Source organism: Thunnus albacares, chromosome 20 (genome assembly GCF_914725855.1).
Source record: "Thunnus albacares chromosome 20, fThuAlb1.1, whole genome shotgun sequence".
Taxonomy (NCBI): Eukaryota; Metazoa; Chordata; class Actinopteri; order Scombriformes; family Scombridae; genus Thunnus; species Thunnus albacares.
The window spans coordinates 5,320,407-5,603,738 of NC_058125.1; the positions used below are offsets into that span (position 1 = coordinate 5,320,407).

A 283,332-nucleotide genomic window follows, 5' to 3' on the forward strand; every position below is an offset into this window, starting at 1 on the left:
GAACCAATGAGATTGGAGCTGAGAGCCATAGATATGGAAGAGAGACATACCAATACATTTGTTTTTGGTCATTTCATGGGATTTGTTGACAATAACACCCACCTTAACCTTAGAAAAAATGCATTCTGGATGTGTATGCCTGTGTAAAATACAACAAATATAGTCTAGAATCCAGACTAAGTATCCAACTTTTCCTTTTTTCCTTATGGCATTTGGGTGTTGGTGCAGTAAATGTATGAATCATTAATTAGACACAGTTGGGTGATGAAGGTCTAACACAGGGATCTGGAAGTGGTTCAGTGAGTAATGACCGACCTGTACAGGTGTGTATGTGTAAGTCAGTATCAGATCAGGCAGGATATGAGTGTTACAGGGAGTGGCGTTTTATACACAAGTCTGTTAGACCATAAACCTTTGGCAATAACAGCTTCCTCTCTGCTGGTTGTTTATACGAGCCTGTAGCTGGATGCAGATGATAGAGGCGATTATGGAAAGCAGCGCTCATCCTCATCCATCATTTAACTGCAGAGGAACAGAGGAAAGTGCTGATTTTAATAATGAAACTAATACGATGCGTTAATGGTCCTCATTGAGAAATTGTTTTGTAAAGAATGTCTCATTTAATCCAAGTAGTGGATGATTGATTTGAAAATGAATTTCTCATGCATTTTTTCAGTCTGCTGCCATGGTGTAGTAAACCAAGACGTCTCTCTTTGGTTTTCTTCCAACACGCTCCATGGGAGAGACAGCTGCAGCTGAGTGAACTCGGTGGCTTCTGTCCACAGATTTGCTCCCTCTATCAGCACCACTTCCCCCTTTTTTTTCTGGTTTGTCGCAGCCATTAAAAAAAAAAAAAAAAAGAAAAGTCACAAAGGAAAGAGAAATGCACTACAGTCATTTTTAAACGATCACCATCACTGTACTGTAGTGTCTGAGGGTGACTCATATAGCTGGGGTCTGGACATTTTACATTCCTGCAGCAGAGCTCGGCTCCTCTGTTTTGTCTGTCAGTAAATGTCACAGCGCGTCTGGCAAAAGGCCTCCCCTCAGCAGGCTCAAGACAGCTCTTTGTCTGTTCACTAAAGGGACGGACATTGTCTCTCCAAAAAGACCCTCAGGGCACAGATTGTGACTTTCTGTCTGTTTTTCAAGAGGACAGATGCTAATTCGGAGGCAGAATATAATCTTTTCTCTGTCCGCTTATTACTCTCCGTGTTCTTCCTGACTGTGCCACTTTTATATGAAAATATCCCTTTTATTATTTATTACACAGGCTGTGATTTATTCACACTTCCACTGTTACTGCGGAGGCTGCAGAGTTTATTTTGGTGTTTTTAGAGGTTGTCCAACAAGGCTACGAAATTATCAAGTAAATCTCCCGTTGTCTAGAGCGGATTAGCAGGCTTCCACAATGCTAAACCCCTGATGCAGCTACAATGTGTAATTGTCTGTGACAGTGTGTGTGTGTGTGTGTGTGTGTGTGTCTCTGCAAGAGAGTTTAATGAAATGCCAAGCTACCACCCAATGCTGGTGACTCACTGGACTTGCCTTGTCATGTTTTATTGTCAGAGGCAAGGGTATTTTAAAATATGATGTGTTCAAACTAGTCACATGCACAGTCCATTTAAGGCCTTGTAATTTTATACGTGTTCACATTTTTCTGGCCAAAAATGTGTGTGAACCTGCACACATACATGCTTAGTGTTACTTATGTGTCTAGCCAATAAAGACAGCGCCCTGCTGCCCCTCCTTTGCCCACGCTGGAGGAGATAAACCATAACCGCATCAGCTATGGAGCACAATTGGGGGGGAGGTGCGGCTCCTCCTCTGAACTTTCCAGACATAAGTGAGATCCAGGGGGGGGGGGGCAAGTCCATATCCACACGTGTGAATCTGTATTCCCGCATGATCAGCAGACCAGCGGAAGACAGCAGAGATACTGAAGGGAGGGACTGCTGGAAATCAGTACAGGACAACATCCTGTCTGCACACAAACACAAAGTTCATCTCTGGCAGTCTCACAGACGGGGATTGTTTAATTGTGGACCTGTAACATTTATATCAAGACAAATAAACAGACACACTGCAACCTGACAAGATAAACCACAGATAATACAGGTACTGATACCCGCTCTTGACGCCAGCACCATTAATGATTTCATTTCATTCTTTTTTCTATACATTACTTATGATTTTTCAACAATTTTTTTACAGAAGATCAGACATTTAATGCGAGTTGTCAGCACATAATAGTTTTCAATTTTATTGGTACCATAAAAGTATTGAGTAGAACTCGACCAACCAATCAGCTGGTCCAATGAATTGGACAGTGTTAGCTTTTTGCAGATATATTGTATTGGTGTTTATGTTGGCTGATGGATAGCAAGAAATTTCAGTACAGAAATACCAAAGATACGGTGTGAGAGAGGTAGCTTATGAACAGTGTGACCATTACGTTGTTTGTCCACCAGATATACTGACAAGTTTAGTTTTAGTCATGCTAGCAGCGTGGCTCTAGGTATGGCAGTTTACGGTTGGCTGGTCCAAGACTGAAATATTTCAACAGCTATTGGCCTGAAATTTGGTACAAACATTCACGCTCCCCTCAGGATGAATTCTAATAACTTTGGTGATCCTCTGAAACTTTCAGCTAGCGCCATCATCAGGTCAGAGTTGCATTCAGCAGATATTTTGTTTGTGAACAAATGCCAGCCAAACTGACATCCCCATCAGCCTCAACTGTACTTTGTTTTTAACATGCTAACATGCTAAGCTAAGATGATCTTGGTAGACATGGTAAACATCAGCATGTTAGCATTGTCACCAACAGTAAATTGTCACAATTACTCAATAAGAAATTTTAAGGTATCATTACCAAAAACTTTTTTGTGTTTAGGTGAAGTTTAAAACATTGACTGATATATCATAGTATTACTATGTACTACTTAAATACTGTATTTGGCTCAAAAATACAGTAATGGCCAAGCTATAGTATTGAGTTTTGATACCCAGGTGTAATTAGGGGTTTACTGAAAGACATTTTGACACAAAGTAGATGGCTAAGTAAAGATGTTGTTAAAGCAGTGTAATTAAAGCAATGAAAACATAACACAGACATCCCCTGGTTGCATCATGTCACAGATTGCTGATAGTCAACACTGTAAGAGTATAAGACGGTGTATTGTTCCTCTTATGTTTTGTAAGATAAAGTGCAAGGATAAGCTAAAAGACGGCAATTCAGAAAATGATCCTCTTGTGTCCAATCAAGTTCGTACTTGCCTGCAATCTGTGCAGAATATCAGCAGGGACAAGACATCTGTACGCGTTCACACATGCGCACACTGCACACAGCTCGCGGCACTTTTTCCACAGCATGACTGACAGCGCTGAGTGACGGTTAAGTCCGTCTGTCTGATTGGGATACAGAGTGACATTGAAGAATGCCTGGCCTGCAGTCAGAGAGAGCAAGGAGAGCAAAACACGGGACAGGCCCAAAGGGAGTGATAGAGGGAGGGGAGAGGAGCCTCCCTTCTCCTTACAAGCCCCAACAACAGCCACTCCCTGCCAGAGACGTGCACTCCTCATACCATACTGCCCTGTAAAACCCACTGCATACACCTAGGACTGCAACGAACAGCAAGATGCTCAGGAATGTTTGTTTAACCCACAGTGAACCCTTCTTTCATCAATAGTTTGCTCTCCTGCGCATATCCCACAATCCTTTATATTTGTCATCTGTTAATTCAGACACTAAAACAATTTTGGTTCTTCCTGTGTTTGGTATAACAACAACTTCTTAGGTAATCCTACTTTAGCGTGTGAAGACAGAGCAGAGGGGGGAAAGTTGAAGTGAAAACATGTAAGGGCTTATGTGTCTGATTCTGTTTTCTCTCTCCAGCTCTATTCTCAGAGAAGGTGAGGAACATGTCACCTGATGAGATCAGGATCCCCCCCGAACCCCCTGGACGATGCTCCAGCCAACTACAGGTACACACACGTCCACCGCTATATGATTATTAAACCGCATAACTTTCACTGCAGATCTTATCTGTTTATTTAAACACAGTATTTGTGTCTGAACAGCTGCTGTCGTCTCTTGCAAGCAGTTTGTGAGCAAGAGGCCACAGTTATGTGTGCTACTCAGACCAGAAGAGAGAGTGTGTCGATATAGTCGGGGTCGAGGGTTTTCTGAGATTATTTTCCAGCTTCATAGAATAGTCCTGGTACCTTTTTTATGCTGGCAAATGTATCTTCCTGAACAATAAAGACTTGGCATTGGTTCCTTAGGGAAGATGTTAATTTCATTGGCAGACACTCAGTCTGCACTTGCCCCTTTTGCAGATGTTCAGCTTTGGAGTTCAAGATGAAAGGTTAGAGTGTTAAAGGTTAGGACTCATAGCTAAATCACCCAGAGAGTGTGGCAGTGGGAAGACTAGACATCTTGTTATTGATGCAGTCAAAATAACCTGTTCTCCACGCCAAGTAAATAACTGAGCCGCTTCACTCGTTCCCTCAGGGGTTTAGAAATAAATTCTGGTGGCTACATAAATCCCGAGACTCGCCCCTGTAATTAAACCAGCACACGGTGTCATCTTCTATCAATTTAGTTTCACCAGCACTGCTCTCTGTCTGGCCTGCCGCTGTGTGAGTAAGCGAGTCTTAACTGCAGTAAGGTTTGTTCTGCGAGGAGCTGAGGCAGGTCAGGACACAAGGCTGACTTAGTAAGTGAACACCTCAGCAGTATCCCTGCTGGGCTGACGCTCCCACACCTATCAGATAAACAACTAATCATTCACCCTCACCAGTACAGCCTGGATATCCCTGCCCTCAGGTCACAGAGGAGCAGGAAAACATGCCCACTGAGAACAGGATTTTTAATTGGATGTCATAAATATTATTTATTTAACAGTAAATTGGCTTTCTCTTCTGTCAATTCACTTCGGCTGGAATTCTGTCAATTCACCATCACTGGAATGTTCCCATGTCATGAACTGTTTTCATATGTGTTTTGCAATCATGCCCAGACCTTGATATTAGAACGCCTCAATCACTGCCAGAAAACTTGAGTTCAGGCCTTCAGCTGAGCCTCAGATGTACCTGCAAGAGAAAAATGACAACATCTGTCATTGTTCAAATGCTTAAACATACCTACGTTTAAGGATTTCCCATCATTTTAAAATTATCTTGGAAATATATCACTGTGTTTCCAGGATTTCTTAATATTCTGATGTTATTCTTTCATATTTGTTTGATTATGCAGTGATTTCTTAAGGACATAAATGCTGCTATCATATGATTGTGTTTTTCACTTTAACTTCTTATAGGAGCTTCTGCCCATCTACAGGTTATTACTGTGTGCCAGTTTGCCATGTTGGTGTTTTTTAAAGATCCCCTTCGGTCATGTTTTAAAGTATTAAAAGTAACATTAATTTGTTAAACAAATATACTATTATTTAATAATAATTTGTGTCTGATATGGTTTTTCAACAAAAAAAGTTCAGTCAAGTATTAAGAAATCCTCCTCATTAAAAAAAAAACAACCCCCAGAATCTATGATCAGCACACACATCATTCTGCACAATGAAGCATAAACATCAAAGTGAAGTTAACAAGAAGCAAAACACATTTTTGAGTGAAGGGAGATTTTAATTGGACTGTTGGTAGCACAAAACAAGCTACCTGAAGATGCCACCTCTGGCTTTGTGAATTTGTGAGGGACATTTTACAGTATTTTATGAGACTGTAGAGGTGGTGGATTAAAAACTTGTTTTTGTCACACTCATATGTTGTCTCTGATGAACTCTGCTAGTCTGTAGTATCGTCTTCCATCTTCTTCCACGTAAGGCCTCATTTATCACTGTGGATGTCCTGGCTACAGCTGCCAGCTCCCTGTGGCTCAGTTGAACCTGGTTGTCAAATATTTCTCCGAGGTATCAGAAACTTTTATATACAATAGCTCCATTCACACTGACCCCTGCTCTGCCAAAAGCAGTATTACTGAGGAAGCAAGAAGTGTGAGAGATGATTTGCTGTCCGTTCACGTTCCTCCATTGATTTGTTTGTTTGGCAACAGGAGAAGATCCACAAGCTGTACGAGAGGAAGCTCCATGGAGATTTTGACACAAACAGCCACATCCAGAAAAAGAAAGAATTTAGAAACCCAAGGTATGCTGCTCAGGAGAACACACCCCAACCAACAAACACACACAAGACCAAGATATACTTTTTGGTGTTAACACGTAACATCTCATTCATTTTCTCTGCCCATAAAAAATGTTTCCAAGTTTCTTATTGGGTTGTGTTTTGGTTTTCTTTTAGTATTTACGAGAAGCTGATTCAGTTCTGCGGTATAGACGAACTGGGAACTAACTACCCGAAGGATATGTTTGATCCTCACGGCTGGTCAGAAGACTCTTACTACGAAGCTCTAGGTGAGCCAGTTTATTTCTTCTTCACATCTCTGTGTGATCACAGCTCAGACACTAATGTATGCTTGTTACTATTTCAGCCAAAGCCCAGAAAGTGGAGATGGACAAACTGGAAAAAGCCAAGAAGGAGCGGACCAAGGTGAGACTAACATGAACAAAACAAAAAAGAAAAAAAGAGCAGATTATTCTGCTGTAAATGCTGCGTCAGGGGCATGTCTCCACTAGTCGCAGTGAATTCTTCTTTATGTCCTTCATCAAACACACGCAGAAATAACATTGCCAAGTTCTGCTCCCGTAAGTGCAGCTCAGGCCCAGCCCAGCGCCGCTTTACTGCTGAGCCGTGCCCACTTGTGCTCTGCACCGGGTTTCCATGGAAATGTAAATATCTTCGGTGTCTTCCTTTGTCAGCTGTTTTTGCTTTTAACCCTGAAATAATCACAGTTAAATAGCGTGTCAGTGCTGGGACTGAACGGTGATAAGTATCTCCTAGAAACACGCACACATGGTTAGAAAACACTGATACATGCTGCTGTCATCAGTAGCCGCAGCATCATTCCAGTAGCTGCATATTAGAAACTGGACTTGAATGAACATGTAGAAGCAGCTCTATTCTTCTTGTGAAATGTAGTCGGTGTATGCAGGCTTCAGTGGAGAGAATTAAGATTTTGCCGTGAGAATGAAGCCAGAAAAAGAGAATGACTAATTTTCTTTCCCCCTCAGTTGATAAATTCTTAATGAGCCCCTGAGCGAGACACCTATAGCCCCGAACCGTTCAGTGAAGCTTCTCAGCGAGCAGCAGCAGGAGACTGTGCTTGTTAGTTACCCTTTGTTCTAACACTGTGTGTGTTTCACAGATTGAGTTTGTCACGGGTACGAAGAAGGGCACCAACCCCTCCAGCACAGCAGCCTCCACCACCAGCAACACCACCACTACCACAGCTACAGGTAAACATCCACAACCCCTCACAGGTTAAGTGCTGCCATATTCATGTGAAGGCTGACTAGTGAGAAATAGGGCGAGAGTCCTCCGAACTCATGAAGGTCATTAATTAAAGCCCCTGAAAACATGGTTTCATATCTCAGTATTTAAGCAACAGTAAATTTAATAAAATCAATATATTTTATTTGGAAAAAACATCCTTAGTTATTATTTATCAAAACTATAACACTCATAAACTCAGCTAACCTGCTTCGTCAGGACTGTGTGGGAGTGTTTTGATCACATTTGATTGACAATGATGAATAATCCATCAACTGTCATCGCGTTTTGAATCAAATGTTGCTAAACTGTGATTGGTGCACAGAAATATGTGACATCACCTTTTTTCCACTTCAAACCAGTGAAAAAAGCAAGGACGAAACCAGAAATATAGATACCTGCCATGTGAAATAATCCCAACTGTTCTAACTCTGGCAGAACATTTTGTGTTCATGACCCCCAATTTGATATCGATCATTATTATCTGTCACTTTCTGTGCGTACGAGCGAGTGCAAACACTATCAGTATCCCCATATTTAAAAGATTATCAAGTGTCGCCCCTCTATAACAGCCAGCTTTTCACCCCGCCATCGAATGTGGTCGTTCAGCTGCAAAAACAGACAACTGAACCCAGCAATGTTACCAGTTCCATCTCTGGAAAGCGCTTTAGATAACTCAAACAACGTCAGACCCTTCCTCAGCACAGCGCCATGCAGCTGATGGTTTAAATCCTCAGCTCAAATCATTTACTCCTCCTCTTTGTTTCCTCTCATCAGCGGACGCCCAGAAGAGGAAAAGCAAGTGGGACTCGGCGATCCCCGTCACCCTGGCCCAACCCACCCTCATCACTACCACAGCCACCCTGCCAGCCGTCGTCTCCGTGACAACCACCGCCAGCGGCACCAAGACCACCGTCATCTCCGCAGTGGGCACCATCCTAAAGAAAGCAAAACAGTGAACACAAAGAACGAGCGGGAACACGCAGTATGTTGCCGATAAGAGTGAGCGATGACATGAAGCTGGAAGTGTTGTCCTGTGCTCATTATACATGTGAAAGGTAGAGAGTAAGAGAGCAATCTACAAACGCCCTCTGATACACACGGACTAATTGAAAGACTTAACTGCCTTCTGTTTCTGGGATTGTAAACAGTAGTTTTTCATCAAGCTGAATTCACAGTAAGGTGAAAATCCAGGAAGTATGACAAAGCTGGAATCAACATCGCTCGACTCTCACCCACAGCCTGCTTCTACTGAAGCTGAGGATTATCATTACCATCATTTGTTTTTAATATGTTGGCAACAGTTGTTAGGCATAAGAGCATGAATGAAAAAGGAATACACGTACGTACAGTTTCTGAGAAATAGTTTATTTTTCTATCCACAGTTATGGTGCACTATTTTCATGCCTCCTGTAACAGTTATGTGTAATAGCTCAACATGTCCATTTTTTTCAGCTTTTTTTTTTTTTCATGGCGTATTATTCTCTCTGAGGTAAGATTTTTTACACTTGTACATATATGTATTACTGACAAAGGTGAATAAATGGATCATATGTTGCCTTTTCAGTTGGATTCTTGTCTTATTATTTTGTTATTTTCACAAACAAGCTTTTCTCTTCATGGAATCAGAAACACATTGACAACCTGTTTGCTATTCAGCCAAAGATGAGGCAAGTTCTATTGCTTCACATATGTCTGATTTTTAAGAAAGCTTTACTTCTTTGTGTGTTACAGTGGAAATGAAAGGACACTCCTCTGTTATTGGGAACAAGCTCTATTGACTGCAGGCATTGGCCTGAATCTGGACTGAAGAATCTCTTTGGCTCTTTCGCTGACACCCACAAACACTCACCCACTGATAGAGACTCTGTCTTTTCTCTCAGGGAAGGCATGTGTGTTCCAGGTGCAGTTTTGACTTGCTCACCTTAGTCTCTTAGTCTATGTGTGCGGGCTTCAGGAGGTCAGTGTACTTGTGAAGCATCGCTCAGGGTTAAAGTTCACATTGTGAGTTGGCCAAACTCCCCCGTTGCCTTGAGGACAAGTGAAAAAACTAATTTTAAAAGTGGAAACCCCTCTCATTTGTTTAGTGTTCCAGTGTAAGCTGAGCAAAAACATAACCTTTTGCACTGTAAGATAGTAAAGTTGGGTGCAGTCTTTTAACTCTACTAAGTAAACACTGGAAATATGCAAAGATTGCTGCCTTGTGTTCTATTTGTATTTATCAAAAACCCAACCCTGTATTCACTGGTATTTGCTGTGACTTGAATATGCCAGATTGAAGTGACCACTACATTTTAACCTTTTAAAATAGTTTATCTATCCTGAAAACTGGAACATCAATATGAGTTAATTGCTTAGAAGGCTTTGGATGTAGACTAATTTACATTTTTCTGTAATTTAAATGTCTATTGTAAAAAAGGATCCAAATCTCCTGTGAGATCTGGATTTGATGCTAGAGAGTTGACAGAGGTTTAGAGAACAGACTGTATCATGGCCTTGAGATGAGTCATACCCACAGTTGGCCATGAGACATCACATTTGGTACAGTAGATGGGACAATCATTCATGTACATGTTGTATCTCAACATGTTTTTGCAGATCCTGGAATGCAAATACAGTGCTGACAAAATTACATTCCCTTCCTAAAACATCCATCCATCCGTCTACTCAGGTGGCGTTCACGCTCAGTCACACTTTGATTAAACGGATTTCTCATTGCACAATAAATATTCTCCCAACTTGAATGACTGAGGAAGGAGAAAATACAGTGTGAGCCAGAGTGCAGCCTATTAGATGGTTCCTTCAACATACCTCATTGATATTGTGATTGATTATTGAGAACGAATCACAATACACTTGCACAGAGTTTGGCTTTCTCACAAACCACACAATTAAAAAAGCAACATTTAAAGAACAATTGATGTATTTTCCACAACTATATATATAATAGATTTACTTTCTATACATATTATTGATAAAGCCTGACTGGTTGCACTGATGCAATCTTATGAAGGTAAATGGAAACAACAATGTGAAGATATAACTAGTGCATGCAGTTCTGGTGCTGCAAGAGAAAAGTTGTACACACTATCTGGACTTGTATACATGGAGTATTAGTCAGTATACAGTAAATTTAACATGTAAAAGTTAAATTTAAGTAGCATTTTTTAACAGTCAATAAATGGTTTATGACACAACATAATATCATTTTAAGTGGATATGAATGTATTTGTCAACAACTATAATTCCTCCTGTGGGCACCCACAATTGATGCTGGTAAATAATGAATGACAATATAGTAAAACACAGTTGTAATAATATAAAATATATCTTCATAGGATAAGTTATGTTTGACAAATAGTGTACATAAACACTTAAAATGTCATTATAACTGCTTATAACTACATTATAGTGTGTTTAAAAGATTTATGAAATGTTTGCATACTGCTTATAACTGCAAAATAGTGTCCCTTTAAGTAAAGGTTTATCATTTAACCTAATTATGCATCTGAACATGAGCATTTTCAGTTATACAACTATAAAATTGCAGTAAACCTGGGATAATAGCTGCTTTAACTAGCTGTAGTGGATATGTGTAAACTATTTTTTCAATCTCCACAGACTGTTATGCAATGGCTATAATATGAATATCAATTTAAACTTGAAATATGATACAAAAGTACCATAAGTTATGGTAAAAACTGTAAACTCACTACAACAGAGACAACTCCCCTGTAGGAATGACGACGGGATGATTCACCGTTATGAGATCCGCGTCATTGTAGATTCGCGTGAATTATTTGCGAGCTCCCGCATGCACAATTTGCAGGTGAGCCCGCGAGACACACCCATTGAAGCCACAACTTGTACTGAACAGGTCACAACTTTCCCCTCAACAGCCTCTCCATCTATCTGCTATCGTCACGGAGACTTGACTCAAAATGTGCTTGTGTAAGACTCATTAGAAATATGAACACGATATTAAAATACTAAAGGACCAGAGTGCCAGATTTAGAGGGATTTATTTGCAGAAATGGAATATAATATTCATAAGTCTGTTTTACTTTGTGTATAATCACCTGAAAATAAGAAAAATGTTTTCACTACCTTAGAATGGTCTCTTTTTAGCTACATAGGGAGCGGGTCCTCTTCCACGGAGGCCACCATGTTGCGCCACTGTTTCTACAGTAGCCCAGTACGGACAAACTAAACACTGGCCTTGGAGAGGGCCCTTCGCGTTTTTCGCGAGTTTCGCTGCCACCGTAGGTTCTCCTACACGCTTGTAAAGGCAGGTTGCGTGGTTTTCAGTGGGTTGCAATCTGCAAACTCACCGCTAGATGCCACTAAATCCTACACAGTGGACTTTGAAAAACGATACATGTAGGTGCTTATGTGTCATTATGTTCAATAGTGAGTTTAATATGATGTATGGTAAATGCGTAGGTTGACGAAGCACTTTATAGGCTATTTTCTTCACTGTATTTCTCTTTATTGCATTTTTATATCATATATAGCCTAGAAACTAGCTGTAAATAGTGTTAGCCTACAGTTTAAAGCATAGCATTTTATTACCGTGTAAAACGTGTTGAAGGGTTATTATCATGATACTTATTCTCACACGCAACACTCTCTAAGTAAAAACACTTTCCTTATCAACCTTTATTACATGTTATCATTTATACAGAATTGCAGCTACAGAATTAAGTTTCTATCGTTTTTATGGGGATAACTTCTCTCATATAATGTAGCCCAACTCTCCATGAATCCACAAAAAAAACTTCACTTTTTGCAGTGAAATGTCGCCGTTGTCCCCCACATAACTGCAGCAGAAGGAAAATAAAGGGAGACGCCATTATAAGCACTGAATGAACTCACTGATCCAAAAAGCGCAGTTTTTGTCATGTAAATTGGCGAGGAGCCTGGCACAGACCGGACTCAGACTGAAGTGCGCTGAAAAGTGGAGACATGTGTGCATGTGGGCATTCCTCCTACTGCCCAAAACTTTATGCAATTCAACTTTTTTGTGACTGTTTTGATTTCCCAACAGTCAGCTTGGAGTGAGCAGCTCTGTGCTTTCCTGCTGATGAGTCCAGTTCACCACCACAACATCTCGTTCATAGTAAGTAACGTTTTAAGTCATAATTTGTATGTTTGCAAAGGACAGATTTTTTTTTTAATTGAATTAGACACATGTAAAATATGCTACAGCTGTGTTAGTGTATGTGTTTTGGTTTTCATCACTGTTCATACATAAAATAAAGTTTTTCAAGAGTGTAGACAATAATAGATTTGTTGAACAAGAAATTATATATAAATAACTTTCAAATGGGGTTACTTGGGGCAGTAAGAGGTGCATTTTTTTTTAGAGATTATGAAGTACAGGATATGTTTTTTTCTCTTTTCCACATTTACAGTCGACAAATATGCTATTAGTTCAGCTTGGGGTCTGGGCTCAAGTTCAGCATGTAAAGTGCTTTATTTCTTGCTCTCAGGGAACCCTGTACAAATTAGAAAAATGATACAGTAGGTGGGCCACACCCTTCCATCTCCTTCTACATGTGAAAGGGCTATTTAGACTGACATCACTGCCAAGAAAGCCAGGGGGGGAGGAAAAGTTGTTTCTGTAGAATTTTCATCCCACTCAAGAGAAGTCAGTCATTGTATCAAAGCAGATCTGGTTGCTAGGAGCGCGACTGTGTATGTCCTGGTTCAGATTGCACAGTGTGGTATGTACAGTGCAGTAGAGAAAGAGAAAAAAAAAAGGCTGCTTTCATCTCTGAGTCATGTTAACCCCTTGTTTCCTAGATTTGAGTCACAGGTCCGGCATGGGTACTGATCTGGGTCTGTATGATTCCATTTAAAGGGTGTATGGACAATAACCTTCAACACCCGTTGTATGGTCTGGTGAGGCCACATGGACATAACACAACCTGCACTGACACTCTGCCTTTCTGGAACTCCTGCTACTTCCTTCTAAATATTATTGTACTTCTTATCAAATTATGTTGAAACACGCGGCAACTTTCTGGCAAGATTGCAACATAAAGAAATATATTAAACAATAATAAAAATATTAGATTAAGGTATCACAGTTACAATACAAGAGATTAGAGAAGGTGATTACTTAGAAGAAACAATGTGAAACAAAATAAATCAGTCTGATTCATGTGAATCCTGACCTAAACCAATATCTAGATATTAGCTTTGAAGCCAGTAGATCAATCAAAAGGCCAGTTAATACAGAGTTAAAATTAGATTTTGGTGCAGTTTTTCAGCACATTTCAGATTTTTCAGAGCATTTTGTGACCCCTACAAGTTAACATACTCAATGCATTCCACCTGTTTATTGATAGGTCTGATAACACTCCTGGCTGATTAAGAAATGTACATCTGTATGTATCCGAGAAGAAATTTCACAATAGCGATTATCAATGCCAGAGAGAAACCACAAATGATTCACTATCACTGCATTCTCCAGATAACTAAACTCTGTCGAAGCACATGTGATAAAGAGGAAAGAATGCTGGTTCAGGGTTTATATTGTGTAATTTCTTTTCCTGAGTATTTTTCTATCAACAGCAGCAAGCAGCATGGATGCACACGATAATTAAATGAATGAGTTAATGAATGAATGAATTAAATTACTGTCACTGGAATTTGAGTTGGTGGGAAATAAGAAGTGCTATGTAAAAGATTTGAGGCTGAAATTTTAGGAAATATTTCTTTGTATCATTTCAGTGCAGTTTGAACAGAATTACTCATTAAAATCTGACTCACTGACTGAGAAACCTGGCTGTCATCACCTTACAAAGGATAGGTTTGGGTTATGTTATCCTGACAAGCAACACCTTGTCTGTAGAATAATAACCTGACCTGAAATGAACTGTATCTGAGAAGCAAAGCCGGATGCAGCACTGATTACATGATGGTGCCTCTTAAAGCTGCTTGAATCGATATTTTTATACTATCAATGGATCAAATGAGTATGTCTAATGTGAAAGTGGTCGCTTTTAGTGATTAACCCACAGAGAATTATCACCCAACTCTGCAGTTCCCCTCAGCTGTATGGAACGTTTTAGCGTCTTTCAGCTCATTGTTTTGGTATCACGGTCTCCAACTTTACTGTTTTGGTTCAGTCTCACTGCTCTCGTTAGTGTTGTTTTTAGCAGCGACGGGCTGCGGTTTGCAGTGAAAAGGCACTTAAAACCCACCATATGCTGCCTGCCCAGCATACAAAGTGACTGACCTTAACAGTGGAGATCACAGTTCACATCCCGTCTCCTACAAACAGTCGTATTGGTGTCTTTTAACCGTGGCAGGGATCTTAAACTAACCTTAACCAAGTAGTTTTAGTCACCTACACTTAATCAGACTTTAATCAGAGAGGCAGCAGGTCAGCAAAATGGTAAATATGGTTTATTTTGGAAGGCACTGATAAATGACCTGTTTGGTAGTTGAGGTTGGATGACTTGTTGAACTCTTTCCATTGTTGAGAGAATATTTAAACCAGTGGATTTATAGTTGTGGGATGGTCTCCACAATCCTGTCTGCGTCCCCTGTGCTAAAGTCTATGTAGAGCTTTGTAAGCACCTTTGTAAGTGGCCTTATAAACACAATTAAACACAATGAACACGAGGATTGAGTGTCAGGGTGACTGTGCTCAGGAATGCAGATTCCCATACTGTTATATACCTCTTATACAATGTGAAGAAAGTGGCTCTGTGTCCGGAAAAGGAAAAAAAAAGATGTGTAGCAATCATAATATTCATATCAAATATTTGACAAGTAGAAAATGTACCCGTCAGTATGAGCACACATTTGTGTAAACACAAGAGTCACAAAGCGTTTCCCATAGCCTGCAGGCAGTGTTCTGCTGTGTGCCACTCCCAAGAGCTTGGGAGGAGGCCATGGAAGGAGGGGCCTGGCTCCTCAGTCTCAAGCCCACACAGGTGAACTTCTGTTGGAGTGAAATGCAGCAGGGAGGGGATCCTGACACACAGAGGTGTGGAGCTTTTAACTTTTCACAAGGTGGGGAAGAGAGACGCACAGGAAGGGAGTTAACCATCTCCGTCACAGCTACTCACCTGGATAGGGAAGGGATAGTGTGTGGGTGTGTGTGTGTGTGTGCGCGTGCGTGCGTGTGTTTATATGTGTGTGTGTGAGAGAGTGCAGAAGCTAAAGGAGGGATCAAGTCACAGCACACACAGTCACACTCAGTCAGTTGCTCTGAGTCTCACTCTTAAATCTCTCTGCAACACACAGTAAAAGACAGACACACACACACTCGACTCAGCTGAGTTTAGGGGCAAAGAAGTCAATATTTGACCAGACTGGACTGTAAAGGAAGGAAGAAACAAAAGACAGAAGAGAAAAACTAGGTCCGTACTTTTTTGGGGGGAACTTTGAACTTTTGCACGTGAGGACTTGAGGATTTTGTTTTTTACAACACAGGTGGATACAAACTTTTTCCCAACCCGTGGGTGACAGAAAGCAAAAAGGATTTAGTGTTTTTCTTATTTATTGTTGGACTTTTGGACCTGGACTGGGCGAGAACGCAGTAAGAGGTTTGTTTGATTAGTAATCTCTTTGTATCCAATCATACATTTCCCAATGTCTCCATTGTTTTTAGTGCCCTTCACCTTAAACTTGTTCTTCTCAGCCTCATAGAATTTGCTGGGTATACTCCTGGTTTGTATTTGTTTGACTTATGAACAAGGTGAATGGCTGTATAGTGTGCGTTATGTAACTTTATATCTCACCATGTGGTTTAGAATTGCATGCAAGAGTAAAGATTGAACTCTGGAAGGATTTGGATTTAACTTAGTGGTTATTTTCTCTTGAATTTTTTTTTTTTGGCAATTTCAGCTGCCTTCTCTGCATGATTGCCCACATCAAAGCACATACTACAATACAACACAGGTGAAAGCACAGTTTGCTCTCGTCTACTGATTTAGACATTATTAAACCCACAGACCTGCTGTACTAGCTTCATTTGTGTTATTCAGTTTTTTTTTTGCAGTGATAACTTCAAAGGCTGGGGTTTTCCAGGTGTGTTTAATTGTGATTTAGCTTGCTGTCAACGGCAGGCCCCTTAGCATGACCCCTCAAACCTGTTACTAAAGACCCCCACCCCTATCTGATGATGTCATGCCGGGGTCAGACCCACGCCCAGCAGTGGTATGTTCACCTGGCAGGCATGTTTTTTGTCTGTAGAGAAACAACTACAGCTTTGAACGTCTCCTCTTTTTTGTGCCACAGAGTCATTCAGGCCAATGAAAAAGCAGCATGAATGACTCAGTTTTATTTTCTGTCTCTTTGAGGGTGTAATTTGCATCTCTCAAGTTTATTGTCAGTGTCATAAACGCCTGCGTGCCTTTGATTTTGTCTGAGAAGGAGCAAAATACAAAGTGCTTTTTCAGCTCATATTCCGTGACTGATGGTCAAGTTTGGAGGATAAGAGCTGGTCTGTTCGTTTTTTTTTCCCTGACCCATCTTGGTCAGTGATTTATGTGACACCTTATGGCATGAACTCACACACACACACACACACACACACACACATGCGCACGCACCTGTAGTCAGCTCAACTTCACAGTGAGGTGCCATGGTGCCTTTCCCATGTGTTTTTGGGCTGTGTTTTTAACTTAGACAGGTCATTCTCACGCCTCAAGGAGAAATTCCTTCTTGAAGTTGTAAATCTTCTGAGCATAAATCATCATTTTTTGTGCCCTGTGGCACATATTCAATTGCCTGCCCACTGAGACAATTACTGAGACATTTCATGCCACATAAGTGCCCTTTGTTCACTCTCCTTCTCCTGCGTCTAGCGGAGATCACTGTAGCGGCTTCCTGTCTATCAGATTGTTTTCCATCCAAGATTCCAGCATAAAATTATAAAGTGTTTTTATTGTGAAGACTCTACACTGCATGACTGCCTGGAATATTTCTATTTCCTTCCCTGTATTGGTCCCTTCCTGTACTGACTCTTTTGTCACTTTTTACCATGCCTCTACTGGCTCTTTATTGTACGCCTCTGCCTGGTATTAGCTGTATGAGAATGACAGTACACCAATTTAAAACTGTATGTAGGTCACTACTTAGTCACCAATAGTCTAAGTCTAAAGTCTAAAGAGCACATTTATATTATCATCTGGGAGTAGGAATAGTTTTTTGCAAAGAAAAAAAAACTTTTAAAGGAAATCAGACACAGAAATTACCAAAAAAATATTTTCTCACTACCATCTAGAGATATTTAGCCATGCAGTGGTTAGTCAAAAACAACAAGTTTCAAGGTATCTGTCTTCTGTTTTTCACTCAAGGTGCCCAAAACATTGGTAAATGACATTAAAAAACTTCCATGCTAGCATCTATTTACAGAATCAGAGTCCCTGTTAGTCTGCATAATCGACAGACGTCACTGTCAGCAGTTTTCAAAGGCATTATTTGTCTGTAGAAAGTAGTTCCAATCGAAATTATTGACAGCGTTTTCGTTGGATAACAAAGTTTAGTAGCTCACTGTTCATACCTGAGTCCACGTATAAAAATAATACATATCTTTTGAGATTCAATTATTTAGTTAGTCTACTCATAGTGGGATTTTCTGAAAGTGTAAAACTAATTTCTGTTTTGAACAACTCTCAGTTAGCAGCTCTTTTTACAAACCAAGGTGAGGGAAACGGGAATGTCTGGGCCTGTTCGCTTTCTCTGAGCCTTGACTGAGGGAAAGTACAGGTGGTTCAAGTTACACCCTAGTCTGTGAAGACCGAGGGAAAACAGTCTTTCTCTCTGAGTTTTTTTTCCTCTCTCTTTTCTCTCTTTAACAGTGGATTTGAACTTAATTGTTCACATACATATACTGTATTTGTTTGTGTTTTTCTGTTGCAGGAAGGAGATGGGGAGATGGACGTTACATCTCTCAGTGGGGCTTGGGCTTCTAGCCGTCCTGCTGACTTGCTGTTATGCTGAAGGTACAGAAGACCAGAATCACAACAATTTTTTTGTCACTACAAGTAATTTACTGCAGTTTTTATTTTGTGTGCGTGCAGATGTCTACATAAAGGCTATCAATTTGTTGCCACAGCTTTTTAGGCCTCTTTTTAATGTTACTGTGATCAGAGGTATAGTGGATGATGAATTTAATTTGTGCTAAACAATTAGTCACTTCATTGGTTTTGTCGTCATTTATCAACATTCTCTAGTTAGCTTCTCAAATCTGAGTATTTGCTGAATTTTACTGTTTTATATCACTATAAATGGAATATTTTGTGGTTTTGGATTGTTGGTCAGTCAAAACAAGCACTTTAAAGTTGTCACCTTGAACTGACTTCTTTACTGTTTGGTAGCTGCTGCCTTTAGATAAACTGGAGAAAGAGCATTGGTTTCATTTGGAACACTCAGGAATAAATGAGATGTTGTACTAAAGTCTGTTTACTGTTATCACAAGTATTCTTGCTTTGTTTCATGGGCTTGATCCTCACTTTTCCTTCCTCTCTGTGACTCTTCCTGATGCTCTCCCCTCCTGATCTCTCTCCACCCCCCAACAGAGAACTACTGCTTCGCTTCCAGGTCTAAGACCTGCTCAGAATGCCTGCAGGCTGGGAAAGGCTGTGCTTACTGCCCTGATGAGGTGAGAGCTGAAAACAGCAGGAATTTAAAAGGACAATTTTCAAAACAGTCAGTCCTAAGACGAATCATTAGGACAGTTCTCCCCGCGGCAGCATTCCTCAGGGGGATATGCTGCCCTTTTTAGCATACCATGTACTTAATTAGTATTTTGAGCTGTGCATTGTGTAACTACTTTGCCCTTGTGTAATGTGCTACCATGTAGAGCAGGAGTCATTTACTGAGAGCACGTTCAGTCCAGGACATTGATTTTATTCCAAAAACTCATAATGATTTGCTTTATAAAATGTTTTACCATCTATTCTAAAATTGTCAAATATAATGAAGCAGTTAGGAAGAGAAATTCCAATTCATAATTTGAAAAAAATACCTCATGGTCCACTTACTAGCTTTTTCAGGGGCTTTCAACTACATGTCATGGTCTTCATCAGAGGATGTCATGGAGATGATTCAATATGAAAAATGGGTGAAAGCTCTGGATAAAGCTGATAAGTCGACCTTGAGTTGAGATTTTTTGTTTTTTTGTCAAACTACTATTTCCAAGGCCAAGAATTAATCTTCACACTCACTTTATAATGAACATAAAACTAAAATGACTGTTATGTGAAGACTCTGTAATTTGATGTCAACGAAGCAAAACTCACTAATCAAACGTCCTCTTTTCTCAGACCTTTAATGGCCCTCGCTGTGACCTGCATAAGAATATACTCGCCCATGGCTGCAGTGCTGCGGCTATTACTGCTGAAAGTAGTATGATGATGGAAAGAGTAAGTCTTCATCACTCTCATTTCTCTTCCAATCATGCCACCGTTCTTTAAAGTTATGTTATTTTTTCAAGTTAGAAATTGTAATTTTCCCTCCCGCTTCCTCTCCATTGCCACTTTGCAGCAGAAACAGATTGATGTCTCACTCCAGCAGTCTCAAGTGTCTCCGCAGCAGATGAGCATGACTTTTCTGCCTGGAGAGGAAAAGGAGGTGGATGTGGAGGTGTTTGCTCCGACCAAAGGCCCTCTGGACCTTTACATTCTTATGGACTTCTCTAACTCCATGGAAGATGATTTAGACAACTTGAAGAGGATGGGGAAGGAGCTGGGTGAGCCGCTTTGCACAGGCAGTGTGTTGTGATGAATGTTGATTAAGTTGTCACTGTAATACTGATAGTGAATGTATTTCCTGTAGCTTCATTGGTGGGGACGCTGTCAAATAACTACACCATTGGCTTTGGAAAGTTTGTGGACAAAGTGATCGAGCCCCAGACTGACATGAGACCCTCCAAGTAAGAGAGAGAGTGTGATATTAACATCTTGAAGGATGTGTAGCACATACATACATACTGTAGTGCAAAATAACATTTTGCACAATAACATTAACATTGCAAAATAACATTAACATTGTCCGTCCTTCTTTTTTTTCCCTCAGACTTGCTCAACCGTGGCCCAACAGCGACCCTCCATTCTCTTTCAAAAATGTCATCAAGCTGACCAGCGACGTGGATGACTTCACTCGTCGGCTCCAGAGTGAGAAAATATCTGGCAACTTGGACGCTCCTGAAGGAGGGTTTGATGCCATACTGCAGGCTGGAGTCTGTGGGGTTAGTAAGAATACTGAATACAATTTAGAAGACAAACCAATTTTCGCTATTACAAATGAAATGTTAAGTTTGTAAGAAATAAAATGCACCTTTGCTTAATTCAACACACTCAGGGGTTTTGCTGCTACAGCCTTACTTGGTCTGGTATGACCAGTAGCTTGTGATGGCTGATATTGGCAGATGTTAGATTTAGGTAGATAGTGTTGTGTAAATGACATTACTGAGTCAGTTAACCAACTTTATGACTCTTCTCTATTTGTGCCACTGTTACACACAGTTTGTAGCACGTCACTCACTTCAGTTGTCTCCACACACAAGGAAAAGAACAAGCTAACACTGTACCTCACCAGGCCTCCTTGCTCTATATATTATATATATTAGACTTCTATTCACCAGGTGGCCAGAAACATGAATCCAAATGAATGATAATGGTGCTCAGAATCTGTTAGATGTGAAAATAGGCAGCTATTTGCTAACACATTCACCATATCAACTTAAAAGGTGATAATATTTCAACTTCGTGTTGACAGTTTGTTTCCGCTGCTCCCAAGTGGCCAAAATATTCTGCTGCAGGTTTTTAAAGCAACTGACCTAAGACAATGCCAACATCCCGTGACTTGTCACTTTGGCCACAACAGCTTCTATTCAGCACAAGTTTCATCTTTTAATTCCTTTTACTTGATTATTCTCCACTAACCATTGTATCTTCTGCTCCCATTTTATTCGTATTCTTATCCTAGGATAAGATTGGATGGCGCGACCTCAGCACACATCTTCTGGTTTTCTCCACCGAGTCTGCCTTCCACTACGAGGCTGACGGCGCCAACGTACTGTCAGGCATCCTGCGGCGGAACGATGAGCAGTGCCACCTGGACGCAACGGGGAGCTACACAGAGGATATCACACAGGATTACCCCTCAGTGCCCACACTGGTCCGTGTGCTTGGCAAACACAACATCATTCCCATATTTGCTGTCACCAACCACTCCTACACATACTACGAGGTTGGTGGGCTTAAATTATTCAGCCTTCATTGAAGTTATGCTCCTAAAACATGGTGTCAAGTTTAAGGTTAGTGTTTAGGTCATGGATCTACATTATTTGTATTGTGTGCACTTCTTTGTCTAGAAACTCCATAAGTATTTCCCCATTGCTGAGGTTGGTCTGCTGCAAGAGGACTCATCCAATATCCTGCAAATCATGGAGAGTGCCTTCAAGGTAAAGGTCACCTCTTTTGATAATTGCCAGGAGGAAGAGTTAGTTTTTAACAGTTGCCAGCACCAGCATCAAACTAATGTTGCTGATACTCTCATATGTCCTTTCAGAATATCCGTTCTAAGATGAGCATCCATGCACAGGACAAACCCAAGGCTTTTCAGACTCAGTTCTTGTCCACCAGTGGACAGGTTAAAGAATATGGAGCCTTTAATTTCACACCTGGAGAAATAGTAAGTGGCAAAACAAGATGATTATACTGACCATACATACTAACATTCAGTCATGGACTCTTGGTTTTAAGAAGCTTCTCATATAGCTTGATATTTTGGGATTTAAAGCATTAGAATTTAAAATACTCAAGAGAATAGATACAAAAGTAAATAAGTTGGAGGAGAATCCAACATCTAACATCACAGCACAGTTTCCATTCTCCCTCCTGATCTTCATAATCACCCACATGTTTAACATGACAGCCAATCTTTAATGTCACATGGAATTCATCATTAAGAATTTCCTCTTATGGCATTATGACTCATTTTTCAGGCACACTTTACTCATTTATGTGGAGAGGCAAACAACAATAAAAAAAAAAAAGTGATCAAAACAGGGCAGGAGCAATATATATTGATGTTATGCATTATTGGCACACAATCAGATGCATTGTGTCTTTCCTGTTGTGGAGATATGAAGTATCAAACAGCACTCTTACAGCAAAATTCTGTCCAAATAATTGAAATTTGTTGTTTCTGACTAACCCTATTAGTGACTCACCAAATAGCTCAGTGCAAACATACACACACACACACACACACATACATATGCACTAACAATCTGCATGTTTGCGTGTTCTCCAGGGCAAGTTCAGGATGCGGCTCAAAGCCCAGCGTATGATCGGTGACGATCCTGTCTGTCAGAGGAATCTTGATGAAAAAGAGGGGATAATGAAAGTCAAACCTACAACCTTTAACGCCGCCGTAAATATTAATGCCTCGATTTTGTGTCCAACCTGCAACTGTGAAAAGGTAGACACACACATACAGGCAGATAAACTCTCAGAGGCTCACAAATGGTTGAAATGAAGTGACTCACTCCTTCATTCTAATGTCCCTTATGTCTGTGCTCCAGACCTCCATCCCTCAAGCACCTAGATGCCACGGCAACGGAGCCCTGGTGTGCGGGAAGTGTCAGTGCTATGATGGCTGGTGAGACTTTAATTAGTACTTCATTTAAAAAAAAAACTAAGAATAAAAACACCACATTTTTACCAGGGTTAAGTAGTGACTGTCAAGTGACTCCCAAGTGATGGACCATTCAGGCCTCCAGGCTCAACAAAGTCTTTGTTTTTCTCTTTGTTTTGTCACGTGTCGCCTTCAGGCAGGGTACATTCTGTAACTGCTCAGCTACTTCTACAGCTCTGGACACCAGCCATTGTAAGGGTCAAGGCATGACGGAGGCTTGTTCAGGCCGCGGAGACTGCATGGCGTGTGGAACCTGTGTGTGCTACAACCCAGATCAATTTGAAGGACCCTACTGTCAGTACAGCAAGACTCAGTGTCAGAGATTCGGAGGCCTCCTCTGCAATGGTACGACCATCTGTGGTAGCTGCACTGTTGTGCATATGTTTGTATTCCCCAACCAACTGTATGAATATTGCAAATAAGAGACATCCTATATACAGTACATGCTGTACTTTCACAAGAACAAAAAACAAACAAAACTTAAAATATATGAATACTATTATGCTATTCTTTTACATATTATGTATGTCATATTATTTTAATTATGTACTATTTGTATACACACATACGTAATAGATTATGATGAATCTGGTTACCATGCTTTCACCCAAAAATCCCTAGATTTTTAAAGCTGTACTAATCAATATTTTTATATTAACAATAGATTAAATACCTATGTGTACGTGAATGGAGATGTTCGTCGTGACAAACCCACAGAGAATTAGGTTCCATCTCTGCAGTTCCCATCTATGGAGCATTTTAGCATCTTTCAGCTCATTGTTTTGGCTTTACAGCTCATAACGCTGCTTTTTTATTTTTGGTTCAGTCTCACCATGCTCATTAACCATATTTCCAGCCTTGTTTTCTGGAATAAATCTCTGATAAACTGAATGTATGATGCCCATTACCAAACAGCAGACAGACAAAGTTTGTGGCTAGCTAGTGAATATAGTGGAGCATTTAGCAGCTAATGATTCAGATGCCTGCTAAATGCATGGCAGTTCGTTGAAACCAAAACAGATTTAAAAGAAGTGAACTTTGGACGTACACTCATGACAGACAAAAACACGACTCCAAATGAGTAGAAATGTTGTTCTGTGTCTGCTGTTGTGTAAATAGGCAAACGTTTGCACATTAGCATTAACTTTGTATAGCGATAACACTATATGTCAATGTTGTTACAGCTTGTTTCCTGGCCTTCAAGTGTCCAAAAACATAATTTTTTTGCTTTGAAAAGCAGAAATTGGTTTAAATTAATTTTCACCATCATTTTATGTTCCTGCTAATCAACAGGTTGTTGACTTTCCTGATGCTAGAGGACATAGTTTAGCTAAAGTGTGAGTGACAAGAACGACTAGTTGCAAGTTGTCTTATTTTTAATTTCTTAATCCTATTAGGAATTTCTGCTTTAACAACCACAACACTCCCATCTCCCCACATGCAGTGATAAAACAATTCAATTTTATTCTTTCTTCTCTTATCAGACCGTGGCTCTTGTGTTATGGGCCAGTGTTCATGTGCTGAGGGCTGGACGGGCAAAGCCTGTGAGTGTCCCAAGAGCAACCAAACCTGTCTGGACAGCAAGGGGGTGAGTAGAGCCAACTCTTTTTTTTTGGTGATCAAGTCATTGTGTCACCTTACATGTCAGTGTATCTCAAATCAGTGACTAACTGTGTTTATCTGTACCAGGGTGTCTGCAACGGGCGAGGTAGATGTGTATGTGGCCGCTGTGAGTGTCCGACCTCTGTAATTGAGATGACTTCAGCCTGTGAGCCAAATTTCCAGGTGTGTGTGGATGCCATGTATAAATAAATATGTGTCTTTATGCATCAATCTATGTCAGGGAGGGTGTGTATTGATATAAATTCTCAGCTCCAACACAATTTCTAGTCATTCATTTGCTTCAGCTACACTCAATGACTCATTAAATTTGATAATGTTTATACTTTATGTATATGTTTGTATCCTTTTAGCCTTAGCGTTTCTGTACAGTCCTGTCTGACTGTCTTTTAATGTGTGTGTGTCCTTTCCAGGCCCAGTTGGGCGTTTGTGAGGCTACAAGGAGCTGTGCTCAGTGTTGGGCTTGGAAGACAGGAGAGAAGAAGGACAAAAAGGAGTGTGACAAGTGTCCCTTCAACTTCGTCATGGTGGATGAACTTAAAGAACGTAGGCACACATGATTAATAATTAATGAATTGATAATGAATTATCCAGAAACACTCTGCATATTAACCTCACATTCTTTTAGATCATAATGATGATGATGACACTGTAGAATTAATGCCTAAAAACAACTGATAATATTCATCTGTGTGTGTATGCATGTGTTTTCAGGGGAAAAGGTGCTTGATTCATGCAGTTTCCGTGATGAGGAAGACGACTGCACGTATTACTACACTGTCGAAAACTCGAAGGATCTGAATGTTAAAGACTTGGAAATTCAGGTCCTTGAGAAAAAAGGTGAGCTACAGGTTATTCTTCATATGCTGTGTGCTGTTAAGACAGCAAGTGAAGTATCATTTGTTGAAGCACTTTCCTGTTGTAATTTGCTGTCAAAGATGTGACCTTGCTACTGTATGTGATATACTGCCTTGATAAGATGTATAGTATTTATAATTTATTTATTATAATATAGGAAGTGCTTTACAGTAAGACAAAAAAGCTTAAAACATATTTTGAACATATCTCTTCAGTACATCAATGATAACCAGCCAGGTGCAGGTCCATGAATAGATTCAAAAATACCATCTTAAAGTATCATATCAATTCACTCACCAGCGTGTTCTTCCAGAAATAGTGTCCCGGTTACTGCGTATAATCCACAGAACACACAGTGAACAGTTTTCACTGGGACTATTTCTACGGTAGAAAGTAGTTCCAGTGAAAACTGAATGATCCACAGTAACTGAGAGCAGCTTGAACACTGAGATGTAATTGAAAGCTCAAGAAAAAAGTGAGCCCTGAGACCAAGCTGCTCTAATCGACATTTTTATTTTAACATTGGATCAAATACCTACATGTACTGCGAAAAGTGTCACTCATAGTGACAAACCCACTGAGAACTATCAATTAAACTATCATCAAACTATCAGCAATATCAACTCAATGAGGTGATAAGACAAACTAGAAGCCCGAACAGTGACTTTAGAATGGGAGTGATGTGAGCTCTTTTCTGTGTTCCAGTTAAATCTCTGCTCTGTATCAGTGTTGTAACTTTTTCTACTTCTTTTTGACTCTTCAGACTGCCCCCCTGCTAGCCTCCTGTGGTTGCTCCCTCTCCTCTTGTTCCTCTTGTTACTGCTGGCACTTCTGCTGCTCTGCTGCTGGAAATACTGTGCCTGCTGCAAAACCTGCTGGCAGGTATGAAATACACATACCTTTATACACAAAAACAATATTTTTAAGTTACAGTCGAAGTAATGCATCCTTTCTTGTCTTGCCACAGAGCTGTCTTGCCCTGCTGCCTTGCTGTAGAAAAGGTAAGATGTGTGTTGTATTAAAAGTGAAAGAATGGCTTTGAATCCTTTATTGTCCCACTTGGAACCATGTTGACTATGATTCAGCCGGCGTTATATTCTTTCCAGGTCGCATGGTTGGCTTCAAGGAAGATGAGTATCTGCTCCGTCAGTCTCTGCTCACCTCAGACCATCTGGACACTCCACTGGTGAGGGCTGGCCCACCCAAAGGCACTGATGTTGTTCGATGGACGGTCACGGATAATGTGCACCGAGCACCCAATCACCCCCAGGCTTTGATAAAGCCCAACCCTAAAGAGACCAGTGAGTGATAAATAGTTTTAAAAGCAAATTTCTACAAGGAACAGTAAACTGATCTTTTGGTCTAAAGAAGTTAGGGACCCAGATTTGATATTTAAATAATGAAAGCTACAACTCTAAACCTCTTTTCCCTTGTAGTCCAGTTCCCGGTCTCTCTCCGGCTTAATAGGTTGTTCTCTGAGAATCTCTCTCGCCCTGAATCCAGAGATGCCGAACAGCTCCGCAAGGAAGTATCTGATAACGTGAGTGTGTTTTTATTTGCTGGCGGGCACAAGTATGGGTGTGTGAATGATTACTGTATCACTGAATACTGTATTTTTTCTTTCATCCAGCTTAATGAGGTGTACAAGCAGATTCCTGGGGCCCAGAAAGTGCAAAAGACCTCATTTAGGTAAGAGATGTTAATTATGTCTTGTATGTGTACTGGTATGTACATTGAGTGTGTGTGGTTTCTTCATAATCTCACATTAATTTGTATTTTCACACATTCTCAAATCAAAAATGGAAATGAAATGTCTGTCCATTCTGTCATTCATCAATATCTGTTTTGGTTCTTGCAGAACGCAGAGAAACGCTGGGAAAAGGTAACATTCATATTGATGCATTACCTAGATTATCTTGCTTCTATGGGTCAGGTCACATAAGGGTAAGGTTACATGAGTTTAACTTCTCTGCCTCTCCTGTTATCTCCAGGCAGGACTACGCCATCATGGACACTGTCCTGTCTGCTCCACGCAGCAGCTACCCTGATATTGTCAAGCTGACAGAGAAAAATGTCCAGTCTGGAAACTTCCATGACCTCAAAGTGGTGCCTGGCTACTACACTGTGGCCACAGACAGAGGTGTGTGTTTGTTTGTGTGTGTGGTTGGGATCTGCACATGTTCAGTGTCTCATGGTCATCTATTCAGTTTGTAGATAAAAACAATATTCAAATGATCAGATTGTGATTATGGATAAGGGACTTATGATAAATGGAATAGTACCTTTCTAGTCTTCCTCCCACTCAAAGCGCTTTGCAATACATGTCAACATTCACCAATTCACACACACATTCATATGCTGCCATGCAAGGTATACACCTGTTCATCAGGATCTAATCTAATGCATATTCACACACACACTCTCACACACCACTGGCACAGCTATCGGGAGCAATTTGGGGTTCAATATCTTGCTCAAGGACACTTTGACATGCGGACTGGAGGCACCAGAGATCGACCCGCTCTACCTCCTGAGCCACACACATCTTTTATGAATCCCATCTGATCTGATGTCTGCTAAGCAGCTTATATCTTTAGCATTCTTGTCAAAATGTTGGCATCTTACTTGCTTCTTTTCTGCAGAGGCTGCGGGTGCCGTGGAGTTCCAGGAAGGTGTGGATTTAGTAGATGTTCACGTGCCACTCTTCGTCAAGGATGAAGACGATGACAAGAAACAGCTGCAGGTGGAGGCCATGGATGTGCCACTGGGCATCGCTGAGATTGGAAAACGTTTGGTTAACATCACCATCATCAAAGAGCATGGTGAGAAATCTCCGATTTTTCGATGTACACATGAGAATCCAAGAAAATGAGACAAGCAACTTTTCAGAGCCTCTGTGACTTATGACAATGCAAAGTGTATAGTCTTTGCTATGGATCGCACTAATGGATTCTCCCCTTTCTTCTCCCCAGCCGCCAGTGTGTTCTCATTCCTCCAGCCAGCCTACACCTACAGCAGGCAGGACGGGGTGGCCAACATCCCAATCAGCAGAGAGATCATTGAGGACGGACGCACACAGGTCAGCTACCGCACACGGGACCTCACAGCCAAGGATAAGAAGGTGAGCTGACATTTCTGTACTGATGCACTGCCCTCAATTTAACTGGTATCTTTAAACCTATTCCTATTCCTAAAGTTCTTATGGGTTTTGGAAGCACTTGGTATGTCTGTATATAGTATGGTAGCTCTCTTAGAAACTCTATACCTGACCTGTTTTGCCTTTATGTATTTTAGGACTATGTGACTGTGGAAGGAGACCTGACCTATGGTCCTGGTGAGACCCAGAAGACAGTTCCTGTTCGCCTGCTGGAGCTGGGTGAGAAAGATGGCCTCCTGGAGGACAAACAGGTCAAACAGTTTGTCATGGACCTCAGTAACCCACGGCAGGGTGGCAAGCTGGGACGCTACCCAAGAACTACTGTCACCATCACAGACCAACCAGGTGAAAGGACGCAAGAGGATGTATCATACATTGTGGCGTAATATGTTTCTCCCAGACAAATCTCTGATTGCTAAGGTTCCTCCTCTTTTTCCCCCATTACTTTTTATTTATCCAGAGCCCAGTGTGATGATGTTCAAGAAGGGCACCCAGAACTTCAACACATCTGACCCATCCTACACTATCCCTGTGGTCCGTACTCGCAACCAGGACAGTCCTGCCACAGTGAAATGGCGCACCAAGAAGGCCCAGCGCTTTGAGCTATCCGGCCCTCTGAAGTTCAGTCCTGGAGAGACAGAAAAGAACATAGTTATCGACCCGAGTGCCCACCCTGGTCCAGTCCAACCAGAGACCTTCCAGCTGGAGCTGTTTGATCCAAGTAGCAATGCCTCTATCGGAGAGAGGAAGACAACTCTTGTAAATATTATAGATGGAGGTGAGACAAAATGCAAAAACTCATATCACTCAAAAATTTGAACTAAAGATAAGATGAGATGGCATTTGTAGTTGCTGGAATACATAATTCCGATTTTATATAATAAACAAAGGGATCATTCTAAAAAAGAGGCACTGTATCTGGTGAATGTTTATGTAATCCTGTAACCTCTTTTACTTTCTTTCTCTTTCCTGCAGTTCCCACCTCTCCAGAGTTTTTCCCGATGCAGGAGAAGAGCTACACAAAGAGACTCAATTCCCCTGGCGGTTACCTTAACTCTCCAGAAAACGTGAAGGCCAAAGCAAGTGGACCCAGAAGCATTCACGTCAACTGGGACCCATTGTCCGGTAACCCCATGGGGTACAAGGTATATCAAATCAACATGTTCAGAAGCTTCAATTTGAATTAATGCTTATCATTCACAATAGGTGAATGATAAGCATATTAAGCATATTACATATTATATTTCTGAATGTTGTATGATCTGTTTTCTTGTGCTTTTTAGGTGAAGTATTGGGTCTATGGTGATCAAGAGCATGAGGCCGAGATCATGGATGTGAAGACTCCTCAAGCTGAGTTGACCAACCTTTACCCTTATTGTGACTATGAGATGCGAGTGTGCGCCTACAATGCGATGGGAGATGGCTACGATACCGACATTGTTGAATGTCAAACTCTGCCAGATGGTAATTACTGTAAATCCAGTTGACTGCTATTCATGAAAGGATCATCCAAGAAGATATATCTAGTTCAGATAAAACTGTCAAAATTATGTGCATCTTTCAGAGAAATATCATGCAATGGGGTGTGGGGGGTGCACCAGCATATTTGTGCATTAAGTGCTTCCTAAGTTCTACTTCCTAAGAAATGACTGTCTAGTTTCAAATGAGTGATTTACTAGATAAGGTTGCACCATTAAAACTCAAGAAACGTATTAGGCTAAAGTAGAAGTCACTGTGGCATCACATTCTGCAGCACAACTGTAAAAAAAATTACAGTTTTGTGGGGGATGGGGCTGTTATTTTAAACTGAACTATGCCAGTCCTTTGAAAATGTAGCTATTACTTTCTTTTATTTATATATGAATACATGGTGAAATATGTGTTTTTCAGAGTTGGTTTAATTTAGTGATGCGCGATCCCCAGTTAGCAAAGACTTGCGTTATAACTGCTTAGTTTGAACTTCCAAACAGCTAGTGCAAACAGCTCCTGTTCTGTTTTCCTCCAGTGCCTGGTGAACCCGGTCGTCTTGCCTTCAACGTCATCAACCAAACTGTCACTCAGCTCAGTTGGGCAGAGCCTGCAGAGACCAATGGCAAGATCACAGCTTATGAGGTCGTGTACACTCCCATCGATGATGAATCGAGTAAGAGACTAAGTCCCATCTAAACAAGGAAATATTGTACATGTGCTTGCATTATGTAATTTTCATCATACCTTGATACTGTCTTCTTCTCACAGAGCCAGTGGGTACAGCTAAGAAAGTAAAGATTGACAACCCGAAGAACCGAATGCTGTTGATTGAGAACCTCCAGAGTGCCCAGACATACCGCTACGAGGTCCGTGCCAAAAACAGCGTGGGCTGGGGTCCCTACAGAGATGCCACCATCAACCTGGCATCACAGCCTGCCAGACCGCTGTCCAGTAAGTCAAACTTGTCTAGAACGTTTATATTGGGTCTGTTTGTCCTGAGCATCCCTGAAAATACATTTATTTCTCTCTGTTTCCGCCTCTAGTTCCCATCATTCCAGATATCCCTATTGTGGATGCAGATGCAGGTGACGAGTATGACAACTATCTGATGTACAGCAATGAGGTGCTGAAGTCTCCCACAGGCTCCAAGACACCCAGCGTCTCTGGTGATGGTGGGTACCCAGAGCCAAAACCACAAACTACTCATAATGGCTGACAGTGTAAACTCATTGTGCTAGTGTGCTACTCTGATGCGTTTTTGGCTCTGGAAAGATGCACGTGACTGCCAGACCAGAGTGTGAGGTATCACTGTAATATGGATCCAATTATTTCAGTGTACATTCTCAGTGCTCCCAGGCATCTTGCTTTGTTCTTGTGGCCAAAGTGTATTTATGCAACATGTGCTGTGGAGTCATTATCCTGTCAGAAGGGGAGGGAAGATTTGTGCTGTAGGAAATCATCCAACTTGTGAGACTCATCCTGAAAACATCAGGTTGAGAAGGCCTCTTCTGGCTCACATTTCTGTTTTTCTGTGTGAAATGCCTGAAGAGGCTGACATTAATATTCTTCCTCTTTTTGCAAGAGTGACATTATATGACGAGCTGGAAGAGTTGTTAAGCCCAGGGATGGCATCATTCTCGTGACTCTGCCTCTTTTATCACTTCCATCTGGTGGGCATTTTTCCTGCAGGCAACGCCCTCAGCCAGGCAGCAACAAAATCTGCTTCCAATGCATTCCCAAATATCTTTAATAGAAGTGCTTCATGACCATAAACCACAAGGCCTTCCCTCATTGAATCTGCTGTCATTCCTCTGCTTTCTGCAGCCGTTTTTGTGCTCTTAGTCAGTTTTCTCTGGCAGACAATGCTGACTTTGCACCTCACTTACAAGACTATTTGGACTTCTGTGACGAAACTGATATGTATTATGTAATCCCATTCATGAGTTATAGCTTTCTTCTAAAATAATGTATAGAAAACAAACCAATGACAATTTTTGCCTACAAATCTATCCTCCGACTGCTTGCTTCTCCCCCCTATGACCCCGATTACAAGACTGGAAACATGTCAAGTTGGTGGGGTCCAACCTGGATCTCCGTAAGGTGTCGTGGAAAAAACGAGTGGAGGTCATCCCCAACAGTCGGCTCAGCACAGACACAGAGGCAAGCTCAGATGAGGCCCCCCGCCCCAGCTACACCCAAACACCCCTGCAAGGTGAAGACCACTCCATCAGACCAACAGATAGACAGACAGGCAGCTAGCATGCCAGCTATTATGCACGGCCAGTCGTATGCCCGGCAAAGCAACAACCGTCTCTTTCTACCTTCACGACTGACCCTGTCAGAAATATCATCATTTGACTAAACATTCAATTTCGGGCTTCAGTCCTTGTCCTTTTGCCCCTAGTTGGCATCTATCCCATCTATCCTCCAACCACCTGTCCAAAGAGGAATACTGGCATCAACTGCCCCACCTCCAGTTGATGATCAGGGGCAGGCTTTTCCAAGTGCCTGTCTCTGTCTGTCCTCTCTACATCCCAGTGGGAAGGTTTTGATCTGGAGGAAGCTTGTCGGTGTGTGTAAAGGCTTAGTTACTGTGTGGCTGTATGGAAATAATGGGTACTTGATTACACATTCCCACCTCTGCAGGGCAGTTTCAGTGATGACACCTTTTCTTGCATCTGTATTTGTTTTTATCCTTTGACATGTCTTTTTAGATGCGGAGCACCTTGTTGAACGGGTTTGTAACTCAAAAACATGCTTATTGGTGTTTAGAAGGCTGCAGTTTCTCCACAAGAGAGAGCTGTTCAACCTTTCTTAGACCAGTTCTTCACATGACAACTTGCACCGCTATAGAAAAGTAAATTAATAGCAGCATCATCAGCTTTTGCAGATTTAGACAGGTTGATGTCTGTACAGGCAAAGAAAGTAAACACCACTACAATTTTAATACTTGCACCAACCGGAGGAAATGAATATTACAGCGGCATTTTTAGCCACAATAGGGGCGGGGCTTTAGAAATGGCAATACTGGTCTGTCAGTCAGTTCAGCACTGACATCTCCAGACATCTCAACAACTATTGGAAGGATTGCCATGAAACAGATATCCATGGCATGCACAGAGGACAAAACATAATGACTTTGGTGATCCCCTGATTTTTCAATTAGCATAACCATAACCAGGTCAAAAATTTAACTTATCCCATAAAATATCTCAACGTCTCCTAGACTGAGACACAAAAATTATGTTCATACAATCACAGTTCTCAGATGATTAAATGGTAAACATTATACCTGCAGATATGTGTGTTAACATTGTCATTGTGAGCATATTAGCATGCTGACATTAGCATCTACTGTAGATAAAAACACCAGCGTGACTGGTGTTTTTTAGTTTCTGTTTGTGTGTTGTGTATTTTACATTTATTTATCAACTATTAGCTCAAATAAAACCAATAAAAAATATGACTGAATGCTCAACTAAAAGTACATTTCGTCTTGTGGCTGTAAAATAGCCTTTAATGATTTGTAAATTAATTTACATAGATTTTTGTTTCTATGTCCCACGAGATAAGTAATAGTCACTATTCTACCAATAAACAACATCCATCCATTCATCCATTAGCTATACTGCTTATCCTTTAAAGGTCACAGGGGCTGGAGCTGATCGCAGCTCCAATAAACAACAGATTATTTCAGTTTCACAAAATTTTGCTGTTTAAATATTCTGTACCAAATACAGAACGTGGAGCAGCTACAAAAAGAAAAACTATAGTTGTAAGACTCTTGGTCTGCAGTTGGTACAATTGACACAATTCCCACCTGTAAATGCTGCACATTTGCTAAACTGCTGTTGCTGTCCTGTAAGTGGCCTGAGTAGGACTGGAACCTCTAAGTCCAAAACTGCTGGTGCTTTCTCTGTTGATTGGCTGAGCCTGGTTTCGGGTGCTTCGCATCAACAGCACTGTGTTGTTTCAGTCAGTATCAGATTGCTTGAGTGCTAACTGCTAAATTTCCAATTTTCTGTCTGTTGACAATTGTGGTTGCCATTGTGGTATTTCACAGATTACATGATGAATGGAAAGTGGGACCAGAACTTCCTTTTCCCCGGGGGTTCAGTGACACGCAACCTGTCAACATCGTCCTCTCCTATGTCCACCTTGAGCTCAAACTACAAAGGGACAGACAGCTCCTTTACCACAGACACAACCACCACCTTCATGTCTGGAGCAGGTAAGATGGACGCTAGTAATTGCATTGGTGAAAATGTCGAAGGTATTATCTGTCTTTATCTTTTATCCTTCTTTCTTCTTGTAGGAATCACTAGACAGGATATGATTGTAGGTGGACTAAACAAAACGGATGTCATCATGAGGAAACGTTCAGAGAACAGATATTACACAGATGAAAACATCCGGGACTCTATAGTCATGGGAGATGTCTCAAGCAAGTTCCCAGACCTAGGTAGGCTTTAGACCTCAGCAGTGGTTTGAATTTTTTCAAAGTAAATGTAAAAAGAATAGGTGCTGTCTTTCTGGCCAAGGAAAGATTTTACTTTGGAGTGCAATATTTAAAGTGCCTCGGCAGGTAAACTGTGTCAGCGCATGAGGCCGATGGCTTGGACATCTGTTAGCAGGGTTGGGGCTGTTGGCTGCACAGCAAGCTTATCCATAAGGACTTTGCAGGAGCTATGCTGACTATCGCTGTTTCTCCTTATCTCCCCTTGTCTCAACATTCCACTTTTTTTTTTTTTTTTTTAATTTTTACCTCCTTTTTACCTCACTCCCCCCCTCCTTCCCACCTTCCCCCTCCTACTGTGCTACTTCCGTTGTTTTCTTTGCCATCCCTGCATCCTCCTCTTTTGCCCCCTCTTTGCTCAATGCGCCATCAGGTGGTTTCGGCTACACTGGGATGCAGAGCAGCTCTCAGAGCCAGTTCAGCTACAACCTGTCTCAGGGTTCGAGGGCCAGGACCCAGTCTTCAGATGTCAACGAAGCCCTATATAATCTGGACAGGGTCCTCCAGGGTAAGTCTGCAGCATATAAGCATGAAGGCACTGGATGTGTTGCTGGTGTGGTGTGATAAGTAATGCTCTTCTTCTCAGTCCTCTTTCTTTCTGCATCTTTGTCTCATTATCTGGTTCCCTCTCTGATCTCACCTTTTTAGATCATACCTGCTGTTTTGTGTGTTTTACTGGCAACCATTTTTCAAAGTATACATTGCCCATAGAGCATGCTCAGTGTGCATTCATCCAGCCAGCGCAGGAATGTCAAACCTGACACCAGATTAAAATCTCCAGTATACTGTGTAATACAGAGATTTACCTGGCAGTGATAGGCTTAATCAGCATTGAGTGAACTTGTTTGGCAAGGGCATGAGTATGACAGATGTTCATTTATATGTAAAAGTTCCACACTGCAGGTTTAAGTCAATTTAATTTTTGACTACAGTAATGTTATTTTCATGTTTTTCAGTGGTGTCAGGGACTGTTTACTGTAGTTGGTGTATGGTGAGACATTGGAGATTTGAGTTCAGGCTAACAAGAAAACAAGAACCTCATCCAGAAGGAATTCATTCATTTCTTAAACCTGCACTAATCAATGTTCTTATTTTTTACAATAGATCAAAGGGGTGGCTATCACCCGACTCCACTTCCTGTCAGCTCTCCGCAACTGTACTGTTTCAGTTCAGTCTCACGGCTTTCATCAAACCCCTTTCCAAATAAACCCACTGTACACTACCTGCCCAGAACCAAACAGCAGTCTTACATAGTCTACTGTTTATTAATACACACCATGTATTTATAGAGATCATATCCCACAGTTTTCTCACTCTTGTCTCTCTGTGTCTGTCATCAGATGCACGACTCTCTCCAGGTGTCCCAGACACCCCCAGCAGACTGGTGTTTTCTGCTCTGGGTCCCACTGCCCTGAAAGTCAGCTGGCAGGAGCCCCACTGTGAGAAGGACATCCAGGGTTACTGTGTCCTCTACCAGCTGATCAATGGAGGTAAATGAACCCTGTACTGATCAGTTCCTTATATTAGTTTTCATCTTTTCTGTAATACATTTTTAATAATGTGTTACATTATGATGCAAACAAAATGTACAGATTTGTTGGCATAACGAGCGCATGACAAAAATCAACCTGACATACTGAATTAAAATGAGTGTTACAAGTGTGTGTGCTGGATTTTGTTTAAGGAGGCAGTTGATCAAGCTGCGCTGTCTGCACTTGTTGTATTCAGTGACAAACAGGAAATTACAAGTTCCAATTACTTGTTTGTATAGTTTTAACATTAAAAACAACTTTTTAATGTTTTTTCATTTTTTTATTTTGACTTTATAAAGTATTTATGATACTGAATAAACTGTGTCCTCTCTTGTAGGTGAAGTGAAGCGTATCAATGTCACCAACCCAGCAGAGAACTCTGTAATCATCCAGGACCTCCTGCCCAACCACTCCTACCTATTTAAGGTGAAGGCTCAGAGCCAAGAGGGCTGGGGTCCAGAGAGAGAGGGAGTCATCACCATCGAGTCTGCTGTGGACCCCAAGAGTCCCCTCAGCCCCATGCCAGGTGCTGATTGTGTTGATTTTTGTGTCACAACTTCATGAGTTAACCAACAGAAACAATGACTACATTTTCATGCTGTCACCGGAGGCACAATATCCCTTTCTTTATTTTGTTTTCTCTCTCGTCTTCTTTCATCATAGGCTCACCGTTCACCCTGAGCACTCCCAGTGCTCCAGGTCCCCTCGTCTTCACAGCCTTGAGCCCTGATTCACTGCAGCTCAGCTGGGAGAAACCTCGCAAACCCAACGGAGACATCCTGGGCTACGTAGTCACCTGCGAACAGCTGCATGGTGGAGGTGAGACTTTCTCTGTAGTGTAACACTTTAAAAGACTAGTTTAAAAAAAGGTAGTATAGTTTTCCTAAGTCCCATTCACTTGTTGGTCCTTGTTGTGAAAATGTGTTTTTTTTTCTTACTTCTCTTTCCTGTTTCCTCCAGGTGATGTGCGATCCTTCCAGGTGAACGGCGACAGTGCTGAGACCAGTCTGACTGTCCCAAACCTGACTGAGAACGTTCCCTACAAGTTTAAAGTTCAGGCTCGAACCACTCAGGGTTTTGGTCCTGAGAGAGAGGGCATCATCACCATTGAGTCTCAGGATGGAAGTAAGAAGAATTCTACTGAACAAGTTTTTGATATGAATGCAACTAAAAACTTACAGTAGTAGCTGCTAGAGGCTGAAATGTCCATGAAACTCCACAACATGATAGGAACTGCGTTGTTCTATTCTTAAGGCCTTAGTAGTAGTAATAGTAGCAGTAGTAAAGTAGTGGGACTAAAATTGCAAACTTTGTCCTCCAGCTTTAGAGCAGAGGTTTTCAACCTGTGAGGCATGCCTCCCCAGGGGGGCGTAGGAGGGTCGGAGGGAGTGACGTGATGCGTAGATACTGCCTTAGGTGAAAGGGTCAGGTGCATTCAGATGCTCTAAAAACAGCTGATCCGCAGTGGAGCTGCAGCAGTGACACACAGCTCATGGAGGCAATTAGGGCACTTTAAGACCCTTAGTGCCCTCTTGCTGCAATTTGCGTCAAAATCCATATTCCTTTTCAGGGTCATAACCCAGTCAAATCTGATCACACAGATAATAAAATAAAATATTTTTAGATTCAGTGTGACACATTTTCTGAGGGTATCTCTGGAATCGAATGTCCATCATGAATAAATGTCCATAAATCATACAAAAAAGACCAGAACTTGCCTGAGAGTCATCAAATTTTTTTCTTCAGTATCAACGTAATCCAGTATTAGTTGTCTGGACATCCATGAGTACATTGGAAATGGAAAAGAATTAGCACTGGACAAAACATAATGGTTCATCTTCTGGGGACCATGAATATTTACAGTATTTTTCATGGAAATAAAGCCTTTAGATTCTAACATCTTGTATAAAAACCTCACAATTTGACCTGAGGATGGCGCCTTAAGGTTGAAGGGGTCACCCTTTGTAAAACCTGACAAAAAGACTCATCCTCTGGGGACCATGAATTTCAATAGCAAATGTTTTAGAAATTTGGCCAGTATTTATTTATTTTTTTGGAAAACTTAGTGAGCCCCTCAGTCAAGGGGAAATTTTGATGTGGAAGGCCAGGAGGTCAACAAAATCGAAAATACGGAATAATCCTCTATATATCACAAATGTCCATACAAAGCTCATAGCAATCTGACGAGTCATTTCTTAGATTTCATGCTATGGACCAAAGCAACTGATATGACCGTCGTAAATGGCCTAAAATTTCCATTACATGATTATGTAGTCACCATTAAACTACATTATCAAGATTTCAACATTATACAATACCCGGTTAAGCCTTCCTATCACTTTCTTATCATTTCTTACATTTTAGTACATAGCAGTATACTAACATCTGCATTTCTTTCTATCATCCCCCCCTGTAGGCGCTTTGTCTCAGTACAACAGCCAATCAATGACAAGGAGGGAAGTTTTCCAAATGCCAACAGAAGTCAACACACGAACCACCGTTTCCCACACCATGCTCAACGACCCCTTCTTCTCAGGTACACATGAAGTTTTAGTTTAATTTCTGTTCTCCTAAAGACATAAATAAAACATATTCACACATTAATACCAACTGCTCTTCTCAAACAGATGGGATGATGATGACCACACAGCACACAGAGACCAGCGGCATGGTGACCCGGCAGGTCACTAAGGAAGTGGTTCAGAGGAGCGTCATGGCAGGAAGTACTGTCACAAAGAAGATGTTATATGAATCTTAAGATCTGCGCTTATTTAACTTAACATAAATGAACACCCAAAGGTCCAAATATGATGAGGAATCATATCTGAGATTCTCTTTTAAAAAGAGTCAGCTTCAGAGAACACACACGTGATCAATGTATGTATTCACACGTATGTGTGTGTGTGGGTGTGAGATCCTGTGACCAAAAAAACATTCCATATAATAAATAGATGGAGAGGAGGCCGTTCTCTCATGCCTGTTACAAACTGTGGCCACTCTCCTCCTTAGATGAGGTTCAGTTTAACATTTACATTCATTTTCACTGTTGCTTCTTATGCATTTCATTCGTTTCTTTCCAGTATGCAAATCATTTACTGTTAGACTCCACTCCCTCTGCCGGATCAGATCTGGTAACACACACTGGGGCTTTAAATCAGGCCAGCACAGGCCAGTAATCTGACTGAGGTCCAGTAATCCAAAGTGACCTTCTCCCCTCATCTCCTGCCCTCCACCTGTCTATAAGAGATGTTTTGTCTGTGTTTGATGTGTTTTGATTGAAAACCTATCAGTCTTGTTGAAATGCTTGTTTGCAGGAGAAATTGGTTTGGAGATTGTCTTGGAAGCTTTTAAGGTTCATCATTTTCACCCATGTGGTTTTATCCTGAGTGATTGATTGAGAGTATTACGTGGTGTATTTGGGATTTTTGTTCATAGATTTGTATTATATTAAAGTATGATAAAGTTTTTTTTCCTAAACATAGATTAATGTATTTAATACTTTTTTTTACTTAAGATTTTTACTTAAGCATACTGACATTGAATTCAATGCCAAATATAGAGGTATTTCCACAAACACAGGTTCATGCTTGTGTCGCTCATTTCTTACTGACAAGGGACATAATTAAACAATACAGACAAAAAATTAAAAATCTATTAGATGTAACAGTTTTGCATTTCAATAGATGTTTTATACTCAAATGTGATAAACACTGCTTCAAATTGACACTTTTCATGTATTTTTGTACTCTGCAAGGCCGATTTATTTTTGAATTTTGAGTAGATTAACATTTGAACAATAATATCTTTGCAGAAATGGTATGTAAAGACAGAAAGATTGTATTTGCTTCATTGCAGGAATATAGTCAAGTCCTACTGTATTTTGACTACGTTTTTGTTGAAAACACTTTTGTAAATCATATTTTGAGAGGACTCTTTTTGTGGGGAAAGCCTTATGTTGATAAACTTTTCACCAAAAACAGGATCACTAAAATATTCATGAATTTTATCTCAACATGTATCACTTATTTTTAAGCATTTGACCTTAACTTTTTATTTTTTAAAGTGTTTTTGTCTTTTCTTGTATGTCAATTCTATTGCACTTAATAAAGATTTGAAATAAAGACATTTGTGTTACATATAAAATTATGTCTAAAAACAAAACAGAGCATTTACAGTTCATTTATTGGTGTTTGGAGGAAAAAAACATTACCATCTTAATATTCCACACATAAAAATAAACACAGCTGCGAAAACAAGCTCGTGCCTGACAAAAAAATCTTTGCAGGAAGCTTGAGACAAAGAAGCAAACAGAGTGAGAATCAACTGTTCACATGCGTTAACCCAGGCTGTAATTATCTGCATGTGCATGTTGGCAAGCCCTCATCAACAGCACTGTGTAACTGCACCGAGGCTCTAAGTAAGCTGGTCGCACATTCTTTCACAGTGCCTTCATGCTCTTATAACACATTTACATTTTCTGATGTTAGTTTGCAAGTTTTTTAAATCTCTAAGCATTAATAATAAAAATCCAAAACCAAAAAATACATTTTCATACCACTGTTGTGAAAACCTTGCAACTCCAGTTATGTTGTTTATATCTTAACACCAAAATGAAAAAGACAAGATAGGTTCTTTGTAGCATATGAAATTCCAACAATCTTTTGGACATCTAAAACTATTTCAAACCTTATTGGACAGTACAAAAAAACTTTGCCAGTCAGCTAAAAACAAGGCTGTTTTTGAGATTTTGACTTTACAGCATTAAAATATGAATCTTTACAATACAAACAGTCACCAATATGTCTCCATGAAGGCAGAGTAACAGAAAGTGTAATGCAGAACGATTCTTGGTTCTTGTTCCTGATCTCACAAGGCAACCCGCAAACTGAGTCAGACTTCTAGCCCAGAACAACAAACAAACAAACAGGATTCAAATATTAATGGACCAGAATAAACGCACAGACTCAGTGGGTTGCTGGGGATCATGACTGAACTGAAGAGTGTTGTGTGTTAAGCAGTTCAGTTCCAGAGGCAGGGCCCGGGGCAGAGGCACGGCTGTCTGACGTCTGCAGGCCTGATCACCAGGTCTTTGACCACCTCCACAGTCCCGAACACGGGGTACAGTTCCTCTGTGAAGTTCTCGTTGTAGGTGTACAGGTGGGAGCGTTTCTCCACATCATAGAAGGACAGCTGACCCTGCTCATAGTCCAGGTACACTCCGACTTTCCTGGGCACCAGGCTTTGTGGCAGCGAGGTGGCGGGCACTGTTAGAGCTTTCAGATCCGTGCCCCTCTCCAGACGGAGGGTCAGGTAGCCTGTATCTGTGTTGAGTGAGCGGAAGCCTTTCCTCACAGCGGATGCCTTGGCCACACCCAACCGCCAGTCCCGCTCGCCCACCTCCACCTCCCAGTAGTGGCGTCCGGAGACGTAGCCCTCCTGGCCCACTGCGCACCACCATCCATCAAAGCGCTGATGGCACTGCGGGACATCCTGGCGCTCCAGACCGCACCGCATGCGCTTCTCATCACTGGAGATGAGCAGGTCTGGGTTGGCTGACTCTGAATCCAGGGTGACGTCCTCTGTGGAGTCACATAGCAGGAAGGAAAGATTACAAATTGTAAAATCTAATAACAGAAGTATGCTGATAAAGAGCAGAGAGTATTAAAGTGATTTCATGGCAGAAGGTTTTCATACCTGCTGCATCACAAATCCAATTCCACACTGTGAAGAAAAAGAAGAGAAACTTATTAAACCTGCTTGAATAAATATTTTTAAATTAATAACAGATCAAAAGACTGTGTATAATGTGAAAAGTGATTTTCGTAGTGATGAGCCCACAGAGAATGATCACCTAACGCGGCAGTTTCCCTCAGCTTTATGAAGCGTTTCATTTAACTAAACTGTAATGATTCAGTCTCACTGCTCTCATCAGTGTCAGTACAAAGCTCTGAAAACCCTTTTAAAAAACCCACTTTACATGACCTGCCCGGCACCAGATGACAGACAAGTAGCGGGTGAAAATAGTGGAGCATTTAGCAGCTCAAGAGCCAAATATTTCCCCCAGGAGTTGGTGGAGACCGAAACTGAGCTTAAAGGAGAGTGAATATTGGATTTGTATATTAAACCTTTATTGAGTCATATCAACTTTATAAGGTGATAAATGTCAGTGTTGTGTTTATGGCTTGTTTCTGCTGCCAAAAAAAATTTAATTGATGCGGGTTTAAAATCAGTCAAAGTTATTTCAGGTGATTAGTTGATTAATGGACATTTACTGAATCGTCAATTATCGAGCAAAAATGACAAACAATGGCTGGTTTCAGCTTCTCAAGTGTGAGGATTTACTATTTTTTTCTGTGTTCTATTTAATCGTATATTGAATACTTTTTGAGTTTTGAACTGTTGGTCAGACAAAACAAAAGCATCACATTGGATTCTGAAATTTTGTGATGGGCATTTTCCACTATTTTCTAACATTTTATAGGCAAACTTAATTAATCTACAAAATACTGTAACTTACAGTAGGGTGAACAATAACCCAAATTTATTGAATTATCTACAATTTTTGAACAAATGTATTATTTATCTGTGAAAAGTGAATGTGATACAGATTTTAAATCTCCATCTTATCTATATCATCCTGCCTCAACAAACGGAATAATCAGTAATGAAAGCTATTGTTAGTTACAGCCCTACAGACTCTACAAACTGATTTCATCTCAGCATAGTTCAATTCCACAGTAGCTAGGATTTCCACTTACCGCTGTGGGGGATGTATCGGACAGCGTCTGAAAGAAGAAAGTGATTACTTTGATTACAAGGAAACAATCAAGTGTTTCATTCATCACCCAAATCCATCCTTTAATCACATATAAATCCTGATTACTTCTAATGGAAATGACTCAAAGTTTTTTCACTGCTAGTCAGGAGGCTGATTAAGTCGATAGTGCTTCTGTATGCACACGTCCTTGTATGATCAATAGCAATTCACACATTTGAAAGGCTCTTCAAAGTCTGCAGTGCTGACTGTAGGAGTTATTTATCATGTGAATTCTTTTAAGGGAGCCTTTTCTTTGTTGCTCTTTATCTTTAACACTTTCTTTTGTTTGTTAACAAGAGACGCATGAAGTGATCTCTTACAGCTCCACTCACCAGTCCTCTGGCTCTTCTGCTTTCTCATCAGCCACTGCTTAGTCACATCCTCCTGTACACATACATACACATGTAGAGGCAGACAGTGGAGACATAAAGACAAAGCCAAGGTGAGTTGAACTATGAGATAATGAGATTTATCTGTCTGGGTGTCATGTATATACATCGTGCTTCAGTCTTTACATTGTTGAGCTGACTGCATCATGCAAATTTCTCATGTTTTCAATCCTTTAACCTTTTAATTAAATCAGCAAACTGCCTATCTGATCACTGGTAATTAATTCAAGAGGAGAGAAGAGAGAATCAATTTCTTTCTTGGTCCTGGAACAAGGTGAATATTTGACTCCATATAATCAGTGAAACATATTGACAGAGATCCAGACCTTGACAGGGTTGTCAGCGTTCAACACAGCCAGTATGATGAGCTCCACGGCTGGGAGCAGGTTGGGCAGACGGCCCCTCTTCCACTGGAACTCCAGGTCGTCGAGCATCATGAGCACAGGCTCGCCTGGCCAGACGGTGGGCTGGACAGAAGAAGTTAAAGAGGGAAAGAATATAACATAAAACATCATAAAAAGCTCCAGCATATTACAAGTATTACTGGATGATCGCCAAGGGCAGGGTTTAGCTTAATCATCTTTATCAGATGCAAGGAGTGAACTGGGTCAAACTAATCACCGACCAGCCACCCAGTCGCCGCAAGACAAAGCTGGCATATATTATCCTCAACATCCACCATTGTATAGTCACCTGGGGCCTGCTTTTAATCTCCCGTGTCCAGTCCATGATGACCCTTTTATGAGGCCCCATGTCACACTCCCCCCCTGCCTCCAGGATGCAGAGGAGGTGCCCCTTCCAGTCCTTCTTCTCCGGCTTCTCATACTGGTAGTCAGACGGGGTGATTCTAGGCTGCAGAAGAAACATTAAAACATGAGCAGGACACGCAGGGAGCATAAAACTGATGGAGTGATCTGTGACATGCACAGCAGCGCCCGCTGTGGAACGTATTTGTACCTGCACTCTTGTCTCCAGCACAGCAGCCCATTCTACGATGAAGTCGCGACACACGCTTGCCGGCCAGATGTCCTCGCTGGTCCAGATATGGCCGAGGATGCTTGACCTCTGGGGTAAAGAGAGATATTATAAACAAGTGTTTGTGATTTCGTGTGACGGCAAGAGAGGAGAGAGTAGGAGAGCTTACCTGGCAAATTTTGTTGAGTTCTCGGGCCAATTCCATAATAAATAATTGACTTTCCACCAGCGGCTCTTTCTTCTCGAGCTTCACTCGCTTACGAGACTCCTGGAGCAAAGAAACAGGAGATGAAAAGGAAAAAAATATGACTTGAAGCACATTTCGGAGTGAGGCGTACTACTTTAGCACTTTTAGCACTCAAACATTTCTATCAGAGGAGAGCAGAGTCGTATATTTGTACCTTGAGTCGGATCTTGAGCTTTTTGGCCGGCTCGATAAGGAACTGCAGGCAGTCCTTCATCATGCTGGCAGCTGGAGAGAGAGAGGCTGATGCCCTGTGGTACAATAATAAAAAGCTTTAGCACACTGGCACTCACGCTGTCAAGAGCTGGAGCTAAACTGCAGCTGACTAGGCTCTCGTCGCCCACACAAATCGATGAGAGAGCAGAAGCGGGTAATTTATGAGAGGTGGCAAATGGTATGTATGTGTATACAAAGAGAGAGAGAGAGAGAGAAAAAACACTGCAGAACTTTCATTACAGCTCTGCACTCAATTGTCCACAGAGAGCTCGTAATGAGGCACCCAGAGCTACGATTAGGTGAGGAGGAGGAGGAGGAGGAGAAAAGAGGGACCGTACATTGATAGTGGAGTGAAAAAAGAAAACCTTCCCACACACACACAAACACACACAGTGAAAGAGAGAAACAATATAGAAACAACCCAAAAAGAAAAACTGCACAGTAACAGGATTTCCTGATGCATGTGGGTCGATGCACCTCGATCATGGGCTTGAAATTAGAAATTTATTCCAAGGAGATCTGAGACAGCAGCGCAGAGCACTTTTTAAAACACTGCGGTGGGTGCGGGCGGGGGATCGTTGGACCGGTTTGCTGTTGATTCAGCAGTCCGCCCCTGCGCGCCAGTTTGATGCGTTGAAGGGATTTGCTGTTCTTTTTGTGATGTAGGAGTGGCAGCTGAGCCAAAGGATGCTGGTATTGATTTTGCAAAGACTGAAAAGCATAAATGGTGTTGGGAGTTTGAGGACAGTATCCAAAAAATTGTATCCAACTAAAGGCAGGACTGAAAGTTTAGCTTTTAGTGAGTAAAATGACTGATCTGTCAGCATAGAGGAAATACATTAATGCTTTTAATAATGCATACAAAGGCTGTTTTGCCCATGATGATCAATGATGAAAAATTGACTGTTTTATTCATATTTCACATAAATAAATGAGGCAGAATATAAAAGTCATTAATGGAAATGATCCAAATGACAGTGTGGTTAACTTTAGCCCACAGAGGCCATGACACGTGCAGGAAAGGAAGAGGACAAGCTGTGTCAGAGCTTGTTAACTAATCAAGTAGATACAGTATGGATCAGACTGAAATACGTTTCAGAGTAAATGGGAAGAACCACACTCCACTGCATGGCATCCTATTCAAACTGTGGAGATTTTCTTTTTTAAATATTCACTCCTGGTTACATAGAGGTTTTATTTTAGGAGGTGGAGGCAGAGGGTGTAGGTGACAGAAGAGCTGTGTGTGGTGGAGAGGAGCTAAAAGATTAGAGGAAATCCAGGATTACCACCGGAGCCATTACTGTGCAACTGCAGGTAGTGACTTTCTATATCGGGACCGACAGAACAACCTCTGCTTGCGAGGTAGCATCAACACAAACAGCGTCACAATAGGCTGCGCACAATAATACAAACACACACACACACACACACACAAACGCACAAACACACATAATGGGAGATAGGCCATTTTATAAAAACTGAAAGAATATTAAAATATATCTACACACTTTTGGGGTTATACTGTACAATATGTCGTCGTCAAAATGTATCTTGATAAATGTTTATGCTACAAATAAACGGCCCTCGTGCAGATGAGGCAGACAGCCTAATGTTTGTCTTTTAATTAACGACTCTGGGCAGTGGCTCAGTTCAACCGACGGAATATCTGCACGGGAAAATGCATTCAAGCGGACATTTTGTGGAAAAAATTCAATTCTGACCTTTTTGTGAGAGAAGAGTCCTTTCAGTAGATAACTTTGCGTTGCTCCTCTGTATTTTTTCTCGCCAAACTCGGACTAATTTATCAGCATCTTGAGAGACACTCCGCTGCCTCCACACTTCACCTGTGTGCGACAGCAGGAGGAGCGCGCGCTCTTATCAGCGCTGCCTCCGCGGCAGCAGCGCCGCTAGAGGTCGCTGCAGACACCTGCTGCAGCCAGGAGGTCCAGCCTCTATACTGGACTGCTGTTTAGATTTAACTGAGTTAAACACCGCTAAAAATGCAAAGTAAACGGTTTAAATAAAGTGCTGGTTGACTGCCAACACTAATACCAATATTCAGTAACTGTCTCCTGCTTATGGTTAAAAAGTCCTGAAGGATTCCAAAAGAAATTTCCAATTCAATTCAATTTTACGTGATTTATATATGATTAACATTAATCCTACCAACTGGGGTTCCCGCAGACCCCAGAGGTATACGTTTTGTCATATCTCACAGGTGCTTTATTCTATCATTCCAATTTTTCACGACTTTGTCCCTTTGCTCCTAATAACTTCATATCATTGTTTTCTGTTTCTGTTTTAATTGGTGCTTTTTAAAAATACCAATGCATTGGGGTCCTGGGGGACCCCAGTCAAAATGCAGTTTTAATAGACGGAACTATTTAATGATTTCATGTTTGCCATGGGTCCTGATTTAAAGTATCACACACTATCAGGGGGGTTTAGGGGCACCCTGTCAGTTATTTTGAAAGCTTTGTGGAAAGACTACCTGGGATAAACGCTGCAATTTGTATTAAAAAAAAGTATATACTTTCGTTTTACACAATATGCGAATAAACTCTAACTTTCCTAAAATAATAATAATCCGTTTTTTCCCCAGATGACATTAATTACATAACTAATAATGTTTTGAGAAGAAATAAGTTAACATTTTGCTATGATGGTTGTTTATTCTTAGGGTCTTTGGGGCCCCCAGTCAGTAGTCCTTGTATATTAAATATGTTGGGAGGATGAGGGTTAACGTCACAATAATCCTTTAAGTAAGTCTTATAAAAGTCCAAAAGGACCTATAGTTCCAAAATGTTGTACTTTGATCATTTATAATCCTATAGGATCATCTGTAAATTATTACAATATTATAATCCTATAGGATTATATACTGGTTTTATTTAAAATGCCATATTCTTTTTTATTTAATTTATCGTTTCTTAATAATATTACCATATTATTACATTTCTATCGAGACGTAATTTTATCCTCTGACATTATTTACATTAGCTGTAAAGGTTTTGTGGTGTTTAGTTCATCTATTTATTTTGATAGAAGTTTTATATTCACAGAACGAGAACCGTGACCGCAGCTCTGCGTTAGCTACTTTTTAATCTAAAAGAAAGTATTGTGGTGTTGTGTGTGTATATATATGGAAATAAGACTTGAATGTACACCGAGTCTTTGCAGGCAGCCGGATGGTTCTTGTGTTTGGAGGCTGAACAGCAGATGTCACCACAGTCAACAAACATATCTCAATATTATTTCAAGGCTCCGGCGCAGGAGCGTCTGTAAAGTCTCGCCGCAGGTGATCTTGATTTGATCATTTTATCTTTGGTATTTGTTTCAAAGACTAAGTAAACACGCAGTATCTCTCTCTCTCTGTATGTATGTGTGTGTGTGTGTGTGTGTGTGTGTGTGAGTCAGGTGCTGTGGACAGGGAGGGTGTCTCGGTATGTTAGGCAGACCACACGGAAGTGTGATTACAGTGTGCAGTGTGCTGAAATGACAGCAGGCTGTTGTTAGCGACAGCCTCCGTTCACAGCTGTTCCCACATCATGGCACCTAAAGACCCTCTACTCGGCACTCTCAAAGGTAAGGACCCGTAATAACGCGATGTGATTGGTTCATCGTCTCAGTTTCACAGGAATAGGCGATGATCACGCAGGTTGCATGGAGAACAGCTGTGTATTTTTGCAGACCGACAACAGATCCACTGCCAGTCCTGTTGTTTTTTTTTTCCTCCCACCCAGTGTGTGTCCTGAACCTGCAGTCAGATGGAGAGACGGTGACAGACACCAACCCTCACCTCGCCTCCTGTTGTGAGCTTCTTGAGCTGGTCCTCAGGAAGGGGCTCCAACGTCAGTATTAATATCTGCTCTTATTAAATGTAAAACATACCACATTTGTATACATTTGTTAAAATGCACATATTGCTGAGAAAATATAATGCACACTTGTATACCTGTCATTCACACACACACATATTTTGAGATGTCAGTTTATGCTTCAAATGATTGTAATTGTTGTATAAAACACTATGTTTGGGGGCATAATTTAGTATATCTTAAAGATTGTAATAATGAATTATCTGAAGCATTATGTGTGAAATACAGCATGGACTAAGTGTTTGTTTTCTTTCTCTCCAGAGCCAGTTATCAGTTTAGTACAGAGAGACTACTGGCAGTGTTTTGAGCAGCTTCCCCAGCAAGATGCCTGTGGCAGGTAACAACATCCTGCTTAGATTAACTGATTATGGGAACACGATGGACATTCTTACAGTGTCATTAAGGGCTGTGTGTATGTGTGTGTGTGTGTGTGTGTGTGTGTGTATGTATGTGTGTGTGTGTGTGTAGGCTGTCTGCTGTGTCTTTGGCGGTGGAGCAGACTAAAGTTTGCAGGAAGCTGCTCTCAGCTCAGGGCCGAGGGCGCTACCTGCTCAGACTGGCTCTCAGTCGCAAGGCCCTCCCACAGTTCATCACACACCTGCTGCACACACCCAGAGTCCTGGAGGTCAGATACATTTATTATATTACCATATATTTAGAAATTAATTCATATGTGTGTTTTTCCTGGCACTGTTAGATGCCCTGGGCAGGGTCCAGGGCATGGGCCATGGGCCAGGGTCCAAGTGCTAAAGATGGTCAACATTTTAGAGTGAAATAATAGTCTTTCACAGAGTGAAATAAATTAAATTACTGCTGAGGAATCATACTGTTTCTCTCCCCAGCAGTGGTACAGCCCGGCTGTCTCAATCCTCAGGAATGAGGAATTTGTGGGTGAGGCCTTTTTATTTGATCTGATTGTTTCCACTAAATACATTAGCTCAAGCAAAGCTAAGGAAATAGCTGTCATCACTGACATTTGGCCTCCAGCATCAACAACAGTCCTCTGTTTTCCCTCTTCCAGAGCCTTTCATGTCGCTGCTGCTGGTCCTCACTCACATGGAGTTCAAACTGGACATGGAGGTCAGAATTTATCCATGTTTATGCCAATGAATAACAACCTACAAATGCAGTGTAGATCCCTTTTCATCACAATTTCAAAACCAGAGTGTTCTTTTCCCCAAAATAGAACCATCACCATTATTTGGTGAATGAAACTATTCTTCAAATCACTTTGAAATCATGTTCCTCATGTTATTGTGGCAACAGAACCATGATGATGTGTATGCCTCTACAATTATAACCACCTGTCTCCGTACAGAATTGCAGTTTTCTGGATGAGAGCTGGCTTCTACCGGTAAGAAACAATGATTATTGTTCACTGCCTCATTGCAGTATCACAGCAATATTATTACAGCTTTATCGGCCATGGGGAATGTAGGTGCTGTGGAAAAATCTCCCAAGCTGGAATGAAAACAGTAGAGCGTGAGAGATGGTCTGCTGATTGTTTGTATATGTTTCCAGGTGTGTGACGTATATGAAGTAGTGCCTTGTCGGGAGATAGGGATGGTGTTGAGGTTTGTATCCACTACTTTGCAACATATTCTGATTCCACTGAGTGTGTCTGCTATTAAATAGATCTATACATCATCAGCATCCTTCCTCTGTGTCTCTGTGTGCGTGTGTGTGTCAGGTATCTCAGTGGGCGCGTCTTCATCCTTGACCTGATGCCTGGTACCCAGGCTCATGTTGACAAGTTCACCTCTCCTGGTGACATTATTGATGAGATCAATGGCACCTCGCTGAGGAATTCAAAGATCGGACAGGTAAGAAAATCCTGGAACACGCAATGTTAAATATTCAAGTAACAACCCCTGACATTTTCATAGACATTATCTGTTGCTCTCTCTGTGTCACCACAGTGTAGATATAGATAAAAACCTTTTTTTTGATTTTTTTAAACACCTGGCTTGTCTTTTAGTATTTTGCAAAAAATGCTGATATATAAGCAGCCCACATTTGAGGCATCACAGAACACACAGAGCTTTGAATTGAGGGCTTCTTTAAAGATTTAAAGACCTCGTTAGGTACCTAACGACCTTGCATGTCACCTGATGGCAGGTTACGATAAGCCTTTTTCACAGTAGATATATACATCATAGTAGAAAAATCACAGGTGTTACTAACTATATTACTGACGGTTCCATTCTGCTCAAAGTGTCCCAGTGAGCCAGCATGCACAATACCAGGACCCTGATACTGAAGCAGCTAAATTTCATTAATTCTATTATTTACACCTGTGTGTTTCCTACTGTGACATGTCAAAATGTCTGTAGCACGAGTTTAAAGCCACCACACTCAACCTCACAGGTGTTTTCACTGATTTTCCCTGATTAGACCTCCACTTAAAATTGTGTACAGACTGTTAGTTTTCTGGTAGCAGTGAGGGGGAACAACTGATCATTAGTATTAACACATGTAGTCTGGTGACATTACACAATTCCCAGCACGGCTGCACCCAACCTGAGCAGAACTCTAATCAGCCAGAACAACTAAACACCTGCGTGGGTGTGTGCCGGACTCTTCTTGATAACACAGTAAACATGACCTCACTTGAAGTTACAATAAATCCAAAACCTAAAACAGAACATGTGTATAATGAAAATAGTGAGGAAGTGATTTTTTTATTTGTATAAAATGAGCTAGATGTAATGTGACCTGTTTTCATATTTGTATGTGTTTTCTGGGAAATATTGCATTTAACAATATGTAAGAGCATCTCCAGACCAACAGGTCTACTGCAGCTGTCAGTACAGGAGGCTCTATGTGTGGAGAACCAAATGATTTTCAAATGAGCCGTGTGATATATGCACATAATTATGTTCTTTAGGGACAGATAGTGCAGCTCACATTCTGAGTGCGTGTTCTCATTTTCATTGAACCCATAAGACACTGGCCAGTCACACCCTTGACAAACTTTACAAGTGTGATTAGAAAACCCTGCTAGTCTCAGGATTGTGTTTACATTTTCTTGCTGCAAGCCTCAGAAGTTGATGCACACAGAATAGCAACATATCAGTGTTTAAGAATTGTTATCTGCTTTGTCAGGCGAGCATGGTTATGTCTCGGCTGAAGGGCCGCCCTCTGTCCATCCGTATTCTGCGATGGCGGGCCCAGGACGGGACGGTGTATCGGCCTGTCATCAAACTCCTGCGTGTCCTGAAGATGGAGAATCCCACGCTGCAGCTCGGTCCTGCTTCCTCCGAGCAGTCAGCTGCCAAAGACGAGACGCATTCTCCGTCACAGTGTCTCAAAGAAGGAAGGCGAGTCAGTTATCATATCTTTAAAAGATAAACAATGTTTTGACGAGTGTACTCTTGACATTAAAACCCACCTCTCCTCTGCAGGATTGTGTACATTGTGCAGTTCTTGGGAAAAGCAAACATCGGATTGGTAAATAATTGCTTTAGAATTTTATGTATGTTCAGTTGTTGTGTTTACATGTATGGTGTTTTGATAACTGGTCTTATTCTTTGTTAGTTCGGAGGCAAGGAGGTGCTGAAGCATGCTATTCCACAGGTGCTGCAGAAAAACCAGCCTAGCCAGGTAATTAAACCACTCCCCCCCGCCTGAGGGTGTAGCCCTGATGGATGTTGGAGACTGTCTGAACTCTCCATGCTGTGGACTGAAACCTTGTGGACTGTTGTCATACAGTGTTGGCTGTCATCATGTCAAGTGTGTATGAGGTTGCTGGGCATAAACAGCGCTATTAGACGGGACTTAAGACCTCACTCATTTCCACTGTGATGAATAAAAATTCCTGACCCCATTCTGCAGATTTTTTTCTAAATGGTTATTCATGGTATTGGTAACAATTTATGCAATATAAACATCACTTCATCAGTAAACTTATAGGCCAACATCAAAAATGAAAAACGCATGAATTGTGTGCAGAGTAGTTTGATTATTCTGTTTTTCTTATTATTCTGAAGTCTGGAAATTTGGATTCAGCCTTATTTGTCAATAACAACACTGTCATTTGTCTCACAGGAAGTGCTTTTAGATTTGAAGGAAACACATCTGACATGTACAGACAGAAGCAGTAAAGTGGTGAGTAGACACATGGGCTGTATTCATATTCATGCATGTGATAGCAATCAGAGTTAATAACATGCTGAATGTTATTCTGCGTGTCCAATTTCCTCAGGAGCTGTTTGAGCATCACTATCCAGAGATATCATGTGTAGGGAGATACAGTCAACCAGACTACACAATATTTGCATTCTGTGTTGCGTAAGTATTATATTTACATACTAAACTGTGTGCAAAACAGCCATTATCGATTTTCAGTAGATGCCAACAAAACAATGGTTATGAAATCACCAATTGTTTCCACCCCATCCCTGATAATCCAAGCCCACTCTAGTTTAGGTCACACCCCTCCATAGAGATACCGTGTGGTGATGCAATACCCAAGCCATTACAGCTCTGTTGTCATTGGCCAGACCCAGATGCCATCTAAGCATATGATTGGCTCTGTTCACAGAGACTCCCCAGAAACCCCTCAGTCGACCGGCTTCTGCTGTGTGGTGCTCAGAGCCAGCACCGTCAAGGAGTGTGAAGAGATTGTCTGCCGTGTTGGTGAGAAATAAATTATTCAGCTCTTATATAATTCCCCATTTAATGACATACCAAGCAGCTAACTGTATGTGTTGTTTTTTTCCTCCCTTACAGCTACTGGTTTCAAGCATACAGAGTGGTTTGTATGACAAAACAGTGGTGAATATTGTGTTGTTGTAAATAAATGTGCAAAGATTATACACTGCAGTGTGATTAAATCAACTACAGAACACAAAAGCTTTCTACTGATAAAGACCTTTAATAGAAAGACATGTGACAACATTTTCATAAATAGTATTAAATGTAGCTGCCAAGATTTTATGTTGGAAAACATGTAAAAAGCAGTCCAGAAAAATACAGAGGGGTCTGCCATGCTCCTTCTCACCGAGTGTAGAGTATCAGCTGTAGTAGACGATATCCTGACACTGCAGTGAGGCCTGTTGAGCAAGACATGCTGGCATTTTGTGGTAAATGGTAGATGGGTGAAGAAAACCCTGGACCCCCATGGAAGATGTGAAGAATTCATCCTCGCTTCAAAAAAGACAACTCCATCCCCCAGAGGGAGCCTGATACCCACAAGAAGTTGAGGGGTGGCAATGATGACGGTTACATAACCCATGGTGGAATAGGTAGATACTCCTACTGCACAACATTTCCAACTACCCTAAGTGTACTCAGGCTTGTGGAATGGTTGACATATTGTCTCAATCTAAAATACAATACAAAATCCAAAAAGAAAACTTATAAAAAATACCCAAGAAATAAAAGTGTCCACAAAAAATGGTTAGGTAAGATAAATAGGATCATCTTGACAATGCTGCCACTAGCCACTTAAGCTCTCTCTCCCCTTATCCTACGAGCCAGCTGGATGTCTTTGGGCATGATGGTGACACGTTTGGCGTGGATGGCGCACAGATTGGTGTCCTCAAACAGACCAACCAGGTAAGCCTCACTGGCCTCCTGTTAGAAGAATGAAAGAAATGACATTAGGTTCACGGCAACAACTGTTTGTACTACCCCACTAGCTGCTGCTACTACTCACTGAAGTGCATTTAAATACATTTTATATTTACCTGAAGAGCACCGATGGCAGCACTCTGAAAACGCAGGTCAGTCTTGAAATCCTGGGCGATCTCCCTCACCAGACGCTGGAAGGGCAGCTTGCGGATAAGCAGCTCTGTGGACTTCTGATAACGACGGATCTCCCTCAGAGCCACAGTTCCAGGCCTGAACAACAGTGGAACATTTTAGTATTCAAATCAATAGGACATCAGAGATTGTGTGCCATAGATTTAACTTCATGAAAATACATTTTTACTCAAGTATCGGTGCTACACACCTGTAACGATGGGGCTTCTTCACTCCACCCGTGGACGGGGCGCTCTTCCTGGCTGCCTTGGTAGCGAGCTGCTTCCTTGGCGCCTTACCTCCAGTAGATTTACGGGCAGTTTGCTTGGTACGGGCCATCTCGTACTTACTAGAAGCAGAGAAGAGTTACATATTAAACCGGACTGATCGTAATGTTATTTTTAGCCCTAAACGTAGTAGAACCAACCACAAGCAACCGTTCAGATGTCCTATGAATTGCTAAGATGCTAACCCAGCTAGCCACTTTAACACAGCGCCCCTCCCCCCGACTATTCACAGTCAGGAGGCGTCTGGTTTGCTCAAGTGCGCCGATAAACCAGCCAGGCCCCAATTACAGTCACCGTCGAAGCGGTTAAAATAAAAATAAAAAAAGACATTTAACGTATATAAAGTTTGTTACAAATGATAAATGGCGCCATCGTGATTTACATTAGGAATCCAGAGGCCCACAGCTATCAAAGACAGAGGCAGCTAAAGCTCCACAGCCGGCGCCGGCGCCTGTACCAGCACAGCCGGACAGCCTTTTGCTTTCCCACTTCGCCATTTTCTCTGATTTCACCCCCAGGCGACATTCAGCTAAAACATTAGCTTACTAACAATTAGGTTAGGTAATGGCTCTTTTTAACAATAAAAAGCAGCAAACATCAACCTCAACTGGTAATTCTCACCAACTGTAGGCTTACTAACAAGGTTTTCAGTTTCACTTCAGTGAGCTAACGCTGCTGTTTCACTAGAAACGTCAACTGTAAAAGATCCTATTGTTCTATTTTTAGCTACCGTTAGCATGTTCGCCTGTCTGCCAAACAAACGTCTGTCAACAGGATCACTATGCCCCGATACACATCACAGTAAAGACAACGAACTCACACACATTGTCTACATAGTAATAAGTCATATTTACCTTTAGGGCTTCGGTTTATATGAAGTAATCACAGAGCTAGTAGCTCGTCGTTTGCGTCCGCAGAAAACGATGTGTGACGAGTGGGGGTTGAGGCCGAGCTTTAATAGTTTGTCGTGACGTCATGCTTGTAAAACACTACACGGTCATTGGTGCATTTTCCGAGATGGACAGTTGGTACAGCCAATTAGATGCAGCAAATCAAAATACATAAACGTGACCTTTATCACGCTCCTTGTATATATGTAGCTCTGCATTTATGATATTGTATGATAAACTCTCGTGTTTTATAATAAATACAATAATTACATAGAGCTTCGCAGGGATATTAATAATTGATATCATCAAGGGGATTGTGTTGTTACGGTCAATATATCACTATATTCTATTTAATTACATTGAACGACATTCTTTGGCTGATGTGAGGCATATAGGTGACACATATGTGTTAGGTTTTCAGGCAAAATCATATAAATATCGGAGCTTGCAGACAAATCCTAGTTTCTCAGTGGTAATTACGACTTGGATGTTGACGTTTTTTGTTTTGCTTTGGGTTTTTTTAAACAGCTTTATTGAAACAAGTATGCAACAAGTTTACAGCACCTTGTGTATACAAATTGAGTCTACAATCACAAACACACCAGGGGGACTAAATGTTGTAATAAAGTAGTTAAATAAATATCCTGTAGAGCTTACAGTGTTTATATGTTTTAACAGCTTTTTTGTTTGTACATTCAGATATAGAAGAAATATACATATGATATATACATATATATATATATATATATATATATATATATATATATATATATATATATATATATATATATATATATATATATATATATTGTTTGATATGGACAGTCAGCTCTGAAAAGTTTGGCTTTTTGCTTTAAGAATTTGGATTTGTGAATAATAAAATTTGTTCAAAATAGTAATCAAATTAAACAGAGATTCACACACAGTTATATTCAGTGAATCCAAACAATACATTTTTTCAAAGTAATAAAAAATGAGGGTAGATATGATCAGTAATACATAATGACAATTTACCCCACAGCTTTGTATGTGGGCAGCCCAAATATACAAGCGTTTTTCTGAGCTCCCAACAACAGGTACAACTAACATCAGTGTCTTTAATCTAATAATGATTAGTTGGATAAAAACCCTGACGCATTTTAAGGGATCTCTCTTTGACTTTGTAAGTCAAAAGACTTAGATGTTGTCGTGAACGTTTTTTACGTGTCGGAATATCACAATCAACGATTACTTCGACGTGACCTGAACGCGGCATTTGGTACAACTTCCTCCTTCTCCTGCGCAAACTCACATCGTCGTAGAATGCGGATTTCGAAGCTAACAAGAGTAGCTAGCCATTAAGCTAAAAACAAGGTTCTTGTTGTTACGCTTCAAACGGGTAAAATGTCTAAAACACACTCACAACCCCCGTCATCTTCGGCAGCGACGACCACCGGGGGACCCTCCTCGTCCTCTTCGTCTTCGCCCGCTGGGGGCTCGACATCTCCCGCGACCGTGTTGAACGTACAGCCCGAGAAACCTCAACATTACACGTACGTAGCTAGCTGCATATAGCAAACCCTAGCTAATGTGTTATTGGGGGGAAAAAATAAGTGAGTAATAAGCTTGGTGTCGTTTTAAGTTACTGAATCAAGCGTATTCTGTGATAATGTGGATATTAACTGCTGCAGGCCTAACATTACTCACTGACACTAGCCATATCTTATAAGCTTTGATGCACAGCAAGATTCAAGGTAGTTGTTTTTTAACATATAGACTCACTGCTAATTTAGGGGAATTATACATTAGCGCTTTTGATGGGAGAGGTTCATCATAGCAGTAAAATATAAGGTAAGACAGATAGAGAGATAGATAGATTTATTTGACAACAGTAAAAGTACATGCCAACCTGCAGTCACTCAGTCCTGATATACAATTAAATTATCGAGAATAAAACACAATAAAGCTAAAAGGTTAGATCCATTGTAGTCCTCTAAGGGGAAGAGGGGGTAGGATGGCAGATATTCAAGCCTGGAGAAGTGATAACTACAGGAAAGCATATTGAATGTACTGTGGATAAATATGAAAACACTTTTGCTTTGTGCATGCTTAAAGTCAATGTTCAATACAAGAATGATGTTGTCAACGCTCTCTTCTTTGTTGCTTCTCTCTCGTCAGATATCTGAAAGAGTTCAGAACAGAGCAGTGCCCCCTGTTCGTACAGCACAAATGTACACAGCACCGGCCTTTTTCCTGTTTCTACTGGCACTTCCTGAACCAACGACGCCGCAGGCCCATCCGCAGACGGGACGGGACCTTCAACTACAGCCCAGATGTTTACTGCACCAAATATGATGAGGGAACAGGCACATGTCCTGATGGAGATGAGTGAGTGCAACTGAGATTTCAGTGTGACTGTGCTTCACGTCTTTACATGTTTATGGGTCACTGACACCTAAATAAACATGCTTGAAACATAACTCGGATATCTCTGTAAAGGAGAAGTGCTGATTTTATACTGAATTTGCATAACTAACCACACTGCATCTGGGGAGACTACAACAGCGATTTTTGAACAGCTGTGTAAAGTCTTTAAAGTTTGTACCGTGTTATATGTACTGAATTAAACCACAGAGGAAGAAATTGTTCTGCATTTTGATGGAAACGACATAGATCTCATGTTTTTGGAGGTTTACAGAAGCCTCTTATCTATCTGCTACCCAAAACATCGACCACATCTCATCCGTAGCATTTGTAAGCTTTCGCTCATGTGAAAAAAGGTCTTTTGTTATGCGGTGACCTGCACATTCAGGGTTTAAAGTAGTGAAGTAGTCATACTTGAGGATACACCCTATCAACAATTGTAAGTCAAGTTGAACATCTTGGAAGAATAGTGTCTGGTGCATAATTGTCACAGTTTGCATTAGCAACTGAACAACAGCACACCTCAACATCTCTCACACTGTGGATCTCTTTAGACTGAAATGTGCTGAACCATTATGGTCTTCATAAAAGCCCCTTGGGGACATTTATACAGACAAAAAGAATGTAAATGTGAAGGCTGGAAGTAGATTCAGGGTCAAACAGGGATGTCTTTGATACATGCTAATGAACCACTTTGAGGCACACTAAGTGAACTATTGAGACTATTCCTCTGTCACTTTTCATCTCAATATGGCTTGTAGCCATCGTTACACAGAGAGGGAAAACATAGAGAACTTTCTGATATAAGTACATTTTTAAGTCATAGGGAAAGAACACATAGATAAGCACATATATGTCTAATAAAGTAAAAGTTTAGCTGCTAGAAAGGTTCAATTCTTTAAGTGTGATTTTTGTGCAAATGCTATAAACTTGCAGTGTTGTCCAGTAAAACCAGTGCACAACTAGTGTGTTGGATCCTTGCAAATAACTTATAGTATTTCATTGAGTACCAATGTTTTATGCATGGTTCTGTTGTACCTCACAAAGCAATTGTTACTTGGTAGTTTGGTGGTTGCATAACTGGTTTATTGTAAATTATAGATTTTACTACACCCCCAACATTTATAAAAAAAATCTGAGTCTGAGTAATTCCACCCCTGTCTTTTATATAAAAAACAAGTGTGTTTCATCCTTATTGGTTAAATAGTGTAGTTTTCAGTATTTGCCTTATTGCCTTAAAACAACTGTATGTCTTTATGTTGTGTAATTTTTTTCTGTGTTTTCCAGATGCTCATTTCTACATCGGACAGCGGGGGACACAGAGCGCAGATACCACCTCCGCTACTATAAAACGGGCTCATGTATCCATGAAACAGATGCGAAAGGACACTGCAGCAAGAACGGCTCCCACTGTGCCTTTGCACACGGATCACACGACTTGCGCAGCCCTGTTTATGACATCAGGTGCACAAAATAAAACTTTTTAAACATACAGCTGTCTTTTCACATAAGTTTTCGCGCGTAAACGTTTGTGCTGTAGGAGTTTACAATGTCTCTTGACGCTGTGAATTTTTGCAGGGAAGTGCAGGTGATGGAGTCTCAAGGCGGCTCGGGACCCACAGAGGGAGGCGGAGGAGACGGACAGTCAGGGCAGGCAGCAAGTACTGCCCTCATAGAGAAGATTCTGAGTGAGGAACCGCGCTGGCAAGGTAAATCCCTGTTACAGCAATCTACACAATGCTTTCATCTCCAGTTTTCATCGTAATTCTCATAAAACTATTAAACCTGTTTTTTATTGGCTGCAACTAAGCAGCTGGTCAGTAATAAATCTTATCTTCTTTTTTATGTGTTTACTATGTTATGTAATGACTATGAGGAATTTTCCAAATAGTACACAGGGAAGCCGTATATCATCGATGATACTTTTTATTATGTATACTTTGGCATTGGTGCTTATCAGTAATTCATAAGCACACAAACGCAGTAACAGTCCCTCTGCTGTTGCTGTGTTTGGAGGATCTCCAATCAGTTTATTGTCAAATATCTCGATCTAAAGTCTCTACCAGCTGTCATCATCTGCCTGCCTCATTGTCTCCTGTGTGTCTGTCTTCTAACTCTTTAGATAACAACTATGTGCTGTCCCACTACAAGACAGAACTCTGTAAGAAACCACCTCGTCTGTGCCGTCAAGGTTACGCCTGTCCATATTATCATAACAGCAAAGACAGGAGGCGCAGCCCACACAAGCACAAATACAGGTGTTCTATTATATCATTTAAAAAGAACAGATTTTGTTTTCGTTCAGTCATTAATGTGTTTAAAAAAAAAAAATGTTCGCTTGTTCTTGCCGCCACAGAGCGTTGCCATGTCCGGCCGTGAAACAGAGCGAGGAATGGGGAGATCCCAGTAAATGTGAAGGGGCAGAGGGATGTCAGTATTGCCACACAAGAACAGAACAACAGTTCCACCCAGAGGTTTGTTAGTTTCAGCAGAGAGCTTACAGACCAAGACCAGGCTTCACAGGACATGATTATGATTGTGTGTTGATTTGTTATTTTGTCACAGATCTATAAATCCACAAAGTGTAATGACATGCAGCAGTGTGGCAGCTGTCCCAGAGGGCCCTTCTGTGCCTTTGCTCATGTTGAAAGTAAGTCCCCATGACACATCCCCATGCACCACTTAAAAAAAAACATCTCTCGATACATTTAGCATTGTATTTATTATATTTTTCTCCTTTTTAAACCTCCTCCAGAGCCTTTTGTACCTGAGGAACCATCATTCTCCATGCCCAGCTCTCCCCCACCCCCCAGACCTCCAGATCCCCTTCCTTCCCAGGAGGCTTCTTCAAGTCCAAGCGGACACAACATGGGGCATGGGTCTGTCGCAGACCCCTTCTCCCCCTCTGTTGGGTCATGTGTAGCAGAGCATGGACTGCTGGGTAGTGTTCTGTCTCTGTGTGAGGACATGAGTGCCGGAGCAGAGCCTTTGTCTCCTTGGGCAGGAGAGGGAGGGTACGGCAGGGCGCCTGGATTTGAGAGGGAGGATCAGGTGAGATGGACAGAGGAATGAAAAGGGGAAGTGGGTATTATCAGATACTTAAAATCATGTCTTGACGTAACTTCTTAAAATACACTTTTACAATGTAAATAGTGATATAAATAAGTGCTTGTTGGATTTGCTTTGTCTGCGTGTTTTGACGTCATCACCATATTGTTTGTGGTTTCAGGCCAAGCAGAGGAGTTTTGCTCTAGAGCAGCGCCACAGAGAAATAGCAACAGCACAAAGCAAACAGGTGGAACTACTACATATTTACAAATTTATAAGTGTTTTTTTTGAATACATTCTTATCTAACATTCTACATACTTTCATCTAGTCCACATATTTTCTTCAGGAAACATACTTTAGTTGTGAGTGATGTAATCTTGCTGCAGGGAGAATAAGAATAAAGTGGCATTTGTTTCTCTTATGACCGAATTCTGTCTCCTTCAGGACTTGTTGTTGGGTTTGCCGGTGGGCAGCCCTTTGAGTCTGTCTTCCAGCATCCCCTCAAGTCTGGCTGCCACCCCGCCCAGCCCTGCCCCTCTCGGACACCTGGGAACCAGCATCTCGTCAGGCATGAACGCTAACGCCCTGCCTTTTTACCCCACTAGTGAGACAGTAGAGTCAGTTGTTGGTAAGTCAAGATGTACAATTTTCTGAATCTACATTACAAGTCATAGTGACTATGAAGATGTAGAGTAACTGTGAATGTAAATTGTGTGCGTTATAGAGTCAGCCCTGGATGATCTTGACCTGAATGACTTTGGTGTGTCAGCGTTGGAGAGGAGCTTAGAGAGCAGCTCTGCTCTGCCCAGTGTGGGAGTTATGCTGGGTATTATAAAGACATAAGCATGAACACACAGAATTGTCTACAATATACATATAAAAGCATTTACTGTATCTAGCAACATGAAGTTTTACATGAACACACATAAGAGCTCATAACTGTTTGTCTCTTTGGCCTTTATAGGAGGTAGTCAGCTTCAGAGCTCTGCCCCAGTCAACATCCCAGGATCCTTCAGCAGCTCTGCTCCTTTCAGCTCCCCTTCACCCTCTCCCCCAATCAGGCCACACGCTTCACCATTCTTTTCTACTCACCTGTCACAACCTAGCCAATCAGAGAGCTCCTTCCTTGGACCATCTCATAGCTCTTTAGGTTCGTGGAATTTAATCCAAGAAATCAAGTGGTGTAGTGGGAGATAATTGGATTTTACTTACATGTAATCTCTCCTTTGAAGGTCTGAATGGTATGAGCAGTAATATCTGGGAGCACTTTCCATCAGGCCAGGGTTCTCCTGGTACACCCCCCACCCTGCTGCCCTCTGGTCCCTGTGCAGAGACTCCCAGGCTCAAACAAGAGCTGGAGGAGGCTCACAGGACACTGAAGCATTGGGGTCACAGCTGGAGACACACAGCTCAGGTAGGTAGGTAGTGGTGTATGTGTGTGCGTGCATGTCTGTAAAAGGGCTGTTTGTGTTTGATTTAGTGCAGTTACTTGCATGTTCATGCATAATGCAACGACTGTGGAAATTATTCTCAGTTTTCAACGGATACTCTGTATTCGGCCTCCTTTGTCTTGTAGTCGTGGGCCGCACTGAAAGCAGATGCAGAGGAGTCTCGTGCCCATGCAGCACGGTTAGCCATGGAGGCAGAGAGAGCCAGGCAGGCTGAGGAGGAAGCGCAGAGACAGGCCTCTCTCCTGCAGGAGGCGCTGGAGAGCTTAAGGAGTGGAGACAACCCCCATCTAGCACTGCACCAACTCCAGCTACTGCACCGACTGCCTTTGGAGTCAGTTCTCAGTCTGCAGGCTCAGCTCTGTAGCTGTCTACACGCCGTGGAACAGGTAATAACACAAACTCAAAACCTATATGTACTTCAGTCAATCTGAGGTCCTGTATGGTAAAACCTGGCAAACCTAAACGTATATTGGCCCAACATGGTGTGTTCTGCTTAAATTGTTTTCCTAAGAATCCACATTTCATTTATACATGTCAACAATAGCATTCTAGCCAATCAGTGCCCATCAGCTGCACATTTTTTAATGAATGTTAAGTAGGTTTTTTTTTTATTTGTGTGGTGTATGAAATGCCAGAAATATGACAAATGCTCATCACAAGATTCCTGAGCACAATGTGTTGCCTTCAAGTTGCTTCAAGTTTTTTTTTGGAAAAAAAATGGACACAACTGTAGAAAAAACAATATTCTGTATGGCACACACTCACACTAGCACCTGAATTTTCATGTTTTCCTTGTTTTCCTTTTTTTTCCTCTCTGTTTTCCTTCTGAGTTTTAGTTTTACTTAGATCTCAATTAGTGGTTAACCTCATGTATGCTCCTCTAAATCATCATTCTTCAGTTTAAGAGGTCTCAAAACATTCCTCTGTGTTTACCAAGGTGGTGTACAGGAAACAGAGACAGTGCTGTGTGACGTGTGGAGAGCAGGGATCAGTGTCCCTGCCCTGTGGTCATGGACTACAGTGTGAGAGCTGCTCCACTTCTACAGAGTGCCCACTTTGCCCCGAACAAACGCTGGAGCAGCAGCTCTCCTGACCTCACAGTCGGGTCGCACCACCATGGACCATTGCAGATTCCAGACCAGTCAGTCCTGATTCCACAGATACCAGCCTTGGATCTTAACCGCCATTCGAAATCATGTCGAAGTCATTTTATAATATGGTAACAACACAAGCACTGATCTGGTTTTGTACTTTTACAATGATGTTTACTGATAAATGACCTTAGTGAGCACTGGTCAGAAAGTAAGAGCTCTTAATGTGGAATTTAGGATTAATAATTTTTTCCAGTGTTTCCACTGGAACACCAGTAAAATTTACTAGTCAATGCTCTTGACCAGCAACACTGTTTTTTACCCCACTTCTCGATTTGTGAAAATAACCATAAGAGCAGCTGTTATTTCTTCTCTTACCATAACTATGAAACATTCACATAAATAGTTCTCAATTATATTTTGTTCTCGTTTTAAAACATGAGCTCACCCTAAAGAAAACATCTCTGGACCTATCTCTCCATCTGGGTAGTTTCAGTGTGATTTGCTGAGGTTTGAAGATGTCCGCTGCCAGAGTAGTTCAACAAAGGTCAATGACATTTGGTTTATCGGCACTTAAAGCTCCAAAACATTTCATATAAAAGTTCAACAGCAAGGTCTCCAGAAATCAAGAGACAGTTACTTATGATGACCCACAGTCCCCATAAACCATGTAGTCCTCATTAGGAGCCGTTTAACTAAGAAGTAGTTTCAACCAAAGTACACCCACTAACTGTATATGCCACATAGAGCATGGTCTCCTTGACTGAGGCATAGCTACGTGATGCTTGGTGGGCTGTTAGTATCAGTGAGCCACACACAGCCACATCAGGGTATTATGAGTATCTGTATCATAATTTCTGGAAAGATGTGAATTAAGTGCCAGAAAAGATCTCAAACTGTCTAAATGGATGGATGACACGGCAAGTGAGCAGATTTTTTATTTTTATTTTTGAGGGTGATCATCAGTCTTAACAAAATCAACAGGTCTGACTGAAAACAGTTAAAGGGCATACTTCGTTTCATCCAGACAGTGATCCTATATTGCTACAGCCAAAGGGGGTCGTCATACCAGTATGCTGGTAGCGCTTATCTAGATTATATTGAATTTGTTGTTTAATTTTTTTTTCATAGTTTTTTTTTTTTAGCAAAAGAAATTTAAAATTGTCAATTACTGTTCAGTAATAACAGAAAATATTTAAAAAATTTTGTACTATTTGTTAAAATTTATAACAGATGGCCTCTGTTAAAGCACTCAGGTTTTCTCTAATATTCTTCTGCATAAACTGGAAGAGGAAAGCATGTTAACACAATCAAGGCAAATGTACTCAGTCAACTTGTGTAGTCTTTGAAATTACATATTTTTTATTTTTACTTACGCTTTTCATGTTAAATGTACACTTTTTGTTAAAACCGGCCCTTTAGCTATGTTTAAAATCAATGTGTGACAGGTTTCTCTGCCAAAATTTTTACATTTGTAGTAATCTTTGACATTTCACAGTGTGTCAAATGTAGTCTAATATATGTGTGTATATGTATGTATGTATATATATATATATATACATATACATATACACACACACACACACACACACACATAGTTAAGTGATGTCATACTTATCTCTTGCACTGATTAGACAAAGCATCAGGAAACAGACAGCTAAAAGGTGTGTGAGGTTCATATGCAGGTGTGAAAGTGTTCATGATCACTGTGATGGTCTCTTGTAAACCCATGCTCAGCATACTGTACACACACAACTCATCCAATATCAGTGTTTCCTTCTGAGTGGAATTTTTGTTTGTTTTTTGGTACAGATCATTAAAACAAATTGTATATTTTTGGAGGAAGGAATTGTCTGAGTGTGTCTGTTACGGTTGAATCCCCTCCAGGGACTGTTTCTCTCTCTGTCTTCGCTTCTTCACAAAGGCCTGTGCGTCCCGCTCTCCTTTCCGGGACTCCAATAACTTCAGAATGCTGTCGTCTGAAAAATGTACACAGACACAAGTTAAGGATTTGCAGGAAAGTCATATTGGCACTTTGAAATTGCTATTTTAGTGACATCAAAATCAGACACAAAATATGCAGTATAGTTAAAAGTAGACCACAAGTAATATCCCAACAGATTTTTTTATTGAAGCTACCGGTATGGGATATCTTTGCAACAATATTGCAAATCATAAAATCTGACAATTTTCCTACCAATTAAAAGTCCAGATTGGGAGCACATGCTAAAAAAAACTCAAAGGCTACTTTTCTAGGTAGCACATACAATATGTTGCCACGGTTTTATAATTTATCTGATTCAAGGTTGGATTACCAACTGGACAAAGGAGGCAACTGCCACAAGGCCCCAGAACCCTAAAAAGTCCCAGGCTTACTGTGTCTCAATGGGTTTGTGCTAATTTAATTGAAAAATAACTTTGGAATATGCACAACTAAAGCACAATATCGAGACATGATACAGGCCTTAAAGCAGCATTAATTGATTTTTTTCATCCACTTGGGGGCAGCAGAACAAGCTGAAAACACAGTTAGCAAATGGCTTTGGTCTCCACTTATGAGAGAAATAAATGGGTCTTTAGCTGATAAATTCTCTGCTATGGTGACCAGCTAGTCACTAACTTTATCTGTCTGAGTGCCGTTGGGTGCTGGGCAGGTAGCGTACAGTTAGTTGCTTTATCGGATGGTTTTCACCGAAAATAGCTGCTTGTTGCTGCTGGAAATGAGGTTGATGAGTGTTGTGAGACTGAATTAAAACTAAACCTAACGGCCATAAAACAAAAACAATAAGCTCAAAGACGCCAATAGGAGCTGAGGGGAACTTCAGGTCCGGTGAAAATTCTTTGTGGGTTCATCGCTATGAGTGACCCCTTTCACATTACACGTCATTTGATCCATTGTTAATGCAAAAATATTCATTAGTGCAGCTTCAAAGTAGGTCATGCCCACAATAACAATGTACACTGCACAGACTGGGAAGATTGGTGTAGGCTGACAGGGCCCCAGCAGCTAATTTTTGCCCCATGCCCTGATTCAAACTAAAAACTTAAACTTGTTTTTCCTGTCTGAACCCACTGACAGATCATACCATTAGGTTTAGGATGCATCAGAGGCAGGCGGATCTGAGCGGGGGTGGCATCTGGCTGTGAACCAAGTTTATCCGCTGCTGCCTCCCTTCCTCCAGCAACTCCTGGTATCGATTTGAGGGACAGGAAGGCCTCGCCTTCAAAGTCATCTGTCCTCAAGGTGTCATGATCCAGAACCGTCACCATCAGGCAAGCCCCTGAAGCCTGGCACTGATCTAGTGAAACCATGCTGTGATATGAAGGAGACAGAGAGCAGAGGATGGAGGTAAAAGAGGTTAAAACATCTAGAAAGAGGATGAAATCTGATACCTGAGAAAGAAAATTGACTAAACTTACAACTCAAAGGTCTCATCAAAAAGGGGATTGAGATCACAGCTTTTGATCTGAGTAGTGCGAGGCTCCACCTCAGGAAAGATGTGTTGAGGCTCCAGACACAGCTGCACAAACGGGTCGCTTAAACCTGCCAAAAGCATCAGGCACTAGGTTAGTGGGAAAGATCTCATAGCAATGGGCGTTTTGTGTTTATGTATCTATGGTTGTGGTTGTTCTGTGAAGGCTCACCATTAGAGTCCATTGGTAAGAGGTTGACTGCATTCAACACCTCAACTCTGAGTTTTTGATCTGATCTCCTGTAGGATGTGAGGAGGGTTACCGCACCGTATTTCTCTCCGCCGTGCACTTTCTGTTGTGTATGGAGGGAAGCAGAAACATAGTTTGAACAAATGCACTTCAATAAGTTTACACGTTTCTCCAACTGGAACATGAAGTAGGTGGATGTCTCACCTGCTCCCATATTTTCCTTTCAAGGAACTTCTCCACAAGCTGACTGCTGCTCAGAGAGTGGTGAGTCAGGTGAGCTTTGAGAGTCTGGACAGACAGGAGAAAGATTTCATTGTTAATTGTATGTTTTCACTCTGCCTTTTGCCGCTTTTCTCAAACTATTTCACTTCGGTCTGAGTGAGTGAAAACATGTAATCCCTAAGTTTCTCACCTTGTACTCATCAGAGTGGAGTGTCTGCAGAGGAAGTCCATTTCCCTCAGCATGGAAGCACTGCTCCAGGCACTGAAATACACAACAAAAAAATTTAATGCAACATTAGGCTGAGTCTTCAGCCATGCTAGCACTACTGTGAGGCTGTAATCAGTCACAGTGATGTGTTGAATTAAATGTTAACATCAGTGTAACATGCTTCCTGTGGCAATGTTACATCCGTGATGCTAAAATGCTGATGTTTAGAAGGAAATATTTATGAGATTCACCATTTTTGTCAAATGTTAGCATGCTAACACTTAGGTTGTTGGAAACGTTATTAGTTTTGCAGGTATCTGGTCATCCTCTGAGTACCATGAACGAGTGTACTGAATTTGGCAATTGCAAATGGCAATTCATCCAATAGTTATTAATCCCAGAAGGTCTGAGGTTTGACTGTTAAGACAATGAAACTGGTTCGTTAAATCATGGTAAGTCAGTGCAAATAATTCAGTCTCATCAGCTAATTACATGAATTTTAAAAGCACTTTTAAAGTCTCTGAGCTGACACACGTTCTAATTTGCTATAAATACAGTGTTCTGCCCTGGTAGTCAAGTTAACCATATGGCTGAGGACTGACCTGCAGTGTATACAGCAGTCTTTGGCAGTACACCATGAGCCCCTCTTGCTGTGGATGCTTAGTAGCCACCTGGTAGAGGATCATCACTGAGTTATTCCACAAAGGGGTCAGGAGACTGAACAAAGGAGAAAAAACAATAAGGTGATGCAAAACAGCAACATTATCTTTACAAAACAAATTAAAAATGTATAAAACATGGAGCCATTAGAGATGAAGGCGATAGACAAGGTGATAATAAAGCCTAGAACCTGTTGAAGTTCTCTTGAACCAGGTTTTCATTCATATACTGCAGCTCTTGCTCCAGATAGCGCATGAGAGGGGCTGCAGCCTAAAACAGAGGAGGCTGGATATCAGGCAAACATAACAGGCATCTGTATCTGTAGTAAAACACAAGTAGTGATGGTCACTTACATCCTCTGTGGACTTGGAGGGAATCCTCCGCCTGGTTGCCATGCTTTTGACATGAGTCTCAATGTCTGTATTCAGCTTGAGAGACATACAGAAAGAGGGGTGATGTTGAAGGTTTTTAAGTATATAATCATTTAATTTTCAATAAAGGTGATTTATTAATGATCAAATTCCCCCACGTGTACACACCTTCTTCCCCAGAGTGTCTAAAGCGGAGCGGATCTCTCGTCCGAGGATGCTCTGTGCTTGCTGAAGCTGAGATGGCAGCGTGTTGTGAAACTGGCTTTCCTGTATGACATGATGGGTCCGCTCCCGAAGACCTGCCCAGTTCAGCTGTGTAGGAAGCCGGGTCAGGACAGTCCGTAAGTGTTCCAGGTCATTCACTACCACACACAGCTGTAGAGAGAAGTGGGAAATTTGAGATTCCTGTGGATTATGTAGCACCAGAAATATTTCTGAGTGAAGTCTTTTCTCCTGTCTGTGCTCACCATGTTGATAGCACAGCCGTGGTCAGAGTTCTCAGAGAGTACCCTGACCCTCTCCTTCAGGGTGTGACAGTAGTTCACCACAATCTTACACACATCCTGAAAACACACAGAGAAGGAAGGTAGACCACAGCCAACTACCAGCAATCCGTTTATTTAGTGAGTTGAATGTCTGATTACAACCATGTTAATGGCAGCATACTGTACCTCTGTGATTTTGACCATGAGCATGAAGGCCTCCTCAGGGTCAGGCCAGGACAGCTGCTCCCACAACTGGCAAATGGGCTGGATACATGCCACCAGGTCCACTGCTGAGGAACTGTGTTTTATGGGCACTGTACCAGACTGCAGGGGCTGTAGCTGAGAGGAGAGTTTAAAATATATAATGATAATACTCTCTGTGGATGAAATAAACAATGTCCATTATAGAAATGCACTAAAACATAAGTGTTACCTGGTCCACCTGCACAGCCCTCTCCACCCTGTCCTGAGTGGTGCTGAACGCCTGGTTCAGCCAGTAAGGCAGAGCGTCTCTGAAGTCTTCGTGGAAGTTTATTAGCTCGAGTAATCCCCTGAAACAACAGACAAACTCCTGACCTTCTGTGCCATCACAAACATTTTGATGGTTTTTAGTAGGCGGGGTGGTAGTGTTTCCCTGGTTGGAGTTGTATGCTGTAGAGCAGTGATGCCCAACTGAGGATTCTTGTACCCCAGGGTGTACTTCTAATTCCAAATACATTTAAAAATTGGTGTGATGCAATCTGTGGTAACTTTAACAATAACTAGTAAGCTACCCAACCGACTGCAAGAGGCCGACTGCACAGTGCACACACCTCCCTCTACTAACCCGAGTTACTTATAATACCTTAAAGTCAAAGTAAATAACAGTTGAAATAATTTGCTAAAGGTAATGGATAAATTGTTGATATGTGTTAGCTAAAAGTAATAGCTTCTGCCACTCCAAGGGGTAGTAGGAAACCAAACTGACCTAAACAATTCAAATTGCATAAAAAACTTATTGTGACAATATCAACCTTTATGTAGTATTAACATCCACTTTAAAATTAATTGAAACAACTACATTGGGAATACAATGGGTGCAGTGTATGGAGGGGTATTTGAGCTGATCTCATAGGGATGTTAGGCTCCGTCAGACAAAAAAGATTTGGGACCCACTGCCATAGAGTGTTTTGTGGATGATTTCTGACCTTTTCTGTAAGAATGCCTTGTCTTTGTGGATGGCCTGCAGGCTCCGGTAAACGGGGAACAGGCTGTTGGCTAGAGGCTGCTCCATCTGACCCTCAATCAGGGATAAGGTTGCCCTCACTTCTTTAGCAAGCTATGCAGGAGAGGAGAGGAAAACTGATGAAGTGAGGTGACATGAGAAAAATACAAGACTGGAAATTCTCAAACAGTTCCACTTACCAGTGAGTCATACTTATGATAGACTACAGTGAACACATCCACTTGCACAGCACTATGAGACCGAGAAAGAAACACATTCATTATTACAAGAATGAAAAATATTCCTCATGAAGTTTGGTTTGCTACTATCTGTTGACACCTGCACTTTCTTCAAATACGTCTTTTGAAGTAGCTTTGAATTTTCTTACCTGACAAATACTCTGTTCCAGACATCCTTGTTGTGTTTTACATCTTCCTGCACCTCCCCAATCAACCTGGAGAGGGCGTTCACAATCTCCGACATGTCCTGTATGTCAGCATAGTGCAAAAATAACATGACATGATTACTGTGAAATAAAATGGAGAAGCCTCAATTCCAACTTCACAGTGAAGGCTCTCTTTACCTTAGTCATTGGCTGATGTAAACCTTTTTTGATGGTAAACCACTCATGTGTACCTGTCTGAAATAAAAAGCCAGATCATAAGTAATTCACAACCTATGATATGCCTGCAGGATGTAACAACCTTATCGGTATGATTACTGACCTGTATGGCCTCATTGATTTCATCATGCAGCTCAAACTGAGCTGGGTTCAGTTTCTGAAACGCCCGAGTCTTACAGATCTGGACCAAGATTCTGAAAAAATGTATTGCACAATCTATTAATTAAAATACAACGGTTATGTCAGAAAACAAAAATACAGCATAAATAAATATATAACAAGGTGTACCTGAGCAGGGTGTGTAGTTTCGGAGTAGCTTTGGGAGTTGGGGGGAAGATGTCTCTGTATTTGGACACAAGACATAGTCCGTACTGCAGGAAACCATGAAGAGAATCCCCAAGTTCCTGTTTCTGTTCACAAAGTGCAAAACCTTCTTCAATACTCATCTGTGCTTAAAGACAAACTCCTGATTTCTGTTTAACATTTTAATACAGTAAGCAGTGATTTCTGGCATTGATGAGCTTTCTACAGACAAAAACGCATTTGACTATTGTGCAAGATCGATAGGTTTTTGATCACTGAGCAAGAACTAACTGCATCTCGTGATGGAAGGTTGCACTGAGTAAAACGTTCATACCTGTTGGTATGGCAGCTCCTGCTGATGCCAGTGGTACTCTATACTGGTGAGCTGCTGGAACAGCACAGAAGAGTCCACCTCTAGGCTCTGGTACAGTTTACTGTAAGCCACCCACTTCCTGTCAGGGGTACACACAACCGCAAACGTAATCAGAAGTGCAACAGAAAGGCAACATGGTACACACACATTGTAGTAGTAATATATTAATATATAGGATAAGATATTGATATATATCACAATATTGGCAAGTGTATCCACAAATCCCATGTAAAATAATAATAGATTTGATTTCATTTGTTTGGAATAACTAATTTGGACAACATTATTTTGTGAGACTATAGCACAATATGTTCATATCACCAATATACAATACTAGTGAAAGCTGCTAAATTATAAGGAAACAGTGGCACACTCTCATCTAATCTGCTAGATGTTATACTGGTGCTTACGCCAGGTCCTGAAGAAAAGGTGAGAGGTCATTCTGTGTGGCATAAAGCTCGAGCAGAGTCTGAGCCTCGCCACACAGCTCCCCTTTCCACGGAGCAGAGCTCTGAGGGGACGAAACAAGATTGGGGAGATTAGTACTAAGAATCAGAAATTTCAGAGATTATCAGAGATAAAAATTTGACTAAGAATAAACTTGTCCTTTACCTGTTGCTGGGAGATGTAAGACTGAACAAACTGCTGCAGAATCCCACAGTAGCTTGTGTAAGCACTTTGACCATTGCTCAGCGTCTTGTCTCTCTGTCAGTCACACAATACATACAATACCAGTCAAAAGTTTGGACACACCAATGAGAAAGTGTCTCAAAATCTGTCCCTAACACATGTCTATACAATTATACATGTGAATGTCATGAAAAGTTATTAAAGTGTCATTAGAGTAACTATAGATGTGTTGTGGCCATGAATTCCACTTCCCGTTTAAGACCACCACAAGGTATTTCATTGGTGTAATCAACAGAATGCACATTTCCTTCTTTGTTTTGTCCTAACACCATCTTATATATGACCAGAAAATGCAATTTCTGTAGAAATTGCGTGTGATTGCTGAAAGCGGATTCAGATTGCATAACTGGAAGCTGAAGAGTATTGAAAACTATACCAAGATTAAAATTAGCTGTGGATGGAATTGAGCCTACACCCTCATGTTTATAAGACAGACATGCTATGCATTGAGCTAACATGTCTCACAGTAATTCTAGGCCAGATTTTGGTATTTAGTCTGTCAATTGCATGAAATTGACCAAAAAGTAGTTCAGTTCAGCTCAGCTCAGCAAGCAGATTGACATCAGCTGTGCACGCCTGCATCCTTCGACTCTACTGAGTTCTGCCCTAAGCAGGACTTGAACTCACAGTCTTTGGATCTAAAAATAATTCAGAAGTATCATGAACTTAAACCACTGGACTACTCAGACAAGATCTGTGACACATGAGAATGAATAATATGTGTAAAAAGTGTTTGAAGGAAGCGAGAATCTGTAAGTTTAAGAAACCGGAGTGAGAGGAGACATACATCCTGCAGACTGTATTGCAGTCAATGAGAACATGACAGGGACTCTCTATCAATTAAGGTTCAGATCTCAAAAACTATAAGTCCTATGTGAAATGTATTTACATTTTGAGAGAGAGGAGGCTTGTGGCAACATACTGAGGCAAGATATGTGCTTGAGGAGTTAAAATTGTGGGAGTGACAGCAGTTTAGAAAAACATTTCTGGTCTAAAATTATCTGTGCTCTCCACTGTGTCTGATCACATGACACACTGGTGAGACCTGAAAAAGTCTGAAAAACCCCTGATTTTGGGCTTAAATTGCTGAAAAACTACAAAAGATATCACTAAACAATCTGATAACTTTGAAAGTCAAAGTTATCAGAATGTGAACATTTTACAGTTTGAATGGTGTCTGTACGATAAGGGACTTCCGAGCTGTTGAGTGTCAAAGTGACCAAGGTTCCAACTCAGTTGGACGGTTCGTCCCATAGACTGCCATTATCAATTTTAATGTTTTAAAAAATTATATAAAATCGCTGAAACATGTTACATTTCAGAAAAATACAAGCACACATCTGCTGAATGAGTTGCACAGGTTGACAGTTGAATGGTTTTTATAGCACAAAGTATGCAGCAGTTGAAACGCGGCTGTGATTGCTTCCAGCAATCACACAAATATATAAAATATATAAAACTCAGAGAATGTCACAGGATGGATATCAGCATGTACCGCTTTATGGATAAACTTGAGATTCAGGTGGCACTGGCCGCGATCAGGATACGTCTCTGTTCTTGGCTCCAGATAGTACCAGGTGTCTTCTGTGCAGTGGAGATCCTAAAGTGAGATGATAAGAATGGATTTGAGATCAGGAAGACAGTGAAGAAGACGAAAGCATTTGTCAAGTTTGTACATTTACTACCTGTAGTTTTAGGACAACGTTTCCCAAAAAGTCATCTGTGCCTTTCTCCTTTTTGGCCTCCTTGATCATCCTAAAAAAAAACAAAATTCAAAGATTGACACATTTGCTTTGCTCTGTCATCTGTTTGAATTTGAATCCGAAAGAGAGTATAGTACCTTCTTAAGCTATTAAAGTTGGTTTTGAAGTCCTCCAGTTTCTGAGTGAGTGAAACCTCTTCGTCCTTATCCCTGAAATGACAATGGCACAAAAAAGGCAAATGTAATGAATGATGATAATAACGATGGTTTCAAAGCAGACAAAGTGGAGCTCTGGATGTTTTTCTCACCACATCTCAAGGTGGAAGCTGGCACCAACAATGTCTTCAAACTCTCTAAAGAAAAAGAAATAAAACAAAATAAATCAATAAAGAAATGCAAGTTTCAACCGAATGTTTGGGACATTAACACATATTTAGACTCACAGTATAAATGTTTGGTTCCAGATGGGGTTCAGAGTCTGCTTCTTTACGTCTGTCTGGCAAATTTTCTCATCTGATGCAACGTCCTTTACAACAGATTTACAAGGTTTTGATCTGGCTCGGCGTGTCCGATTCTCTTCTTCATCCTCCAGTATGATCAGCAGGCAGTATGGGTCACTAAAACCTGCTCAAAAACACCAGAAATCTGTGGTCATTTCATAATTCAGAGGTAGGGTTATGGTTAGGGTTAGGGGAGATTACTCCACAGAAAGGTGTGGCAAAAATCAAAGACCACACAGGGCTGACAAGAAGTGAAAGTGAGGGACAAAATGTCCACATGAGAACAGAAAATCACATGAAACATGAACAACAACATGAATAAAGAGGAATATTACCAAGGTAGTGAAACACTTCCGTATCTTAGTTTCATATGAAAAAAAAGAAGTTTCCTGCAGGGAGTCAGTCCAAACCTATTCCATTTAGGTGGAAATAAACTGGCAATGTTTTCATAGGATGGACAGGAAGTATCATTGCTCTGGGAAATAAATGTGCACAGTCCACTTCTTTCCTACTATATGCAAACATATGAAAATCTTTCAGTGAGAAATAATAAATAGATAAAATAGATTCTTCAGCCATGCTATAGCGCCTACCACTATGCTAATGCTAACATCAGCATGACAATATGCTCACAATGATAATGCTAACATGCTGATATTTAGAGGGTGATGTTTACCATGTTCACCATTATTGATAAGCATCTTAACATACAAACATGCTAAACAACGCTAACCACAAAGAAGGCTGAGGCTTACTTTGGTCATAAACAAAAGTGTTGGGCAAAATTAAATTTTGACCTGATCATGGTGCTAGATCACCAAAGTTATAATGGGTGTCTGTAACAGTTTTTAAATGCATCCTTCCAGTAGTTGTTGAGACATTTCACTATCTACCTAAAAATGTCAACCAGCTTTTGGCACAAAATGAATAGTCACCAAAGTCATTAGGATTCATCGCCAAGGAACTATGAATGTCTGTGCAAAATTGTATGCCAATGTGTCAGAGAGATGTTGAGTTATTTCACTGATAGGAGAAAACTTTTGGATTATGGCGCTAGATGAAAAGTCACGGATTCACAAGTCATTATGATTTATCCTGCACTAAATTTCATGGCAATCCATCTAACAGTAGTCAAAACATGTTACTCGAAATCAAAACTTTTTAACCTCATGGGGGCACTAGAGGAAGAAATGTCAGGGGATCACCAAAGTCATTAGGATTCATCATTTTGGACCATTGGGTCGGGTCAGTATGACATGAACCAACCAATTGATGAACCAACTGACCGAAATGACCATCCCTAGAGACATGCAGCTAGTGTGACTGAAAAGGTATATCTTCACATAAAAGTATATTAAGATGAGTCCCAGTCATTGCATCAATGAAGATGTCAATTGTTTGTTCTGAAAAGTCAAAGCAAGAACTCACCACTGATATCTTTTCCCAGGATCCCCTTGGCTTCCTTTACTGTGGCCATCAGACAGTATACAGGTGACTGTAAGGTTCAAACAGTTTTTTAAATACATTGGTACTCAAAAAAGCCATTTTGTGCTGCGTCAGAAATGCAGATGACACAATTTCTGCCACTGCTAGACTAAATGGAAGGCAGTGGAAAGTCAAGATTGCTGGTATGATTACTATAAATAGATATTAGGGGGCTCTAAAGGCGCATTTATTGAAACAAACATGCTGACTTCCTTTTCTCACCTCTGTGCTCTGTACTTTCTCCATCATACTGTTGTGCTCTGAATCTGTCATTGTGAAAGCCTTGTAGACAGGACAGACAGAGTGAGACAAAACAAAATCTCTGTCAACAGTCATAGACCAACACAGTAGGGGAATTATTGGTCGTGTTAGGTGTGAAGTGGAAGTTTTTACCTCTTTGATATACTGGTGAAGCTGGCTATCTGTGAAGACCTCATCTGATGATGGTTTACCCATCTTGTGTGCGATAGTGTACAACAGTTCCTTATACAGAGGCTTCAGCTTTAAACAGGAATAAACAAAGTAAGAATTCAGCTGGAAAAAAAAGCTTCATTTCTTGTAAAGTACAGCGCATTAATAATGATACCTCCTGCTCTTTGTGTCTTTGTGCTTTCTCTTCAGGGTTTTCATCTTCCTTAAAATCCTGAAGGAAACAAGCAAATCTGTGATTCTGTTTGATGCATGTAGCAAATGAAGATATTCCTAGTTTAAATTTGAGGTGCTTGAAGGTCAGGGAGTGTCACCTACCCTCCTGTCTCGCATTTTCCTCGTCTGCCCCAGTTTACGTGCATGGCCGGGTGAAAGCTGTCAAGAGAAAAACGGAAAAAGGCAAAAGATGACATGACATAATAGATACTTAGAGGACAGTACCACTCTCTTTGCATGTTGTGGCTCATTTACTACAAAGGCTGAATACTTTACATCACTGTTGACTATTGCAAACCATGCTTTGGTGTTTCAAATTTGTGAATATATTTTTCCTATTTTCTAAACATCCATTGATTTCCATTCATGTCCATGCAATATAAAATTTTGTTGGTAGACCATCATAGTGAACGATGGAAGGAGATGAAGATATACTCCGGTGAATTATTGCAGTTTTGTGGGGATTTGCAAGATTATTAAGAGGCCTGAATTTTAGTCCCCAGTTACAAAAACGTCGGATCTTAAACTTCCCATACTGCAACTCAGTGTCTTCACTCACACCCTCGCTGCCTGGCAAGCGTCCCTGTCTTTCAAACTCACACAGTCAGTTATAGATTTGTGGTCACCAAGCCCAAGCTGAGATGACGTCTGACGACATTATTAGATTGTTATCTGCACGCAAATCACACAATGAGAATGAAAACTAAAAAAAAAATCAATACAGACATGTTTGCTGTGATGGATTACATAAGTCAAAGGAGTCTATTAGCAGCAATGTCAGCCTGACTAAAGAAGGGAATTAGGACAGCACACCTAGTCAACTGATTTTAATTTGAATTGCCACACAGATGTTTCAGGCCAGGCGCCCTTCCTCAGTGTGTATACTGGAAATCAATGTCAGCCTGACTGAAATATTTCAACTATTGGATGGATTGTTGTGAATATTGGTACAGATATCCATGGCCTAAAGAGGACAAATCCTAATGGCTTTGATGACTTTTAAATTAGTGCCATAATCAGGTCAAAAATTTCACGTATCCAGTGAAATATTTCAACATCCACTAGATTATTTGTCACAGAATTGTGTTAAGACAATCACGGTTCTCAGATGATTAGTGCCTTCATCAAATCAAAATTTACATTTGTCCAATACTTTGGTTTATGACCTAAAATCTTCAAGACATTCCCATCAGTCTTAGCTGTACTTTGTGTTTAGTGCTAAGTAGTTACTGCTAAAGATGGTGAACGTGGTAGACATTATACAGTACATGCTAAACATCAGCATGTTATCATGGCTGTAGACTCTTAGTAATCATTCCAAAAATGAAAGGAAACCAATAGATGAGTGTTAAGTAGTAAAAATAAGGAGTTACGATGTTAAAAAAAAACTGGTTTGGTCCATTAAGACAAATCTGCAACAAGAAATTCAGGAGAAATAACACAAAGCTACTACTAGCAGCTGATGTGTTTTACCTGTTTGTGTCTTGGTAAGCCATCTTCCTGAAATACAAAAGACAAAGATGGTTAAGAATGTTTAAATACAGGGATATATAATATCACAGATAATAATACAGATAATGATGTCAGAGTAAATAGTTCAATAAAGTCAAACTGATACAAACAGATATTTATAGGCGACCACATCTCATCATCAGTTATGAATGGGCAAAGAGACCTTGAAATACCTAATATAAAACAAAAGTGAGACTCATGTTTTTGATTTCTGTTATTTTGGTTGTCTCTGTAAGGGACTTCCTCTATTGCTGATAATGGAACTGACTTGGAGGCAAGAATGAGGCAACCCACTCAATATTCAAACCGAAGAAATTCACCTGAAATAGAATCACTAATTAGCCTAACCCATCCTAAAAATAGGTACACATGCAAATACACCTGTTGTCAACATCGCACACACAATTATTTTCATATGTTTGCATACAGTTGAAATGTTGCAAAACTCTGTAAAGATACTGTGTTCAAAGCATGTCTCAATGAAGCTCACAAATAGGAAAAAAAAGTTTCCTCTAAATGTGTTGACTGACAACAACTGCTACATACGCAGATACAGAAATACACTGTATAGCCATCTTGCCTGTCAAATATGTTTCACTCTCTGCATCATGTGATATAAGCATATGTCCAGAACAACTCTGAATCACAGTCAAAACATCTTAAAATAGCCATTTGGAAAGCATGACTCTCTGGAAACAGTTTTTAACACCACTGTAACTCATCTGACAATTTTAGGATTGGGGGATTTTTTTTTTTGTCACAAAGATAATGAAAAATCTTAAAGGACTGAAAATCTGTTTGTAAATGATTATAACAAAACCTACAAAACAAAAAGACGGTTTCATATTTGACAACAATATCGGTTTTGTCATCACTAGATTGCCATAAAAACTAGGTGGTTAGTAACTGGCAGAGAGCCAAAATGCAACAAAAAGAGTATTATTTTATCATATAACAACACACTCCAGTGCAGTGTGGATCCTTACCTGTTCAGGTGTTTGCAGTCGATTGTCTCCTGTCCTGGTGAGCTCACTTTGATCTGACATAATGACGCTAATATTTGACTCACACATACATTGACACTACACTGCTATCTGGTAAGCTGGCGTGCTCTCTCTGTGTGAGATAGGGAAGCTGCGTGTGTGATGTGTGTCGATGAAGTATCTCACAGCAGCCGGAAGTCATCACTTCCTGTAGAAGGTGGTAACATCAAAAACTGTGACTTACTACTTTTTCTTCATCTAGTGCCCTACATTGTGCCTGAATACAAAACACCACCTCTGTTCCACTCTCCTTCTCTTTTCAAACAGACCTCAACCTCCTTAGTTTGTTTGCACACACACACACACACACACACACATACACTGGTACTCAAAGCAAAAACTCTATAACTAACTGGCTACTGGGTTGTAATTGCTGATGCTCAAGCGTACTACTATTATTTTAATGTTAGTATATTACCATGGATCCTATGGTAAACCAAAACCCACAGTGAAATCTCACATGTCGCATCATTAACTTGACTTAGCTGAATGAGATAATGAAACTACATGTAACAGGAGACAGTCCACAGCAGTCCATTGTGTTTGTGTATTGTTTGCTCTACCTGTGTCTCATTAGGATGCATTCAAATCTTTATTTACTCCATACTCCATTCATTGTGGTCACTACACTGAGAGTTAACATCTGCCAATACTCCAATAAGCATTTATAGATACATCTACCTAAATCTACATGTGTATATGTTTCTATATCTATCAATACCTCCCTCCCCCACCCAACATATTGCCAATGTCTATGTTCCCTGTTGCCTTCAATGACTCATCAATTATTATTACTTAGTCCCAGCTAATAATGCAGGACTTGCCTTAGTTGATATTGAACTTTGGTGGCGCAAAATTCTCCACAAAACTGCAGTTAATCAAACTACTGAAACCAGTTGACATGCAGTGAATCTTGGACTTTTAGGAATCCCAAGGGCCCAGCGGGAGTTGCGCGTTTTGCCCGTTTTGTAATCCAAACTTGTTCACGCATCATTCATTTCACTTTGTTTGTACCTGATATGTTTTTCATTCTTACATTAATGTAATGCTTTAAATCAAAAATGAAATCCCATGCCATTTGAAAAAAGTATGTAACAACAAATATACACAGTATGAGCCAGACATGAGTGACATAAACATGTCTGTATAAGGCCACAGATATTACATGTACATGTGTAGGCCTGAAAACATAAGAAGTAATATACTATTCAACTTATCAATATCCCCAGTGCAAAATTAATTGTGCTATAAGTCTCAGGTCCAGTATGATGTCATACATGTGGACTGTAGACTATGGCACTGGTTAAACTGCCTTCTGTGTATTACCACATGGAAGTGAAGAGTTACCACATTTAGTGAAATACCACGGTTAGACAACTTCATTGGTACTGTATTTTTTTTATGGTTTGCACAAATACTGGTGATTCCATTCTGTCCTACTTTGTGCGTGGGACTGTGTGTGTGTTGTGTCAGAGACAGAGCGAGACAGAGAGGACCAGACAGACAAAGACCTTCACTATTGTTTGCCAACCCACACTACGAATTTGCTGCATGTTGTTGCATCTTTCACAAGCATGCGGGTACTTATGCAACCTGACCACTCTTCTTTCCTTGACTCATTGTGAGAAGCGCTGGTCCAAAAACGTATGCAGCAAAACTCTTTCCCTAGAAATATCTCCAACAAATGTGGGCCAATATGATAAGGCAGAGGAAGTACTTATGATGTCTTTTTGAAAAAGTTGACAAACTGCCTTATTTTTATTCTTAGTTTGCCAGTTGTTTCAGTTACATCTAACAGTATGGGGTGATTGCCATTTCCCTTAAAACCTTAAAAAATGAAACAATACCTGAGGGGACAACATGAAAGACAACTGAGAAATCCTTTGGTGAAACAGGAATTTCATAGTGTTGAATAAATTCAACATAATTATAGAGTTGACCATGTTGGTTGAATAACTGACTTAAAGATCTCCTCCAGACATGTTTTAAGATGAATATAAAATGCTCTACTCTGAATAATAATGTGTGTCTGATATGTCTTTTTCACAAAAAAAGTTCAACTATCTTGTTAAAATCCTTAAATTTACATCTACTCATTCTCCCTCATTAAAAAAATCCAGAATTGCTGAATATGAAAATGTAATTCTTTTCAGAAGTTTTCCTGCTGGACACAAGATGTCTTCATACTTCACTGTAATGTCCATTCTCAGCGTTTACTGGAGGCTTCAGGTTTCCACATCACACTCGCGTAAATTGTATATTTCACCAGGATTCCAAAGAAGTTGTGATGTCACCAATCATGCCACTTTATCAGATTTTCAGTGAGCTCAGAGAAACTTTCCACTTTCAGTAGATGAATGTGAAAACAGCCTTCTTGTGTCAAACTGCACATACATCATTCTGCACAATGAAGCTCAAACCTTCAACTGTAGGAAATAATAAAAAAAAAAAAACATGTTTTTGATTGAAGGGTGACTTTAACAATAAAATATTATTACTAAACCACTTTTGGAAAAAAATTATTTATTTTTATATAAAATATATATCTTGTTCCAGATAAAAAAAATGTCAGGAACGAGGTTATGTTTGTTAATGAAACACAATGCCGGTAGAGCATTTTTTAGTCTCAAATTTATTTATTTATTTAAGATGCTATGACATCACGTTGTGGGCGTTTGACACGTATGGCGGAAGTAGCAGGTGCAACATCACAACAACCGTTATCAGCACAGAGACAACGGCTGCCGAGGCTGGAGACGGGCCTGCAGATAGGTTTCTGATAGAGCAACTAAAGCTTTCATCTGTTTTGCTGCTGGAGAGTGAGGAGGGCCGTCGACATGACTCTAAACCAGAACCACTCTGAGTCCGGCGGAGTCATCATCAACAACAGCGAAAGGTAACGTTAACGGGTGTAACGGGCCAGCTAGCCGACTCTGACAAGTGTTTTCTTCTCTCTCCTGTGGGGAAAACGTATCACCAAACTCCTGTTAAATAAACACAATTAAACTGTGGCTTTGCTATTTGGAACACCCGCAAATACGACAACCTAAAGCACCGTCTCACAGTTGACTAACTTCCACCGTGAAGCAAGCGTTTGTTATAGCGTTACTTGACATTTTTATTTTAACAGCGTGCTCTATGGTAACATCACACCTAAGCCGAATTGAAGAGTGGCTCCTAATCTGTGCTAAACAACACCAGATATACAGTTAAAAGCTAGCTGACAAGCGAGGCTACATGAATTGTTTTAACGCCGCGCTTCTTAATGGGACATTCGCTTTGCAGCTCACGGAACCGGGTCTCGGACTCGCAGCCCGAACATGGCCTCCAACCTGCTATATCACCATTACAGTCAACCATAGCAGGCTTCACATGTGATTACATAAATGTTTACTTGTTTTTTAAAACGTTATATTGAGACAGACGTATCGAAGGTGAAACGTTATTGAATGATGTTGTAGTTTACAGTAACACCGTGCTGCAGCATTGCTGTCATTACTGTCTTCACCATCTGCACTCTGGCCTGCACTGTTACAACGATTGTTCGGTCTTGTCAAATCCAGACAGACCAAGTCACTGCGGTTTACATGAATTAACAGTACAGGCGGATTTTTCTCGAACATACTGGAGTGTAATGCTAAACCCATTACAGCTAACCCAGAACCAACAGTGAGCTCTGTCATTGGATGGCGTGTAACCCTAATCCTTTTACTATATTTACTGAAAGCAAGTGAGAGGCCATGTTTGGTAACTGGACAGTTGCACAATTACCCTCATAATGTCATTTTTAAGCTTTAAAGTAAATATTATGAAACTTAGGTTTAAGTCATACAAAATTCCATTTAAATAATGTCATTTTTTATGTCTTGTACATTGAAAATGCAATATGATGGAACAGAAATGTACCTAACAGAAAATGTCTCTTCTCCGATCAAACTGTGGTGTCATGTGATCAGCTGATTGTATTCTTGTGTTTTATTTCTGTCCCCAGTGTGTTGATGAACTATGATAATGTGGAGCTGGTTTTCTGTGATGCTGACAGTCTGCCTGAAGCCTTCAGAAAGAGCAAGAAGGGCAGCATCTACCTTACTCCGTACAGGGTGAGAGACAAGAACCCAAATGTTTGATTCTTCATGTAGCCCCTGCCTCATGCTGACGTATCGCTGTCACTATTGACATCAAGTGAACAACAAGATGTAGTGTTTGCTGTTAGGATTAGGTTTTAGTTTGGGACCTTGTGTTCTCACATCTCTAAGTGTTAACAAATAGCAGGGGAACGTTGAAACTGTGTCGTGAGTGCTAGTTGCTGTTCTTTTTCTCTCAGGTGATCTTTCTGGCTAAAGGTCGGGATGCACTGCAGTCCTTTATGATGCCGTTCTACTTGATGAAGGGCTGTGAGGTCAAACAACCTGTACTTGGAGCTAATTACATCAAAGGCACCATCACTGCAGAGCCTGGAGGTAGGTGTGTGTGTGTACCTGCAGTTGAGTTGTGTAGTTATTGTCATTGTTTCAACATATTCTGAGACAATATTCAATATTTGCTAAATGGTAATTACGGTGTTTTCCTCCTTGTGTTGTCTTTCTGCTAGGTGGCTGGGAGGGCAGTGCTAGTTTCAAGCTTGTCTTTGCTGCTGGAGGAGCCATAGAGTTTGGCCAGTACATGCTGCAGGTTGCGGCTCAGGGTACGGCTACTAAGCAACGCTAACAGCATTATTAATTCTAATTTTCCTCTATTGTTTCTTCATCTTTTGCCTCCTCCTCCTCCTGCCTTGTGTCTTGCAGCATCCAGAGGTCAGCCAGTCACTCCTGGGTTTGGCGGATGCCCCTACATGGCCAACGGGGCCTACGCTTATCCTCCTCCCCCTGCCAACGGGATGTACCCTGCTGGACCTCCACCTGGCTACTCCTACTCCAACCCTCCTCCTCCAGGTAGAGGTTGTAATATATGCAGCAGTCTTCATTTCCCCTGATGAGAAAACTGCTTCAAGTCTATGAAAGTGTTCACAGCAGTCTGTCTAATCTGTGTGTTCCTACTATCCAGGTGGATTCTACCCCAACCCTCCAGCGTTCGATGCCTCTGCTGGCTACATACCTCCACCTCCGTATTCTGCTCCTTTGGGCCAGCAGCCCCCACATGACCCAGACCTCCCCTCCACAGCAGCAGGTGAGTCTCTCCGGCAGAGAGGCTCTGACTGATTTGCAGCTGGCTGGTGATAGTTCCAGTTCACTCCAGGTGTAACTGCAATGATCAGCCTAAATAAAAATGAAAATGTTGAAAGGAAGAAGTGATGGCTTTGAGTTGCTTTAGCAACATTTGGGACTGAATTAGGCTTTTACAATAAATATTTTTAAAATATCTTCTTATATAAAATCTATTTTTATATGATGAGCTTTCATCCACCTTTCATGGTCTTTGTCAGCAGAATAACTCAGCAAACTCCATGACAGATGGACTGAGGTTATGGACATGACTAAATCCAGTTACTGTGAGCAAACTCCCATCTGCTGATGAAGACCGTGAGATGTAGTTGAAAGCTCTAGAAAAATATAATAAGTGGACATTGAGTTAATTGTACTTTGTCAGATTCTATTGTGACATTGATTCCAACCGCATCACCCAGCCCTGCTAACAAATCCTTTTATATTAACAGGTTTACATGCTTACAAAATAGACAAAAGTTCCCCCAAAAAAAGTTCCCAACTCATTCTCTCACTTATTCCATCGCTGCTTCTCTCTCTGCCTCCTCTTCTGACTGCCGAGCTTTCTCTCTCTCAGGTCTTATTCTGGTTACATTCTCTTTTTCCCTCCTCATTCTGCCTCCCATCATCCCTCAGGCTTGATTTGCTCCTGTCATCTCATATATCTCGGAGATTCATTGTAAGACCATGTTTAATTAATATCCCCCTTCCTTCTCTCGCTGCCTGTCTCTGTCCCAGCGGAGGCCAAAGCAGCCGAGGCAGCAGCGAGCGCCAGCTGTGCCACGCTGCCTCCTACACATGTGTACCTGCCACAGGTAAGCTGCCCTCCATGTCTCTGCTATAGATCCAGTGTTGGGTTGATATCTTGATAACGACACGTATCCTGACATAGCACATTTTCCGTAAATTCAATGAGTAGTCATCCTTTGCACAGATTAAATTACTTTACTACTTCTTGGCTTTTTACTCATGCAGCTTTTATTACACTTACAGTAACAGATCGAGTGTAATTGTCATCAACTTGAGTACTTCTCCTGGTTCACTGTCTCTCTTCTGCTCTGCTGTGTGTGCGGGCCCAGCCCTGCCTGCGGTGAAACACAGAGAGTAGAGGAGAGCAGTGCGACTATAAATGACAGCTAAATGCAGGTGAAGCTCTCACCTTTTATAGACCAGACGACTAATTGATTAATCAAGAAAGTAATCCAACAGATTGGCCAACCATGAAAATAATCGTTAGTTGCAGCATTAGAATTCTTCTGTACCAGACAAAAGAGCCCATTTGGCTCAAAACGTTGCAGTTATTCCACTGTAATAAAATTTTAAAGGGAGTGTGTGACCTACAGTCAGTGATGGCATACAGTGCAACTATGTTCATAATTAAAAACTGTTGGTTTGCCAGAGCCTGGGTCTCTGTGGATGCTATGAACGTAGATTAGACAGGCCTTCATTGTGCTCTGAATAGATCACTGTACAGTGCTGTTGTCTCTCCTTTCCTCCCCAGGACAAGCCTCCTCCCTACTCCCCTCCAGAAGACAAGAAGAACCAGTAGACCTGCTTTTCTCTCACCATCATGTCTTCAGCCCACATCCTATGGATCACCTCTTCTCTCCTTCTACTAACTGGACATCAAGAAGGCTGAAGCTTTCTTTTTCAACATCAGTCCCTCATTTTTTTGGTCTTCCTTGACCCCTTCCAAGTCATTCCTTATCTCATTCCATCGCTTCCCCACCTCAGCTCATTCCTTTTAATAATTCATATGATGTAATCCGCCTCATTCTCCTCAGAAGCACCTTTACTTGATGGAAATTAAAAGTATTGGTAGCAATCCTTTTAGAGAGATAAAGATTGTTCAGGCCAAAGTTGTCAGGTTTGGGAGGCTTTTTTTCAGTGTAATTGACAAAAACTTTGTAGCCTGACTAGCTATTTTAGCATTTATTGCCTTGCAAATGTCCCAAGAGTCATACTGCCACCCTAAACTGTAGATTTTAGCTACGCTGTGATGCTCACTTATAATTTTCTACAACTATCAACCCTAGACTGAATCGAGTGATTACTTTGCTAACCAATCCAGAGGCAAGCGAAATGCAGTCTTTTATTTTTCTATCATTTGTGTGTACAGGCTTTTAATACATAGACTTTTGGAAATGAGATATTTTCTCAAGAACACTAACCTAGAGAAGAAAACGCTTTTGTAAAGAGAGCTGCCTGCAGGGTGGTCTGGTCTGCTTTGACATATTTGTTGGATGAGAGGGCCACAAAGATTAGAGCCCCAGCAGTGGATCCCTGATCCTGGATTAGAGCAGAGAGTGAGAGGGTGGCCAGGGCCTGGAGGGACGTACTGCCAGGAGGGATTATCTTTTATAATGTGCAAGAGCAGAGCAGTCACCCAATGATGTCACTTCCTGTTTTGTCATGCCTCCGAACGTTCGAGAAAACACATTGTCAGACTCCGGACTCACCGCCTGCCTGCTTCCATCTTTCATTCTTCTGATGTACATTTTAAAAACCTAACTACTATAGGAACAAACAAGAGCATTAGAGTGATTCTCACCGTTTCTACTTTCTGTGGTCGTGATCTTAACTCTCCAGTTTGAGGTCGGTCTTAGAATCTGATCTGAGCTCCTCAGTATCTGAGCCTCTTCTCTTCCTTCCTCTATGGTCACTAATCTATATACTGTATCTGTGGCACATCCGTGGCTGATTCTTTGCACTTTCAGAATGCTATGCATCGGGCTCCTGTTTGCTCTGTCATGGCTCTGTGTATAATAATAATTATAATAATAAAGCTCTGTATTTATTTCAAACTAATTTATTGAATAATTTATGTAAAACGGCTCAAGAAAAAAAAAAAACAAAGCATGATCTCAACTGATGCATGTATGCATTGGATTGGATTTTATTAAATGGATCTCATGTGAAACAGAACTGTCTGTCTTTATTTCTACAGAATATTGCTCTATCACATGTTGATGGGTATTCAATGTCCACTTCGAACACAGCACAGTGCATTAGCATAACTGACATAAACATATTCCAGAGTCAGCAGGGGGGGGGGTTTGTTTTTTTTAATGTCATTTAGGCCTCAACAGCCTGTAAATGTGCTTTTTTTCCCCCCCTTCTCCATTACTCAGTCAGTAGTCTGCGCTTTCGGACAACTTGTGCAAATCCACAGCAGTTTCCCAAAGACTGATGCATGATGTCCTGAGCCTCCAGTACCTCAACATTCCAAAGTCACAGCTATGCTTTTTAAGTGCTCATAATAATAATAATAATAATAAAAAAAAGGTAAATCATAAACGCAAAAGGCCCTTTTAAAACATGTACAGTACAGCAGATTCCATCACAACACTGTCAGCATCACAGATTTTGTGGACTGTACAGTCTGTTTGTTTGTGCACTCATGCTAAGATCCCAACATGATAAAAAATGGCTCCGTTTTCAGTTCTGTATTCTCAGCAGCCTCGTGACAGCTTGGTTTCACCTGCACTGCTTGCGGTACGACAGTGTGTGGGGGCTGTTGTTTAACAGAACGCCGTCTGATAATAATGAATTATGTTCACTATATCCTGTAGTGTATGTAACACACACACCACATGATTAACTGGCTCACACCTTCCAGCTTTCATCCCAGAAATGAAAGTGGAGAGAAACATGAAAGTCAGGGAGGGGTGAGTGCACGGATGATCTTGATGTTTGTGTTGTTTTTAGGCCTTTTGTAAGACTCAGATAGCTTATGATGTACAGTTATGCTTTAAGAATTCCACAACAAATGCAAAAACTTTCTGTTGCCTACATGTTTTTTTTGTTTTTTTTTGCTTCTATGTTGACTTCTCATATGTGTGTTTGTGAGAGCGCCCCAAGTGGGCTCCGTCTAATTCTATCTCTACATCAGAGGGACCACACAAATTAATTAAGAGCTCTGATCCCAGGAGGAAACTCAAAGCAGATTAGACCCAGTCTGTACCAGCCACAGTCAAAAAAATGGTATATGTGCAACATAAAGTTGGCAGAAAACACAGTTTCAAGGTTGTGTGTTTATAAGACTAGCGGATCTGCACATGTGCAACACTCCAAAATCTGTGTCAACAACACTTTGAGATTCAGGAAAATAATGCAGGAGTAGAGAGGGAGAGGACGCTCGTTAGATATGAAGAGTACTTCATCCGATTCTCTTGATTGAGGACGTACAACAGCATGAATATGGATTTCAGGAGTCGATGAATGATTTTACGATGATCCGTTTGCACACATGCAGCATGTGCAGCTGTAGTAAGTGCTTATTGCCTTACAGTAGAACAAATAAACTGAAAAGGATTTGATGCAGTGAGAGTTAAATAATCTGACACACTGAGGAGATCTAAAGTCCTTTTCTACCAGAAAAAGGGCATCTATCAAAAAATTGAAGATTATTTCATACACAATTTGAAGAAATAAAACACACCAGAATGAAGTAGTGCTGTCCTTGAACTTCAAACTCTTCAGGACCAGAGTTTGTGACCGTTTCCATAGCAACATCATTGTCATATGGTATTTAACAATGCAAATAAGCCGCAGCAAAGAGGCGAGTTTTTGGGGAGAAAAAGCCCATCACACATGATTTTGAGCTGCTGTAACGAGTGAATTTCCCCAGCGGGGATCAATAAAGTTTCATCTCATCTCAGTCACTTCTTCTGCTTAGAACAATTAAGAAGTCAGTCATTAAAAAAAAAAAAAAAAAAAAGATTTAAAAATCCTCCTAAATAGTTAAGGGGGAGGGGAGAGGAGGGGTCTTCTATGTTGAGTCAGCTAGTGCCCATGTTTGATAGTGCTTCTCTTCTTCACAGTCAGCTCATGTGGAGCAGAGGGTGATGCTGACCCCCTCTCCGATCCAGCAGGCGGGGAACAGCTCCTGGGTGAAGGCACAGTGGAAGGCGTGGAGCCTGGTCTGCCCGTCTCCGTAGTAAGTGAGCGTCCCCGCCTCGTAGTCCAGCAGCATGCCGATGCGGCTGTGCTGGGAGTGGCCGGTCACCGTCTCCCGCCGGCCGTTGTGCCAGGCGCTGAGCTGCCGCTCGTCCAGCTGCAGGCTCCAGGACAGTTCATTCATACCCACCATGCACCTCTTGCCCTTCTCCTTCCTGGGGATGGTCTCGTAGGTCACCTGGGGAGAGGATGTGAGTGAAATGTAGACTCTGATCAAAGGGCGTACGTGCGCTAGACAAGTCCCAACACAGGAAACATTTCTGTCCAATTAAAAGCTAAGAAGATTTGTGAGTTGTTGGTTGAAATCAATAGATATTAATTAGAATATTTATCTGATAACATATAAGACAATATAGCAAATGCAGCCATGTTAGCAGCTATGTGAGGCAGCAGTTCATCAACTTTTAACCAATTATTATTAGTTATTTTCAGACACTGTGTGAAATCATTCAAATCATAGCTGTTCAAATTCTCAGCTAATGTTTCTGAATATCTGAACTTAACAAGATCTTTCCTCAAAACAACAACAGTGTGTAATTGCAGTGTGCAGAGCTTCTTTACCCCGAGGTAGGCCCATGGCTTGGACACCTCCAGTTCCCAGTAGTGTTGTCCGTGTGTGAAGCCCTGAAAGCAGAGCACCTGCCAGGTGTGGTCGAAGCGCGCTTCATGGGCGGGGACGGGGCGTGGCCCGGAGGTCAGGTGCTCCGCCCTCCTGTTCTCCTGGGACAGAAACAGGTGCCCGTTGGCCGTGCGAGGGTCGAAGGTCAGAGAGCATCGGTCTGTAATGAGGAAGAGAGGAAGCAGACACCGTTAACGCAGGTCTTTTTTTATTTTTTGTTCCCTTTTTCTCTTATTTTTTATGATCAGAGGAATAACAATAAAGCACTGTGTGACCTCTGCTGTCCTCTGACGTATAATCACAAGAAGCACAGAATCAGGTAAACACATTAGTGAAAAAAACGCAGGACTTACAAGCACTGAGGCCTTCCTTCCCTCCAGGGTGGCACGGAGCAGCCGGACTGGGAACCACAGCGAGGATCGGCCTCTTGTCCTGAGGAGAACCTGGAGACCGACGTGAGAACACACAGCAAAGTGAGGAACGACCTGCAGCGAAGCAACTTGCTACACGATGAACATCATTCCCGGAGGCCGGTTACCTTCTTTGTCCTGACCCACAGCGGTGCTCACAGCTTTCTCCAGGTCCTCAGACACCATCTTGGAGACTCGGGACAGGACATCTGTGACGCCATTTAACCGCTCCTGCAGGTTGGGCGGTATGTCTGTGGGGATCTCCTCGAAACGTGGAACTTCTACCAGCATTGATTCCTGTGAAGAGAGACGCATGGCAGAGAAGAGCTTGATGATTTGGCAGTTGATGATTTTTTTAGTTTGATGAATGGTTTAAAGGGGAATTCCACCAATTCTTCACATCAAACTCTGGTTGGTTATTAACTTACAGGCCACAGCAAAGCGATACAACTCTCTTCACATATTTATTTGGATTAAATAATGCCTCTACCTGCTTGGCCATTATATCCACATTACATATCCACATGATTTGTTACCTATACTACCTGTATCCAAAACATCGTCATATTTTATTATTATACTGGAGCCCAGTTCAAGCAAACAGCAGATATTCCTGAAACAAGCGACTCGCTCATTCAGGTTGTTTTATACAGTCAGCTGTTCTGGTAACTGACCCTGCTTCTTGTTCTGTGTGTAGCAGGTGACTCACAACAAAGAAATGTTGATGTCATGCCCTCTACATATTAATATTTCCTGCATAAACATGCCGTCAAAGCGGCAAAAAAAAACTCGAATCCCCTAAATTTCACACGAGTGCCTTTCAACGTTGGATGAAGAAGTGAGAGAAGATGGTTGCACATCAAAGCAGTCGAGACAGTCAGACAACAAACAAACAAACACGGGCTAATAATCCTGCTTTTGCTGCCATCTAGCATTAGAATTATTAACCTTGTTGAATGCTCTACCCCCACTGCTGGGTGTGGTCAGAAGTGCAACACAGTTAAAAAAAGCTCCACATAAAGTGGCCACGTCTTCGTTGTGAGGCACCGACAGCACAGCACAGAACCAGAACCGTCCTTTTGTTTCTTTTTTGTGCTTATTCAGGCAAAACTTGTTTGTGAATGTATTATTTTTTAGTCCATAGGTGTCCGTATGTGTGAAAGAGGTTTTCCTCACTGTAATCATTCCACCTGTTCATACTGACTATTATTATTATTATTATACAGTCTTTTTAGCATCAAATTCCCTCTTTGTGTTTCCTCAGACAGTGTTTCCCTGTTGAGCTGCAGTGGAAGTATAGTAACAAAAAGAGACTTTGGCACTAAAAAGACTGTAACATTGAAAGATATCTACTTGATTTGACTCATTTGGACGGTTGAAACTTCATATCAACTTCAGATAAACCCATCACTTACATTGTAAGTGCATTATGAAGGGATCTTCTAATGGTCAGTATGAACAGGAGGAATGATTACGGCAAGAAAAAACCTAATTCACTGTTCATTTGGGTTCCCGACTGTTGTTTTAATGCAGATATGAACAACTGTGAACCCGTACTTTAATGTCAGACTGAAGGTGCTGATTTAAGGACTGTGTAAAATCAAAGACATGTCACTTGTGTTAAGGACAGAAAATAAATAGGTGCATCCTCACAGTGTGATTTGGCCAATGGGATGAAATTTGGAGAACACTGCTAAACAAGAGACCGCTGCAACGTCTTTCTTAAAGCGGTCACTTTTCCTCTGCTTTCTGGTCAGTCCCGGCTTACTGCGATATAAAAAGAAACCTTGCAGTGCATCATTTTCTATTTGAGTCAAGCATAAGGTCAGATGTTCGAACCTTGATAAGCTCTGTATCAGGGAGGGTATGCAGCGCTGCTATCTGGCCTTGGCTCTCTGTGAGTTTCTGAGCGCGCTCCTCTAGTTCAGCTAGCCGTGCCTCCGCCTCAGAGATGGCGGCCTCTTTCTGCTCCTCGATGAAGAGCTCTGTCGTCTCCTGCTTCTCAGACAGTACTTTTATCAGGGTGGAGAACTTGACATTCACCCAGGTAGAAGTCTGCTGAAGAGTCACCTGTTGATAAAAAACACGTGTTAAATGGTGTCCTATCCTATTTCTTTGTTTCTGGTCTTTTTTTTCTTTATCTACATATCAAGCTTCATAGTTTTCTCAGCGGCTGCTTTGCCAGTGAGCATTTCTTGTAAATGCATTACAAGTCTTGTGGGTGTGCGAGATGAATAATCAATCGACAGATTTCCGTTAAAATTGGCTTTAACTGCGAGACAGCTGCAGGAAATGCTGCATTGTGCCAATGTGGTTAGCCACCGACAGTTAGCACCGCTCGCCTTCATTTTCACTTGGACCAGTTTGAAACATAGTTAGACATGACTCTGTGCTAGACAGCATCTTTCCCCGACTTTGACATCTTTCGATGTCAAGTAACTGACATGTCGGGAAAGTCAGTTTGTTTGAAGTGTGGTAAAGCTGTGGGTTACTTCCACATAGAGAATGGAGTCATCTGGAGTTTACCTTAGCTTGGTTGATATTCTCGGCCAACTCGTTGATACTTTTCGCCGTCTCTTCAATGAGTTTCCCCACCTCCTTACTCTTCCTTTCCAGCAGCAGCTGTAAAGGAAACACAGCTAGTTGAGACAGTATTTTGTCATCACAATCTTACCATCTTTGATGTGGGAGTAAACTACGAGGACAATCTATATTACACTGCCAACTGGTGACATAACTAGTGACATTCTGTTACCGTACCTCTTGATTTTCCCTCTCCACCTCCAACAAGACCTTATCATGGTTTACGCACTCAGTGATACCACATTCGCAGCACACAGACATCTTGTCCTGCTTGCAGTAATAAACCAGAGGCTTTTTATGGCGATCACACAGCAGCATGGCTCTCGCACCTTCGCTGCCCCTCATGTGTGACTCTCTGCAAGAGGGGCCAGTGCTGTTTGCAGCCTCAGTCAGGACTGACAGGGACACATTACGCTTGAGAACGGGCCTGGTGGGAAACTTCTCATTGCAGATGGGACAATGAGGTCCAATGTCGGACTTGCTCTTTGTGTCCCAGTGGATAGTAATGCACATTTGACAGAAGGTGTGTCCGCAGGGGATGGTTACAGGGACTCGGAACCGATCCAGGCATATGACACAAGTCAGGTTTAAATTGTGGGTCTCCATCTCTGAAGAAAGAGCAGACATCTCTCTGGAAAAAGAAGAGGAAGTAAGAGTCTGGTCATGATGTGATACAAGATGACAGTAATTGTACTTTAGCTGTCAAATCAAATCTATATTAAGAGGTTGATTTATTAATTTTCAGCCTTCAATGATAATACTGTTTCTCAGAAGGGCAGATGAACGTTTTAATCCTAACATACTATTCAGGTCAAATTTGACCCATTTTGATATTTGAAAGCAATAGAAACACCCTAAATTAAATTCTTTAAGCCTGAAATTTTATGACTTTTCCTAAAAAAGTAATGTTTTTTTTGCAGTTTGTTTATTTGAAATTTGCACACCAGTTTATTGTTTTGTTTTATGACTAATACACTTAATAGAGTTGATTGTGTAGTTTAACAGGATGGGAGAGCATGTGGTTTACAGGCAGTGTTGATTGGTGGTTTTAATGGTTATAATGAAACCTACCATTCAAAAATGTTGTTGCATCCTTCACTTTCAATAAAATTCATAGAAATAATTATGTCTGTCATGTTCTCTTGTACTAGATCACATGAGATCATAAAATAGTCTGATTGTGAGTGTTTTCTCTATAAATGAATAGTATCAAACCTAAAGAAAACACTCTCTGCTCTCTGGAACATTAATGAAGGATCAATCATCCATTTAATAATCACTGATAAGATATCTATGGATGCAAAATACATTTATAGTTTAAATTTTGGTATAGGGACTAATTATAAAGGGTCAAAAATGACCTGCTCCATACTGTGAAGGGTCAAAACATGAACAGTATTTAAGAGTTAAACTGCCCTAATTTTTGATTGTGCCAGTAAACCGGCTGTGCAACAACAAAGCATCAGCAACACAAGGCTCAGTTAGCTTCCACACATCATATTAGCAAAGTGCAATGAAAAGCTAACGTTTGCTAACGTTAGCTGGCCCTCTTTGGGGATACTTAATTGTCAAAATATTACAACGGTCTAGTGATTTAACTATAAATAAACGCACGATTTTACGGTCTCTGCCTTGACATAACACAAAAAAGACACAATATGAATTCTTACCACTTCAGCAGTGACATTCATGCAGAGCATCTGACTGAGAGCACTGAAGCTTCCCTGATGACGACACACGCAAGAGTGCTGCCTTCACGGCCTGTCAGGAAAGTCGATAGACGCAAAAGGGCTGCCTTCACGGCCTGTCAGGAAAGTCGATAGACGCAAAAATGCTGCCTTCATGAGCTGTCAGGAAAGTCGATAGACGCACAGAGATGACTCTCCAACACGACTGGATCAGGACTACACACCACACTTAACACAATGCTATTGTTATAATAATTAAATGTGTTGACATTACATTTAAATAATTTATACATTATATATATATCTATATATAAGTATAATTTATTATTTAAATAATACTTACTAACTAACTAACTAACGTATCTTGTTTGGTTTAACACCAACAAAATTAACTATTACTAACTATACTAACTATTTTTTAAAATTGCTGTACGATAAATGTGTACAAAAACTAGCTTTTAATCAGTTAAAAACACAACATAATATATGTTACTATTATTGTCTACTGGTACTGTCAGTCACTAAAACAAGCCAGTTAAAAGCGCACGGACTCGTTTTCTACCTCACGGCCACCGTACAATAGAGAAAAGGCTTCACTCCAAGATGGCGTTGCGCACGGTTTGCACCGCTGTCCTGAGAAATGGGACAGATTTAGGGGTCAACAATGCGAGGACATTTGTCACAACAGGTATTGTTACGATAAAGCAAAAATGATTTTGGGTTCATTTGTATGAGTGTTGTGCCTGGGCCTCAGTAGCTACTGCATGTGCCGTTACAGCGTGTTAGCTGACAGATACATGCGCGCATCTTCTCTCTTACCAAACTCAAGAGAAAAATCTTATCATGTAATGAACTGAGAGGGCCAAGCGAAACATTTCTTAAGAACAAGACCCAGCACTGACACTAATTTATATGGTATCAGACACCACTGAGAAGAAAATAGCATTTTATTGTGAGCACTGTTGGTTTGAGGAATCAGCAGTACAACCAAATATGAACGGTGGTTGTCAAATCTGGACTAGATTGTTATGATTAAGATTTGACAAGTCTAAGTATAGTGGTTTTTGATGTGGATCTGGTCAAGTGAAATCACCTTTTCGTGTTTTCATACGCAAAATAAAGGTTTCACAAATCTGAGAGTGGGTGTAAACAGCGTTAAGGCTTTTTGCTACAATGTTTAACACTTTTTCACAAGTGTAAATGTTGAAAAAATTGAGAATCAGCTGCTTAATCTAATTATTTATGTTTCCCTTAACCCCAAATTGGAAGCTAACGTCAGCGTCGTATGTAAAATGAGCACATTTGTGAATGGGGTTTTGCATGTACAGAGGATACACTTGTCAGCCCAGCCTGCTGACACTGACCTCAAAAGGTCAAGTTTTGTAATACCAGTTGAATTTAATTGATTTTCAGCTTAGCATACTACTAATCACTGTAAGATGTATTAGCTGCTGAGTATGGATAACCTAAATAAATTCAAATGTTGCAATCTCTAAACTTATGTATGACAGCAGGAATAAACAGACAACATTACAAAGAATGTGTAGTATGTCAACTTACTATCTGTTGGGGATGTTTCCACATGACAGCATTCCTCTGTCGACGGACTCCTCCATTGGGTCCAATGCCAAATGAGGAGATTGATGTTGAAAACCTGGAATCATTAGAGAAATATCGCAGCTACACTCGTTACTTCAGACAAGCTGAACAGGCGAAGAACAGCCCGGCCTGGTGGAGGACCTACAAAGGCTACGTGGAAAAAGCAGATCCTGAGCATGGTGAGAAAGAGAAGAAGGAAGCTGTTGAAAATTAGCGATATATCCTTTGTCAAAGCATTTGTATCTTGGGATAGTCGAAACCTTTGTGAAGAAGTTGTGTCTTGTCGCAGGCGCAGAGCGAGTGGACATAGGACTGCCTTACTGTCGACCCTGCAGGACCAAAGAGGTGAAGGAGAGGAGGCAGGTGATGAAGGAGAACAAGAAGAATGCCGAGCTGGAGAGGACTTCTCGTCTGCGTACATGTAAGCTCGCCCACGCAAATCTTGCAGGAAATCCTTGAACTTAAAACTAAAAATGTGATAAATTAGTAATTCAGCTACTTTTCCTAACATCTTTACTTTCTCTTTTTCTCCCCAGTTAAGATTCCTCTGGATCGAGTGCAGGAAACCTGGGAGAAGAGCAGCGGTCCATTTCATATAAAGAGACTGGCTGAGCACTACGGCGTCTTCAGAGATCTCTTCCCCATGGCCTATTTTCTACCTCAAATCTCACTGCGGATCAGCTACAGCCAGGACAACAGTGGTCAAGTGCATTATGGGAATCGGCTGACACCAACTGAAGTATGTTAAAGGAACAGGATTCTTAAATTGTCTTGGTCTAGTTTTGCAAATTTTTAGGGACAACACCTTTCTGCCTCTTCAGCCTATATTGCAATTTCTTCACTTATCTTTTCATCTTTTTGCCCCCTACCCACATTTATGTGTCTTCTCTGACTGGACTTTTTTTTTCTGCAGGCAGCGTCTGCCCCCCAGATCAGCTTTGATGCAGAGGAGGGCTCCCTGTGGACCCTGCTGCTCACCTGTCCAGGTTAGGCTGGTGTAGTAGAGAACATCATCTTTAAAGGATAAGGCTGTTGATTTTCTATATTTTTCTTTTTATCAACAAAGCTCATGTGCAGAGCCAAACCAACAAAGACCTCATCCTACTTACAAGTATTGTGCTTGTATCCAAAGCCTGATATATCTTATTCCTCTATGCCGTAGACCTCCGTTATTGTCCAGAAACTATTAAAAACATGTCAGTGAGCCACACAGCTGCACTGGGTGACATGTTCCTTTGCCACAAAGAGTTTGGCCACGTTGTTTAGAAATGACTCCAAAGACTAACAACAGCCATCACATTTTCAGTCTCCAGAGAGAAGTTCCTGACTTTGTACTGAAGTTCTTTGAGAAATTTATGTAGTACAAAGTCAAGAGGTTGTGCTATGTAGTGCATGCTCAGTGGCCTCTGCCTTACACAGAACTACTCTCCTGAGACTGAAAATGTGATCGCTGCTGTTAGTCTTTGGAGCTGTTCCCAAACAAACTAACATGCCTAAACTCTTCATAATGAAGGAACATGTCACCCAGTGCAGCAGTGTGGTTCATTGATGTGTTTTAATAGTTTTTGGACAACAATACTTGCTAGAAGATCAGTTCTTTGTTGGTTTGGCCCTGCACATGAGATTTATTGACAAAAAGGAAAAATAAAGAAAATCACCAGCCTTATCCCTTAACAGGAGACACTTTCTCTACCACAAGATTATGATGTTACCATCTTTGTAGGAATCAATACAGATGATTGATGGATTCTCCATAATAAAGATAATATCTTTTTCAGATGAGCATCTTCTGGATAATGAGGCAGAATACATGCACTGGCTGGTGTAAGTACTTCAAGTCAACTTAACATGACTTAAACCTGACCAAAGCACTTGTTTTTGTACACCTCATAGTATCCAGCATAAGACTGTTATGACTCATTTGGTCTCACTTGATTCTGAGAGTCCAGCGTTACAGCCTCATATGACCTGTGTCTTTATAGGGGCAACATACCAGGCGGAGCGGTGCAGGCTGGAGAGGAGCTGTGTAACTACCTGCCCCCCTTCCCTGCCAGAGGAACAGGCTTCCACCGCTACATCTATGTCCTCTTCAAACAGGAAGGACCCATCAACTTCCAGGAGGATGTTAGGCCATCACCGTGGTGAGCAACACACCTCTGATGTAGCATAAGTGCTCAAATAGTTGTTTTTTTTTATATTGTTATGCAGATACATTTCTTTTATATATATATATACTGCGTTTTGCTCTTAATGCTTTAATGTTAGATCTTTTGGTGAATATGTTTGTGGATTTTGAGGTTCACATTTTGTCAATTGCAGCTTTAACAAGGATATAAAAATAGAAAACAATCCACAAAAAGGACTTTTTTTTTTGTCTAAAACCGAGTTTTTAAGTATAAGTTTGTATTGTATGAGTGAAAGTTATGAAATCCTTCAGTGTTAAAAAAACTTGACGTTGACTAGTGTGTTAGTTCATGTTTGATACAGACACAAACACTCTAAACAAGTGTTACCTCTCTCCTCCTCAGCCATTCACTGGTGGATCGTACATTTAAGACGTTGGATTTCTACAGGAAGCACCAGGACAACATGACACCTGCAGGCCTGGCGTTCTTCCAGTGCCAGTGGGATGAATCCGTCACCAACACCTTTCACAACACGCTCAGTGAGTTACACTAATACTCACAAAAAGGAAACACAGTGCAAGTTTAGTCTTGTGAGATTTAAAAATAAATGTTCAACAAACAGCTTACCTCATCCTTCCTAGATTTCCTAGATGATCTGAGTTGGGAAAAAACTGGTTTGTGTGACAACTACCTGTCTAAATAATTAAGTCTGTCTGTTGTATCTTCTCTCCTGCAGACATGAGGGAGCCGGTGTTTGAGTTTATCCGGCCTCCGGTGTACCACCCTACGCAGGTCAAGTTTCCTAATGGACAGCCCTTACGCTACCTGGACAGATACAGAGATGGAAAGGAGCACACCTATGGCATATATTGATTATGAGACACACTAGCAGAGTTGCAAAAAATCTGTAACACATTTTCTTGCAAATGTGAAATCATGTTCAGCATATTTATGTTAAAATAATAAAGAATTTTTAGCATTCACATCAATTAAAGGTCTCCTTTTGTATGTCTGTTTTTGAGATTTTTTTAAAAACATTGAGGTGAAAGATAACGTTAGAACTATAGGGGATCTGGATTTAAGATTTTTTTTTTTAATGACATAAAGGACAATCATATTTTTCTCTGGCACAGTTATTCCATGAATATTTATTGCTTTTGGTACTTCGATGAAGATTCAAATGCTGATGAGAAAACATTTAGTATTTTTGAAATAATCATTTAATAATTTTGAGGAGCGCGTATCCTTATGTGAGTTATGTGCTCCAAATGCTTTCTATTGCAACATTCAACATGTCGACTCATCCAAACGTGTTGAAAATTGACACCAAAACCATACCAAGTGTTAAATGAAGGAACGTCTTCAATTTTAAATCTTGATCTTTTTGTTCATTTTCTTATCATTACAAGAATTTTGTCTTGTTTGCCTTTTTCTCATCGAACACAAGGCAGATCACTGGTTTCTCTTCGTACAGGGTTTTTGGGCAATAAGGGTTTTTTCAGACATGGATAATATTCAAGATTCAGATTCAACTCATGGCCCTTACTTTAAATTTCAGGTTTTACCCTCTGGTAAAGGGTTCAGGCTTCCTCGGTGTAAGATAAACTGCTACAAGCACTTCATTTACTGTACTGTATGCCTATGGCAGTTAACACCGAAAGGCAATGTGTTGTTAGCAGCAGGTGTCGTGAAATATGCCTTAGATACCATGTGTTTGGGATGAGTAGATTGCAGTTGTTGAAAAAGTACTTAGATCCTTGAGTAAAAGTCCTGCATTCAACATCCCAACAACTATTACCAACAAAAAGTATTTAAAGAATCAAAAGTACAATATTATTCAGAATTGTCTCTTTCAGGGTTTCAAACACATTATATATATATATATATATATATATATATATATATATATATATATATATATAATGGATTATTATTATTATTATTATTATTGATGTGTGCAAATGTGAGCAGCATTCTAATATAGCTTATTAAGGTGGAGCTCATTTGAATTATTTTATTCATTGAGATGTTGTAGTGATTTGGCCTCAGTTTTGAATGTGTGCTCTAAATTTTTCAAACCACCAGATGTCACTGTGCTTGCTGAGTTTAAAGCACTGAAGCGGGTTCACAGTTATGCAAGTGTGTCTTAAAACGTCAGTCAGTGAAAGAGGTTTTCCTCGCTGTTATCATTCCTCCTGTTTATACTGGCTATTAAAAGATTTCCTTCAAATGTGCTTTCAATGCAAGTGATGGGGGCCAAAGTCCACATTGTGTCCACACAGTCATGTTGTGCAAAAATGTATTTAAAAGTTGACGTGAAGCTTATATGAGGCTTCAGCAGTCTGAGTTAGTTATATCAAGTGGATAACTGACACATTTACAGTCTTTTTAGCATCAAATTCCCTCTTTGTGTTTCCTCAGATACTGTTTCCCTGTTGAGCTGCGGTGGACTTTGGCACTAAAAAGACTGTAATGTTGAAAGATATCTACTTGATTTGACTCATTTGGACGCTGGAGCTTCATATTAGCTTCAGATAAACTTTTTAATACATTTTGCACAGAAGGAGGACTGTGGATTTTGTCCCCTATCACTTACATTGTAAGTGTATCATGAAGGGATCTTCTATGAAGCCCTGAAAGTCCCTACAGGCGGTATTTTTTTATCTTTATCAAGATAAAATCTTGTGCACACAAGATTTTATCTTTTGGGAACAGGTTAATATGTGTTCAGTAAAGGCGTGATAGGCCTATGCTTTGAAGACCATAGGGGTAAGTTGCAAGTGGTATATATTCATCTTGTGCCCACAAGATAACCACAAACAGCATAGCTTACATACAGCATACTGCTGCATTGCTTTGTCCTCCTTCAACCTGAGCAGTACCAGAATAACTGTGACAAAACATTATTATACGTCTGTGATATATATAAAGTAATTCTAGATTGTTTTTCTGTTATTTGGACTGAGGCTGTATTTATCAAGCTTTTGTGTTCATGTTTTAATCTGCTCTCACATGTGCAATATCTGTATCAGCGCGATCAAAGCTTGATTCATCACTATTGCAAAGCTGTATGTTCCACATTACAATTACATTATTAAAATTACATACATACAAACATCTCTCCTCTCACGGAATATCTCTGTCTGAACACCACCTTCTGAAACTCCTAAAAGGTTCGGTGATCAATGATCAGCCTATCACTGCAACAAGCACAGTCTCCTATAGCTTTAAGCCTAGATTGCGGAACAACTAGCAGACCTTGATCAGAGTACCTTCGAGACCTGCTGGTGACATAGGGCTGCAGTATATCTGTAATGATGCAGGTGCCTGACGATGCAGAGCTCTACAGGTGATCACAAGAACTTTGAATTGGATTCTGAATTTGATGGGGAGCCAGTGAAGAGCGATCAGAATCCATGTCACATGAGACCTTTTAGAGGACCTGGTCAAGAGTTCAACAGCAGCATTTTGGACCACTTGTAAACCATCCAGGGATGTTTTGCTGAGGCAGGTGAAAAGGGAGTTATAGTACTCAAGTCGGGATAAAAGCGTGAATTAGCATTTCCATCTCCGCATGAGACACAGATCATTTTCTCATTAAATTTGAAGCATCACTGGCCTGTCCTATTAATATCAGCACAGATGTATTTACCACTCGACACATTGGTCTGTCTACTTTACCTGCACTTGGTCAGCAGTTGCCTGAGGTCTCTGCTCCTTTCACAGTAGAGACTGTTGAAAATATCACTAGTGACTTCAATGCAGCCCTCTGGTTTCAGTGGTCTCCTAGATTCAGTTGCACCTTACTACCAAAACTAAGTGCTTAAATAGGTCGACATCAAGTTTTTTTTACCTCTCTTGACACAAATGTTAACTGAAAGACAAGCGTACTTTATCTACTGTGAAAGCAGCATATTTCTCTTGCTTAATCAGTAAACGTGATCCTAGATTTCTCTTTGACACTGTAGCTAAACTTTCTAAAAAGCAGCATTCTATAAGCTGCTCACCCATCACAGCTCATGAGTTTCTAGAGACTCTAGAGTTGTGTCTCAACAACTCAAACAATTATGTATATGAAGCCTTTTACACCAGTTCTAGCCTCCCTGCATTGGCATCCTATCCATGTTAGATCAGACTTGCTTCTGATGACTTGTAAAATCCTAAATGGGCATGCCCCATCATACCTGTCTGATTTCCTTAAACCTTATTTTCCATCTCAAACTCTCTCCTCTCAAAATGCAGGGCTCCTGTGTATCCCTACAGTTAAAAAGAGATCAGCAGGCGGCAGGGCCTTTTTCCTAGCAGGCCCGGCTTTTATGAAATAATCTCCCTGCTGATGTCAGACAGTCTGAGTCTGTTGAGTTCTTTCAGTCTAAACCTGAAACTCATCTTTTTGCCTTAACTTTCAATTGTTCGCCTTTGATTGATTACTTTATGACTTTGTACTGTACGGTGGGTTGGTCAGTCATAATGAAATTATCAAGCCCTACTAATTATTCACCTTATCTGTCCTGCTGCCGAGATTATCGATTATTGCAGCTGTTCTGGTGAACACTGCACCTCTCTTATCTTTGTTTGTTTGTTGTCCACAAGCACATGAGCACGTGGGCTGGTTCTTCATCCTGCAGGAGATTCAGCCTCTCTCTCTCTCCTGCGTGAAGGCTGTCCTTATCTCTCTCTCTCCCCTACGTGTGTGGTTTCTTGTCTCTCCTCCTCAGTGTGTGTAAATATTGTGATGTGAATCTCCCCTGTGTGCATGTTTTGACTTTTCCCAGGTCTCCATGGTGATGGAGGTCGCATGGCATGGCTCGGGTCCTATTCTGTTTTTGGCAGCACCTGGAAGCTGCTTGGCGTCCCCTTGATCACATTCCTCATATATATATATATATATATATATATACATATTATGAATGTGACCGAATCCATTATTATATTTCTCATCCTGTGTGTCCATACTGTATCTCTGTAATTTGTCTTTCTTGTTCTATTCTATACACACATCAATTGCATGTCTGTCTGTCCTGGAAGAATGAGCTCTCCTCTGTTGCTCATCCTGAAGTACGTCCATTTTTATACTCTTTAAAGGGTGATTTTTTAGGAATTTTTCCTTATTCGAAACGAGGGTCTTAGGACAGGGGATGTTGTATTGCTGCTGAGGCATATTTGTGATTTGTGATATTGGGGTATACAAATAAAATTGACTAAATTGATTGACTGACTAGGTCTCCTCTGGAGCTCTCCCAAATATTGCCAAGATAGGATTAAAAATGCATCACTGAGAATTTTGGGCCAGTGAAGAGTGATTTCCTACTTTGAGAAGCTTGATAAAGATGGCCCCAGATCTATAGCACAGTGAAGCCCAAGTGGACTAGAAAGTACTGTACTGGACTTGTGCTTCATGTACCAGCTCAATGAAAAGACAAAATCTTAAGACAGGGAGAGAGGGTGGAACTGAAAAAAAAGTTCACTCTTTTACAAAGAATTTCACCAAAATAAAGCTCTAATACAAACATGTCTTGGTTTGAGTCTTTGTAATTCTTTACATCTCTTTAAAGGTTATTTGAAATTAGATCCAGAGTTTTGGGAAGTTTTTATGTTTCAAATTAACTGTATAATGGTTATATATAAGATTATAAAACTTTTTAGATGACCCATTTTTAATTTTTTATTTTTGTGAGGTACAGAGCCTCACAAAAATACTGAATACCAAGTGCTGAATTGTGGGCTTTGTCTTGTACTTAGATTGTGATTAGAAGCTTTCTGTTAAGATTTTGTAGTTGTCATCCTCTCAGTTACATCCATTATTGCTTCCACAGCTGTCTAAAGAGGAGATATATCTTACACATTTTCTTCCATTTTTCTTTTTTATGGATCTTTTTTTAGTGTTTGGGCCTTATGTGACATTGAATTAAATATTAGACTTGCTGTTTAACCTATATCCAAACCAAAAATATTTACAAAATAAATAAATCAGAGCTTTATAATTTGCTAAATTGTGATACATTCTTGTCACAGGAAAGGCTGAATCTCAACTAGCACTGAGTCCTCTGAAGAGAGAACCAATTAGCACTGATCAGTAATAGCTGTGCCACCTGCACAGGTGCTTTTTTATACCTTGCATGCGGCACAGGTAGCATTTCCTCTTTGTGACTGGAGTAATGGAAGCTGTTCAGGCCTTGCTTCTCGTTGTGCTGACTGTTTGGCTTACTAAAGGTTTTTATATTCTTTCTGTTTAAAGCTTGTGTTTAAGAAATTGTTGATTATGTGATTTCAGACAAAATATTTCAGCTACTAGAGTATGTTTTGGCAAAACTTTAGAAAAATGTTTGATTCCTGAAACAACATCATTTAGCTGTAACAAATTTGCGTGTGCCATTCAACAACATGATGTAATCAATGGCAAGTGTACTGTCCACAGGGTGTTGTTTGCCAGCTGGTGGCACAAGTGAAAGTCATGATAATGGGCTGAAGAGGAGAACGAGAGGTAAGAATATTACTGACAAAATCGTTTTTCAGCCATTTTCTGAGACCTAACTCTCTCTGACACTTACTTTTGTACTTTAGATCTGTCTCCCAATGATCTCGCCATAAAGAATGTCCTTGAACTTCTTAAGTCAATGGAGTCCATGTTGGAGAGTCATGCTGAAGAAGGTGAGCATGCTCTGTGAAACTTTACTGGCAAAATGCGAGTTTGTGTAGAGCCTTGGTTCTTTCCCTCATGCTGTGGTAAAGCTTTCAGTTGAATACTCTTTAATTGTCTGATATTGGGATTCCAACACCATGCCTAGTTAAAATGTACGATGTCAGGTTTACAGCTGCTGTTAACTTAAATCATGCAATTATATTTATAGTGTACTTGTGTACTATCTAAGATGGAGTAAGAGCTTTATATTCTGTCATGTTGCAATAAAAGCAACTCAACTGGACTTAGTTATTTCAAACCTGCTGGGGAAAATCAAAATCTCAGAGTAAGTCCAGACTGACACAGGTTTGAATTTCAAGTCTTCAGGCAGTGAATTCTGAGGCGTGTAGTACTGCAGTGAATCATATTCTATTTCTGAGTTCTCAATTATTTAGTAATCAAATGTCTGTCTTTCTAGTACAACTGGAAACCAATGAAGTGGAAGCTGAGGCATCAGTTGGCCACCTGAAACTTGTAAATCAGCCCCTGAACAGACCAGAAGGGCTCAAAACTGAGAGAGATCACAGTCACCTACACAACGTGACCGTGGGAGCTCTTGAAGCCGACAACGTGACCGTGTCCGACGGCAACGTGACCGTGTCCGACGGCAACGTGACCGTGTCCGACGGCAACGTGACCGAGAGAGATCATGGTCACCTACACAACGTGACCGTGTCCAACGACAACGTGACCGTGTCCGACGGCAACATGACCGAGAGAGATCACGGTCACCTACAAAACGTGACCGTGTCCAACGACAACGTGACCGTGTCCGACGGCAACATGACCGAGAGAGATCACGGTCACCTACAAAACGTGACGGTGACCAACGACAACGTGACCGTGTCTGACGGCAACGTGACCGTGTCCGACGGCAACATGACCGTGTCCAACGACAACGTGACCGAGAGAGATCACGGTCACCTACAAAATGTGACCGTGTCCGATGGCAACATGACCGTGTCCGACGGCAACGTGACCGAGAGAGATCACGCTCGCCTACAAAATGTGACCGTGTCCGACAGCAACGTGACCGTGTCCGACAGCAACGTGACCGTGTCCGACGACAACGTGACCGTGTCCGACGACAACGTGACCGTGTCCGACAGGACCGTGACCAACGACAACGTGACCGTGACCAACGACAACTTGACCGTGACCGTGACCAACGACAACTTGACCGTGACCGTGACCAACGACAACGTGACCGTGACCAACGACAACGTGACCGTGTCCGACAGCAACGTGACCGTGTCCGACAGCAACGTGACCGTGTCCGACAGCAACGTGACCGTGTCCGACAGCAACGACAACGTGACCGTGTCCGACAGCAACGACAACGTGACCGTGACCAACGACAACGTGACCGTGACCAACGACAACGTGACCGTGACCAACGACAACGTGACCGTGTCTGACGGCAACATGACCGTGTCCAACGACAACGTGACCGTGTCCGACAGCAACGTGACCGTGACCGACAGGACCGTGACCAACGACAACGTGACCGTGACCAACGACAACGTGACCGTGTCCGACGGCAACATGACCGTGTCCAACGACAACGTGACCGTGTCCGACGGCAACATGACCGTGACCGAGAGAGATCACGGTCACCTACAAAATGTGACCGTGTCCAACGACAACATGACCGTGTCCGACAGCAACGTGACCGTGACCGACAGGACCGTGACCGTGACCAACGACAACGTGACCGTGACCAACGACAACGTGACCGTGTCTGACGGCAACATGACCGTGTCCAACGACAACGTGACCGAGAGAGATCACGGTCACCTACAAAATGTGACCGTGTCCGACGGCAACGTGACCGTGTCCGACGGCAACGTGACAGTGTCCGACGGCAACGTGACCGTGTCCGACGGCAACGTGACCGTGACCGACGACAACGTGACCGTGACCGACGACAACGTGACCGTGACCGACGACAACGTGACCGTGACCAACGACAACGTGACCGTGACCAACGACAACGTGACCGAGAGAGATCACGGTCACCTACAAAATGTGACCGTGTCCAACGACAACGTGACCGTGTCCAACGACAACATGACCGTGTCCGACAGCAACGTGACCGTGACCGACAGGACCGTGACCGTGACCAACGACAACGTGACCGTGACCAACGACAACGTGACCGTGTCTGACGGCAACATGACCGTGTCCAACGACAACGTGACCGAGAGAGATCACGGTCACCTACAAAATGTGACCGTGTCCAACGACAACGTGACCGTGTCCGACAGCAACGTGACCGTGACCGACAGGACCGTGACCAATGACAATGTGACCGTGTCTGACGGCAACATGACCGTGTCCAACGACAACGTGACCGAGAGAGATCACGGTCACCTACAAAATGTGACCGTGTCCGACGGCAACGTGACCGTGTCCGACGGCAACGTGACCGTGTCCGACGGCAACGTGACCGTGTCCGACGGCAACGTGACCGTGTCCGACGGGACCGTGACCGTGACCGACAGGACCGTGACCGACAGGACCGTGACCAACGACAACGTGACCGTGTCCGACGGCAACATGACCGTGTCCGACAGCAACATGACCGTGTCCAACGACAACGTGACCGAGAGAGATCACGGTCACCTACAAAATGTGACCGTGTCCGACGGCAACGTGACCGTGTCCAACGACAACGTGACCGAGAGAGATCACGGTCACCTACAAAATGTGACCGTGTCCGACGGCAACGTGACTGTGGGAGCTCATCGTGAAGCAGACAACGTGACTGTGTCCGGCGACAACCTGGCTGAGGGAGCTCATCGTGAAGCCATTAAGAGGAGACATGCTCGTGATGCTGTTGCAACAAGACTATACAGGCGCTTCTTTTTTCATACAAATGAGGAACCAAACATGGACTCCATTGTGTCCACATCAGGGTCACACACTATCAAAAGTTGAACAGATTTAAGGAGCTATGCAAGACTTGATTTTGCATCAAGATGTTTCTACATGTATCAGATTTGTCTTTTTTTAAATAAAACTTATTTGTTCCCATATGTTTCCTTTTTCTGGAGATTATTTTTTCATCTAAAGTGACAAATGCTTACTGTACATATAGCAAAACCAGGACTAACAAAACTGAATGCACTGAACAAAGTAACAGAAGCTCACATTTGGTTTTGAAACTTCATGGTAATAGTAACTCTAAGTGAATGGTATTCAGTTAAAATCCTTGGTATACAGCTGTGGGTTTTGCAGATTTGTTGTACCTCATCTACCAACATAAGTTCTTATGGAAGAACTGTTTCCATTTCAGCCAGTTTATTTATTTTTTTGTAATATTTGAATTTCACATGTTCATTACTCAAGATGTAAAATTTTCACACAATTAATTAAAATAGTTTTTGCAGGATAACATACCACTGAACAAACTACAAGGATTACAAAATGTACAATATGGCAGATGTATGGTCAATCCTTATCTGATTGGCTATTCCTTCATGTGATCAATACTAGCTGCTCTAAGTCATTTTCACACTTTGCTGTAAGTAGGACTACGTCTTATTGCTCATGCTCAGTGAAGAACTTATTACTCTTAAGTTGGTTCTTGAGAGCAATTTTAAGTGTGATTCTAAAAAGTTTGATAAATAGACCCTTGTTTTGTAAGTACCCCACACTGTATTTTATTGTTGCAACGTATTACTTCCTGCTTTGAACTGTTTGAAATGTCCTAAATTTTGTTACCTTTGGACAGAGCCAGGCAACGTGTTTCCCCATTTCCAGTTTTTATGCTAAAATATGCTAAGCTAGGTTACGAGGCTGCTGGCTTATATTTAACAGGTATCCATCTTCTCGAACTTTCCACCAGAAAAGCCAATAAACACATTTCCCAAAATGTCGGAATATTCCTTGAAGCGGGCCTCCAAAATACTAGGGCACAATCAGCCACACCTGGATGAAAAATAGAAAATACCGCCTCATGGTTGTATGCCTCCGCCAACCAGTCAAGTTGCAGTTTACATCCATGTCTGTCCAGACTTCGAAGGAATTTACTTAAAGGTATTAGGTATATTTTCCTTGTATGTTTTCACATGCTTGGCCAATAAAGTTGATTATGATAGAACACAAAGTTGTAGCCATGACAGCAGACAATCCTTAAGATATGGATGTTGCTGCAAACAAGCTACAAATTCTAAAACATGGATGCTTCACACACATCTTCAACTGGCAGCACAGAACATCGATACAATCACCACAGTTTCATGGTGGGCACCAAGATTAGTGTCACCAATTCAGTATCCCACCAAATGTGAAATATGGTCACAATCTCCCCTTCTGTTCACAAGTTATGGAGTTGAATAATGGCCAGAAAAGTGTTTTTGCAGAGCATTATGATGTCACAGTGAAGTTGACCTTGACTTTTTGGATATAAAATGTCATCACTTCATTTTATCCTATTAGACATTTGTGTGAAACTTATATTTTATCATTATTAGCATATGAATTCTTGAGTTATGGCCAAAAACGTGTGGATGAATCAGATATATCAGGCTGGCTATCAGACAGCACGTGTTAATGGGATCAACTGATGTTGGTTTTGGTCTTTTCATGGGATTTGTTGACAATAAGAAAAGTATAGAATAATTTCAGCCTGAAGATTTAAATCCAGTCAAACTGAAAGTCAAAATGTAAACAAATCACCAGTGATGTGTGTTATTCTGACAGGCTTTAGCTAATTTAAATGAATAAAATCATAAAATAAGTAATGTCTTTCTTTAGTGATGCAATACACAAAAAGTATAATCATTAAAATGTAAGCCAAAACCCACCAAATACTATCTAAGCTGACACATAGATAACTAGTATAGTAAATATTAAGAGAGCAGTCATGGGAAAGGCAAGACAGGAATATAATGATATAAGTCACACTTTATTTTGTATTAAATATATTCAAAATGGACAGGATAATATGATACATTTTATTATATGAAGTGTAAGTGTAAAAACATATTTCAGGCATAGTTTTTACTCTCAAATATACACAGGTAAACTACCTACTCCATGTGCACAATATGAATGTAGTCCATGTTGAGTGCTTCATAATGCAACTCTGTTCTGTGCCCACTGTGGTCCTAGGTCCCCATCATAATGGCATCAACTGCAAGTATTTTATACTGCAACTTCTACTCAGTGTCCAGAATTCACCTGTAAACAGTTTCTTGACTTCAGTCATGTCCGAGCTACCTGCAGCATTTCTTCCACTGTCAGTAGTTTTTCTCTGGGTTTTCCACTGGCTTCACCCCTCTTTATTTCCACATTGTCAATCTTCTCCCAGTCTGCGAAAGTCACTGGTTTCACTCCTGCAAAAAAAGGCCAGTATGAACTTGAGAAATGATTATGGTAAAAAAAAACAAAAAAACCAATTTCAATGTTCATTTGGGTACCTGGCTGTTGTTTTAAGACTAGAAAAATTGTGAACCTGTCCTTTGTGTCCTTTGATGGCATCTTTTTTTAGAGCAACAGACACCTTGTGGGAAAACAAAATATTACACAAACATTGGTTTTGGCCTTAGAAGCAGGACATTGTGTCAATTTTTATGACTCTAAAAATTTAGGGGTTAGGGCTTCTGCAACATATAAGTTTTGACCAATACTTTTAATAGTTTTTGACATTGCGTCATGCAGAGTAGAGTGACTTTAATGGCTCTGTCCTCTTTGGCTACGTTCCCCTTCGGTACCAAATACTGTTCTCACTATTATCAATACTGGGATTATTGTGGTTATTATTTTTATAATTGTTTTAAGCTTGACAAGAGATGATGTAATTGTCTTCAGTGTGTCTGTCACTGTCTTCAGCAGTAACCAGACTGTTAGAGGGTGGATGTATAACACTTGACAGACTAGCAAGCTTCATGGCTTAAATTGCACTCAAATATTTAAAATGTAAACTCTTTTGTATTGCATTACAAATGAAAAAAAAAAAATTAAAAAGTCTTTGATAAGGTAGGATACCTTTAGCTATGACCCTCACATGCAGGTGTCTTGAGGAAAAAAGATCTTTCAGTTGTTATGTTCACCTTTTGCTTCTCTTTTTATTAACTGAAATTGGCTCTTTCTATTAACACATGACTTAATTATGGCTTAACAGACAAATCACGGGATCAGGCTACACAGTGTTAGCCCCATAATGACCTGACTGGACATATGTGGAGCGACGGGAACAAAAAAAGGGCATCAGGTGTTTGGTATGTCCTTTATAGTGAGTCGTAGTGATAGACAACCGATGCAGCATCAGCCACTCCTGATACTGTCCTGACAAAACGGACTAGAGCCTCAAAATTTTTTTGCCTTTTCTCGCCTAGTTTGACAACATCCATGACATGTTGACCCATAGGAGCACAGAGCGTTAGCAGGAGCAAGAATACGTAACTCTATGATTGCCTTATCTGACATCATGACATCCAAATATTGTGTAATTTGACTTTTGATGCGGCTCCAATTAACTTAGAGATAAGCAAGAGGTGAGTCATGATATAAACTTCCAGGTCAGATAACGGCTTGGCAGATCAAAGGGAAAAGTACCTCTCTTTTCTAGCAGTGTGCTGATGCTTTGTGAACCAGGCTTGCCAGTAGATACATCCAAGGTTCCCGAGTTCATGTCCTCCACTAAGGATTGTGCGGTGTCAAAACTATTGTTCATAGTGGTGCCTATCACTCCAGTGGGGCCTGTTTTCAGCCAGCCACTACAATAAACACCTAGAAAGAAAGAAGAATTCGGTTCATTTTTTCAGTTAATGTTATTCCTTGAAAGGTTTTTTGCTTTGTAAGTGATCTTTTTATTTATGGTATTTACTGGGTACCTGCAGCTTGTTGAACGCGGCCCATGCTGTTCGGGACGATGGCTTTGCGAGAGTCAAACGGCACTGATGGGTCAATGGGGAGGCTCTTGTAGCCGATGCTGCTAATGACGAGTCCGCAAGTCACATCCTCCACTTCTCCAGTGAGCACTGCCCGGGCTGCCTCACCTGAACCCTGGTTACACAAATGCAACCAATGTTCAACAGGTAACTTTAAGAAGTTCTGTTTTCAATTGATCTGAATAAAGTGGGAAAATTGCTCCATCAACAGGAGGCCAAATCCTGTTTACCTCCAGCTTGTTGACCGCCAGTCGGATGCCAGCTGCTCTGCTACGGTCGGGGTCGGCCAGGACCTCCACGGGGCTCCGGAAGAATCGAAAGCCCCAGATGTGGGAGGCCTTGTTTCGTCTTTCCTGCTCCTTCTCTCCCGGTATCTCCAGGGCTGTCTTCAACATCAGCTCTGTCAGACGCTTCCTCGGCCGCGGCAAATCTGACACAGCAGACACACTTAGGCTTAAAATGGACATCTGTCTGTTTTGAGATCATTTCTGATTCCAAATGTCTTTTCTTGTGTTGTTTGTATTTGTGTCTCCAGTGGAAGAGATGGGGGGAAAAAAATCATAATACATTTTAAAGTTCAGCTGAAGCTAATATGAGGCTCTACCAGCCTTCAAGCTACAGTCGGAGGAGTGATAGTAACATACAGAGGGAATTTTGTACTACAAAGAGTGTTAAATAAATCAAGTGAATGTTATACAGTTACAAAGACTACTAGAGCCACATTTTAGCTTCAGCTGAACTTTAGAATATATTTTTTCACAAAAAGATGACTGTGGATTTTGTTCCCCATCACTTCCACTGGAATCTCATCAGGAATGTGAGTATTGTTTTAAGACAGACTTTAAAAAATGTGAACTTATCCTTTAATAATTAATTGTAACAACAGACCAGTCACACAAAAAAATCCACAACAGTCTTTATCACACAACTTGACATTTGGTGGCCAGTTGTTAGTACCAGTTTTACCATTTTCTGTCTTATATATTAAACTATAAAGCTCTTGAGTCTTTTTTGAAGAAAGAAATAGCTACAAAGATTTTGTAGACTAATTTATAAATGATTAAAATGTATTATCATATTATGATATTGTCATGTTTTTGTCCACCAAAACTTTACCAAAATGTTGATGGCTCCTTTTTACAAGACTAAAATGTTTCGAGTTTATTTCTGACTAAAATTCACACAATTTTCTGATCTCAGGAATACAATTAAATCAAGAAATTGTTGCCAAAATTAACACTAGTATGTATGTAGCATGTATGTATGTGTGCATAACGTATGTGTTTTTTCATCTGTGTTGGTGTGTGTATTGTGTACTGTAACCGATTCATCATCATGTGGCCTCGATGTATTTAGTAAATATGGAAAGTGTGTAGGTGTATCTGTGAAAATGTGTGCATATGTCGTCAAAAGGACCTACAAAAACAACAAAGATGTCACGTCTTTTGATAATTATTATTCCATTGTGGTATCTTAAATCAAAACAGAGAAGAACAGAGGAAACAGGTGGTTGGCATCAACAAGCATCAAAACTCTCTTGTTTTCATAAATTTCCTGTAACTGCTCGCTTTTAGAAGCGTTTGCTATAACCACTAACCATTCACTTCTGCAGTGAGCATATTATCATTGACAGAATTTAGCAGCACTAAATATAAGACACACATACAAACCACCAGTTTCAGATATCATCCTTCACTTACTGGTTATCATGTGCAACAGAAATGAGATCAAGGTTCTCGCAATTAGCCGTGAACAAAGGCAAGGAGACTGTCATCATTATAAATCGCAACATGCTCAGCAGCATCAATCAGCCCAATGCCAGTCCTCTAGCAAGGACGAGGACGGCCACAGGGTCAGCAGCAGGGTGAAAATGGCTTGCAGAAACAAGGTCTTGCAAAATTTTCAAAGCCTTTTCTAAACCCGCAGTTTCTTGCAGCAGCAGAAAATTTCTCTGAACTGCAGACCATCTGACACCTGCAGTCTTCTTATCTGATAGAAGCTATGGGTCTCTATACGTTAAACCACAGCATGCATGCATTCTTTCCTTCCTTGTGACCTTTTCAACAGTATCTATATTAGTCAAATTTCTTTTGAACTCATACTTGCAACACGTATCTTACATGTTTGTTTCTGCTAGTGTGGTGAAAGAAACCTCAGCTGTGTTGCATCTAACACGCACTCTACTCTATGTATTGCATTGCCTTAACTCAAAATGTGTATGTGCAGCTCTTCAGACTTACATGGTTTAAGAATAGAGTAAGTGTGAAGTGCAATTCTCGAAAAGAGGAAACCATTCAGATGAAGTCTCGATTCTTACCTTTAAGAGCCTCTGTGACACCCTCAAAATCAGCCACCACCATCTCTGGTCTGGCGCCTGGCAGGTTCACCATTTCTCTAAGCTCCTGTAGACAAGGAAAACATAGCACTACAACTACGACTACTACAAAACTTGGGTCTTATTTTTGTAGTGCTGTGATACCATCATTTCTGTCTGTAATGTTAACTCACCAAAGTAATTGCTGAGATATAGGAACACACTGATACAAAGACGGGACAAGACAGACAAGCAGTCAGATGTTCAGGCAGGTTTTAAACAAGCCGATAGTTTAGCCACATTATCTAAACTAGTGATTCCCACAGATTGTCACAGTAAACTACCAAATACAGTAGGCTGACGACACAGTACACAACTATCACCAATCTGAGTCAAACAAGTAGAGAAGCCGAAATTATGAGCTAAAATAATGTAATGATGGACAAACAATTGGAATAATATGCTATTAGTAATAGATAAACAGTTGGAATAATTAGCTAAAAGGAATGGATAAATAGTTAAAATAGTTCAAAAGTAAATTCATGCAGTAGAACAAATGCAAACGTGACCAAACTGACCTAAACATCGACATTTGAATTGTATGAAAACATGACTTAAAGCTAAACGTCTACAGCCATGCTAGTGGCTCAGTGAGGCTTTACAGAGGCACAGCAGACAGCTAACTGCTAATACAAATATGATAAATATGCTGATGCTAAACAGGTATGTTTACCAAGTTCACCATCTTAATTTAGTGAGTAAGCATGCCAACATTTAATAATTAGCAGAAACAAATTACAGTTGAGGGTGATGAAATGTGGATTTTATTAGTTTTGTAGGTATGTGGTCATGAATCAAAAATATTGGCCAAATTACATTCTTGATTGGATGGATAGTGGATGAAAAATCAGGGGATCAAAAAGACAACTGTGCACACACATCTACAGCAAGTAAAGTAGGTCATAGTTGACCAGGAAGTGTGTCTGTCAATGTTTACAACAGTTTGGGTAAACATTTTACCATTCACCCTTGTTTTCTCTTCCAAATAAATTTGGTTAATCTGAAGATTTGACTGCTCATGTTTCTTGCCTATTGTGTGTTCCCAGATTTTAAAAAGACCCAAGGTGTAATAAACCAGAACTATACTTAACCTGGCTTGGTTACTGGGTTAATGAAGGTCAAATGACAAAACATTTGGTTAGAGTCGGGATGGACGAGTGTTAGTGAAAGAAGAAGATGGGTGCAGCTGAAATATTTCTCTCTCTTTTTTTAATGCCAGTATCGGTAACAAAATGTCTCTTTCGATACACACCTTGATTGTGCAAGCGACCTGCATGGGTCCTCTCCTGCCAACAATCAGCACCCTGCGTACCTGACTCTCAGCCAGAGCCTCCAGGGCTGGCTGGGTGATATCAGTCTTCTGCAGACAAACCAGAGAATTTTCCCATCACAGTCTCTGCAATAACATTTTCATTGGAAGTTGATATTTATATTATATATTATATATTATATTTTTTCTTTTTATATGGTGTTATTTCTGCTGCTGTATGTGGTTTCTATTCTGACATTTTGGTATTTGTCAGTTGTAACTGTAAATTGTAATATGACATCATTCCTCAGGTATGCTGTTGATGAATTGAAGGTTCTGCGACCACGGTGCTAACAAACCAGTTCTTACAAGACAATGTATACCGCAATATTGTCGCTAACTGAATTGAGGTCGTTTAGTGGTTAAATGTGCAAAGCACGCACTTCTTTTTGTTTATAAACAAAAGTGAAACCTGTCAGGAGGTTATGTACTTCCTGTTAGGTTAGACCATATACTTAACTAGGGCTGCAAGTAACCATTATTTTCATTATTGATTAATCTGTTGATCTTTTTTTCAATTAATAAATTAGTTGTTTGGCCTATACGATGTCAAATAATGGTGAAAAATGTAAACTAATATTTCCAAAAGCCCAAGGTGCAATCTCAAATGTCTTGTTTTGTCCTAACAGTCCACAACCCAAAGATATTCAGTTTACTATCATAGTAGAAAATAAATAAATCACAGTAAATAAATAAGTAAATAATCACATTTAAGAAGCGGGAACCAGAGAATTTAACTAATTATGTGATTATCAAAATAGTTTGTGATTCAATTTCTGTCAATCGACTAATCGATTAATTGTCTAATCGTTGCAGCTCTAACCTCAACACACACATTTAGAAAAAGAAAAAGAAAAGTCTTCTGCACAGCACTTGAATTTAGTCAGGAGCTGACCAGACAAAAATAATTTACATCTGCCAAGATTCAGAACTTCTCTGTGTGAATTATCTAACAGATAATCTCAGCTGTGGAAAAGTACTGGTTACAAAAGTTCAAATTCATGCTTTAAGTTTATTTGATGGACCATCCAACTCAAAAACTGGAGCTGAAAGATTCATCTTGATGTTGGAAGCAGTAGTTTGACAAAAAAACCTCATCTCAAGGTCTACTTACTAGTTTTTTCCTGGGACTTTCAACTATATATCAAGGTTGTAACCCTTGTCTCTGTTCAAAAGGAGTTAAGTGAAGATTTTCTTTCAGCACTTATTTCATTGTTTTATTTTCTTTATGCCTAGGTATTTTTGTGTACAAAACATAACAACAACAACAACTTGCTCAATGCTGGTGTAATCAGATGATGAAATCATGACACGTGCATCCATTTCCTCTGATCTTGATTAAAGCAAAGTTGTTTTTCTTCAACCATAACAAAAAAGTCTGCAGCTGCTTCTACAGAAACCCAGCTGGACAAACACACACACACACACACACACACACACACACACACACACACACACACACACACACACAGGTGGCTTTCAGGATTCTTTTTGGAGACAATAAGCCTTGAATAAAAGAGCGCATTCACACACTGTGTTGAAGACTTGCTCTGCTAACATTGTTTAAGACTGAAGACTCATTTCTTCTGTCTTTTTCTATAGTCCTAATGTGTGGTTTCTTTCCTAGATTGTCATACATGTATTATTATGTTTTTCATCAAATAAATCACCAAGTCTGTGTGTTTCTCACTTTTAAAATATCAATGGGAGACAGCAGTATTCTTGCCACATCCAAGGCAACGTTGCCTTGACCTAGAATCACAGCTGTTTCACAATTCAGGTCTGGTCTCAGCTGAAAGAAAAAGATAGTAGAGAGACACAGATCTGACAGTACAGGGGAAGATAAACATCAGGAGACAGAATACGAGGTGAAACTGATAAAGACAAAGATCAGCTGTCTCAGCACAACATGTTTACACCCACTAGATTTACAGAGTCTAAGTCTTACCTCTCGACAGCTTGGCTGCCCATTGTACCAACCCACAAAGTCTTTGGCGGAGTGCACACCGGCCAAGTCTTCTCCTGGGACCCCCATTCTTCTATTTCCCTCTGCCCCATAACTCTGCCATAAAATATACAAAACACCCCAATGCATAAAGTTGCTTGTGCACATACTCTCACGTGAGGACCTTTTTTTATTTACTGGTGTGAACACACTCTCATGTGAGGACCTTTTTTTATTCACTGGTGTGAAGACAACAGCGTGTGTTCATATCCTTACCAGTACGACTGCATGGTAGGCTTGCTGCAGCTCTTCAACACTCACATCCTTCCCCACATTCACGTTACCGTAGAAACTGCAGCGTGAATGCTTGGCTGTCTGCGTGAATGTGTTGATGACGTTCTAAGGAGATGAAAAGAACAGACTTATTCAAATTCTAGACTAAAAAAGGACTTATAAAAGGTTTAGCAACTGTAGTGGTGATGAAATCTCAAGCGAATGATTGAGCTCTGGTTATAAATAACTCAGTTTAATGATGTAAGCTATAAGCTACAGTTATTGTATTAAAGTATTCATAAGATATAGGCATGCGTTTCTTATTATAATACTATTAAAAGAAAAGGGGATGGCTGTAAGTCTGAGGGATAGTGATTTCTAGGGACAACATATAGGGATTCTCTTATTTTATTCAGCTTCATGTGCAAATTCCCACAAATAATCACATCGATTTTTTTTAAAGGGTCAATCCTGCAATTTAGTATTGCTCTTCTATAAAGCTGGGGGACTTGCAAGAGACAGATTAAAATCAGAAGCAACAGAGGTGGATATATTCTGACTTTTAATCCCTAGTGTGTGGCAAGCTCCAAAAACCTTGGCTCCTACACTTCCCAGAATGCAACTCAGCAACGTCTTTCATTAGTCCCTACAGCAAAGGCAAATGTTCTGGTGTTTCAAACTCAGCTGTGGAGCCCAACTTATTTGGACTTAGAGTGGCTACTTAGTGTCAGTTTTTTGTTTTTTAGTTTGAATTCATTCATGTCATTATGTCTGAAAACTCTCCAATGCACATGAAACCTGGTAACTCTCTAACCCCCTATACTGATTATAGAAACCAGGTTTTCCAAAAAACATGACTTTTAGGAAGTCAGGTTTCTGCAGCAAACTGTTCCCCGGTTACTTAAGTTCCTGTAAACAACCTGAACGACATGTAAAACTGGTGAACTGCCTCTTAAACTGATATATTAGATGTATTAGATGTATAGAACACATTGTGAGCAAAACAATAATAAATCATTGGATAAACATCTTTTATGTTTATTTTTGTGAGCTTTTGAAATGTGAAATTGGCATTCCAAAGTTGCTGTGTATACAATAGCAGTAGCAATAGTATTCACTTCATTGCCCTTCATTGGCTGCTGTTAACGTGTGAATTTTCGGAGCTTTTTTTCTCCCCCACCCACAGAGAGAGGCTTGCATCATACACTCCTTTTCAAAAGCAAGGATGCATGACACCACACACATCACCTCATGTGAAGCCACACTATATCATTTATCTCAAGACTCACCTGTCAGTCAGTTTACTTTCTATTTGACAAGTTTCTATTTACTAACTGCTATTTTCCATTGTTTGTGCCAGAGAATTTATCAGTTAGTAATTTCCCACCATGTACTACCCTAAGGGTTTTAGCAAACAGGTTTGTCTGAAGTTCTGACTGGATTTTTTTGCCTAGACATGCCAACAACTGTAATCAAAAAGCCAAATATTCTTTCCATCATATTTTTTAACTGGAGGGCAAGATATTGGCCATGAACCAAAATGACCTGGAATAACTGTGAAGTCTGCTTTTCCTAAAAAAAAGAATCTTAAAAGTAAAAGAACCTGCCTCCAAAGCTGGCTACCAAATAGTGTAGGATTAAGATTCAAGACCTTGACTTCTGGATGATCTGGAGCGACCCCAAACCGGACCAGGCCGAAGGGGACGGGCAGTCGCTCATAAATGTCCACCTCAGCATCTTGTCGGGCCTGGGAGGATGAAAAGGAAAGAAAACAGAGTCCTTCTGTGTTCCATTATAGTTGTAAAAGTTAATAAGTTAATAAAGGTAGACATTTTTCATGATAATGGCCCTTTAGGTAGAGTCAGAGGATAACATTGCTGCTCTTTTATACAACAAATCCTGGTGAAGTGATGAAACCAGCACTGAACTTATCCCACTAACAAGTATTGGTTATGACACTCTATATTAGATATTTTCTTTGTATTGCATGCATCTTAAGGAATGTAAGAAACCTTTAGTTGATGCACCATGTTCATGTCTCATAAAGACAGATATGGAATAACATCTAGTGTGAGGCCCTTATGTATAAAATCATTAGTTTGATAGGAACAGCGCCGAGATGTCTGACAGGTTGGCATATGACATCATGTCATAACTCATTATATGAAGGACAAATCCACTGATAATGGGAAACATATGTTGAAGAAATGGCAAGGTATAAAAGATCCCAGCTCAAGTTGGCTTGTTGTTCATTGTATTTGCATGTGACAGGAAAATAAACCATATTCAAACTTACGCTTCTTTGTGTGTCTCACTCTATTTGGGATCATCAGATAAACATAGTTAACACAATGAATTCCATTCAAAAACTAAAAAGGCCAATATGACAACATTTCAAAAGCCTTTTTCTTTAAAATTAAAACATCTCTACAAAAACTAGACAATATGTAGGACAGTGTGTCTGTCTGCATAGAAGGAATGTGTGTACTAACCAAGTGGGGTTACTCAATAATAAGAGCTTGTCAGCATAAATAGGCCTGCATGTTGTTTCCTGTCCTTCTAATAGGCCTTTTGAAGCGGATGTGATGTACATCAAAGAATTGCAGCGCTATGCAACAGTGAACAACGCAGTTTACAAGCCTTTATTACCAACTACCATCATCATGTACATTTGTCAACTGATTTTTACATGAACATTTGAAGGATCTTGATTTTTCAGGTCAAAACAGTCAAACCTGTCTGCTTATTTTACCCCCAGTTTCTAATTTTCCTGAAATTTGATTATATCACTAAATATATATCTATATCATGATATAATCACATTTTTTTCAAAATTTTCATCAATAGAAAATGACATATTGTCTATGTTGATAGAAGATTTTATCCGTTTCACCCACTCAAGTTCCTACACCTACACAGTCAAAACAGGAAATGCATACCTTAATCAAATGCTGTGCTGTGTAGAAACCTGCTGGTCCACCTCCAACGATACACACCTTTGGGCTACAAGAGGAAAAAGATGCCTTTCCACGCCAACTTATACCTGCAGAATCAACAGGGAGGATAAAACAAACAAGCAAACCTAATCCTATTTGAGATCGCAGCTGTATTCAGTACAGGAAAATATGAGCTTATAGTGAAAGAGCTAATTCAGGTTCTGTAATATCATTAGATTAGAGAAAGTTCATAAGCAGTTCACATACTGTCGGGAGTACCACTACTCTCCACTATAGCAAAAATAAGAGAAATAAGAAATATGACAGTGAGCAAAAAACTTTATATTGATAATGAAGAAATAATCAAAGTTTTATCAACATGTTTTTTAGGTTTTCTGATTGATGATAAACTCTCTTGAAGAGAACAGGTTGGTCACTAAATCTCTTGGGATTCTGAGAAAAATAAGAGGTTTTGTACACAACACATATTTCTTAACATTATATCATAGTTTAATTTATCCATATTTAACATAGTGTAATATTGTATGGGCAGGTACCCTCCACCTTTTTTTTTTTTTTTTTAAATTGTTGATGTTGACCCATTTTCATTTTCAACCCATGAAATACCAGTTTTTAGAAATTTGTTGTCAATGTCAATATTAACACCAGCATTGATGTGTTTCATCACAGTACAGTCATAAAATTTAGTTTACAGCTCAAAAAACACACTGAAGTGTGCAGTAGCTCTTCTTCAAATCTGGACATTGGTCTTTAAAGTGAGATATAAGAATGAAGATTTACCTTACAGCTTTAGATATTATTTGTTAATAATTCACAATTTCATAATTACCCAACTACACAGGTTTCCTTTGTATAAAACATCAATATCAATATCATGCAGTTATCTTGTGGAATGAAAATGTACTTTAATGGATTCCTTTGTGTCACTGTCTATGTACAAAAAGACTTGGAAATGCCCTGCTGTCAAAAACATCTGACTTGGAACAATAATAATCAATCCTAGTCTTGTTCACACTGTTAATATGGCAAATTACTCCCGCTTCTCTGCATCATTTAAATATAATCCTACACTTATTATATGGTGCAATTTTTGAACACTAACATTTTAAAATGTATTGGTGATTTTGTTTTGTATGTTTGTAGTAGAGCCCGGCTGATATACCAGTCAGCTGATATTATCGGCCGATATTGGGCTGTTACAGATATATTGGTATCGGCCTATATGTTTTTCCAAAATGTGTGTCTATGTATATATTGTATATACAAGGTTAATGGCTGATATATCGATATCGGAATTTTTTTATTCCCTGATATCAGTATCGGCAACGGCCCCCAAAATACACTATCGATCGGGCACTAGTTTATAGTCAACCTTTAACCTTATGTGGTATTCGTGTAAGCCATAACAGATTTCTATCTATCACACCGACATTTATATGTCCTTCATTTGTTTTGTCTTGACGTATGTGAAACAAGGAACAAAGTAAATGAAAGTCAAAATATAGTACAATATAGTTAATTATTACTGAAATTAGTGGTCGGTACACTCGCCGGTTGGAGTCACTTTGTTAAATATTAGCCTATCTTCTAGCTATGTAGCTTCGCCAACAAACAACTTCACTAAGAAGTGGACGCAGTTTTATATTGGGTTTGGCACATGTTCCCTCCATACAGGAACACAACAATTAACGTATTTGGGCTCCATGTTAAGCAATAAATACAGCATAGTTAATGTGTTTTCAGACTTCTCACCATAATGAAGTCGACTTATCCAACCACTTCTTCCTGACGTCCACATCTTCAGCTCAGAAAGCAGCAGTTTATGGCAGCCCATCTTTACCCCCCGGCTACAGACAAGCTGTCTGACTGAAAACCAAGTCGTAGTTAACGTTAAATCCACTGTATTTTCCTCCTGGCATTTGGTCACCAGCTCCACAGAACTGCTCCTGCTTTGAGCTTTGGACAGCCAGCAGGACTGAGAGCAAAAGCCAAGGTGAAAAAAACCAAAACGTTTATCTTTCCTGGGAAGTTTCTACACTCTGCAAGCCCTCAACTAGCCAGTTAGCTGCATGAACGCGTTTTAAACCGCGTTTCTTTGATCTTATAAATATTACTGTAGCATTATTAGTATAGTATATCATCAGAACAGACTGTTTTGAAGGCTGCACCTTGTGTTACACCCAGAGGAGTCCGTGGAAAACAGAACATTCAGCACGTAGGTTCCACAGGGACAGATTTTCATATAAATGAATTAGCTCGCTTCCACCACGGTACTACCGTTGACTACCAAGCTTTATTTTTTCTTTATTTTCTTTATTAGGATCTCCATTAGCACCAACATAAGCATTGGCTATTCCACCATAGACACAGTCATACATACAGCATTCAGGAAGTATTCAGACCCCTTCACTTTTTTCACATTTTATGTTAGTCTTATGCTAAAATCGTTTAAATTAATTTTCAATCTACACTCAATACCCCATAATGACAAATCAAAATTTTTCTTTTAGAATTTTTTGCAAATAATTAAAAAGGAAAAACTTAAATATCACACTGACATAAGTATTCAGACCCTTTACTGTGACACTTGAAATTTAGCTCAGGTGCCTTCCATTTCTCTTGATCACCTTTAAGACATTTCTACATTTTGATTGGAGTCCATCTGTGGTAAATTCAATTGATTGGACATGATGTGGAAAGGCACACATCTGTCTATATAAGGTCTCACAGCTGACAATGCATATCAGAACAAAAACCAAGCCATGAGGAACTACCTGCAGAACTCAGAGACAGGATTGTATTGAGGCACAGATCTGGGGAAGGCTACAAAAAAATTCTGCTGCACTGAAGGTTCCCAAGAGCACAGTGGCCTCCATAATTCTGGGGGGGTGGGGGTGGGGTGGGGGGTGGGGTGGAGGGGGGGTGACTTTAAATGATTTTAGTATAGGGATGCAACATAATATGTGAAAGTGAAAGGGTCTCAGTACTTTCTGTATGCACTGTTCATACACACTATAACCACAAACCAACTATATCATCAAATTACATACAGAAGAGAAACTAAACTACAATGACTCAACGTCATTCTTTCAACAGCACATCAAACCAAACACAAATTATAAGTCAATCACAATTCTTCAAGAATTCATATCAAACTGGATTTTTTTTCTTCATGCAAATAACTAGTTATTCTTAATAAACATAAATCCTTGTCTGACATTCTAAAATTGTATATTTATCTGTCCTGTGCTTTCACACATTTAACTCCAAGAAGGGTATGAAAGTAGCTTGTATCACTGAGCAAGTATTCTTCACATGTTCATGTGTAGATTAATTTGTCATGTTATAATCCAGACTAATGTGGCAGCAACTGGCATTGTGCTGTTGTTGTTGATTCCTTTTTTTCCTCCAAAATATTTCTTAGCAATTCAAGACATTTTCAATGGATTAAGTGGTGGCTTTCTACAAAGTATTTCAAGACTCAAAGCAACAACAAAATTGGAAAAAGTTGAGATTTAATGAATATATCAAATCAGGCAGAAAACTGTGGTTAACATTTGTTTGAAAGTTCAAAATCTACTCATAAGACACAAAGGAAACACAGAAGAAGTGTAACGCAAAACTGAATAGGTCAAGCTCACATTTGTTGCATCACATAGAATTAAAAAAAATGCTTGCGATGCTGCTGTTCTTCAAAGCTCACATGCACCACACCTGTACAGCCTACATCAGCCAGGATGTGGTAGTTCACTTTTCTGCACACAAAACATAAATTTGTATATAAAAGGAAATGAAAAGCAAAACAGTGAGACACCTTGCCTGGTTTGAGCTGCTGGTTCAAACAAACGTTCAAACTGTCTGTGAAATAATTTTTAATTGAACCTAGCTTTCTCTAAGAATCTTATCATCATCATTGCACCAACTTTTAGCATTACAGAATGCCCCTGAAGTCCAGTGGTCCACAAGTATTTTCAGATGTGACTAGGTAGGGAAAATGTTGAGCTCTACGTGGATGACAGACATGCTCAGGCCTGTTAGGTCTGGGTGTTATCTCAGGTCTCACGGGTCGGAAGTCCTTTTTAAACTGTAGGAACACAAAAACACCAGATTTAATTGAAAAACACGGCGTTATCTTATGTGTCAGCCACCAAAACACTTGCATCATTATGAGAGCAGTTAATACTTACTCGTTTGCATCTCAAAATCAGGGCTCCAATGACGAGGAACATTATGATGGTGAATGCTGTCACACTCAAGGTAATCAAGATGAGATCCAAAAAATGGGAATTGCATTGTTCACTGGGATCCTTCTCTGTGAGGAAAAGCAGCAGAAGAAGAAATGTAAAGTTAAATCAAGCTGATGAATGGACTTTATCTCCTACCAAACTCAAATTACTGATTCTTTTCACCTCTGACGATGATAATGGTGCCATTGCTGGGGTGGGTTACTCTGGTCTCTGATTTGAAGTACGTCCAGCTGCAGTAATACAAGTCTGTGTCATCTAACCTCAGTGAGGACAGCCTCAAGGTGAATCCACAACCCTGCACTGTCTGCTTTACTGGAGTTATATGAATTCGACCTTCAAATTCTGCAGCTGTTGTATTCTTGCTGATTCGTCCTTCTTCTAAGGACAGGAACACAACGTCCTTTGTGTTATGGAAACGCCTTTGCAGGTAGAACCCCATTGGGTTAGGCAACGCTGTGGAGCATGTTATCTCATCAGAGGAGTTGACTGTTATCACAGAGATGGATGAAGGATTTTGAGAAACTGTCAGAGATGGAGAGAGAGGGATTTTTACTTATTTGCACACCTGAAGTACAGTTAAGTAAATCAATTTATGGATGATAGAACCATTTCCATGTCATAATGCCAGAAGAAACTTAAAAATATACTTTTAAATGATCAATTCAAATGCTGATGCTAAAGGAAATTCATCAAAAGAGCTAAGAGATGCTTTCAGACAGTGGTGGAAAGTAAATACATATATTTGTCCAGGAAATGAACAAAGGTGCAGTTTTTACTTAACTTGAGTATTTTCACTGTATGCTACTTTATACTTCTTTGCCACACTTCAGTGGGAATTACCGTATTTTTCACTAAATTTATATGACAGCTGTAGTTAGTTTTAGGATTAAGATTTTACACTAAAAAAAACGTGATATACTCGTAAAATGCAATGCATTGTTAAAAGATTATACCAGTGGTTCCCAAAATTTTTTGGCTTGTAAAAAAGCAGTTTGTAGCTTGGGCCCCTTGTCACATTTCAGATATCTATGAGTTGTTAACAGTTTGTCAAGATCTTTCACAAAAAGCAAAGATTAGAGAAAAGTCCACAAGATAAATACAAATGTGTGTTTTTCTTCTTTTCTACCCCACTTATCATCTCACAATGCCTCTGATTTATCTCTTGACCCTTTGGAGAGGCTCGACCCCTAGGTTGGGAACCAGGACAATACTATCTAACTATATTATGTAGTTAAATCCAGCTTCACCTTGACCAGCTACAACACTTAAAAATTTACTTATGCACTGATGCATCAGTATTAACAATCTAATAATACTTCAACCTTTGATACTTAAAGTGCATTTTGCTGATAAAATTACATGTACTTAAGTAGGATTTTAAATGAAGGACTTTTATTTTACATTGTTGTAGCGGAACTACTAACTTATAACTAATAACTAATTTAAGTAAAAGATCAGCATAATTCTTCCACCACTGCTGTCAGAGACGCTGCTTAGAAGACAAAAACAGGATGAGGCTGCAAACAAACAGGAAAAGATGACTAAGACTCATCTTAGAAGACAGCTTCATTTTTTGATTCTTCAAACTCAAACCTATTCATTCTTTTTCTCTTCCACACACACACTCACCTGTCCAGGTGTTGAGTGTTACCTCAGTGGGCAGGAAGAGTAATCCCAACACACAGCTCCACCACTGGACTTTCATCCTGCCAGCTGGGCTGCAGGTAAGCCTCTGCAGTCAGCCAAAAACGCAACAGCCTGACTGACTAACATGAATGCTTAAAAAGGAGTGATGTGGTTTACAAAGGAAATGTGACACTGACTCTTGTTTTACTGAGTGGCTATTAGCTGCTGTGTCTTATTACATCATACGGAAGCACTTGTTTTTGACAAAACTTTATTTGAAGAGATGTTCCATCAACCATAACAGTTTCATGTACAGAAGCTGACATAACTTATGTCATGAACATGCACAATATATCAGCATAGAACATACTGTATTATGTAAACAAATAAGTCCAGTTGTCAGACAAGTAGGCAGGTAGAGTGTATAAAAATGTGTCTTAAGACAGGATTTAAAGGCTGAGACAGTGTTGACAGACTGAACACTAACTGTAAGACTATTCCAAAGCAGAGTAGCCAGTAGAGCAAAAGCTCAACAATAAAAAACAATAAAAAAACACTATCACATTTACTTTGAATTCCCAATCTGTATGTTACATCATCATTGGTTATTTTCTCAGACTTAAGGAAGCTCCCACCAGAGTGACAATAGACATATAATGCTGTTTTTTTAGTAGTAATCCTCATAATGAGTAGACTGAACTTCATGTGTATAATTGGTGGAGTGACCCTTTAATCAAATTAAATCATATTATTCACATGGCTCATTCTGTACAAACACAAAATGTTATATTTAATTTTCAGTTCAATTCAATTTTATTTATATAGTGCCAAATCACAACAAAAGTCATATCAGGGCACCTCTCACATAGAGCAGGCCTAGACCATACTCTCTGTGTACAGAGACCCAACAATTCCCACATGAGCAAGCACTTGTTGACAGCAATAAGGAAAAACTCCCCTTTAACAGGAGGAAACCTCAAGCTGAACCCGGCTCTAGGTGGGTGGTCATCTGTCTTGACTGGTTGGGTTGAGAGAGAAAGAAACAGGGGGGACAGAGAAGCAGAATAACAACAATAATAACAATGACAATAATAATAATAGATATATGACTAGCAATAACAAATAGCAGTAATAGCCAGAGAGGGACATCCCTGCGGTGAAGGCTCACAGCCCGGAGGCTGGGGTTTCCTGTGGATGAGAAAGCACAAAGAACTCCGGGGAAGAAGCCAAGTTGGTAACATGCAGTAATGGTACATGAATACATACAGATGGAGAGTAGGAGACAGGAACTCAGTGCATCATGGGAAGTCCCCCGGCAGTCTAGACCTATAGCAGCATTACTAGGGGCTGATCCAAGGCGAGCCTGGCCAGCCCTAACTATAAGCTTTATCAAAAAGGAAAGTTTTAAGCCTACTCTTAAACGTAGAGAGGGTGTCTGTCTCCTGGACTGAAATTGGAAGATGGTTCCACAGGAGAGGAGCCTGATAGCTGAAGGCTCTGTCTCCCGTTCTACTTTTGGAGACTGTAGGAACCACAAGTAAGCCTGCATTCTGGGAGCGCAGTGCTCTAGTGGGGTAATAGGGTATTATGAGCTCTTGATGGTACCTGACCATTAACAGCTTTGTAGATGAGGCGAAGGATTTTAAATTCAATTCTGGATTTTATAGGAAGCCAATGCAGTGAAGCTAAAATGGGAGAATTATGATCTCTCTTTCCAGTTTTTGTCCATACATATGCAGCTCTTCAGAGACTTGTAAGGGCAGCTTGATAATAAGGAATTGCAACAATCCAGTCTAGAAGTAACAAATGCATGAGCTATTTTTTCTGCAGAAAGGATGTACCTGATTTTTGCAATGTTACAAAAGTGAAAAATGCAGTCCTTGAAATTTGTTTTCTGTGGGAGTTAAAGGACATATCCTGATCAAAGATAACTCCCAGATTTCTTACAGTGGTGCTGGAGGCCAGGGCAATGCCATCTAGAGTAGCTATCTCACTGAATAATGTGTTTCTAAGGTGTTTAGAGCCAAGCACAATAACTTCAGTTTTGTCTGAGTTCAGTAGCAGAAAATTGCAGGTCATCCAGGTCTTTATGTCCTAAAGGCATGCTTGGAGCTTAGTTAACTGATTGGTTTCATCTGGCTTCATTGATAAATATAGATGGGTGTCATCTGCATAGCAATGAAAAGTTATTGTTTCTGAATCATATTACCTAAAGGAAGCATATATAAGGTGAATAGTATTGGTCCAAGCACAGAACCTAGTTGAACTCCATGTCTATTTTTTGCATGCTTGGAGGATTCATCATTGACGTGTACAAACTGAAATTGATCTGATAAATAGGACTTAAACCAGCTTAATGCCTTTAATGCCAATCAAATGTTCCAGTCTTTGTAATAGGATGTGATGATCAATTGTATCAAATGGGGCACTAAGATCTAACAAGACAAGAATAGAGAGAAGTCTGATGCAGTTAGGAGATCATTTGTGACTTTCACCAGTGCTGTCTCTGTGCTATGATGTGCTCTAAATCCTGACTGAAAATCCTCGAATAAACTATTGTTATGTAGAAAGTCACATAACTGAGTAGCAACTGCTTTCTCAAGGATCTTAAAGAGAAATAGAAGATTAGATATAGGTCTATAGTTGACTAAAACGTCTGAATCAAGAGTAGGCTTCTTAAGAAGAGGTTTAATTACAGTTACTTTAAAGGACTGTGGTACATAGCCTGTTACTAAAGACAGATTGATCATATCTAATAAAGAAGTGCTAACTAAGGGTAAGACTTCCTTAGGCAGCCTAGTTGGGATGGGCTCTAAGAGACAGGTTGATGGTTTGGATGAAGAAATCATTGAAGTTAATTCAGGAAGGTCATAACATCAATAATACCACTCTCAGAAAGAGAGGTACTTACCACAGATTACTTTGATTTGGTGTGAGACTCAGAACGTCTGGAAAAACTTGAATGTTGACATATAAGATCCACCTTTACACCCACACACCACACCAGGGGAATTCCCTGGAGGTTGGTGAGACTTCTCTTGGTGAGATTTCTGTTCATGTTTTGTGGAAATTTCCACTGAAAGTTCTGTAAGTACCAGAAACATTGTTTCTTTCCATACTAATGTGTGTGAGGTGCATTAATAATCATCATGGTTAACTGTGGAGAATCTAGTCTTTTGTTACAAAATGTCATTTGATATAACAAATCCCACTTGTTTTTTAAATGAAAAATTAGCAGACACTGGTTTGTGTCAAAGGCTCTTCCTCAGCAGAATTGTAGATCTTAATACATACAGTTTAAGATCCTGTTCATTAATTTGTTGCAAATTTATTTTCCTTTGTTTTTTGAAAAGGTTTATTTTTTTGATTACATCTTTGGTTTCTTTAAAATCGTTTTGTTCAGTAATGGAGTAACAGGTAAGATCAGCAGGGTTTTAATTGCTGAAAGTATGGAAACCTGATCACTGTAATCTCAAAAATGTTGAAGAATAAAGAGTTACTTGTTAAATATTGTTCAAAAATGTAAAAAAATCACCATACACAGGTGTCAGGACTTGATCAGCTCTCCAAGGTGCTGATCCTGCTGCTGGCAGCAGACAGGAGCTGTCCAGAGTTCTTTCTTTCTTAAGTTTAATCATTGTTTTCACCTAATTTATTTCCTCATGTGTTCCTCATGTCCTCATGTATTGATGCTAGGTCTTGACAGACACCCTCAACCTGACGGGTCTGTTTAAATATGTGTATTGCCATGATTTGGTCAAATAATTAGACCCTTTCATCTGTTATTACTGCAATTAGTTAATTCTGATTAATATTATGACTAACCATTATGACATGTATTTTTAAAATACTTTTAAAATAATAATCTTTCACATTATAATCCTTTTATTTGTAATCTTTTGTATGTTTGTGTGTGTATAACAAGCAGAGTGTACTTGTGTTGTGCACCTGCTTATGTAGGCGCATATTACTGTCTTCATAATGAGCCCTTAAAATAACAGTGGAACACTACGCCATTGACTTCAGGCCAGGTTTTTGTTGGTCAATCGTGCAATCGCTTCAGCTGCCTCAAGATAGCAATGCGCCAACAGTGCACCTGACCACACCTACACACCCATGGGCCGTCAGATGGGCGCAAGTGCATTTGCTATTGAAACAATATGGGTGCTAGACGGGAAAATGACACTAGCAAAGACACTGGCATTGCGCTTGGTGCCACTTTGGGCTGGGAGTAAAATAAGGCCCTTAAAGTTATAATACAAATGATAACATTTACCATTATAAAATACTCACCCTGATTCTTCACTGGGATGGAAAAACCAAACACTGAGCTGGTAATAAGCAAACATGCTATCAAGTATAATTAAGAGTCCTTCGACCTCTCACACAGCAGCTTTCACTATCACTATGTCTGGTGAGATAAGACTATCATACTGTTGCACAGAGCAAGACCGCTGCTGTGTGAGAATTCAGTATCCACAAGTTCAGATCATCTAAAAGCTTCTTAAATATTTTCTTGGTGGATTATTGCTCTTTAGATTGGCATCAATAAATAATTCCCTCTTGTTAGACTTCCTCAAATCTAATTAAAAAACAATAAAAAACACCATCACATTTACTTTGAATTCTCAGTCTGTATGTTTTTTGTGTAGAATAGGCCATTTTCACCGCCGACCACCGACATTTCTAGTGGTCATAGCAGGAAAAGCACAGGTGTTACTAATCACATTAACGATGGGTCTAATGTATTCAAGTGTCACACAAAGTCATGACAGTGTGACAGTGAGCCAGCATGTGCAACACCAGGACCCTGAAACTGAAGCAGCAACTGAATCCAGACATAATTAACTTTTTTTTTTTTTTTTTTTTACACCTGCATATGTCAAATCTCCTCCTGTGAAAAAGGGCTTTGAATTAGAATTGAAAGGGACATTTCACAAATTAAATCATATTTACATTGATCGGTGTGCACAAAGACAAAACATTACATTTACATGTATTTTGCACAATACACACACACACACACACACACACAATATATGTACAGTATATATACCAAGGGGGGGAGGGGAGGGGTCTATTTTAAGATATGTTTTTCATAAGCTCCAGAAACATTTGTTCTTTCATTATTAATGCGTGTGAGGTGCATTAACGACCATCATGGCTAACTGTGAAGGCTAAATTAAATCTAGTCTTGTGATATTTGCATCATTCTGAAAAATATACCACACTTCTTCAATGGAAAAAAATAGTATACCTTGTTTCTTGTCACAGGTATGGAACATGTCCAGTAAACAATGGTGGTGTGTTTGTGCAAACAAATTCAACAAAACAATCTCACCACAAGGTCCATTCAGTAGCTGTTCTGGAGCTTTTGATTGCATCACATGATCTTCTTCAGCAGATGGGAGTTGTCATGGAATTGTAGATGTTAAAATATACATATATTTATAGACATAAATATATACATACATATATACATATATGTATATATGTATGTATGTATGTATGTATGGTAACTGTTCTCTATAGAGCCTCTTCTGCCTGGATTATCTACTAAAATTCAAATCAAATACTGATGAATTGATTTCACTTCACTGCCTGTCACTATGCACCTTTAAATTGTTATTTTCATTATTTTTATATTGACCCAAGGAAGACTGACAACTACTTTGTGGAAACTAATGGAGACCCAAATAAATAAAGATTTTTTTCAATCATTTAGTCTCTAAATATAAAAAAAGCTGTGAAAAAGGCCTGTCAAAATTTACAAAAGTGCTGGGTAGCATCTTAAAAATTGTTTCTCATATCTTGCCAACTCTCCAAAACTCAAAGATATTCAATTTAGAATGATATGAAAATAAATTGTTGATTGATTATTATTAGACTTTGCCCTGACTAATAAAGGCCCACGTCTTAAAGCTTGTAATACAGGCTTTCCATTATTTATTTTTTTGTAGTTTCCAAGCCCAAGTTGTAGTAACCCTGATTACATCATCATTGGTTATTTTCTCAGACTTAAGGAAGCTCCCACCAGAGCCACAGAAGACATTATAATGCTGTTTTCACAAATGCTGTTTCCTCATAATGAATAGACTGAACTTCATGTGTATAATTGGTGTATTGCCCCTTAAATCAAATGAATCATATTATTCACAAGGTTTATTCTGTACAAACACAAAATGTCATATTTACATGTCACAATATGTACAAAGATCCAAAGAATTCTGAAAATGTCATTGGAAGGAAAAAAACTCAATAAAAAGTTAAACATGATGTGTGATTTTTCAGAGGCAGGAAGCTACACAGCCAGCTGGGTGAAGAGGATCTTTCATGAACAACAAATATTTGAACACACACAGATGCTTATACACAAATTTCAGAATTTGTCAGGAAATCAGTAAGTTTTCCTTTCTCGTTTCTCTGTCATCTCCATCTTCATCCCCAAGTCTTTTCCTTCTTCATTCGGCTGATGATTTGTCCGCCTCTATTAGTTCCAAACAGGAAATACAAAATACCCACAACAGCAAGCGTGACAAAAATACCCAATATAGGGGTGATCACATGCTGGTGGCTCAGCAGTGGCTCAGTGGACTCAGGAGGCATATTACCTGGCAAAATAAATTGTTATTAATCAATTATTATTAAACATGTGGATTAAATCAAACTTGTTCTGTGTATGTCTGAACAAGACTTTCAATTTATAAAAATGGATAAAAATAATGCACACATGCACTCATTCACATGCATTTGCTAAAAGAGATAAAGATACTGAAAGCTACTCACGAGTAAGTGGATTGTTTTGTTGTGTGGTCATGTCTTGTTTAAATCGTACTTTGATTGTTGATGGTTTAGCAAGACCACAGTCTGTTCCTACTGTAACATTGTAATTCTCCTCTTTGGTTACATTTGAGATGGTCAGATACACAGAAGTCTGAGTACTGTCACAACCACAGATGTATTTCATCAATCTACTGTTACACTGTATGTCGCCATGTGAGTTACTCCAGTGATATTGTTGACCTTTACAGTTGTTTCCAGGCCTGTAAATGATTTTGCAGTTTAGTGTCACATTTTCTCCAGCAACAACCTCCACTGTGTCGTTGCACTTAAGTGACAGGTTTGAATCTGAAAAGGGGCAAAAATTGAGATAATTAATAATGTATTACATAATGCATTTACAGTATTCTTAATATACATTTTTATACAAGCAATGTAAAAATACCTCCATTTGAAGCACTGCTTTGTAGAATAGTAGCAGCACACAGCAGACTCAAATGTATCCACAAGTAAGACATCCTGGAAGTTCCACTGTTGTCAGAAACTGGAAGAAAGAAAGAACAGTACATAACTTTTAGGACAGAGTTTGGTTTTTGCATTTGAATTTGTTGTTTGTCTTTAGTGAAATATTTCTTCAAATAATCTAAAATTGTTGGAGTTCTTAGATTTAAGTTTCCATTCAAACAAGTTCATGACATTTTACACACGTCATCCTGCTTCCTCGCGCTGTTCTGATCAAAATGATTAAAGGAATACTTTGACATTGTGGGAAATACGCTTATTCACTTTCTTGTAGAGAGATGAATGAGAAGATTGATGCAACTCTTAATGTGTACAGTAAATATGAAGGTACTGCTGGCAGACAATTAGCTTAGCTTAGCACAAAGGCTGAAAACAGTTTCAAATGGCTAGTCTCAGACATGTCCTCATGATAAGTTGGTAACTTTTTAAACTGCAACAGTTTAAGTAGTGTATTTTAACTCTTCATCATTTTGGGAAATACAGGCATTTGTATGTTGAGTGACAGGGTAAAATGTTTGAAACTATTAGGGCTTATCTTTTAATCATGTTTCTTGTGGACTTTATTATACATTAAACTTTACACTGACAGAGGTAATTCTTACTTCAGAGGTATAGTTGACTACAGAGCAGTTTGGAAATGGTCTAAGGTCTATTTTTTAGTTATGCTATCTAACTTCTTGCATGAAGTCCATATATGGACTGCATTAATGATATCTACAAACCACTGCGTTTGCATAATGCATCATAAGATTCATTCTAAGCCTGCATAATGCATTATGTTTCATAGCAACAGTCATAAACCAGAAGTTTTCTCTGGAAGTGAAACAGATAGTAAGTGTGACATTGTGCAAACAAGGAACTGTTTATATATATTATATACTGCTTTTTTATATTTACATTTGTGCTGTAAATTGCTGAGGTTGCTAAGAAGCAGTGTGTCTTTTCTTATAATATTCTACTATCTCATATTTGTTAAGGATTTATGATTAACTCAAACTCAAAATATGTTAACCAGTCACTGCCTCAGATAATACCAGTGGTGGAAATACCCAAGTTCCAGTTTGTAAGTTTGTCGACTTTTTCTATTAACCGTAGACCTGTACCTGTCAGCGGGAAATATATTTTACTGCACTTCAATCATCGGACAACTATTATTACTCGTATCTATTCGTATACAGATTTCACATACAAAACATATGATTAACTTATAAAATATGATGCATTTTAAACCAGTGATTCCCAACCAGGGGTACTTGTACCCCAAGTAGCCCAACAGGTACTTATTCAGTTGCCAGGGGGTAATTGGGAAGATTCAGGATCAGCTCTACTAATTTGAAAAAATACAAATTATGACATGACGAAAGAAATATAATCACACAATTTAGGAGAAATTATTTGCTGATAATCATCATCACCATAATTATCATCATAATCAAATAGAATTACAAATAAGTGTGCTACTTTTTTTTTTAGTAAATTTATTGTCACAATAATAGTAAGCTACCAGCTACTGCACAGTACACACCTCCTACCAACCTGAGCCAGTTGGAACACCTTAACGCCACATAAAAAAAATGTAGTAACAACTGGCTCTCATTCAGCCAGGTACAACATTACAAGGCTGATTACACATACATGCAACAACAATAATAATCCAATAATGTAATACTACCACTACACACTGTGAAAAGGGCCATTCTGCATAATGAGTACTTTTACTTGATGCTTCTACTATAGTTTGTTTATAGTAGTTATGTTTCCTAAAGAAACATTTTGACTGCATGACTTATACTTTTACAAGCCTGTCGTTGTATTGCTACTGTTGCTAAAGTAAAAGATATGAATGAATTGCAGCCTCTCAGTGAACTGTGCATATTAATCTATTTAATATCCTCCATATACACATGAATAAACTTCAGTGATTCATTAACTGCTTCAAATGCAGAAAAGCAAATACAATCTCCCTTGCAAAAACTTATAACAGTAATAGTCAAGTCAATTTTATTTGTTTAGTCCAATATCACAAATCACTAATTATACACGGGGGGCTTTACAGTCTGTACAACAATACAACACCTCCTGTCCTTAGACCCCAGTGATAACATCAATAATACGTCTCTCAGAAAGACAGGTGCTTACCTCAGACTACTTCGTTCTGATGTGAGACTCAGAATGACTGGAAAAACATGAATGGTGACAGTATAAGATCCAGCTTTAAACGTACGCACCGTACCAGGGGAGTTTCCTGAAGGTTGGTGAGACTGGACACATGCCAGTACAGATTAAATCAAGAAAGGGCAGAAGAACATAAAGTGAGGGACAGTGAGAGAGAGAGAGAGGGAGAAGGAGAGATAATTATCTCTCCCTCAACATTTAAATGTTGCTCCAAACAGGTTGAAGGGTTGTGAGGACTGTGTAACACTCTATACTTGTATAGAACCAAAAGTACTGGACAGTCATTTGCATTGAGACTAGAAAACCTGCTCCAGATTTCAGCCACGTAAGACTATATCAAGTTATCAATAGAACACGTGCATATGACTTTGCTCTATGAATATATACATGAAAGAGTCATTTTCATTCATGTAACTCATCAGTTGATTCAGGTGACAGCTGGGAACAAATAATATGCATCTGTAAATACTTTTGATACTTGAAACTGAACATGAAACTTGTTGTTGGCACAGCAGCAGGTTGATAAAACGACAATTCAACCAACTTGTGTGTTCGGCTGAGGAGGAAGGCTCACGTGATTTCACATAAAAAGTCAAAAAGATCAAAGATAACTCTTTCTAACAGGAATGGAGGACGCAAACTGATTATCTGCATTACTGATTAATCTAAAGTAGAGCAGAGAGAGAATCCATCCCTCATCAAAGTGTGAATAAACTTCAGAGTGATTCATTAATTGCTTCAAGTGCAGAAAAGCAAATACAGTCACACTCGTAAAAACAGTAATAAATAATCTACATGTTGAGCTCAATGCTATAATAAATGGATAAATGAATATATTTGTTGGACTAAATGCAGTTTTTGATAGTAGGGATTGTACAGTACCAGTAAAAAGTTTGGACACACATTCTCATTGAAGTGTATGTGAAGATGTGTCCAAATGTTTGACTGAAGCCACTTCGCTTCATTTATCTATTGATCTAAAACCGGTGGAGCAGATTGTTATTATTGGATGTTAAATTATATAGTTTATTGTGTTGGTCCAATTATTTCTGTTCATGTTTTGAGGACATTTTTCAAAGTTCTAGAAACATTGTTTCTTTCCATACTAATGTGTGTGAGGTGCATTAATGATCATCATGGTTAAATGTGGAGAATCTAGTCTTCTGTTGCAAAACGTCTTTTCATATCATAGATCCCACTTTTTTAAATGAAAAACTAGCATACACTGTTTTTTGTCAAAGGTATGAAACATGTTAAGTTGTGCAAATAAATTTGACAAAACAATCTCACCACAAGGTCCATTTAGAATTGTTCTCTTCCTCAGCAGAGTTGTATATGTTAAAATATACATTTATTTATTTATATATATATAAATACATATTTATACATTTATGTATGATTAATGTTATCTATAGAGCCTCTTATGGCTGGATTATGCTATCTACCAATATTCAAAACAAATACTAATGAATCTTGGTTTTTTGATGATTTTCATTTCCTTGTTGTTATTTAGTTTGACAGTTTGTTTTTTGTTTTCACTGCAAATTTCTATTTTCTACATTTTCAGATAAAAAAATAATTTCCCTTATTTTCCAGATCTTTATGTTTGGCCTGTTCTTGTTCAGTTAACACTATGCAAGTTTCAATTGTTGTTCTCATTATTTGACTAAAGAAATACTGGAAACCACTTCAAGCTAATGAATATACAAATAAATAAAGGTTTTCTTTTTTTTCCGAATTGACAATTAATCCTTTAGTCAAAAAAACTGTTAAAAAAAGCCTGACAAAATGTCCAAAAGCCCAAGGAGACGTCTTCTAATTGCTTGTCTTGCAAACTCCAAAACCCAAAGACATTCAGTTTACAATAATATAAAAATAAAGTTGTTGATTAATTTAAAGTTTTTTTAAAATTTTTTTTTATTAATCCTCTATTTTCTATTAGTCCTTTAGTCTGTAAAATGTCAAAAACTGTGTAAAAGACCTTCCAAAATTTACAAAAGCACTGAGTGGCATCTTAAAAATTGCTTTTTATGTCTTGCCAACTCTCCAAAACTCAAAGATATTCAATTTATAACAATATAAAAATATAGTTGTTGATTGATTTTGTAGATCAACTCATTAATTACTTGTTTTGGCACTACTGTACAGGAATGGCTCACAGTTCATGCTGCAGTGATTCTGCATTAAGAGGAAAAGCTATGTAGAAAAAATACATGAAACCCATGACTGTGTCAGTGGCTGAGGTAACCTGCGTGTTAAAGCTTGTAAAGCAGGCTTTCCACTATTATTATTAGCCTATTATTTTGTTTGTTTATTTATTTGTTTTCCAAGCCCAAGTTGTAGTAACCCTGATTACATCATAATGGGCTATTTCTTCAGACTTAAGGAAGCTCCCACCAGAGCCACAGAAGACATTATAATGCTGTTTTCACAAATGCTGTTTCCTCATAATGAATAGACTGAGCTTCATGTGTACAATTGGTGTAGTGCCCCTTTAATCAAATGAATCATATTATTCACAAGGTTTATTCTGTACAAACACAAAATGTCATAATTACACAATATGTACAAAGATCCAAAGAATTCTGAAAATGTCATTGGAAGGAAAAAACTCAATAAAAAGTTAAACATGATGTGTGATTTTTCAGAGGCAGGAAGCTACACAGCCAGCTGGGTGAAGAGGATCTTTCATGAACAACAAATATTTGAACACACACAGATGCTTATACACAAATTTCAGAATTTGTCAGGGTATCAGCAAGTTTTCATTTCTCGGTTCAGTGTTGTCTCCTCCTTGAGTCCTTTCCTTCTTCATTCGGCTGATGATTTGTCCGCCTCTATTAGTTCCACACAGGAAATACAAAATACCCACAACAGCAAGCGTGACAACAATACCCAATATAGGGGTGATCACATGGTGGTGGCTCAGTGGTGGCTCAGTGGCCTCGAGATGCTCATAACCTGGCAAGATAAATTGTTATTAATCAATTATTATTATCTTAACATGTGGATTAAATCAAACTTGTTCTGTGTATGTCCGAACAAGACTTTCAATTTATAAAAATGGATAAAAACAATACACACATGCACTCATTCACATACATTTGCTAAAATACTTTAAGATACTGAAAGCTACTCACTTTGGCCTCTGGATGTTTCTGTTGTTGTTCTGTCTTGTTTAACTCGTACTTTGATAGATTTTTTAGGAGTGCCACAGTCTGTATGTATTACAATGGTGTAATTCTCCTCTTCGATGACATTTGAGATGGTCAGATACACATAAGTCTGAGTGTCCCAACCACAGAAGGGTTTCATCAAGCTACTGTTACACTGTATGTCGCCATGTGAGTTACTCCAGTGATATTGTTGACCTTTACAGTTGTTTTCAGGCCTGTAAATGATACTGCAGTTTAGTGTCACATTTTCTCCAGCAACAACCTCCACTGTGTCGTTGCACTTCAGTGACACGTTTGCATCTGAAAAGGGGCAAAAATTGATATAATTAATAATGCATTACATAATGCATTTACAGTATACTTAACATTTTTTTAAATTTATTTCTGGTACAAGCAATGTAAAAATACCTCCATTTGAAGCACTGCTTTGTAGAATAGTAGCAGCACACAGCAGACTCAAACGTATCCACAAGTAAGACATCCTGGAAGTTCCACTGTTGTCAGAAACTGGAAGAAAGAAACAACGCTACATAACTTTTAGGACAGAGTTTGGTTTTTGCTTTTGAATTTGTTGTTTGTCTTTAGTGAAATATTTCTTCAAATAATCTAAAATTGTTGGAATTCTTAGATTTAAGTTTCCATTCAAACAAGTTCATGACATTTTACACACGTCATCCTGCTTCCTCGCGCCGTTCTGATCAAAATGATTAAAGGAATACTTTGACTTTGTGGGAAATACGCTTATTCACTTTCTTGTAGAGAGATGGATGAGAAGATTGATGCAACTCTTAATGTGTACAGTAAATATGAAGCTACTGCCAGCAGACAATTAGCTTAGCTTAGCACAAAGGCTGAAAACAGGGTGAAACGGCTAGTCTCAGACATGTCCTCATGATAAGTTGGTAACTTTTTAAACTGCAACAGTTTAAGTAGTGTATTTTAACTCTTCATCATTTTGGGAAATACAAGCATTTGTATGCTGTTAGTATTTCTTCATTGTGCCCGCCCAAGACATAGTCCCATATATTACCCCCTGTAAAACCACACGTCATTTTTACACATTGGTTTTTGTGTGGATTAAACAAACAAGATATAATGTGTTAATTAGTGAGTTTAAGAGGTGTTGATAAGTAGATTTTGATACATTTGGACAGAGTCAGTCTAGCTGTTTCCTCTTCTTTCCAGTATTTATGCTAAGCTAGGCTAGCCAGCTGCTGGTTATGGCATTATATTTAATATACAGACATGAGAGTGGTATCAAGCTTCTTATGTGACTCCCAGCAAAAAACAACAAATAAGCATTTTCCCAAAATGTCAAACTATCCTTTTAACAGTGCATTGCAGATTTGTGGGTTTGAGATTTAATTTAGCTGCTTATGTTATGTTTGAGTGACTGGGTAAAATGTTTGAAACTATTAGGGCTTATCTTTTAATCATGTTTCTTGTGGACTTTATTATACATTAAACTTTACACTGACAGAGGTAATTCTTACTTCAGAGGTATAGTTGACTACAGAGCAGTTTGGAAATGGTCTAAGGTCGATTTTTCAGTTCTACTGACTAACTTCTTGCATGAAGTCCATATATGGACTGCATTAATGATATCTACAAACCACTGCATTTGCATAATGCATTATATTTCATAGCTACAGTCATAAACCAGAAGTTTTCTCTGGAAGTAAAACAGATAGTAAGTGTGACATGTCTTCAGATGATAGCTGCTGTAACACTAATGTATTGACATTGTGCAAACAAGGAACTGTTTATATAGAAGCAGGTACACTATAATACTGTGTGTTGATCCTAAAACAAGATTCCAAATTTTGAGAGACTGCAAACAGAAAGTCAAAGTGGTGACACTAAATGACAGCCTCACTGAAAGAAACGCCTCCAGTGAATTGTGCAGCAACACTGTCACTGCAGCAACTTCCTGAGTCCTGGATTTCTCAGTAAGGCACCAGTTTCCAGGAATTACACATCTTCTTATTCCTACCTTCATACTTACCTGCCTCCTTAACTACACTTAAAAAAAAAGAAGAAAACACTCAAAATCTCATCAGGAATAGATTGGAGGCTACTTAATGTGGTATATCTTCATATTTTTTAATGTATTGTGTAAGTTATGAACAGCAGAAAGACAGACTGATGAGAGAAGCACAACACATATATGTACACTCTTATTTTGGTAGAAAAAGGTAATAAAGTGTCATGAAGGAATTAAAACCTGCCATGGCCATACGCTGCATGTGTAATACAGAGAACTCATTTACTTGTTCAGAATATTATCTTTCATGTAAAATGAATGATTATAAAAAACTGTAATATTTGACCATGTAAGTATCCATGGTGATCATGCTTGTAATGCATTAAATCTTGTCACATTACATTTTGCAAGGTTATGATAACAGCTGCAGGGCATTATGCACGAGTTATAATAAATCATTCAGGTCTCATGTAAAAGTGTGGCCAATTGTTCAAATGTAATGTGAGCTCTCTCATCAAGTACGACTTTAGAAGGGCTTTTTTATATTTACATTTGTGCTGTAAATTGCTGAGGTTGCAAAGAAGCAGTGTGTCTTTTCTTATAATATTCTACTATCTCATATTTGTTAAGGATTTATGATTAACTCAAACTCAAAATGTGTTAACCAGTCACTGCCTCAGATAACACCAGTGGTGGAAATACCCAAGTTCCAGTTTGTAGGTATGTGCACTTTTTCTATTAACCGTAGACCTGTACCTGTCAGAAATATATTTTACTGCACTTCATTCATCGGACAACTATTATTACTCGTAATTATTCAGATTCAGATACAAGGCTGATTACACATACATACAACAACAATAATAATCCAATAATGTAATACTACTACTACACACTGTGAAAGCGGCCATTCTGCATAATGAATACTTTTACTTGATGCTTCTACTATAGTTTGTTTATAGTAGTTATGTTTCCTAAAGAAACATTTTGACTGCATGACTTTATACTTTTACAAGCCTGTCGTTGTATTGCTACTGTTGCTAAAGTAAAAGATATGAATGAATTGCAGCCTCTCAGTGAACTGTGCATATTAATCCATTTAATATCCTCCATATACACATGAATAAACTTCAGTGATTCATTAACTGCTTCAAATGCAGAAAAGCAAATACAATCTCCCTTGCAAAAACTTATAACAGTAATAGTCAAGTCAATTTTATTTGTTTAGTCCAATATCACAAATCACTAATTATCCACGGGGGGCTTTACAGTCTGTACAACAATACAACACCTCCTGTCCTTAGACCCCAGTAATAACATCAATAATACGTCTCTCAGAAAGACAGGTGCTTACCTCAGACTACTTCGTTCTGATGTGAGACTCAGAATGACTGGAAAAACATGAATGGTGACAGTATAAGATCCAGCTTTAAACGTACGCACCGTACCAGGGGAGTTTCCTGAAGGTTGGTGAGACTGGACACATGCCAGTACAGATTAAATCAAGAAAGGGTGTGATAGAGAGAGAGAGAGAGAGAGAGAGAGAGAGAGAGAGAGAGAGAGAGAGGATTGTGAGGACTGCGTAACACTCTATACTTGTATAGAACCAAAAGTACTGGACAGTCATTTGCATTGAGACTAGAAAACCTGCTCCAGATTTCAGCAACGTAAGACTATATCAAGTTATCAATAGAACACGTGCATATGACTTTGCTCTATGAATATATACATGAAAGAGTCATTTTAATTCATGTAACTCATCAGTTGATTCAGGTGACAGCTGGAAACAAATAATATGCATCTGTAAATACTTTTGATACTTGAAACTGAACATGAAACTTGTTGTTGGCACAGCTGCAGGTTGATAAAGCAACAATTCAACCAACTCGTGTTTGGCTGAGGAGGAAGGCTCACGTGATTTCACATAAAAAGTCAAAAAGATCAAAGATAACTCTTTCCAACAGGAAGGAAGGACGCAAACTGATTATCTTAATTAGCTTAATTTATCTATTGATCTAAAACCGGTAGAGCAGAATGTTATTTCACTTATTTTCCAGATCTTTATGTTTGGCCTGTTCTTGTTTAGTTAACACTATGCAAGTTTAAATTGTTATTCTCATTATTTTATGTTGACTTAAGAAAAACTGGAAAATATATAAAGTCTTTTTTTCAAATTGTCAATCAATCCTTTAGTCAAAAAAACTGTTTAAAGGCCTGTCAAAATGTCCAAAAACCCAAGGTGACGTCTTCATATTGCTTGTCTTGCAAAGATATTCAATTTACAATAATATAAAAATAAAGTTGTCAGTTAATTTTCTGTAGATCAACTTACCAATCAATTGTTTTGTCACTAGTGGCTGTACACTGTACACATTAAGCACCTTTAAACAGTCAGTTCACCCAAATTACAAAAAACCCAAACAAAAATACTCACTTACCTGTAGTGGCATCTAGCCATACAGGTGCTCACAGCACTGGAAAAATTACATAAATACCTTTCTAAATGCAACTTTAACATTACACAACTGTCAGATTAAATCTGAGGAACAGAAACAAACTCAAACACATCCAATCACTGATCAGTGAAATTCAGATCAGAACTAAAAGTTGTTTTGAATGTTGATTTTAATTAATGCTCCAAAATGTGGGCTGCTGTTTTTAGCCTTGTACGTAATCCTTTAACTGGAAAGGTTTAGACATCAAATGTTCACATTTTAACAACACATTCACTTTTCAGAAGATAAGTAAAGTTCAATGAGACGACACCTGTTCACTTGTTTGTCAGAATATTTTAGTGCTCAACATGTATGACATGTATGTTTTAATCTTGTAAAACAAAGAACACAAACAACATAAAACTTAAAAATACTAGTCATGGTTGGCTTTGGCTTTGTGTTTTTCTAGACTGTGGACTTATTTCTCCTCAGGCTCAGGTCTGCCACAGGGGATCCACCATTTTTAAACTACAGACATCACCCCCCTGTGGCCAAATGGAAGAACTGCACCTACTGAGACTTTCAGTTCTCACTAAGTGGTCTGTAGAGCAACATGGTCCTCTACTTGTCCTTCATGGTGCCAGCATGAATGATGAGATGGTCCAAACAGAATCAGGAGCCAACCAGAGGCAGCTCTCATTCCACTTCCATCATGTCTTAAAACTAAATCTGTTTTCCTCTCTCTCACCACTGCATGTGTGGGGGCTGTGTGTGGCTCTGACCCTGTTTTCTGTATTGGGTGAGCAGCAGTGTGCCAGCCTGTGGGGAGTCCTGGCCCTGTAGCCAGTCTTGATAAAGGGTGTGCAGGGTGGGGTTGAGCTCTGGGAGACAGACTGGCAGGCTGCTGTAGGTCTCCTCCATCTGCTGCACTAGGGTTTTATTGGCCCGGCCTCCTGCCTCGCTCCTTGCCTGTCCACGGCTGCTCAAGCACCCTGATGGGTAGCATTTCAGATTAGAAAAGTCATCACTGTGGAAGTGGCAGGAAAAATGGAAACAAAGAGTATGACTGGAATGATGTTACTGTACCTCCTGGGCAGGACAGCACCTCTACCTCATTCAGTGAGCACTCACGGGTCAGAAGTGCTTTTTAAACTGTAGGAACACAAAGAAAACAGATTTAATTGAAAAACACTGCATTATCTTATGTGTTAGCCACCAAAACATTTGCATCATTAGGAGAGTAGTTCCATCTACTTAATACTTACTCATTTGCATCTCAAAATCAGGGCTCCAATGACGAGGAACAATATGACGGTGAATGCTGTCACACTCAAGGTAATGAAGACGAGATCCAAAAAATGGAAATTGCATTGTTCACTGGGATCCTTCTCTGTGAGGAAAAGCAGCAGAAGAAGAAATGTAAAGTTAAATCAAGCTGATGAATGGACTTTATCTCCTGTCAAACTCAAATTACTGATTCTTTTCACCTCTGACGATGATAACGGTGCCATTGCTGCGGAGGGTTACTCTGGTATCTGATTTGAAGTACGTCCAGCTGCAGTAATACAAGTCTGTGTCCTTCAACCCAAGCAGAGACAGCCACAAGGTGAAGCCATAGCCCTACGGTGTCTGCTTCTCTGCAGTTATTTGAATTCGACCTTCAAATTCTGCAGTTGTTGTACAGACATGGCTGAAAATATTGGTATCCTTCCACTTTAAAAAAAAACCAAACAGACTCAATTTTCTCTGTATTAAGTTGAAACTGACAGAAGTATATGGTGTCCATCATTATTTATTTCACATTGAGTATAACTGAAACTTTGCTTTACAACTTAACAACTTAACATATTATTTAACACAATAAAAGAAATGAGAACAGCATGGCCAAAAATATTGGTTCCCTTGACTTATTATTTTGTGGCAAAGCCTCTGGAAGCAAAAACTGCAGTCAATCACTTTCTGTAACTCTGAATAAGGTTTCTACACTTCTCCACTGGAAATTCAGCTCACTCTTCTTAAGCAAACTGCTCCAATTCTCTCAGGATTGATGCGTGCCATCTACCAACTGCAAGTTTCAGCTCTTTCCACAGATGTTCAATGGGATTCAGATCAGGACTCATAGCAGCCACTTCAGAATGTCCAACATTTTCTTCTCATCCACTCTTGGGTACTTTTTGATGTATGACCTGTGGCTAAGACACAGCTTTCTGAAAACAGGCTGTATGTTTCACTCCAAAATGTCTTGATAGTCTTCTGATTTCATTGTGCCCTACACAGATTCAAGGCACCCAGTGTCTGAGGCAGCAAAGCAACCCTAAAACATCACTGAACCTCCTCCATGTTTCACGGTAGGCATGGTATTCTTTTCTTTGAAGGCTTCATTTTTTCTTCTGTAAACATAGGGTTATTGTGATTTACCAGAAAGCTCTAATTATGTTTCATCTGTCCAAAACACATTCTCCCAGAGGGACTGTGGCTTGTCAACATGTATTTTGGCAAAGTCCAGTCTGGCTTTTTTGTGTCTCCCTCTTAGAGGTGGGGTCTTCCTGTCTTTTCTACCATGGATCCCATTTTCATTCAGACAGTGATGGATGGTGTGACTTGAAACTATTGTATCTTGAAGTTGAAGATCAGCTTGGATTTGCATTGAAGTTTTCCTTGGTTCTTTCTCGACCATTTGAGCAATCCATCTGTTCAATCTCAGGCCAATTTTCCTCTTGCAACCACGTCCAGAGATGTTGGCTACAATTCCATGGGCCTTAAACTTCTTAATAATATTGTAGACAGATGTCACAGGAACATAAAGCTCTTTGGAAATGGTTTTGTAACCTTTACGTTGACCATGCTTGGTTATTACCTTTTTTCTAATGTCTTCAGACCAGTCTCTAGTTTTCCCTCTGTTTCAAATGTTCATTGTGATGCACACAGTGGAACAGCAGAGTGAGTAATTTTCTCCTTTTAAACTGGCTGCATGAGTGATTATAAGACTGAAAACACCTGTGATACTAATTAAAACAATAGTCTGCTTAATGTATCACTACAAGTCAATTATTTCTTACAACTTCTAAAGGGTACCAATAATTTTGTCCAAAAATATACTTTTAAATGATCAATTCAAACACTGATGTTAAAGGAAATTCATCAAAAGAGCTAAGAGATGCTTTCAGGCAGTGGTTTCATGTAAATACGTATATTTGTTCAAGAACTGAACAAAGGTGTAGTTTTTACTTAACTTGAGTATTTTCACTGTATGCTACTGTATACTTCTCTGCCACACTTCAGTGGGAATTACTGTACTTTTCCCTAAATTTATATGACAGCTGTAGTTAGTTTTTAGTTTAAGATTTTACACTAAAACAGGAAAAGATGACTCAAACTCATCTTAGAAGACAGCTTCATTTTTTGATTCTTCAAACCCAAACCTATTCATTCTTTTTCTCTTCCACACACACACTCACCTGTCCAGGTGTTGAGTGTTACCTCAGTGGGCAGGAAGAGTAATCCCAACACACAGCTCCACCAGAGGGCTTTCATCCCGCCAGCTGGGCTGCAGGTAAGCCTCTGCAGAGTCGGCCAAAAACGCAGCAGCCTGACTGACTGACACGCTGACTGTCACATGAATGCTTAAAAAGGAATGATGTGGTTTACAAAGGAAATGTGACACTGACTCCTGTTTTTACTGAGTGGTTATTAGCTGCTGTGTCTTATTACATCATACGGAAGCACTTGTTTTTGACAAAACTTTATTTGAAGAGATGTTCCATCAACTATAACAGTTTCATGTACAGAAGCTGACATAACTTATGTCATGAACATGCACAATATATCAGCATAGAACATACTGTATTATGTAAACAAATAAGTCCAGTTGTCAGACAAGTAGGCAGGTAGAGTGTATAAAAATGTGATAAATAAAGCTTTTGATTGATCAGTTATTTTGCATTGTAAGATTTTCCCACCTCAAGGAATGTATGTGAATATTTCTATGTATAATATAGGAAAACAAAAAATGGTAGTAACACTGATTAAGTTGAAATTAGCAACATCATTTAGGGTTGTTTCAAGTTGTATTTTGGGTGTATCAGAAGTGGGGTTTTTTGGGGGGGGGGGTTTAGTTAGTTGTTGTTTTCTTTCGTTAGTTAGTTGCTTGGCAGCTTTGGCAGTGTCATAGGCGCACTAGATGACCTACTGAGTGAGCCAGTGCAGCAAAAACTCGACAATAAAAAACAATAAAAAAACACTATCACATTCACTTTGAATTCCCAATCTGTATGTTTTGTGCAGAATAGGCTGTTTTAATAGCAGACATTTTGAGTAGTCATAGCAGGAAAAGATATCATTTTAAGATATTTTTTGGGGCATTTTTGCCTTTATTGGACAGCTGTTGGTGGAAAGGCAGACAGGAATCAAGGAGGTGAGAGAGGGCCATGACATGCAACAAAGGTCCCAGGCACAGTCGACATTGCAGTCATGTGGCATCTTCTCTCTCTCTGTTTCTTTGGTCGCTAATTTCATCTCTGATGGTGAAATGTTTCTCTCTGTGGCTGTTGAGTGAATTTATCTCCTTAACAAGAATGCAGCAGAGATCATATAATGGCAGTGGGTAGTTTGCTTGTTGAACTTAGAGTGAGCTGTTTGGACTCACTCATTCATTTGGAATTTATCCCGTTTTTAATTGAGTGGTTGTTGATTGATTTTGCCTGATCAATTCAGTAATTACTTGTTTTGGCACTACTGTACAGGAATGGCTCATAGTTCATGCTGCAGTGATTCTGCATTAAGAGGAAAAGCTATGTAGAAAAAATACATGAAACCCATGACTGTGTCAGTGGCTGAGGTAACCTGCACCACAATCTATAGTACACACAGTATACTATATTAATAATTATTACATTTTTATTGTAGACTGAATTGATTGACATTAAAAGACATGTTGTATTGTATTGTTGTATTTCACTTCTATAAAACTGGGGACTTGTGAGTGACATATTAAAAGAATAATGATCAAAATCAATACAGCAGTAGTTCTCCTGATTTGGAATACCTGGTGTGGGTCAAGCTCTGAAAATGCTGGATCCTACATTTCCCATAATGCAACTCAGTAGCATCTTTTATTAGACTTTGCCGTGACTAATAAAGGCCCACGTCTTAAAGCTTGTAACGCAGGCTTTCCACTATCTTTTTTTTTGTAGTTTCCAAGCCCAAGCTGTGGTAGCCCTGATTACATCATCATTGGTTATTTTCTCAGACTTAAGGAAGCTCCCACCAGAGCCACAGAAGACATTATAATACTGTTTTCACAAATAGAGTAGTACTCCTCATAATGAATAGACTGAACTTCATGTGTATAATTGGTATAGTGCCCCTTTAATCAAATGAATCATATTATTCACAAGGTTTATTCTGTACAAACACAAAATGTCATATTTATAATTCTGAAAATGTCATTGGAAGGAAAAAAAAAAACTCAATAAAAAGTTAAACATGACTGTGTGATTTTTCAGAGGCAGGAAGCTACACAGCCAGCTGGGTGAAGAGGATCTTTTCCTTTTTCATACGGCTGATGATTTGTCTGCCTCTATTAGTTCCAAACAGGAAATACAAAATACCCACAACAGCAAGGGTGACATAAAAACCCAATATGGCGGTGATCACTTGGCGGTGGCTCAGCAGTGGCTCAGTGGCCTCAGGATGCTTATTACCTGGCAAGATAAATTGTTATTAGAGTTCAGCCCAGGGCATAAGTCTGTCAGTCTTACCTTTCTTGAATAAAAAGTAAAGAAAATAAAGAACGAATAGATCAGACACCCTTTGCAAGTATGGGCAATGGTTAGAGAGAGTTTGGGTGAAGCACTCTTCTTGTCAAGAGCCGTGTCATTTGCTGGCAATATCGATTTTCTTCCACTGATGTTGGATAGTAGATTCAGACGGTGGGCAGTGAAAGGCATGAGTACAGTAAACCAGCTATTTGAGGGTAGTGAAATGAAATCTTTCGCTCAACTTCCGATATCTACAAATAAGGCACTGCATCAAAAGCCATATGGAGTGGGAAAAGATTAGTAGAGACCCAACAAGTGTTGAAAAGCATTTTATTAGGGTAACAGAGAAACACTTTCCAACTAAGAACCATGTCTCCCATATCTACAGCTGACATGGCAGAAAATACCTTTCATGTCCTTATAGAGGACAGGAGATTTTTCAGGACTCCATTGATAGTTTCTTTGTTCGATAAAGGCTCATTCTCAGCTTTGTGTTGAAGGAAATGTGGGAAAATGAAACAGGTAAAGACCAAAGATATACACTATGCATACTTCTACTGATTGTGGGGAAAATGATAACTATAAATTGGAGGAAAACACTTTTGCTAACACAAACTCAATGGACTCAGAGACTGAAACAAGTCTATATAATGGAATATATGACAGCAAAATTGCAAATGAGGATGGACATTTTCCTGCAAAGATGGACTTCAGTTATGGTGTACTTGAATGTCTAAATGCTAGAATATGGACAAATGTATCTAGAAAAAGAAGAAAAAAAGCTCTCAGTCAAGGACTTTAATACCGTTCTATGTTCTGTTTTACTGACATTAATATTAAAAAAAAATATGGCTTGTTTTCACAGGCTATTGAGCAAAAAAAGCTAAGATATTTGCTTTAATGCTTGTGTTTTTTATTTGTATCAGAGCGTCTAAAAAGTCAGATCATAGAGGATTTTGAACTTGTATAAAAGAGAGCGTCGATATTTCTGATTCTATTTGCTGTGAAACAAGACTGTCAAACTATCCAAATGCAAAGTTGTGTAAACTGTCATGTTCATGTGAAATAAATAAATTCTTATTAATCAATTATTATTATCTTAACATGGATTAAATCCAATTTGTTCTATGTATGTCAGAACAATACTTTCAATTGATAAAAATGGATAAAAATAATACACTCACACACTCATTCACATACATTTGCTGAAATACTGAAAGCTACTCACCATGGATGCTGGAGTGCAGTTGAACTCGTACCTTGATTGCAGTTAATTTAGCAAAACCACAGTCTGTTTGTAATATAATGGTGTAATTTTCTACCTTGGTTACATTTGAGATGGTCAGATACACATAAGTCTGAGTGTCCCAACCACAGATGTATTTCATCAATCCACTGTTACACTCTATGCTGCCATGTGAGTTCCGCCAGCGATATTTTTGACCTGTACACTTCAGTCCAGGCCTGTAAATGATACTGCAGTTCAGTGTCACATTTTCTCCAGCAACAGCCTCCACTGTGTCGTTGCACCTCAGTGACACGTTTGAATCTGAAAAGGGGCAAAAATTGATATAATTAATAATGCATTACATAATGCATTTACAGTATTCTTAATATATTTTGTATGTATATTTATTTCTGGTACAAGTAATGTAAAAATACCTCCATTTGAAACCCAGCTTTGTAGAATAGTAGCAGCACACAGCAGACTCAAATGTATCCACAAGTAAGACATCCTGGAAGTTCCACTGTTGTCAAAAACTGGAAGAAAGAAACAACTTTTAGGACAGAGTTTGTCTTTTGTATTATAATTTGACGTTTGTCTTTAGTGAAATATTTCTTCTTAGATTTATGTTTCCATTCAAAAGAATTGTTGACAATTTACACGTCATCCTGCTTCCTCACAGCGTACTGATCAAAGGAACATTTTGGGAGATACGCTTATTCACTTTCTTGTAGAGAGATGAGCCAGTTGTAACACCTTAAAGCCATGTAAAACTTAGCAGAGAAGCTGCTTAAATACTGGATATATGATTTAAACAGTTAAAAGGATTAAGGTAATTTATACAGTTACAGTTAATAAAACTAGTCAGTGAGTAAACATTTGAAATAAATAGCTAAAAGTAATGGATAAACAGTTGAAATACTTAGCTAATCAACTGCATGAAAAAACCCAATGTAACAATATCCACTTTTATGTAGTTTAACTTAATATCGACTTTAAAATGATTTGAAATGAACAAAATTTGGAACATGATGGATGGGGCTGTAGAAAGTGGTAGTACTACTTGAGCTAAGCTAACAGGGATGTTGGGTAAAACAGTTTGAAAGCACTGGTTGAATCTACACATCACTCTATGAAGTGGTAACAACTGGCTCTCACTCAACCAGGTACAACATTACAAGGCTGATTACACATAAATACATCAACAATAATGTAACACTACTACTACACATTGTGAGAGGGGCCATTCTGCATAATGAATACTTTGTTTATAGTAGTTATGTTTCCTAAAGAAACATTTTGGCTGCATGACTTTATACTTTTACAAACCCATTGTTGTATTGCTACTGTTACTAAAGTAAAAGATATGAATGAATTGAAGCCTCTCAGTGAACTGTGCATATTAATCCATTTAATATGCTCAAGTCAATTTTATTTGTTTAGCCCAATATCACAAATCACTAATTATCCTCGGAGAGCTTTGCAGTCTGTATAGCAATACAACAACCCCTATCCTTAGACTCCAGTAATAACATCAATAATACCTCTCCCAGAACAGACTACTTTGATCTGATGTGAGACTCAGAATGACTCAGAATGGAGAAACATGAATGGTGACAGTATAAGATCCAGCTTTAAACATACGCACCACTCCTCCAGGAATTTCTTGGAGGTTAATGAGACTGTACACCTGCCAGCACAGATGAAATCAATAGAGAAATGTTGCTCCAAACAGGGTGAAGGATTGTGAGGACTGTGTAACGCGCTATACTTGTATATAACCAAAAGTACTGGACAGTCATTTGTATTGAGACTAGAAAACCTGCTCCAGATTTCAGCAACGTAAGACTATATCAAGTTATCAATAGAACACGTACATATGAATTTGCTCTATGAACATATACATGAAAGAGTCATTTTCATTCATGTAACTCATCAGTTGATTCAGGTGACAGCTGGGAACAAATAATATGCATCTGTAAATACTTTTGATACTTGAAACTGAACATGAAACTTGTTGTTGGTACATCAGTGACAGTTAGTACTGTGGTTGATAAAGCAACAATTCAACCAACTTGTGTGTTCGGCTGAGGAGGAAGGCTCACGTGATTTCACGTAAAAAGGCAAAAAGATCAAAGATAACTCTTTCCAACAGGAAGGAAGGACGCAAACTGATTATCTGCATTACTGATTAATCTAAAGTAGAGCAGAGAGAGAATCCATCCCTTATCAAAGTGTGAATAAACTTCAGAGTGATTCATTAACTGCTTGAAGTGCAGAAAAGCAAATACAGTGGAAACCGCTCATAGTGATCACTTCCGTCTAGGTCAAAATGATCATGTAAGCGGGTGATTATTATAAGTTGTTTTTCTTTTTTAATTTCTCACTCAGATTACCATCTAATTGAGGACATTTGTCTTTGTTTGATAACTTTAAACATAAAGTTAGGCTTTGCTGACGGCTTCTTGACTCATTTTAAAAAGGACGAGAGAGATAGAGAGAGACACAGAGAGAGAGAGAGAGAGAGAGCAGTGGCGAGAAAGCCGGTGGATGGGAGGAATAAAACCTTATTTTCTGATTATTTCACAGTGGTTACAATAATCACCCATTCTGCAGACCTGCAGAGGTGCACCGCAACGCCTGACAACGGTGCCGCAGCTGTCACATCACACACACATCATACATGTGGTACAAGAGTAAGGTAAAAAGAAAGAAGAATTACTGTTAGTTTAAATTTAATTTTTTTCCCTATATGTTTTTATGTATGAAAAGACCAAAAATTAACACTGTAAGGGGACTATTGATTAATATAAGCAAATAATTTAAATAGCATTTGTATAGGAATGATTCTGTTCCGGTTTCCACCATTAAGTTACAAACAGTAATAAATAATCTACATGTTGAGCTCAATGCTATAATAAATGGATAAATTAATATATTTTTTGGACTAAATGCATAGTTTTTGATAGTAGGGGTTGTACTGTACCAGTAAGAAGTTTGGACACACATTCTCATTGAAGTGTATGTGAAGATGTGTCCAAATGTTTGACTGAAGCCACTTCGCTTCATTTATCTATTGATCTAAAACCGGTGGAGCAGAATGTTATTATTGGATGTTAAATTATATAGTTTATTGTGTTGTTCAAATTATTTCTGTTCATGTTTTGAGGACATTTTTCAAAGTTCTAGAAACATTGTTTCTTTCCATACTAATGTGTGTGAGGTGCATTAATGATCATCATGGTTAAATGTGGAGAATCTAGTCTTCTGTTGCAAAACGTCTTTTCATATCATATATCCCACTTTTTTAAATGAAAAACTAGCATACACTGTTTTTTGTCAAAGGTATGAAACATGTCAAGTAGTCACAAGTGGTGTGTTTGTGCAAGCAAATTTGACCAAACAATCTCACCACAAGGTCCATTTAGAATTGTTCTCTTCCTCAGCAGAGTTGTATATGTTAAAATATACATACATATATATATATATATATATATATATATATATATATATATATATATATATATATATATATATATATATATATATATATATATATATATATATATATATATATATATATATATATATATATATATATATATATATATATATATATATATATATATATATATATATATATATATATATATATACATATTTATACATTTATGTATGATTAATGTTATCTATAGAGCCTCTTATGGCTGGATTATGCTATCTACCAATATTCAAAACAAATACTAATGAATCTTGGTTTTTTGATGATTTTCACTTCCTTGTTGTTATTTAGTTTGACAGTTTGTTTTTTGTTTTCACTGCAAATTTCTATTTTCTACATTTTCAGATAAAAAATCATTTCCCTTATTTTCCAGATCTTCATGTTTGGCCTGTTCTTGTTCAGTTAACACTATGCAAGTTTCAATTGTTGTTCTCATTATTTGACTAAAGAAATACTGGAAACCACTTCAAGCTAATGCATATACAAATAAATAAAGGTTTTCTTTTTTTTTCCGAATTGACAATTAATCCTTTAGTCAAAAAAACTGTTAAAAAAAGCATGACAAAATGTCCAAAAGCCCAAGGAGACGTCTTCAAATTGCTTGTCTTGCAAACTCCAAAACCCAAAGACATTCAATTTACAATAATATAAAAATAAAGTTGTTGATTAATTTAAAGTTGTTTTTGTTTTTTTTTTAATCCTCTATTTTCTATCAATCCTTTAGTCTGTAAAATGTCAAAAACTGTGTAAAAGACCTGCCAAAATTTACAAAAGCACTGAGTGGCATCTTAAAAATTGCTTTTTATGTCTTGCCAACTCTCCAAAACTCAAAGATATTCAATTTAGAACAATATAAAAATACAGTTGTTGATTGATTTTGTAGATCAACTCATTAATTACTTGTTTTGGCACTACTGTACAGGAATGGCTCACAGTTCATGCTGCAGTGATTCTACATTAACAGGAAAAGCTATGTAGAAAAAATACATGAAACCCATGACAATAAAAAGTTAAACATGATGTGTGATTTTTCAGAGGCAGGAAGCTACACAGCCAGCTGGGTGAAGAGGATCTTTCATGAACAACAAATATTTGAACACACACAGATGCTTATACACAAATTTCAGAATTTGTCAGGATATCAGCAAGTTTTCATTTCTCGGTTCTCTGTCGTCTTCTCCTTGAGTCCTTTCCTTCTTCATTCAGCTGATGATTTGTCCGCCTCTATTAGTTTTACACAGGAAATACAAAATACACACAACAGCAAGCGTGACAACAATACCCAATATAGGGGTGATCACATGGTGGCGGCTCAGCGGTGGCTCAGGGGCCTCAGGAGGCATAATACCTGGCAAGATAAATTGTTATTAATCAATTATTATTATCTTAACATGTGGATTAAATCCAACTTGTTCTGTGTATGTCCGAACAAGACTTTCAATTTATAAAAATGGATAAAAACAATACAGACATACACTCATTCACATACATTTGCTAAAATACTTTAAGATACTGAAAGCTACTCACTTTGGCCTCTGGATGTTTCTGTTGTTGTTCTGTCTTGTTTAACTCGTACTTTGATAGATTTTTTAGGAGTGCCACAGTCTGTATGTATTACAATGGTGTAATTCTCCTCTTCGATGACATTTGAGATGGTCAGATACACATAAGTCTGAGTGTCCCAACCACAGAAGGGTTTCATCAAGCTACTGTTACACTGTATGTCGCCATTTGAGTTACTCCAGCAATAGTGGTAACTTGTACACTCCAGTTCAGGCCCATAAATGATGCTGCAGTTTAGTGTCACATTTTCTCCAGCAACAACCTCCACTCTGTCGTTGCACTTCAATGGCATGTTTGCATCTGAAAAGGGGCAAAAATTGATATAATTAATAATGCATTACATAATGCATTTACAGTATACTTAATATATTTTTGTATTTATTTCTGGTACAAGCAATGTAAAAATACCTCCATTTGAAGCACTGCTTTGTAGAATAGCAGCAGCACACAGCAGACTCAAATGTATCCACAAGTAAGACATCCTGGAAGTTCCACTGTTGTCAGAAACTGGAAGAAAGAAACAACGCTACATAACTTTTAGGACAGAGTTTGGTTTTTGATTTTGAATTTGTTGTTTGTCTTTAGTGAAATATTTCTTCAAATAATCTAAAATTGTTGGAGTTCTTAGACTTAAGTTTCCATTCAAACAAATTCATGACATTTTACACATCCTGCTTCCTCGCGCTGTTCTGATCAAAATGATTAAAGGAATACTTTGTGGGAAATATGCTTATTCACTTTCTTGTAGAGAGATGGATGAGAAGATTGATGCAACTCTTAATGTGTACAGTAAATATGAAGCTACTGCCAGCAGACAATTAGCTTAGCTTAGCACAAAGGCTGAAAACAGTTTGAAACGGCTAGTCTCAGACATGTCCTCATGATAAGTTGGTAACTTTTTAAACTGCAACAGTTTAAGTAGTATATTTTAACTCTTCGTCATTTTGGGAAATACAAGCATTTGTATGCTGTTAGTATTTCTTCACTGTGCCCGCCCAAGACATAGTCCCACATATAACCCCCTGTAAAACCACACGTCATTTTTACACATTGGTTTTTGTGTGGATTAAACAAACAAAATATAATGTGTTAATTAGTGAGCTTAAGAGGTGCTGATAAGTAGATTTTGATACATTTGGACAGTCAGTCTAGCTGTTTCCTCTTCTTTCCAGTATTTATGCTAAGCTAGGCTAGCCAGCTGCTGGTTATGGCATTATATTTAATATACAGACATGAGAGTGGTATCAATCTTCTTATGTGACTCCCAGCAAAAAACAACAAATAAGCATTTTCCCAAAATGTCAAACTATCCTTTTAACAGTGCATTGCAGATTTGTGGGTTTGAAATTTAATTTAGCTGCTTATGTTATGTTTGAGTGACTGGGTAAAATGTTTGAAACTATTAGTGCTTATCTTTTAATCATGTTTCTTGTGGACTTTATTATACATTAAACTTTACACTGACAGAGGTAATTCTTACTTCAGAGGTATGGTTGACTACAGAGCAGTTTGGAAATGGTCTAAGGTCTATTTTTTAGTTATGCTGACTAACTTCTTGCATGAAGTCCATATATGGACTGCATTAATGATATCTACAAACCACTGCATTTGCATAATGCATCATAAGATTCATTCTAAGCCTGCATAATGCATTATGTTTCATAGCTACAGTCATAAACCTCATAAACCAGAAGTTTTCTCTGGAAGTGAAACAGATAGTAAGTGTGACATTGTGCAAACAAGGAACTGTTTATATAGAAGCAGGTACACTATAATACTGTGTGTTGATCCTAAAACAAGATTCCAAATTTTGAGAAACCGCAAACAGAAAGTCAAAGTGGTGACACTAAATGACAGCCTCACTGAAATAAACGCCTCCAGTGAACTGTGCAGCAACACTGTCACTGCAGCAACTTCCTGAGTCCTGGATTTCTCAGTAAGGCACCAGTTTCCAGGAATTACACACCTTCTTATTCCTACCTTCATACTTACCTGCCTCCTTAACTACACTTAAAAAAAAGAAGAAAACACTCAAAATCTCATCAGGAATAGATTGGAGGCTACTTAATGTGGTATATCTTCATATTTTTTAATGTATTGTGTAAGTTATGAACAGCAGAAAGACAGACTGATGAGAGAAGCACAACACATATATGTACACTCTTATTTTGGTAGAAAAAGGTAATAAAGTGTCATGAAGGAATTAAAACCTGCCATGGCCACACGCTGCATGTGTAATACAGAGAACTCATTTACTTGTTCAGAATATTATCTTTCATGTAAAATGAATGATTATAAAAAACTGTAATATTTGACCATGTAAGTATGCATGGTGATCATGCTTGTAATGCATTAAATCTTGTCACATTACATTTTGCAAGGTTATGATAACAGCTGCAGGGCATTATGCACAAGTTATAATAAATCACTCAGATCTCATTTAAAAGTGTGGCCAATTGTTCAAATGTAATGTGAGCTCTCTCATCAAGTATGACTTTAGAAGGGCTTTTTTATATTTACATTTGTGCTGTAAATTGCTGAGGTTGCAAAGAAGCAGTGTGTCTTTTCTTATAATATTCTACTATCTCATATTTGTTAAGGATTTATGATTAACTCAAACTCAAAATGTGTTAACCAGTCACTGCCTCAGATAACACCAGTGGTGGAAATACCCAAGTTCCAGTTTGTAGGTATGTGCACTTTTTCTATTAACCGTAGACCTGTACCTGTCAGAAATATATTTTACTGCACTTCATTCATCGGACAACTATTATTACTCGTAATTATTCAGATTCAGATACAAGGCTGATTACACATACATACAACAACAATAATAATCCAATAATGTAATACTACTACTACACACTGTGAAAGCGGCCATTCTGCATAATGAGTACTTTTACTTGATGCTTCTACTATAGTTTGTTTATAGTAGTTATGTTTCCTAAAGAAATATTTTGACTGCATGACCTTATACTTTTACAAGCCCGTTGTTGTATTTCTACTGTTACTTAAGTAAAAGATATGAATGAATTGCAGCCTCTCAGTGAACTGTGCATATTAATCCATTTAATATCCTCCATATACACATGAATAAACTTCAGTGATTCATTAACTGCTTCAAATGCAGAAAAGCAAATACAATCTCCCTTGCAAAAACTTATAACAGTAATAGTCAAGTCAATTTTATTTGTTTAGTCCAATATCACAAATCACTAATTATCCACGGGGGGCTTTACAGTCTGTACAACAATACAACACCTCCTGTCCTTAGACCCCAGTAATAATATCAATAATGCTTCTCTCAGAGAGACAGGTGCTTACCTCAGACTACTTCATTCTGATGTGAGACTCAGAATGACTGGAAAAACATGAATGGTGACAGTATAAGATCCAGCTTTAAACGTACGCACCGTACCAGGGGAGTTTCCTGAAGGTTGGTGAGACTGGACACCTGCCATTACAGATTAAATCAAGAAAGGGTGTGATAGAGAGAGAGAGAGAGAGAGAGAGAGAGAGAGAGAGAGGATTGTGAGGACTGCGTAACACTCTATACTTGTATAGAACCAAAAGTACTGGACAGTCATTTGCATTGAGACTACAAAACCTGCTCCAGATTTCAGCAATGTAAGACTATATCAAGTTATCAATAGAACACGTGCATATGACTTTGCTCTATGAATATATACATGAAAGAGTCATTTTCATTCATGTAACTCATCAGTTGATTCAGGTGACAGCGGGAAACAAATAATATGCATCTGTAAATACTTTTGATACTTGAAACTGAACATGAAACTTGTTGTTGGCACAGCAGTGACAGTTAGTACTGTGGTTGATAAAGCAACAATTCAACCAACTCATCTGTTCGGCTGAGGAGGAAGGCTCCTGTGATTTCACATAAAAAGGCAAAAAGATCAAAGATAACTCTTTCCAACAGGAAGGAAGGACGCAAACTGATTATCTGCATTACTGATTAATCTAAAGTAGAGCAGAGAGAGAATCCATCCCTCATCAAACTGTGAATATTCATATCTAGAGCCATTTAGCTTAATTTATCTATTGATCTAAAACTGGTAGAGCAGAATGTTATTTCACTTATTTTCCAGATCTATATGTTTGGCCTGTTCTTGTTTAGTTAACACAATGCAAGTTTAAATTTTTATTCTCAATATTTTATGTTGACTTAAGAAAAACTGGAAATCATTTCAAGCTAATGAATACACAAATACATTTTTCAAATTGTCAATTAATCCTTTAGTCAAAAAAAGGCCTGTCAAAAACCCAAGGTGACGTCTTCAAATTGCTTGTCTTGCAAAGTCCAAAACCCAAAGATATTCAATTTACAATAATATAAAAATAAAGTTGTCAGTTAATTTTCTGCAGATCAACTTACCAATCAATTGTTTTGTCACTAGTGGCTGTACACTGTACACATTAAGCACCTTTAAACAGTCAGTTCACCCAAATTACAAAAAACCCAAACAAAAATACTCAATTACCTGTAGTGGCATCTAGCCATACAGGTGCTCACAGCACTGGAAAATTACATAAATACATTTCTAAATGCAACTTTAACATTACACAACTGTCAGATTAAATCTGAGGAACAGAGACAAACCCAAACACATCCAATCACTGATCAGTGAAATTCAGATCAGAACTAAAAGTTGTTTTGAATGTTGATTTTAATTAATGCTCCAAAATGTGGGCTGCTGTTTTTAGCCTTGTACGTAATCCTTTAACTGGAAAGGTTTAGACATCAAATGTTCACATTTTAACAACACATTCACTTTTCAGAAGATAAGTAAAGTTCAATGAGACGACACCTGTTCACTTGTTTGTCAGAATATTTTAGTGCTCAACATGTATGACATGTATGTTTTAATCTTGTAAAACAAAGAACACAAACAACATAAAACTTAAAAATACTAGTCATGGGTGGCTTTGGCTTTGTGTTTTTCTAGACTCTGGACCCGTATTTCTCCTCAGGCTCAGGTCTGCCAGAGGGGATCCACCATTTTTAAACTACAGACATCACCCCCCCTGTGGCCAAATGGAAGAACTGCACCTACTGAGACTTTCAGTTCTCACTAAGTGGTCTGTAGAGCAACATGGTCCTCTACTTGTCCTTCATGGTGCCAGCATGAATGATGAGATGGTCCAAACAGAATCAGGAGCCAACCAGAGGCAGCTCTCATTCCACCTCCATCATGTCTTAAAACTAAATCTGTTTTCCTCTCTCTCACCACTGCATGTGCGGGGGCTATGTGTGGCTGTGACCCTGTTTTCTGTATTGGGTGAGCAGCAGTGTGCCGGCCTGTGGGGAGTCCTGGCCCTGTAGCCAGTCTTGATAAAGGGTGTGCAGGGTGGGGTTGAGCTCTGGGAGACAGACTGGCAGGCTGCTGTAGGTCTCCTCCATCTGCTGCACTAGGGTTTTATTGGCCCGGCCTCCTGCCTCGCTCCTTGCCTGTCCACGGCTGCTCAAGCACCCTGATGGGTAGCATTTCAGATTAGAAAAGTCATCACTGTGGAAGTGGCAGGAAAAATGGAAACAAAGAGTATGACTGGAATGATGTTACTGTACCTCCTGGGCAGGACAGCACCTCTACCTCATTCAGTGAGCACTCACGGGTCAGAAGTGCTTTTTAAACTGTAGGAACACAAAGAAAACAGATTTAATTGAAAAACACTGCATTATCTGATGTGTCAGCCACCAAAACATTTGCATCATTAGGAGAGTAGTTCCATCTACTTAATACTTACTCATTTGCATCTCAAAATCAGGGCTCCAATGACGAGGAACAATATGATGGTGAATGCTGTCACACTCAAGGTAATGAAGACGAGATCCAAAAATGGAAATTGCATTGTTCACTGGGATCCTTCTCTGTGAGGAAAAGCAGCAGAAGAAGAAATGTAAAGTTAAATCAAGCTGATGAATGGACTTTATCTCCTGTCAAACTCAAATTACTGATTCTTTTCACCTCTGACGATGATAACGGTGCCATTGCTGCGGAGGGTTACTCTGGTATCTGATTTGAAGTACGTCCAGCTGCAGTAATACAAGTCTGTGTCCTTCAACCCAAGCAGAGACAGCCACAAGGTGAAGCCATAGCCCTACGGTGTCTGCTTCTCTGCAGTTATTTGAATTCGACCTTCAAATTCTGCAGTTGTTGTACAGACATGGCTGAAAATATTGGTATCCTTCCACTTTAAAAAAAAAACCAAACAGACTCAATTTTCTCTGTATTAAGTTGAAACTGACAGAAGTATATGGTGTCCATCATTATTTATTTCACATTGAGTATAACTGAAACTTTGCTTTACAACTTAACAACTTAACATATTATTTAACACAATAAAAGAAATGAGAACAGCATGGCCAAAAATATTGGTTCCCTTGACTTATTATTTTGTGGCAAAGCCTCTGGAAGCAAAAACTGCAGTCAATCACTTTCTGTAACTCTGAATAAGGTTTCTACACTTCTCCACTGGAAATTCAGCTCACTCTTCTTAAGCAAACTGCTCCAATTCTCTCAGGATTGATGCGTGCCGTCTACCAACTGCAAGTTTCAGCTCTTTCCACAGATGTTCAATGGGATTCAGATCAGGACTCATAGCAGCCACTTCAGAATGTCCAACATTTTCTTCTCATCCACTCTTGGGTACTTTTTGATGTATGACCTGTGGCTAAGACACAGCTTTCTGAAAACAGGCTGTATGTTTCACTCCAAAATGTCTTGATAGTCTTCTGATTTCATTGTGCCCTACACAGATTCAAGGCACCCAGTGTCTGAGGCAGCAAAGCAACCCTAAAACATCACTGAACCTCCTCCATGTTTCACGGTAGGCATGGTATTCTTTTCTTTGAAGGCTTCATTTTTTCATCTGTAAACATAGGGTTATTGTGATTTACCAGAAAGCTCTAATTATGTTTCATCTGTCCAAAACACATTCTCCCAGAGGGACTGTGGCTTGTCAACATGTATTTTGGCAAAGTCCAGTCTGGCTTTTTTGTGTCTTCCTCTTAGAGGTGGGGTCTTCCTGTCTTTTCTACCATGGATCCCATTTTCATTCAGACAGTGATGGATGGTGTGACTTGAAACTATTGTATCTTGAAGTTGAAGATCAGCTTGGATTTGCATTGAAGTTTTCCTTGGTTCTTTCTCGACCATTTGAGCAATCCTTCTGTTCAATCTCAGGCCAATTTTCCTCTTGCAACCACGTCCAGAAATGTTGGCTACAATTCCATGGGCCTTAAACTTCTTAATAATATTGTAGACAGATGTCACAGGAACATAAAGCTCTTTGGAAATGGTTTTGTAACCTTTACGTTGACCATGCTTGGTTATTACCTTTTTTCTAATGTCTTCAGACCAGTCTCTAGTTTTCCCTCTGTTTCAAATGTTCATTGTGATGCACACAGTGGAACAGCAGAGTGAGTAATTTTCTCCTTTTAAACTGGCTGCATGAGTGATTATAAGACTGAAAACACCTGTGATACTAATTAAAACAATAGTCTGCTTAATGTATCACTACAAGTCAATTATTTCTTACAACTTCTAAAGGGTACCAATAATTTTGTCCAAAAATATACTTTTAAATGATCAATTCAAACACTGATGTTAAAGGAAATTCATCAAAAGAGCTAAGAGATGCTTTCAGGCAGTGGTTTCATGTAAATACGTATATTTGTTCAAGAACTGAACAAAGGTGTAGTTTTTACTTAACTTGAGTATTTTCACTGTATGCTACTGTATACTTCTCTGCCACACTTCAGTGGGAATTACTGTACTTTTCCCTAAATTTATATGACAGCTGTAGTTAGTTTTTAGTTTAAGATTTTACACTAAAACAGGAAAAGATGACTCAAACTCATCTTAGAAGACAGCTTCATTTTTTGATTCTTCAAACCCAAACCTATTCATTCTTTTTCTCTTCCACACACACACTCACCTGTCCAGGTGTTGAGTGTTACCTCATTGGGCAGGAAGAGTAATCCCAACACACAGCTCCACCACTGGACTTTCATCCTGCCAGCTGGGCTGCAGGTAAGCCTCTGCAGAGTCAGCCAAAAACGCAGCAGCCTGACTGACTGACACGCTGACTGTCACATGAATGCTTAAAAAGGAGTGATGTGGTTTACAAAGGAAATGTGACAATGACTCTTGTTTTTACTGAGTGGTTATTAGCTGCTGTGTCTTATTACATCATACGGAAGCACTTGTTTTTGACAAAACTTTATTTGAAGAGATGTTCCATCAACTACAACAGTTTCATGTACAGAAGCTGACATAACTTATGTCATGAACATGCACAATATATCAGCATAGAACATACTGTATTATGTAAACAAATAAGTCCAGTTGTCAGACAAGTAGGCAGGTAGAGTGTATAAAAATGTGATAAATAAAGCTTTTGATTGATCAGTTATTTTGCATTGTAAGATTTTCCCACCTCAAGGAATGTATGTGAATATTTCTATGTATAATATAGGAAAACAAAAAATGGTAGTAACACTGATTAAGTTGAAATTAGCAACATCATTTAGGGTTGTTTCAAGTTGTATTTTGGGTGTATCAGAAATGGGGTTTTTTGGGGGGGTTTTAGTTAGTTGTTGTTTTCTTTGGTTAGTTAGTTGCTTGGCAGCTTTGGCAGTGTCATAGGCGCACTAGATGACCTACTGAGTGAGCCAGTGCAGCAAAAACTCGACAATAAAAAACAATAAAAAAACACTATTACATTTACTTTGAATTCCCAATCTGTATGTTTTGTGCAGAATAGGCTGTTTTAATAGCAGACATTTTGATTAGTCATAGCAGGAAAAGATATTAGATATTAAAAGATATTTTTTTGGGCATTTTTGCCTTTATTGGACAGCTGTTGGTGGAAAGGCAGACAGGAATCAAGGAGGTGAGAGAGGGCCATGACATGCAACAAAGGTCCCAGGCGCAGTCGACATTGCAGTTATGTGGCATATGCCACATGACTGCAATGTCAGATAAGTGAGTTAGATACAGCTTCTCTCTCTCTGTTTCTTTGGTCACTAATTTCATCTCTGATGGTGAAATGTTTCTCTCTGCGGCTGTTGTGTGAATTTATCTCCTTAACAAGAATGCAGCAGAGATCATATAATGGCAGTGGGTAGTTTGCTTGTTGAACTTAGAGTGAGCTGTTTGGACTCACTCATTCATTTGGAATTTATCCCGTTTTTAATTGAGTGGTTGTTGATTGATTTTGCCTGATCAATTCAGTAATTACTTGTTTTGGCACTACTGTACAGGAATGGCTCATAGTTCATGCTGCAGTGATTCTGCATTAAGAGGAAAAGCTATGTAGAAAAAATACATGAAACCCATGACTGTGTCAGTGGCTGAGGTAACCTGCACCACAATCTATAGTACACACAGTATACTATATTAATAATTATTACATTTTTATTGTAGACTGAATTGATTGACATTAAAAGACATGTTGTATTGTATTGTTGTATTTCACTTCTATAAAACTGGGGACTTGTGAGTGACATATTGAAAGAATAATGATCAAAATCAATACAGCAGTAGTTCTCCTGATTTGGAATACCTGGTGTGGGTCAAGCTCTGAAAATGCTGGATCCTACATTTCCCATAATGCAACTCAATAGCATCTTTTATTAGACTTTGCCCTGACTAATAAAGGCCCACGTCTTAAAGCTTGTCACGCAGGCTTTCCACTATCTTTTTTTTTGTAGTTTCCAAGCCCAAGCTGTGGTAGCCCTGATTACATCATCATTGGTTATTTTCTCAGACTTAAGGGAGCTCCCACCAGAGCCACAGAAGACATTATAATACTGTTTTCACAAATAGAGTAGTACTCCTCATAATGAATAGACTGAACTTCATGTGTATAATTGGTGTAGTGCCCCTTTAATCAAATGAATCATATTATTCACAAGGTTTATTCTGTACAAACACAAAATGTCATATTTACACAATATGTACAAAGATCCAAAGAATTCTGAAAATGTCATTGGAAGAAAAAAAAAAAAAAAATTAATAAAAAGTTAAACATGACTGTGTGATTTTTCAGAGGCAGGAAGCTACACAGCCAGCTGGGTGAAGAGGATCTTTCATGAACAACAAATATTTGAACACACACAGATGCTTATACACAAATTTCAGAATTTGTCAGGATATCAGCAAGTTTTCATTTCTCGGTTCTCTGTCGTCTCCTCCTTGAGTCCTTTCCTTCTTCATTCAGCTGATGATTTGTCCGCCTCTATTAGTTTTACACAGGAAATACAAAATACCCACAACAGCAAGCATGACAAAAATACCCAATATAGGGGTGATCACATGGTGGCGGCTCAGCGGTGGCTCAGTGGCCTGAGAATGCATAATACCTGGCAAGATAAATTGTTATTAATCAATTATTATTATCTTAACATGTGGATTAAATCCAACTTGTTCTGTGTATGTCCGAACAAGACTTTCAATTTATAAAAATGGATAAAAACAATACAGACATGCACTCATTCACATACATTTGCTAAAATACTTTAAGATACTGAAAGCTACTCACTTTGGCCTCTGGATGTTTCTGTTGTTGTTCTGTCTTGTTTAACTCGTACTTTGATAGATTTTTTAGGAAAGCCACAGTTAGTATGTATTACAATGGTGTAATTCTCCTCTTCGATGACATTTGAGATGGTCAGATACACATAAGTCTGAGTGTCCCAACCACAGAAGGGTTTCATCAAGCTACTGCTACACTGTATGCTGCCATTTGAGTTACTCCAGCAATAGTGGTAACTTGTACAGTTCAGTCCAGGCCTGTAAATGATACTGCAGTTCAGTGTCACATTTTCTCCAGCAACAACCTCCACTGTGTCGTTGCACTTCAATGGCATGTTTGCATCTGAAAAGGGGCAAAAATTGATATAATTAATAATGCATTACATAATGCATTTACAGTATACTTAATATATTTTTGTATTTATTTCTGGTACAAGCAATTTAAAAATACCTCCATTTGAAGCACTGCTTTGTAGAATAGTAGCAGCACACAGCAGACTCAAATGTATCCACAAGTAAGACATCCTGGAAGTTCCACTGTTGTCAGAAACTGGAAGAAAGAAACAACGCTACATAACTTTTAGGACAGAGTTTGGTTTTTGCTTTTGAATTTGTTGTTTGTCTTTAGTGAAATATTTCTTCAAATAATCTAAAATTGTTGGAGTTCTTAGATTTAAGTTTCCATTCAAACAAGTTCATGACATTTTACACACGTCATCCTGCTTCCTCGCGCTGTTCTGATCAAAATGATTAAAGGAATACTTTGTGGGAAATACGCTCATTCACTTTCTTGTAGAGAGATAGATGAGAAGATTGATGCAACTCTTAATGTGTACAGTAAATATGAAGCTACTGCCGGCAGACAATTAGCTTAGCTTAGCACAAAGGCTGAAAACAGTTTGAAACGGCTAGTCTCAGACATGTCCTCATGATAAGTTGGTAACTTTTTAAACTGCAACAGTTTAAGTAGTATATTTTAACTCTTTGTCATTTTGGGAAATACAGGCATTTGTATGCTGTTAGTATTTCTTCATTGTGCCCGCCCAAGACATAGTCCCATATATAACCCCCCTGTAAAACCACACGTCATTTTTACACATTGGTTTTTGTGTGGATTAAACAAACAAGATATAATGTGTTAATTAGTGAGCTTAAGAGGTGCTGATAAGTAGATTTTGATACATTTGGACAGTCAGTCTAGCTGTTTCCTCTTCTTTCCAGTATTATGCTAAGCTAGGCTAGCCGGCTGCTGGTTATGGCATTATATTTAATATACAGACATGAGAGTGGTATCAATCTTCTTATGTGACTCCCAGCAAAAAACAACAAATAAGAATTTTCCCAAAATGTCAAACTATCCTTTTAACAGTGCATTGCAGATTTGTGGGTTTGAAATTTAATTTAGCTGCTTATGTTACGTTTGAGTGACTGGGTAAAATGTTTGAAACTATTAGGGCTTATCTTTTAATCATATTTCTTGTGGACTTTATTATACATTAAACTTTACACTGACAGAGGTAATTCTTACTTCAGAGGTATGGTTGACTACAGAGCAGTTTGGAAAAGGCCTAAGGTCTATTTTTTAGTTCTACTGACTAACTTCTTGCATGAAGTCCATATATGGACTGCATTAATGATATCTACAAACCACTGCATTTGCATAATGCATCATAAGATTCATTCTAAGCCTGCATAATGCATTATGTTTCATAGCTACAGTCATAAACCTCATAAACCAGAAGTTTTCTCTGGAAGTAAAACAGATATTAAGTGTGACATTGTGCAAACAAGGAACTGTTTATATAGAAGCAGGTACACTATAATACTGTGTGTTGATCCTAAAACAAGATTCCAAATTTTGAGAGACCGCAAACAGAAAGTCAAAGTGGTGACACTAAATGACAGCCTCACTGAAAGAAACGCCTCCAGCGAACTGTGCAGCAACACTGTCACTGCAGCAACTTCCTGAGTCCTGGATTTCTCAGTAAGGCACCAGTTTCCAGGAATTACACACCTTCTTATTCCTACCTTCATACTTACCTGCCTCCTTAACTACACTTAAAAAAAGAAGAAAATACTCAAAATCTCATCAGGAATAGATTGGAGGCTACTTAATGTGGTATATCTTCATATTTTTTAATGTATTGTGTAAGTTATGAACAGCAGAAAGACAGACTGATGAGAGAAGCACAACACATATCTGTACACTCTTATTTTGGTAGAAAAAGGTAATAAAGTGTCATGAAGGAATTAAAACCTGCCATGGCCATACGCTGCATGTGTAATACAGAGAACTCATTTACTTGTTCAGAATATTATCTTTCATGTAAAATGAATGATTATAAAAAACTGTAATATTTGACCATGTAAGTATCCATGGTGATCATGCTTGTAATGCATTAAATCTTGTCACATTACATTTTGCAAGGTTATGATAACAGCTGCAGGGCATTATGCACGAGTTATAATAAATCATTCAGGTCTCATTTAAAAGTGTGGCCAATTGTTCAAATGTAATGTGAGCTCTCTCATCAAGTATGACTTTATAAGGGCTTTTTTATATTTACATTTGTAAATATAAATTGCTGAGGTTGCAAAGAAGCAGTGAGTCTTTTCTTATAATATTCTACTATCTCATATTTGTTAAGGATTTATGATTAACTCAAACTCAAAATGTGTTAACCAGTCACTGCCTCAGATAACACCAGTGGTGGAAATACCCAAGTTCCAGTTTGTAGGTATGTGCACTTTTTCTATTAACCATAGACCTGTACCTGTCAGAAATATATTTTACTGCACTTCATTCATCGGACAACTATTATTACTCGTAATTATTCAGATTCAGATACAAGGCTGATTACACATACATGCAACAACAATAATAATCCAATAATGTAATACTACTACTACACACTGTGAAAGCGGCCATTCTGCATAATGAGTACTTTTACTTGATGCTTCTACTATAGTTTGTTTATAGTAGTTATGTTTCCTAAAGAAACATTTTGACTGCATGACTTAATACTTTTACAAGCCCGTTGTTGTATTGCTACTGTTACTTGAGTAAAAGATATGAATGAATTGCAGCCTCTCAGTGAACTGTGCATATTAATCCATTTAATATCCTCCATATACACATGAATAAACTTCAGTGATTCATTAACTGCTTCAAATGCAGAAAAGCAAATAAAGTCTCCCTTGCAAAAACTTATAACAGTAATAGTCAAGTCAATTTTATTTGTTTAGTCCAATATCACAAATCACTAATTATCCACGGGGGGCTTTACAGTCTGTACAACAATACAACACCTCCTGTCCTTAGACCCCAGTGATAACATCAATAATACATCTCTCAGAAAGACAGGTGCTTACCTCAGACTACTTCATTCTGATGTGAGACCCAGAATGACTGGAAAAACATGAATGGTGACAGTATAAGATCCAGCTTTAAACGTACGCACTGTACCAGGGGAATTTCCTGAAGGTTAGTGAGACTGGACACCTGCCATTACAGATTAAATCAAGAAAGGGTGTGATAGAGAGAGGGAGAGAGATAGAGAGAGAGAGAGAGAGAGAGAGAGAGAGAGAGAGAGAGAGAGAGGGAGAGAAATGTTGCTCCAAACAGGGTGAAGGGTTGTGAGGACTGTGTAACACTCTATACTTGTATATAACCAAAAGTACTGGACAGTCATTTGCATTGAGACTAGAAAACCTGCTTCAGATTTCAGCAACGTAAGACTATATCAAGTTATCAATAGAACATGTGCATATGAATTTGCTTTATTAACATATACATGAAAGAGTCATTTTCATTCATGTAACTCATCAGTTGATTCAGGTGACAGCGGGAAACAAATAATATGCATCTGTAAATACTTTTGATACTTGAAACTGAACATGAAACTTGTTGTTGGCACAGCTGCAGGTTGATAAAGCAACAATTCAACCAACTCATGTGTTTGGCTGAGGAGGAAGGCTCACGTGATTTCACATAAAAAGACAAAAAGATCAAAGATAACTCTTTCCAACAGGAAGGAAGGACGCAAACTGATTATCTTAATTAACTTAATTTATCTATTGATCTAAAACCGGTAGAGCAGAATGCTATTTCACTTATTTTCCAGATCTTTATGTTTGGCCTGTTCTTGTTTAGTCAACACTATGCAAGTTTAAATTGTTATTCTCATTATTTTATGTTGACTTAAGAAAAACTGGAAATCACTTCAAGCTAATGAATACACAAATATATAAAGATTTTTTTTCAAATTGTCAATCAATCCTTTAGTCAAAAAAACTGTTTAAAGGCCTGTCAAAATGTCCAAAAACCCAAGGTGATGTCTTCATATTGCTTGTCTTGCAAAGATATTCAATTTACAATAATATAAAAATAAAGTTGTCAGTTAATTTTCTGTAGATCAACTTACCAATCAATTGTTTTGTCACTAGTGGCTGTACACTCTACACATTAAGCACCTTTAAACAGTCAGTTCACCCAAATTACAAAAAACCCAAACAAAAATACTCACTTACCTGTAGTGGCATTTAGCCATACAGGTGCTCACAGCACTGGAAAAATTACATAAATACATTTCTAAATGCAACTTTAACATTACACAACTGTCAGATTAAATCTGAGGAACAGAAACAAACCCAAACACATCCAATCACTGATCACTGAAATTCAGATCAGAACTAAAAGTTGTTTTGAATGTTGATTTTAATTAATGCTCCAAAATGTGGGCTGCTGTTTTTAGCCTTGTACGCAATCCTTTAACTGGAAAGGTTTAGACATCAAATGTTCACATTTTAACAACACATTCACTTTTCAGAAGATCAGTAAAGTTCAATGAGACGACACCTGTTCACTTGTTTGTCAGAATATTTTAGTGCTCAACATGTATGTATGTTTTAATCTTGTAAAACAAAGAACACAAACAACATATAACTTACAAATACTAGTCATGGGTGGCTTTGGCTTTGTGTTTTTCTAGACTCTGGACTTATTTCTCCTCAGGTGCAGGTCTGCCAGAGGGGATCCACCATTTTTAAACTACAGACATCACCCCCCTGTGGCCAAATGGAAGAACTGCACCTACTGAGACTTTCAGTTCTCACTAAGTGGTCTGTAGAGCAACATGGTCCTCTACTTGTCCTTCATGGTGCCAGCATGAATGATGAGATGGTCCAAACAGAATCAGGAGCCAACCAGAGGCAGCTCTCATTCCACTTCCATCATGTCTTAAAACTAAATCTGTTTTCCTCTCTCTCACCACTGCATGTGCGGGGGCTGTGTGTGGCTCTGACTCTGACTTCTGTACTGAGTGTGCAGCAGTGTGCCAGCCTGTGGGGAGTCCTGGCCCTGTAGCCAGTCTTGATAAAGGGTGTGCAGGGTGGGGTTGAGCTCTGGGAGACAGACTGGCAGGCTGCTGTAGGTCTCCTCCATCTGCTGCACCAGGGTTTTATCCGCCCGGCCTCCTGCCTCGCTCCTCGCCTGTCCACGGCTGCTCAAGCACCCTGATGGGTAGCATTTTAGATTAGAAAAGTCATCACTGTGGAAGTGGCAGGAAAAATGGAAACAAAGAGTATGACTGGAATGATGTTACTGTACCTCCTGGGCAGGACAGCACCTCCACCTCATGCAGTGAGCACTCACGGGTCAGAAGTGCTTTTTAAACTGTAGGAACACAAAGAAAACAGATTTAATTGAAAAACACTGCATTATCTTATGTGTTAGCCACCAAAACATTTGCATCATTAGGAGAGTAGTTCCATCTACTTAATACTTACTCATTTGCATCTCAAAATCAGGGCTCCAATGACGAGGAACAATATGATGGTGAATGCTGTCACACTCAAGGTAATGAAGACGAGATCCAAAAAATGGAAATTGCATTGTTCACTGGGATCCTTCTCTGTGAGGAAAAGCAGCAGAAGAAGAAATGTAAAGTTAAATCAAGCTGATGAATGGACTTTATCTCCTGTCAAACTCAAATTACTGATTCTTTTCACCTCTGACGATGATAGCGGTGCCATTGCTGCGGAGGGTTACTCTGGTATCTGATTTGAAGTACGTCCAGCTGCAGTAATACCAGTCTGTGTCCTTCAACCCAAGCAGAGACAGCCACAAGGTGAAGCCATAGCCCTACGGTGTCTGCTTCTCTGTAGTTATTTGAATTCGACTTTCAAATTCTGCAGTTGTTGTACAGACATGGCTGATATATATATAATATTGGTATCCTTCCACTTTAAAAAAAAAACAAACAGACTCAATTTTCTCTGTATTAAGTTGAAACTGACAGAAGTATATGGTGTCCATCATTATTTATTTCACATTGAGTATAACTGAAACTTTGCTTTACAACTTTACAACTTAACATATTATTTAACACAATAAAACAAATGAAAACAGCATGGCCAAAAATATTGGTTCCCTTGACTTATTATTTTGTGGCAAAGCCTCTGGAAGCAATCACTTTCTGTAACTCTGAATAAGGTTTCTACACTTCTCCCCTGGAAGTTCAGCTCACTCTTCTTAAGCAAACTGCTCCAATTCTCTCAGGATTGATGGGTGCCGTCTACCAACTGCAAGTTTCAGCTCTTTCCACAGATGTTCAATGGGATTCAGATCAGGACTCATAGCAGCCACTTCAGAATGTCCAACATTTTCTTCTCATCCACTCTTGGGTACTTTTTGATGTATGACCTGTGGCTAAGACACAGCTTTCTGAAAACAGGCTGTATGTTTCACTTCAAAATGCCTTGATAGTCTTCTGATTTCATTGTGCCCTGCACAGATTCAAGGCACCCAGTGTCTGAGGCAGCAAAGCAACCCTAAAACATCACTGAACTTCTTCCATGTTTCACGGTAGGCATGGTATTCTTTTCTTTGAAGGCTTCATTTTTTCTTCTGTAAACATAGGGTTATTGTGATTTACCAGAAAGCTCTAATTATGTTTCATCTGTCCAAAACACATTCTCCCAGAAGGACTGTGGCTTGTCAACATGTATTTTGGCAAAGTCCAGTCTGGCTTTTTTGTGTCTCCCTCTTAGAGATGGGGTCTTCCTGTTTTTTCTACCATGGATCCCATTTTCATTCAGACAGTGACGGATGGTGTGACTTGAAACTATTGTATCTTGAAGCTGAAGATCAGCTTGGATTTGCATTGAAGTTTTCCTTGGTTCTTTCTCGACCATTCGAGCAATCCTTCTGTTCAATCTCGGGCCAATTTTCCTCCTGCAACCACATCCAGAGATGTTGGCTACAATTCCATGGGCCTTAAACTTCTTAATAATATTGTAGACAGTGGTCACAGGAACATAAAGCTCTTTGGAAATGGTTTTGTAACCTTTACGTTGACCATGCTTGGTTATTACCTTTTTTCTAATGTCTTCAGACCAGTCTCTAGTTTTCCCTCTGTTTTAAATGTTCATTGTGATGCACACAGTGGAACAGCAGAGTGAGTAATTTTCTCCTTTTAAACTGGCTGCATGAGTGATTATAAGACTGAAAACACCTGTGATACTAATTAAAACACAATAGTCTGCTTAATGTATCACTACAAGTCAATTATTTCTTACAACTTCTAAAGGGTACCAATAATTTTGTCCAAAAATATACTTTTAAATGATCAATTCAAACACTGATGTTAAAGGAAATTCATCAAAAGAGCTAAGAGATGCTTTCAGGCAGTGGTTTCATGTAAATACGTATATTTGTTCAAGAACTGAACAAAGGTGTAGTTTTTACTTAACTTGAGTATTTTCACTGTATGCTACTTTATACTTCTATGCCACACTTCAGTGGGAATTACTGTACTTTTCCCTAAATTTATATGACAGCTGTAGTTAGTTTTTAGATTAAGATTTTACACTAAAACAGGAAAAGATGACTCAAACTCATCTTAGAAGACAGCTTCATTTTTTGATTCTTCAAACCCAAACCTATTCATTCTTTTTCTCTTCCACACACACACTCACCTGTCCAGGTGTTGAGTGTTACCTCAGTGGGCAGGAAGAGTAATCCCAACACACAGCTCCACCACTGGACTTTCATCCTGCCAGCTGGGCTGCAGGTAAGCCTCTGCAGAGTCGGCCAAAAACGCAGCAGCCTGACTGACTGACACGCTGACTGTCACATGAATGCTTAAAAAGGAATGATGTGGTGTACAAAGGAAATGTGACAATGACTCTTGTTTTTACTGAGTGGTTATTAGCTGCTGTGTCTTATTACATCATACAGAAGCACTTGTTTTTGACAAAACTTTATTTGAAGAGATGTTCCATCAACCATAACAGTTTCATGTACAGAAGCTGACATAACTTATGTCATGAACATGCACAATATATCAGCATAGAACATACTGTATTATGTAAACAAATAAGTCCAGTTGTCAGACAAGTAGGCAGGTAGAGTGTATAAAAATGTGATAAATAAAGCTTTTGATTGATCAGTTATTTTGCATTGTAAGATTTTCCCACCTCAAGGAATGTATGTGAATATTTCTATGTATAATATAGGAAAACAAAAAATGGTAGTAACACTGATTAAGTTGAAATTAGCAACATCATTTAGGGTTGTTTCAAGTTGTATTTTGGGTGTATCAGAAGTGGGGTTTTCTGGGGGGGTTTTAGTTAGTTGTTATTTTCTTTGGTTAGTTAGTTGCTTGGCAGCTTTGGCAGTGTCATAGGCGCACTAGATGACCTGCTGAGTGAGCCAGTGCAGCAAAAACTCGACAATAAAAAACAATAAAAAAACACTATTACATTTTCTTTGAATTCCCAATCTGTATGTTTTGTGCAGAATAGACTGTTTTAATAGCAGACATTTTGAGTAGTCAAAGCAGGAAAAGATATTACTTTAAGATAATTTTTTGGGCATTTTTGCCTTTATTGGACAGCTGTTGGTGGAAAGGCAGACAGGAATCAAGGAGGTGAGAGAGGGCCATGACATGCAACAAAGGTCCCAGGCGCAGTCGACATTGCAGTTATGTGGCATATGCCACATGACTGCAATGTCAGATAAGTGAGTTAGATACAGCTTCTCTCTCTCTGTTCCTTTGGTCGCTAATTTCATCTCTGATGGTGAAATGTTTCTCTCTGTGGCTATTGTGTGAATTTATCTCCTTAACAAGAATGCAGCAGAGATCATATAATGGCAGTGGGTAGTTTGCTTGTTGAACTTAGAGTGAGCTGTTTGGACTCACTCATTCATTTGGAATTTATCCCGTTTTTAATTGAGTGGTTGCTGATTGATTTTGCCTGATCAATTCAATAATTACTTGTTTTGGCACTACTGTACAGGAATGGCTCATAGTTCATGCTGCAGTGATTCTGCATTAAGAGGAAAAGCTATGTAGAAAAAATACATGAAACCCATGACTGTGTCAGTGGCTGAGGTAACCTGCACCACAATCTATAGTACACACAGTATACTATATTAATAATTATTACATTTTTATTGTAGACTGAATTGATTGACATTAAAAGACATGTTGTATTGTATTGTTGTATTTCACTTCTATAAAACTGGGGACTTGTGAGTGACATATTAAAAGAATAATGATCAAAATCAATACAGCAGTAGTTCTCCTGATTTGGAATACCTGGTGTGGGTCAAGCTCTGAAAATGCTGGATCCTACATTTCCCATAATGCAACTCAGTAGCATCTTTTATTAGACTTTGCCGTGACTAATAAAGGCCCACGTCTTAAAGCTTGTAACGCAGGCTTTCCACTATCTTTTTTTTTGTAGTTTCCAAGCCCAAGCTGTGGTAGCCCTGATTATGTCATCATTGGTTATTTTCTCAGACTTAAGGGAGCTCCCACCAGAGCCACAGAAGACATTATAATACTGTTTTCACAAATAGAGTAGTACTCCTCATAATGAATAGACTGAACTTCATGTGTATAATTGGTATAGTGGCCCTTTAATCAAATGAATCATATTATTCACAAGGTTTATTCTGTACAAACACAAAATGTCATATTTACACAATATGTACAAAGATCCAAAGAATTCTGAAAATGTCATTGGAAGGAAAAAAAACTCCATAAAAAGTTAAACATGAGGCAAGAAGCTACACAGCCAGCTGGGTGAAGAGGATCTTTTCCTTTTTCATACGGCTGATGATTTGTCTGCCTCTATTAGTTCCAAACAGGAAATACAAAATACCCACAACAGCAAGGGTGACATAAAAACCCAATATGGCGGTGATCACTTGGCGGTGGCTCAGCGGTGGCTCAGTGGCCTCAGGATGCTTATTACCTGACAAGATAAATTGTTATTAGAGTTCAGCCCAGGGCATAAGTCTGTCAGTCTTACCTTTCTTGAATAAAAAGTAAAGAAAATAAAGAACGAATAGATCAGACACCCTTTGCAAGTATGGGCAATGGTTAGAGAGAGTTTGGGTGAAGCACTCTTCTTGTCAAGAGCCGTGTCATTTTCTGGCAATATCGATTTTCTTCCACTGATGTTGGATAGTAGATTCAGACGGTGGGCAGTGAAAGGCATGAGTACAGTAAACCAGCTATTTGAGGGTAGTGAAATGAAATCTTTCGCTCAACTTCCGATATCTACAAATAAGGCACTGCATCAAAAGCCATACGGAGTGGGAAAAGATTAGTAGATACCCAACAAGTGTTGAAAAGCATTTTATTAGGGTAACAGAGAAACACTTTCCAACTAAGAACCATGTCTCCCATATCTACAGCTGACATGGCAGAAAATACCCTTCATGTCCTTATAGAGGACAGGAGATTTTTCAGGACTCCATTGATAGTTTCTTTGTTCGATAAAGGCTCATTCTCAGCTTTGTGTTGAAGGAAATGTGGGAAAATGAAACAGGTAAAGACCAAAGATATACACTATGCATACTTCTACTGATTGTGGGGAAAATGATAACTATAAATTGGAGGAAAACACTTTTGCTGACACAAACTCAATGGACTCAGAGACTGAAACTGAAGTCTATATAATGGAATATATGGCAGCAAAATTGCAAATGAAGATGGACATTTTCCTGCAAAGATGGACTTCAGTTGAACTTGTATAAAAGAGAGCGTCGATATTGCTGATTCTATTTGCTGTGAAACAAGACTGTCAAACTATCCAAATGCAAAGTTGTGTAAACTGTCATGTTCATGTGAAATAAATAAATTCTTATTAATCAATTATTATTATCTTAACATGGATTAAATCCAATTTGTTCTATGTAAGTCAGAACAATACTTTCAATTGATAAAAATGGATAAAAATAATACACTCACACACTCATTCACATACATTTGCTGAAATACTGAAAGCTACTCACCATGGATGCTGGAGTGCAGTTGAACTCGTACCTTGATTGCAGTTAATTTAGCAAAACCACAGTCTGTTTGTAATATAATGGTGTAATTTTCTACCTTGGTTACATTTGAGATGGTCAGATACACATAAGTCTGATTGTCCCAACCACAGATGTATTTCATCAATCGACTGTTACACTCTATGCTGCCATGTGAGTTCCGCCAGCGATATTTTTGACCTGTACACTTCAGTCCAGGCCTGTAAATGATACTGCAGTTCAGTGTCACATTTTCTCCAGCAACAACCTCCACTGTGTCGTTGCACCTCAGTGACACGTCTGAATCTGAAAAGGGGCAAAAACTGATATATTTAATAATGCATTACATAATGCATTTACAGTATTCTTAATATATTTTGTATGTATATTTATTTCTGGTACAAGTAATGTAAAAATACCTCCATTTGAAGCACAGATTTGTAGAATAGTAGCAGCACACAGCAGACTCAAATGTATCCACAAGTAAGACATCCTGGAAGTTCCACTGTTGTCAAAAACTGGAAGAAAGAAACATCTTTTAGGACAGAGTTTGTCTTTTGTATTACAATTTGACGTTTGTCTTTAGTGAAATATTTCTTCTTAGATTTATGTTTCCATTCAAAAGAATTGTTGACAATTTACACGTCATCCTGCTTCCTCACAGCGTACTGATCAAAGGAACATTTTGGGAAATACGCTTATTCACTTTCTTATAGAGAGATGAGCCAGTTGTAACACCTTAAAGCCATGTAAAACTTAGCAGAGAAGCTGCTTAAATACTGGATATATGATTTAAACAGTTAGATAAAAGGATTAAGGTAATTTATACAGTTACAGTTAATAAAACTAGTCAGTGAGTAAACATTTGAAATACATAGCTAAAAGTAATGGATAAACAGTTGAAATACTTAGCTAATCAACTGCATGAAAAACCCAATGTAACAATATCCACTTTTATGTAGTTAAACTTAATATCGACTTTAAAATGATTTGAAATGAACAAAATTTGGAACATGATAGATGGGGCTGTAGAAAGTGGTAGTACTACTTGAGCTAAGCTAACAGGGATGTTGGGTAAAAACAGTTTGAAAGCACTGGTTGAATCTACACATCACTCTATGAAGTGGTAACAACTGGCTCTCACTCAACCAGGTACAACATTACAAGGCTGATTACACATAAATACATCAACAATAATAATCCAATAATGTAATACTACTACTACACATTGTGAGAGGGGCCATTCTGCATAATGAATACTTTTGCTTGATGCTTCTACTATAGTTTGTTTATAGTAGTTATGTTTCCTAAAGAAACATTTTGACTGCATGACTTAATACTTTTACAAACCCATTGTTGTATTGCTACTGTTACTAAAGTAAAAGATATGAATGAATTGAAGCCTCTCAGCAAACTGTGCATATTAATCCATTTAATATGCTCAAGTCAATTTTATTTGTTTAGCCCAATATCACAAATCACTAATTATCCTCGGAGAGCTTTACAGTCTGTACAGCAATACAACAACCCCTATCCTTAGACCCCAGTAATAACATAATAACATAATACCTCTCCCAGAAAGACAGGTATTATTGATTGATATATAACTTTGACTACTTTGATCTGATGTGAGACTCAGAATGACTCAGAATGGAGAAACATGAATGGTGACAGTATAAGATCCAACTTTAAACATACGCACCACTCCTCCAGGAATTTCCTGGAGGTTAATGAGACTGTACACCTGCCAGCACAGATGAAATCAATAGAGAAATATTGCTCCTAACAGGTTGAAGGATTGTGAGGACTGTGTAACACTCTATACTTATATAGAACCAAAAGTACTGGACAGTCATTTGTATTGAGACTAGAAAACCTGCTCCAGATTTCAGCAATGTAAGACTATATCAAGTTATCAATAGAACACGTGCATATGAATTTGCTCTATGAAAATATACATGAAAGAGTCATTTTCATTCATATAACTCATCAGTTGATTCAGGTGACAGCTGGGAACAAATAATATGCATCTGTAAATATTTTTGATACTTGAAACTGAACATGAAACTTGTTGTTGGTACAGCAGTGACAGTTAGTACTGTGGTTGATAAAGCGCCAATTCAACCAACTCATGTGTTCGGCTGAGGAGGAAGGCTCCTGTGATTCCATGTAAAAAGGCAAAAAGATCAAAGATAACTCTTTCCAACAGGAATGAAGGACTGCAACTGATTATCTGCATTACTGATTAATCTAAAGTAGAGCAGAGAGAGAATCCATCCCTCATCAAAGTGTGAATAAACTTCAGAGTGATTCATTAACTGCTTGAAGTGCAGAAAAGCAAATACAGTGGAAACCGCTCATTTTAAAAAAGACGAGAGAGAGATAGAGAGAGACACAGAGAGACAGAGAGAGAGAGCAGTGGTAGCGAGAAAGCCGGTGAATGGGAGGAATAAAACCTTATTTTCTGATTATTTCACAGTGGTTACAAAAATCACCCATTCTGCAGACCTGCAGAGGTGCACCGCAACGCCTGACAACGGTGCCGCAGCTGTCACATCACACACACATCATACATGTGGTACAAGAGTAAGGTAAAAAGAAAGAAGAATTACCGTTAGTTTAAATTTAATTTTTTTCCCTATATGTTTTTATGTATGAAAAGACCAAAAATGAACACTGTAAGGGGACTATTGATTAATATAAGCAAATTATTTAAATAGCATTTGTAAAGGAATGATTCTGTTCCAGTTTCTACCATAAAGTTACAAACAGTAATAAATAATCTACATGTTGAGCTCAGTGCTATAATAAATGGATGAATGAATATATTTGTTGGACTAAATGCATAGTTTTTGATAGTAGGGGTTGTACTGTACCAGTAAAAAGTTTGGACACACATTCTCATTGAAGTGTATGTGAAGATGTGTCCAAATGTTTGACTGAAGCCACTTCGCTTCATTTATCTATTGATCTAAAACCAGTGGAGCAGATTGTTATTATTGGATGTTAAATTATATAGTTGATTGTGTTGGTCCAATTATTTCTGTTCATGTTTTGAGGACATTTTTCAAAGTTCTAGAAACATTGTTTCTTTCCATACTAATGTGTGTGAGGTGCATTAATGATCATCATGGTTAAATGTGGAGAATCTAGTCTTCTGTTGCAAAACGTCTTTTCATATCATGTATCCCACTTTTTAAATGAAAAACTAGCATACACTGTTTTTTGTCAAAGGTATGAAACATGTCAAGTAGTCACAAGTGGTGTGTTTGTGCAAGCAAATTTGACCAAACAATCTCACCACAAGGTCCATTCAATAGCTGTTCTGGAGCTTTTGATTCTATCACATGGTCTTCCTCAGCAGAATTGCAGATCATTGTAGCCGATAGAAATTTGCAATGAAAACAAAAAGCAAACTGTCAAACTAAATAACAACAATAATAACAACAACAACAATAATCCAGCCCTATGTGAGTGTGTGTGTATATATACACATACATACACACACAGTTGCATTATTCTATCTTCCAACATTCAAAACAAATTATGATGAATCTCACACAGATGTTATTTTTGTTGGCTTTTTGATGATTTTCATTTCCTTGTTGTTATTTAGTTTGACAGTTTGTTTTTTGTTGCAAAAAAAAAGATAAAATCATTTCACTTATTCTCCAAATCTTTATGTTTGGCCTGTTCTTGTTCAGTTAACACTATGAAAGTTTAAATTGTTATTCTTATTATTTTATGTTGACTAAAGAAATACTGGAAACCACTTCAAGCTATTGAATATACAAATAAATTGAGATTTTTTTTGAATCATGAATTAATCCTTTAGTCAAAAAAACTGTGAAAAAGGCATGTCAAAATGTCCAAAAACCAAAGTAGACATCAAATTGCTTGTCTTGCAAACTCTCCATAACCCAAATCAGATCAGTAAAGATGAATGAGACGACACCGCTCACTTGTTATTAATACTTTAGTGCTCAACATGTATGACATGTATGCTTTGATCTTAAAACAAAAAAACAAACAACATATAACTTAAGAATACTAGTCATGGTTGGCTTTGTGGAACGGGAACAAAAGACTTAAAGCAATAATACAATTGAAAACATGTACCATTAAAAAATACTCACTCTGATTCTTCACTGGGACGGATCAACCAAACACTGAGCTGGTAATAAGCAAACATGTGATCAAGTATAATTACGAGATCTTTGACCTCTCACACAACAGCTTTTATTTTCACTATGACTGGTGAGATAAGACTATCACACTGTTGCATAGTTATCAGAGCAAGACCGCTGCTGTGTGAGAACACATTGGCTTGTCTTTCAGTGAAGAACAGTGGACACAACTTTGACACAAACTAAAAACAGCATGTTTCATGTTGGACAGTTTGGACTTGAAATACATTAGACTCCTGCAATGTGCATTCAGTATTCACAAGTTCAGATCATCTAAAAGCTTCTTAAATGTTTTCTTAGTGGCTTATTGCTCTTTAGATTGGCATCAATAAATAGTTCCGGCTTGTTACAGACTCCCTCAAATCAGAGTGTCAGAGCAGCTAGCTGATCAGGAAACCTTGTACGTCATTTTTGTTAGTCATTATCTCAACAGTTTACTGGCATCATAAAATGCAGGTGTGTGTTTTTCCTGGACTCTGGACCCTTATTGCTCCTCAGGCTCAGGTTTGGCACAGGGGATCCACCATTTTTGAACTACAGACATCACCCCCCTGTGGCCAAATGGAAGAACTGCACCTAATGAGACTTTCAGTTCTCACTCAGTGGTCTGTAGAGCAACATGGTCCTCTACTTGTCCTTCATGGTGCCAGCATGAACGATGAGATGGTCCAAACAGAATCAGGAGCCAACCAGAGGCAGCTCTCATTCCACCTCCATCACGTCTTAAAACTAAATCTGTTTTCCTCTCTCTCACCACTGCATTACTGATTAATCTAAAGTAGAGCAGAAAGAGAATCTATCCCTCATCAAAATGTGATTAAACTTCATAGTGATTCATTAATTGCTTCAAGTGCAGAAAAGCAAATAAAGTCACACTCGTAAAAACAGTAATATAAGTAATCTACATGTTGAGCTCAATGGTATAATAAATGGATGAATGAATATATTTGTTAGACTAAATGCAGTTTTTGATAGTAGGGGTTGTACAGTAGCAGTAAAAAGTTTGGACACACTTTATATATATGTAGTTTATTGTGTTGGTCCAATTATTTTTGTTCATGTTTTGAGGACATTTTTCAAAGTTCTAGAAACATTGTTTCTTTCCATACTAATGTGTGTGAGGTGCATTAATGATCATCATGGTTAAATGTGGAGAATCTAGTCTTCTGTTGCAAAACGTCTTTTCATATCATATATCCCATTATTTTTTAAATGAAAAACTAGCATACACTGTTTTTTGTCAAAGGTATGAAACATGTTAAGTAGTCACAAGTGGTGTGTTTGTGCAAGCAAATTGTATATGTTAAAATATACATTTATATATATATGTATATATATATATATATATATATATATATATATATATATATATATATATATATATATATATATATATATATATATATATATATATATATATATATATATATATATATATATATATATATATATATATTGCTTTGATGCTTTGATATATATATATATATATTGCTTTGATGCTATTTATATATACATATTTATATACATATTTATACATTTATGTATGATTAATGTTATCTATAGAGCCTCTTATGGCTGGATTATGCTATCTACCAATATTCAAAACAAATACTAATGAATCTCACACAGATGTTATTTTTGTTGGTTTTTTGATGATTTTCATTTCCTTGTTGTTATTTAGTTTGACAGTTTGTTTTTTGTTTTCACTGCAAATTTCTATTTTCTACATTTTTTCTACATTCAAATCATTTCCCTTATTTTCCAGATCTTTATGTTTGGCCTGTTCTTGTTCAGTTAACACTATGCAAGTTTCAATTGTTGTTCTCATTATTTGACTAAAGAAATACTGGAAACCACTTCAAGCTAATGAATATACAAATAAATAAAGGTTTTCTTTTTTTCCCGAATTGACAAATAATCCTTTAGTCAAAAAAACTGTTAAAAAAAGCCTGACAAAATATCCAAAAGCCCAAGGAGACGTCTTCAAAATGCTTGTCTTGCAAACTCCAAAACCCAAAGACATTGAATTTACAATAATATAAAAATAAAGTTGATTAATTTAAAGGTTTTTTTTTATTAATCCTCTATTTTCTATCAATCCTTTAGTCTGTAAAATGTCAAAAACTGTGTAAAAGACCTGCCAAAATTTACAAAAGCACTGAGTGGCATCTTAAAAATTGCTTTTTATGTCTTGCCAACTCTCCAAAACTCAAAGATATTCAATTTAGAACAATATAAAAATACAGTTGTTGATTGATTTTGTAGATCAACTCATTAATTACTTGGAATGGCTCACAGTTCATGCTGCAGTGATTCTGCATTAACAGGAAAAGCTATGTAGAAAAAAAAAAAAAAGCAGGCTTTCCACTATTATTATTAGCCTATTATTTTGTTTGTTTATTTATTTGTTTTCCAAGCCCAAGTTGTAGTAACCCTGATCACATCATAATGGGCTATTTCTTCAGACTTAAGGAAGCTCCCACCAGAGCCACAGAAGACATTATAATGCTGTTTTCACAAATGCTGTTTCCTCATAATGAATAGACTGAACTTCATGTGTATAATTGGTGTAGTGCCCCTTTAATCAAATGAATCATATTATTCACAAGGTTTATTCTGTACAAACACAAAATGTCATATTTACACAATATGTACAAAGATCCAAAGAATTCTGAAAATGTCATTGGAAGGAAAAAAAACTCCATAAAAAGTTAAACATGAGGCAAGAAGCTACACAGCCAGCTGGGTGAAGAGGATCTTTCATGAACAACAAATATTTGAACACACACAGATGCTTATACACAAATTTCAGAATTTGTCAGGATATCAGCAAGTTTTCATTTCTCGGTTCTCTGTCGTCTCCTCCTTGAGTCCTTTCCTTCTTCATTCGGCTGATGATTTGTCCGCCTCTATTAGTTCCACACAGGAAATACAAAATACCCACAACAGCAAGCATGACAAAAATACGCAATATAGGGGTGATCACATGGTGGTGGCTCAGCGGTGGCTCAGTGGCCTCAGGAGGCATATTACCTGGCAAGATAAATTGTTATTAATCAATTATTATTATCTTAACATGTGGATTAAATCCAACTTGTTCTGTGTATGTCCGAACAAGACTTTCAATTTATAAAAATGGATAAAAATAATGCACACATGCACTCATTCACATACATTTGCTAAAAGAGTTAAAGATACTGAAAGCTACTCACGAGTAAGTGGATTGTTTTGTTGTGTGGTCGTGTCTTGTTTAACTCGTACTTTGATAGATTTTTTAGGAAAGCCACAGTCTGAATGTAATACAATGGTGTAATTCTCCTCTTCGATGACATTTGAGATGGTCAGATACACATAAGTCTGAGTGTCCCAACCACAGAAGGGTTTCATCAAGCTACTGCTACACTGTATGCTGCCATTTGAGTTACTCCAGTGATAGTGGTGACTTGTACACTCCAGTTCAGGCCTGTAAATGATTCTGCAGTTTAGTGTCACATTTTCTCCAGCAACAACCTCCACTGTGTCGTTGCACTTCAATGGCATGTTTGCATCTGAAAAGGGGCAAAAATTGATATAATTAATAACGCATTACATAATGCATTTACAGTATACTTAATATATTTTTTTATTTATTTCTGGTACAAGCAATGTAAAAATACCTCCATTTGAAGCACTGCTTTGTAGAATAGTAGCAGCACACAGCAGACTCAAACGTATCCACAAGTAAGACATCCTGGAAGTTCCACTGTTGTCAGAAACTGGAAGAAAGAAACAACGCTACATAACTTTTAGGACAGAGTTTGTTTTTTTGTTTTTGAATTTGTTGTTTGTCTTTAGTGAAATATTTCTTCAAATAATCTAAAATTGTTGGAGTTCTTAGATTTAAGTTTCCATTCAAACAAGTTCATGACATTTTACACACGTCATCCTGCTTCCTCGCGCCGTCTGATCAAAATGATTAAAGGAATACTTTGTGGGAAATATGCTTATTCACTTTCTTGTAGAGAGATGGATGAGAAGATTGATGCAACTCTTAATGTGTACAGTAAATATGAAGCTACTGCCGGCAGACAATTAGCTTAGCTTAGCACAAAGGCTGAAAACAGGGTGAAACGGCTAGTCTCAGACATGTCCTCATGATAAGTTGGTAACTTTTTAAACTGCAACAGTTTAAGTAGTATATTTTAACTCTTCGTCATTTTGGGAAATACAGGCATTTGTATGCTGTTAGTATTTCTTCACTGTGCCCGCCCAAGACATAGTCCCATATATAACCCCCCTGTAAAACCACACGTCATTTTTACACATTGGTTTTTGTGTGGATTAAACAAACAAGATATAATGTGTTAATTAGTGAGCTTAAGAGGTGCTGATAAGCAGATTTTGATACATTTGGACAGAGTCAGTCTAGCTGTTTCCTCTTCCTTCCAGTCTTTATGCTAAGCTAGGCTAGCCAGCTGCTGGTTATGGCATTATATTGAATATACAGACATGAGAGTGGTATTGATCTTCTCATGTGACTTCCAGCAAAAAACAACAAATAAGCATTTTCCCAAATGTCAAACTATCCCTTCAACAGTGCATTGCAGATTTGTGGGTTTGAGATTTAATTTAGCTGCTTATGTTATGTTTGAGTGACAGGGTAAAATGTTTGAAACTATTAGTGCTTATCTTTTAATCATGTTTTTTATGTATTTTATTATACATTAAACTTTACAGTGATGGAGGAAATTCTTAGTTCAGATGGTATGGTTGATTACAGAGCAGTTTGGAAATGGTCTAAGGTCTATTTTTTAGTTCTACTGACTAACTTCTTGCATGAAGTCCATATATGGACTGCATTAATGATATCTACAAACCACTGCATTTGCATAATGCATCATAAGATTCATTCTAAGCCTGCATAATGCATTATATTTCATAGCTACAGTCATAAACCAGAAGTTTTCTCTGGAAGTAAAACAGATAGTAAGTGTGACATTGTGCAAACAAGGAACTGTTTATATAGAAGCAGGTACACTATAATACTGTGTGTTGATCCTGAAACAAGATTCCAAATTTTGAGAGACCACAACAGAAAGTCAAAGTGGTGACACTAAATGACAGCCTCACTGAAAGAAACGCCTCCAGCGAACTGTGCAGCAACACTGTCACTGCAGCAACTTCCTGAGTCCTGGATTTCTCAGTAAGGCACCAGTTTCCAGGAATTACACACCTTCTTATTCCTACCTTCATGCTTACCTGCCTCCTTAACTACATTAAAAAAAGAGAGAAAACACTCAAAATCTCATCAGGAATAGATTGGATGATGCTATTTAATGTGGTATATCTTCATGTTTTTCAATGTATTGTGTAAGTTATGAACAGCAGAAAGACAGACTGATGAGAGAAGCACAACACATATCTGTACACTCTTATTTTGGTAGAAAAAGGTAATAAAGTGTCATGAAGGAATTAAAACCTGCCATGGCCACACGCTGCATGTGTAATACTTTAGCTACAGAGAATTTTTACTTGTTTTACTTGTTCAGAATATTATCTTTCATGTAAAATGAATGATTATAAAAACTGTAATATTTGACAATGTATGCATGGTGATCATGCTTGTAATACCTTAAATCTTGTTCATCTTGCATTACCTTTTGCAAGGTTATGATAACAGCTGCAGGGCATTATGCACAAGTTATAATAAATCATTCAGGTCTCATTTAAAAGTGTGGCCAATTGTTCAAATGTAATGTGAGCTCTCTCATCAAGTATGATTTATAAGGGCTTTTTTGTATTTACATTTGTGCTGTAAATTGCTGAGGTTGCTAAGAAGCAGTGTGTCTTTTCTTATAATATTCTACTATCTCATATTTGTTAAGGATTTATGATTAACTCAAACTCAAAATGTGTTAGCCAGTCACTGCCTCAGATAACACCAGTGGTGGAAAAACCCAAGTTCCAGTTTGTAAGTTTGCGCACTTTTTCTATTAACCGTAGACCTGTACCTGTCAGTGGGAAATATATTTTACTGCACTTCATTCATCGGACAACTATTATTACTCGTATCTATTCGTATACAGATTTCACATACAAAACATGATAAACTTATAAAATATGATGCAATTTAAACCAGTGATTCCCAACCAGGGGTACTTGTACCCCAAGTAGCCCAACAGGTACTTATTCAGTTGCCAGGGGTACATGGGAAGATTGAGGATTAGCTCTACTAATTAAAAAAAAATACAAATTATGATATGATGAAAGAAATATAATCACATATTTATGTTTGTGTTAGAAATTATTTGCTGATAATCATCATCATCATAATCAAATAGAATTACAAATCAGTGTGTTACTTTTTTTCAATACATGTATTATCACAATAATAGTAAGCTACCAGCTACTGCACAGTACACACCTCCTACCAACCTGAGCCAGTTGGAACACCTTAACGCCACAGACACGGACAAGAACTGTCTCTCACTCAACCAGGTACAACATTACAATGCTGATTACACACAAATACATCAACAATAATAATCCAATAATGTAATACTACTACTACACAATGTGAAAGCGGCCATTCTGCATAATGAGTACTTTTGCTTGATGCTTCTACTATAGTTTGTTTATAGTAGTTATGTTTCCTAAAGGAATATTTTGACTGCATGACTTTATACTTTTACAAGCCCATTGTTGTATTGCTACTGTTACTTAAGTAAAAGATATGAATGAAATGCAGCCTCTTAGTGAACTGTGCATATGAATCCATTTAATATCCTCCATATACACATGAATAAACACCTCCTGTCCTTAGACCCCGGTAATAACATCAATAATACGTCTCTCAGAAAGACAAGTGCTTACCTCAGACTACTTCATTCTGATGTGAGACCCAGAATGACTGGAAAAACATGAATGGTGACAGTATAAGATCCAGCTTTAAACGTACGCACCGTACCAGGGGAATTTCCTGAAGGTTGGTGAGACTGGACACATGCCAGTACAGATTAAATCAATAAAGGGTGTGATAGAGAGAGAGAGAGAGAGAGAGAGAAATATTGCTCCAAACAGGTTGAAGGGTTGTGAGGACTGTGTAACGCTCTATACTTGTATATAACCAAAAGTACTGGACAGTCATTTGCATTGAGACTAGAAAACCTGCTCCAGATTTCAGCAACGTAAGACTATATCAAGTTATCAATAGAACACGTGCATATGATTTTGCTCTATGAACATATACATGAAAGAGTCATTTTCATTCATGTAACTCATCAGTTGATTCAGGTGACAGCTGGGAACAAATAATATGCATCTGTAAATACTTTTGATACTTGAAACTGAACATGAAACTTGTTGTTGGTACAGCAGCAGGTTGATAAAGCAACAATTCAACCAACTCATGTGTTCGGCTGAGGAGGAAGGCTCCTGTGATTTCATATAAAAAGTCAAAAAGATCAAAGATAACTCTTTCCAACAGGAAGGAAGGACGCAAACTGATTATCTGCATTACTGATTAATCTTAAGTAGAGCAGAGAGAGAATCCATCCCTCAACAAAGTGTGAATAAACTTCAGAGTGATTCATTAACTGCTTGAAGTGCAGAAAAGCAAATACAGTGGAAACCGCTCATAGTGATCACTTCCTTCTAGGTCAAAATGATCATATAAGCGGGTGATTATTATAAGTTGTTTTTCTTTTTTAATTTCTCACTCAGATTACCATCTAATTGAGGACATTTGTCTTTGTTTGATAACTTTAAACATATAGTTAGGCTTTGCTGACGGCTTCTTGACTCATTTTAAAAAACACGAGAGAGAGATAGAGAGAGACACAGAGAGACAGAGAGAGAGAGCAGTGGTAGCGAGAAAGCCGGTGAATGGGAGGAATAAAACCTTATTTTCTGATTATTTCACAGTTACAATAATCACCCATTCTGCAGACCTGCAGAGGTGCACCGCAACGCCTGACAACGGTGCCGCAGCTGTCACATCACACACATCATACATGATACATGTGGTACAAGAGTAAGGTAAAAAGAAAGAAGAATTACCGTTAGTTTAAATTTAATTTTTTTCCCTATATGTTTTTATGTATGAAAAGACCAAAAATGAACACTGTAAGGGGACTATTGATTAATATAAGCAAATAATTTAAATAGCATTTGTATAGGAATGATTCTGTTCTGGTTTCCACCATAAAGTTACACTTGCAAAAACAGTAATAAATAATCTACATGTTGAGCTCAATGCTATAATAAATGGATGAATGAATATATTTGTTAGACTAAATGCAGTTTTTGATAGTAGGGGTTGTACAGTAGCAGTAAAAAGTTTGGACACACATTCTCATTGAAGTGTATGTGAAGATGTGTCCAAATGTTTGACTGAAGCCACTTCGCTTCATTTATTTATTGATCTAAAACTGGTGGAGCAGATTGTTATTATTGGATGTTAAATTATATAGTTTATTGTGTTGGTCCAATTATTTCTGTTCATGTTTTGAGGACATTTGTCAAAGTTCTAGAAACATTGTTTCTTTCCATACTAATGTGTGTGAGGTGCATTAATGATCATCATGGTTAAATGTGGAGAATCTAGTCTTCTGTTGCAAAACGTCTTTTCATATCATGTATCCCACTTTTTAAATGAAAAACTAGCATACACTGTTTTTTGTCAAAGGTATGAAACATGTCAAGTAGTCACAAGTGGTGTGTTTGTGCAAGCAAATTTGACCAAACAATCTCACCACAAGGTCCATTCAATAGCTGTTCTGGAGCTTTTGATTCTATCACATGGTCTTCCTCAGCAGAATTGCAGATCATTGTAGCCGATAGAAATTTGCAATGAAAACAAAAAGCAAACTGTCAAACTAAATAACAACAATAATAACAACAACAATAATCCAGCCCTATGTGAGTGTGTGTGTATATATACACATACATACACACACAGTTGCATTATTCTATCTTCCAACATTCAAAACAAATTATGATGAATCTCACACAGATGTTATTTTTGTTGGCTTTTTGATGATTTTCATTTCCTTGTTGTTATTTAGTTTGACAGTTTGTTTTTTGTTGCAAAAAAAAAGATAAAATCATTTCACTTATTCTCCAAATCTTTATGTTTGGCCTGTTCTTGTTCAGTTAACACTATGAAAGTTTAAATTGTTATTCTTATTATTTTATGTTGACTAAAGAAATACTGGAAACCACTTCAAGCTATTGAATATACAAATAAATTGAGATTTTTTTTTGAATCATGAATTAATCCTTTAGTCAAAAAAACTGTGAAAAAGGCCTGTGAAAATATCCAAAAACCAAAGTAGACATCAAATTGCTTGTCTTGCAAACTCTCCATAACCTAAATCAGATCAGTAAAGATGAATGAGACGACACCGCTCACTTGTTATTAATACTTTAGTGCTCAACATGTATGACATGTATGCTTTGATCTTAAAACAAAAAAACAAACAACATATAACTTAAGAATACTAGTCATGGTTGGCTTTGTGGAACGGGAACAAAAGACTTAAAGCAATAATACAATTGAAAACATGTACCATTAAAAAATACTCACTCTGATTCTTCACTGGGACGGATCAACCAAACACTGAGCTGGTAATAAGCAAACATGTGATCAAGTATAATTACGAGATCTTTGACCTCTCACACAACAGCTTTTATTTTCACTATGACTGGTGAGATAAGACCATCACACTGTTGCATAGTTATCAGAGCAAGACCGCTGCTGTGTGAGAACACATTGGCTTGTCTTTCAGTGAAGAACAGTGGACACAACTTTGACACAAACTAAAAACAGCATGTTTCATGTTGGACAGTTTGGACTTGAAATACATTAGACTCCTGCAATGTGCATTCAGTATTCACAAGTTCAGATCATCTAAAAGCTTCTTAAATGTTTTCTTAGTGGCTTATTGCTCTTTAGATTGGCATCAATAAATAGTTCCGGCTTGTTACAGACTCCCTCAAATCAGAGTGTCAGAGCAGCTAGCTGATCAGGAAACCTTGTACGTCATTTTTGTTAGTCATTATCTCAACAGTTTACTGGCATCATAAAATGCAGGTGTGTGTTTTTCCTGGACTCTGGACCCTTATTTCTCCTCAGGCTCAGGTTTGGCACAGGGGATCCACCATTTTTGAACTACAGACATCACCCCCCTGTGGCCAAATGGAAGAACTGCACCTACTGAGACTTTCAGTTCTCACTCAGTGGTCTGTAGAGCAACATGGTCCTCTACTTGTCCCTCATGGTGCCAGCATGAACGATGAGATGGTCCAAACAGAATCTGGAGCCAACCAGAGGCAGCTCTCATTCCACCTCCATCACGTCTTAAAACTAAATCTGTTTTCCTCTCTCTCACCACTGCATGTGTGGGGGCTGTGTGTGGCTCTGACTCTGACTTCTGTACTGGGTGTGCAGCAGTGTGCCGGCCTGTGGGGAGTCCTGGCCCTGTAGCCAGTCTTGATAAAGGGTGTGCAGGGTGAGGTTGAGCTCTGGGAGACAGACTGGCAGGCTGCTGTAGGTCTCCTCCATCTGCTGCACTAGGGTTTTATCCGTCCGGCCTCCTGCCTCACTCTCCGCCTGTCCACGGCCGCTCAAGCACCCTGAGATAAAAAAAAGTTAACACTGTGGAAGTGGCAGGAAAAACAGAAACAAAGAGTATGACTGGAATGATATTACTGTACCTCCTGGGCAGGACAGCACCTCCACCAGCTGGTACGGCACGCGTCCCTTCCTCATGCGGTGAACAAGGGTCTGGATGTTTCTGAAACCGTAGACGGCAGCAAACTGCAGCAGCGTTTCCCCGTCACGCTCCAGGGTCACTTCCTGGAAGTCACGGTTCCTACAAAACCAACATGAGACAGGTGAGTAAAAAAAATGGATGGATGACAGGACTTCCTAGGAAGCTGTATAGTCTCAGTGTCTCTCACCTGAGGGTCTTGTATGTGATCTCATGGACATCCAGACCAAAGAGCTCTTTGGCAGCGTGTTTGAACACGTGTTCAAGGAAGCCTTCTGAACCGCGGCCCTCGTTCCTCACCAGAGCCACGTCTCCAACTTCTCCCAGTCTGCAGTGATAACACAGACTACTGTGACAATGACTCAGTGAAAATATACAATCACCAATAACTATTTAGAGGATGGATGAAATAACAGGAGCCATTACAATAAAAAACAGCATAAAGTAGGACCCTATGAATTACTGGAGTTGATTTTATAACTCTCTGACACAGCCTCCACAAAAACATTTAAAGATCCAGCATTAAAGCATGTATTAACTACCTTCTTGCAATGTATTATATTGCTGTTGTATTGTATTTATTGGGACCATGTACAGTGTTAAACATAAATGTTACCATTTGATGCACTGCACCAGCTGTAGTTTATGTGTAGTATCAAATATTATCAATACATGCAAAGTTGTGTTTTTTACTTAAACTGAAACATTACTGAAATTCAAAAGTAATATTCATATACTGAATAATTAAGCTTCTTACAGTGTATTGCTTCTCTGGTAATCATCTAAACTTGCTGACTGAGACTGCAACTAAAGATCATTTTCATTATTCATTAATCTGTCAATTAGTTTCTTGATTAATAATTAATCGTCTACAAAATGTCAGAAAACAGTTCCAGAAGTTATCCGATCCAAAGTGACATACAGTATACAGTACAAATGACTTCCTTCGTCTGGCCATCAGTGCAAACACAAAAAATACAATCATACAAGACAAAAAAGCAGAAACATTGTCATATCTGAAAGGCTGGAACCAACAAATGTTGCACAAATTTGGTACTTTTGCTGGAAAATGACTCAAACGGTTCATTGATTATCAAAACAGCTGCCGCTTAATTTTCTGTGATCAACTCATGGTTTTAGTTCTATTGCTGATTTCACCCTTTCTTGTCCTGAAAGATCTAATTTTTCAAATTATATCTTATGATTATTTACTTTGATGTAATCACTGTAGTTGACTACTCACATATGGTCCAGTGGAACTGAGTCCAGCTTCTCCACTGAAACCTTCTTCTGCTCCATCAGGTAGTAGATCTCCCCTGAAACAATTAATACAAATTACACAAGCTATCATATACAAATGTAAAGTATATACACTGTCAAAGACTCATTTTCCAACGTTCTTTTAACATTAAGAGACCCTTTACTATGTGCGGAAAGGGGATTGTGGAGGTTCTGTGCACATTTAGAAAATGATATATAATCACCATCTTCCTACAGTATGAGACACCAAACCTCCAGGTAGTAAAAGTTACCAAGGGGTCAAAATAAACTCGAATAAGCATTTGCATCTCTATTTGGCCCAGGGAAGCAGTATAAAAGATAAAGAGGATTGAACCTGAGGTGAGGACACAGTCCACATCCCTGCTCTCCAACAGACTGTTGTAAAACTCCTCTCTGACGGCCTCCAGCTTCTTATCAAAGCAGGGAGCCACCACCACATGGTAGACCTTCTCTGGACTCAGCTTCTGCTGGGAGACGAGGCAGAAGGAAAACAACATAATATGGCAGATCTTGTGCAGAACCTTGTGTATTCTTTTGGAATATTGAAAACTGAGTATTGAGCAGAGTTTAACCTACAGGGGTTTCTAAATGTTTTTCTGCAATGGAGTCAATAAATTCAGTGAAAAGTCCAAAGTGTTTTGCGACTGCAGAAATGGACCATGGACTGAATCAGCTGTCAACAAGCCAAGAAATACTGCTGTCACAGTGATGAGGAACTCAAAAAGACAGTCTGAAAAATGCTAACTGCCAGAGAAAATAATTTTGATGGTTTCCCAGAGCCTGACAGGAGAGTATGTCAGTATGTGACTGATACACAAGCTACGTAAATGTTAGCAGCCACACATTTCTCCATTTTGTATTTCTCTGTTTAGTGTCGTTGTTCCTAACTTCGGGGCTAACTCGCTTTTTCAGCAGTCGGGGAAACAATAGATGTGACTTTTGTTGGTCTTGACAAGCTGCTGCATTTATTAATTGAAACGCCATAGTTTGTACTGTACATCTATTGCCAGGTCGACAACTTACTGCTAACCTTTTCCTCTACTCTGCTCACATTCACTGTCACTTTTCTACCGCTCGCTCTCTCACTCGCTTAAACACTACCCTATTCCTTAAAGGGAACTACGCTACACTATTGATTTCTGAATGAATGGGTATTTGGCGTTATTTTTGACATTTAAAAATATTTTTTTTGGCCTGGCGGTTCGCCAGGCCTGTACTATTACAGGGGAAACACTATACGATACGAGATGAATAAATCCCCGTTGTCATCTTCGCCGCCATCTTTACTGTACACACCTGCAGATCTGCATTCTGGGTGCACTCTTCTAGTTGGTTTGTATGACAGTTTCTTATTTTTTCATCTGCCCAAGCTTTTTCATCTATTAACCCCAGCTCCTACCAATACTGCCAATGTGTCAACAACTGTTAGTACTGCCAATAACAGTGCTGCCGTCAAACTAGAGACCTTTGACTGTGAGCCGTGACAGTAAATGCTCACCTGCTGTTTAGAGAAGTAGTCTTTGACCAGACAGCCCATGATCTGCTGGGGAGACCTGGCTGTGCAGATATGAGGGGTGACCAAACTGCCCAGGACACGCTCTGCATACCGAATCCACCCTGTACACACACACAGACACAGACACACACACACAGACACACACACACACAGATGTTACATTGTTAAAGGAATCCTTGTCCTATTGCGGTCCAGTTTCAAATGTTTACAATTTTTTGTAGGGAAATATACAGCAAGATAGTGCAGTAAAATAAGGTTAAATTTACATGAAAAAAGCATGCACGCATGGACGCGCGCGCACACACACACACTATAACAAGCCTTATACTGAACATCGGTGATTGATAAATCCCATACATTTCTTTAAAGGTGATAGAGCCAATTCAGACTTTCCACTGATAGACACGGTGCCAAATTTAAAAACTATACATAGAATTTAAAATAGTCACATTTCATTGCTTTTTGATTTAATATTGTTTTTAAAAGAACAGAGAATCAACATGAAAATTACCATGAAATGTAATAAATATAGAACTTGTGAAGCACTTTTTGGCAGATTCCTGTAAAAATACACATTTGTCAAATTTCTGGAAAACTAAATACTTCCCTGGCATTTATTGCAAATTCCCTGACCACACTTTATGAGCAGTGGCATTTCTAAAAACTGAATGAAGGGATGTCAATGATAGGTCCTTGCAGGAAAAAAAGAGAGTTCAAAATAGTTCTTTACTCTTGCTGTTCATATCTCTGATGAAGGGAGTGGTGGAAGAAGAGCTTTCTATCTTTCCCTACCAGCACTCCAGTGCTATCTCTACTTCTAAAACAAGCTCTAGGGGCCTGACGAGCAGCAGGTTTGAGTAAAGGGTAGTTCAGTAGGCCAGAAAATCAGTCTGGCAGGTGGGTAATGAAAAAGACGACTGAAGGAGGAAGAGGGTTTTACCTGGGCAGGAGGAGGTGAACATGGGCAAGGCATGGGAGTCATGGTGTCTCCTGCGATACCTTTGAATAAACTCCTTTTGACTCTCCAAGATGCTGAAACCTGCTGCCAGAGTGGTGTCGAATACATACTGCGCTCCTGCAAGAGAAAACCCAGAGAGAAGAGAGACAGTGAGAGAGAGAGGTGGGGGAGAAATGTCGAACATCTATGATAGATACCGATGAGTAGGTGGTAGTTTCTCCACACAAGCAATAAAGGAATGTCTCTAAAGTTTGCAAAAAGACAAATTTAAGATTTTTAAATGGGAAAATGGGAATTAAGAGTAATTTAAAAAATTAAAAACAGGAGGAAATCATGTGAAATCAGTTGATTTCTGATTTTAAAAAAGTTGGAAATTGGTTATTCCTTCATCTGATCTGGACAAATCTTGACTTTATGACATGCTCACATACAACCAAAAACAATCTGCATGACCTCTAATACATGTATGCACTTCAATACTTCTTCATGACAGCTCACCCAGGCTCTTGAGGAAGCCGCAGAGTTTATGGGTGGCCTCAGTGATGTCCAGACCAAACTTCACAGCAAAGAAAGGCAGGGACTGCGGACACACCGACGCCACCAGCACCTTGTGCTTCGTCACGTCACATTTCTGACAGGGACGGAGAAACAATGGGGATTAATAGAATGTAAGGTATTTGTCAAAGTGCAACAAGACAACTCCTTGACTTTCTCAGGTTTCAGAGATCATGTATTGTACCTTGTTGAGGGCCAGAACTCGCTCCACTTCCTCCAGGCTCTGCTGAGAGATCTTCAGGCTCTCCTCCTCTGACAGACAGCCATCACAGGACAGGCAGGCACTCAGCAGCAGCTGGGATCCATCATTCACCTGGGGGGAATGTAGACATCAATGTTAGGTGTTGAGCTCATACACAACCTGATGAGGATTGATTTTGCTAGATCAACTGATAATAAAATTAATAAGTAAACAGACATCACCTGTCCATTGACTTCATCTCTTTCCTGTTGTGAGCTGACACCATCATCACTCTGTTTCTTGTTGCACTGTGAGAATAAAAAAAATCATGATTAGCAAGAAACACTGCAGATTCAGCATGTATATATTTTTTTCCCCCAGACAACACAGTGATAATAACAGAAATTCACCTGTTTGGTGCAGTTCTCACACTTCTCCTTGCGCTTCCCTGTGTTGACCTCTGACATTTTCCTTGGTGGTATTCTGTAAATTGAGGGTGATAAATATAGACAGTAGCAGCATTAGCATTTTCTCACAGCATGTTCCCTCTGCAGCAGTAGCATGATGACTGTGCCTGCAGCCTGCTGCTGTGTGCTGTTTCGTCAACTCCACCCTCCTGTGACTGTCCCACCGTCCTATCACAACCAGCCTCCTTATCATAAACACAACAGCCTTATATTAGAAAGGTGGGAAGCTGGCAATGAACACAAACTAGTATCCTGTCATTAAATTTTTAATGGTTCACGTTAATTATAGACACAGTGCCAACATTTAATTATAGTTTATGCAATCATGTATATTTCTTGTGCTAAATTACCCCCTCCCCGGCACTGTTTCCGTCATGCATGAGCTCAGGCAATGTCTAATGACAATAAAAATTGAACTCAAAAACAAAAACAGCCACAAAGCCCATTACATCACATCATGTTCGCATGAAGGGGAAAAAGACAAGTGTGGCTGGAAGCTATAATTCTGTAAAAACACACTAATAGTATAAATACAATGTTAGTCTCCCATGATGTAAGAGACAGAAAAATATAGGGACTACTTTATCATAGCTCTTGATAATTATAGCCCCGAATGTGTAACGTTTATTAGCTACGTAAGATTTCATGTTAGCTATAACTACGTGATTTACAACTGCTAGTGCGTTACAGGCCTTTTCTTTATGACGGCAGTGACTTTAATCACTCTGGTGGCCTTAAATGTTTAACTGACAGTCCCTCTGGTTAAATTACAAGGTCGAATTTTGAGGTAACTCACCGGACGGTTTGTATTTCTCTGCTCTTTCAGACAAAGACATGTAAAAACATGCAGAGGACAGTCAGAGCAGGTGAACCCCGGCAGCTAACCTACTCGGCACTCTTTCAATTTCAAGGAAAGTCCCCTGTGGACGGCGTTACTGCCACTACCCTCCGCCGTTATTTCATAATCTACAGAGCACTGATTTCAAAATTGTTGGGCTTTCAGTATCGAAGCCAGTCATGTCTATGTCGTCTATGTATGTCCGACTCCATTGTGTACCCCGGTGAATGCAAACGCATGCGCACACGAGGGGGTGAGCTGCTCCGGAAGCACCCGCATTCTGCGAAGACCCGCTCCACTCTGCCTCTGATTGGCTCTAATCCCTAATTCACACACACGAAAAGGCAACGACTACTAGCCAATCAGAGGCAGAGTAGGGCGGGTCTTCACGGAATGCGGGTGGAAAAAAATAAGGCGCTCCTGAAGCGTTGACTTCAGTTTTTATTTATTTATTTTTTATTAAATCCTGCTCAGCGGGGGTCTTAAAAACATAGTTATTTGCACTTTGTCACTTCACAAAATTAATGAAATGTTATATTTACAGGGTTAAATATCCCACGAAATAATGTACATTAATTTTTCAAAGAATGTGACAAATCAAGAGGAAAATTTGGTTACTGTCAAAGTAACCGACTAATTCAGTACATTCTAAATATAGCATGTAGCTGTTGTGAAAAACGGAAGGTCTTCTTGCGTAATAAACAGACAACACTACCGAATAGATGTTTTTTTCTCTTAAAATGATGCATTTTGAGCTTTTATTTCGAAAGCGGCGTGAAAATGCGCTTATCCAATCAGAGCAGACGCATCCAGGAAGGAAGTATCAGCCATTCAAGACAGTTGTTGAAATAATATTAACAGAACTTCCTTATAATTCAGTGCACGTGTTTCATCGTACAAATGCTCTTTTGCTAAATCTGCCATACAAAAAATTTGCGGGAAGACCAATACGATTCAGGTAAGTGATGCAAAATGTCTCATATTTGTTATATTTATTCAGTCCTGGTGAGACAGTGGTGTGGTCACATCCCATCAGCAGCAGTAACAGCAGCAACAACAGCATCCTGTCGGGTTCTCAGCTGAAATTAAAGGGTTAGTTCACCAAAATCACAAAAGAGAATCTATTTACCCGTCTTGCCTCTAGTGATAATATGGCCACGGGTTTTATTATTGAGATAATTGGTTACTCTGGTTGATCCACAGAACACAGTGTCAACAATTTTCAGTTTTGGGATTATTTCCTTGGTAGAAAATAGTCCCAGTGTAAAATAATGTCGCCAAGGCGTGTCAGATCATCCTGAGTAAGAGGGACATTGTTTCTGAAAAGACCATGGCTGGAATAACTTGCTAGTGGCCCTTGGGGAAAACTACTACTACTGACCCCCCATTTCTCTAACGTAGAGTACTGATTAGGGCTAGATTTGCTGTGGACATTTGATTTAAACACATTCATTTAGGGATATGCAGTATACAGGAGAAACACAAAACTGAAATAATGTTTTTTTAAAGAAAAAATATATACATACATGTAAACATATGTACCAGTACTCCCACATGTATAAACTTAGTTATATACATTTACAAACATACAAGCATACGCAAACATCTACTGTGCATACCATGATACAAAAATACCTAAGTATACAAAACAACAAAAACTAATCCTACTGAAATCCCCATCCTCTTCCAACCCCAGTCGGGTAAGAAAGAACTTAATATATGTGTGTGTGTGTGTGTTTATATATATATATATATATATACACACACAAGTGAACCAAATTTATTTTTCAGTCATTGAAGCAGCACAAATTAAACTGCATTCACCTGTCTTGTGTTGGTGTCTCAAATAAAACGAAAACTGTCTGTATGGCTAGATACTACCACGGATCAATGAGAATATGTATTTTTTGTAATTTGGGTGAACTGACCATTTAATCTATCTATCTATCTATCTATCTATCTATCTATCTATCTATATAAGCATCAGGTAATCTTGGCTTGTATTTATCAGCAATAATCTGATATCTCTGGCTGACATAATAGCTACTGTTCACCATAGGTAAATATATGAAGTGCTAGATTCACATGTATGGCTTCTGTTCAGATGGGGTACATGACAGTAGAGGAGCACAGCTCCAACCTGCTCCACCTGAAGAGATCCCCAGGCATTCGTTCCTGGTCTCTTCTTGTCGGTAAGTGTGTATATATGTGTGACTGCTACTATCCATACTCAAAAACATGAAATCAGCCTATCCCATGTATACGTCCAAACTATCTGCCGTCTCCCTGTGTTACCTCCAAATGATAAGCCTCATTTTTAATTTCAGGTATAGCATCTGTTGGGCTGGCAGCTGCATACTATAGCTCAGGTACACAAACTGAATAAACATGATCTTTTAACCAATTTGCATCTTTCCATCATCATAATGTTCCGTATTTACTTACTGCACTGCATCTCATGCTGCTTTTCCTTTTGCTGCATTTGTCATGTGGACCACACAGACACCATCTTGTGGAAGCTTTTCTACGTGACCGGCTGTCTGTTTGTGGCCATGCAGAACATGGAAGAATGGGAGGAAGCTGTGTTTGACAAAACCAAGAACCTGATTGAACTCAAGACCTTAAGCTTGTACACTTTAGTCCTGACATTAAGAAGGAAGGGCCAAGAGAAAGGTCAGTAATATTAGTATATGATATAGTAATACAAGTTATTTGAGAGTGCAGTATCTTAGGTCTTCTTTTTTTCCTCTTTCTCTCTCAGTTGTGTTGGACCTGACACATCTGCGTGATGTCTGCGTCCAGGAGGAGAGGGTACGTTATTTGGGGAAAGGCTATGTGGTGATGTTGCGGCTGGCTACAGGGTTCTCCTACCCCCTCACTCAGAGTGCCACACTGGGGGGACGCAGGTAGATATCTTCTGCTGACAGTACAAACCTATAATATATAATATAATACATAACCTTCAAGATTTTAGTTATATCAATGCTTATTTGGATCCCCATTATCACAGAGCACCAGCTACTCTTTCTTGGGCCCTAAAAATACTATTACGAGTGTATGATGAACATACATGAATGTATTTACAGTGTCTGCCCACAGATATTATTATCGATTATTAAAGCCAAACATTAGGTGGAAGTAAAAAGCAAAGCAAATATCTTTGGTGAAAATAACACAAGATAACATCCCTGTTGTCTTTCTGTTCCATCTGTTACGTCTCAGCGATGTTGAGGCTTTAGCTACACTGCTGAAGCGCTTCCTGGGACTGGAACAGCTACGGCAACGCAGGCATCAGGAGGAAGAGGCAGAGTATGGAGAGGAGGAAGAAGATTCTTTGGAGAGCAGTGATTCAGAGGATGAAGCAACCGGACTCTGATCTCTGTGTGACATACAGTCTTACTGTAACTTTGGGTGGATTGAGTTAGGGGCATTATGGCATTGCTAAAACATGACGGAGAGTGCAGTTTTAGCGATGCCATCATTACATGTTATACTTCAAGCATGTGCATGTAAAACCAAGGATGAAGCTTCCTTCTGTGTCTCCTTACAGACTTCTACCTTTTGTGTGTTTGATATGTCAGGTGAGGTTAAGGCAGTCTAGGGAGACAACAGTAAAACATTTTTATTTAATTTTCTTGTCAACTGGAACGAAACATAATCCAATTACATGTTTTGTCATGCAGATGTTTCATAGATTAATCAAAGTTTTCTAAAAATAAGTTCCAGGGAACATATTAAAAGAGACTTTTTCTTTCATTGTAATGTAAATGTAGTTCTTTCTAAATGAATATCATGTCTTAGCTTTTTTTGATCTAATTATTATTTGAGAATACACTCCAGATTACAGATTTACCGTGCCTTCCTACTGAACTCTAATAAGTGTTTATGTGCCTACGTCAATGGAAAGTGCTTTTCCCACAGTTTCCTGGACCACCCATTTGATAATCACCTTTTGCATGTTTATTCATACCCAGCTGGCAATCCGCATGAATGCATGTGCAAACTGTAATCAAGCATGAAAGGTTTTCATGGTGTAATCAAGAGTGAATTATGTGTGAAATGCTTTGGCCTATTGCTGTCCTGTCTTTTAACATTTCTATACTTTTTGTGAACCAAAGATTGAATCTCAGGTGAACCTTTTGGTGCTGTGGTCAAACTCTATGTAGTTTTTTGTCTGAAAAGTGTATTAAATCAGGGCTGTGTCACTATGGGCTGATGGAGGTAAATGTTCAGTGTATGCTTCTTGAAAAGGAAATCAGAGGATTTTTGGTTGGTGTTGGTTTTAATTGTTTTTGTTCTCTTTGATACATTTGCAGGAATCATATAAAACTGTTTTTTATGTAAACCCCAAGTCCACTCATGATATTTCTTCCTTTTTTTGCTACAATTAGTGCAATTTACATACATTTGTTAGCTTTTGGGGAAGCAGAGAATTACACATTAAATCACTGTTTTCAGAAAGTCATCAAAAAAGCAGTTTGATTCTGAGCAGGCACACTATTCTGGTACCATCTCCTTCACACAGGCTGCGATTCCATCAGTAATCCTCTGCAGAGGAGCCACTACAGGGCTAACATGCTCCTGTATCCACTCCTCGGCTGTTGAATCCGGGTAAAGATGAACCATCTCCCCTCTCACTTCCTCCACCTTCTGTTGCAACATAGCCAAATACCTGAGGAGATGAGATGAGATGGGATTTCTGTAAGAAGCTAATCAGAGTTTTGAACAAATTTCACATGCAGAGATGCTCTCAGAGAAGAGATGCTGTGCAGGGAGAGTAGATGTAAGAAATGTATACTCACATTGATGCTTGGGTGTGAATCTGCAGGGTGATGAGAGGGGTTACCATCTTCCTCTGTCGGTGGTAGGGGCTGAACCATCCTCTTACCAACCTACAGTACAGTACAGAGTTATTCAGCCGTCTTTGTAGATAGTAATAAAGGAGCATATAAGAGCAAATAAGTGTATTTCCCAAATTAACCCCTTACCTCTTTAAGGTAGATGAGTCATTAGAAATTACATTTTGTGATCACTGCATTAACTTACATGTTGTTTTCAAAAAATCTTATGTCCTCTGAGTTAAGCAGTGCCTTGAGCTCCACCATTAACTCAGCCAGCTTTCTTCCTGGGAACAGTAAGGCACCATCAGCAGCGCTAAAAGTCACATGAAACAAAATCCCGTTAACATGAAGATACATATATACTATTGTATATACTATACTATATAAAACAGTACCAGCCCTCACCTCCCTATTTCCTCTACCTCCACAGAGGTGACACCCAGCCTCTCAGCCACTTTGCTTTGAGCCTCAGCACTTAACTGGCCATGGATGAGGGTTTGGAGACAGGCTGCTAGTGATGGAAGAGCCACAGGCATCAGCTCACACAGCACTGACAGGTGGTCATACCTGGAATTGAAAACAACAGACCATGTCAACAACTATCCATTCATTGCACATAAACACATAAACTGAAACTGACTAAATCCAGATTCCTGTACTGCAAAAGGATAAAGATTTTCTACCTTCCACCATTCCATAGCAGCACCCAGTAATGTGTTGATAAGGTTACCTTGTCTAATAACCCACATATGGAGACATGGAGAAAATCCTCTGAGTCTTACCTTTGCCAGCCTGTGATGGCGATGCCCTTCAGATTTATACCAGCAGATATAGAAGCCGCCACCTTCAGCCACCGCAAATGGTTCTCCAGGTGCCTCTGTGTACTGGGTATGCTGGTGTAAACACTGGTGGAGCCTTTAAAGGAGCTTGCCGCCCACAGGTCTACCATACCAGCACAGTAGTACTTCTCCAGCAGAGACACTGAACAAGACAGAGTAAACATCACGATAATGTTACACAGCTGCAGCTCCCCAATTAGACAATGGAGATATTACAGATTATCTGGCAATGCATAAAATCCCTATGTTTAAAAGTTGATTTCCATCATATACAGTTCCTACCAGCTTTGTCCACGTCCATATTAGGTTTGTAGTCCCACAGCATAGGCTCGACGAGTCCTACTAGACCACTAGCTGTCACATGGATAACAAAAGAGAAGACGGAATGAAAACTGTCAAATCAGGAGACATTTTGTGATTATCATTATATCATATCATATCATATATATATATATGTGTGTGTGTGTGTGTGTGTGTGTGTATAGCCTGTATATATATATATATATATATATATATATATATATATATATATATATATATATATATAATAAAATGATATAAAATATAAACCATTTAATTAGATTTTAGAGTTCGTTCATTTTAATTTGCTGCTTTGTGTGAAGCACTTTGTTACTTGAATAAATAATAAAGATTATTATCATTATTATTACTATTATTATTAACAACAACACTATCAGCTGTGATTCTAAAAACCGGATCTGGAGACCACCAGGAATCCTTCAGCAATCCCAGCAGGTCTCCAACAATATAAGGAATGGTTACATTTTTATAATATTTCTATTGTGTAAATAAATCCAAAACTGGTGTATGACTGTTATTAGTAGTTTTCACTGTCTACCATTACTATCCACTCATCTGGACTTCAAATCATTTTCTATAATTCCACATGAAGTCATAAATTACATCAAAATACTTCTCAGATGCAGTTTCTTGGTGAGAGCTGTATTTCTTCCTCACCTTTCAGTGTATCCTGGTTCATTTCTCTCATCATATCATCCCATATTATGATAGTCATATGAGGCCACATCTCCTTGATGGCTTTGGCCATCTTGGTCACATGACTCAGGAAAAGTCCCTCCACTGTGTGTCCAGGTGAAGCCAACCACAGTTTGGAGTCCTCACCCTGACCCAACGTGTACACCTTGAGGAATGAGAGAATTAGTGATACTATAATAATGAATATACAACTAGTCGACACTTGACTAGTCCTTACCTCATCTGCTCCTATGTGCAGCGTGTTTAGACCTGGATGCAGCTCCACCACCTGCCTCAGCATCTCCATCACTAGCTTCACCGACTCCTCTTTGTGGGGATTCAGGGTGCCCACACACTGTGCCAACTCCCTCAGGTGCCACATGGGCCGATGCTTCAACATGAACTACAACAGAGAGCATGCACTGACTGCGCTGAACTCCATCTAAAAATTGAGTGTTTGTAGCTTACAAACATTTGTAAGCAACAGTGGGATGTCTGCCTCACCTCCATGTGGCCAAATGACTGCACAAGCGGGATGACCTCCATGCCCTTGGATCTGGCAACTTCCTGCATGGTTAATATCTCCTCCCGGCTGCAAACAGAATATATACCGTAAACAGACATAACTGATTGAAATTCCTGAATCAAGGCATTTTTATGGCACATAAAGTATCATCTTTGTCCCACATAGAAAGAACAGTTTTATTACAGCATCTCACAACAAAATTAGTCTGATAAAAATAAACAACCCCATAAATACATTCAAGGATGGAATAAGCAATGACTGATCTTTATATCCCAAACAGCACCTGTAAGCAGGCTGTGTTGTGGCCTGCAGCAGCTTCAGCTCACCCTCGTAAGGGAACATGTCCTCGTACTCCACCAGTAGACCATTGGCTCCCAGCTGAGAGAATAACTCGATCAGCTGAGGAGGGGAAACACACGTTAGTGGACAGCAAACATAAACATGTTTGAACACAGACAGGTGTTTAAACCTGAGCTGCAGCAGATCACATAAGTGCAGCTGTCGTCTCACCTTGTAAAGGTATTCTACTCTTGGAGGGGCACCTTTTAAATCCAGGTGAACCAGTTTCTTCCCTTTAGGCCAAGGTGGACAGTCCATTCTGCCTTACAGACTGTGAGCTTGAATGAAATAGCACATTACAAACAGGTGTGTGTTAATGTTTGTGAATGACTATTAGATAAGTTGACTCACCAGAACAGTGGACACCAAGCCAGAACCAGTGATATGATATTAGAGAGGACTGACACTGCGAGGATGGTGTTGTTGTAACGTAGATCACCTATTCTGCGCATCTATCGATCGCTCATATACAGTGTAGGCAATCGATTATTTCTGTCTAAGCGCACAGAGCAATCGATGGAAGAATGCATGCTGCGAGTTTAACGATCGTGTAGTCTAGGTGAGCGCAACACAGGATTATACGGCGATACCGCAGCCTTTGTGCATGCAGGGTGTACCTGGACGTGGTCCAATGAAAACGCTGCTTTCTCTTCAGGATAGCTAATCAGGGTGGCCGATACACGCCCACCAGGAAGTGGAGAGGTTCAGGTGGTGGTGGCGGGGTGTATAATATGGTTAGTAGGCAAGCAGAGAGTAGACGTTGTAGACGTGCATGACCGTGTTTTCTAAATGCTACGGAGCAGAAGTTGTGAGTCGAAATGGTGCTACCGCGACAGAGAAATGCGAAGGGTTCGAATGCCACCGAGATAGAGAAGAAAATTAAAAGGTGAGTCAACAAAAACAAAGGTGTGTGTGTGTGTGTGTGTGTGTGTGTGCCAGTCAAGGTCTGTCACCATGAAGAATGAGGTCGTCACTAGCACATAGCTACAAAATATTGTCCAACTGGTATAATTTACTATACACGCAGACAGAGGCTAAAACATACTCATGCTACATTTGTGCTTCTGGTCACCATCTCGTGATATTGACTTGGTGCTGATAATGTTTTCCACGTTATCACTGGCACTTTACATACTATATCACATTCTCCTGTTAGTGTTGAGGACGAAACGTGACCACATTTGGATATATGAGGCAATTAATAAAATTCAAAACCATGAATATGTAAATATATTTCATCTCAGAAGTGCTGGACACAAGATGTCTCCTACTTCACTCTAAAGTCCATTCTTAGTGTTTGTACACTGGAGGCTTCAAGTTTCCACATCACACTTGTGTAAGTTGGATACTGGACCAGGATTAGCCTCCAAACTAGTTGTGATCAGGCTTGTAAAATCGGATTTTCAGTGAATACAGAGAAACTTTCCTCCTTCAGTAGATGAACGTGAAAACAAACTCTGTACATCACTTTGCATAGTGAAGATCAAACATTCAACTGAGGAACAAGGAGAAAAACATATTTTTGAGTGGAGGGGGACTTTAAATAAATGTGTAAGTAAATAATTGATAATCAGGACATAAATAGATAAATGTCCATTCAATTAATTTAATAATACATGTACATACTTATTTCTACATTTTTAAACATTTGCATTTATTTATTTATGTATTTCTACATTCATTTATTGCTGTATTTCTAAATTACTTCTTGTACTTGTTTCCGTGTCTGTATGTTAATGAAGTTGGTGGCAGTAACTCTATTGCTTTAATCAATTAATCGGCCCATTATTTGGCATATTGATCGTCGATGGAAACAACTGTTGCAGGCCTGCAGTGCTGAGGTGCTTACATACTGCAGAATGATGGCATATCCGCCTTACTTTCAAATTACACATCTTATATTTAGTTTCAGGCTCCCTAATAGTCATCTCTGTACCTTCTGAGAGGTTAAGAATGAATGTTCTTGTGAATGTCCCATATAACCTGCCCAAAAAGAAAAGATCACCAGGAGTTCATTCAGGACAAGTGTTTTCCCTCTTTTATAATGAAAAGAGTCGTACAGTACGGAAGTGTTGCTGAGGATGATAGAAACTTTCAGATGTGCCGTCTGTGAATCTATTCCAGGCAATGCTGACCTGAGTAAAACTGAAAATCAAATGCATTTAGTTAATCAGGCAGCAGGATAACAGCAGTGACATACAAAAGAATCAGCATATGACATTAAAACAAGATTGGTACACCACCAAACCACCTGTATGACATTAGAAGCAGTGCATTCCACTGCAATGAAAAGCTTATGCTCTGGCTAAATTGCAGTGCACAGAAAAAAATAACAATAAATACACAAGTACATATGCAACACTATATAAGGGTGTATATTCATGAAATATTATTTTTTTCATACAATTGAACCTGTTTATCCATTTCTTTTTGCTAACTATTTCACCTTTTCATAAATACATTTTATTTAATTATTTAGACCATTTATCTGTTACTTTAAGTTAACTATTTTAACTGCTCATCCATTACTTTGGTTGCTTATTTCAAGTGTTTATACATCACTTTTAGCTAACTACTTCCACTCTTGTGCTTGCTTGCTAACTAGTTGCACCCTCAATCACAACAAGAGATTTTAAGGTGTTACAACTGAGTGAGGTAAGGTGGCGGGAGGTGTGTACTGTGCAGTCGGTCTATTGTATCTGCTTCCTGTGACAATAAATGCACTAAAGATCATCATCACAACAATTGTAATTTGATTTGGATTTTTAATTTTCCTCCCAAACACAAATATGTGTATATATTTTTTTAAATCAAATCATGATTTTATATTTTTTCAAATTAGTTGAGCTCCAACACAATCTTTCTATGTACGCCTGCCAACTGCAAGTGGCCCCCTGGGATATAAGTTCCTGGCTGGTTGGGAATCACTGATTTAGAGAATGCTTGAGAATTGAGAATAGAAATACTCAGTTAAGAGTCCTTTCTGCTTCCATATTCTTGGAGAGTGTGGAATGGAGAATGGTCAAATTCAGTTGATCATCTGGACCTATTTTCTGTTGTCATCAGGGGTAATGCGCTACGGCAGGGATCTGCATGGAGGAGTTCCCGAGGCCTCATGGCCTTGCTGCTGGTCGCTCTGTTTGTGTTCGGGGTGGCTGCGTGGCTGTACGTGACTTCTCTGGACAGTGAAATCACAGAAACACTGGTCAGCAAGGGTGAGCTGGTCTCTCCCCAGCCCAGAGTCTACAGCGTCCAGTGCTCTGAAGACTATGAGAACTACAAACGCTATCCAGGTGAGGTTCTAGAATGAGCACTGTATTGTGTCAGGCAGTCAGCCGCCACCTCTCTGCTGTGTCAACACAACTAGGATAAGATGAAGCCTACCTTTTTAATCTAGTGTCACATTGCTGGTGTTGGATTCTGCTTTGCCTATTGTCATTATAACAAAAACTAAAACTGAAACCTAAAGGGGAAAATGTATTAACTTATTTTTTCAAGTAATGTTATGAAATTAAGTTAAAAACCATTTTCTAAATTGTGGAAAAGTTACAGTGTGAAAAGGCATTGAAGAAATCCACTAGATGGCATTATAACACAGGCCAACTTGGTCATAATATGACTTGTACAGCAGGAGTGCATGTTTGAACTGTGGAAGTGTGGAAGCAAATACTACATAAAGATTTGTTCAAAGCTGCTTAAGAGAGACACCCATATAAAGTCACCGTGTACAGAGCAGTGAGCAGAGTACATGAAGAATGGGGCAGTACTAATGACTTTATTTGGTGAAGTGAGAATGTCCACTAGGTACTGTGAGATAACCTGCCACCAAATGGTACTGCAGCATTACTCACTTAAAGTGAAAAGTGAAGTTTTCAAGATTTCCCCCCCAATTTTTCCCCTAAAACTAAAATTAAGTAAGGTTAAGAGAAGTAAGGCTAAAATAAAAAAACACAAACAAATTAAGCATCATTCTTGACCTTGAAAATAGTATTTGACAAAAAAAAAATTCAGATTCAAAGTCTACTTACTAGCTTTTTCCAGAACCTCGTCAGTGGATGGATTTTGCTCAGTTATCCTGGCATGTCCATTCATTTGAAACAGAATTTTTTTTTTATGACTTTAGAAAATCCTAAAAGTGCTATAGATGAAGCAACTGAGCTTGTGTGCCAATAGATCCTTTTACATGAGACCAGAGCAAACTCCATAACCTGATGAAAACTGTGTGCAGTTCAGAAAGCTTCAGAAAAAGTCAGTAAGGTTTGAACGGTTGAAGTTAAAGGTGCCCTGTGGAGTTTTCTTGTATGTAAACAAAAGTTATGTTTACATATAGTGCTTCCAGGAATCCGCGAGAAAACAGTGGAAAAAGACTAAAATAAAATACTGAGTTAAAAAGGAAGGCTGCAAGTGAGAGAATTTATTTACTAGGAATATAGGCACTAAATAACAGGAAGAACACAAAAAGGACTAAGATCAGCAGCCACTCTGGTGAAATGGTTTCTGCTTAGAGATAACCGATACCCCCTGCTGGTGTGGATAAGTTACTGACAGATGGCTGTCCTCTACCTCTGACCTAAGTATTGAATGCAGTTCCCAAAATCTACAGACACACAACCATCCTAGCCTTGCTTAGGGAACCAAATTCAGCCTGCCTTCTATTATCACCAACTGTTGTTGAACCACTACCAACGGGCCTATTTAGTCAGGAATTCCTAACAGGGATCACAACGAAGTGTATTGGTGCAAATAGGTGTTGGAGGTTTGAAAGTACTCTAAGATGGCCTTCTAATAGATCATCTCTGGAGGAGGCCCACTCTGTCGGTCAAGGGCACTCACCCGGTTTTATAGAGCAGCTTCAGAGCCCTAGCCCCAACAGTTTAGCCTATTGTGGTGTATTTTCATTAAATGTCATTGGTGTGCTTAAAGACACTATTAAGCTATGCAGATTGATTTTATAAATTTTATAAGCAATAAGTGCTAGTGTGTTAGAATCCTATTGATGATGTATTTGTAATCTCATGAATCATATTTAATCACGATGTACGTATAGAAGCACAGTAAAAGAGTCATAATCATACACTGCAGAAATTTGAGTGTGTTTGTATTACATGTCACTTTGCTTGGGTCTGCATTAAAGTCTTCACCTTTTTTAAAAATACTCTCTGGAGGAGATCAAGAAACAAGGTTGTAAAGTGACTAGAATAACTTATAAAAAATAAAGGCCAGAAGACAACTTGGCAATAATGGTGTAAAATGATCCCCAATACTTATATAAAAAAATGGACATAACCAGATAGAATTGAATATGCCAGTACATATCCACGACAGCTCAAAACCTGTCTTGAAGAGTTTTGACCAACAACGAGTGACGAAGATAAAATAATAGTGTAATTGGTCAAAAATTAGGAGGATGGACGATAGGTGTGACCTATGCCGACCCAAAGGTATAAAAACTACGCCCTGAAGGAAAAAACCTTCAGAGCGACCTGGTTCATATTATATGCGCTAATTTGCTCTTCTTTATTGCCGGCATTAAAGAACACTTTGCTGCTTGGACCTCTGACTCCTGATTTTTATCTTCAAAAAGTAGTTTTTGATCTGGTGTTTTTTTTTCTTCAACTGTCTTCCATCGATTTGACACAACACTATTAAGTCCCTAATTATAAATCACTCAACCTAATTTTATACTGAAATCATACCTCGATCAAATGTACAGCAGTATATTATCCTCAGTTTCTAAACCTGAACCATTACCACTCTGTTATTCAATAAACAGTAATACATTTTTACCTTTGCAAAATTCAATATAATTTAGAATCTGAACAATTTCAAAACTAATGTCAGCCTATCCTAAGGGAGGCATCTTTTCTTACCTTGAAGGAATATCAGAGGACCTCAGAGATGAGCCTGAGTCAGGAGCTTTGGTTGGGGTGTATAAAAATACAAACCAGTTTTATTTGGTTTTACAAAACAAGCAATCTAAGAATGCAAAAATTAAAATACAAAAACTTAATTTACTTTAATTAAAAAGCAAAAACCAAAAGACTAAAGAGAGTCTCAAAGATATCCCTCAAAAGACCCTAAGGAAAAAGGGTCCCGCAAAAAGAAAAAAGGAACCAGACTGGACCCTGAGTCTCTCTTGACTTTCCCTTTTATAACTCTACAACACCCTCTTCTTTGTATTACCACATATTGTTTATCTCCAGGACATCTGTCAGTTTCATGTTGATGTTACATAACTTTACACAAAATAGTTACCTTTTCTTTAGCTGTCACTTACATCACACCTTTGTATTTCTTCTTTTTTACATTTGAGATTAAAATCTAGGGACATCTGCTAGGTGCAGATAACCACAGCTTCTCCTTTGCCTCAGATTATCTGATGGTTGCCTAGGTTGCCTTGATGGTTCAGATCTAGTTCAGTACACATTGCACAAAACAGAAATGGTGCAAGACATTAAACTATGTTTAATTTATCACCAATTAAAATTAAATAAAATAGTTTGTCTCAGCCACATATAGTGGAACTTTCAACACTGGATTGTAACACGTTTCAAGCTTGCCGCTCTTCAGTAGGCAGCATGCTGAAATGTCTCCAAAATAGAGAATAGGCAGGAAATGACAGTAAATAATGGTAAATACCATACATAAACCATGCATACAAAACAATAATTGTTCAATAATGGCTCACATTATTGATAAAAGAGTAACAGGCATGTTGCCTTCAAGCTTATTGACAATCGAGATCTCTGCTTGTGGGTGTAATGAGTTCAATAGCCCAGAACTTCCTGATGTGACCGAGCAGCAGGTCATAAAATGCACTATGCGTTATTGCAAATTTTGTAAATAACAGTGTAGAAAAATGGTCATAAAGTGCAATATGCACTATTGGAAATATTACAAATAACAGTGTGGATACTGGTGTTAGCTGCTTCTGATGGACTTCAAAATCTAACGCAAGTGTCAATCTGGACACTGCTTAGGAGCCAGGACCATGGTCCAATGAAGTACTGTCCCTATTGGTTTGGTGCCATTTAATTGTTCACAAGTACTGCTGTAGGGCTCGAGTTACTAAGACTATGCTACCTCCTGCCTATCAGCTAGGTTGTCAGGTTTAGTCAAGGATTTACGCATGTGTAGTAGTGCACCGTGAGAATGAGTACCAACTTCCAGTGTCTCTAATTACTGAATAAGATCATAACAACTCTGTAACTTATTATTATCAGTGAAATCAGCATGTATTAAAGAGGTCTCCTCTACTCTTAGAAGTCCCCAACTTGAGAGGGTCAGAGTTGTTCACCTGATAATGATCCAACATTGGCTGTAGTAAACATAGACAGAAACAGCCCCTCATGGACCGTGCGCTAATATTGTGACTTCATGGTCTGAAGAGGGGCGTCGGCATGAATAGAACCTCCTTGTTCTTGGCGCTGCTCTGTCACTCTGCCCTTTCGACCTCTCCTGGGTAGAATGCACACACAGGCTCCTGCCACTCTCACCTTACACTTCTACTTCTAGTGATCAAAAACTAGACGGGGTACCTTTTCAAATAAAAGAGCTGCAACGATTATTTGATTGAAAGAAAATTAATCTGCAACTATTTTGAAACTCGATTAATCATTTAAGTAATTTTTCAATGCCAAAAATATGTTGGATCTAGTTTCTGAAATGTCAGGATTTTCTGTTTTTTTTGGTTGCATATAATTGTAAATTTAATACCTTTTGGGGTTTGAACTTTGTGTCGGACAAAACAAGACATTTGAATTAGTTACTTGGGACTCAGGGAAACTGGGATGGGCATGTTTTTACTACTTCTTGACATACTGTAGACTAAACAATTAATTTATGAATCGAGAAAATAATCAATAACAAAAATAACCTTTAGTTGCAGCCTTAAACATGTCTGATTCTTTTTGTTTTTGACCAACTGTCCAAAAGATGTGGTAAGATAGCTGATGGTTGACAGAGGCAGATTTTTTGTTGGCTGGTTATTTTGGCATTTATACGCAATACATCCAAATGTGCTGGAAATAAACAGAAATAGTGAATGAATAATATTGAAAAAAAAATCACAGTATTTGTCCTCCAAAAACTCCAAACACAGCTTATTTTAATGCAGACACATCCAGAATTACCGGATAAAGCTGTCTGCCAAATCTCCTGTGAAATAATATAATTTGAAACCGTTTGAAGAAACCGTTGGCAGAAATAAAAGTACAAATTGGCAGTTTATCTTATTAAACATGTGGGCTGCTTGGAGTTCAAACTGTGCATCTCCAGTGTCTAAAGAAAACACAGTGGGTGTCTCAGGATTAGACCAATAAATTATAAAACTCAAGAAGTTGGAGGGAAGCCCTGAATTTTGTGGCATTAATGAGCAGAACTCTCATGAACTCCTTACCTTGCACTTTGTCTCTCTACTGGCCACTTTCTCTCTCTTCCCAAAGCCTTAAAAACTAAAGATACTGCATCAAGACACTCTTTTTTTTTTTTTTTTTTTTTTTTTTTTTTTTTTTACACTATCATTTTTCAAATCCCCTCCTGCATGTGTCTCTTTCCCAGGATGCACCCCTCAGAAGTGTGGCCGTGCAGTCACAGACAGTGTGGTGACAAGGGAGGAAGCTCAGGTCCTCAGGAGGTAAATGCTTTCAAATGCTGTGTGTCATCTCCCTCTTGTGATTTTTCCATTCACTGTCTTGTATGTCTGTGGTACAGGTGAATCATTTTTAATACTTTCTGTCTGTCTGACACACAGGCTGGCTGAGAGAGGGCTGGCGCTGGCTGGATCAGAGGGAGGAGTGAGTATATCCCCAAATAATTTTGGAAAATTTCATTTTCTTTCCTCAACTCATGTGTTTTTAAAGAGTCCATATTTGTGTGTTTTGCACATTACCCATTAACCAATAATTCCTCAGCATTTTTAACCTTCCAGGCAGCCGTTGGTTTTCATTCACATCAGTATTTAATGAAAATCAACCTGTGGAGACTTAAAACTTGCCTGAGATGGGTAATCTTCTGCAGAAAATTGTTTGTAACCTTTTATTGTTTGTTCATTATTATCATTATATTATAGTCTCCACTGGGATTTACTCAAGAAGACTAGTGGTTGTCTAATGAAAAGGTTTATGCCAGAGTCCAGATGACAAACAAGTATTAAAAGGATGATTTGAATTAGGTAATTTCTTACATTAAAAAGTTTGGGGACTCTCAGATGTCAAATCATCCTTGAACCCACCAACATTGGAAGTTTTTAAAAACAGTCTCTGCTAGTGCTTTGATGTAAATAAATAACTGATAAATGCGACAAGTTTCCAAGTGTGTTTCTAGCCTCTACAAGCTATTTTTTTTATGGGATAAGGCCTATATTTTTTTTACTATTGTCAACAAATCTCATGAGAGAACCAAAACAAAGTTTGTCTATATCTCAGTATGTTCTGACTTTCCCACCTTGTCTGTGGCACTCAGCCCCAAGCCCATTTGTTCCTACTGAAAATGTAAATCTTAAAAAAAAAAAAAAAAAAAGTTTAATTTTTAATAAAGGCTTAGTAATTTCCTAAAACAGCTGGGCACTGTGGTTGTTAGTAAATGTCACTCAAACTGGAGTAAATAATGTTTTTGTTTGGGCACTATTTTCAGCTGTGGATTAATACACATTTAGTACTCCTGTGAGTGTTTAAAGCAGGACGGAGTTTGTGCGATTGAGTCAAAATAAACAGTGCCCACGTTCATCATAATGAAGGAACATGTCACCCAGTGCAACGGTGTGGCTCAGAGGAATAAGATATATCAGGCACTGGATACGCACACAATGCTTGTTAGAAGGACCAATCCATTGTTGCTTTTGGTCTTTTCATGGGATTTGATGACAATAAGAAAACATAGACTAGCACCAACCCCATATATATAACTAAAAAATAAGTATATAATATAATACTAAAATTAACTGAAATTATACTCAAGAACAGACAATTTGTAGTAACTGCAAAATCACTTTTATGGTCTCTTAACACATAGTATGTTTTGTCTGTCATCCAAAAGTCTTGGGAAGGGTGTTACAGACATTTAGCCATGACAGTGTTCACACCAGCATCAACCTAAAGAAATAATATTTGTCCACACACATACAGTATTTCCATTATTCAGACTCCCTGCTGTAATGCACCTCTCTTGGCACTAGAGGGCAGACTGGTACAATAAGCAAAGGGCTGGCTTGATGAGCCGCTCTGGCAGATAAAGCATATTCTTGTCCTGAGACGTCTGAATGTCCCTGGCATGCCCTACTCCCTGCTCTCCGTCCCCAGCAGGCCTGGTCCTTAGCCAATGAAGGAGCTGTTTATGGACTGTTAAGACACTTAAGTGGAGGGAGGGGAAGCAACAGGGGTACTTCTAAGAAAATGACTTCTTTTCTGGCTTGCGAAAAACAGAGCAGTGTCCCAACAGAGTTGACAAGTAATAACAAGTAAAGGGCAGAGTGAGCACGCCACGAAAGGCCACAGAGGGAACGGTGCAGAGTCGTGAAACAGTGACTTTATCATGCGTGTACTGACCTGCATCAACAGCCAGCACTTATTTGCTCAGCTGACTTGTCTTTTGCACTAATTCCTTTTTTTTTTTTTTTTTTTTTTTGACCCTTTTAGGCCTCCATACTGGACTTGCACTCTGGAGCGTTGTCGATGGGAAAACAGTTTGTCAACATCTACAGGTGGGAGAGTACATCTTGTCTTTATTTGTTCTTTTCTCTGTGTCCAGTACTTTTTCTTCCTGTGCCTAAGGGAATGACATCTCAATCAATCATTCAATCAATTAATCAAGTTTTTTGTCAAATGTGATCATATAAGGTACAATCACAGTGAAATGTAATCCTGCCAGTTCCTTCAATTTGTGCATTTAAAGAGTTTAAATAGGTGTAAATATCCTTTAGGCAAGGCAAAAATCTTGCATTATATGCAACATTTACAGAAATATATTCACCAAAAATGGAGTTAGTCATCAATCTTACTGATGCGGGTCCTTGTGAGCTGTCTTCTCCACGTCCAGTGACCCATATGGCCCTCATTCATCACTGCCAGCCGAACCCAGTTTTGTTTGGATGATCTGCTCCTCTCTGTACATCTCCCACCCGTACAAGTCTACCCCCCTCCATCCATGCCTCCCTCAGTCTCCTCCTATCTCTCTCTCGTCCCACTGAGTAGGTGACTGACACCGGATCCTCAGGGACCATCTGGCTGATTTTAATCAGGAAGTGATGACGATAGCACTCCCTCTACTGCTTCCCACCCTTCGCCCTCCACCGGGGGTCTTCCTCATGTGAAGCAGTCAGACGTTTACTGTCAGCTGTGTGTAGATGGCTTGGTGGCACACCCGCCTGGGTAATGGTGCACTGTGCCGTGCTGCCAAAGTTTAATTTATGCTAACAGATCCTATCTCCTCTGCTCTCTTCTATCCCCACTGCTGTGTCTGTGTCGTGTTTGTGTCTGTCTGCTCATGTGCCTCTGATTGGCTTTGTCTGTGTGTGGAATTGCCTGTCTGTGATTGTGCGGTGGGGATATGGCTCCAGGTACTTTGGGGATCAGATCGGGGAGGTGTTCACACAAGAGGATTTCCAGCTTTACAGGTGACTAAGGAAGCTTAATTAAAAACCAGCCATGCATGTTTTGTACTTTCTTAGAGTTTGGTGCCAAAATAAGAGACAGTTTTTGAAAAAGTGACACACATCCTTAGAAAAAACCCTGAAAAATGATCTTCATACACAGTGACAGCAAACACAATCCTTATTGTAATGCCTTTGGCAGCATTCTCTTATATTTGACGAGGCATCAAATGATCAATACTGTGTAATGATGTTGTAAGTCTACAAAATGGATGTTTGGATTTTTCACCTGTTCAGTCATCCTTATGCCCATCATTTTCAGTATATGCACATCTTGTGGATTATCGATTAAAGCAAGAAACATGTCCACCTAAATGAAACGATATTCAATATTGTCCAAGAGTATTTGCTATTAGCAGTTTTAGTTTAAAGGGTTGGTATAACTGCAGTTGAGACATCCTCTTGACGAGTATTGCTTTGACAGTGCTGCCCAAAGCTCCTCAGTGTATCACATTCATAAATCATACTTTCTTAACTAATTAAGTTACATCTTTTAATCTGACATGTTCTTTGTGTTTCTCGCCGTCAGAAATGTACGTGAGCGAATTCAAGCAGTTATCGCCGAGACATTTGATTTGGACCCAACTCTGATGTACCTCACCAAGCCCACCTTCTTCTCCAGAATCAACAGCACGGAAGCTAAGACCCAGCATGACGAGTACTGGCACCCACACATAGATAAGGTAATGGATAACGTGTAGTCATGCACCAGTCTGGCGCACTGGATCATAAAGATGCTGGTACTAACTTCATAAAAGGGATGGTGTATGTTAGCGTGAGTTTAAGTGATAGATTTGGTAGAATTGGTATTCAAAGGAAAAAAAAAAAAATGGCTGAAGTGTCATCTGTTCATTATTAATTGACTGATGGATCCTTTGATGGATTGGTTGAATTTGATGTACAAGGTGCATTCCAGCCTTCACCTATGGTCATGAGCTTTGAGTATTGACCAAAATAAATTAAGTTGCGGATACAAGGTACCGAAATGTGTTACCTTCGTAGGATTGCTGGGCTCAGATGAGGAGCTCGGAGTGGAACCGCTTGTCCGTTGCAATGAAAGGAGTCAATAGAGGTGTCTCTGGTGCTTGATTAGGATGACGGTGTGGAGGTTTTTCAGGCAAAACCATGTCGAAATTCAGAACTGCCTGAGGAATTACTGTATATACCCCATCTGGCCTTGGAACTGCTTTGGATCACTTGGGAGGACTTGACTTTGGAGAAGGAATTGTAGGCTACTTTATTTTTGGGGTCAATGTGTTAAAGAAGTGCCTGTCAGATTGTCAAACCCTCTCCCCTCACACTTTTCCAACATGGGAATCAGCCGGGCTGCGTCCAACACTTTTTTTCTATGTTCCAAAACTGTCAATCTGACGAGTATGGCCACTTTATGCAGTGATTTGCAATGTGTGCAGAGGTGTGAAAGAAGGCAAGATTTAAACTTCTCTCTGAAGCTCTCTCTTTTTCAAACCTCACACAACTACTTCCATCACTTTTCATGTTTACAACCGAGCACAGCACCACGAATGTCTTCTTCAAGGAGAGACTGTCTCAAAGTGCCCTCATCTGTTAGATGACAAGTTTTTCGCCTCGCCTTCAAGTGTGGCCATTTTGATCTGGTGTAACGCTTTTGCCTTTAGATGTGGTCAGACCACACATCATACAAATTTCAAACATACCCTGAACTTAAGCTTGTTGCCACTGGGACCAGAACCCAGATAACAGCAGAAAAAGGATGGATGCTTTTTGATAGCCTCTGTTTGATTATATAAACTCTTCATTGTTATACATTGTTCATTCTTTATAAATATTCATTGAGTGCAGCTTTCTTGTCCCTGCTTTATTCTTATTCTTTCACTTTTCACATTGTTCATTGTCATGAGATGTTAAAGTTGCTGTGGGACTGAGACCCTGAGGCAAGTTTTGAACAAATGGATTGTCTGTTTGGAGAGAAAATGTTGTAAAACTTCAGAAGTTATTTAGTTAAAAAAGGAAAGCTTATGATGGGGGTAACTCCAGAAATGATTGAAAGAAATTGGGAGTATGTTTCATGTCTTTAAATGTTTCTAAAAATTGATCATTTCATTTTAATGTAATGCAGGTGATATCCCTGAATGTTGTTTTGCTTGGAGGCATTATTTATTGGCATCACACATAAAACTGTTGAAGCATCTGTCTTAATATTTATCTATATTCATCTCTTGTTAAATTAGAAAGCAGAACATTACATATTCACTTTGCTTGTGGTATTCCTTTGAACATAGCTTGTTTGCTGCTGCTTTGTCCTTTGTTTTCACTGTCATCTCATATGGGTTTCACGGCTATATTAATATTTGTCACCTCATCTTCTCCCGCTGGCCCTCGACAGCTGGAAAAATTTAATCTGAAAGGACCCACTTCTCTTCCCCATCTGTCTCTGCCGCCATTTTGGGGCTAATTGGCTAACCCAACACTCATTTAAATGTAAATGGCCTCTGATGTCTTTGATGGTGAATTTTCTCCCCATCGATCATATTGCTGTTACAGTGTCATAGCATCGGTCGAAGTATGACGGCACTGAAACTGTATTTTATCTTGCTCATGGCAGGGATAAACTTGGCTACATTATGAAACTGAATTAAAGATGGAGGCAGTAATGTTAAACTGAACTGATGACCTTGGCTTGTCTTGCTGCTGATGTAAAGAAGTACACCAGCTTGCTGATATGGTGATCATCGATGTTAAACAGCCTCTAGAACGGGTTGATTTGGGTTTCCAACCCTATTTTGATGACCTGACTTGGAACTACTGAGCTTGAACCAATTTGCAAAACACTTAATGGTCTAACCCCCAAAAAATAAAACATAAAATCTCACTTCACTTGTGGTACAGTTTTAGTTTTATTTGCTCAGGTTTATGGCTAGATTCTACAAGAATTGAAAGAATTGAAAGAAAGGAAATGTATTTGTGTATTTTGGGTGAACCATTTTACACCAATATTGTTTTTATCTCCACACCTATATGAATTGAGGAGGGGGGTTGGTTATCGAAAGCCAAATGATTAATTTATCGCCATCACCGGGCATGTTTTCTTTAAAAAACGGCATACAAGACAGTGCAAATTGTTGCAATGCGCCATGTACCGGGTGGTGTTGTATATGTCTGCTGTTGTCAGGCGCTTATGAAATGCTGCCAGGTTTCTGGCAAATTTTCACTTTATCTCCTCCCTCCCAAAAAGGCACCGCTTACTGGTCTGTATGGAGCCTCAGGTAGTACAATTTATCCAAATGAGGGGTTTTTTCAGGGTAGAGGCAACTGCGTGGATGCGTATGCGTGGATTTGAGAGAACGAGTGGACATAGATTTGATATTATGTGCATGCGTGTGTGGTGAAGACTCATTGAAGTGGTCCAGGAGAGCCTAAAATATTCTCCTCATCTCTTCCCTCCCAAACCTCCTCTCATCTGTTTTTTAATGTTGTGTGCTTTTATTGTCACTTTGTTTAATTCTTTTTTGTCTTAATGTTTGTGACTAATTTGAGCTAATCCTTTACCCAAGCCCAATCTGCTGCTGAACACCTGAATTTCCCCTTGGGGATGAATAATGTTGTTTGCATTCTTATAATTGCAATCTGCTATTATCAATCAATCAGACTTTATTTGTATAGCACTTTCTATACATATACAATGTTACACAAAGTTACACAATAGCACCAATACAGTTATGGGAGACTTTTGACTTTGGATCACACTGTCTTCCTGAGAGACACAGTCATCGACTCAGCTTTCTATGTGTACGCCAGCAGAAATCTTCATTTTAATTATTTACCTCTTGCACTTGACTTCAATGAGGAAAGAGACAATTCTCAATACAGCACTGTCACACCTTTCCAGTAAAGGTGGATGCTGTTACATTTAGAAATCGGAAAACTATTAAAATGGTCCAAAAGTGTCAGCCTTCATTCTCAGACACTGTAACTGCTTGCAATGATAAACCCAATGAGGATTATCATCTGACTCTTTAGTTCCCCTCAGTTCTGTGTTATGTTTTAGCCTCTTTTAGCTGCTCTCATCAACTTCTAAACCAAACAGCAGACAGACAAATTTAATAACATGACTCCAAATTAATGCTAATGTTGCTGTGTCAGCTGGCTGTTTGCTAACATGTTCCCATTAACAACTTTACAGAGTCATAAGATGTCATGTGTTTCTAGCTTGTTCCACTGTGCCCCAATGAGGCCAAAAAAATTTGGCAACTTCAACATAATCATGTTATACATTGTAGGCTGATCCAGCACTGCTAGCTTGCAACATATGCTAGCTGTCCACCAGTATACTTAACTGCAGTTTCTCAGCCCCCGTGGCTTCTCAGTACTTTTGTTTCTCACTCTTCTCCTTAATTGTTGTTGGTATGACTCCCATTTGCTGCCTTGCCTTGTAAACCATGACCCAGTTTACTGCTTTCCATGCCTATACAATCTAAGGAATCTCAGTCATCACCGAAAAGGCAGCTGCAGTTAATTAAGACATTTAGAAAAGGCACAGACTTCCAGACAGATTCTCAATGATAATTTGTATTAATCATGATTTTATGAAAAAAGCTGCATATTGAAATTTTAGAACTAAATTGGAAACACTTGTGCGTTGGCTGAACCTCCAAACCTGGTGGTTTGAAGTTTTTTTTAGTGATTCATCAGACTCTCTGCAGTTCGCTTTGTTTTTCTTTCTTTGAGGTTCGATCAAGTGAGAGCGCTTCGGTCTAAAATTACATTCTGACTCTTAGAAAGCCACCTCTGGTTCCCTGTCAACTTACTCTTTGATGTTTCATTACTAAGACTACACACTGTATGTTTGAGCTTAGCAGGCTCTCATGGATCTAAGCTTCTCTTATTAGTTCTTATAGCTTGTGCAGCATAAACAGGCCACAGCAGAGGTAATTTTGTATGAATGCATTTCGCTGCAGCTGAGACTACAATACAATTAGTTGCATAAATAGTTGCACAGGGGGACTCTCAAGTATGTCCTCATTTTATATATCATATTTGGCTATCACAAGGCTGTTGTTAGTGCAACAGCTAACTGCTGATTACTTTTCCAAATAAACTACTCTCTTTGATTTAATCACTCCCAAAGGTCTATTGAGGAGAGCAGTTCAAGTTCAGGTGTGAAGTCTGCAGCGGGTATCCTCACGAGAGATTCCAATGACCAAACATTATTCTATTTAAAAATACTAATTTGTTGTTTCAAATGTTGATTAAATTGGTGCTCATTAATTTGTGCTGCTGCTCATTTTTAAGTTTTAACGATGTTTGTCGGTTGAATTGACGGTCCACCACATTGCCTCAGACTGACATATATCTCAACAACTATGAAATGAAATATGACATTTCTGGTCTCCAGACTTTGGTGATCCCCTTACTTTTCCACTAGTTTTCATTTATCCTGTGAAATATCCCGACATCTGCTTGATGCATTGGCACAAAATTTGTATACACACACTTTGATGTTCCCTTCTCTCTTCATCTAGTGCCATCATCAGGTCAAAACCTTAATTTGTCCAATACTTTGGTTTATGATCAAATACTTGCAAAACTAATGACGTTACCACCAGCCTCAGCTGTACTTTGTGTTCAGTGCTAACACGCTAAACTAAGATGTTGAACATAGTAAACAGTACAACTGCTAAACATCAGCATGTTAACATTTTTATTGTGACCACGTCAGCATGCTGACCTTAGCATTTTGCACAAAGCACAGCTGTGCATAAGTACATACTCACAGAGCAACTTGCATGGCTGTAGACTCTTAGTTTTGTATGTCAGTGTTGTGTAGAAAAAGTTCTGAAATCTGATTATTAGTGTCAGTAATAATTACTAGCAGGATAATGAAAAGTCAAGTTTTAATGTAGATATTGTTTTCCTCTTTCACTCTCTGCTAGGTGACTTATGGCTCTTTTGACTACACCTCTCTCCTGTACCTGTCCGACTATGGCTCTGACTTCACAGGAGGAAGATTTATCTTCATGGACCAAAATGGCAACCGGACAGTGGAACCTCGAGCAGGTAACTACCAGCTATTAAAGGGTAAAGCTGCCTAACACAGAGACAAGTAGAACTGTTTTCAGCCTCAGCTTTAAAGACAGTCATGCTTGACCTGGTGTAAAGCTGGATATAGTAAATCCAGACTATCGGTAGTAATACCTGGTAACACTTGGCTTATAAGCCTATTAAACCACACTTAAAGTAACTGATGCAAGATAGATGAAGGATTTCATGATCAGTCGGGTTTAAAATTATAATTGCTGTACTCAGCTGCATTAGGGAATCTGGAGGTGGTTTTAGTGCACAAATGTGTAGCAAAGTGGGCGTAATCCTCTGTAAGTGGGTAATCAGCAGCACAGACTGCTGCACAGTGAAGGTACAGGGGATTAGGCTAAACCTCTCTTATAGTACCCGGAGGGTTAGACAGAACAACATGTTGATCTTTAAGGAAATACAGTGGTCTGTGTCTATTAATACAGTCTATATATAGAGAGAGAATAAAGAAAATGAGGGTAAATGGATATTTTAAAGTTGCCTGTGCAAAAACTATATGGCAAAAGAATCCATACAGGGTCTTGGGGACAATTTCCTGGAGTACCATGGGATTTCAGAGGCAAATGTGAGGCATTGAAAAAAACAGGAGAATTGGGGAGCTTGTGAGAAATCAGGAAAGTTTCCGAGCAGGTCACTTTAAAGGAATGCCAGAACGAGTTTGCCAACTTCTTTAAGACGTCCGTGGAATTGAATGGTTAATTTTCAGCCCTCTTGCTATGCCATTTTGGCCGTGCAATCCTGTTCAACTTTTCAACTTTACTGTCCTCAATGGAAAGTCTGTCTTGCAGCCAGTTGATACACAGATCACGCACACCTCTGCAATGTCTCTGAGCTCAAAATCAATATTGAGAGATGTGGGAAACATTCTGGTTTACTTCCTGAATGTCAAAGAAAAGATGTGGAATTTCATATGATGGCCAAGCTGGGAACCCTTTGTATAAATCAAGTCTAGTCAATTTCATGCATTTACTGTAGCCCACAATCATACATTTGTCTATGGAGGTTTTACAGTCTGTACAACGTACAACACCCTCTATCCTTATATGCTTGATTGGGAAAAAGAAAAAGTCCACAAAAAACAGTAGCAATAGTCAGCAATAGTCAAATTACAATATGCAGAAACAGAATGACAATGTAAACAGGTATTTATTATAAATTTAATATAAATTATCATCATAATATCGTTTAAAGGTCCCCTGCAGATATGTTTTAAGATACAGTACCAATCAAAAGTTGGGACACACGTTCTCATTAAAGGGAATGGAAATGTGTGTCTAAATGTTTGACTGGTACTGTATATTACACTACTCTGCTCTGAATAATAATTTGAGGGTAACATGTTTTTTTCCTCAAAAAAAAAAAAAAAATTCCATGACCTTGTTAAAAAATCCCTAAAATTAGATCTCCCCCTCCTCCCTAATTGAAAAATCCAGAATCTCTGAATATGCACATATTTTTCATTTCAAAAGTTTTAACTGCTGGACACAAAATGTCTCCTTCTTCACTGAAAAGTCCATTCACAATGTTTGTGCGCTGGAGGCTTCAAGTTTCCACATCACACTTGTGTGAGTTGCATACTGGACCACAATTGGCTCCAAACTAGTTGTGATGTCACAAATCATGCCGTAGGTACACACCTTAGACTCAGATTCAAGGTGAGCACAGAGAAATTTACTCCATCAGATGAATGTGAAAACAGCCTTGTAGTGTCAAACTCTGCACACACGTCATTCTGCACAGTGAAGCGCAAACATCCAACTGTAGGAACATGAAGCAAAACACATTTTTGAGTGGAGGGGGACTTTAAATAATCAGTGTAATCACAGGCGCCTGAGCAATGGAGCAAGTGGAGCAAATGCATCCCCATTATTCAGTTAGAGGGAGTAAAGTTATGGTTTTGTCAACCCACTTTTTGTCTTTTTAAAAATAAACTTCATATCAATGACCACCCTTTGAGTTGGTTCAGTTGAACCCGTCACTGACTGACACTGCAATGAGAGAGAGACAGACAGACAGAGTTGAGCTTTTCCTCACCACTTATTTAGACTTCTACAGACTGCTTTGCTTTAGTTTAAGTTTTAGTTGGACTTACTTGGAATTACTTTTCAATAAGAGGACGCATTGCTCCGTGTAATGATCTCTCCTTTCATCCAGCCACTCCGCGCTGTGCTTTCATTATTATGATTATTCTCTCATTTTCTCCGCCAGGGTAAATGAGAGGCTTGAGTTTACTCCAAGGGGTGGTTTTGCAGTAAGGTCTCGTCCTTGACTAAAATGGCCCTTTTAAGTCTTGAGGAGCAAAACTTTCTGAGTTGTGCATTAAAGCAGATGTGAGATAATGTAGGTTAAAATGATCTGCTTTTGAAATGATGATTATTCATTACAACTGCATCAGCTAGTGGTGCTATTGAGAATAACTCCCACTAGAACCTGTGTGTAAAATAAACAAGTGGAATTAGATAGTTGCTGTGAGGCCATTTCATTCATCCAAATTGTTTGTACCCTCAGGTATAACATTGTTTAACCAGGTTTAATTATTTAAATTATATTGTGATGTGTCGTAAATCTCTTTCATTTATATAATTGTTTGTCCTTGTTTAACCTTGAAGATGGCCCAGTAGCCTGTAATCTACTACCATTTTAGGCTACATAATGTTTTTATGAATATAATTTCAAATATGAAATAGCCAGTCTTCTTATAATCATTTCCTATCTTGATCCAACCAATTATATACTGTTCTTGATGCAGTCTTGGTTTTGCTACCATCTAAGCTAGTTAGCGTGCTAACTGCAAATTAGAAAGCTGTGCTCATTTTGGAGCAGCACTGCGTGCTAACTGCCAGTTATCTATATAGCTAGCTGTTGCTCACCAGTCAATACGTTAACACAGTGAAGAGACATATTTGTACCAGTAGACTTCTCTGTGCCTCTTTTGCAGAGCAGTTTATACAGAAGTGGAGATTTATATAAAAGTGGAATGTCAGCAGCTCTGTCAGCAGCGCAAATCTGCATGTCCAGTTGAACTTTTTGCAAAATATTTGTGCTGACTTACTTCACCTCAGTGAGGAGATCTGCTGATTGCGTCGACTTAATTGAAATACATTGATTTCACTTACAAATGTAACTGTTTTAAATGCTGATGTGACTGAGCCTTTAAAGATTGTCAGAGAAAATGTTAGTGTGGTATAAATATAAGTATAGTATGCAATCAACCTTCCTTTTGATTATTGATTGATTCAATTTATTTATTTATTCTTTGTTTATATTGCAATATAAGTGACCAACATGAAGACACATATGACACAGTACAAGACAAGACAAGAGGGAGAACCAGACTCAAACTGAAACAAAAGGAAGAAAAGCAGAACAGCAGCAATAATAATAACAATGTACCCGGCAAGCAAAAAGAAAAAGCATGTTTAGCTTCGATTTTCATATTGTAGCTAAGCATGCATGTAGGTAGGTATGTGTGTGTGTGTGTTTGTGTGGGTGGGTGGGTTTTCAATATGAAAGATATATAGGGGAGAGAGAACATATGGGGGGGGGGGGGGAGGCAGTATTAACAAAGGAAGAAAGAAAAAGAAAAAATAACAAAGCTACAATAGTCAGGGAGGGCATCTCTGGTTATACATACATCCTGATATATTATTTATCAGGGCCAACCCGGGAGGAACAGTAGATCGTTACACCATCCGGCGCTCCTCCCAAGCCAGCCTCGGCACCCTGAGAAACAACACAGATAGATATAGTAATAATTATCATGAAGACAGATAGTAAATATATAACAATATACAGTAAACAATCACCCTTCCTTGATCATATCTCCTGCTTTGCTCTCTGCGTGGCCTCTGTAAACGGTCTCGCACCTGGATAACTGAAGTTACAGTCAATCTGTTCAATACAGAAACATCTCCTGAGCACGTTACCTCTTCCTGAGAGCATTACTTCTATCCTCTCTGTCATATTTTCCCTTCTTTCACTTTTTCCTCCCCCGCTCTTCCCTTCCTGTCTTTATCTCACCCCATTGTCCCTCATCTCTTACCCTCTAATCCAGCTCCTCACTTCTAACACCAATTCAAAAAACAATCCTCCTCCTTCTCTATCCTCTCTTACAATTTTTCACTTTTCCTTCTTTTTTTCCCCCTGTGTCATCTCAACTCCGCTCGTCTAACTCCACATGTGCCAGTCAGACACAAGCCCCTTACCCTGTCAGTGAGTGAGAGTGAAGCATCCTGGGCCACTGACAGTGTCCTATGATGGAGCGGTGAGGGACGTTGACTGAAGGTCACATGGTAATAAAGAGTGACTGCAGCTTGCCTGGCGCCTCACCTCCTGTGACAGGTTTGTGTGAATAGCGCAGCCAGCTTGCATCACTTAAGTGAGAATAACCTTCACACAACAGAGAGAATGGTGACAGCCTGATCCCAAACCCAATGACGAAGAAAAAGAATGGAAGGGATGGGACAAGAGAAGAGAGAAGTAGGACAGTTCTTTCTAATTCTCAGTGGAGCATTTTAAAGAATCTAAATATGACGGACCTGTCAAAGAACCCATTCACTGTCACTGTGATTTTTATTGAAAGAGATGCATGAAGGAGGAGGCTCAGCAAAAAGCCATGCATAATGCACCAATAGCCCAGATCATTTATTTTGCTCTGCTAAAACACACCTTTGCCTCATTTACAATCTCTTGCAGCTGAATGCTGGGCTGTGGACTGACAGCTTTTGACCTTGTGCGAGTCTGATCCTCATATCTGGACAGGTGATTAGTTCACTGAGATAATAATGGCTCTTTGTAGGTAACAGTGACAAATAAGGTGTAATTATAACAGGAAGACAATCAGGACTTGGCTGTCAGAGAGAGAGCAGAAGTCAAGAAGCTAATGACAATGAACATCAGGGGGGTGGAGGTGGAAAGTGTTGTTCAAGTTGAGGAGAAAAAAGAGTGGAGGATAAGGGGAGTGAGAGGGAGAGAGATGACTGATGGATTTGCTGAATGTGAAAGCGTCCCCTATAGGGAAAGGATAGAGATGGTACGGAGGGTGGGCACAGAAAGGAAATGGCCAGGAGATAGATGAAGAGTAGATATGTGATAGAGAGATAAGGCGTTCGGCTGGGTATGGCTGATACAAACAGAGCAATAGAAGGGCAAAGAGTGAAAAAGGCACATCTGCCAGTCAAGAGAGCCAATATGGGTTAACCTGCCAGCTTAGACAACCACAGGGGAATTAGATAACCTCAGCTGGGCTAAAACCACCAGCTTGACCTTGGCAGCGGCGCCTCTGCAAACATACAGGCACTAATTTCACTGGAAATGTGGCTGGACTGATTCATGGCACATAATAGGGCTGATTCATGTTGTAATGCTGCTGCGCCTGTGTGTGATGTTAAAATTAGGGTTGCTAACAAACAGTTATTTTCATCATTGTTGAACCTCACATTTATTTTAAGATCATAAGTGCTGGGCTACCACACTTCCATACAGTTTGGATAACTCATAACAGGCTTTGAGTGGTCTGAGTGATCGTGATATCCTGACTTTTAAACCCTAGTATGAATGAAGTTCCAAAAACACTGATCCCACACTTTCCATAATGCAACCAGTAGTTTCTTTTTTTTTTTTCTTTGTCAAGCATCCATTTCTTTCAAACTCTACAGACAGGAGGCTTTCTGTTATAAATTTGTAGCATCCAATCTAAGCCAAGATAACTCTGATGACAAGGTTATTTCCTCAGACCACAGAAGACATTATGCAACTTTGAGTACTCCTCATGATTAGTAGATTGACCTTATTTAAAAAAAAAAAGGGTGGAGTTCCCCTTTAATTATTTATTCAGTCCTCAAAATGGAAGAAATTACTGAAAGTCCATGGGGACGTCTTCACATTCCTCATTTTATCTAACCGACAGACCAAAACGCAAAGCTATTAAATACAGCATAAAAAAAGAGAATCTGAGACTGAGTTTAGCTGAGTTACTGAATTGGTAAACCTCCCAGATCCCTTTTCATCTCATGATCAATTAAAAGGGACCTATTATGCTTTTCCGTATTTTCAGCCATATATATAATTTTACAGTGTTAGATATTCATTCATTAAATATATATATATAAGTGTCAAATAATGAGGTAAACATATGTAGAAGTAATCCTTCTGGGCAAACAGCATGGGCTTCAGACTGCCCTGAACGCTCGGTTTCCAACGTTTTTTTCTACTTTCAGCCGGAGCTGACGTCGGTGTGTGACAGTTTTCTTTATATGGTCATCTGCTCCAGGCACAGTGCGAGAGTTCACTGCTGTCATCTGCAGCTCTTCATCAAACATCATTATCACTGCGGCAGTTTCTGCTTGTACTGTTCCTCCCTGCATTATTTCTAACTCATCCACTGAACAAAGAGCTCCAAATATGTCCATATGTTGTTGTTTCCACTGTTTTTTAGCGCTGCTAACAAAGCTCCACTAATTCATTGAGGAACATGTTTAATTTCCTGTAAATTCTTCACAATAAAAGTTTCCCATTATTTAGTCATTTAAAAGCTTCTAATTTGAAGCAGTAAAGCAGGAAATGTTGGGTTTGCATCAGCAGTAACTTAACACAACTCTGATACAGCTGCCCCTCGGCAGACTTCCTTAAAGAGACAGGAGAAAAATCTGCCTGTTTCAGACAGAGGCTGAACTGAACTGTAACTCACGCAAAGCTACTCTAGTGGAGTCCCAGAATAAAAATATAGAGCTGGAAATGAGCATAATAGGTCCCCTTTAATTAGTAGATGATGGCACAAAACAATAACCCACTAAATATGACGGCATTACCTGTGTGAAAGCACCTTTGCTCTTTTCCCTAAATGTCGTCTTCTTGATGTTTGCTGAGGTGGTCTTTGTGATTTGATGAATGAATTATTAATATATTCATTTTTAGACATTAGCATAAATATTGTAAACAAGTGACACCATTGATGAGAACAATGGCAGCCTCTACAGGCTTCAATGCTGCTCTATATGCTGATGTGTGGTGGGAAACAAAAAGAAAGTGCTTATATTATCAGCCCTCTCCAGGGTTTTAAATTGTAACCACAGGCTAAGTCACACGGTCATCCTGGTAATTAAATTTAGGAACGCAGTTTCCACCTGAGATCTATCCAGATTGCTCAAGCTTGTTTTCAATTCAACATTATCCCATGTCATCTACTTTTCACTTTCCAACATGTGATTCTTAATGTTCTTTAGATATTCTCTGAGCATCTCATTCCAGCCTCCCTAGAGATGCCGTACAGCCTGTGTGATTCATCCTCCACTAATTATGAATCTGTGGGAGTAATCCATACATTGACTGGACAGTGTGTCCATGTTGTAGGTGTTGTGACTTTGCTGGTAGCGTTAATGAGTATTTTGCTGCGGCAGCAAAGCTTGGTATCGGCATTGGATAAGTCATGCACCGTTTAACATCCTGTTTGTATTGCGCACTCATCCCCATTGGGTCCCCTGAAGATAAAGACCTCATAAGTGCAAATCAGTGACATGTGGCTGTTATTAAAAGCAAAAATAGACTGTAGGCATGACCTGGAGAGCAGGAATTAGTTTCCAATTGATCACAAAGCTAAGTTGTTGCTCAATTATAGCAACTATCTAAACAGTAAATTCAAACTCAGAAGCTGTGATTGCCAACCATGATTTGTACTTGAGGGGAAGGAAAAAAAAACATACATTTTTTTTAAATACTTTTAAACCTCTTTGATTAAGTTCTCAAATAAAGTAGTGCACTGTTTCTGCAGTGCATTTCTCAGAGATTACATCAGTCAATCAGGGTTTCAAGGCATATTTTTCATCAATTCCTGTTGATAAAATTAGATTTTCTGTAGGTGACTTTTGTGTACATAGCACTGTGGTTGCTACCCAGCTATTCTTCTGTGCACTCAAAACAAACTAAAAATGTAAAATGCATTTTCTCTGGTGCAAATGTCAATAAAAACCTAATATAAAAAATAAATTGCTTAAAAATAGCTAAACAAGTACATGATTATGGGAATTTCCTATTAACATTGAAAAAAGAGTAAATTGCCACAACTTTCTTGGAACAAGATAGTTTTTTTTGGCATGAGAATTCCTGGTATAAACAAATAAGTTGGCTACTTCTAAGTAAAATAGCCAGCAAAATGTGCCACCCAAGTAAGTGCATATTGTGTAACCTGTCCTTCACTCTACATTACATCTTCCATCTTACTCATAGAGTTATTACTTTTGAAATGTGGAACAAATGGTACATGATAATACCTTTGATATTCACTGACAGCAGTGGTTGGTTATCATTGTAATGACATTGCTTTTCCATTACATCTCCAGAATTGGCTATTACATCTTGTCCTGCCTTGTCAAATCTAAATTACTCAAATCACCTCTCCTGTTCACTTCTGTGTTGGTGATAAGAGGAGCCATTAGCATAGCAGACAATTAAAAGAGAAACGCAGTTAGAGGCAAGAATTTAAGGATTTTTTTTTTCTTTTGGAATGTGTGAGTTGAGAGAGGTTTCATCAATCCTTTTACAGCCCACAGGAACTACAAGAACAGATAGATAATATAGATTAGTAACGTTAAAAAACAAGAATACTATATACACTACGAGCATCTACCATATACAATATGAAGCATGAAAAACAACAATAAAGGCATAAAATTCCATATATGTCATACATAAATGGAGTAATGTGTAGGTGATTACATTTTTCAAGTAACTGGCCCAGCACTGATTGAGACAGAAATAATCATTAATAAATTGAGAAAACAAGGAAGTTGTAACAAATAATGAATTCTAAGCACTGTGAACACCATGAAGGTAGCAGCAAAAAAAGCACAGTGTGTGAAAGTCTCATATGTTAACAGTGGAGTAGTTTGATTGACTGTATTTGATTTGGTCCACAGAGAACAGTGGTCATTGCCTTTGAACAATTAATGAAATTACATTTTTTTGTTTGTCTATATTTCGGCTGTAAATAAAACTTTACTCTGATAAAATGTGATGTGTAAACACAACCACACTTGCTGCTCTTTCCCACCCACACTACAGTACAGCAAGCAACTATAATAAATGTAGTATGTACAGTAAAGAAAGACTGCAACAATTGCTACACCTGGTTAACCCAATGTATGCAGTAATTACGAGTTATTGTTTAATGAAAGCTTACTTTTACTCTTTTGGGTAGGTTAAGAAATCCTGACAGCCCCCCATATCACCACCACTTTCTGAAAGCTGGAGCAGTGGCATATATCAGATATTCAAATATTGATATTTGCCTCACAAATCCAGGGCTCTACTACCTTTTAACTATTTTAAACATCTGAGAGTTGTTTTCAGTCTCCCCTCATCTCATTTCATTAAGTATCTATGGTCAAACACAATGTCAGTGCACAGCAGGGCAAAGTCTTGTCTCAGTGAAAACCCCCCTAACTGATGAGATGCTAAAAGATATAAAACTGTCTTGAGGTCTTGATTTACAATGGATTGCTGATCATCATTTCTAATGAAAGTCTAAATGCTATAGGGCCAAGTGGGAAAAAGATTTGAGCTATACTTTCATAGACTGACATTGGGATTCAATCTTCATTCATTAAAATAGTAACCTTAACTTTTTATGCTCAAATGGAACCTTTTTTTTTTTTTTTTTAAATACACCTGGAGGACTCCACAAGAAGAACAGCACAATTTCCAACTCATGCCTCAGATGCAAAATGTAGGCAGCAACTCTTGTACACTTTTGGAAATGAAATAAGAACATTACTGGGAATCAGGGGTTCATAGGTTTTGCTCCTCTAGACTTATTCTGCAAGCAGACTGTTCCCCTCTGCCATTTGATAAGAGAGGCAAAGTTTATTAAAACAGCCTTGATTCCTGGAAACATTGTTATGACTTGGGGGAACAAATTTCCCACTTCTACGTGGCTCAAGAAAATAGTTTCATATATAACCTCAGTAAGACTGTTTATTTTCTCAAGAAACCCAGACCTCTAAAATATATATTGAAATGACTTTAGGCACTATTTGGCAAATTACAGTTAGATACATAAGATTACTGTTGGTGTGGCAGCTGTTATGCAGTTTATCTTTTACATTAGAGTAAGAGATTATGATCAGATATTGTTGTTGTTGTCTGGAGGAAAAAGACATAATTTACCACATTATTTACATATTTATTTTTATCACGAGGTATTTCTTTTTTCTTCCTTTTTTCCTTTGGGCTCAGAGGTTTTTGGGGGTGAGTAGTGGGGATTAAATGAGAGTAGCAATGTTGTTACAATAGTGTTAGCTGAAATCTCTCAATATCCTGTAGATATTGTATTGTATTGTAAAGCTTTTACCAGTGCCCTAGGGCAACAACTTATACGGCCTGTTAGTATTATGAAAAGTTGCTTGCAATATATGTATTGATAAATTTAACTATTTTATTTGTGGTCTTTTTCAAATAGAGCTCCATGTTGTAAAAATAAACCAGGTCCAAATCATGGCAGAGTATACTGGAATCGTATTAATATGCTGTGTCCATAAATTGAAAGCGCTCTGGAAGTTGAACAATGCAATACATCCTTTGAAACATATGTCCAAATTCAGTGCTAGGATCAAACATAATTTATTTGTCTTAATTTCGGTGTTTGATATAGGCGATATTTTAAGACACATATACAAATATTGTGCTTGGAATAATAATTTGTGTCTGTTGTTTTCACACAAAAGTTCAATTACCAAGTTAACAATTCTTAAAATTTCATTTTCTCATTGAAATCCAGAATCTATGAATATGTAAATATATGTCAAAAGTTTAAATACTAGATATGAGATGTATCCTACTTCAAAGAAAAGTCTGAAGTGTATGTGCACAGTAGGTTTCACATTTCCACATCACACTTGTGCAAGTTGTACTGGACCACAGTTGGCTCCAAACTAGTTGTGATGTCACAAATCATGCTCATAGATACATGTCTTAAACTCACATTTAAGGTGAGCACAGAGAAACTTTCCTTCTTCAACAGATGAATGTGAAAACAAACTCTACACATACATCATTCTGCACAGTGAAGAAGACAACATCCAAGTGAAGGAACAATAAGCAAAACAAATTTTTGAGTGGAGGGGGACTTTAAGGGTGCATTTTTTTAGCGTCTTTTTAAGAGACTTCCTTGGTTTATATTTGGTTGAGATTTTGTGTAACACCCAAAAAAGCATTGCATAATTGCATTTGTGTCTGGGATTTCCATTGGTAAAAAAACAAAATGTCTATGCAAAAAAGGGCTGGTCAGATCGTTAGCATAGACTACTATTACTGCTCCTTCACTTCAATGAGACTTGCACAAAATAATGTATCTCTAGGTTTCTGAACAGTGTCCTCTATATGCCCTGGAAATGAGTGATTTTAAACAGTGTGAACCTTCTTGAATTCATCTGTGAATATCCCTCCATTGTGTTGCCACTAATCTGCTCTGTTGAATGTACTGAATCTGTCGGGTCCTTCACAGTACTCACACACTTAAAACGTTTACATTGACAAGCGCAAGGAATTTTTTTCAAAGATTATTTCATTGTGTAGTTATCTAAAGCTGTGTGGCTAATTTAAGCACTTGAAAATGCCCTTCTTTTCAATGACAGAAAACAAGCAGACCACCATTTATTGTCTTGCTGCTCACACTCTTTTGTTTGTGCATTAATACTTCTTATTACCCATTCTGTGGGTTTTCAGTGTAAATTCCATTGTTTTACTGCAAGCGTTGATTTCCCCTGACGTCCTCGGCTAATGCCTTGCCAGGGGGATTTAAACACACATGTGCGCGCACACACACACACACACACACACACACACACACACGTATTGGGGCACAATAATTCCAGCTTTTTATTCATATTCACATAATGAGATAACCCCTTCAAAAGGTGAAGAAACTGGAAGTTTTGTGACAAAACAAGTGTCTGAAAACTTTTTAAATATAAATCTCTTCATTATGGGATATAACTGCAGACTAGCTATGTAAACATTAATGAAAATGTCTATTTAAGACTGAGCAGGTTGTGTTTAGAAAGAACCAGACTGGCTGTTGAATGGCAATAGCTCATTAGCTGGCCCAGCAAAGCAAAGCCTCTCATAAAATGAAGAGAATTTGCCCTGAGGCAACCTCACCAAAATCACACTGTGTGTGTAGGTCCAAGGAAAACTTTTAAATCAGACTGTCAAAGGAATCCATTTTAGCATTTGCTAAAATACAATCCTGGAATAAGTCAAGCATGTCCTTGTAGCAACTTCAGCTCTTCATGGTTCCAGCTTCTTTCTTTTTCTTTGTGTTGTACATTTTGGGAAATATTCTTATTTACTTTCTTTTCTTTCTTTCTTTTAAAATGAGACTATCCATGACAATCTCATGTCTGTGCACTAACGTTAAGTACAGTGCAGGACTCAGGGCGTGGTTAGCCTAGCTTAGCATAAAGAGTGGAAAAAGGAAAACATTTAGCTCAGCTCTGTTAAAAAAAAAAGTAAAAAAAGTAAAAAAAAAAAGAATACTATGAACTCATGAATGTAAATGTACATTTTATATTTTGATTTTTTTGGGAGTTATGTTTTGGAGCTTTTTCATGACGGACAACAGTTTAGCTACAGTCAGGATGTGCCAAGTGTAGCTTAGCAAAACAACTGGAGGCAGGGAGAAAGTTCACCTGGCTCTGACAAAAGTTCAAAAATATGCCTACCAGCACCACTAAACTCATCAATTTAAACGTCAAATCTCCTTATTTAATCATACATAAAAACATCAGCCAGATGTATTGACAGTGCGTAGCATCCTTAAGTCTTGTCACCTAAGACATATAAGTTACCTCTGCTTACTGAACACATGGAAGAGCAGCATCTCCAGTTATAAACTGTTATTTAAAGAGGACCTATTATGCTCATTTCAGCTCTAAATTTCTATTTTTGGACTCCACTAGAGTAGCTCTGCATGAGTCAAAGTTAAAAAAACTCCTTATTTATCTTATACTGGCCCTTTATACAGCCCCTCAATATACACAGTTTCTCTTACACTCCGTTTTAGCTCCTGTCTCTTTAAGGCCCCCCTCCCAATGAGCCCACTCTGTTCTGATTGGCCAGCTTTACTATCAGAGTTGTGTGATTGACTTTACCGTCAATGTAAACCAAACATTTCCTGCTTTACTGCTTCAAATTAAAAGCTTTTCACTAAGCTTTTGACTAACTAATGGGAGACTTTTATTGTGAAGAATTTACAGGAAGTAAAAACCTGTTCCTCACTGACTAAGCGGAGCTTCGTTAGCGGCACTAAAAACCAGTCGAAACAACAACATACGGAGCTATTTGGAGCTATTTGTTCAGTTAGAAATAATGCAGGGAGGAAGAGTACAGGCAGAAACAGCCACAGTGAGATGTTTTATGAAGAGCTGCAGACAACCAGCACACCTCCAACAGGTAAACTACTTATTTTACTTTGCTGTGCTGTGTAATGGTGTTGTGGTTTGGTGTAACTACTCCCGGAGCAGAGTAGCGAACTTGCGCATTGTGCACATATGAGATGTCCATATAAAGAAATCCGTCACGAACTGATGTCAGCTCGGGCCGAAAGTAGAAAAAACCGTTGGAAACCGAGCGTTCAGAGCAGTCTGAAGCTGCTGCTTTCTGCTCACAGGGATTACTGCTACATACGTTTACCTCGTTATTTGACACGCCAGCTACTTTTAACATGAACATCCGACATTGTGACATAATATGTATGAAAATGAGGTAAAGCATTATACCTCCTCTTTAATAAATAGGTCCAATACATAACCTCTAATGGTCTTTTTTACATTTATGCTCATGTGTGGGTTAAACACATGAACATAAATGTAAAAAAGACCTGTCTCCAGCTCAGTACTCAATGCGCAGACATGAGATTAATATCAATCTGTTCATCTCACTTTGGAAAGAAAGCAAATAAGTGGACTTCCCAAAACATTGAACTATTCCTGTTAAACCATTCTTCTCTTCTCTTTCCTAAAAACTCTCCCTGTCCATTCCTTCCTTTCCCAGGACGAGTCTCTTTCTTCTCTTCCGGCTCGGAGAACCTCCACCGCGTTGAGAGGGTGACATGGGGGACGCGATACGCCATCACCGTGTCCTTCACCTGTGACCCTGCACATGCCATCTCTGACCCTGCCCTGCTTGGAGGCACCCACGGGTGATGGTGACAGCGCTGCCCACTGGCTCGGTGAAGCCCTGTAGCACAGATAGGGAGCAGAGGGGAAAGGCAAAGGAGGAGATGGGAGGAGAGAAAAAAGAGGGAAGGAGAGGAGGAATGAAGTGAGATTTTATATGTTGGTTGTACTTGCAATAATCATGTATTGTAGCTGCACGGTCAATATCTGTAATTTATTTTAATATTATAGATATTGACTGGCTGTCCGTCATGATTGCACTACAGAAAAATGCCACATACTTGCACCCTCTCTTTTGTAGAGGTGTTTTCTTAATTTTTAGACCCTTGTGTGTTTTTATCCAATTTTCTACAGCAGTTGCTTTTTTTTATTGAACCATCATAATCGCTGGTATTTGGCTTGTTTGGGTTCCCCACAGGTTTCCACAATCCATGCCTCTTGATCTTTGCGGGTTGGCTTCAGCAGAAATTGCTCCTCGGCTAAAACAGTTTCAGCGAAGCTAAAGTGGGATTGTTTTTTTTTCCGGCATGTCTCTGTGTGCTTTTTTTTTTTATTTTAAGAAGCAGGCTGTCCATTCCTTAAAGAAGAGATATAAATCTGGTGAATCACCTACTGAATCACAAAATCTCCACTCATACTGGCCCCCATATGAGTCCTCATGGCCCAAGAGGTGATTTCTTCTAAGAAGAACCCTCTCCTTATCCAGGAGTGATTGCTCTTTTTAGTATGTTACCATTTGCTTTAATGTGGTCTGCAAGAACGGTTTCAAATAAAATACTGACGGAACATGAAAAGTCCTTTCTCTCTCTGTCTCATCCTCAGCACTCACAGTTATTGGTGTTTCTTCTATTTTCTCGGCTTGATTATTAAGAAACCAGCACACTTCAGTACCCAGAATAATATTCAGTTTTCATTAAATTAACCAGTATAATCCCTGTGCACACATTTATTGATTCTACTAGAGTCTTATCTGCTCTTCCTATGAGAGCCAGACACTTGAAGGCTTGCTTGATTGATCAAACACTATCATCTGTTCAGGAAGTCATTGCGCTTGCCTTTCTTATTTTCCGCACAGCTGCTCAGGACAAACCGCTGTCTGTTCTGATGTCTGATAGATTCTGGAGTTAGAGCCTAGTATCCATCATTGAGTGGATACCATATATTTTAAAAAAGGCTATTTTAAGCTTTACCTCATAATTGGATTAAATGTTAATGACAGTGTCTAATTGCAGTTGCCTCATAGTTTGACATTTCTCATCATAGTGTATGAAATGGCGTGATGTATCAAAAGCCAGTAGCAGTCTGGGTTCCAGTAATCAAAATGTTCTGTTTACTCTTGTTGCATGAAATTTCAATCACTTTCCATGGCATGCAGCCATTTTCCAGTAATCATAACAAAACTAAATCTCTTCTTACATCGAGTCACCAAGGCCTCCATATGTGATTAGGGGCACCTAATCTTTTTGTGAATCCAATGATTTTTATTTACTTTGGCTCTTTACTGCAGAGCATTGTTTGGGTACGTTTTGTTTATGTTGGCAGCTCTATCTTGAAAGTCAATTTATAATAGCAGCAGTTACTTCCACTTTAAGACCATATCAGTGGCTTTGCATGTTTTAGCCAATTTACTACAATTCACATGCACTTTATATTCAAACCATGTTATTTTATGTATTATTTCTACTCTTCAGCTTCCATTCATTTCTGTGCAATATGAATGAAAATTCACTTTTCAAACAAAATCAACACTGCATCCTTTTTTGTGAAAATTACACTATTGTTATGAGGTAATGTACATTTTTGTATTAAATGAGGCTTTTTTGACCCCTGGAGACTAGAAATAGCAGAAAACAACGTTACCATCTTACAGAGTTGATATGACAAATGTGTTGACAGTTCACACATTCAATAGATATGGAAAAATATTAACATTAATTTGAAGTTGTGTTTCTAGCTGCATAACAAATATAAGTCCAATATTCACTCTCTGTGAAGCTCTTAAGTGGTCTCCACTAACTCCCAAGAAAGATATATTGTTCTTTAGCTGCTATAAGAACTCCACTATGTTCACACGCTACTCACTTAGTTATATTCTATTAAGTGTAACATATGATTTGTAGTTCAGGAGCTACCACTTACAGACACACGGGTGGACAGCTTCCTGCTGTGCATAACATAATTCCTACATTTACTCTGAACAAAGCACAAAGTCTGGTGACTTCACATTGACTGAAAATATACTGACAAGTACTGTGTCTACAGCACAATATGGGTCTTCAAAGCTCCTGAGGGACCCATTATCACATTCATTAGTATTAAGAGAGGCACAGTGCTAGGCCTGCATGTGGAGATGAGCTGTGTGGGAGGAATGTTTTTGTGTAATGGGGATGGTGGTGGATATATTATGGTAAAATAGCATTGCACCGAATGTATAGGCTTTAATGTGACAAGGTCATTCACACATGTCACATGTTTTATTGCAGCACATTGATCAAAGTTTTTAACTACTCATAATGAGCAGAAACATGAAGTCAGTGACTAGTTTTCCCATCAAAGGAGCCACTGATCTCCTTTGATCCTCAAAGTAAATGCTCTGGTCACTGCAAAGAAACACACAATCATGTTATATGGCTCATGTGACATATTGATCAAACAGGTTAAAGACGAGTCTTTAAGGTCTAAACCTCAAAGGACATCTTTAGCTGTATTTGTTTACCAGCAATTTAATGCTGTCAAGATTAGTTAATGATTTCTGTTTAAAACTACATACACACTTGTCATCCAGTCTATAAAATGGAGTTGACCCCTATATCCTGTGTAACCTCAGCTAAATACATTGTGCTAAATCAGTCTCATGAAGACCTTTAAAGTTATTGGAATAAAAAGTCCAATAACTGATCGTTCACTAAGCCCTGCACTGTTGCTATGCCTGTCAATCGTTCTGTTCTCATATGCATTTTATAATGATAACAGTGGCAGGTTTATCATACTGAATTCTTGGTAATGTTTGGAACAATGAGACCTTAGCTGCATTCAAAACCACCTACTATACTACCAGCGCGTACTGATTTGGCCAAAATGTAGCATGTAGTATGCAGTATGCGTACACAAGCAAAATCTGCAGTATGCCAAAAATACCCAGATGTGATACTCATTCAGAAAAAATCTCGAGTATGCATCTGACCAGCCTACCTCACCTACTCTGTCCGACAAAGCGCTAGAACTGTCACAACAATCAGTCATTTTTGAAATGGCGGACAGCAACACAGCGGAGATTTTGAGCCAGGCTAAAAGCTGTTGTAATTTTTGCTCTAGGAATAAGTTTTAATGTTTTTTCAGGCTAGAAAGTCACCATTAAGATTCCAAATATGTGGTCAGTTTATCCAAATAACATCTGTTTGGAAATTTGCTCTGCTGTTTTCAGAGATGTGAGGAGCCACTGGCTGGGTGAGACTGGCCAGTCAAGTAGACCATTGCCATTCGCCGTTTTATTGTTTATTTCTGATTTCCAAACCTGGAAACCAGCTAAGCCTGGCCTAGCATACTGCAAATTAAATCAATTTAATAGTTACATACTGCATACTTCTATGAAAAGCAGTATGCAGTATGTAGTACATACTGCATATTGTGTTTGTGTGATGGTAGTATATAGAAAGTGGTTCCAAATACAGCCCTTGACTTCAGATTGCTTCACATTTCTAGCTGTCCACTGCTGTTGCTTTTATCTATTGTACCTAATTAAGCTAACGTTAGCTCCACAAGTTGATTGAAAATGTTATTTCCAGCTGACTTTTTAATGTTTCTGGTTACTCTACCAAAAACGAGAACCCCAAGGGGCCTTAAATATTTACTTGATGGCTACATATATGATATCTTGCTAAAAGGCTCAGGCTAACAGCTAAGAAACAGCGTTCTTATAATTACAAAAAAATTAAGACAGAGGTTAGAGTTATTGTTTGTATTATTAAACTATATGTTTAATTCTTCACATTACAAGAGAAAAGGTTAAAATCTAGCCAATGTGTTTGGTGAACCTAACTATCTCGGATAACGAGTTTGGCTGGGGTTCCTGGGTTAGGTTACCTCTGTAGTCAGACATACTATGCAAAGCACCTTTCATTAAAGAAGATAAACACACTGTTTAATTCATTCCTTACACCTACGCTCTTGTGATTTTGGTTTCAGAAAGGCTAAAAAATAGACACTACACTCCAAACACTTTAAATGCTGAGTATCTCCCTTACAACTATGCACACCAAATGTGGAGAAATCCAAAGCTTGACAGGCCTGCATGCCTAGTTAGCATTGCTAAGCTATGATTGGACAATTGATATTTAGATAAGGGGTTTAGCTAACTGTCGATTTGACATCCCCCTCTTTTGCTTTGTTGCTTTAGCATGGTCTCGTCTTGAAAAGTATACAGTTAAAAGGTTTTATCATCCAATAACTCCATATACATGTACGTCAGGACAAAACTCTGGAGAGGCTGGTGTAATTGGAGCTTTCAGTAGCTGGTAAACTGTCTTAAATATGCAGTCTGACCTTTTAAACCCACCTACAGTCCCAACAGTCATGGCAATATATTATTAGAACATTCCTGGGGTAATCTGAACAAATAATGGAGTGATGATACAACGTCTCACTCTCTACAGGATTTTATCATGGTGTGAGCTGTGTAATTAATTATTCTGTGTGACTGATTACCACCATTATTATCACTGGCTTGTGCCAACTGGCTCCATTACATACCAGTCTACACAAGGCCTAGTGAGGGGTCACACTGCTTGGAAGTGTCTGCCAATATAAGCAGTTCACACACAGCTGTAAACGACTGGACTAAAGCTGTGGATGGTGGATGATGGTTCCCTCATAGACAGAACTGGACAGTTAATGTATATCTAATGTCCAAAATGTACAAAGCAAAATAACACAAGATAGATAGAATATAGATAGAATATTAATGTTACTATGCATTTTATATCAAATATCAAAACCTCCTTTTACTCAAGTCAAAAGCTCAAACACTTGCACAGGTTTTAGATGGAAGTCAAGGGCAGAATCATGAATTGATCGATGTAAAAATTAGGATGTCAAAGCACAAAAGTGTCATTTGCTGCAAAGATGAAAAATCTTACGCAAAGGTGATTTGACAGACTGCTCTGGATGCGTTTTAATAACACCTGAAGAGATTACACATTTTGGCAGCATGTGCTGTCATTTAAAGGTCACATCCTGCAACTAGAAATGTCATTTTAGACACTCGTGAATGTGTCCTGAGTGAATGAATGATGTGTAATTGAAAAAAGTGTATTTTTTCCAACCATCACTCTCTGTCCCTCCTTTCAGTGGCAGGTTCTTATTTTCACTGAAAGACTGTATTAAAATCCATTTACTATACACAAGGAGTACTCCTTAGCCTGTGAAAATGGTGTCAGAATGTCCTCTATGGCTCTGGTGGAGCTTTGTCAAGACTGAGAAAATCCCTGATGATGCCCGAGTGATGTCATCTGAGTTATCAGCTTGGGATTTGGGAAAGTTTATAAGAGAAAACCTAGGATACCAACTGGAGGCATGGAGTTTAAAAGACTTGGGCATTTACCAAGTAGGAAAGGTCCAACAAAAAGATGCTATAAAGTTGTATTAAGTGAAGTGTAGGATCAAGCCTTTTCTGGAGCATGACCTCATACTAGGAACTAAACATCACATGTTCATTGCTCTGTAATCTTATTGGCTGAGACCCACCTCCACCTGGTATCTGCCAATGTGGGTAGTGAGCTGTACCAAACTAACCACACTTTTACCCGATTGCAACTACCTGACATGCAAAAGACAATAAAGTAGAGCTGCAACTAATGATTATTTTCTTTATCGATTAATCTGTTGATTATTTTCTTAATTAATTAATTGATTAGACGTTTGTTCTACAAAATTCAATTCAATTCAATTCAATTGATAACACTTTATTTGTGCCCGAGGGGAAATTTGCAAAGGCATGTAGAGTAGTACAAATAACAAGTAATACAATACAGGAAAAATTTAAAATATACATAAAATGATGATACTAAATTGTCAGAAAATGGTGAAAAATGCCAATCACTGTTTCCCAAAGCCCAAGATGCAACCTAAAAAATGTTTCTTGTTTTGTCCAGATCAACAGTCCGCGACCCAAAGATATTCAGTTTACTATCACAGATGAGTAACAAAACCAGAAATATTCACATTTAAGACGCTGGAACAAGAGAATTAAATATATGACTCACATAGTTAATAATAATTAAATATAATGACTATTATCAATTATCAAAATAGTTGGTGATTAATTTTCTGTCGATCAACTAATTGATTAATTGACTAATACTTGCGCCTTTACAACAAAGAAAGAAAGTATACCCCTTGCCTGAAAAAGAGCGGTTATGTAAATAAGCCATCCAGTACAACTGGTCAGTGATGTCAGGAACAGAGCAAAGCTTGTAAAGCTACTGGTCAAAGTTTGAAATGATGAGAGGCCACAACTGATGCACCACTGGTCCAAATTTAGATAAGGAAATGATGTAGAATGTAGAAAGTAATTTAGTACACTTACTCCAGTAAAATGCATTGCTAAGGATTAAACCAGGTGGTTACCAACCTTTCTGGTTCATGACCCCACAAAAGAGTGGTTTCTAGTTGGGGACCCTTGTCATGTTTGAGATGTCTGAGTTGTTATCCGTTTCACCAATGGAAGATTTCCCCCTCCTAATTTCTCAGATAAATTCATTTGAATACATGTTTGAGACCCAAAAAGGATGAATTATCCAGCATTTTCACAACAGAACTTTGTTTTTTTGTTTTTTTTCTACCATATTAATCATCTCACAACCCCTCTGTGTTATTGTGACCCTTTGGAAAGGGTCCGTCCCCTGTGTTGGGAACCACTGGACTAAATTCACCGTATATAAAGTAGTTAAAACTAGCTTCACCTCAACCAGCTACAACAGTAAAATGCTGCTTACACACTGATGCTTCAGTATTAAAGTGTAACAATCAAAGGAACATTTTATCCGCATAATCACTACTTTCACTTTTGATACTTTGATTACATTTTGCTGATAATACTTGTGTACTTCTCCTTAAGTGGAATTTTGACTGCAGGACTTTTACTTGTGATGGAGTATTTTATTACATTATTTTCACATTGTTGTATGGGTACTTTTACTTAAGTATCTGAATACTTCTTCCACTATTGCTGATTGGTCAGAATAACTCCATCATTTGTTTACTATTAACTTGTTGCTATGTTAATGGGTCCTGTAGACGTTTTGAAGTTCGACATTTTGACTCAGTGTCCAGCTCTTCCTATCCTCATTCAACAGCTGATATAAAAACTGGCTTTTTTGTTTGCTATGCTGAAGTAGCAGTTATTGCTAATTACTACTAATTATTTCATCCATCTAATTTTTCTTTGGGGTTACAATATTACAATGCAGCGAAACAAAAAGAGTCCCTTAGGCATGGACAGATTTAGCCAGCTCAGGTGAGAAATCAACAAATCCCTCCTTGATCCTCCTCATGAATCTTAAATGCATGCAGCCATAAGCAGCTAAGTCCCACACACACCGGATTGTATACCGACATTTTTCACATTTACACTGTGACGATGTTTTGAAGCACCAAGGGATTGGCTACAATGAATTTATGCATGAGTTTGTGACATTTGACATGCACACACACACACAAAAGTCCAAGTGTACCAAAGTGTGCAATCCAACCTGGGACATTACTCTGAAAATGTCACAGCTCTAGATATCATTCAGATAGTATTCGTAATTATAAGAAATCTGACACTAAGAATTTTTTTCTGACTGAGTTTGTGTTTGAGGAACACTGAGACGTGCACAGCAGCCGTGTCCTCACATGCAAATTATCATCCATCTCCTTGTATACGGACTGTTTGTTTTTCTGTCCCTGCCTGGAGAATCTAAAGAGGACAGAGTAGCTTCACAACAGCTGGTTGTGTGAGCTGATACGATTTTAATAAGTCAGATTAAAGTAAAAGAGCTTCCGTAATTAAAGAGTTATGAACTCTCCATAAAACATGAGACATGCTCGTGCATCACTCATTATGATACCTGCCAAAAGGAACATCCTGAACAGGAGAGACGGCCATCTTGTCCACTCTGTTAATGTCCGTTACTCATTAAGTGAATTCTTTTTGGATGCTGATCAAATCAGGTGATCAGTTAATGAATAACAAAATGCATGAATACCATACAAACACAAAGATATGATAAAGTTCCAGCTTTTCAAAAGTGTCATCTTCCTCATTCAGGTAAATAGGCCACAGTTCAGTCCAGTAAACAGCATACAAAGCCTAGTTGGAAGAGGTGTTTTTGGCATCAGGAGTGTTCGCCTCTGTGGGAAGATGCATGCAAATTCAGTGAAAGTGATTGGCTACGCAGGTGCAGTTTCTCTAGTCTCCTGCTGGATAAGCCTTTGAGGTCCAGATGTGGGCTCAAGTCAGTTCCTCAGAACTAAATACAAAGAAAAACACACGTCTGGCTTCACTCACCATATGTCTGGTCTGAAAATAGATCATTTTGAACTTTAATAAGCGATGCGATGTTGAACAAACAGTGAGCTTTTAGCACAGGACCATCTATGTCCAAGTATGGACAAACAACGGGGCCCCTTGACCCTGAGAGACCCAAAGAGCTGCAGATTCGCTGCATACCACTTGATTTTTGAATAGGGTTTTATTAGGGAAGTTGCAATTAATCAAATTTTCTGCTGTCTAATCACAAAATTGTTTTTTTTATTAATTTAAAATACAGTATAATTTAAACTATGCCAATGTTTTAATGATATACAGCTGAAAAATGTAGCAAAGACTTTGCCAGTTGCATTACGTTTAACCATAAAGACTACACCTTGTAAAACATAACGTCACTCTGGGAAAAACACCTATTGTAGGAGAATATCTCACCACAGACCAGAGGGAAACATATTGTAGCATTCAAATAAATTCTCAGAAGTTTTTATTTAGGTCATAAATAGGCCCCCAAAACTGAAAAAAATGTGTTTTAACATTCCAGACTAATGTAGGCACAGCTGTAGCACACATTAATACATGAACTGTGGCACCGCCCAGCAGGGCTGAGGTAATAGTTTTTTTCAAAAGAGTTTTTAAGGAATATGTTTGTTTTTTTTAAATACCCCATTATGCTGTATGGTACTGTGTGTCTCTTGGGCACCAGGATGAAGAGAATAACATCATGTGTGATACAACGAAGATATGCAAAGATGCATATTCCTAATTAAATCAGATTTAATGAAATTACCACAAATTAAGAATTACTTCAGCAAAGGAGGAAAGCTTGCATTTGACTTAATGGGAACCTGGAGGTGACAGGATACATATTGCACACAGGGCAGCAGGTGTGGGGTCAGCAGGGGCCCAACACTATATTTTTGCCCCAGGGCCCCCTATAACAGGTTAAACTGGCCATGTCAACACACCATAATTTACTTTTCAAAGTATATTACATTGTATATTTCAGAAAAACTATGGTCTTCCTAAGACTACTAGATATTCTGTTAACTAAATTCAGTTTTGTGTTGCAATACCCTGCATTTATGTCACATTTTAAATGTATGCCTCCTTTAAATGAAACCCTTAACTGACTTGTAGTAGGTCTATGCTTTAAATCATGTGCCTTTATCACATGATTTAGCCTCTGTGATTAACACTGAGGCCTTGTGTTTAACACAGCTCTGCAGGAGCTGAACTGTCAGAGTGCTAATGGAGCTCAGTGGGGCTCAGGGCCAAACGGTCAGGCATGGCTGGAATAACAGCAGGTTACTAACTAGAAAAACTTTCAGTATGACCAGAGAGCAGTGATGCTTATAAATGGTTTATGCTGCAAAATGAACTGTGAGATGATGTTAAATCTGTGACTTTGGCCAGCAGGGCGCAGTTTTTACGCATGGTGTCACACCGGCTTGTGCGTAATTTGGAAAGGTTATCACCTACCTATTGCGGTTCCAAAAGCTTTCTCTTCTTTTTCACGTCACTCATAAGTCACTTCAGTGTCCCCATGACCAGCGTCTCCGAGTTGAACTCAAATTGGTTGCTGGAGGATGCCGACTTCCCCCACGAGTACAGGCTGGGCGGCCGCTGCTTGAACGAGGACGTGTACCTGTAGAAGCTCTTGTGCCTGTTCTTCAGGTACTCCCTGTAGTTCTTGGTGAGGAGCGTGTAGAGGAAAGGGTTAATGCAGCTGTTGCTGTATGTGAGGCTCGCCACCAGGTAGTTGATGCAGGTGTGTGTCTGCGAGGCCAGGCTCAGGGGCTTGGTGTGGTACAGAGGCAGCAGCTGCCAAATCCAGAACGGCAGGAAGCACGCCCAGAACACCAGCACGATGGTGAAAATCATGATCAGCACTTTCTGCTTTGGTGACCGCTTGCCGCCTTTGCTGATCACAGAGTTGCGCTGGGACTCTAAATAAGTGCGGGCTAACTTAACGTACAGGTATCCGATAATGAGCCCCGGTGCCATGATGCTGGTGCCAAACAGGACGGTCACGTACACTTTATAAGCCAGGGGCGCCCAGGTGGCTGCGCACATCCTCTTCACAGCCCCATCGGGTGATTTCTTAGTAGTCTGGGCGACCATTATCATCATGGGCACGGTGAGGACCAGAGAAAGCAGCCACACACCCCACGCCAGAGCTTTGCGGTAACTCTTGGAGCGTCTCACCGTGTCCAGCGGTTTGGTCACGGCCAGGTAGCGCTCCGTGCACATGACGGTGAGGGTGAAGATGCTGGCGTGCATGGTGAGGAGGTCCAGGCTGAGCAGGATGCGGCAGCCCACATCCCCGAAGTACCAGTCCTTTAGGAAGTATGTGGAAACCACGAAGGGGATGGTGGAGAGGTAGAGCAGGTCCGCCAGAGCCAGGTTGATGATGGAGATGTACATAGAAGTGGCAAAGCGGATCGAGTGACACATCACCACCAGAGTGTACACGTTTCCCGACACTCCGATGATATAGACAACGGATAGAAGCGTTCCGAAAGTAGAGGTGATAACGAGTTCATGATCCACAGTCCCGGAGCCGCCGCCGACCCGCGGCGGACTCGTGTTTAAATTCACGGACTTGTTATTCATCGCTCGTCTGGTGATCCTCCGTCCGTCCTCTTGGACAGCGCTGGAGAAGTTTGGAAAGATGCGCACCGGCACAGGTTGTGTCTCGTTTATCCGCCTCTCAGCTCACCGCCGCTGCTCTTTGCTCCTGACGTCACCACTGTTAACACTCACACTGAAGATCTTAAATCAAAAATGTATAAGATATTCAACCGTCTCATGGGTGTAACTGTAAACATCTTTCAGCCGAGAACAGCTGCGTGGAAAAAAAGATTCATTGCAAAGAGGATGGGAGGGAAGAGGAGAGGATGCTTTCTGGGACACTGAGATGCGATTATGCAAAGATGACAGATTCAAATGTTTCATTAAAAGTTTGGTATAGGCACTGAGCATGAATCTGATGGTAACAGCTGGATCAATTCACTGTGGAAAGATTAGACACAAAGAATCAGTCTTTACGCACAGACTTGCTGGATTAATTATTTTAAAAATCGATTTAATATCTCATAATTCATCACCAGTGTGAAATTTTTCTTGCAGCAAATGAGACTGATAAGCATGAGTTGAACCAGCACAGATAATTTATCTTTTCTCTTGCACTGACCACATGCGCACAGGCGCTGTAAAGAAAAAAGCCTGATTCTGCACCAGAGTTCCAATTAATGTCCTTTCTGCTCCACATCAGCCTGTCTACTCTTCAACATTGTCATGACATTAATGAACACTCCAGTGTTTGCCATGGAGTCGCGCAAAATTCCCCGCTGACCTGTCTGCAGTTCACCTAAAATTACCATAAAGTTAATGCAGAGATTTTGAAATGTCAGTGAATCATTTTAGACTGAGTTGAGAACAAAATCTCACATTAGTCTGCTTCTCTCAATAGTATAAATATAGATATATAAATACATATATAAATAGTATAAATATCTATTAATGCTCCATCTTAACTTCAGAAAGTCAGTTTAATTAAGCATCTCTTCTTTGTGCAGCCAGCTCAGATCTGTTCATTTTTCAAAGACAATACTTGTATAAGAAATAAAACACCCCCTACTTTGTCATTAGATTAATTATTTGTGAATTATGAATTTTTAAGCATTGCTGCATCCAATATCAGGGGATCTCCTGGAATTGAAACATGGAAGCTGACACACATCAGCTTTATTACTGTCATTTCAGAGATGGACTTTGCTCTCCCTCTACTCTTCCTAAATCGATGAGTATGTTCTGAGCCAGTAATCATGAGCCTATAATCTTTTTCAGACAGTATAGGTGTCCTTAGACTCATCCATCCACAGGTGATTGATCTCTGGGAAGCACCACTATACTGTGCCATGCATCCTTAAAGCTAAAAAAAAAAAGACTCTCTGACACTGTGTCACAGTTCTAGTTTCAGTTTATGGGCAAAGCAGCACCGGAGCCAGAAATATACAGTCATTAGTTGGGTCATGCTGGACTGAAGAGCAGTGGGAAAGGCGAGTAGGTAAGAGAGGTGGCAGTTAATACTGTGACGCCCAGTGGAGTCTGTTTCTGTAATGTCTGCTCTCAGTTGCTTGTCACATCCCTCCCCATCCCCCCCACCACACACACACACACACACACACACACACACAGAAGAATAGAAAAACACAAGTTGTCAGTATTCCCTTAAGAGAAAGTATAGAACAAACAAATTGGGGCACAATAACTCTAGCTTTTTATTCATATTCACATATTGATATTTCCTTTCCCAGATAAATGATTGAATTTGATGCCACAGGCCATGATTTCCAGTATCAAACTGACCCTGACCCTTCCTGTGCTGTAGCAGCAGATACACAGTAGGGACACATACTTCCTTTGATCTTGTGGGGCTCTTGCACTTTTCTGACAGATTCTTACAATCTTAATCTTTAAAAAAAAAAAAAAAAAAAAAAGCGGCTTGTGAAAAGAAGAAAATGTCAGACTGGTCGTTTCTGAAGTGTTACATCATGCGGTTGTCTGTCCTTCAAAGCCAATGACATGAGAGGTTCAAGCTTCAGATGAGCAGGGGCATTTTGACAGACACAATGCAACGTGAATTTGAATATTATTCTTTAAAGGCTATTGTTGAACATGTACTATTTCCCACTTCCATTTGTCAGAGGCAGTGCACAGCCGGGCTGTTGAGAAAATATGGAGAAGGCAGAGATCAGAAGTAGCTTCCAGTATTTCTGTTGCATGATTCACTTTAAAGGTATCCTGTGGAGTTTCCCTGCGAAAATGACAGTTGTGTTAACATGCAAAATTTCTCATCAAAACGCATTGTGTCTATCTTTACTTGACTTTTTGGTTCAGTCTCACTAACCTTGTTTCCAGCCACAGCCAGAAGCCGTTTTCAACAACAACAAAAAAACTGTAATAAACTCACTGCACCCTAGTTAAACAGGCGAAAAAGATGAAGAATATAAGGTGGCCAGAAACACAAGTCCAAATGAATGAATTTGTTTTGTGTCTGTTAGATGTATGTTAGGCAACTATTTGCGAACAAAAAATCTCAATTTTCTTCTTCTCCACTGTTTTGTGGAATATTGCTAACTTTCTTGGTTTGTAACCACCAATAATTGTCATAATAATAATAATAATCAGTGGAATAGCATTATATCATTGGCAGGAATGTTTAATCTATGTATTTGTGTGCATACATGTGTGTCATAGTATAGTACAAGAAACAAGAAGGGAACCCACTCACCAAAACATCACTCCAGAGTTCAAAAAGTTGCCTTGTTCCAGATCTCTGAGTCACTGCCCATTTCTCAGACTTTTTCCATTTATTTAGTTATCAAAAGTTCATGCTCACTGATGAATGTTTCCAGAGTTAGAAAACAACCCAGCCAATCGGAATTTGTAGGTGGGATTAAGAGTGAGAACATGAGCTTCCTGTGCTCGAGCCAGAAAAATGGCGAGTGAAAAATGGCCATGAAATGGCAAAAGGGCAGATTAGACCGACACAGCTATACAGGTTGTTGTAAGTTGATTTAAAGGGTGTTAAGACAGAACGCCATTGAATTTTCATAGAGAGTCAATGGAAAGTGCGGTGGGCACCAAAAAATGCAAATTTGCTCTAGCAGCACGATTTGAGTGAAAGTGCAAGCTGAAAATTTTTCACCTTCAATGAAAAATTTGTGCTGATTTCGGGCTTAATTAATAAACATACTGAGACTAGAGGAAAGTAACAGAGATCTGGAGTTCATGGTGAGTTCTGGCACACACATGGTCCAAGTTGCTGTTCTTACTACATCTGTACAGTCGTTACACTGGCTGATTTAGGCAAATAAACACTGACTTCCAGCCATAAAATTCACACCAATAATACAGGGGAAATAATCACTTTGTGTCCTGTTTGAACAAAAATAATAACCGGCATATTTCTTGCCCCCGACATGAAAAACTGCTGCTAACAACAGCTACTGCAGCTTCCGTATTGACTAAAAATTATGTTTGCAGGACAGATAAGTTTATATAGTTCAGCTTAATTTTAGAAATACTAACTTACTTAACTCACTTCCCTATGTAGTGCCACTTAAACTGCTGAGGGCTGTGTTATAATGCTGATGAGCTCATTTCTTAAAAGTAAGCTGCAGACCCTCCAGTGCAGGAAGTAGGCAGAGTTAATGTACTGTGCATCTCACAGCCTCACAAATATGTAAGTTAAGTACAATATTTTACACGGTATGTCACTGTAGCCAAAGCAGTGAATTTATTTTCCCATCTATGGACCAGATAAAGAGGGGACTGGATGCACATTAAGTAGGATTTGAATGGAATGAGGCACACAAATCATGGGAATCAGGGTGACAGGTCAATATGAAAGAATAGAGGAGGAAATGAGAGAAAGCGAAAATGATGGGAGAATAGAGATGAGGAGAAAGCATCAGCCAAGTAGAAAGATGGAATTTTCTGGAGAAGAAGAAGAAAAAAAGGCCTGAGTGAGGACTGCGTACAGTATGTATATTTCTGTCTGCAGATACAGCATTGTGCAGTAAAGGCCAGGATCTATTTTCAGTCACTATAAGCTTGAGAAGTCTTATGAATGTGGTGAAATATTCTAAAGTTATACCCAGAAGGAAGGGGTAGGGTGTAATTCATGGTTGTGTAATTATATGAAAAATAATTTTCACTGCACAATACGAAAATGTTGTAAGAAAAATAGTACGTGTGTGAGACTGACAAATGCACAAAACCCCGGTCTGTGACTCACAACAAAGGTCTTGTGTTTGTGAAAAACAGCTGTGTGCATTTGAAAATATATTTTTTAAATGTGTGAATTTTTCAACACTTGTAAAGGACTAGTGTATAGGAATTAGTGATATCTAGTGGTGAGGTTGCAGATTGCAACCAACTGAATACCCCTCCCCCTCCCCTTCCAAGTGTGTAGGAGCACCTACAGTGGCTGCGAAACTCATGAAAAATGCAAAAAGCCCTCTCTAGAGTCAGTGTTTGGTTTGTCCATTCTGGGCTACTGTAGAAACATGGTGATGCCACATGGTGGGCTCTGTGGAAGAGGACCCGCTCCCTATGTAGATATAAAAGGCTCATGCTAAGGTAACAAAACACAAGAGTTCTTTCACATGATTATACACTAATTAAAACATACCTATGAATATTATATTTCTGCCAAATCTGTTCTGCTAGATGCTACTGAATTCTACACACTGCACCTTTAAAGGCAAAATAGTGAAGATATGTGTACTCACAACACTGGTTCTGTACTTGAGAGAACCATCCAAGTGTCACCATGGTTTGAGGCTGAAGCCAGTGTGGAAGAAGTTTGCTGCACCTGCTGCTCTCCCAGTCAGACAATTGTCGCAATATTATTTCAGTAAGTTCAGTGTTACTTGATTATGATACCTGCCCTGTTAGCACAATTTAGGTAAAGTAGGTAGTGTTAGCCCAAGTGTGCACTGCTCGGTGTTCCCATTTCGCGGGGCGTATTTTCCAAAGTGTGAAAGGCAACAACCCACACTCCTCATTTGGACAGTCTGACCAGAGGCAGCAACTCTGGGCTTCAAACCAAGCGGCAACTACCATGGCTTGAGGTTTAAGCCAATGCTGAAGTACCTTAAAGTGCAATGCCACTCACATATGCTAGATGCTCCAATTGACTCCCATTCAAAAAGCATCAACTTCTCTGTCAATACTGTCAATAATTTTTTTCAACAATTAATTCATTTATTATGGACTCAATTGCTAAACTCTAATACATGTGCCGGTTGTCATTTTGGAAACGATTGCTCTGTTAATAAGATTTGAAGACTTATAATAGCTTTGATGTCTGGCGCTGTGACTTGCACTGAGTTAGACTATTGTACGTGACTACGATCCCTGCCCTGTCAGCACAATTTAGTTAAAGTAACTAACATTAGCCCACGTGTGCTTAGCTTGGTGTTCCCAGTAAGCTAGCATTAGTGGGGCGTGTTTCAAGAGTGTAAAAGGCAACACCCTGAACTCCTTATTTGGAAGGTCCTGGCTCCAAATTGAAAATTTTGACGCCAACCATAAGCTGAACTCTGGGCTTCAAACTGGCTCCAATGCAAACCAGTGGGTGATGTCACACATTACTACATCCATCTTCATACAGTCTATGGGCTCAACTGTGTGAGTTTGTGCACAGAAATGTACAAATGTGAACTTTCACTTCACAAAACCTTATTTACATTTGCAGTATTTCCTCCCTGTACTGTTCCTCCTCTGAAATTCCTGTCACAATGGTCGACTCAAACATCAATGGCTGACTGACATACGCTCCTGAAGTGGTTTGAGAATAGTAAATGGATTCTCATCTGCTGCTTCTTTCTAAACCTGTGAATGGAGACAACATCTGCTGTCTGATCATGCAAGACACACTCTGTGTTTAGCAGCGACTGAGATGAGGTGTTTGATACATTATTTACAAGGTGCTTGATATCCAGATTGCAGGATAACACAGGAGTACTGATATGGAAAGGTCAGACTCATTAGCACAATGGTGCTTTTTTTCCCAACTGAACTTACTGTCATGCTGGGGATTGCTGGACCACTTGTGCTCTGTGTTGTCTGTACTGTATGGTGCCATTAAGCTGCAAGGTCCTGCTACCTTCCTCTTGAAAGGATCTGTTATTTAGCTGAAGATGCCTGATGCTCCTTCACTATGTCTGGGTACAGTGAAGAGGTCCTCCATGTGCATTTAACCTTCTTGCCTCAGTTTGCATGTGAATATGTATGTAATCAAGCCTACGCACCAAATTTTGAGCACAATACAGTAATTTTGTGAATCATGAAAATTTGCGGGAGAGATTATGTGCTTGAAATGTATGTATGTACAGTATGCCAGATAAAGTGCATGTGCACATATTTTCCTGTTTGTTATTGGTTCGTGTCAACTCTGCATGCTTTGTTTCCATAGTGATATTCAGAGTATTTTTGGCTAATTGGGTACACAGGGATGCATGTAAACAGCTTATCCCCCTCAGCTGATGATTGAAAGGCAGAGACTTGGCCTGTCAGTGAGTGACAGAAGAGGGAGAGAGGTGGAAGTGTGTGTATGACATGTTGGGGGGTTGGTAGTTGAATTTGGCAGGTCCAGGATTACATCTGGTTGGTGTCGACTCTCGTTTTGCTGAATGCAGTTACACACAAAACAATGCTTGTGTCTCGCAACCGCTGGGAAACTGTACTTCTTGACCTGATTTTAAATGAACTTGCACTTTTTGTAGACAGACACTCTCTATGTTCCATCCATCCATCCATTTTCTGCCACCTATCCAGGACCGGGTTGTGGTAGCATCAGTAAGGAAACCCAGACATGCTTCACCCTGACAACGATTTCCAGCTTCTCCTGGAGGATCCCAAGGCATTTCCAGGCCAGAAGAGATATGTAGTGCCTCCAGCGTGTTCTGGGTCTGCCCAGGGGTCTCCTACCAGTTGGATGTGCCTGGAACACCACCAGAAGGAGGTGTCCAGAAGGCATCCTAACCAGGTGCCCAATTAAACCACCTCAGCTGGCTCCTTTTGATGTGATGGAGCAGCAGCTCTATTCTGAGCTCTCCCTGGATGTCCGAGCTCCTCACCCAATCTCTTAGACTGAGCCCAGATGCCCTCTGAAAGAAACTCATTTTGGCTGCTTGTATCCGTGATCTCATTCCTTCAGTCACTACCCAAGGCTTGTGACCACAGGTGAGGGTTGAGACGCCGACAGACTGGTAACTCTCTGTGCTGCCACATTAAAAAACTTTCAGGTAACAGACAAGTGTTAACAATCTTTTTGAATGTTTTTCTCTGTTTCCACTATTGTGTGTGCTATTGCAACATGCAGAGCTTCAACTTAATATTAGCTTATATTGCTAGAATCCATATTAATGTTTATCTTTCCTTTTTCCTAACAACTCGCCATGACAGGGGAAAATCAACAACATCCTTTGTGGCTAGAGGAAATGTGGCTTTAGTTTGCAGCACAAAGGGAATGCATAATTACATGAGCATGCTTTGTGTATAATTCTTCTGCAATTACACATCCATTCATTCATTCATTGTCTATACTTGCTGATCCTGTTTGAGGTCACTGAGGCCTGAAGACTATCCCAGCACATGCTGGGTGAGAGGTAAGGTACAATCGGACATGCCTAACACATACAGGCAAACATATTAACACTATGGTGACCAGATGTCCCGGTTTGTCTGGAATTGTCCCGGTTTCAAGTCCCAACAAATATCTGTAAAACACTAAAATGGTTTTCAACATTCGCTACCAAATTGTCCTGGTTTTCTTACATAGACGTTTATCATGTTCTGTCCCATTCATTAGTACCTAACTCAATACAAAAACAATGCACCAAGTGTCTGACTTCAACACTGATTTGTCTGTATGTGTGTCAATCAATCAATGTGTCGTCAAGGCTGTTGCTAGTGTATGACGCTTATGGCTCTTTCTGACAGAACAGTATGTCAGTATGCTAATGGTTAGCTGTCATACCAAAGAGAGAGTTGGCCTTTTTAAAGAGCTCCGGGAGGAAAATGCTGCGTTATGCACACACTGCAACAGTACATTTTCAGTCACGCACAGTGGAAATGCCAATATAAAAGATCATATTATTATTTGTATCATACAGATACAATAATCAGTGTTTCCTCTCGATGCAGATTGGTTTGACAAGCTGAAACGACTGACCTTGTAAAGCTTTTTTTCCTGCTTGTTTTAATTTCCTGCTTTTGTTTCCTTGGAGTCTCTACTGTCTTCATTTTAGTCTGTTCATTTAACCTTTTCATCATATTCTTCCCCTTTCATCTAATGTTTTTACTGCTTATTTTTTGTATAAGTTTACTTTTTCCCTTAGTTGTTATGCTGATGTTGACAGCTTCTCTTCTATCATGATAGCTTTTTCCAGTGGTTTATTCCATCATCTTTAGTTTCACTCTGTTTGCCTGCTTAACTCAACTCTTTCTGCTTTGTCAGCTTCTTGACAGACCACACTCGGTTTATACCAGTTCAATGCTTGTTCTGCTGGTTTGGTTCCTGTTGTTGGACTTAATCTGACTAACTCAGATTGTTTCTCCAGAAAGACAGGAACAGATAATGTAACTGCTGAGTCAGCAAATACCTCTTAATTCTTTGATGTACTTTTTGCTTTCTCAGAGCAGGTCTTTTTTGCAAGATGACCTGCCTTCCTCCAACACTGGACTCTACATGAATTCCACCACAGCTAGTGGCGGATTTAAATGCTTCAAAATCACACAAAATTTCACATTTACTCTATTATATTCAGTGTCTTGTATCCGATATCTATGATCATAAAAGTCAACGTAGGTTAATATCATATATCAAGAGGCATAAATTTAGTTACCAAAACCTACATATACCGTACATACACTGGACTACCAAAATATCTGCCGAAGGCGTTGGATGTATAGACAGGGAAGCCAAAGTCACTGGTTCAGGTATGTGGATGATACAAATCAAAACCTCGGTTTCACAAGCAAGAAGATGAATAAGAACACACTGTATTATTTCCCTCTTGAAAGTATATGTGTGTGCACACAGATCCACTACCCCCTGTTTGTTTCTCACCATCCACTTGAGCATAAATTGGGCATAATTCTAACCTTGCATCCCCAGGCAGAGAAAATATCAACAAACACTGAGGCTAAACAGAAGCACAGCCAATTCAGAAGACCCTTTTGGTGCTTTCTGAACTTGTGGCCCCAATGACTTATCAGCCACCAAAGAGGTTCCACAACAGTTTACAGCTTAATTCATGTAACTTTGATGACAAACCTTACATCAACAAGCCTCATGTGCATGGCTGGATTAACCTGTTACAGGGCCCTGGGCAAAAACCTGCTTTTACAACATTGATGACACACACATAAATTTATATAAGAATATCCACTGCATGAGCAATAAAAAGTTGGTCCAGTTGTTTATCCATCATTGTTCATGTGACATCAAGGTGTGAATGACCAGGTTTAATGTCTGGTACTCCCCACCAGTCATTAAATGTGATGAAGCCCTGTGGATGACCGGTGAAATGTTCAGCCTGTCAATACAAACTTTACGCTAACTTCAACTGCAGCCTCCATTGGTTAATTTGTGTGTCCAGCTGGTGATTATTGAACCAACTCCTGCCTAATGTCTGACCTTCAGTGCAGCTGAGTTTTCTTCTTACACATCTACATCTGCTTGTGACCGTCTCTATTTTTCCTAACATGTATAAACACAGAAGGTCTTTTTCCCTCTGCCTTCACAATGTGCTGCTGTGATTGCCTCGTATTATATTAAAAATATAAATAATATTGTTTCTAACATTAGCAGAGGCGTACTTTATTCCAGGTGAGGACATGTATCTCCACTACAAAACGTGGGAAACCCTGATTATAAATGTGTTTATCTACTTCCATGTTGATTATTGGTTATTTTTACAGAAATCTTCTCTAATCCCAAATAAATTATACTTTGCAGTTACCTTATGGACGTATATACCAATACTGACTAAAATATCAGAATAACATGATTATTTCATGATGAAGTCTCATGGTCAATGAGTTCAGGTTTTCATTCTATCACTGTTGCCAACTTGGATATTTCGTTGCTATAGTTTCTCAGAATTTGTGGACTTTTTCACTTTTTACCACCCACTGATCCACCTGTTGGACACTAGCTCTACATAGAAGTTTTACAGACTGTTACTGTGAAAGGTTGCATGAAACATGTAATATATGGACAGATAGATGAGAGTCTAATCTTTTTATTTCACTGTGGTCATTTCAAAAAAGAACATCCTGTCGTAAAAATAATCCAGCTACAAAGCATGTCAGGACAAACAATAATAGAAATTTAATGTCTTACTTACAACAAAGCAGTCTGGCAGTCCAATAATATAATAAATCCTTGAGAACTTTATGTCTGCATTCATAGCAATCATCCAAAAAAGATGAAAGTTAGAAGTAAGGCCAAAAGGGAGGTCGTTGTTAAGGTTTAACTCCCTCAAGAATTCAAATATGGGGGTGGGGGGGTGACAGTGTCCAGATGTGCAATGCTGATTCAGACTAAATCGCATAGATTCAAAGCTGTAGCTGCTGATAGAGGTAACTCTCCTGAATATTGACTTGAAAGCAGTGAATACTTATGCAGTCAATGTACTTATATTCAGTTTGACATTGTTGATCAGTGTCAAACAAGAATAAGAGTCTGAAGCCGTGCTAACACCTGAGGCTTTCCTTAGGCACAGTAGTGCTTTGAGCTTAATGTTAATATCAGTGTCCTAAAATACTCACAATAACCATGAGGTTTAGCAAGTGTAAGGTTTACCATGTTCATCATCACAGCATGCTAATTCACTCAGAAACCTTACAAAATTACAAAGTAACTAAATGCTTTTTACAGGCATTTTAGAAAGACAGAAAACAAATAATTTAATGTGAAATAAAGTGGTGTGATAGTTGAGTTTCCAGGCTATTATAGAAGATACAGTGAATAATTCTACTGTCCTGACTGAGGTGCAAATGTCCTCACACTCTGGATATCCAGGATGAGGATGAATTGAGATTGGGTGAAGTGTTGTTTAGGCCATTCAGTCAAAGGTTAGATAAAGTACAGATGCATACTATATGTGCTTGACTATTTCAGTTTTGTGAGAGTTCAAACAGCATTTCTTAAGGGAATATTTTCCTGTTTTCTGCATTATATTTACTGGACACTACAAGTCGCCCTAACCCTACTTCAGTATCAATGACAGCATCAATACCTAATTGTGTCCGGGAGAGTAGCAGGAGAAATGCAGGATGCAGGCAGTATGACCTGAAGAATAAATTCTTTATTTTTGCTTGAGTGCAGCCAAAAAAAACTGAACAAACTGAACTATTTAGAACAAACAGAGTAGACTGAACAAATTGAACACAGGATCCAACAAGTCTGAACTGAAAACCAGCACTAAATACCTTGATATTCCTTGCCTCTCTGAAAAGACTCTGCCAGTGAACTCTGTCTCTGTGTCTGTGTCGGGGGTCTGTCTGAAGCATTTCCCTCCTCCTTCCTTCTTTTCTGTTGCAGCTCAGAGTTCTCTTTTTCGTGGTCTTTCATGTATATATGAAAAATCACCACCAATTCGACATACATATCAAATTGGTTGTGTTGCCACAGTAGCAAACAGCCTTCCTACATACCTTCCTTCCTACATTCTGGGAAAGTGGTCTCAGACTTTTGGACCCTACTGTACATCACAGTTTGCGGCATTTTCATTGACAGCTGTAAAATAACTCTACACAATGCACCTCTCTCATTCAGCCATCACTGCATGCATGTGTCGGATTGGCGCCAGTAGTCAGGGTGCGTGACACGTATGTTCGTTGTTTGAGTGCACGAGACACAACAACAGCAGTGGGGAAGCAATGAGTGCACCCACAAAGATGTGTTCACTGTTCATGAACGTGAACGTTGTTTGCACAGTTCTACTCTTTGATGAATTGGGTACAACATAGAAGGGAGAAACTGAAAATGGTAACAATCCTATTGATGCTAGAACCGATCTCCAAAAACAAGACGTGTAGTATCTGTAGTAGCAATATTTTGGGATTGATCCGCCCACCGCTAATGCAGGGCAGGTGTGGATGGAAAAGCAGACTTGGAACACAGGAGGGAAAACACAGGGCAAACTGAAAACCAAAAACCCACCATACACATGAATATAATTTAAATACATAAGTCACACTGAGCAGAAACGGCAGACACACCACAACATAACACTGACAACCTGAGGGTCTTAAGGAACTCATACATACATTGCTGTTGACATAAACAAGAAACAACAAGTTTTTCTAGTGGAGTTGCCTGCATGTAACAACAAAAATAGGACTGAAAGACAAGTGTTGCTCTGAGTTACAGTTAACTTTTGCACTTTCAGTTTCTACGAGGGTCAGTGTGTAGCAAGTGTCACATTTCCTTAAGAAAACAACTTCTGAAAGCAAACTTCAATTTCCTGTACAAGGGTCGTCTCCCACTAAGTCCAGTTCAACAAACAGGGAAAAAGTGAGAGAGCATCTGGTGGACTGGTTGAGGGACACTGAGTCAGACTGGGACAGAACCATGACAAATTGCATTCCTCACTTTTGAGATAGATTGGATTAGCTCTAATACTACCCATTTATCTCCTGATTAATCAACTGTCATAAATCACGGTGTCCAATTAAAGATGTAATTCTGCTGTTTAAGCCTGATATCACAAGCCTATATTTCAATTCTGTTATTACAGTCTGGCATCATTTCAAGTGGGTTGTACAGTAGAGACAGTTCAACACAAAACCCTCATGTTGAACCCTTCATATCTGACCAGGCTCAACTGATTCTCAGCGGATATTCTCCAGACTTAAATCTCATACTTTGAACTCAGCTTGCCAGATGTAGTCTGGCACTGTGAGACACTGATGAGAACACTGAATGCACTGTGGAGTTCTGTGTAACACGCCAGAGGATGAGATACGCTCTGTCCTCAAATGTTGCAGTTTCTGTTTTTGTGTCCCAGTCACTCTCAGCCAATGGATTAAACTGACAGTGAATAGGGATGTTTGCGTCTTTTTTATGCTTTGTATTGTTAGTCGGCTCATGTTGCTGGCCATACTTCTCATTCATTACTTCATTACTGTTTACTTGAGCGGAAGCAGCGACTGTTTGTGGTACGCTTGATGGAAAGGGGAAATGACTGCATGCGTGCATGGCCTTTGAGAATACCAGTACTATCCAATGTTTCAGGGAAAACGGCTCTTCAAATGTTTGTCCAGCCTATTGATTCATCAATCAAGGATTTCCTTACCACATTGATGTGCTTACACAAGACTTTGTCCCTACTGAGAAATTATGTTCTATACAACCTTTCTCATTCTCTCAGCCAAGGTTTTGTTGTTATATGTGGAACATAAATACTCAATGGAGCAGATCATCCGTTCTGTGTGTCTGCTCATGGCCAAAAGTTGAAGAAAATCTACAGAATGATGCCTTTCTATCTGATGGGATGAATTCATTTCTTCCACATCTGAATAATAAACATAAAAAGAAACTGACAGTTCAGACTGCCTTTATACAAGAACTCAACACTAATATAATGTTGAAAGAACTGCTATTCTGCTTTTTAGCCTTTTGACATACCCCTGGTTCGTAAACATGTCTGTCTTGCCATAAAATCAATCCAGGAGCAGCAATAAAGCCTTCAGCAGAAGTCGACACACTGCTCAGAAACCCATGCTCCAAAAAACAGAATAATGTTTGGACTGAAAGCTTTTCAAATTGAAGCAAAGTGCATTATCAGTCCTCTTCAGGTTTCCCATTATAAACTGAGACTTTTTTTTTTTTGAGTTGGATAAGTCATGAATAACAGTGATTTCTTTTGAAAAAGAAATGTCATGTTGCTTGAAGCTTAGTTTGATTGACAGTGTCAGTGAGCCTGTCATCCTGTCTGAGTGATGCAGACACCCCTCAGGTCAATCAGTAACAGGATGCATTATTCCTTCATGTGCAGTTTCAGTTTTGTGGTTTGACAACCCACACTGAACTGCCAAACCACGTCTTTCTAATAGAAAAGCTTTGCTCTGAATGTCTTGGCAATCATGAACCTGTGATCGTTCTTGAATCACCAAAAATAATTTCAGTCCAAGAACTGAAACATGTGAAATTTGTCTTGGACTCCAGTCAACATGCCAGAATGAATAGATATAATAAGTATTTATGGTACCTGAGTGTCAAATGTAACATGAAATAAAACATGTGCCATTGTGGTTTGATATCAAGGATGGTAGAAATGTTTATTCCATTTAAACAATGAGATTATTTTTATAGTGTAGTTTTGCCTGTAAAAATACAGTAAGTGATACGGCCTTTTGACTTGTTGTCTACTCGCAGGGCTAGTTGGCGAAATACTGTAGCTGGCAAGCTAATGGTTAGCTAGTCAGGAACATGCTAGTTCTGTCAGCTAACTGTCAGTTAGCAAGCTCACTAGCTTGATCACTGACTGGACAATACTTAAAGTTCAAACAGTTTATTCAAGGCTCCTGTTTTGTAACTCTGCAAACCATGCTTCTTTTGTGAAGCAGTTTATACTTCAGCAAAGTTTATACTTCAGCAAAGTGGGGATACATAAAAGTTGATGGTGCAACACAGCTAATATTTTAAGATGTCTTCCTTTATTTTTGACTCCCCGGCTCTCCATCCTCTGAAAGTTCAGCAGTAGTAAGTCAGTTTGCTGTTGGTGCAAAGTTTAACCAAAAGTACACAGCACAAAAGATTTGCGCAGATCTATTTTGCCCTTTAAGTGATTCCACTGATTGCAGCAACTACATTGAAATGAAACATTTTTGTTTTGGATGCAGCTTGTGTTCTTTCACCATGTGCAGTAGATATTAGTTGAAGTACAAGAATTGTTTTCTTATAAAGCAGTTGTAAGAGTTGAGAGGAAGTTGTTAGCAATTGCAATTGTTTGTAATTTAGTAATGTTAATTCAACCTTGACATTTTTATGCCCACCCAAGAGGTGGATTATTATACTACTACTATACTACTACTATACCAACCCAATTTTTTTTCACAGTCACACCTACAGTACACCTGCCAGCTCTGTGATGCATTCAATACAGCTGTTTTATAGCATTGTTTGTATAATAGCATACTTTTTCCAGTATTTTGTCCTGAATGTATATGGGGCTGTGGTCAAAGCTATAGAAACTTTTGAGTATGTTTGTAAAGTATTTTTGGTGGTTTATGTGAGGTCACATTAGGTCAAGAAATTGATTGACATTTTTTGATGTCTGCTTATGTTAATAAATGGATCATATTAAATTAAACACCCCACCACTGCTTCTACATTGCTATCAGTCCTTCCATTTACTTTATTTAACATCACCAATTGCCACCCATAGGTACTGAATTGACACTGATGCTGTTTGTCACTGTCATTCTTATTCTGTACCTCTTTCAGCGTGACAGCAATTATCTGAAGGCAGTCTAGTGTCAGTATGATGTCAACCCACTACTGGCTTTAATCAGTTCTTTCAGATTGCAATATGCGGTTTCACCTTGATTGCAAACATAGGAAATATGCAGATTTGCAATGAATCTTTTTGATTAAGCTTTTGATTCCTTTTCATTGACATATTTAGGTAAGAAATGACAAATGCCAAGTGATCCATTAATTCCTTTTGATCTTTTTACTTATCTTTCCATTTAGTTTCCATTTCCTTCTCTGGAATTTATTTCTGAGACACATCCACTCTCTGCATATACATTTTGTTGAAGTATATTTAAGAATGTAAATCCTCATGACCCCTTTTTCTTACATTAGTTATATAATATGTTTTTTTAAAAAATATATATTTCAGTAAATCATGTGTGGCTTAGACTGTAGGGAAACTCCACTTAGGTCAGCAAGAAGGCATTTCATAAACTTTAGATAAACCACATTTTTTTGCAGCATGGCACATTTGTTTTGGATTATGTTCACTTCAAAGATCTGTTGTTTTGTTTCTGGTCATGCCCTTTCCTTCTCTTCCAGTTTTCAGCCCTGAAATAGTGAGGAGAACTTAAATACACTGCTTTAAAATACTGATGGTTTGCATTTGTCTGTTTAGTGGTTAGGAGGAACACATATTGTCATACTGTAAGCATGCATGTGAGACCATGAAGGGTTACAAAGCTCCTCTTCATTTGGCAGTTGGACACAACAATCAGGAGATGATGGTGTGGGTAGTTGCTGGAGACATTTGCATAAAGGTGTCAAATGCTGCTTCATAGCGCCAACTCTATTTTTGGGGCACATGAAGACATATCAGACCTGTATTATTCTCTCAGATATAGGATGTTTCTTTTTCTTCCTGTTAGGTTTTTTTTTCTGTCCTTCTTCTGATGTGATCACTCATTTGAAGGGAGACTGTGGGTTAGTTGGTCAACATTTGTTGGCCATCAGCATTTCCAACAGAATATTTGTGTCATGGACTCATGGTTTTTGGACTCTTTGTGTTTTGGTTCTTTTGGGTTCCTGTGTTCACTCTGTGTGTCTGTTCAATCAGTTCTTCATGGTTATTGAGCAAGTCTTCTGTTACAGTATGGCTCTGTGTCGCTTGGTTGCTATTCTCTTCCGTTCCACCAGAGACCTCAGCCTTTCTCCCTGTTATGTTCAGACTGGACTGTGTTGGAGAAGGCTGATTTGAGTTGTTTCTCTAAAAGACTATCTGGCATGATGTTAAATTGCTTTTATTAGTTAGTCTGTTTTTATTTTTGTCTTTAGTTATTAAGACGTTTGTGTTTTCTGGGTTAGGGTTAGGGTTAGGGTTGAATTGGGTTTTCTGCTGTGTGTTTCCCCTCTGTATTCCTGCACTCCTCCCCAGCCTGTTTTTCCCTCCACACTTGCCCTGCATCAAGCTTGTTAGTCCTGCCCTGCTCTCAGTGTCTTTCCCCATCCTGCTCTTCCCTTCACACCTGCCCTGTGCCAGTCTCATCAGCCCTGCCCTGCTCCCTGTGTTTCCCTCAGCCTATTGGCTCCCTGTCTGTTCTCCTGTTTCGTCACCTCAATCCCCTCTCCTCAGCTTCTCCGCCCATCTCCCCACCTGCACCTCATCTCCTCGTTAGTTCAGTTAGTTTTTAAGTCCTGGTTTTCTGTTCAGTCTTTGTTGGATCATTTGTTCTGGTGTGTTTGTTCAGTCTTGTTCCGCATTCTGTTTTGTTTTGATCAGCCAGCTTTGTTTTTTGCCTGCACAAGCCTCAGAATAAAGAAGTTTCTTCAGCCCTGCTTTGCCTGCAGTGTCTGCATATGAGTCCATTCCTGCTACTATGACTTGATAATTTGCATCTCAACATGAAAGTCTAAGGAATCACTCAAACTCAGAACTATTGGCAGGAAGTGTCAGAGCTCATCACTCCAACATTTCCCGTGTGGATTAGGTCCCTCAGTAGCCCTGTTGCAATGAATACAAAGCTTGGCTGGGCTGTATCGGGGTCAACTACTATATCAGCCTACTGAATTCACATGCTTTCACACATCACTGCTCCCATCTCCCTCTCAAGGGCTACGTCACAGTGTAGAAAAGTTATGGCAGTTGGAAATACTCACATTTCATCCAGAGAGAGAGAGAAGTCATTCCATCTAAGCAGGACAGAGAGGCTGTGGAGTACTGGAGGTATCCCGCCATGTAACTCCTCCGCCATACAAATGCAGGTAAATTAAAGGCCGGCTCAGAAGTGATCATGGCTCTCCTGAGCTCTACAGAGCAGTGCTTAGTAAGAGACCCTGAACTGACTCGTGTATAACGGAGAAATCCACAAACTGGAGCAGACTGACTGCTCACTCCTTAGTAGATCATTAATATAGATGAGTCCTGGTTTATTCCTCATCACATTGTACATCACAACAAAGCCAGAGCAGTTTTTATTAGCAAGTCTGTCTTATTGACCAGTTGCTGCCCAGTCCAACCCTTGGCCCCTCTCTACTTTTTGTCCTGCGTTTCCAAGAACATCCTGTGGCAGTGAGCAGTGACATATGTGCCATGTCCCACCAGGTGCACCTCCTCCCACAGGATCAGCTCCTCCTGAGATTTCTCTGGGGGGATATAGAGAGGGAATGGGGCCCAGACAGCTATGAATGGTGTGTACTTCCATTTTGGACAAAGGGCAATCCCTGCTTTGCCACTTACGCCCTCCAATGCCATACACAGGCCCCCAAATTCAATCAGTCTGTGTTAGTAGCTAATCATTAGACAAGTCCTTTTTATTTATATAGCGCCCAAGCAGGTAGCTCCCAGTCTGAAAAGTGAAGCCAATGTGAAAATGCCTTAAATGTGCATTCTTTCTAATGGCTAGCAGGGGGCGACTCCACTAGCTGCAAAAGGAAGTCTGGTTGTATTGAAGGTTATGAAAAAATGACCCTACTTCTCACTTGATTTATTACCTCAGTAAACAGTTTCCTAATGCGTTTATGGTCTCAGTCACTAGTTTCAAGTCGTCTTCAATGCAACATGATGTTCATTTTGTAAATTATGGCCCCATTTAGAGTAAAATAGACGATAAAGCAGCGTATGCTTTAGGGCGTGGCTACGTTGTGATTGACAAGTTGCTACCACAGTCTATGATAGCACCAAATCACAACGGAAGTTATTTTAGGGCACTTTTCACATGGAGCTAGCACTTTGCGACAGTGGCAAAGAAACCTGTGTTTCTCCTTTGATTATAAGATTGGAAACACCTGTGATACTAATTAAAACATAATAGTCTGCTTAATGTATCACTACAAATCAATTATTTCTTACAACTTCTAAAGGGTACCAATAATTTTGTCCTAATTTTAAAATGTCTTTGTAGAAAAAGTATGAATTCAGTTATTTTTTACAACTTTTCTGTTTTGTTTCACTGCAAACTAAACAGAGACTTGCATTGATAATATATCTTTTAATTTCAACACTGTTCAGGGCGAATGGTGCGTTATTTTAATAAAATGCAAGGTTGCCAATAACTTTGGCCATGTCTGTATATCAGGTTTTACAGCTCTTCTGAAGTTAGCATATTTTTATTGAGACATGGCATTGAATTCAATGCTGATGGAATCACCTCCTTAAATTTCAACAGGTTTAGATGTTCCAGGACGACACTGCCAATCTACTTGGCTACAAGTACGAGAGGGAAAAATGAGTGTGCATTGTACTATGTTGAAATGTCTGAAATGATTATTACTGTAATTAGCATAACACAGTGAAAGAGAGCTCTGATGAATTTTCGCCTCCTTGTCCTTGTTTCCTTACATCGGCCAATTACCTCATCACTCATATGATGTAATCATTATCATTGCATCCAAGCAATGTTTAGGATCAATGGGCTGGATATAAATAAGTCAATGATTGCAGTCATATTACACTCTGTCACAGTTAAAGTACATTGCAGTCTTTTTTTCATTCCCAAGAGAAGAATTCATCATGACAAATGTAGAAACTTTCATTGAGCTCCATAATTTAATTTGTCATTGTGATAAAAAGACATAAACAATAAAGTTGGATAAGTCATGTAATGAGGTATAAGTAATTTATTTACCTATGCAGACAGCTTATTAGCTATTCAGAGGCAGACACAGATGGTTAAGCATGATCAAAAAAGCATGAACATGGCAACAGCCGTGCAATAACGTGGATGCGGCCCTACAAGGAACAATCACGCATGCACAGTGATGAGGTCAAAGTGAGGTTATGAACTCAATTCGAGATTTGTGCAGAATGTTCAGATTCTAATCAGGTGAATCACTGATATCACCTCTTTATGTGAGAGTTTTTGCAGGAGCTTTACATAAAGGTCTTTACACAACACTGCATTCATGTTGGCTGATGTTTACCTTAGCTACATAAAAAGGAACAAATGGAGGAAATTACTACTGTATTTAGACCATTATGTTACTGTTAATTGAGCTGTACTTCCTAGTCCAATTTTCCAGGAAGCCTTTTTCACAAAAGACATTTTGACATGTCACAGTATGAAAAGCACAGGTGTAAATAATAAAAGAAATGATGGCTGAATTCCTGTGAGCTGCTTCAGTTTTAGGGTCGTGCTTTGGGCATGCTGACTCACTGTCACACCTACTTGGACATTTGAGTAGTAGAGGGCTGCACACATATTACCTGTACTGTAAAGGCATTGTTAATGTTTTTATGCTTGACAAGTCATAATGTATGCTTTGTATAAGGCCTATTTGCTGCAATTGTGGCACACTGTAATGCTCTGTCAGGCTGAACAAACATGCAGGCAAACCTGAGGGTGCACAGTGCAGGGATGTTGAGAGGGCAACGATTTCAACTGAGTGAAAGAGGTTTTTATTGTGCACTTATGTGGATAATAATTCACATTTTTAGCACAAAATAGATTTGTTTGTTCAAATGAAAATATTCTTTGTGTGATAATTTCTCTGTTATAATATTTGTTTGCTAATATAATTCCAAGGAGCAGCATTATTTGAAGAGAGCAAGTGTGTGTCTTCATTTTCTCATAAGGTTTTTAATTTAAGGGTGTATGTTTGAATGATGAAAGGCGGAAAAAAATCCTTTTTCGAGTCAAGTAATTACTACATTTGAAAGGACATTATATAAACGCTGTCCTTCAAGTAATTTACTCCTGATGGCAGAGAACACAAACCTGAACTCCATTTAGACTCTATTTTGCATCTCATTACTTCCATTACAATAAATTGCACTATGATTGACAAAAGCCTATGTCCTGAACAAGTAAGGCCTTGTCCATAACCATCAATTTACTGTCACCAGACTTCACATTCAATATTTTTTCATCCAACAGTGCTAACCTACATGGACAGGAGTAATTACTCATGCAAATTACAGTAGCATGCTATGCAATTATCCATATCAAGTCTGGAGTCTGTTCTTTAGGGAGATGATATTGGCTGTTTGCTTTCTGATGACCTTGACATTAAGTTAATCATTGAGCCAACTATATAATTTATCTGCAGCAGTGCAGTGATGATCTCTGTATTGAAAAAAAAAATTTATGTGTAGTGATTAATCTTTGCCATTAGAACTAGCACAGTCTTATTTTTGAGTGTAGAATTGCCCAAATAATCATAATAACATGGGCTTTACATAATTCTCAGCTTCTGTGCTGGAATTTCATGCCTCAAATGAGACTTCATGAATCTCAAAAAGCGTGCAAATAAGATGGATGCATGCAACTTGTCTTTCTTGGGTGATGGGAATGTCAGTAAGGAGAGTAATTACTCTTTTTGTATTAAAATTCTGAATCAGTTATGGTATGGTAATTCAGGATTGTAATATTTCACATATAAGTCCCTTCCAGGGGTCATGAATGTACTTTTTGCGAATTTAAAAAAAGAAAAGATAATGACACTGTGAGTACTTTGTGTCTGTATACGTGCATGTGCTGTTATCTGTGATCCGTGTTCACATCTGTGAGTTGAGTTGTATTGAGTGTCATGTCATTACTATTCCCTTTGTGTTAGCACTTCCTCTCTATAGCTTTCACCTTGAGACAGCAGTCCAGTTTAAGAAGAAAGCTGCTCTAGTGCACCTCCACTGATTTAAATGCTCACCCTGGCTGACCCAGCTGTCAGAGAGGTCTCTAGTGAATAATTTATGGAATAGATTTAGCGTAGAAGATGAGCCAAATACTTGCTTCTACACAAAGTTAAGATGTGCGTCACACCCAGTTTGTCAACTGCGATGATGACTTTATTTAGAGGGAGTCAGGGAGGTGACAAGTTTGTTCTCTGTCTGTCAGCAGGATCCACTCCAGCATGGAGAGCCTGTTCTGCATTAGAACATAAATCATAGGTTTATATATTGGACTTTTGTGCAGTTGTGTTGTGTGCTGGGATGACTGACAGTGGCACCACTTTCTAAAAACTCACCTTTTTATAAAGGGTCTGTTAAGTTGTGTCTAATGGTTTTATTAATGGTTAATAAATTATATGCTAATTTCTAGCAACTGATTAATAGATGTGTTAACAAACAGTATACTATACTCATGTTAAAAAATGACACAACATGGGTGCACATTTTCCCATAATAACAGCATGATTAAATTACTGGTGGGCCCACAGCAAAATTAATGTAATGAGCTATTTGGGCAACACATGAAATAAACATGATTTGAATTATAATAACAAAGTTATGCCTTCACTCAAAATTGCCGCGCTCAGACTCCCTTTTGGTGCTATTCAATGAATGGCCCGACAAGTTAAGAATATTAGATATTAATAATAATGCTGCAGAACTTCCAGGGTTCATCATAGGACATAAATTAGATGATTCCTCTATGTTAGCACACTAATTGCGTGGTGCTTCGCTGTCTGAGCAGCTATTAGCTTGTTCTGTTGAAGCTGGTAGTTTTGCATTAGCATGAGCCTCTGATAAGCTAACTAAACCAGACAGCTGCCAGAGAACAACGCTGTGGTGTGTTCACAGTGCTTTATGTTGCAGGAGTAATTGACACAAACCAACTGATTACTCAGTCAGGCGCATTGACTAGCTCTCAGGACTGCCACAGTGAGCAAAAGGCACAATTATTTTTCATCATTTGATAGCAGTGGAAGAAGGCTGCAATCCGGTATCACACCAAAACACTATATTTTCTGACAGATTACACCATGTCCCTTGTCTCCTACAATGTTGGCTAATATCTATTTAGTTGATTCGATTATTAACTGTGATTAACCAACAATCTATTAAAAACAACTTCATGTGAGACATACCCACACACTCATATCGCCTCCTTCCAAGTTTTCCTGTTCCCATCTTATCTTCCCTCTTCTGTTATCAGATTCTGTGAGGCCTACGCTGCTGTAAATAATCAGACTGCTTCTAGGGTATATCTGTCTGATATATTAGTTGCTGTTTTGAAGACAGAGTGCCTCAGAGCTTATCATGAAAGAAGAAGTAGCAATTCTCTGTGGACATTGTTAGAATCCTTATGGTTAAATACCAAGGATTAGCTCAGAATGCAATGAAAAATTTGCTTATTTCTTCTGATCTTATTTTTAAGAACTCTCACATTAATACAGTCCTGTTAACTGTAATTGCCTGTGCCTCCAGCCTTAACAGTAAAGCTCAATTTGAAACATGTGAGGAGTCCTTATGTTTTTATGCCAAAGCAGTGGAAGATAGAGCAATATAAAAACAGCTCTATTGTGCAGAGAGAGTGGTTTCTTCTGAGCTGTTTGACTTTTTGTGAATTAACATCACATATATGTGTATTTATACGAGAACTAAAGCAGACAATTAAAAGTAACATGAAAGTTACTTTCTCCAGTATTTAATTACTTTGATATGCGGCAATTGGTAAAGTAATTCAATTACTTTTAAGAGAAGTAACTAGCAACTGTAACTAACTACCAATTTTTAACACTGATAGTATTTCACTTCTTTTTCTTGTTCTTTACTAGAAATAAAACTTCTCTAATATATACATACAAGTTTGAACCTGAATACAATCTGCAATATGTGAGTGGACAACATGAACAACCCAAGGAAAAACCTTAGCAACAAAGGCTACCAATACACAGCCATTTATGGACATGTGCAACGAGCTGACATCATCTTGTTAGGAAAGTTAGATAAACATTTCAAACAAAGTGTGGAGCTTTTGTCTCACAGGGAGCAATTTTTGAACTTTGATAATGTTGTAACATGGACATCTGACATCATAACAGCATATACAGTAAATGACAGAAAATCCCAAAAAGCCCTTTAAAGCAATCAACAGCACTGGAAAAAATCTTTCCTTCCTTAAGGTTTTCATGTTCAGTTTTTATTGAAACAGTTTTAGAGAGGTGTTGACATGACTTTATGGTCATTTTGGAGGCTGTGGTACTGCTGAATTGTACTGCAATATACTGAGAAGTTTCTCTAATATGTAGTCTACTCTCACTGATATAAATGGTCAGCATTTACTTTTTTTTTAAAAAACATATGACCATTGATACTCTGTAAATCATAATTACAACTAACAGGCCCTTTTTCATAGTACACCGTTCAGCTCAGAATGTCATGTTCAATGCCAAAGGGTTATACAGTAGCAGAGCATTAGGCGAATGAACAGTATCCCATTACAGAAACACCAGCCTTCATGGTGCAGATGACAGAGGTTGTGTGGTTTGAGCAGCTGTTCTGACAGACTGCCTGGGAACTAATGCATATCATCAGGACATTGTCAGTGTACCGCGCCATCCAATCTCCCTTTTCTCTGCCCACACCCCACCCCCCTACATCATTTAAATTCATCTCAGAAAAATGTTACATTTTCAAAAAACAATGTTGATGAGCTCCCCAGGCACCGAAATTTCCCCAGGCACTGGAATTTCAGACTTAAGACTGCAATTAAAATGCAAAGTCTCTTTTCTTTTTTGCTCTGGGATAAAAAGTTGATGGAGAAAAGTCTGTTGGTCATTTTCACCAGTGCACCAGCAACTGATGAACGTTTGATTGATGTACACCAACTCTATTTAAGCGGCATAACCAGATCCATGGATAGCAGACTGTAATTAGTTGTTTTCCATGCTGACAGGTTCCATCTTTGTTAGTGCACATGTATGTGTGCATGTGTTTGTAAGAGAAAGACAGAAGGAATGAGAAAGCGAGCTGCCATGGAAGTGAAATGAAATGAAACTACAATACATGGCTTGTTTATTTGAGTTTAGGTAAATCTGTGTGGATTAGGTGGAAGCCTGATGTAGCATGATAGGTGAACTCTTCAACATAACCTTTCCATCAACCGTGAAAAAACAGTGAAACAGTGAAAAAAAAAACATGTGGGGATCATGTATAGTATATCCTATACTTTATATTCCCCATGACTTATCTGCAGAAAATGAAAACCATAATATGTTTTTTATGATGTTAGCTCATAGGATCACACATCAGTTTGCTAGACTGGCTCAGTGGTAAACCTACTTTTTTTTTTTTTTAACATTTTGCAGTCCAAGTATTGTGATAGCAGGGTTATTATCTGTGGATATCTGTTGAAGCATTGATCTAATCAAATATTAATGAGACAGACTTCTTATCGATCTAGCTTTAATGTTGCTTTTTGTCTACCAATCAACTCAATATGTAAAATGTAGGTTGGGCCAATACTGGGCCAAGATCCCAAAAAAGCAGCATGAACTCAGAAATGGAGAAGCACAACATAGCTGAGAACATTACCTTAATCTCAGCGGTTTCTACAAAACCCACAGATTTTTGAGTACATGTTGTAAAAAGTCAGTGTTGTTCTTTAACTCTGAATTGCTTCAAAACAAATTCAGGCCATATATAGAAATACTCTGATTGCAATAATGATTTGTTTCTCATAGCAGTTTTCCACAAAAAAGTTAACTAGTTAAAAAAATCTTAAATTGACATCTACTACTTCTTCCACATTAAAAAAATACATGGTTCTATGAATATGGATTCTTTTTAGTTTCAAAAGTTTAACTGCTGCACACAAGATGTCTACTTCACTGAAAATCTGTTCTCAGTTTATGTGCACTAGAGAATGGCTCCCAACTAGTTGTGATTTCACAAATCATGCTCATAGATACGTGCCTTAAACTCACATTTAAGGTGAGTACAGAGAAACTTTCTCCCTTCACCAGATGAATGTGAAAAACTCAGCTCATACATAATTTGGAACAGTGAAGCTAAAACATCAAAGTGAAGTAAAAATAAGTAAAACACATTTTTGTGTGAGAGGGGGACTTAAAGTAATCCTGCGATGAAACTGCCTTCTCTCTCAATTATACTGCATTAATTAATTTTTTTGTCTCTTTGGAGCAGAGCTATGGAACAAGTGGAAAACAATATCTGATGTATCATGATATTAAAAAAATAATATGGCAAACATGCTAGCAAACGGTTGCCAATTTACACATCTAGTAAAGACAGACAATATTAGCATTCATTTGGAGCAGTACTGACAACAATGTTTCAAGCAGGTTATAGCCACTTCTTAATTGAAAATAGTTGGCAACACTGATTTGGAGTCACAATTTAGGACACCTGATGAACGTACATCTAATATCCACTCTTCTTTTAGCTCTGTTTTAGTCTCCATCAACTCCGGAGTTAAATATCTGGCTCTTTAGCTTGCTAACTAGCTAGCTTCATCTGTCTGCCATTTGCTGCTGGGGCAGGTAGTGTACTGTGGGTTTATTCAGTCTTTTTCACTGAAAGCAGCTGCCTGCTGTCTGGAATCAAGGTTGATAAGAGCAGTGTTTGGAGGGTGGAAAACCAAACAATAAGCTAAAATACTCTAAAAAGTTACAACGCTGCTTAACTGCAGTGAGGACATAACTGTGATGATTCTCTGTGAGTTTGTCATCATACAAGTATCTCGTCTTTCACATGACACAATTTTTGATCAATATTTATATATAAAAAATATATTAAAAAAATGTAATTTCATTTGGTCTTTAGGTCATTTAACACAATAATCTCTAATGATTTAAACTGACACTGAGGGAATGCTATTTCCAGCCTAGAGGTGCTAAGTCATGTTACTATGCAAATATCTTTTCATCCTGTGATGACAGTGGAGGCTGTATGCAGCAGATGTCTGTAGGCATTTCCTAGCACAGTTGTATCCCTCTCTGCCTGGGGCTGATTGCCTGCAGTTGGGTATATCAAGGTGATCCACTGGGCTTGACTCACAGCAGGCGGACGTTGCTGGCAGATGCTTTTTAATTGATTGGGGACCAATTAACTGACTGATGAGGGTCTATCATTGAGGGACGTGACCTTCCAACATCGTGTTTCCTGAGTCATCGTGAGAATCAGACACGCTCATATGTAGTCACCATAGCAGCTAAAGATGTATTCTGGTCATTATCTGCCAAGGATGCTCAAGATCCTTGTGTACCTGCAGAGTGATCATAGAGGTTTACTTGTTTGATGCACAGTAGAATGCTTCTAATGAGCTGCTTCTACAAAGACTGATATACTGCGGCCTTGCTGGCGGCCACAACCCTGTGAAGTACATTTAAAATGAAGTACACAGTGATACTTGAAACACCCTCTTTTCCTGATATAAACCTTTATTCAATTTTTTGGGGTCAGTTCAACTTGCCATAATGAAGTGTTTTTTTAATCTTGTCTCAAGATCATGAGTTAATTATCCGTTGTCTTGAGACAGACGGGCTTTTCTTGACATAATGAGGTAATTGTTGTTTTCTGAACATAACAAGATCCCAAACCAACCTCTTGTTTCCTCATAAGTAAATCTTTTTATCTCTAAACAACCTTTTATTTTGACTGTATATTACATCATTATGACAAAATAAAAACAAACAGAAAAACCCTTTTTACATACCAAAATAAAGCAACAATTCATTCTAATCTCAAAATAACAAGGTTATAACAATAATTGCAACCATGCTTTTGTCATCACCATGGATTTCATATGGCAAATATTTCAACTAAAATTTGTTTTTATTAGAAATTACAAGTCACAACATCCCAGTTGGAAACAATCCGAATACCTTCAAGATGATACTAGTGCAGGCTTTCCGCCAGAAAAATTGTTAGGCCCGGCACTGAGCAAAACTCAGAGAAGCAGCTGAGATTGTCACTAAAATGAGAATAGCTGGTCCACCTTACAGTACCTGAACACAGGTCGGAGTTGGTGTGGATTGAACGGATATCAGGCTCTCTTCTTTTGTCGAGTGAGAAGAAGAAAGACAAGATCATGATGATGATCCAGCGGCTGGACAGACTGCCTTCACCAGAATGACTAACAGCAAAAATAGTTTGCATGTTGGCACCACAGGAAGAAATCCACAGTGTTTGTATTTATAAATACATGATGATACATATCATGATACGTGGATCAATATATTAATTCATTGGCTTTAAGTGATATTCGGCACACCACGTGGGCCTTCGCTATAAACAGCTGTCTGTGCAGAATACGCTTTGTGATCTGTTGATGCTTTTATTCGCTGTGTGAAAACTCAGAAAAATCAACCTTGTTCCGAGAAAAGTTGCATCGCTTTTTCGCCCGTGATATTCGTGTTCTATGTGAAAGTTCTCATGACAAAAACATTGACAAAATTCATCGCACGAAAAAAAAAGCCCCAGGTGTGTAAAGGCCTTCAGAGTGTTAAACTGTTTTTTTCACCATTTCTGTGTTCAGGATTTTTTTGGGTGGGCCTGAAATAGTAGCTTTATGACGTAGAGAGGTGATTAGCATGACCCCTCCCCCACTACATACACACTAGAGTGCATGTACTTATAGTTACTATTTTTATACTGGGTAGTTTTACAAACTTTCGTAGGAGACAACTTGGATTCAATGGAATAATCTGCTGTTACTGGTGAATGGGGCCATTTTCAGTCAATGTTAGGGCTCAAGGAGTTATTTTAAACCCAGCTGAAGTGTCTGTTGACGGGTGGCACCGCCAGCGGCTTTGGCTTCAGCACCAGCTGTTTAGCTGGGAGGTCCCTGGCCAGAGGGAGAGCGTTTGCCAGGCAGCATTTCACCAAAAAGCACAGTGTGAGAGCTCTAAGGGTGACAGCCACAATGGAGCCACTTTTCAGCAGAGAAGTGAGTAACGTTAAATGCATCAAACTTCATTGAAAAAAAACAACAATTGAACATAACAATTGTGATGTTTCCCTTGTTAACTGGTCATTTGAGTTAAATTTTTACTGAAACAAGTCCACATTTACAGAATATGTGCTGAATTAAACAATGGCTCCTAACATTACTTTAAAAAAAAAAATATCACCCATGTTGCTTGCCTTACAATTACAAACAAGACCTATTTTAAATTGTGTATTTTTATACTGGAGTTTGTTACAAGCTTTGTTGACTCAGAGGCTGTTCAGTTGGGCTGTACTTTCAGCAGACACACCCCCAACATTTCAGAGCAGAGAATCCTGCTTATTTTTCAACGATTTTGAAACCTAACTTTATATACTTGGCGACTTTTTTAATCATTCAAATTTGGCTGGGTGGTTAATTACACATTTTTCTGTGGTGTGAAAAACTCAGAACACGTATTTATTATTGCTATACACACATTAACAAGCATATTAACTGTACACATGCTGCACTGTTCAGTTACCCTGTGTCTAGACAGCGAGCGTGTCAAACACGTTTTTCACATGCACGTAACACACAACAGATACACTCTCATTTTAATCTATTGAACTGTCTGCTCCATGGAGGCTCACGTCTCAGCCACATCTCACGGGTGTAACTGCAACCTGAAGCATTCATTTATGCTTCAAGTCTATTTTCCTCTGTTTTACACATCACTACTATGTAGTGGGCCCTGAGCTCTTCCAACACGCAGGTGATCTACACTCAACGCTGCACCTGAACACCTTAAGTACAGACATACAGACGGAGTACTTGCTGCTGCTCTACTGACGTGCTGCTCATGCTGTGTTTGCTGTCTAGACACGGCATTATATTACTAACTTGCCTAACCAGCCTAACTGTTACACACGCTCTCTCTCTCTCTCTCTCTCTCCACTGCATACTCACTATGCACTTAGCTGTTCCTTAAAGGAGCTACGCTACTTGTATAACACATTTTAGTTTAGAAAACATCTTAAAATATATTTTTTTAAAATCCCTGATGCTTAAAGCCCAGCAGTGTTATGGCTCTGTCCCAGTCTGGCTGTGTGTCCCTCCACCAGTCCACCAGATGCGCTCAGACTTTTTCTGTTTGTTGCACTGGACTGAGTGGGAGAAGCACAGATAAGGTCCAGATTATATTAAGGACCACTTGAGATACTGTTGCTCCTTGCAATGAACCTTTCACCGGGTTAAGTATGAGAGTGTTTGTTAAATTACCAGATTGTTTTGTGAATGTGTTTCAGGCTGGTTTCACTGAGCTTCCTGGTTTAGTGCCATCAAGCAATTCACATTCCAAGTGGTTATGTATCAGTTTTTGGATAACGGTACAGATCACTGTTCTGGACCTCTTTCCCTGTTTGTTTAGACCAAGCAGGTGGTGTCCTGGTCTGAGAAGTGAAGTCAATGCGGAAGTGCCTTAAACCTGCATTCTCTTTAATGGCCATCAGGGGGCAACTTCACTGGCTGCAAAAAGAAGTCTGGTTGTATGGAAGTCTATGAGAAAATGACCTTGCTTCTCATTTGATTTATTACCTCAGTAAACTGTTTCCTAATGAGTTCATGGTCTCAATCACTAGTTTCAAGTCAATACATCATGTTCATTTCGTAAATTATTGCCCCATTTAGAGTAAAATAGACGATAAAGCAGCGTATGCTTTAGGGTGTGGCTACATTGTGATCGACACATTGCTACCATGGCGACAACATTGATTATGTAACCATGGCATATAGGTGTAGCTGCTGCCATTTCACAGTGTGTTTTCAGTTCATTAAAGTTAATGGTAACATTTTGGTCACCTAAAAAAAGTCTGGTTCAGCATTTGGTTGTAATAAAACACCTACCAATGAGTCGGATGCTCAGTTTTTCCGGTGAGGACATTTTGTTTTAATAGTTTTAGGCCTGTTTTTCGCTAGCAAAAATTAGCATTATCACTGTTAACCATAGATTGTAAAAGCACCAAGCTAGCAGCTAGCAGCTAGCGCTATGGTCAGCTCCACCCTCTTGTCCAAATATAGTCACTTCTGGCTCCAAAAATCAAATATGGCGATGGTCAAATTGCTACACTTGAGGCTTCAAAACAGCAGTCCACAAAGGTGTTGTCATGGTGACTATTTTTTTACAGTCTATGGTTTAGACTGGACTGAATGGGAGAAGGCTTATTTTAGTTGTGTCTTTACAAGATTCTGGCATTATAATTATTTTAGTTGCCTTTACCAGTTAATCTGTTCTCCGTGTCTTCCTGGTGTTTTCCCTCTGCCTCCCAGTCTGTCTGTGTGTGTGTGTGGTGTGGGCGTGTCTGTTCTTTGTCTCTCAGTTTCCCTCCTTTGCCCATCTACACACCTGCCCTGTATCCCTGTCATCAGTCTTCCATGCTCCAAGTGTTTCCCTCAGCCTATCAGCTCCTTGCCTGTTCTCAGTTTAGTCACCTGTTCCCCCTTCCCTCATTAGTTCTGTTTGTATTTAAGTCCTGGTTTTCAGTTCAGTTTTGTTGGATCCTCTGTTCTGTTTGTTCAGTTTTGCATTTAACCTGCTAGCTTTGTTTTTGCCTTCACAAGCCAAGAATAAATAAGTTAATCTTCAACCTTGTTCTGCCTGATGACTCCTGCATTTGGGTCCGCCTGCTATGCTCCATTTAACAGGCAGGAGGTCGACTCAGGCCTGGCGGGTTGCCGGGATTGCAACAGACTGGTGGAGACCCTGTGGTGCCAGTTTCCCCAACCCTTGATTATTGAGTTTGTGACTTTTTTTCTTTTTAACATGATTAGTTTGAGTTTTTGTTGGTGCAGTGGTCTGTATGGAGTTGACATTTTCCTTTAATCAGTTTTTGCCCAAATTTTCTGCTGCCTCAGGCTGTACTCTGTGTTCTAAACTTTGTTTTCAAAAATGCTCACTCAGAATGCACTGCAAAGAGTCCTGCACAATGTTGGCAACCTTGTTACAAAGCAAAAGAGAGTTATGGAGAGCCCATGTAGTAATATAAGTTGCAAACATGCAAATATATGGCACCTGCCAGCAATTGACAATTAAAAACAAACAAAACAGCGCCATTAAAAACTAATTGTAATGACTCATAAAGTTTGAAGTAAATTTCTCTATGATCCTGGTGTGGTCTGCCCCCCCCCCCCCCCAACTGACTCCTTAATTCTCCACAAGCCTTACCGTTCTTGAACCCTTTTCAAAATAGTCATGATCCTGGTCTCTCCTGAAAGTTTACTGTTTGGGCTTTACCATAAAAGTCAGAATTAATCTAAATGGATCATGACTGTAAATTAACTCTATTTACAGAGGCACAAACATGGTAATTTTTATTTCTTGCCTTTTTGAAAAATATATTAACATTTTGTTTTGTAAGTTCCTTGTTTAAAAAAAAAAAAAAAGAGCAATTGGTGTTGCAGTGATATTGGGATCTTGATATGGTTTACACAGATATAATTATGAGGCCTCATGCTTTCAAACATGTGATTTTTCAGGGTTGAGTGAGGATTCAGCCATATGCCATCCCAAACCCTCCACCCACCCAGATAGCAAAGTTGCTGTGGCCCAGATCCAGCCCACACCCCACACTTTCACCCGGCCCACATCCGCTCCTGGTTCCCAGCACCACATCTTTACCCAAAAAAGGCCCACATTTGATTTGGGATATTTGGGCCATATTTGCTATTTACATGTGGGCCATTTCAGGCTCACATCCATTTTGTTCGGGCCAGAAGAAGGCCAGCGGTGCTGCATCATTGCCTTAAGTGGCCCACTTCTGTATACTATCTGGGCAGCCCGCTGCTTGTTAAGCGGATGCCAGCCCACCATTAATGCAACAGTGTGTCAAAGTGTCAACGTGTTACAGTTTCAGCACTCTAACACCTGCCATTGTGTTTCCCTTTGGCACTCTGTAGTCACGTGCATTTTCACAAGAGGTGTTAAATATCCAACACTCACAGTGTCACTTACAACATCTACCAGTGTGTTTCTTTACACTATATGGATACATGCATTTTCATAAGTTTTATACATTTGCAATCATGAGTTGTTGTAGCAAATTCTTCAATTTACACTATCTTCAGGCTATCATTTTAAGAACTATAGTAGCTCCATTTTTTCCAGTCCATTTCCACGACAGGGCTCTCCTAAAAGTGATACAGTGACCAGGCACATTTACAAAAGGTTAGAATCTGAGAAGAAAATCACAATAGCAATGCAAAGAAAATTTCACTTGGCGTAAACAAAGGCACAATGTATAAGCTGTCACAGATAACAATCACATGAGTGTTGCTCTAACTGATGCTTGTGTTAAATCAAATATAACAAACCAGGTCATGAACATTTTTAATCTGGAGCTGGGACAACATGCACTATCTTGTATGTTGCTGGCTTTATCAGCCTCCAGAAAGCCATCAGATGAATTGTAAACCTGTGGGGCAAATTTTATGATCTTGTCTATCGGTCAGAATATTAGGCCTAAACCGCACTGAACAGCAGATTTGGCAGTTGTGGAGTGAATTTTAAACAGAGGGATAAGAAAACCCATCACATCTGGCTTTGTGAACATAACTTATCTGCTTTCAGTTCATTATGCACCGTAGTTGTGTATTATATTAATTCAATGACATGTAAATTAAGGCAGTGAAATTCAAAAGGTCAAAGGGGTGTAGGGAAAATTTAGCTCACTTTGGGGAAGTATAGTGTTAATCAGAATTATTATGCAGAACCACTTTAATTATTCGTCCAGTGATATAACCTCAGAGTCAGCATAATAACACTAATAAATCATTTCTCTTGGTGATCTGTCAAGAGAATCTTTAACACACAAATCAGCTTTGGGGAGGAATTAACTTGCACTCAAGTAGACAGAAGGGAAGGAATCAGATAAGTAAAGTGACTGAAAGTAAGAAGATTGAATATTATCCATGATAAATACCAATAGACTATCAGTTTTCTTTTTTTTTGTTCAAAGTATTGTCTTAATTAGACATGCTTTGAACTTTGAACCTAATTAGTTTCTTTTTACAATTTGAAATACAGTTTGATATATTTCAAAAAAATCCCATCCCACAAGTAACCCTAACCTATAGCACCATTACAAATTTACAATATGACATATCAAAACAATGATAAGTATGATAAAAGACTAATCAATTTTCTAATTTGGTGTTCTAATAGCTGTGGAGCCAGCAGTGTAAGATGGACTTGGCAGCAAATCAGGACCAAGCATAAAAACATCCTCCAAAGTGGTATGTAGTTGCTGTTCCTACATCATTCCTTTAGTGTATGGATGATATGCTGTGTAAAATTTAAAGTGTTAATATCACCTGAACCAAACAGGAAAAAAATTAGAGGCGGAAGACTGGAGGGGGGCCAGCTCCACCAGACTTCACAATTTCAGAGGAGCTGGCCCTCTCTAACAATCAAGGTCAGCCAATAATGGAGGGGATTAAAGAGGGTGTCACATCTGACGCTGGTGCTGGCAGCTCCCAGCAACATTTGTTTGTCCTGGGTATGTAGAAGTGGTTTGGTGGTAAAGTACTAAATGCATATTTGTAGTGGCCATCAGGTGTGAGAAGTCTTTATCTAAATTACAGTCAAAGGAGACACTAGGGTTTTGCCGGAGCTACCAGCG

General features: G+C 39.2%; 20 protein-coding genes and 6 long non-coding RNA genes across 54 annotated transcripts in view; 10 read left to right on the forward strand and 16 right to left on the reverse strand.

The window, feature by feature from the left end:
• Window positions 1-8,973, forward strand: part of LOC122971198 (SAP30 binding protein) — a 15,810-nt gene extending 6,837 nt beyond the window's left edge. Inside the window, exons 5-10 of the mRNA XM_044337744.1 lie at window positions 3,899-3,987; window positions 6,074-6,165; window positions 6,319-6,431; window positions 6,509-6,567; window positions 7,283-7,373; window positions 8,185-8,973. Coding sequence (XP_044193679.1) covers window positions 3,899-3,987; window positions 6,074-6,165; window positions 6,319-6,431; window positions 6,509-6,567; window positions 7,283-7,373; window positions 8,185-8,366 — 626 coding nt within the window. The 3' untranslated portion in view covers window positions 8,367-8,973. The remainder of the gene's footprint in view (window positions 1-3,898; window positions 3,988-6,073; window positions 6,166-6,318; window positions 6,432-6,508; window positions 6,568-7,282; window positions 7,374-8,184) is intronic.
• A 3,174-nt stretch (window positions 8,974-12,147) lies between these two features.
• itgb4 (integrin, beta 4) lies at window positions 12,148-40,354 on the forward strand. 2 transcript variants are annotated; one of them, XM_044337745.1, is made up of 42 exons: window positions 12,148-12,526; window positions 18,292-18,374; window positions 18,951-19,033; window positions 19,698-19,796; window positions 19,918-20,122; window positions 20,209-20,305; window positions 20,449-20,620; window positions 21,361-21,624; window positions 21,749-21,838; window positions 21,946-22,068; window positions 22,693-22,860; window positions 22,964-23,040; window positions 23,213-23,421; window positions 24,561-24,664; window positions 24,766-24,861; window positions 25,110-25,242; window positions 25,411-25,536; window positions 26,318-26,436; window positions 26,522-26,555; window positions 26,661-26,855; window positions 26,991-27,094; window positions 27,185-27,243; window positions 27,413-27,436; window positions 27,546-27,694; window positions 28,197-28,376; window positions 28,527-28,675; window positions 28,849-29,056; window positions 29,172-29,489; window positions 29,687-29,856; window positions 29,995-30,175; window positions 30,717-30,854; window positions 30,950-31,132; window positions 31,225-31,353; window positions 34,245-34,412; window positions 34,497-34,643; window positions 35,071-35,205; window positions 36,038-36,187; window positions 36,567-36,755; window positions 36,893-37,048; window positions 37,190-37,354; window positions 38,646-38,765; window positions 38,857-40,354. In XM_044337745.1, exons 2-42 carry the CDS (start codon window positions 18,299-18,301, stop codon window positions 38,985-38,987), a joined length of 5,823 nt encoding a protein of 1,940 aa, XP_044193680.1. In that variant the 5' UTR covers window positions 12,148-12,526; window positions 18,292-18,298; the 3' UTR covers window positions 38,988-40,354. The 2 variants fall into 2 exon arrangements, with proteins under 2 accessions (XP_044193680.1, XP_044193681.1); XM_044337746.1 differs by lacking the exon at window positions 12,148-12,526 and adding an exon at window positions 15,405-15,971.
• Window positions 40,355-40,392: 38 nt separating this feature from the next.
• Window positions 40,393-46,764, reverse strand: zgc:194990 (uncharacterized protein LOC568410 homolog). The gene is made up of 10 exons (XM_044337752.1): window positions 46,592-46,764; window positions 44,812-44,905; window positions 44,580-44,678; window positions 44,393-44,500; window positions 44,129-44,287; window positions 43,762-43,902; window positions 43,379-43,430; window positions 42,988-43,014; window positions 41,924-41,950; window positions 40,393-41,808 (listed from the first exon to the last, which is right to left on the reverse strand). The coding sequence occupies exons 2-10, from the start codon at window positions 44,872-44,874 to the stop codon at window positions 41,249-41,251; spliced, it is 1,236 nt and encodes a 411-aa protein (XP_044193687.1). The 5' UTR covers window positions 44,875-44,905; window positions 46,592-46,764; the 3' UTR covers window positions 40,393-41,248.
• On the forward strand, window positions 44,915-54,085 carry si:ch211-250n8.1. Of its 5 annotated transcripts, XM_044337749.1 has the most exons (18): window positions 44,915-46,232; window positions 48,051-48,168; window positions 48,288-48,455; window positions 48,614-48,721; window positions 49,010-49,085; window positions 49,217-49,373; window positions 49,591-49,639; window positions 49,770-49,828; window positions 50,067-50,102; window positions 50,270-50,322; window positions 50,439-50,571; window positions 51,854-52,068; window positions 52,153-52,198; window positions 52,286-52,351; window positions 52,796-52,855; window positions 52,953-53,038; window positions 53,292-53,386; window positions 53,480-54,085. In XM_044337749.1, exons 3-18 carry the CDS (start codon window positions 48,419-48,421, stop codon window positions 53,512-53,514), a joined length of 1,311 nt encoding a protein of 436 aa, XP_044193684.1. In that variant the 5' UTR covers window positions 44,915-46,232; window positions 48,051-48,168; window positions 48,288-48,418; the 3' UTR covers window positions 53,515-54,085. The 5 variants fall into 5 exon arrangements, with proteins under 5 accessions (XP_044193684.1, XP_044193682.1, XP_044193686.1 ...); XM_044337747.1 differs by having other exon boundaries at window positions 48,051-48,455; XM_044337751.1 differs by having other exon boundaries at window positions 48,051-48,455; window positions 49,594-49,639.
• Window positions 53,605-55,746, reverse strand: LOC122971203 (histone H3.3A). Its single transcript, XM_044337753.1, has 4 exons — window positions 55,635-55,746; window positions 54,705-54,842; window positions 54,439-54,592; window positions 53,605-54,325 (listed from the first exon to the last, which is right to left on the reverse strand). Exons 2-4 carry the CDS (start codon window positions 54,830-54,832, stop codon window positions 54,197-54,199), a joined length of 411 nt encoding a protein of 136 aa, XP_044193688.1. The 5' UTR covers window positions 54,833-54,842; window positions 55,635-55,746; the 3' UTR covers window positions 53,605-54,196.
• A 1,066-nt stretch (window positions 55,747-56,812) lies between these two features.
• unk (unk zinc finger) lies at window positions 56,813-64,961 on the forward strand. 2 transcript variants are annotated; one of them, XM_044337853.1, is made up of 15 exons: window positions 56,821-57,202; window positions 57,828-58,037; window positions 59,361-59,537; window positions 59,652-59,782; window positions 60,196-60,331; window positions 60,430-60,547; window positions 60,639-60,723; window positions 60,829-61,124; window positions 61,303-61,368; window positions 61,567-61,750; window positions 61,847-61,948; window positions 62,087-62,272; window positions 62,355-62,536; window positions 62,699-62,959; window positions 63,511-64,961. In XM_044337853.1, exons 1-15 carry the CDS (start codon window positions 57,054-57,056, stop codon window positions 63,664-63,666), a joined length of 2,439 nt encoding a protein of 812 aa, XP_044193788.1. In that variant the 5' UTR covers window positions 56,821-57,053; the 3' UTR covers window positions 63,667-64,961. The 2 variants fall into 2 exon arrangements, with proteins under 2 accessions (XP_044193789.1, XP_044193788.1); XM_044337854.1 differs by lacking the exon at window positions 63,511-64,961 and having other exon boundaries at window positions 56,813-57,202; window positions 62,355-62,540; window positions 62,699-62,892.
• On the reverse strand, window positions 64,594-79,478 carry unc13d (unc-13 homolog D (C. elegans)). Its single transcript, XM_044337852.1, has 34 exons — window positions 79,296-79,478; window positions 78,271-78,297; window positions 76,900-76,956; window positions 76,739-76,795; window positions 76,546-76,653; window positions 76,375-76,434; window positions 76,096-76,162; window positions 74,611-74,791; window positions 74,476-74,520; window positions 74,306-74,377; window positions 74,151-74,220; window positions 73,961-74,065; window positions 72,388-72,480; window positions 72,186-72,286; window positions 71,737-71,854; window positions 71,388-71,509; window positions 71,203-71,293; window positions 71,061-71,117; window positions 70,866-70,963; window positions 70,678-70,729; window positions 70,461-70,591; window positions 69,707-69,824; window positions 69,460-69,612; window positions 69,256-69,351; window positions 68,957-69,163; window positions 68,771-68,845; window positions 68,608-68,687; window positions 68,360-68,474; window positions 67,740-67,811; window positions 67,532-67,615; window positions 67,310-67,430; window positions 67,085-67,208; window positions 66,751-66,977; window positions 64,594-65,643 (listed from the first exon to the last, which is right to left on the reverse strand). Exons 1-34 carry the CDS (start codon window positions 79,380-79,382, stop codon window positions 65,531-65,533), a joined length of 3,384 nt encoding a protein of 1,127 aa, XP_044193787.1. The 5' UTR covers window positions 79,383-79,478; the 3' UTR covers window positions 64,594-65,530.
• A 2,550-nt stretch (window positions 79,479-82,028) lies between these two features.
• wbp2 (WW domain binding protein 2) lies at window positions 82,029-87,425 on the forward strand. Its single transcript, XM_044337244.1, has 8 exons — window positions 82,029-82,248; window positions 83,344-83,452; window positions 83,677-83,812; window positions 83,944-84,036; window positions 84,137-84,283; window positions 84,396-84,518; window positions 85,292-85,368; window positions 86,055-87,425. The coding sequence occupies exons 1-8, from the start codon at window positions 82,190-82,192 to the stop codon at window positions 86,100-86,102; spliced, it is 792 nt and encodes a 263-aa protein (XP_044193179.1). The 5' UTR covers window positions 82,029-82,189; the 3' UTR covers window positions 86,103-87,425.
• A 2-nt stretch (window positions 87,426-87,427) lies between these two features.
• On the reverse strand, window positions 87,428-95,042 carry trim65 (tripartite motif containing 65). Its single transcript, XM_044337242.1, has 8 exons — window positions 94,795-95,042; window positions 93,302-93,755; window positions 93,068-93,163; window positions 92,381-92,611; window positions 90,670-90,838; window positions 90,485-90,574; window positions 90,074-90,291; window positions 87,428-89,690 (listed from the first exon to the last, which is right to left on the reverse strand). Exons 2-8 carry the CDS (start codon window positions 93,749-93,751, stop codon window positions 89,382-89,384), a joined length of 1,563 nt encoding a protein of 520 aa, XP_044193177.1. The 5' UTR covers window positions 93,752-93,755; window positions 94,795-95,042; the 3' UTR covers window positions 87,428-89,381.
• A 332-nt stretch (window positions 95,043-95,374) lies between these two features.
• mrpl38 (mitochondrial ribosomal protein L38) lies at window positions 95,375-99,520 on the forward strand. Its single transcript, XM_044337243.1, has 9 exons — window positions 95,375-95,500; window positions 96,402-96,590; window positions 96,701-96,832; window positions 96,948-97,150; window positions 97,325-97,397; window positions 98,190-98,235; window positions 98,394-98,552; window positions 98,940-99,076; window positions 99,274-99,520. Exons 1-9 carry the CDS (start codon window positions 95,416-95,418, stop codon window positions 99,408-99,410), a joined length of 1,161 nt encoding a protein of 386 aa, XP_044193178.1. The 5' UTR covers window positions 95,375-95,415; the 3' UTR covers window positions 99,411-99,520.
• A 5,119-nt stretch (window positions 99,521-104,639) lies between these two features.
• Window positions 104,640-108,257, forward strand: LOC122971401 (protein PFC0760c-like). Of its 15 annotated transcripts, XM_044338038.1 has the most exons (9): window positions 104,640-104,750; window positions 104,956-105,021; window positions 105,102-105,188; window positions 105,638-106,002; window positions 106,582-106,806; window positions 106,867-106,971; window positions 107,173-107,687; window positions 107,724-107,778; window positions 107,929-108,257. In XM_044338038.1, the coding sequence occupies exons 1-9, from the start codon at window positions 104,696-104,698 to the stop codon at window positions 108,157-108,159; spliced, it is 1,704 nt and encodes a 567-aa protein (XP_044193973.1). In that variant the 5' UTR covers window positions 104,640-104,695; the 3' UTR covers window positions 108,160-108,257. The 15 variants fall into 15 exon arrangements, with proteins under 15 accessions (XP_044193973.1, XP_044193967.1, XP_044193968.1 ...); XM_044338032.1 differs by having other exon boundaries at window positions 107,173-107,799; window positions 107,854-108,257; XM_044338033.1 differs by having other exon boundaries at window positions 107,173-107,799; window positions 107,896-108,257.
• Window positions 108,258-110,110: 1,853 nt separating this feature from the next.
• On the reverse strand, window positions 110,111-123,162 carry fdxr (ferredoxin reductase). 2 transcript variants are annotated; one of them, XM_044338316.1, is made up of 12 exons: window positions 122,729-123,162; window positions 120,959-121,062; window positions 119,671-119,766; window positions 118,023-118,145; window positions 117,750-117,863; window positions 117,492-117,593; window positions 115,745-115,852; window positions 114,436-114,520; window positions 112,349-112,548; window positions 112,062-112,233; window positions 111,784-111,957; window positions 110,111-110,561 (listed from the first exon to the last, which is right to left on the reverse strand). In XM_044338316.1, the coding sequence occupies exons 1-12, from the start codon at window positions 122,808-122,810 to the stop codon at window positions 110,431-110,433; spliced, it is 1,491 nt and encodes a 496-aa protein (XP_044194251.1). In that variant the 5' UTR covers window positions 122,811-123,162; the 3' UTR covers window positions 110,111-110,430. The 2 variants fall into 2 exon arrangements, with proteins under 2 accessions (XP_044194251.1, XP_044194252.1); XM_044338317.1 differs by lacking the exon at window positions 117,750-117,863.
• A 1,312-nt stretch (window positions 123,163-124,474) lies between these two features.
• LOC122970951 lies at window positions 124,475-147,553 on the reverse strand. Of its 2 annotated transcripts, none has more exons than XM_044337333.1 (4): window positions 147,380-147,553; window positions 125,386-125,745; window positions 125,164-125,288; window positions 124,475-125,060 (listed from the first exon to the last, which is right to left on the reverse strand). In XM_044337333.1, the coding sequence occupies exons 1-4, from the start codon at window positions 147,453-147,455 to the stop codon at window positions 124,908-124,910; spliced, it is 714 nt and encodes a 237-aa protein (XP_044193268.1). In that variant the 5' UTR covers window positions 147,456-147,553; the 3' UTR covers window positions 124,475-124,907. The 2 variants fall into 2 exon arrangements, with proteins under 2 accessions (XP_044193268.1, XP_044193267.1); XM_044337332.1 differs by lacking the exon at window positions 147,380-147,553 and adding an exon at window positions 126,853-126,952.
• LOC122970954 lies at window positions 132,960-136,436 on the reverse strand. The gene is made up of 4 exons (XR_006399364.1): window positions 136,291-136,436; window positions 134,075-134,173; window positions 133,636-133,977; window positions 132,960-133,460 (listed from the first exon to the last, which is right to left on the reverse strand). It is a non-coding gene; the product is annotated as an uncharacterized LOC122970954 (long non-coding RNA).
• Window positions 138,862-142,968, reverse strand: LOC122970953. The gene is made up of 4 exons (XM_044337337.1): window positions 142,841-142,968; window positions 139,911-140,009; window positions 139,467-139,802; window positions 138,862-139,287 (listed from the first exon to the last, which is right to left on the reverse strand). The coding sequence occupies exons 2-4, from the start codon at window positions 139,981-139,983 to the stop codon at window positions 139,073-139,075; spliced, it is 624 nt and encodes a 207-aa protein (XP_044193272.1). The 5' UTR covers window positions 139,984-140,009; window positions 142,841-142,968; the 3' UTR covers window positions 138,862-139,072.
• On the reverse strand, window positions 144,094-145,236 carry LOC122970960. Its single transcript, XR_006399369.1, has 3 exons — window positions 145,187-145,236; window positions 145,008-145,073; window positions 144,094-144,913 (listed from the first exon to the last, which is right to left on the reverse strand). It is a non-coding gene; the product is annotated as an uncharacterized LOC122970960 (long non-coding RNA).
• A 1,831-nt stretch (window positions 147,554-149,384) lies between the features above and the next one.
• On the reverse strand, window positions 149,385-170,009 carry LOC122970955. The gene is made up of 5 exons (XR_006399365.1): window positions 169,902-170,009; window positions 166,981-167,079; window positions 166,537-166,872; window positions 166,030-166,357; window positions 149,385-149,409 (listed from the first exon to the last, which is right to left on the reverse strand). It is a non-coding gene; the product is annotated as an uncharacterized LOC122970955 (long non-coding RNA).
• LOC122970957 lies at window positions 160,641-163,400 on the reverse strand. The gene is made up of 5 exons (XR_006399368.1): window positions 163,329-163,400; window positions 161,958-162,048; window positions 161,737-161,860; window positions 161,558-161,623; window positions 160,641-161,463 (listed from the first exon to the last, which is right to left on the reverse strand). It is a non-coding gene; the product is annotated as an uncharacterized LOC122970957 (long non-coding RNA).
• A 1,568-nt stretch (window positions 170,010-171,577) lies between the features above and the next one.
• On the reverse strand, window positions 171,578-174,626 carry LOC122970956. 2 transcript variants are annotated; one of them, XR_006399367.1, is made up of 5 exons: window positions 174,507-174,626; window positions 172,539-172,629; window positions 172,317-172,441; window positions 172,138-172,203; window positions 171,578-172,043 (listed from the first exon to the last, which is right to left on the reverse strand). It is a non-coding gene; the product is annotated as an uncharacterized LOC122970956 (long non-coding RNA). The 2 variants fall into 2 exon arrangements; XR_006399366.1 differs by lacking the exon at window positions 174,507-174,626 and adding an exon at window positions 173,904-173,946.
• Window positions 174,627-181,810: 7,184 nt separating this feature from the next.
• Window positions 181,811-198,855, reverse strand: narf (nuclear prelamin A recognition factor). Of its 2 annotated transcripts, XM_044337330.1 has the most exons (13): window positions 198,545-198,855; window positions 197,692-197,764; window positions 197,524-197,589; window positions 197,285-197,413; window positions 197,044-197,176; window positions 196,528-196,662; window positions 195,570-195,688; window positions 194,406-194,538; window positions 194,034-194,106; window positions 192,981-193,118; window positions 192,735-192,892; window positions 192,410-192,653; window positions 181,811-182,793 (listed from the first exon to the last, which is right to left on the reverse strand). In XM_044337330.1, the coding sequence occupies exons 2-13, from the start codon at window positions 197,746-197,748 to the stop codon at window positions 182,790-182,792; spliced, it is 1,389 nt and encodes a 462-aa protein (XP_044193265.1). In that variant the 5' UTR covers window positions 197,749-197,764; window positions 198,545-198,855; the 3' UTR covers window positions 181,811-182,789. The 2 variants fall into 2 exon arrangements, with proteins under 2 accessions (XP_044193265.1, XP_044193266.1); XM_044337331.1 differs by lacking the exon at window positions 181,811-182,793 and having other exon boundaries at window positions 191,427-192,653; window positions 194,406-194,535; window positions 198,545-198,854.
• LOC122970952 lies at window positions 184,599-189,041 on the reverse strand. Of its 2 annotated transcripts, none has more exons than XM_044337336.1 (4): window positions 188,892-189,041; window positions 185,696-185,794; window positions 185,252-185,587; window positions 184,599-185,072 (listed from the first exon to the last, which is right to left on the reverse strand). In XM_044337336.1, exons 2-4 carry the CDS (start codon window positions 185,766-185,768, stop codon window positions 184,858-184,860), a joined length of 624 nt encoding a protein of 207 aa, XP_044193271.1. In that variant the 5' UTR covers window positions 185,769-185,794; window positions 188,892-189,041; the 3' UTR covers window positions 184,599-184,857. The 2 variants fall into 2 exon arrangements, with proteins under 2 accessions (XP_044193271.1, XP_044193270.1); XM_044337335.1 differs by having other exon boundaries at window positions 188,981-189,031.
• A 511-nt stretch (window positions 198,856-199,366) lies between the features above and the next one.
• Window positions 199,367-202,807, forward strand: LOC122970993 (cytochrome b-245 chaperone 1 homolog). The gene is made up of 6 exons (XM_044337416.1): window positions 199,367-199,544; window positions 200,691-200,778; window positions 200,914-200,955; window positions 201,089-201,259; window positions 201,348-201,492; window positions 201,809-202,807. The coding sequence occupies exons 2-6, from the start codon at window positions 200,691-200,693 to the stop codon at window positions 201,960-201,962; spliced, it is 600 nt and encodes a 199-aa protein (XP_044193351.1). The 5' UTR covers window positions 199,367-199,544; the 3' UTR covers window positions 201,963-202,807.
• Window positions 202,808-202,977: 170 nt separating this feature from the next.
• Window positions 202,978-212,079, reverse strand: hexdc (hexosaminidase (glycosyl hydrolase family 20, catalytic domain) containing). 2 transcript variants are annotated; one of them, XM_044337413.1, is made up of 12 exons: window positions 211,998-212,079; window positions 206,299-206,405; window positions 206,072-206,187; window positions 205,767-205,854; window positions 205,501-205,665; window positions 205,245-205,428; window positions 204,549-204,620; window positions 204,210-204,408; window positions 203,833-203,994; window positions 203,633-203,740; window positions 203,389-203,478; window positions 202,978-203,258 (listed from the first exon to the last, which is right to left on the reverse strand). In XM_044337413.1, exons 2-12 carry the CDS (start codon window positions 206,383-206,385, stop codon window positions 203,084-203,086), a joined length of 1,446 nt encoding a protein of 481 aa, XP_044193348.1. In that variant the 5' UTR covers window positions 206,386-206,405; window positions 211,998-212,079; the 3' UTR covers window positions 202,978-203,083. The 2 variants fall into 2 exon arrangements, with proteins under 2 accessions (XP_044193348.1, XP_044193347.1); XM_044337412.1 differs by lacking the exon at window positions 211,998-212,079 and adding an exon at window positions 206,479-206,563 and having other exon boundaries at window positions 206,299-206,406.
• On the forward strand, window positions 206,903-238,808 carry uts2r2 (urotensin-2 receptor 2). 3 transcript variants are annotated; one of them, XR_006399377.1, is made up of 10 exons: window positions 206,903-207,013; window positions 209,194-209,420; window positions 214,687-214,762; window positions 214,880-214,922; window positions 216,762-216,826; window positions 217,682-217,738; window positions 218,304-218,457; window positions 223,687-223,810; window positions 237,890-238,159; window positions 238,433-238,808. XR_006399377.1 is itself a non-coding variant. In XM_044337414.1 (9 exons), exons 1-9 carry the CDS (start codon window positions 206,946-206,948, stop codon window positions 238,039-238,041), a joined length of 966 nt encoding a protein of 321 aa, XP_044193349.1. In that variant the 5' UTR covers window positions 206,903-206,945; the 3' UTR covers window positions 238,042-238,808. The 3 variants fall into 3 exon arrangements, 2 of the variants coding, with proteins under 2 accessions (XP_044193349.1, XP_044193350.1); XM_044337414.1 differs by having other exon boundaries at window positions 237,890-238,808; XM_044337415.1 differs by lacking the exons at window positions 237,890-238,159; window positions 238,433-238,808 and adding an exon at window positions 228,030-228,120.
• A 9,221-nt stretch (window positions 238,809-248,029) lies between these two features.
• Window positions 248,030-249,416, reverse strand: LOC122971453 (urotensin-2 receptor). Its single transcript, XM_044338101.1, has one exon. The coding sequence runs from the start codon at window positions 249,155-249,157 to the stop codon at window positions 248,072-248,074; it is 1,086 nt and encodes a 361-aa protein (XP_044194036.1). The 5' UTR covers window positions 249,158-249,416; the 3' UTR covers window positions 248,030-248,071.
• A 33,656-nt stretch (window positions 249,417-283,072) lies between these two features.
• The window catches only part of LOC122970847, a 435-nt gene continuing 175 nt past the window's right edge, over window positions 283,073-283,332 (forward strand). The window contains exons 1-2 of the long non-coding RNA XR_006399337.1: window positions 283,073-283,209; window positions 283,295-283,332. The exon at window positions 283,295-283,332 is cut by the window's right edge and continues 30 nt beyond it. This is a non-coding gene — a long non-coding RNA (uncharacterized LOC122970847). The remainder of the gene's footprint in view (window positions 283,210-283,294) is intronic.

What these genes read in the sequence shown, in the direction of transcription:
- itgb4 (XM_044337745.1), top strand. Translation starts at nt 18,299, where the DNA reads ATGGGGAGATGGACGTTACATCTCTCAGTGGGGCTTGGGCTTCTAGCC. An exon ending in AAGCAAGTTCCCAGACCTAG is followed by an intron (nt 34,644 to 35,070) that starts GTAGGCTTTAGA and finishes ATGCGCCATCAG; the next exon opens with GTGGTTTCGGCTACACTGGG. An exon ending in CGAACAGCTGCATGGTGGAG is followed by an intron (nt 37,049 to 37,189) that starts GTGAGACTTTCT and finishes TGTTTCCTCCAG; the next exon opens with GTGATGTGCGATCCTTCCAG.
- zgc:194990 (XM_044337752.1), bottom strand. Translation starts at nt 44,874, where the DNA reads ATGATGAAGGACTGCCTGCAGTTCCTTATCGAGCCGGCCAAAAAGCTC. An exon ending in AACTCAACAAAATTTGCCAG is followed by an intron (nt 44,501 to 44,579) that starts GTAAGCTCTCCT and finishes TCTTTACCCCAG; the next exon opens with AGGTCAAGCATCCTCGGCCA. An exon ending in TTGGATTTGTGATGCAGCAG is followed by an intron (nt 41,809 to 41,923) that starts GTATGAAAACCT and finishes GTGACTCCACAG; the next exon opens with AGGACGTCACCCTGGATTCA.
- si:ch211-250n8.1 (XM_044337747.1), top strand. Translation starts at nt 48,419, where the DNA reads ATGGCACCTAAAGACCCTCTACTCGGCACTCTCAAAG. An exon ending in TCTACTCGGCACTCTCAAAG is followed by an intron (nt 48,456 to 48,613) that starts GTAAGGACCCGT and finishes CCTCCCACCCAG; the next exon opens with TGTGTGTCCTGAACCTGCAG. An exon ending in CAGCAAGATGCCTGTGGCAG is followed by an intron (nt 49,086 to 49,216) that starts GTAACAACATCC and finishes GTGTGTGTGTAG; the next exon opens with GCTGTCTGCTGTGTCTTTGG.
- LOC122971203 (XM_044337753.1), bottom strand. Translation starts at nt 54,832, where the DNA reads ATGGCCCGTACCAAGCAAACTGCCCGTAAATCTACTGGAGGTAAGGCG. An exon ending in AAGAAGCCCCATCGTTACAG is followed by an intron (nt 54,593 to 54,704) that starts GTGTGTAGCACC and finishes ACTGTTGTTCAG; the next exon opens with GCCTGGAACTGTGGCTCTGA. An exon ending in CTGCCATCGGTGCTCTTCAG is followed by an intron (nt 54,326 to 54,438) that starts GTAAATATAAAA and finishes TTCTTCTAACAG; the next exon opens with GAGGCCAGTGAGGCTTACCT.
- unk (XM_044337853.1), top strand. Translation starts at nt 57,054, where the DNA reads ATGTCTAAAACACACTCACAACCCCCGTCATCTTCGGCAGCGACGACC. An exon ending in TGCCTTTGCTCATGTTGAAA is followed by an intron (nt 60,724 to 60,828) that starts GTAAGTCCCCAT and finishes AACCTCCTCCAG; the next exon opens with AGCCTTTTGTACCTGAGGAA. An exon ending in ACCATCTCATAGCTCTTTAG is followed by an intron (nt 62,273 to 62,354) that starts GTTCGTGGAATT and finishes TCTCCTTTGAAG; the next exon opens with GTCTGAATGGTATGAGCAGT.
- unc13d (XM_044337852.1), bottom strand. Translation starts at nt 79,382, where the DNA reads ATGTGTGAGTCAAATATTAGCGTCATTATGTCAGATCAAAGTGAGCTC. An exon ending in TCAAGTTTATCCATAAAGCG is followed by an intron (nt 72,481 to 73,960) that starts GTACATGCTGAT and finishes TGTGACTGACAG; the next exon opens with AGAGACAAGACGCTGAGCAA. An exon ending in AGGAGCTGCCATACCAACAG is followed by an intron (nt 71,510 to 71,736) that starts GTATGAACGTTT and finishes CTTTGTGAACAG; the next exon opens with AAACAGGAACTTGGGGATTC.
- wbp2 (XM_044337244.1), top strand. Translation starts at nt 82,190, where the DNA reads ATGACTCTAAACCAGAACCACTCTGAGTCCGGCGGAGTCATCATCAAC. An exon ending in GCTGCAGGTTGCGGCTCAGG is followed by an intron (nt 84,037 to 84,136) that starts GTACGGCTACTA and finishes TGTGTCTTGCAG; the next exon opens with CATCCAGAGGTCAGCCAGTC. An exon ending in CCTCCCCTCCACAGCAGCAG is followed by an intron (nt 84,519 to 85,291) that starts GTGAGTCTCTCC and finishes TCTCTGTCCCAG; the next exon opens with CGGAGGCCAAAGCAGCCGAG.
- trim65 (XM_044337242.1), bottom strand. Translation starts at nt 93,751, where the DNA reads ATGTCTGCTCTTTCTTCAGAGATGGAGACCCACAATTTAAACCTGACT. An exon ending in TGGAGAGGGAAAATCAAGAG is followed by an intron (nt 93,164 to 93,301) that starts GTACGGTAACAG and finishes TTTCCTTTACAG; the next exon opens with CTGCTGCTGGAAAGGAAGAG. An exon ending in GAAGGAAGGCCTCAGTGCTT is followed by an intron (nt 90,292 to 90,484) that starts GTAAGTCCTGCG and finishes TCCTCATTACAG; the next exon opens with ACCGATGCTCTCTGACCTTC.
- mrpl38 (XM_044337243.1), top strand. Translation starts at nt 95,416, where the DNA reads ATGGCGTTGCGCACGGTTTGCACCGCTGTCCTGAGAAATGGGACAGAT. An exon ending in AAAAGCAGATCCTGAGCATG is followed by an intron (nt 96,591 to 96,700) that starts GTGAGAAAGAGA and finishes GTCTTGTCGCAG; the next exon opens with GCGCAGAGCGAGTGGACATA. An exon ending in CACCTTTCACAACACGCTCA is followed by an intron (nt 99,077 to 99,273) that starts GTGAGTTACACT and finishes TCTCTCCTGCAG; the next exon opens with ACATGAGGGAGCCGGTGTTT.
- LOC122971401 (XM_044338026.1), top strand. Translation starts at nt 104,696, where the DNA reads ATGGAAGCTGTTCAGGCCTTGCTTCTCGTTGTGCTGACTGTTTGGCTT. An exon ending in GCTGAAGAGGAGAACGAGAG is followed by an intron (nt 105,022 to 105,101) that starts GTAAGAATATTA and finishes TTTGTACTTTAG; the next exon opens with ATCTGTCTCCCAATGATCTC. An exon ending in TGACCGTGTCTGACGGCAAC is followed by an intron (nt 106,972 to 107,172) that starts ATGACCGTGTCC and finishes ACCGACGACAAC; the next exon opens with GTGACCGTGACCAACGACAA.
- fdxr (XM_044338316.1), bottom strand. Translation starts at nt 122,810, where the DNA reads ATGGGCTGCCATAAACTGCTGCTTTCTGAGCTGAAGATGTGGACGTCA. An exon ending in TGTCACAGAGGCTCTTAAAG is followed by an intron (nt 112,549 to 114,435) that starts GTAAGAATCGAG and finishes CTGCTGTGTCAG; the next exon opens with ATTTGCCGCGGCCGAGGAAG. An exon ending in TGGCGGTCAACAAGCTGGAG is followed by an intron (nt 112,234 to 112,348) that starts GTAAACAGGATT and finishes TTGTGTAACCAG; the next exon opens with GGTTCAGGTGAGGCAGCCCG.
- LOC122970953 (XM_044337337.1), bottom strand. Translation starts at nt 139,983, where the DNA reads ATGTCTTACTTGTGGATACGTTTGAGTCTGCTGTGTGCTGCTACTATT. An exon ending in AAGCAGTGCTTCAAATGGAG is followed by an intron (nt 139,803 to 139,910) that starts GTATTTTTACAT and finishes GCCCCTTTTCAG; the next exon opens with ATGCAAACGTGTCACTGAAG. An exon ending in AGAAACATCCAGAGGCCAAA is followed by an intron (nt 139,288 to 139,466) that starts GTGAGTAGCTTT and finishes TTATCTTGCCAG; the next exon opens with GTTATGAGCATCTCGAGGCC.
- LOC122970951 (XM_044337333.1), bottom strand. Translation starts at nt 147,455, where the DNA reads ATGAAAGCCCTCTGGTGGAGCTGTGTGTTGGGATTACTCTTCCTGCCC. An exon ending in AACACTCAACACCTGGACAG is followed by an intron (nt 125,746 to 147,379) that starts GTGAGTGTGTGT and finishes CATCTCTGACAG; the next exon opens with TTTCTCAAAATCCTTCATCC. An exon ending in TGATTTTGAGATGCAAACGA is followed by an intron (nt 125,061 to 125,163) that starts GTAAGTATTAAC and finishes GTGTTCCTACAG; the next exon opens with TTTAAAAAGGACTTCCGACC.
- LOC122970952 (XM_044337335.1), bottom strand. Translation starts at nt 189,023, where the DNA reads ATGTGTCCAGTCTCACCAACCTTCAGGAAATTCCCCTGGTACG. An exon ending in AAGCAGTGCTTCAAATGGAG is followed by an intron (nt 185,588 to 185,695) that starts GTATTTTTACAT and finishes GCCCCTTTTCAG; the next exon opens with ATGCAAACATGCCATTGAAG. An exon ending in ACAAAACAATCCACTTACTC is followed by an intron (nt 185,073 to 185,251) that starts GTGAGTAGCTTT and finishes TTATCTTGCCAG; the next exon opens with GTAATATGCCTCCTGAGGCC.
- narf (XM_044337330.1), bottom strand. Translation starts at nt 197,748, where the DNA reads ATGTCAGAGGTCAACACAGGGAAGCGCAAGGAGAAGTGTGAGAACTGC. An exon ending in CGGCTTCCTCAAGAGCCTGG is followed by an intron (nt 196,663 to 197,043) that starts GTGAGCTGTCAT and finishes TTTCTCTTGCAG; the next exon opens with GAGCGCAGTATGTATTCGAC. An exon ending in TCAGTTCCACTGGACCATAT is followed by an intron (nt 193,119 to 194,033) that starts GTGAGTAGTCAA and finishes TTATCACTGCAG; the next exon opens with ACTGGGAGAAGTTGGAGACG.
- LOC122970993 (XM_044337416.1), top strand. Translation starts at nt 200,691, where the DNA reads ATGGGGTACATGACAGTAGAGGAGCACAGCTCCAACCTGCTCCACCTG. An exon ending in AGCTGCATACTATAGCTCAG is followed by an intron (nt 200,956 to 201,088) that starts GTACACAAACTG and finishes TGGACCACACAG; the next exon opens with ACACCATCTTGTGGAAGCTT. An exon ending in AAGGAAGGGCCAAGAGAAAG is followed by an intron (nt 201,260 to 201,347) that starts GTCAGTAATATT and finishes TTTCTCTCTCAG; the next exon opens with TTGTGTTGGACCTGACACAT.
- hexdc (XM_044337413.1), bottom strand. Translation starts at nt 206,385, where the DNA reads ATGGACTGTCCACCTTGGCCTAAAGGGAAGAAACTGGTTCACCTGGAT. An exon ending in TGCACATAGGAGCAGATGAG is followed by an intron (nt 205,429 to 205,500) that starts GTAAGGACTAGT and finishes TCATTCCTCAAG; the next exon opens with GTGTACACGTTGGGTCAGGG. An exon ending in GAACCAGGATACACTGAAAG is followed by an intron (nt 204,621 to 205,244) that starts GTGAGGAAGAAA and finishes TCCATGTGACAG; the next exon opens with CTAGTGGTCTAGTAGGACTC.
- uts2r2 (XM_044337414.1), top strand. Translation starts at nt 206,946, where the DNA reads ATGGTGCTACCGCGACAGAGAAATGCGAAGGGTTCGAATGCCACCGAG. An exon ending in ATAGAGAAGAAAATTAAAAG is followed by an intron (nt 207,014 to 209,193) that starts GTGAGTCAACAA and finishes TGTTGTCATCAG; the next exon opens with GGGTAATGCGCTACGGCAGG. An exon ending in GAACTACAAACGCTATCCAG is followed by an intron (nt 209,421 to 214,686) that starts GTGAGGTTCTAG and finishes TCTCTTTCCCAG; the next exon opens with GATGCACCCCTCAGAAGTGT.
- LOC122971453 (XM_044338101.1), bottom strand. Translation starts at nt 249,157, where the DNA reads ATGAATAACAAGTCCGTGAATTTAAACACGAGTCCGCCGCGGGTCGGC.